Raw genomic sequence first — 214,568 nt, 5'->3', positions numbered from 1 at the left:
ACGTCATGCTCCACCAGACAAGCCTGTGCCACCCTCTACAAAAGGTCTACCTGCTGCTTCCCACACAAGTCAAGCCGATCATTCCTGCAATGGCAAGGCTGCAGCAGAAAGCCAGCGTAGCCCATCTTCTCCCCGGATTCTCCAGGTCACCTTGGGAAAGTCATTTTGCTCACTGGGAAAATGACTGTGACAATGCTTAACTCCCACAGAACAGAGGCGGCTTAATCTGTTGGGTTTTTTTCCGAGCATGCTGCGATCCTTAAAGAAGCTATAGAAATGCAGCCTGAAATCCCTGGCTGACATAAGAGGAACACAGACTACAGCTTCCGTTCGGAATAACTAGGTCAGTCAGCTATTGCAAAAGTATTAGCCAGAATTCAGAGAATTCCTAGTGGCTAAAATAACGGCAGCAAAAGCCTAACACCATTTGCTGGTATTAGTCACTCTCTACCTCTGGGTACATTCAAACCCAACTCTCAAGAGCCTGGAATAATTTAAGGGCTGGAGCTTATGCTTGTCAAAATCCAGGCACGTGGCTCTGTGCGGCAAGGAGGCTCCCATCCCACTCGCTGCCTTGCTGGGAACAACTGCCCTCACACGCAGCACAGCCCATCCCAGAGAGCTGCACTGCGAATCCTGTGCCACGGAACGGGTGTCCCAGTCACCCTCCCAGCAGCAAGTGCCGGAGGGTGCTTTGCGGTACGGTGGTGTACAGGTAGCTTGTTTTGAGGGATGGCTGGTAGAGGCAGAGAGCAGCCGTTGGAATGGAATCCAAGAAGGAGAAGAGGGGAAGAGTTGACCATTGCAGTGGGGATAAGTATCCAAAATTCATCTCAACCCTCTCCAGGGGATGAGTATCCAAAACTCGAGCCCCTTCGAGTTGCTGAGGCTGGATGGAGCATTTGCTTCCCTCTCCCAGTTTAGCACTGCGCTGTGCCACTCATTCACACCGCTACGGGGCAGCTCGCTCCCCTCAGTTGTGCTGGTACCACTGTACAGCTCTCTGCAGAACATACCATGCAGACAACTACTTGCATCAAAAAGCTTTTGGTCTTACTGGAAATAGGAGGTAGGTGAAGGGTTAAATCTGTTTGGTGTTTTTTTTTTAATTAATATTCAATTCATTTTTAAACTCAGATTGTTTCAGCAGCCTGGCACACGGTTCAGCCACACAGTCGGGCCACCGCGACTCGGGAGCCAACGACCTGCAGTGCAGGAACTGGGCCTTCTTGTTTTGCCACTGAACAAGCATGTCATAATGCTGTAGCCTCAGTTTCCCTTATCTCCATGAGCTGTGAATGCACTGGAGTCCACAGGATGGGTTGCAAAGGATTAAATGGTTATAATCACCACTTAGAGATTTATTTATATAACGCAGAAAAACGTTAGCTGTGACATCCTTGTCCTGTGTACCAACTGCTACAACAAAGGAAAGACAGAAAGCTGTTAATTGCTACCTCCCCTAGGAGTGATTTTTGGTCTTTCCTGCTAGTAGTTAAAGAAGACTTTTACTTTCTTTATCCTCAGCTCTCTCTTCCAGTCTTCCATCAGGCTGCAATTTATAACAGCCTAAATACTGGCATAAGACAGAATAAGATGCTGGCTGCTCTGGGGCACACTGTTTCAGCAGAACACAGGCTGGTGGGCACACGATAAAGCTTCCAACTGCCCCTTTCTCCATTAAAAAAAATATATTCAAAGCTACCCAAAACATTTGTGCAACTATTAATTCCACGATAAGAAACTAAAATGTGCACACAGTCAGGCAACGCGTGTTGCAAAGGACTGAAACATGCTGGCTGTTTCTGGTATTTTAAGAACATTTTTATACCAAAACCCTACCACATGAGTAGTGGAGTCCAAACTGAAGGCAGTCATACAATCTACCTGACCACATGGACCTGCTGGCACTTGGCTGCAATCGTAGCAAATGCCCTTCCTTTGGAACAAGTCTGGATCCTGCTGGCTGCTGCCAGGGGTGAAACCACAGTGGAACCACTGAGCCAGAATCCTCTTCGAGATAACACCAGAAACTAATTCACTGTTACATATATATATAAAATTAAAGGAAATATCCAGATTCTGAAGAAGAATAATAAAGAAGTTAAGAAAGGAGCAATATAAGACATAGCCATTGAAGCTGTAAATAAAACGGTATGTCTCCTGTTCTGCAGATCTAGAGATTCTGAAGATAGCGTTGTGAAAATAAGTGGAAAAATTCCGCTAACCTTCTACTTAACCATCATTCATCAAACTACTAATTCAAAAACATTTCTTGCTCATGTGCTCCCTGGAGTGTCAAATAAAGTCTATAAATAAATGAATTCAGAGAAGTGCGTTCAAATAAAAAAAAGTATTAACTTAGTTCATTTCCACATGTGACCTTTAAAACCAAATGCTTGTTAAGACTCAAAACGAGCATTTCCTTGTTTAGTTCTTCCCAGCTTTGATGACTACTGACAGCCTGGCTGACAGTCCTGCCCAAGTGCTTAGGCAAAGATTCCCTACAGAAATACTTGGGTAGTTGTCTGGAAAATTCTTTCATTTTCCTCTTTCAACAAACAGCAATCTCAGTCCAAGAACAGCCCCAGGAGATCACAGGCTACTAAATTGGAAGTAGCCAGATAATTTAGGTGACCCTAAGAGACTGTTTTAAAAAAATGCCATTAACGACACAGAAATAAGCGGCGATGTTCCTTATTTAAGTTATTGGCTCAGCTTCACGTCACTCAGGCTGCTATTCCGCAGAAGCTCAGGGAGAACGTATTTAGAACTTGGAAAAGCACAAAAGCCCAAAGAGCTTTGCAAATTCCTGATGTGGGAGCGAGCAGCAGAATTAGTGTTTTTCTTCGCTGTTAACACCAAACTGTGCGTATTTTATAATAAAGTGCCAGAAATCAGGACGTTTCCTCAGCAGCAGTCACAAACAGGAGCATCCTGTCTAACATCACCTGTGGTCAATGAGGTGGTACCAGATCCAAACTACTCGTGACATTACTTTACACATTTAGGTTTCTAATGAAAGAAACACAGGATGCAATTTTCACTTCATGGCGCAAATATTCCATTAGAGCATCTAGGTGTGCAGTCTGATTCTCCACACCTTTCCCTGCACACTCAGGAGCTCTGTTTTCTGCAGATTAATTATGTGTGTACCCAAACTGGACAGCCCACTGTAGCATGAACAGCTCAAAGCTGACGTGCCCAGAGAAGACTTCGTTCCAGAGTCAGCTGTGACATCTCTTCTTCAGATCCAACCCAAAGTCCCTCAAAACCGGAGTTTTTCCACCGACTTCCGCAAGTTCTAGAAAGATTCGTATTCTAAGCTGCGTTTTACAGGAAAGAAGTTAGTTTCTAACATTATTGTATGCATTTATGTACTTTCTTGGACAAGGCCCAAAGTACTCATTATACAGCGTAACACCCTGCTTAATTCTTCCAGAAGCCAATCATAAGGCTACTATGAATTTTAATGAGCACTGAATCAAGCCCCAGATGGGTTTTTAAAGCCAAATTATCCTGATCTTGGTTATTTTAAGCTCTGTGCAGTGCCTTCTGGCCACTACACATATTAACTCCTCTCCTCCTGGTCCAGATTAGGGAAAGACTTGCATACCTGTTCTCCCCACCTAAACACAGCTCTTCAGCTCTGCTGTAAAGACCCTCAGCTCCTGCTAAGCCTTGAAAAGTCCCAGCTTGAAAGAAGACCCAGAAGTTGACACGGGAGAAGAAAATGTACCCACAACACAGCAGGGAGGACAGTGGCCTGATCCACCACACTCTTTCCATAACACAACCAAGGCTGTGCAGCCTATTTAGTAGTGTCTCCTCGACACAGTAACGTGGAGAGGATCATATTTAGAATTAGTGAGATCTATGAACATTTTCATCTCAATGTACAAGGCGACAGAGCGTAAGAAAAACAAAATGTAGTCATTTGCAAGGCACTGCACGTTGCGGAGAGGAAAGTCAGAAAACCAGGCAGCCATCAGCAAGGCAACACTGACACTACAGACAGTCCGACTGAACCAGATTGTCCGGGAAAAACAACGGAGCCCAGAGCCACCAGATTGACATTTTCGGTTCGTAGAGACACTTGTCTCTGCTGAAACTGCTGAGGGTATTTGCTTTCTGGTTTGAAACAACGTGTTTCATTTGAAGAACTAAACCATCTTTCTTATCCAAGGGTGTTTCAGGTACCTCCACATGGTACCCGCAGGATCCCTGCCCCTGGCCAGCAGATGCCAAGTGCAGAGCCACAGCTGGGTCTCCACTAGAAGTGACACTGCTCAGAACTGTAGTTTGGCTACACAGCTTCTTCGAGGCAGACTATCAATTACCTTCTGTATTTACCATAAATCATGATTACTTTACTATCTCCTGTGGCCAAACTTGTTTTTTTGGGGCTGTCCTTGTTTCCTGCAAAGCACTGCTGTTGTAAAAGGCAACCTCAGTGTCTCAAGAGCTTCAAGAGGCCATCTGCCCCATGGCAACCTGCAGGAGAAAAACTACATCGCTCAACTCTTTCCAAAGCGCTCTTTGGTTGAAGCAGTTCTTCTAGCTGCTTGCTAGACCTTAAGCAAGTCCAGAGGAACATGAATTCTTGCTACCTTTTTTTTTTTTTTTTTTTAGGAAATTTTGTGACCAATAACTGACTACAGCAATGCATGCCAGTCTTTGTAACAAGACAGCCTTCAGCTGGCCAGAATGCCAGCTGATTTAGGGTGGTTGGTGAGGTTTGGTGTTTTGTGTTTTTTTTTGGGGGGGGTAGTTTGTTGAGTTCTTTTTCCAGGTAGAGGTAAGGGGGGAGGAAAGGAGGAAGAAAATAAGAAGCTTCTACTACCTGCTTTTCCAGTCCCCAAATACTCAGGATCTTCTCTCATTTTCCTGCCTTGGGCAACAGCAGCTCTCATGCCGGTGTCCCAATACCTCTGTTCTTTGTTAAATCTCCCTTACACTCACTGGTGTGTTTTTTTGCTGTGTTCTGGGATATTTTTTTTTTTCCCCCCATTTTTTTCTAAACCTTGTCTGGTAAACAGATGGATGTCATAGAAATGAAAAGGGTGAAATAAAAAGATTAACAGCAACTGAAGGGCAGCATTATGCAAGCCAGCTATGGAAAAGAAATTATGTCATGTCACTGTATATTAGTCAGTTGAGAATGGTAAACAAGTTTACGCTGTTTAACCACTGTACAGAATGGGCATCACAGCTTGAGGAATGCAGACAGAGCTCTGAAACGATTTCACGATTAGAAATGAGGGCTGGGAGGGAAATAAAGAAGCAAAAGGTGGTTTAATGTCCTTTCTTGCCTCCAGATGCATGACACATGGCTCAGTTGTCCTAAGTCTGGGCCTGAAATACTTATTTTTCATTCACTGAAAACACACTGACTGAGCAGCAGGAGTGCAAGTGACATACTTAACTTGCCACCCTTTGCTAAAGCAGAGAAGGAGCTCGATGTCCTGCGTCTCTGCTGGGACTGCCAAGCAAAGCATCAGTGGCGGGTTCAGTAGCTCAGACAACTCTGCCTTCTGAAGTGGCCCCAGAGCCCTGAGGAGCGTGTGCTTTAACAGGTTTCAGTCCCTTTTGACTTGAACCACGTTTGAACTTCTTAGCAGCGAAAAATCATTCCATCCTGTTACTATTCCTCTGAGCAATTGCACACACGCCCCTTTTATTATTACATTAGTGTAATTTTGTCTCCGACATTCCCCCAAGAGGAATTACTCATGTCCTGCTATTATTTATTTTACTACTAAGAGCCTGGTTTTTAGCAGTAGTTTTAATTAAACACCAATCCTTCTCCTCAGTTAGGATCACCTTTATCTAGCTTGGTGTGCTTTGTATTCCCCAGCAGTATCACTTGCTTCCTCCTCTCTATCCCTCCCTCCACGGTTCTCTCAGGAACTGCAAAAAGCCCCCTCTCCCACCAAATCCTACCAGCAAAAAGAAACACAAGATTTTACTAAAGCAGAGAACCATCACATGGAAGATACTATGGTGCTTAACACTGGTTATGCAGAATTCCAGCCCAGATTGATGCCAACTGACACTGCCAAAAGCAGCAGCATCTCCCATACCCGCTAAATCCGTATTGTCCACTGGGCAGCCCGGTGCACCAGCCCACAGCATGTTGCTACTACTGTCCCTCTTTGATTTCCCTGCTTCTCTGCAGCCTTGCTTGCACATCCACTGCTCCTCTGCCCTCTCATGTTCCATCTATCCTCTCCAAATATACTCCTGAAACTGCCGAGGCAGGTTTTCTTTGGGAGTTTGAAGTTCAGTCTGTCCACACACACTGAGTAAACACCTCTCAGAGTCTTTGCTGTCCCTGGATAACGAAGCAGACCACAACGTATTCTAGACTTGAGCACACAAGATTCTTGGAAACTGCCCTAGATTAATGTTTTAAGAGTTATTCACTCATGCTCCCCAAGTGTCGGAGGCAGAACTGATGACTCCTGACTGTGAAGTTGGCAGGGATTTCCTCACCTCAACTATTTTTACAAAGTGGAATCAAACTGCAGCAACAGCATCCAACGGCATTCACTGCTCCAGCGCCTGGCAGAGGCAGCTGCAGAGACAGCACAAAGCTCCGCAGCGACTGCTGGCACCAAACACCCTCCTGGCCCTGCCCGAATACTGGGCACAAGTACCCCTCCCCAGGCAGTCTCACCTAACCACTCTGCAGCCCTCACACAGCACAACCTCCCCTCGAGGCACGCTCCATCCATAGAATCATGGAACGGTTCGGGTTGGAAGGGACCTCAAAGATCATCCAGTTCCAACCCCCCTGCCGTGGGCAGGGACACCCTCCACTACACCAGGTTGCCCAAAGCCTCGAGACCTGTGTTATTACAGATACTTTCTTTTATTCAGTAGCTTACTAAACACATGAAAACTGTTCAAGTTCCAAAGGATAAGCCAGATTATATCTTAAAATACACTGTATTTGAATAAAAGAGATGTACCAGCTGTTCCTTCCCTCGCATAGGCAATAAGAAGCAACAAGTCTGAGATCATTTTGATTTCACTTCTCTCAGACTTGACGAGGCTTTTTACTCCTCCTCAGCTCTAGGTGCAAAAGTTTACTAACTCCACTTACTTTCCTAAACATAAGATGATTTTGCTTTTATGAACACATTTTATTTCTTTTCCAAGAGCAACATGGAACTGCACAGAAGTATTAGATCAATTAGCATGCAAAGAGAAAGTGTAGACTCACACCTCCACTCCTGCCTGCGCTTCCAGGCTCAGCAAGTGCATTCCTTAATGGCCCCAGCCCCTTTGCAAGGTTCGTGCTCTGCTGGGCTTTAATCAAGGACTGTAATTTACACCCTGCACCCTAACTGTCCAATTCTCAGTCCGGAGGGGACCCAACTAGGAGGAGTTTCAGTTTTTGGTTTATGCTGGCAAGGAGGGGAAACTGATGACAAAAAGATTTTTTTAGATGCTACCAGTTTTTTCCAGAGCCATCTCTGTACATTCAAAGTGTTTTTTTCCTACCTTAAACAAGGCTTTTCAAACAAATTGCCTGCAGCTGGGACAAGGAGCTCTCTACTAGTTTCTGGTCTGTCCACAAAAACTTTTCAACAACGATAAACTGGTTGTTCAGGTGTCATTCAAATAGTTGCTTTAAAAAAATAATACTATCTCCTTGCTTTTGTTTCAATAGCATTTCTTCAAACCAAGCCTATTAAAAACTTTCAAGTTCCCAAGGCAGGAACCGTCTTCATTTTGCTTCCTACAGAACAACAAATACTCTATCAATGTTTAAAAGCACTAAATAAAATTAATAAACTAGAAGCTCATGCCTATTTACTAAATTTTACTTTCATTCACCCACTGTTGCTACAACGCCCATCCTTCTGCTGTTTCAGGACACGATTTAGAAGCACAGTCAATGGCATTTATTCACCACTAGAATACAGGCAGGCAGAAGGCAGTGCTAAAAGCATTCCCCTCCCTGCCTTTTTTTATGGCTTCAGACCTCAGAAAATTAGTTCTTACTGGCCGATTTAAATTTCCAGTCTGAAAAGAGAGCACCAGAGAGACCAGAAATTTATCCGAGTTCTACAGCTTAAGAAGGTTAAAAAAAAAAATAAAAATTTGGAAGGCACCAATTTTAGTGTTCAGAATGCTGGACCCTGTCGCCCCATCCACCTCCCACGACAGCAGGTCTTACCTTGAAAAAAAGATCTCAGAGAAATACTCCTGGAGTGAATTCAGTCCCTTCTTCCTTCTGACTGCAGGTCGCTGCTTGTCTTAAACACGGGAAACATCCCTTGCTTCAGGCAAAAATTCTCAGCAGTTTCATCTCAAAGCTTCTTCAGAAAGGTCCTGGTTCAGCCTCATGCACATGCAAACACTCAGAGCTGCTGGCTCACCAGCACTACCACCACCAGCTGCCAGGGGGGGAGTGATCAGAGTGCCACACACCCCCTCCTCCTGCCAGTCAGCAGAAGTGTGAGAACACACTGAAGGTAAAAGATCCTCCCAGTTGGAGGACAGAGAAGAACCACAGTGATAAATTCCATCAAAACCTTGCAGTTAAAGCTGATGAGATCTCACTGTAGACGCACGCCACTACCACGATTGTGTAATGCAGTGAATCAATGTTTTCTGGGACCTTTTTTATGGTGGGCTGATGCTGTGATCTCAGCAAAGAGGATGGGACTGTGTGTTGAGTGACATTCTGCACACAAGGCATGAGCAAGATGCTAATCAAGATTCCAGTGTAAGAGACTATCCTTGCATTTCCCCTCAACTAAGCCTGGAAATCACAGGACAGCTGACTTAATGCTTTGCTCTGGGGTGAGGAAGGAGTTAACAGGCATAACAAAGCCTCACACCTGGAGAATCTGTGATTAAAGACTCCTGTGCCCTGTAGAGATACAAACTGCAGACCATGAGCAGGAAACAGCGTTATTCCATCGCTCAGGCAAACCAAAACGTTCCTTAGCAATCCGGTAAGCAGTCCCGTGTCCCTTTCTGGATACAGGAACTCTGGAGGCGTTGTGCTGATCTTGCACAACTCGCCTGTGTCCGCGCCATGCAATTTCAAAAATGCAAAATACACTATCAAGTTGACGCTTCTGCAGGCTAAATTTCAGCAACAGACCTCATGGCACCCTGCAGAAGAAGGAAGGTGAAGTGTTCTAAGGCTTTAGACTTCACAGGGATGTAAATTAGGACAGATTTATGAAGCTGATGGAAGCAGTGACAGTTTACACCCCCTGAAACTCCGCAGATGTCGCCATTATGTTCCTGCTACTTGCGTCCCAAATGGAACCCAGCAGAATCCAATTCCGTAATCAAGGCAGCAAGTGAAACAGCTTCCCCCCACTGCAGCCAGTTTAGAAATCAAGTCAAAACCAGCAGGGCTGCCAGGGAGGCAATTAGGTATTTTCCTTAGGTAGTCTGATAAAGCAGCCAGTTATTTACAGTTTCCTGGCACTGCAGTTACTCCAGTATTTCCTGGGCAACATTCAGAAAGGAGAAGCTTTTTTTTTTTTTTTTTTTTTTTTTAAGATAAAGGTGTTGTATCCAAGAGACAATTCCTTCTTCTTGCATGTAGAGTTGGCTTTTATTTCCTCCGCTGGATAACCACAAGCACATTTTTGTGAACGTTAGGTAACACGTAAAGCCTGCTGCTAATTCTTTCACATCAGGGCCTGGGGAAAAATACAAGCTGTTGGGTGAAAGCTAAAAAACAAACAGAAAAGATAGGAGGGGGGAGAGAAGGGGAGTGAGAAAATAACTCGGGAGTGAGTCAGTCGTGCTCCTCCTGCTTAGTCACCTGTAGTGCTGGTCTCCAGACACAGGGGAGATGGAGAACAAGATGCCTGCCTGCCTTCCACCCACCTCCTCCTCCTCCTGACAAAGACTTAGAAAAAGAAGAGATGGGGCACAGTTTTAGGAGACAGTCATTACAGATGCAAGGTTTTCAGAGAAGCAGAGCTGACAGTAGCCTGTTTGCTCATGTTTCCCACCCCCTCCTGCCAACCCCTGCACTATTTCTCAATTAAATCATCCTGAATCAACCTGTTCATTTGCCGGTTTAAGTTTCTCTCATGGTGCCCTGCAGTTTTGACATTGTAGGGAGTTGCCATGGAGAAGAGGGTGATGTCACTGACACAAAAAGCACTGAATTTACAAATACGACAGGAACAGAGCTATTTATAAAAAGCTGCTTTTCTCCCCCCACTCTTTGCTGGGGTGGGTAGAGGCAAAGGCAGCAGTTCCATTCTTGATGTTTCTGTCAACAAGTCTCAGAAATGAATTTTCCTGTTAGAAAATATCCTGAGCCCGCGAAATTGCTGAATGCTGTCAGCTTTCGGACTTCATTCATTAGAGCTGGATTTAGCTTTCCAGCTCATAGCTATTTTGGAGGTCATATAACACTCCTGTTTGTAGAGTAACTTCTGTCCTGCAAAATCTATAATCTCTGCAGCATTACCTAAATACAGCTACTTCTGAAAGGAAAGACAATAGCACGCAACAAAAAGAGAGGGGACAGACACCCTCTTTGATGTAAAGGCTTCTTTGCTTATAATCATTTGGAATAATAACTGTGCCTGTTGGTTTTGCCTTGACTATGTGAGGTGCCATTGCTCATTAACACAACCCTCATATAATTAAACACTTAGTGTAAAGATTGCAAAACACAGAACAGATAGAAAAGGGAAGATGATAAACTTGGACATGAACAAAAAAAAAAAATTAAAATGCATTTGGAATAAATTGGGAGGAAAAAAGGGTGGTTTAAGAACACGACAGGGAAGCTATCGTAGGCATCAAGAGTATTATTTACATGTATGGCACCTAAACCAAACATGCAACCATCTATCACACCAAAATCTAACAGGACAGTAACATTCCTAAAAGCTGGATGCTTAGAAGAATTATTTCACCAAGACACAGGTCAAGGTCCAAAATTCAGTTTTGAGTTAAAAAAAGAGCTTAGTTTTCAAAGCAAACAGCTTGGATCTTGACAGCTGGTAGAACGACTACGCTCCAGCTTAAACAGCAGCATCAATCAGAGCAAAAGTTCCCCTGTTTTACTGTCTGGATACTAATACCAAAACCAAAACCTATTTTAGTGAAATTGGTTTTTGGTGTAATTTTGGTTGCATTGTACGTTTCACCTGCGCAGAAGCACTGCAGTGATAGGGAGCAGCAGAAATTACTAATCCAAATGTAGGTTAGGAAACCAGCAACTAAATCTATCAAAGTGTTACCTTGTTTTTATGACCCTTTTCTCCACTACAGAAGTGAAACATTTATAAATATATATGTTGAGATACAAAAATACGCATAAAAGTATAATACCAGTTTTATAAACAAGAAAACCCCAGGACTTAAATTGTTTGGCCAGTATCCCAGGCAAAGCCAGGAGCAACGCTGACAGTGGAAGGTAGGTCTTCAGTCTGGAACTCTGTTTATCTCAGTAATAGAAGTTTACCACCACCACAAAAGCTAGAAACACTAACAGAGCTTTGCCAAATCATCCACAGCTTCTGCAGCGCAGTACACACCAGCTTGGCTGTAAGAGGATTCAAGAGAAGTGCAGTTGTCCTACCACTCCTTTACAACGAGCCCAACTACTTAAACACAATTTCCAAATTTGCTGTCTCCCATTTTAAGAGGACCAGTGTAAATTTACTAGGGAAGCAAGGAAAACTCTTAACTCTTTTCCATGAGCCTCATCCAATGCAAGAGTGTTCCTTATCACATGGCAGTTGTTCTGCCTTTCCCCTCCACCCTATTGCTACCCATCCCTGTCTGGAAAGGATACTGATACATCAGGAAAAATCACTGTGAAAACCACAATAAAGTCTAAAAAAGAGAAGAATATGCCACATCGTGAAAAACCACAGAAACTTAAGCTTGTAATTGAGGAAGTTATGAAGCAATTTGCAGACAGTCTAAAAGTATATAGAAATACTGCTCACTTTGGTAAAAATCTCCTCAGTTTAGCCAATAGGAAGCAAAAAAAACCATTTTGATTTTGGTGCATGGAGCACACATGGAGCAGAAATGAATGCTCATAAACAAGAAGCAATGAAGATGGCTCCAATGTTTGATCAGTGGGAATTATCCGTTGAAAGAACGGAGAACAGGATCACAGTGAGTTTTCCATTGTTGTTTAGCTCACCAAGTGAAAAATACGCTTTCCCATGAGATGAGGAGGAATAATAACTTTTTTAATTGCATAAAAATGGACTATTCCTTACACATTCCCCGTATGTTAAGCAAATTAGAGACTACCTTTACAGCTGCCCACACCAGTCACCAGTAATGTTTTCTGTTTCAGGCTAGGCAAGACTACTTTCAGCTGACACACACGTTTTACATCTTGATATAAAACCTGCTGCTTTTAGTGGCACAGGATCTAAGCAATGGCTTCCAAGATATAAGAATATGGCACACTCCACTATAGCTATACGAAGAAAAGTCTTCCACAGTTCCCCTACAAAAACAGCAGGAGCAGGCGATGTGCCACTAAAACGCTAAATTACCGTCAGATTTAATCCCTGACACACTTACCTTTTCCAACAGGATATCAGCAGATCTGGACTGCGAAGCCATGGGAACAGGCTAATGAAAGGACAAGTTGTAGCCAGTTCAGTTCGTAGCACAGGTAAAGTACTAATCCAGGTTGGCTCTTCAGAAGTAAATTCAGAACTACTGGGGTGGCAGAATGGTCCAGAATGCCTTTACGGGATCTATTTCGACTGGCTATCGAGGAAATGTACCAACAAGCCACATCCAGTCACCACTGAATTCTGCAATACTCCAAATTTTTTTTTTTTTTTTTTGCTACTAAATGATTCCTGAGTGAATGATTATGTTACAAAACATGTTACTTGTTTAGCATCAAGAAAGGAACTATTCAATTCGAGAGATTTGCAGAACTGCATCGAGAGGATTCAGAGCACTGCAAAACCAAAGATGAGCTCAGGCACAGAAACTGAGCAGAAAACGTGTGTCTCTTGTCAGCATTGTGTCACTTAGCTGCTGGTCCTGCTTTGTAAATCACACTTCCATACCAGCTGCAGCCACGGGATCAATAATTAAATAGCTTTGGATGGTACTTATTAAAAAAGGAGAGCAGGGAACAAATATTTCTAGAACCAACAAAAGGAACAGCCTTCTTCCCTGGTCTTACTGAGCCACCTCAATGCTCACATGCCTGTTTAATAATTTAAAATACTCTCTCAGACAAAGAATGAATGGAAATGAAACCTTATTTCTACGTTTCCAAACATGGCATTCTGCTAGATTAACCAAGCAGAGGGGCAATGAGTGTAAAATAGTAAGAACCAAGAGAATGAAACTGTTAAAGGAGCTTCAGTCTCCCATCAGCAATCTGTAAGGCCGATCTTTTTAAGCACAGGCACATTAATGGAACTGCAGTGCCCATAGCCCAGGGCTAAATGAGAGCCTCCAACCACCAATTCTCCAGACCACAGTCAAATAACTCACTTGGAATAAGAACACTAAGCTTTTGGACATGGAAGCATCGCTGGGGAAATCACCAGTGCCCAGCATGGAGCCCAACACCTCAGAAGTCGCAGTTTAGCCCAAAGCCATTTTGGAATATTTATTATTTGGGAAATCAGCAGCAGCACAGAGGAAAGATTTAGAATTATTTGCTGATGCACATGCAGGAGGTGTAATTTGTCTATTTTTAAAAGTATTCATAGATTTCATGAACTAAAAACCAGCTGGATCTGATTTATAGTAGGTTTGGTAGAACCAAAGCAGGGTTAATTAATGTATGGAATGCACAATCTGGTAGGCCAGTGAGAATGACACAAAACGTGAAACGTTCTTCATAAAAAATAACCAGGAATTTTTTCTTCTGTAATTCTTTCAATTTTAGACTAAAGATAGGACAAAAGGCTCACCAAAGCCTTTTTAAATAAAACTCGACAACTTCTTAAATATGTTGCAGAATGAAAGCCTGACAAGAGTCATAAACCTGGCAGTTTTGCTCAGTCTTGAAATTATCTATCGTCCCATGTAAATTTAAGGCTACTGATGCAATCCAACACAATTACCTTTATGTGTTGCCAAACTTTTGTTATTTTAAGAATTCCTGAATTTATATCAATCTGTAACATAGACCATAATCAAAATATTACAGAATTGTATAGTTTTGCATCAAAGGCTGTAAATATAAGTGTGGGGTTTCCTGCACCAGCCCCATGAGATGCATTCTTCTTATTCACCATTTGAATTTATACAGAAACACCTAATTTCAGTATGATGGGGGACATGCATTAAGGTAGAGTGTAAGCTACTGCTTCCAGTTCATTGTGGAAACCTTCTGTTAAGCAATCTCACCTGCTAGCAGGAGCACAAGCTTACACCTCTGATAACGTAACAGCAAACAGGTGTGCACTTCTAGCACGTGGTTTTCACAATCTTTCTGTTTAACCCAGACCCGAGGCTAGGAGAAGTCTCAGATGTGAATGAATCTGGAACTTACCTATCTCAGCCGATAAACATTTTGCCAATTAGCTCAGTTTTAGCATTTTGAAATTCCTACAAATTAAATACCTTTTTAGGACACCAGGTGATGAGTACTACTAGCTGCCACATTTCCTTAAAACGATCTCTTAAGATGTAAAGAATTAGCAGGTTAGTTTCAGAGCATGCAACAGACTTTCTGCAAACATCTGCAGGTCTACTTTGAAAAGTTCTGGTTTAGTTTTGATGTTTTTGAACTCTGGTTCTTGTTGGCTTCTGCAGCTTCTTTTAATCACTTTTCTGTTCTTCACTCTCAAGATCTGCTTTTTCTTCTTTGCACTGATGTAGTCAAGTCGAAGCACTAAGGCTCTGTAACCATGTTGGTCATTACAACACCTAGTACTAACGAGGTAACCTGTACCATCTGTAGTTCACAGATTGTTTCTTGATTACCCCAGCCACAGTGCAAGCACCTCCTTCAAACCCAGCTGCAGCTACCAGAGCTTCAGGAGCAGAAAATGGCTCAGACCTGTGGTTCTTGCTCTGTTCACAGTACATGCACATCTCATGCACATTTGATTAGCATAGTTTGTTTTTTTTTATCTTTAGCATTTGTTGGGGCTCAATGATTTTCTTCCATTATTTCTAGAACTCTTTCCACTTAATACAACAGACTGGCAACATGATTGACTTCACTCTTTTACTGTTTCTGAATCAAAGTAGACAGTTTGTAGCAGAGGAAAGGGGAGTCCAGAACAAACATTCCAGAGTGGCATCAGCAGACAAGCAGACCAAGTATTCCATAGACTCTGGATGAAAGTGTCTGGGGTTTGGGTGGGTTACTGCATGCAGGGCTACTCTGTGAACTGCACATTCAAGGCATCCAGAGCATCAGTCAAGCTGCTCTTAGTTTCTGGAAAAGTTAAAAGCTCAATTCTTCTGTACCCTTACTCCTTCCTGTGGCCTTTGAAGAACTTTTCACTGTAGCACTATCCTAGCAAGGAATAAGAAAGAAATAGGGGCAGGCTTTGGCTCCTGTTCTCTTCCCACTCTTGCCAGTCAGAACTCTAGGGACACATCTGAAGCTGAGTGTGCTGCTGCTGGCACACGGATCATAAGAAAAAATGGCAAACCCCAAGATTCTCAGGCTTTAGAAGGAGGATCCAGAGCCACACGTGCTTTCCAGTGGTGTCCCAACATTACAAATCACTTCCATTCTTCTGACCTTTTTTGTCAGATACTGTGATACTACTGAAACATTTTAGAAGCAGGGAAATAGCTGTGCATAAAAAAACCCCACCAACTTTCCTACTGCAGGTTACCCAGATAGGAGAAGCAGCATCATCTGGACAATAATATTATTCCAAGTGTAGTACTTGAGAATGTGCTTGAATTGCATCTAATTAGCAATCTCAGTGAAGAAAATTTACTACTGACAGTGGCCAAAGAGCAGGATATTGTTACTGCATCTCCAGTTAATATAAATGCAAAACCACCTTTTTATTCAAATGGAAAGCAGGCTAAGGAAGGATGGCAACATCTCAGATGTCACAGATATATATTTTTTTTCTTCTCTCAGCTACATGAAATTTATTCCATTTTCCAATTTTAAAAAAATATATTAGAAGGTACTTTTTTTTCAGAATAATAATTGATTTTCTAGGACATTGAACTATATCATCTTCTACATTTCTGTCTGTCATCTCCTACACTTGCAACAGAGCTCTTCCAACTCTGAAATTTAACCCCAGATTTGCCAGTTTCAGTAGGCACTTTGTCTAACATTCATATTGACAAACATCACACATCTTGCGTTATATCCACCAACTATATGATTAAGGAAATGTCATTCCACTGAAAACTTTTAGAGCAATTTACTTAGGCAAGTTAACCTTTATTTTATTTTCTTAAGAGTTTGATGTTTTCACATCAGATACAAAAGAACCAAAGACAAGTAGAATGGATGTGTAAGATGCCAAGTGTGTGGCATTTCCCCCAGGAAACATTAGTCAACTTGGCACCTTCCTCTCCAGCTGCCAATGGTATTACTTTCCAGTAACTGAGCATGATCAAACCTACTTTCCCTCTGTTATTAAGCACACATTAGCAGGAATGAAGCCATCTTGTCAGGCTGGTGGTTGTTGTTGTTATTTTTTTTTTTTTTCCTTTTAAAGTAACTGTGTCTCCAACCTTAGAAAAGTTTTTCCTAAACATCACTTTCTGAATCACTGTGTACAAGACAGACATGCTCTGACACCTGGCAGGCCAGGATTGTAATATACCAGTCAGGAAACAGGAGACCAGCCTTGCCCACAAGATGCCTGGAGATCAAAATTTCCCTAATATCTTCAGAGGAAAAGCAGCACCTACAGATGACTAATTAAATTACAGATTTACTAATTAATTTTAGTTGATTAATTAATCTGATCTAGGTGGTCCTGCTCCAGCAGGGGGATTGGACTACATGATCCTTTGAGGTCTCTTTCAATCTCTGACATTCTGGGATTCTGTGATGACAGGAAGTGCCACAAGGGGTAGAGGGTAGGGTGAAATTATGTCCGAGTTCCAAGCCTAGAAGTCCTAGTGAGGTTTATCACTAAAAAAAAATGTGGTGATGGAATCTGAGCTATTGCAAATTTTAATATACTGTTTATTACATTAAAACATATATATGAAAGTAAGTCCAAGGAGTGTAATGGAGCACAGCTGCACCCAGTTGTGTAAAGAACAAAACTCCAACAGAGATACAACAGAGATGTCTGAAAGAGCTCCCTGAGCTCCTTTTGCATATTGGTGCAATCAACTGATGGGGTAGGGTAGGCAGAGACTAACCTGTGTGGAAGAGACGCACAGTTGCATCCCAGTAGAACTGGGAACAAGCAGCAGAAGAGAGATGTCTGCTCTTTCTTTTTATAGCTTCATTATTTTTGTTCATTTCTTTCTTATGGAGTAGTCTGTAAAACCATTGCTAAACGTTTCTTATTTTACAATAATGGGAAGGAGGGGAGTTTCAAAAATTTTCTAGTTGTGATAAGGTGCTCATGTTGTCTGGGATATGAAGAGTAACAAGACATGCTCTCGTGTAACTGGTTGAGGGTAGGTCTTATTAGATGGAGAAAGATTAGCACACAATTTGCCCAGAAAGAAAACTTTCTAAGTCAACATAAGAGTAATAATGGAGTGTTTCAGCTTTAAAGGAGACTTCATTAGAATAAAGACAAATAGATTCACTTACAGATTTTTGAAGACCTGAGAAACAAATTTCCTTTACTGAACTTCTGCTGAGAGCTCTTATCTGTGTGCTCAGACTGTTCACAAAAGCTTTCTGTCTGAATAAAGTTTATGAAATAGGTGAAGTGATAGTGAAGTTCTGTGTCAGCTGGAAACATGTCTTGCCTGAGAAGTTCTTGGGATGACCAATACTTTGTAATGAGCATTCTCCTCCTAAGCTACCTGGTTTTCCTATCAGTGTTGCAGAATATAAACTGAACAGGCTGAAAGTGAGAAGACAGTAGTTAGATCTTCCAGAGTTTGTCTAAAAGGAAGTTAGATGAGCAAAAGAAAACAAATTTCAACCAAAGGAAAGCACTAACAAACACACAAGTCCTTTTAGAGCTAACAGAATTTAGTCCAATGCATAGCTCCTAGTTACTCTACCAGTGATCTTTGCTCCAAACTCTGGCTAGAGATAGATCGTTACTTCATCTACTAGCTCAACTTGTATTACAGGAGGCATTAATGGACAAAAAAAAATCTTCATCAGTTTACTTTAGATATTAAAGCTTGTCTATCAGCACATTTAAGTCCTATTCCTTAATTACAAGAGCATATAACCTTCATGAAGGGACTATAAAGAAGGCATTAGGTATCTGCAAGAGCAAAAAGAACACAGGTTAAAGCAAGAGTAGCGATGGACACCTGCAGAAAGAATAGGAAAGAAGGTGGTGGCTTGTAGCAACTTAGAAAATATGGAATTAAGTTCCAGAGCAGAATTTAGAGATAATACAACAGGGCAGAATCAAACAGAACCATGGCTGGAGAATTTGACTAAATGAAAACACACTTAAAGCCAATTTAGTTTTACAGGGAGAAAAATCACAAGTGATGCAGTCTTCTGCTCTCACTTTCATACACGGGAGAAGCTGTGAGGAAGTAAATCCCGAGCCTGAGAAGTTCCTCTGCACTTAAGGTATGTAGCATTTCGGCTTTGGATCCTGTAAATTCCGCTCTCTTGAATAAAATGAAGCCTTTGTATTGGTTCTAATAATAGGGTGCACAAAAGGTTAACACAAACATCTATACACAAAGCCTCCCACAAAAACCTGCAAACACTTCAGCACGTATGGCCAATCCAGACTTCAGTGACGTTTCTGAAAGATGCTCGCATCCAGTCAGTAACTCTAGCCCGTGCAAAAGTAAATAAAACACTTGCATTGAGAAGCAAAAATTCAAGTATCCATCTTTTTCACTCATGACTTCATCTACTTTTTCTTATGACAATCATCCATGAGAGCACATTCCAAGTAGAATCATTCAAGTTGTGTTCAAGTGTCCAGGAAGTCCTGTATGGTTATGAAAGCTGCCACGGAATGAGGGGCTTTTTTATCTAGCAGTCACAAATAATTCCCAGTCAGGCAGAGGCACTCCAGAAAGGATACAAAATCAAGTCTTTTGAAACCATCTGACAGTAATGTTTAACATGAGAGAGTTGCTATTAAAATACAACTTTATTGATGAAACTGATTAAAAGACAAACTAAACATTAGACAAAGATGTTTCAAAGACTGCAGTGTGGACTAGGTATTAAAAACATTTTTGAGGAGCTATACAAACAGGGGAGGGGGCAGTTATAACTAATTTGCTCTGGCAAACTGCTCATACACAGACTAGTTCATGTAGCAGGCTTGGGAGGTTATCTGTGCACTGATGCAACATCAACAATCTTTAACAAGTCCTATGTGAAGTACTGCAGAAACATCTACAATCACTGTTCATGCTTACATTTGAAAAAAATAAATAAAAAGTTAACAACAAAACCCTCTCTATAGTACAAAACGTATTTGTCGTCTATGAAATCACAGGAAGTTCTCCAAGAGGAAAGTTTCTCCCAGTGCAGCTAAGGATTCACAAAGACGTTCTTGGAAACAGCTGTCAAACATGTCACTCATCTCCTCTCTTAACTCCCTCAGCAGAGGCACTGTGGACTTACCATCCGCATTCAGAATTCTCCCGAAAAGTTTACTCCAGAAATCACTGTCAACAGTCCTAAAACAAACAGAGCAGTTCTCAGTGAAACAGTCTGCATGCACGACATGAGTGTCAAGATTTCCAGTTGTATTCAGAACTAAATGCCCTGGGAAAGCCAAGTCTGAAGTAATAATTCCATTCATGTGAGTAAATGTAAAGGAAACCATGCTAAGTGTTTTGTTAAGTTCATACACAGGAGCCTCTTTCTTCTTCTCCAGTAGGCTTCTGGATGGTAACTAGCCAGGTTGCTTCACAGGTCTATCAGAACCACTATTTTTAGTTCCCTCTTCTAGTGTCCCTGACCACTATCGCCGTTCATTGAGGCACAGCACTTTTGAATTAAAGGAGTTATCCAGAGAACTCTTGGAACCAACAAAGTTGGCAGATTCCTTTCAAGACTAAGGGGTAGAGGTAAATCTTATTTCCCCCATTTGCAAGTTAAGCTCACAGGTCAATATTAAAAGGAAAGCTGCAAGAGAAATACAAAAGAATGAGCTGTTTACAGCCAGTTTTACTTTCTTCCTTCCCTCTACCAGAGTTATCTATATGAGAACATTTCAGAGACAATTAATAGCAATAAATCCCCTCTCTCAGATATATGCACACAACATGAATGAAAAGGTTAACTGACTCATTAAAATCTCAGGAAACTGATATCAGAGCTAACCCTTTGTTCTTCAGTCTTGCACTGAAGTCCATAGACCACACTGCTTCTGGCTATTGAAGCATTTTTCTCCCTGAAGCTAGGGGTTACACTGGCTGTTGGACAAATTATCTGCCTCTGCTTTATGTAAGTGACTCACAAACCAGCAGCAGCCACAGTCTCAGAAGGAATCTGACCTGTACTATTACACTAGTAACTCTTACATTTTCCAAAATAACAAAGTCATATAGAACCTAACAAAAAAAAAAAGCAAGACTTGAGGCCATTTCCTTCATGGACTTAGGCAAGTAAGAGGCATAGCAGAAGTTACATGTTGGTAAGGATGTCTAAGGAGTTATGAGTGACAAAAGAAGTCCTAAAAATTCTAACACAGCTTCTATATACTGCCTCACATAAGCCTGCACAGATGAAGTTTCCTAAAATCATATCACGAAGAGAGAAAAAACTAAAACCATCTCTGAAAACGAAAAAGTCTCCAAATTCATTCTTTAATAATGGTAACATGCTAAAACCTCCTCCCCTTAGAAACAGGTTGTCAACCTTAGAGCAATGCTCAAAGAGTTAAAAAACACTTGATGAGAATTCCTATTTTACCTTTCCAGAAGTCCTTCCCATGACCCTGACTTCAGTGCTTTGCATTCACCCCGTCAGCTTTGAAGTGAGTTCTGCTTTACTGAGCACCATTGGCCTTAGAAGAACAATTTTGTGCTTTGCCTTGCAATTCCCTGCTTTTTTGGTATTCTGTTGAACTGGTAGTAAAAGTAGTGGCTCTGCCAGTCACTCATTTCAATTTGACTGAAATTCATAGAATGGTTTGGGTTGGAAGGGACCTCAAAGACCATCTCGTTCCAACCCCCCTGCCATGGGCAGGGACACCCTCCACTACACCAGGTTGCCCAAAGCCTCATCCAACCTGGCCTTGAACACTTCCAGGGATGAGGCAATTGCTTTTCAATTGACCCCTCCCCCTCCAAATTCCCAAGACTGCCAGTCCTATCTGTCCAAACTCAGACTCACTGTGTCTGCTACTCAGCTCCTCTTGCTCCAGTTATCCAGACAGTTATTGCTAATTTTCTCATATCCACATCCTGATCAGGTCCCCAACACCCTGTTCCTACCTTCTCAACTCAAGCCTTGTGTGCCTTCATCTGCAGAGGCTCAATTTATGTAATATTTTAATTGTACAAGAGATTAAATAATAAAAAAGTAAATAAAGTAAAAAAGGCAACAGTTATCAGAAATCTGTCCCTCTGCCTCAACAGAGTATTGTTAAACCAGATCATGTTTGGATAGAAATTAATATACAGGAGTCCCATTTTTCAGAGCAAGTCAGATTTACTTAGCTCAAAGATATGTAATGTTAGAATATGTGTCAGCAGATAGCAAAAGCCAGTCTCCATCAATGATTTAGTTGCCTCTTTTTTTTAGTATTTCTGAAACAAAGGCAGCACGAGCTATTTATTTACTGCCAACCTATACATCTTTGATATTCATCTCCTCAGAGAACAATCACCCTTGGTGATTTTGTTCTTCACAGCCTAGTCCTGTAAGTTCATCCTCTGAAGAAAAACCAAAAGCTACAGGGTACAGTATGGCATTTGTAGTGAGTACTCAGCAGAGGCCTCGTAACTACTGGTATCAGTCTCAAACAGTACAGAAAAATAGATATATATATATATTGAGTAAAGAAAAAAAGCATTTTTCCCCTCTACACAGTTTAAGATAAAGAGATTTTTTTTCAAAGGTTGAATACAACAATCTAGGAGGTATAAGTAATGCAGGTTGCTAGGGAACTGGACAACTCCCACACTGGTAGTAGGATTTCTTAAAGCAATGGTTATGGAAGTATATCCACACGGCGAGTGTAACTAATACACCACGATCCTGAATGTGCAGATACCTGCCAAGGAATTTTTGTCATGAGCGGAGCGCTCTGGAAAATCCCTACAAAACGCTAACGCAGAAAATTCTGCGGGATGTGACTAAAAGTGAACAAGTGTTTAGCCCAAGAACAAACAAAGGATAGATGAAAGCGGAGTAGTCTGATAGCCAAAACACGTGGCTAAAAGACAGCAGTAGAAATTAGTACCCGAGGACAAACAGCAGCTTCCAAAAAGAAGGTGCTTGCTGATGCACCTGAAATTATAATTATAAATTATTTTCCTTCTTGTGCATGTATACTGTTTCTGCAACTGTTACAGACAGAATCCTGGCATCAGTGTCTTAGTAGCCCTTCCACAGAGTCTAGAAAAAGGCAGAAAAACCAAATAATCTCCACTTGTAAAGCAACATGCTTCTGTAATTTTTTTTTCCTGACTACTCACACGCTTGTAAAACTTCTCCAAGCTTGGCCTATCAAGTAAAAAGAGACTAAAGCAGTCTGGTCTGAAAGGACAGAAGAAGCAAAATCATCTGAACTGGAGCGTTAGGCTGACACTGGCTGGAACTGGAGCGTTAGGCTGACACTGGCTGGAACTGGAGCGTTAGGCTGACACTGGCTGGAACTGGAGCGTTAGGCTGACACTGGCTGGAACTGGAGCGTTAGGCTGACACTGGCTGGAACTGGACGTTCTTTGAGGTCCCTTCCAACCCCCAAAAATTGTCTCCTACACAGCACTAAGGCTACTACACAATGAAATTTTGAAGGTACCAGCTTGTTCAGTCCCCACAGAATGAAGGCTTTTGGCAACAACAGCACTAAGCTCAGTGTTCTAAGATTTGAAGATGGTACCATTGTAACTTCCTTCACTTTCTTTACAAGTCATCTGTTCTTTCCCAGCAGCCCCCTCTGGAAAAGGGACTTACTTTGATACATTTTGGCTGATTTTCCAGATGGAATTCTCTTGATAGACCTGGACATGATCCCCAAACAGCATCAAGTGGACTATATCTGCAATGCCCACCAAGTCTACCTGCAATCACAACAAACATCAGAAAATTCAATTTCTGCAATCCACTACAGATTTCTGCTAGTGGTGCTTTTACACATTTAATCTGAATTAGTCTTTGCATCAGAATCTTCCAGAGATCTGCTCAGCAAGAAAACTTCAAAAAGTAAAATTCTGCTTATTGTAGGTTCCTAAATAAGTACAGTAGTCACAAGCAGTCAAAAATGCTGCTAGTCCCTTCATTTAATGCCAAAGATTTAATCAGATGAAAAATTCTCTTTATTTCATATTTATTGATCAGAGCTTTCTGTGGAGTTCACGAAATATAACTTAAGAAAACAGAGAACTTGTAAACACAGAAACTAAGATTTCCTGCTACACTCACCTGATAAGGAAGAGACCTTTTTGCCAGAAGCTGTTGTCCATGAGGGGTCTGAGATATTGGAAAGCTGTTGGCCAAACTTACTCGAGACTGCAATCTCATATCTAGACTGTGAGAGAAATCCACTATCTTCAGAGCGCTTGTCATCTCATCATTAGCAAACGGGTCACAGATCCTGAGCAGAGGAAGCAAATGAAGCATAAGACAATCCAATTTTAATTTTTTTAAAAGAAAATTTGACAGCGTAGTGGTGAGCCTTAGCTATGTCAATGCTCCCCTCTGATGGCTAACTTAAGAACTACTGCTGAAAGAACTGCCCCTGGATGGGAAACCAGCTGGCAGCCTCACACTTAAGAGATGATACTGGTATCTCCAGAGTAAGCAATGGGAAACACTAAAAGGTTAAGGATGATGCTGGTTTGATATTTGTCAGTTATCTGAAACATAAGTGATGCAATGGGAAGAGAGCATAATGCTTAGCACTTCTCCCTCTCCTTCAAGATCTCAGAATGCTTTATCGAAGAATGAACTAAGCTTCATGATATTTTAATAAATCTTTCCTAGCCTACACACTAGGGAGGACAAACAGAAAGGGCCGTCAGGGGTATCTGTAGAGATGACAGTGTACTGCCAAGCCAACAATATAAACAGAACACACTTCTCACTACTATTCTTGCACACTTGTATTCTACAAGTATATTTTGTAATTGATACTGTGCATTTGTCCTAGAATAGTTTTTGCAATCAAAAAAACCCAAACCACCATTATCCTAACTTTTTGGCACTTTAGTTTAGTTTGTATTCACCACAGAGAAATCCAGCAGGAGATAGCCAAGTCTATCAAGCCACTGTTAGATCAGTGGCTTCCAAAATAGGATGCGTGTGCCCTAAGGGATGTGCAAGACAATCCATTGGGGTGTGTGAAAAAAATATTACAACTTCAGTAGTACCTGTATGTAATGTATAAATAAGTTATAAGTAAATTATAAATAAAAGAATTATAAAGAAATTCTAAATAAAGTCTATTGAGGGTGTGTATGTTAGGTGACTGTAGGTTCAAAATAAACTTCCAAGTTCATAGTCCTCACTGATATGTTCAAAATAGCTAAGTGCAGCCTCAGTGAATTTCTTCCAATGGAATTACGTTCGACTCATTAGACGTTCCAAAGTTACCATCTTCCCACACTCAGTGCCCAGATCACATTTCAAGGGATATGTGACTTTGTTAACATAATATGGGAAAGAGCTTAAAGAAAAGTAGATCTGTGCATCAAGTTACAAGCTGGGCTGAGGTGGAGGCCAAGCAATCTGTTTAAGAGTGTCTGGATATTCCGGTCCCACTCGCCCTTTGTCTTCTAATTTTCTGGTTTTCAGATATGTAAAACCAAAAGGCAAGTTATTTACCAACATCCAGTTAGCTGTCCAGTACACTAGTAAAAGGAGAAACTTGAGAACACAGGCAAAAGCATTTTTAGTAACGTGTGTTACAACATCATTGTGCACTATTTCTATAGCAATAAACTGAAAGGTTTACTCCTAAACAAGTTTTCACTATTTTCAGAATACACTGTAGCCTACAAATAATGGACTGCAATATCAGTACCCAACTAAAGAGGAGAAACCACAAAAGCACAAGAGCTGTAGCTGAAACCGAGTATTAGATACCTTCCCACATTCATGCAAAGACAAACCTGTCTCCCAGAAAGAACACCTCTGGACTCAGATCTCCATGGACAATCTCTGCTTTGTGGAGCTTCTCGACCACACCCAGAAGATTATAAACAACCAGTAGGATAACTTCCTCCGTGATGGACTTACAGCCACGAATAATATCCTGAAAACAGAGAATAAACATTTATCTATATGCCATTAACCCTACATTAAGTGAAATATTTATAGCTCACCTTTTTTCCCCCCTACTCATCTGTACAGAGATAACAGTCCTACCCTCAGTTCAATATAATCAGATTTTGCCCATGATCAGCCCAGCTAGAATTAACAGAACCATGAGCTCTTAAGAGACACTATTATTCAGAAGTGGACAAAAGATCAGGGGGAGGAAATTGAACTGAGGACTGAAATCACTATTTAATTTTTATCTTATTTATAAGCAACAATCAAAATGCACTAACAAGACTTCACTTCAAATGTGAACCCTTGAGCAAGACAGTAAACACTATGACCTTGCTAGAGCAGACAAAGACTGGAACTCATTGAAAGATGCCAAGTTAAACAAGAGTTTTAGATGCAAACCTTATTGTGGAATAACATGAGGTTCTTGGCTCAGGTCACAAATAAAGAAAATGTGAAAAATTGGTTCAGGTTTGTCTCCGAGAAGCACATATCTATGAATGAGAAGCCAGCTCTACCTAAGGCTATAATAGACAGTCCTAATTTGTATATAGATAGAACAAAAACCAGAGGATCTAGATTGCAGGACTGAACACGTGAAGCTCTCTTCAGGGATGAGCATAGCCACAAACAAAACTCTAATGGCACCTATGCAAAAGTTAATGTCTTCTACAATCGTACGTTATCTGTACTGACCCCAAGCGTGAAGCGATTTATATTCCTGTGCAAGATGGCACACCCATCTTTGTACAAGTAACAGCTGCAATTCTCACTGAAGCTTTGGTCAAAATCAGTATTCAAACGCTCCTGTAACTGAAGTGTGATATAAAAATCCCAAGGCACAGGCTGAGAATACACCTACAACAAGGTACATAAGAACAACATTTAGTTTTGGAAAAAGGCGAAAATTGCTCATCTTCATATTCTTCTCATCTTCTTTTTTTCCTCCCCACTTTACCAAGGAAGACATTTTCCACAGTCAAACTTTTAATCTATGACAACAATTAGAGGACTCGAAGTAGCAAACTTCGAGCACAGAATTCAGAAGTCAAGACCAAACTGACTACAATTCACTTTACATCAGCTGAGGAGATTTCAACATTTCACACTCATAATAACCATCATATCTTTTACCTTTATTGCAAATCCCTTTGCATCCAACTGGGGAAAGTTAGCTGGAATGGCAAAAACCATCTTGTATTCTTCATTGGTCCAGTATTCCCATTTGATACAGTAAGTCTCATTTCCTGTTACGAAAGTTCACATTCATGAGCTGTCACAGCAAATATACACACCCAGGCTGTTCCAGTTATTCCCCCTCTACACCACATAAAACCAGTGCAGGTGAATATGAAGCTTATTTCAAACCAATCAGAACATAAATAGATCCCTTGCACCGTAGAGCGCCTGGCATGCTTACCTAGCTCAACGTCTTTCTCCAACTCCATGACAGGCAGAGCAGCAGTCTCCAAGTGAAAATCTGGAGCAGCAGTCAAGGATTCTGGCAGAGGATCTAAAAGCTTTTTACGCTGTTCAGCACTCCACAAAAGCCAAGTTACATCACCTAGGAAGACAAGGAATAGGAACAGATGAACTGGAATTAGGTGTTGAGTCTGTGTGACTTGATTATACCTGCCAAGAAAAAGTAACCTGGATGTTGGAAGCTTTCTACCTGCATATGGATTTACTGCATCACCTTTCAGCAAGTCAATTAATCTCTTTCCAATAGCTTTTTGTTCTGTGAACGTAACACTCATCTTTCAAACTACCTTACAGATTATCTCATCAGGAGGTCTCAATGATTCTATTGTAGCATCACGTAAAATGCATCTTTCACAAGACAAAACTCTGAATTACATTAGGTACGTCTGCGCAGGCACAGCAGAATTCAAACTTGTTTTGTAAATTACCAGTCCTTTTTTAAAATCTATGTCCAACTCAGCGATCGGTTTGTGATTTTTAAATGAAGGGTTTTATGGAAATTCACTCCTTCGAATACAGCAGGGGTTTTACGTAAGAAAATGAAAACAGAATTGGACTCCAACTCTGCTTCTCACTGTAATATTAAGAATTTAGTTTTACCTCCTGAAAGACACATAAGATAATTACATGTAAATCTAGGTTTATTTTCCTGCACAACAGGACAGAGAGAAAAATCATTCAATGGATGAACTCATCTATACAAAACCAAGGTAGCCTGAAAAGTGCTGATCTCAAATGATGAGGCAGAATAAAACACAACAGAACTAGATGGCTTCTGCTGAATTCCCCTCCTAAAGACTAAGACTAGTAATGGGTGACAACATTTTAAGCATTCACAGTACAAAGGGGAGAATCAGAGTATCATTACCTACTGTTATAGTCATATTTATGTGAAAAGCACTGCAGTACGATATTGCTCAGGAAGTAATTCCATGAAAGTAGATCCAAGAAACATTGTAGGTTGAAGGCTAAATAGGTGTTCCAACATTTTCACTGTCACAGACCTATGAAATTTACTGGCATGTTTGACAGGAATAAACTGACAGACATCTGAAGTAATTTTTCTGCTCTACGCAGCATTCAGGAGTCCTCAGTAAAATTACTACACTCAGGTTGAGAACTGCTGTTCAAGGGAGATGTGCAGAAAACAAGAAAAAAGCAACAGGAATCATCACCAGTTTAAGAAAGGACCATTAAAACAGCTGAACGAACGCCTTCTTTTTCTGAAAAGAACCTGTAAAGATTCTTCATCTTGCCTTAAAGGTTAGTGCATATGATAAAATATTAGTGTGAGATGTATCAAAAATGTTTCAGCTATTTCAGTGTCAACACTTTTCTCCTAATTGTATTTTCATTCCAGGTCCCAAGTAGGCTTCATCATCAAATAGTCTGCAGATACACAATAACATATTCTTCTCTAGAGTAGACACGCTGAGAATTTTCAGGTACACAATTCTATTTAAAATACCATAAACTGAAATCAAAGGAACTAAAGCAGGTTAAACACCTCGAAAACTGTCATTCAACACAAACCTAATTCTAAAGGGCAGGTTTTGAAGGCTGTTTGTGACCATTCCTGTTCTAACCATAATATAAAGATTTATAACAGAAAGAAACAATGGTCTTTGGCTAGAAGAAAAAAAAAGTAGTTAACTGTTTGAGTATCAGTATTGGTTTCCTTCAATAGGAAAAAGAAGGATACTGAGAAGCAGCACAATAGTTTACAGTAAAGTTAAAAGCACGAATTTAAAACCAAAATTATGCAACTTTCACTAGATTTCAAATTCATATTCATCTTTTTCAACGTGGCACTTATTGGCACATCAGGAGAACACACAGTATGATTGCAGAAAGAAAAAAAGTCAAGACAAAACAAAACAAAGCTGTCTTAGAAGTCTCATTACCATCCACGGAATTTTTTGTTTCAGAATTTGACCTCATTACTCCTACACGCTCCCTGCTTTAATACCTTCCTATCTACATCTTTTGGACACTGGCAAGCATGCTATGCTGTACACTTCACTACTACTTCTGACAAGGGAGACACAAGTGTAGTTACAAGCCAAAGCAATGAGAAATACACAGAAAGGAGAGCAGAATATAGGAAGAACAGAAAAAGCACTAGAGTTCAGTGTCAGTTGCAAGTTATTTGTTGTGAAACTCAATTTAGTACTAACCAGTAATGTTTTCACTGATAACTTCAGAATCAGTAACCGTTTCAGCAGGCAAGCTCTGAGCAAGTTCCAGTTTCTCAGGGATATGCAGGTATTTAATAGTAGATATTTGTGTAACAGAGGAAAGAGAAGATCCTGAGGAGACAGAAGAACCAGACGAGCGAGTATCTTCCAGGCTTGCTTCCATGATGGGGCTGTAAATAAAGTCATCAACTCTTCAGACTTTCAGAAGATAGCAGAGTCTAGACAATGCCAGCCTAGCAGCTAGGACAAGATACTGTGTGCTCCCAGACTTCTTGAACATAAAGTTTTCCCATCCTTAGTAGAAAACTGATAGTTATGTCAGAGCTTCATTTTATCTTCAATGACTTCTACTCAGAATCTTAGTCTACAGATAAAATTTATCTTCTCTTCCATTAAATATGGCTGCTACAAGAGAATACCTGGATGTCTATTCGTCCCTTAGCTACCAAAATTCAGACCTACAGTGCTTTTAAAGCAGTGGAGGGTTGGGTGGGAAATGACTCTTCCTCTTCCTTCCTAATTATAATCAGCATGGTTTCCCAGGAAACTTGCCAAGTAAACACACACCTTCAGCATGGTATACATGTTTACGCTCCAACAACTAGCAAATCAAACTCAGCTCGAAATTAAGAAAACCCCATACCACGGATGCTTTTTTTACAATGATAAGAAACTGGAGGTTGTTTGCCAGGTTTTTTTCTTCTCTCCCACCTGTTCTCCTCTGTAGAAGAAATCTAAGCCATAATCACCAGATGCATTTTATATACTAAAATAACTACAGAAGCATCCAAGTATAAAAAGAACAAATGATCCTACTTTTAATCTCTGATTACAAAGACAGAATGTCTTTATTAATTTCTTTGCAAGTTATTTGGTAGAAAAAGCATGGAGTTAAGTCCCATGGAAGTGACGTGGAAAAGCCAAGTGGGCTTTCTGTTATGTCTCAAATCTGCTCAAGGCAAAATGCACCCCGAGCTAGAGAAATGGCTGTCTTCAGTATCTTCTGATCCCTTCAGAAAATTGTTTCTTCAGCAACAGAATAGTAAAACCACAATAAGCAAAAGCCCAAAGGAAAAGGGGCTTCAGATGCTTCGCTGTTAATTACCTCAGTTTATTCACACAAAGAGCTTCACTGTAGGCTCCTTCACAAACTGGTGTTTCCTGATTCAGAGGTGCACTCTTAGCTTCCGGACAGTCTTCCTTTAGGACACTCTGTGAAAAAGCAGGAGCTGGGACTCTCTGAGCTGCCACCCCATGAAAGGGTGTTGAGGCCAGGTGGGCAGCCCTAACGAAGTCACACGTGTCTTCTGGGTTGGCACAAAGAGTTTTGTTCTTGTAGGAGCCAGTCACAATTGCATCTTCAGTCAAAGGCTCGATTCCATTCAGCTCATCCTAAAAAAAGGAGGATGAGACAGTGAAAAGCCTGGAGATTTTATGTCAAATTTTCTTTTAATGTATTTAAAAGCTGAGCATTCTCAGCTCTTTCTCTCCTTCTCATTCTCTCCTCTTTCTTCCACCCCACCACCTTCCAACATGAATCTGACACTCAGTCCTTACGTACTCTACATATTTTCCTCATTCAAGTTGAGTAATTGAACTTGACTGTCATGTAGATACGTATTTCTTTCCCCAACTAGAAAGGGCAGCTTTGTTACCCTCTCGAATGCTGCAGAGCTGCCACAAACTGTTAAAGGCTACTTAGTATCTACCACTCCCAAGTGTGTTTCAGTTCAGTTATAAGCACATTATTAAAGTATTTACTACAACGTTGGGCACTGAAGACACATGGAACACGTAAAGCAGCACTACACAGTTATCCAGACTGACTCTAGAACCAAAATCAGCATGATGCTTACCATGCTTAACCCTGATAAGCACTTCATATTGTAGCTGTACATAAAACCCTTCTCAGCTCAAAATAAGATCTGCTCACTCAAACAATCTAAAAGTTACTGCATGCTGCACAAGTCCTTTGGTGAGACAGCAAATACCACCTCTGTGGAAAGCTTTACAAACATCTGCAAAACTGCCACAGAGACACATAGCTTAGAAAACAAGAGACAAAGGTTTAAGGGACTCAAGTGTAAGGTACTTCAGGTGAGGAACACAGGAGCTGAGATGCTCATTTGGATACATGGCAAGAAAGTGGATGAACAGGAGGCAGTGTTAAGAGTTCAACTCTTCATTGTACAAATTTTTTAAAGTTTTAGTGGCCAGGATTACTCACACTGATCAGCTGCTTAAAATTTGGAAGACTCCTTACAACCATCTCCATATTTGGCCACCTTAAAGCCTAATAAACCCATGAAGCTTCCAGTGTAATCTTAACATCACCCAATTCAAGTATTGCCACACCAGACAGAATTTTAGAATCTTTGCTTATCTCATATCATGCCAGTCCAGCCAATCTCACTCAGTTCAACAGCAGGACATTCTATGTTGGTTTCTCCTTGACAGGAAATCTGCTATGGGCAGATGTTGTTTCCTTACACAGGCTTCTGGTGGGATGTTTTCCTTTGCAGTTAGAGAATCGGAAGGTTTACGAACAGCAAGAGGGCGCCGGGCACTTTTCTGTGTATGATCTGCAGAACAACTAAGACAAAGTCACATTTCATTAAATATTTATTAGGGTAGCTTCCAATCTTCAACAGATTCCTCTCGAGTTTAAGTCTACCACTTGCTATTACAGAACTACCAGTAAACTGCAATATATACAGCTCTCCAGGATGAAGAAAGCTTATATAGGATCTTAAATAGTTTAGATTGAGGAGGAACAACAGGAGAGTGTTTCTCATCATGGACTTCCCCAGTAGAGTAATGAAATGAAAGAAAAATACAAGGATAAACAAAAAAAAACCCTCCCCACATCCCTACAAGAAGTGGTACTGTATTTCAGCTGCTACAGAAAGTGGTTTGATACTTCAGTTTTCCCTCCCTCTGAAATCTAGGTCTTGAATAATTCTACCTTGTATTCTGATTTGCCAAAGTAGAGGATTCATCAAATATGGAGAAAAACGTAGCAGGATCTGGTGGGGGAAGGAGACCTACATCTGTAAAGAAGAACCAAGAGGCTCTATTATATCAACAGTTTTTCCACAACAGTGTATCCAATGCTACTTAAAACATACAATACGCAGCCTTAAAAATACCACTCCTAGCAGGAAGTTACAGAACCGACATTTAAAAAACCTATTAAAAAGAGGCTTGGTTTTGTCATGTTAATGAACCACACTTTTACCACCATATGAGGTTAGCTAGCTTGCACTTTTCAAAATATGCTTCAGAATTTGTACCTTTTTTTCGAAGGCTGGCCTCATCCCTCTGTTCCTCCTGTTCGTCCTCAGAGTCTAAAAACACGTTTCCCCTTTGTGTATCTGGGCAGACATCAAGAGACTGGATTACTTCTGTCAACAGTAACAGCAGTCAATTCGGATCAAAAGTAAATTTCTTCAGCGTGCTCCCTTCCCAACAACAAAACTGAATACATAATTTCTGATTGTATTCCTCTACCAAGTCCTCTGACGAAAAAGAGGCACTCAAGATAGTATCAATCTTAGCGTTAAACTCCTTTACAAATTTTTAGTAAGACTGCATATACCAAAGCGTGAAGAAAGCTCTTCAGCTATTAAAAGAGAAAAGCTCTTCTGCTTGAAAGTCCTTTCAAATAATGACAGTTCTCAGACCTCAGATGCTTAGTCTCTTGCTGAATAAGGTTAAAGGCATTGAACACCAGCATGTTCTCATTTTCATTCTTCTAATCCACCTAGACATTTGGTTTTAGTTTGTTGCAGCCTTACTATTCATATAAAAAAAACAGTTCCCTTCCACACAGCCTTCTCCTTAATGGTAAAAAGTTTAAATACTTACCCTCAGAACAAGATGGTTTATGCAGTTGAGTATCTTCAGAGACCTGGGATTCACTGAAAAAAGGTACAAACTTGTTTCTTATATTTTACGCATCTTCACAAAACACAAGTAAACTTTGTAAAAAAGGCAAGCCAAGGGGACATATGCTACTTGTAAGAAGTTAAGATCCTTCAGACAAATAAACAAAAATTATACTGATCCTGGTTACAGGTTGATGCCTAGGGGTATATTCCATTCTGCCTGTGGAAACAGGCTATTTGTTAGTGATCCATGTTACTCATAACTAATTATCCCCACAGATTTTCTCCTTGCTGGCAAAGAAAATGCCGCATTACCTTTGCAACGGAGGCTGTTTCTCCCCAACTCCTGTTGCACTGGAAAAAGTAAATCCTTGCAGTCCCAAAGGTGGCGAAGCTTCTGTTACGGCTGCTGGCTGTAGAAACAAAACCACATTTTGGTTCTACAGTGATGGAATCACAAGCCTTGCAAGGTTTCAAGAATATTATGATAATCTTGTCGTGTAGGTTGTTAGAACCCTGATGGATTAATAATTGTCTTTAGCCATTTTTATTTGTACTTAGCTTACTTGCATAAAAAAGTTCATTCTTATTGCTTAGTGTAGCTAAAACGCATAATTTTACTCTTTGCAACCATATCTAACTCTCACAGTAGATTTTAGTTACACTGCAACTATTAAAGACATATGTAAGCAGCTACATAGCTTACATCAAATTCACAACACTATTTCATTATTTAAAATATTTACTCCTAAGGCACTGTTCTGGAAATGGGGAAGTCAAGTGAGGAGGGGAGAGAGAGCGTGAGCAAAACATGTTTTACTAGCCCAACTGATGAAGTTGGGAAAAGCTTTAAAATAATTTTTACTTGTTATTTGCAACCTATAAGAAAACTGCAGTTTAAATACTACCTAGCAACAACAGAACAAAATATACTTGCTTGAAAGATAGTCTGCTCAAGACCAGTCTGCAGAGAAAGGGAAAAAATATAATCTAACACATAACAGAGCACACTGCTGTCTCTAAAACTTGGAGACAAATCAGATATGGCTTTGTGTACTGGTCTTTGCTGGGATAGAGTTAATTTTCTCCATAGTAGCTGGTATGGGCAATGTTTTGGATTTTTGACCCAAACAGTGTTGACAACACTGGTGTTTTAGCTACTGCTGAACAGCGCTTACACAGCATCAGGGTCTGCTGTTCTTCATGCTGCCCCACCAGCAGGAAGGCTGGAGGTGTGCATAAGCTGGGAGGGGACACAGCTTGGCTAGCTGACCCAAAGTGACCAAAAGGATCTTCCATGCTATGACATGTTCAGCAATAAAACCTGGAGGAAGAGGGACGTTCAGAATTATGGTGTTTGTGTTCCCAAGGAACCTCCTTGAGGGGGAGTGAACAAGCAGGTGTGTGGTGTGCCTAGTTGCCTGTCAGGGTTAGCCCACACCTCTTCACCACCCTTCACTTCTTTCCCTAGTTCCAGCTGCTTCTCCTGTCTTCTTTTGCACTACAACTTCTCTGTATAAAAGAGAGCTTAAGAAAGAACAATTCACCCTTCAGCATTCGGCATGTTTACTTAAAAATTTGGAAGTTTATACCTTAGCATAAGTTATCTTGTCTGATTGTTAAATAACAATACTTGTAAAGTAACACTTATATAAAGCTTGAAGTCTTTCATTTACATTCCTATAGTGAAAGGATATGGCTTGGGGACAAGTCGGGGGGGAGAAGAAAAGAAATATTTCTCCAAGTATTCATTTACTGGGTGATGTATGTATACAGTAGTCTGAAGCATCCTTTCAAAAAACATTTTAAAAGCATTAGCCATGGAGAAATATATTAGATAGTTGTTCCTCCTTTGGTACTTTTACTTAAAATAGTAGCTCTTTGTAAGAGAGCAGTGAGATGAGGACAATACCTGTTCACATGGCTGTTGCTGCTTGTCATCTTTTTTCTTCTTTAACTTCTCCTCCAGTTCCTCAATTTTCCTTTGTAATTCTTCTTTCTTCTGTGCTATGGCCTGCATCTCCTCTAAGGAACAAAAGCTTTTAAAGCACAGTGTGTATTTCACATGCAATCTGTGGCTAAAGCCTAAATTATTTTTACAAGGGCTTAAACCTCTGGTTTTCTTTCCTGTTTCTTGGCTCATGTGTAAAGCTGTCAGATATGTTACTTTCTCTATACCTCAGCAGTTAAATAACTATTCCAGCAGAAAAAATAAAGCAGCTGCAATAACAGACAGCTGTATGCTGTAAGAAGTAAGTATAATTTTATGATTCCATCTCAGAAAGTCTAATGTCATCTCATTTTGAAGCGTACCTTCGGCTTTCTTTTTTGCTTTCTTTCTGTAGATTTCAGCTCGGATCTCTTCCAAAGAAAATTCTTCGACTCCAGCATAAACTTTATCTTTACAGTACATCATCACCTCTTTCTTTTCTTGAGTATCCTGCTGATGATTCTGCACTCGCTGTAGTGGATCCTCCTCTTTCTCAGGTTTGCGAGCACTTAAAACACGGTTTATGCTCGGTTCAATTTTGCAGGGAGTCCTGAAAAAACATGAAGTTATTACTTTGATTGTATGTACTTCGCTGTAAGACAGAAAAGCTAGCATAGGAGAGAAAATAGCTCATTTCAGAATAAAGCTGTAAAATAGCCTAAAGACATTCTGTTCTGCTGATAGGAAAAAACAAACAATAAAAATGGAACGATCGCACATAAAAGGCAAGCACACCAACTCAGAATTGTGTAACAAAAAAAAACCCAAAACAAAGTGTTAACAAGGCCCAATCAAGAGCAATGAAAATTTTTATGATACTCTGAAATGCTGTGCATTCTGGAGCAGGATCTATGCTTGTTTTAGCTCCATCGATCTATGTGACCACACAGGTGACAAGTCCCTAATCATCCTACAAAACAGAGCTCATCTGGGGAGAGGAAAAAAAATATCAGTGAGACTTAAAAATGAAAAGTCTTGGACTAGATTGAGTCTGGCATTTTAGATTACGAAAAAAGTGAATATTTAAGATGCAATAAGAGGTGAGTTTTGTCAAGGAGAACATTTTGCATGCTGAGTGACAAAAATTAAGTGCCCCATTACAAAACAAACAAATCAACCCCCAACACTGTACAGTTAAAGGAGTTGCTAGCAGTCAAGTTCTTAGCTTGAAAGCACTTTCTGGAAGTGCAAATGCCAATTTCAGGAGAGACAAACCAGAATTTGTACGGTTTTATAGATACCAATAAGCCAGATGACTTTAGCAACTATCTGTACCTCAATAAAAGATGATCTGAACAACTGACCTTGAGAAATGTGTCAACTGTGGTCTGGGTAAACAGTTCAAAAACCACCACAGATTAAAGAAAACACAGTGCACCGTTCCAAGACATCCAATTTGTTTTGCAGGTGAATGGACTCACAACCCTCAGACCATCTAGGAGATTCTGAGGCAAACAGGTTCTCCTAATGGTTGGGGGCTTTAAAGTTTATTACTAAGATCACTACAGGGTCCTTCTGCCCAAATCTCTGGATGAAAAGTGATGGCATGATTTGTATCACGTTTACACAATTTCAGCTCGGCACTTTCAGAGCTTGATTCAGCCACTGTATCATGAGGAAATTAACTCAAAAGCAGAAAAAATAGAAAAATCTGCTTGTAAACTTTCAACTACATAGTGTAAAACTACATACAGACTCTCTGCTCAAGCTGTTTACAGGTGATTTAGCATCTTGTTCAGTTCCCACACGCTCCTTCCTTTTCCCTGATATAGAGATGCTGCCTGCTGTAAATATTAAGTGTTCACCAGAGAGAGACCAGCATGTCAAAAGATCTAATTCCATGGTGTCACTGCCTCTCACGAGCAAGAAACAGTCTTATAGCTTAGACAGAAACTTAATTTTTTTTACATATTCTTAAATGAAATTCACTGTCCTTGGTCAGAGCTCCTCTGCAGTCCACATGCAACATGCAAAACCCACAGGAAAAATCCATGCTGTTTGCCACCTCGCAGCATTCTTTGATGATATGCAGTTCAAAGCCATGCAGGCTGTCTGTAATATCAAATATTCTTTTCCACTTCTCTTAGGAAGAGCCATCTTTAGCCACAGAAAAAGAAAGGTAAGCAGCTTTGCAAAATTCTGCATTTTCCTCTGCTCCAATCAAACAGAACAACCCCATCTCCTGGGATTTCCTGGCCTACAGGAAAGCTGGAGAGGGGCTTTTTACAAGGGCATGTAGTGACAGGACAAGGAGCAATGGATTTAAACTGAAAGAGAGGAAATTTAGATTAGATGTAATGAAGAAATTTTTCACTCAGGGGCACTGGAGGCACTGGCACAGGTTGCCCAAAGAAGCTGTGGCTGCCCCATCCCTGGAAGTGTTCAAGGCCAGGTTGGATGGGGCTTTGGGCAACCTGGTGTAGTGGAGGGTGTCCCTGCCCATGGCAGGGGGGCTGGAACTGGATGATCTTTGAGGTCCCTTCCAACCCAAACCATTCTATGATTCTATGATTTATGAGCACTTCAGTGAGCTCTGTATAAGCAGGAAGGTAATTTCAGGCAAAACAGTGTACTTCTCCATGACCTAAGCAACACTGTTGTCATGGAAACTTTGATGGCTTGTCTCAGAATAAAACTCCAGAGAGATTGAGCACAGAGTTTCCAAGATACGGAAATAGCAAGAAGCCTGTCTCAATTTGGGGCTGCTTTCATAGCAAACAGCATCCTGAGAGAGGTAATTATGTTATATCAGGAAAAATTTCTTTACGGAGAGGGTTGTGAAGTATTGGAACAGGCTGCCCAGGGAGGCGGTGGAGTCCCCATCCCTGGAGGTGTTTAAAAACCGTGTGGATTTGGTGTTGAGGAACATGGTTTAGGGACCCTGACGGTGCAGGGTGAACAGTTGGACTCGATCCTGAGGGTCTCTTCCAACCAAATGATTCTATGATTCTGTTTAAACACACCGAGTTAAGCTGTTAAGCTAATTAGCATATAAAAATATGATATAGGCTCCCACATAACAAGCAGCCATAGTCAAATACTTCTCATGTCCTTACACATCCCCTTCTGAAGCCTCTGCCATCAAGCTAAAGCACAAAGAGCTTCCAGGCTGACAGATTTTTCAATTGTTGTAGACCTAGAGGCTTGGCTACTTGGCAAAACAAGTCAGAACCTTTACAAAGCAGCTTTGATAATTTCAAATGCAATCCACATTTCAAACTGGAGACTCACATGACTTGTTGCTGAGCTGACTCTTCCACATACGGGGTGAAACTGGGCAGAGGGCAGGGCATTTCTATACCAGAGCTTGCACTGCTGCGAGGACGCTACGGAAGGAAAAGTCAATGTTAACAGCTTAAAGATTCATTTTTAGACTCTACATTCCTCTGTACTCTCAATCTTCCTTTTCCCACTGTTTGGCTCATTTGTAGTTTTTGCTATTTAAAAAAATAAACCTGATAAGACTTTTCCAAGATGAATTTAAAAGATTAATTCCATTCTGATACATAAACAGTTACAGACCATAAGGTGAGTAGTAGCACCTAAAAAGCAAGACACACTCGCCCTGCGTGTCAACAGTACCTAGTTTCTGTTATTCTGAAGGAATTCTGGTCAAGCTGGGTATTCCAGTTGCTCCTTTTGTTTGTCTTCCAGAAATGGTATAGTCCTCATTTTTCAGTCAAGATTGCTCCAGTTTTATGATAGAATTCCTTCTGCTGTCTACCAAGAAGCCCCAGACTTCTCAGTTTTCCTCTTAGAGGCCATTCCAACACCACTAAAATCCCTTAACCGCTTCCCATTATTTAAGAGAAGCCAGAGGGAATGTAGTCTGGCAACATGCTACTCATCTGCCTACTTGAAATTCCCTTAGACTCTTAAGCAGAAAAGTACACGGTGGGGATATTTCACAAACTGAATTCTCTTTTCTGCTGTTTTTCAAACTGTTCTAATAAGCCACCTTCACACTGACAATAAAAGCCTTTTTCCTCTGTGCAGCTTTTAATATCTCAAAGCGTTCATGAAAGGTCATTTTTTTCCACTGAAATACAAGCCAGAACAATTCAGTGAAGGTGAATTAAACATCCTCAACTCTTCTGTTAGTAGCAGCGGGTTTTTTTTAATTAAATCTAACAAATTTCATGAAAGAGGGAATAGAGGGAACTCTAAGGACAGACATTAGAAGAACACAGAAGCTTTTGAGGACCAAAATGAATGTGTTAAGCACCCAAAGCAAGGCAACTGATAAAAGAAGTTTTACATTAATAATTCTTCCTCCTCATTCTTCTCACCTAAATTAAACCTGTTATTTAGTCAACTTTTCTATTCACTTAATCAAATTGCTTTGTATCTGGCAGTAATTCTTCCTGGAGTTTCCATAAATTTCAGCCCATTTGCTTCCCTCCCCCCATCCTACTTTTTGTTTCTAAGCTTCACTTATAACAATTACTATATTGAGATGTCTAAAATATTTTTATTATCTGATTACTTTCTATTCTTCCCCTCTAATCTACAAAGAGCAGGGGAACACTAGGGGTTATCTAAGGACCTATGAAAGAAACTTGATTTCATAGGATTAACTTCTGTCAGACAATGTCTTGGATCATTTCTCTAGAACAGCTTAAACACCTGTAACACAGCTCCTTCTTTTCATGTCTCCAGCATTAGTTTAAACCATTGGAACTTACTTTCTGTCATCCTTTTTTCATCTACTGGCAAGCTCCCTTACATTGTCAGGATAAATATTCCATTGATACAGTAGTTCCTCAATTCTTTGATCTCCACTCTTCTGTTTTCCTCACAAGCACTTCAAAACAGACTTGCAGAATGCTGTACATGTCTTATTTTCATAAGATGATAGGCAACAAGTTCTTCCTTCAGGTTATATTGTAGGATATCAGTTTAACTCCTGCTCTTCTTCCTTACAGAATTAGCTAATGCCTGGCTTCTCTCCCTTTCTTTGGCTAATATTTTCCCTCTTACATTCCTTTCTGCCCTCCAAAGAGTTTGGCAGGCCATCTCTACCAATTTTTCTAGGTAGCAAGAATCATAATTTCTTGATTAAAGAACTCTTGAGAGTTTTTTTTTTTTAAACTTATTCTAGCAAGATCAGCTTGCTAAACTCGAACAGGTTACACATAGGCAGAGACTCTTTAGGGAGAAGCCTGGAAGATCCGTAGTTGCAAACAGACACAAACCCCAGGCAAGGGAGAAAGAATATGACCTTGTCTTAGGGATCAGAAGCAGCCGTCAGCTTATGCACACCTTCCTCTTTTTTGCTAGTCCGTTTAAGACTCCTTACCCTGCCAGAGTTCCAAGGTCCTGCACTTAGTTCATTCTCCTTGGCCCTCGGAGTTGGAGGTGCTGTCCACGGCTGTGGTGCAAGTACAGGAATCTCAGGTCCAGAAGTTGAATTTTCATCAAACACAGCAAATCCTGGATTATTTGAAAGCTGCTGAGAAGGTAGAGTCTGGAAGCTTCTGGTTTGGTTCGTGGCTATAAGCAAAGAGATTTATGCAAAGTAACCTTTAACAATCCCACTCAAGGGCAAATTCCACAATAAAACATGTAACTCTTCCAATAATATGTGGTTTCAGCAACTGAATGTACCTTTCAGTGCATCTCCTACACGACTAATTGGGGCTCTCACTTTTTTCTTCCCCCTGCCTTTTAGATCCGCCAACGAGCTTCTCTGAGGTTCTGCAGTTGCCAGAAGACCCGTATCTGTTTCATCAGGAGTTTCCTCAAGCCCCAGTAGTGTCTGCCGAGAAACACGGGTCTGAAACTGCCTGAGAAAAACATTGGAGAAGTCAGCATAGACCTCGCTGTACCTGGTACCCACTGAAGCACACAGACCACTCTGAAGTTCTTCCCTTTACCTAGCAGCTTACCTGTGATGGGACTGGAGTTTGTCCAAAGGCTCAGCCTTGCGCTGAAGACCTTCCTGGAATATCAGATCTGCTTTCTTAAAACTTCCTCTAGCCTCAAGTACTTCTGCCCACGTGATGTACAGTAGTGCCAGTGTTGTGCCAATTTCCTGGCTGCGTAGGTAACTGTACAGATCCAAGGGCTCGTTACAAAAATCTCCCTGAAACGACCAAAGTACTTCAGTAATCACATTGGACTACGCAGGATTCCAAGCTGATGTCTGCATTTTGATGCCTCCTGCAAGACCTCACGGATTTCAATACAGGTCTTACAGGAGCAGCTGTAAAGCCAGGACATACAATTGTATCCTGTCACAGCACACGAGGTAAAAGAGAGGAATTCAACAGGAGAGGAATAATGAAAAAACCTCTGACTGCACTATACGTTTTTCAATATTATTACCAATCCCTTAATTCTAACCCACATGTGTGAAGTCAGTGATTTCTTCGACTGTTTTTATCTCAGATAATTCAATGATTGAACTATGCCATTTTAGTATTCCTGAGAATAGTTACTTTAGCTTTAGATAAAGTACAACATTTTTTTATCAGTTTTGGAACTGGTAAATCAGCTCAGGAAGCTAAACCTGGAAAAAAGCTGCTTTAAGAAGATGAGAACAACAAAAACCATGGCAATGGAGAGACAGGGCAAGACCAGAACACATTCAGCTCGGTTCTGCTTAAACACAGGATGTGCATACAAGAGAAGTTAAGATAACTGGTATGACAGATATAATACCTAAAATGTATCTTTAAATCACTTTCTTTTCTCCTTAAATAAATATCAAACTCCACTCATTCAAGCTAGCTTTTCCAAAACAAAACTTAGGGAGTTTGTAGCTGTCCAAACTGAATGATCCTAAAAAAAGGTCTGGCAATCCTAGTGGAATTTAGAAGTGGAATTCAAGAGTAGGTAACACGTTTGCAGAGAGATACTTGTAATACTGCACCAGTTGTAAAACACATTCTTTGACTCCGTTGTTTCCCAAACCAGCTTAACTGTATGCAAAGGACCAAGAAAAAGCAGCACCCAAGACATATTCACAAAACACTCACAAACTTCAGCCAGATATTAAGATAGCGAGGATCTTTGTAGTATCTCTGCTGTTCATTGAGTGCTTTCACTGCCCTTTCCAATATTGCTGCGAGATTACTCTCCTTTCCGCCTTGGGGGAAGGTTTGCTCTGTCCACTTGATGTACCTAGAGATGGAGATATTCAAAGGAAGTCAGTTCTGAACGAGATACAATGCTTCTGTTTCTGTACAACGTAAGGAGATTTAGAAAAAAAAATTAGGCAGAGTATTGAAATACAACATATTATTCAAAAAACCTGTAACAGAACTTATCTTTCAATGAGTTTCTTATCAAGTTAGAATCTTTTTCCAAGCTTTTACAAGGATATCTGACCTTTCTATTCTTTCTTCTGAAATAAAAAGGAAACTTACCGGTCCCAGACATCCAATGGATCATCTCCAGAGTAAAATCGTATTTCTGATTCAAACTCCCTAAAAAAAAAATTATCCCTCAATAAGTATATGTGTAACTGTAAAGATGTTTTCTACTCTTTAAACTAAGACTTTCACTCTCACGCATACCATTTTGTAGGTCTATTTTTTTTTTTAAAAAAAAGGCTAGGTTAGCATATATTTAGACTTGAGCTTTTACTGAGACCAGAAGAATCAAAAAAAATAAGCTTTTGCACTCTTCTCCAGAATGAGTGCTAGGAAACGTATTGTCATTTAACAAGAACAGATTTGCATCTTTCTGAAAGATTCTCCGAAGAATTTCTACTACCCCAAAGCTTATATGGTGTCCCTTGAAAGAACATTTGTTCTGTTATGAAGAGTTATTAGCAGACAGATATATTGTGAAGTTAAATAAGGGACGTTTCACACAAAAATTAAAGTGTAGAAGGAGGTCGGAATGCACACGCAGGATAACGGAAAAGCGTGATGATCAGACAACTACAGAAGTGCACCAGAGACCATAGTGAAGACACATCAAAGTGGCCACACTGACAATCATCTTGTCTCATTCTTAACTCCCATGCATCATCCCATCCCTACAATACGACTTCACCCTCAGGCAGCACATCAAGAAAGAAAACCACCTTGCAGCTGGAGTTAGTAAAGAACATTAGTTTGTGCTTAGCAATAGCTCTAACTTGTAGAACCATCTAGGTTGGAAAAGACCTTTAAGATCATGAGGTCCAGATCCTGTAGAGCTCCCCAGGCAGTCCCTTGCTCTTGAAAGGCTTTGTTCAACCGTAACACCTCACAAACATAACGAGTAAAGCTAGACAAACGCTCTTGCAGAGCCCAGTACAATACCAATTCCATGGCTTTCCATGAAAAAAATCCAGATCCAGGTGACAAGCACAGGTTCAGTAAGTACTGGGCAGGTGTTCATAGACCCTCTTGGCTTCACATGAAACCACCCAAATGGTTCAGCATGACAAGCAGCAGAGCTTCCAAGACTGACAATGCAGTACAGGCACAATATGCAGACTCTTCACAAAGTCAGCTTGGCCTTCACAGGGCATGCAAATTTGAGGATCAGACAAGAGGAATATAACTGAATAAGTCTGGGACACAAGATGCCTCTTGAAGTCATACAGTCATATCTGTGGAACACTGTATGCAAGACAGACCAAACCCAAACTGACTTTGCCCACTCAGCTGTCTTTGCAATCCAGAGAAGTCATACAGAGATCACAGAATCCCAGAATGTCAGGGATTGGAAGGGACCTCAAAGGATCATCTAGTCCAATCCCTCTGCTGGAGCAGGACCACCTAGATCAGATCACACAAGAACGCGTCCAGGTGGGTTTTGAACATCTCCAGAGAAGGAGACTCCACAACCTCTCTGGGCAGCCTGTTCCAGTGTTCTGTTACCCTTACTGGGAAGAAGTTCTTCCTCATGTTTAAGCAGAACCTCCTATGTTCCAGCTTATATCCGTTTCCCCTTGTCCTGTCATTGGATGCCACTGAGAAGAGCCTGGCTCCATCCTCATGACAGTCACCCTTTCCATATTTATAAACATTAATGAGGTCCCCCCTCAGTCTCCTCTTCTCCAAGCTAGAGACCCAGCTCCCTCAGCCTTTCCTCAGAAGGGAGATGCTCCACACCCTTACCTGTATATCGCCTATATCACGATAGCAGCAATTGTTTATCTCCTAAGAAACACTCCGCTTTAATAGACTATCGTAGGAAAGACAAAAAAAACTCTCCCCTTTGTAACCTTTATGTATTTTTCTGAATGAGTACATTTAAAAGCACAACTGAATCTGAATCTCCCTAGTGTTTGCTGTTTAAATGCTCCATTGCAAACCTAAAAATAGTAGTTTACAGTGTACAGCACCCACAGCAACTAGTCCTAAATGGCTGGAGTGTGACAGCAGCATAGGCAGCAGTGGCTAAACTTCTTTTAGAATCTTTTTTAACGCCTATGAGATGAGTACAGTTAAATAAGACACAGAAAAACTGGCGAGGAGGCAGGAAGATAAAGGGAAAGAAGGCATCAAAACATTGCTCACTGTTTCTTGAGCTGCACAGCAGTGTGGGTGGAGGTCTCCTGCTGCGCCAGCGCTTCCTGCAAGGTGGCCATGACCCGGCCCTGCCGCAGGGGCTGCACGTTCTCCTTGCTCAGCTCCCACTCATCGCTGCCGTCCTGGGACATGACAGCCTCTCTGTTAAATTCTGCATTCACAAAGAACGGATTCGTTAGGGAGGGCGCCAACCCGGCCGCCGACAGGCCTGGCTTTCACCGCCTGGCCCACACGCTTTCTGGGTAGCCCTGAGCGCACCGTTTAGGCCTCCCAACTTCCAGAGGGAACTGTGCGTTTAACTCCCCTCCACGGGGACGACAGGAAACCAGAGCCAGGCAGCTCCGCGCAACCGCTTCCCTCCTCCCCTGCGCGCACCCTCCCTTACCCCGAGACCACCGCGCTCCCCGGGGCTGGCGGGCTGCGGCCGGGGGCGGGGGGGAGCCGGACCCCCCGGGCTCCTCACCTGCGAGCAGTTGTAGCGGGCTGCGGCACCGGCGAGCCCCGCTCCCCGCGCTGAGGCGGCGGCGCCTCCCCCCGACCACCACCGCGCCAGAGGAGACGCCGTTCTGCCGCGCAGCTCCGCAACGGCGCCCCCCGCCGCCCCTCTCCCCGGGACAAGGAGCCCCGCTGGCAGCGGCCGGACGAGGACGGCTCCGCCGCCGAGCGCAGCCGCCCCGCGTCGGCCGCCGACGAGCCCCGCGCCGTAACGGCAGCGCCGCCTCAGCCCCCCTTCGAAATTCAAACGCCAACCGCCGCCAACCGCCTCCCCATTGGCCGCCAGCCGCCTCCCCATTGGCCGCCAGTCGCCTCCCCATTGGCCGCCCGCTTCGCCACGCCCCGCCCGATTGGCCCCGCCCGATTGACACCGCCCCGCGTCGCCCCGGTGCGTCATGGGAGTTATAGTTTTCTCTCCGGAAAGTTTCCCCGCCGGCAGGGGGAAACGCGGGGTTAATTTTATAATTAATGGCCTTATAATTAGTCTCATCTACAAGGCAGCTGTCGCCACGAGGCGAATTCCCGCGTCCTCCTTCCCCGCTCGCGCCGTTTCTGCCGCCCAGCTCCCGCCAGGGGCTCTGCTGGCGGCGGGAACCTGCTGATTTCCCTGCCGGAAAACAATCCCGTCGTTTCCTGCGAGGGCAGCGCTCCTGGCGGCACGCGGCCAGCCTTGTCGCGACAGGAAGCCTGGCTCCCAGGTACCGCTGCTAAACGCGGTGCGGCGCGGGACCTCCTCAGGCTGGAACTAACTATCGCGACAGGCCGCAGGGATATCGCTGTTCTTCCAGTGCCAGGGCACGATGGGGCAGTGAGAGACCAGTTTGTTCTGCTCTGCCCAGGCGTGTCCGCAGAGCTACAACCTAATCAGATTGCTGAAGAGCTTCACAGCTCCCCACAAGGTGTTCTTCAGCACGGGCTTGTGTTCCTGCGAGCTGGCTGAAAGGAGTTAGGACTTCGGGATTACTTCTCTTTAAGTGGAAGGTGAGATCGAAATCAAATCCAGTCTCTTTGGGGTCTCAAATGCGCAGAGGGCCTGCTCCCTTCTGCCTTCTATATCTGCAAAAACTGCACGAGGCAACCGAAAAAGAAAATTGCCTCAGGCATGGACCGAAATTTCCTGTCAGTAATATGGATTAGCTGTCTGCTATTGTTGCAAAGGTGATCATTAAAAAAAAAAAACAAAAAAACCCACCCCAAAACACGTTTCTCATAAAGCAAGTTGAATATTTTGCGAGTAAATAGTGATTTTTTTCGTCACACCTCACCTTAATAGCTCACAGATTCTGAAGGCGTTTGTGACGAGTTATGAAGCCTCCATACAGATGAAATGTGATAATCACCCTTCACAGTTTAGATATTCCCTAGAATTCATGGTATCAATAAAAGGCACGAATCCTCTTGCGAGTGCAAGTGTGCAAAGTAAACACAAAGGGTAATCACAGCCTGATATTTGGGCTCACAAATTATATTATAATTAGGATTATAAAAAGATTATAATTGCAACCTGATATTTGGGTTCTGGTTCTTTTTTTTTTGAGAAAAGGCGCCTGCATTAAAGGCGAGCTGTGATCATGTTGTTGATGGGTGATTGCTGCGTCGCTACATGGGCAAGAAATTAATGACATACCTAAAAGGGATATATGGCCTTATATCCCCCCAATGAATCTGTTACTTCTATACCTGAATATTTAACGTTCTTAGCTTACAACAAAATACATAATGTGTGCATAAAGATATATCAATTGAAACATAACGTCAAATATAATATGTTCTCTTAAATTTCTCAGCTATTCCCTTAAGACTTATCATACGGATGTTTATCTCAATTTACACAAAATCAAGGTGCAAAACAGAACTACAGTCTCTTGTTGTTGGCCACAGCAACCTCTCTGTGTCTTATTTAACATAAATTAGATGTTGTGTGCTGTTGTAGGAATGAATGGCTCGTGCACAAGTTGTCGCAGACCTGCTTGTGCTCTTACTGCAGTAGCACAACTGAACTTCTGATGTCCAAGGTCTGTCCGTGAACGAAAAGTCAGATGTGCCCGGAGTAATTAAAAAACCCTCTCGTTCTTTTTGGGCTCCTCCGAGAGCCTGTGAAGAAACGAAGGATGACACATCATGTGATCTCCTGACCCTTCTGTTTCTACAAATATGGAGCATTTTAACATGCTGCCTAATGGCATGAATCCAACTTCATTAGTGTTCTACCCACGAGGGACAACGCAGGGTGCTTCAGAACTGTGGGACAATGCAGTAACTCAAGGACTTGACGGCAGAGCTGACACTGCTGGCTGCAACAGAGACCGCCAAAGGTTTAACCTGAGTGCTTCCCAACATTCAGAAGCTAGGAAAACCCATTTAGTGCTGAGATCTTTGTGAGATGCAACTACTTTTTCTATAAGACATATTTTGTTTGATATGTTATAGGAGCACTCCACAACCTTCATCTCTTGGAATTTCAGAGGACTAACCCACGTTTCCAAGCTTGGGCACAGACTGTTGTCTAAGCTGTTTGAAGAGGAAAAGATAAGGACTGAAAGCAGAGATCTTGAGCAGCTCTTGGAGACAAGGTACAACACGTTAAGATATGAGGCTTTGGGCAACCTGGTGTAGTGGAGGATTTCTCTGCCCATGGCAGGGGGCTTGGAACTAGATGATCTTTAAGGTCCCTTCCAACCCAAACCATTCTATGATTCTATGAGTGTTTAGACTGAATGCTAAAGCCCTGTTGTTCTAAGATTATTACTTAAATCTGAATTTCGATCCTTCCACCTGCATTTTCTGCAGGACTTTCATAGGATGAGTATCGCCATTGTTGTTATAAGTAGAACTTTTGTATGAGCACGTTGTGGTCAGCGTGTGTTTACAAAACTATGAAATTGTGTGGTGAATCACCTGTTGTTGAATATTGCCCTGAATAAGATTTCTGAGAAGATGTATCCTTTTTTATAATTGGGGCTGGTTTTCATTCTGGTTTTGAATTCTGGCTCAGATACAGAGCCATAAGTGTACGCTGCAAGATGTCTAGCTAACAGAGATAAAAGCAATAACCGAAAGCTAACTAATAACAAATGCTTAAATTTTATGAAAATCCTGACTTTCTACGACAGTGACTGCTTTGAAGGACAGTCCTCCTGGGTTGAGTTGAATCAAAGTTTTCTTTTTTTAATCATATATACACACAAGTCTTAGAACACGATATTTTTATCTAGTCAGGTGGTAGTGAAGGAAATGTTGTGAAATCTTGAATGCAAGTCGGTGAGTTTATGTGACTTTCTGATTTTATAATGTAAAAATTGGCTGTGTTGAGCCACAAAGAGGGGAAAGAGGCACTGGGAGAAGGATTTAGGACGGAAACTTCTTGCACATATGGAAAGAACAGGCAGTCTTGATTGAGGAATGCAGATTTCCCACCCCTACCAAATCTTTGTGCTTGTTTTCACTCTGCTTCTGCCACTGCCTTTGCTGCTGTAAACACCACCATCTTTTGCATCATTCCCTCTTTTAGGAGAGAAAGATTCAACTGTACTCCCTGAAATACAATTTCTACCTAAGTATTGCTACTGGGTCGCTGCTCTCCACAGGTCATTTCTGCAGCCTCAGTTTTTATTGTAGTTCCAGATCTGTTCCTTTGAATCTATTTGGTGGACTGCTTTGTTTTTATTTATTGGATAAAATACATACTTACAAAGAGGAAAGGCCATAATTTGCTTGAAGTCCACGTGATGGAGTTGAATACAGTTCTTTAAGTATCCGTTTACATGTCTGCTGAGTTCAGCTTTAATTTTATGAGGACTTAGTAACCAAATTAATGAAAAAATAAATTTTGCAAACAGGAATAAAATGGAATTGACTTTTTTTGAAGGAAAAAGAATCCCTTTCAGAGCTAAAGACACTGTATATCCAAGGCAAATCAGGTTAAAACAAGTCTTCAACAGCTGACTGGAGTTTGGAAGTTGTTCTTTGAGATCCAAGAATAATTTTCTTTGGATTATGTGATTGAGGAGATCAGGGTTCATTATGGATTCAGATAAGTGTTAGATTGCCTGCTGTCCTACATACAAAAAGAGAATAGGTCTCCAGTTATCTTCCATCCCTTCAAAACTGCACCAAGAAGTGTCCTCTGCACTCTAATTAGCCATGTACCAAAGCCATTTTTCTCTTGGAGGCAAAAAAGGCAAAAGGGTGCACTTGCTGCCAGCTATGCCAATGAAGACTCGGTGAAGTCTGTGAGGTTATTCAGTTCTGAATGGGGACAGAATTTGGGCTAGCAGAAATTAATTTTCAGGCACCTGGGGATTTTTTGGTTTGTTTCTGTTACTTCCTGAAGGTAAAATGTCTGTATTTTACTTGATTTTTCAAATTCCCTGCTCACGTCTGCTGAATTCAAGTCAGCTTTACAGTTTCTCCTGGCAGCCAAGAAGGGATGTTGCTTCTTTTCTCTTTAGAAGCCGAGAATGAAAATGAAACTGCCACTTCCTAGGTGTGTGTTACTCCATAAGAGGGTGCTCAAAGCTCAGAAATGTCCTGAGCATCATCTCCCTTGGCAGCTGTGTCATCTCTGCAAGGTGTTTCAGCCTCCCTTCATCTTCCATCTGTGACCTCAAATCCAGGTCTACCTCTGTCACACTGAAACTGCTGTTTTTCCCTCTGCAGATTTGCTGACAACTGCAAACGTATTTTCCTACCCTGATAAGCCAGAGTTATACTAACAGTGGACCAAATTCCTTAGAATTGTGCCCTGCATGGTCATTCACCTTGAATCACAAAGTGTTACTCCAGGCTGTTGCAGGGAGAAGAAATCTGAGAATAATTGCACGTCTTACATCGCAACATATTTTTTCAAAGATCTTAGAACTGGCATTGCATTAGAAGAAAAAAAAGAACTTCTCTGAGGCACATTCCCACATGACATGCAGTATGTTAGAGTGTATTTTATATCTGACACAAATTTAGAGACTCCAGATTCTTGAATTAATACTTCTTTTCATAATGCAAGCTATGTGTGTTTTTCACTCCTGCTTCTGTGTATTTTAGCTAATACCAGTGTGAATTTGTGAGACAGTATTTGGAACCTATGGAGAAAAAGTGCAGTAAGATCTGACAAGGTTGGGGTTCTTTTTTAATTTCATTTTTAGCTCCAGCAAGTAAGCATTGAAGGTTCCTAGTTTGGGGTAATTTGTTCCTTAGTGGTTTGCATCCATCGGAGGGACTGCCCCAGCTGATCTTTGCAGCACTGAAACAGATGAAGTCATCACTAGAGAAAGGCAGGCATCTGCAAAATCCCAAGTCAAAGACCAGATTTGGCTTTTTATACATCTGCATAACAGAGAGCAAACCAATATTATTCTAAGCTGGTACAGAAACAAAAATGAGAGCTTGATTGTGGATGGAGTAAAGAGATTTCTTAAATCTACCTGTAGAGTTAAACTTTCAAAAACATTTGAATGTCTTTGGAGTAGAAGGATGAGCTTTTAAAGGTACTTAGATGCTTATTTGCTATCAAAACCCACTTCAGCTTAAGCACTTACATGCTTTTTGGTCCTGCACAGAGAAGGGTCCGTGTAGAAACCAGTGCATGAAACTTTATGCTTGTCTCAGAAAAGTCATAGTGCTCCTCATAATGTTCATGTCTGAACCTGTGATATTGATTTAAAAGCTTAGTGAAACACTTTTTTGTTACTTTGCTTTATCAAAAGTTTTCCGATGGATCCAAACAATTTCATAAAAATGTTTCTATCACTTAGTATATTTTTCTTTCCCATACAAATGTTTAGAAATGAGCATGATTGTTGTACAATAATGCAAAAAGTCAGTCAACCTTCCCATCCTAAACAAACAAGTCCAGCCAGGTTTTGTGTAATGTCAGTGGACTTGAACTTAAAAGATTACACTTTCTTCTTGTTCCTTTCACATTTTTCTGAATTTTCTTTCAAAAAATAAGGTAAGATTGAAAGGGTAAAAAGACTTTTCCTCTTTAAAATCTGTAATTTTCTTTGTCGTGCATTATTTCCATTTAACAAAACCCCCCAAATCAGAAATATCCATAACACATTTGAAGTAAGAGAAAAATGACAGGTTTGGTTTGCCGTTTTTCACAGTCATTGCTGTTTTTTTCATCCAGTTCCAATGCTTTTAAAGCATCAGTCCAACAAAGAGTCACATATGCAACAGCCAAGGGCAAACAGTCCTGCTTCTATTTGCAACAGTTACTGTAGTGATAAAGTGGTTCAAGAACTTCCATAGAAATAGAAATCCCCTTCTCCCAGAATAGCTATACATAAAAAGGAACAAACAGTGGCAGGAAAAACACCAGCAAAACTCTGAACAGTTACTTCCTTCAAGCATATGAAAACTCCGGTTCTGCATTTCCATTCCTTCCAGTCTTTTTTGCCTTTTCGGTTTCTCTTACTCACTCCAGTGAGTGCCAGCCTATCCGCAGTGCTCTGGGTGTCGAAGTGCTCTCTTCTTCCCTTTTTCCCTCCTGGGATTCCGCACCGTTTCCTCACAATTTCTTGGCCTACACTGTTCAGCCAGTCAGGCTCAGTTCTAGTCAACAGATGTCTTCATCTGTTTCCCCCTTTTTTTCGTGTTTTTTTCATACGTTCTCATCTCTCTCACCATCATCACCTTCCAGCCCTTTTGCCCAAGACCTGTTCTATTCCCAGTCTCCTGCTCAACCAGTCTCTGCCCCCTTCCAGCTTACAGTCATGGTCATCTTCTCTCCTGCCCTTATCAAGCTCTCTGTCATCTTCTTTCATCCCTCAGCTTCATTCCGCTCTTCCTCCCTTTGCATTTAAATCCCATTATTTTTGGTGGAGTGCTGAAGAGTGCTATAGAGGGAAAAGAAAAGATTTCCAGTCTTAGTTCTGCTCTTCTCTGATAGCTCTCGGCAGCAGCAATTCCCTACACTCCTTGTTAGAAATGGCTCAACCATTTAAGCTGATATTAAAAATAAATAATTTGTCTAGAACAGAGTTGTCACCTAACAAATATTCTAAACTGTTGAAGTTTTTCAGTGCTGTAGGAAACAAAAAAGCCTAAGAGGAAATATTCTGCTTTGTAAAAACGTAGTACTGTTAACCCCCCTTATACCAGTGAGGAAGAACAAGTCCCATTTCCAGGTAGAAATTTTTGAGGACTTTCCTATGATCAAAATCTACTATACTTTTTTTTTGTAAGGCAACATATACATGAACTGACCTACAAAGCAGAAGACAATCTTGGATTTTTTGGCCTTTTTTTTTTCTGGGTTTGGTATATGAAAACCAGCAGTAAACAACAAAACTGTATTTGAGAGTTAGATTAGTAATTAATCTTTTCATGATCATACTTGCCTGGAATAGGTCTGGATTACTGGGGCAATGGTTACCATTATGACAGATTCCAAGCAAATGCAGCCTTACTGAAGGTTAAATTACTTTCATCCACACCCTGGGTTCATATATTTGGATCCCACAACTTATAGTTCCCAGCAAAACAATGAAAACTATGTATGATATTCTTTATGTTTGTTAAATAAACCATAATGGATGTAAAATCAAGTTCAGATGATCATCTGTGGTGAAGCAGAAAAAGGGAGCACACTTACCACCGTTTTTTTCCACTTTATATCAATTTCCATACATTTTCATATCCATTGACATTTTACATATATTGGATTAGTCACTTTTTTTGATATTTTCTCTTCTGTAGAGCTATCCTAACACAGAATTATGACCGAAATGTGTTCATAGCTATGACAGCTGTCCCCAGATTTAGGACTGCTTATTGTCAACATTTCTGCCTGGCACAGAAAGCAGGTGCTGGACTATTTTTTTCCGTATCATATATTATTTTTCCTAATACATGAAGCTGTTCTTATCTGTTTCTTTTAAACTTTCACCAGTTCAACCTGTTTTAAGATGTGCTGCTTATGCTTATGCCCAAAGACAAGTAGAGGATATCTCACTGATGGCTTTTGTTTCCCTAAAATGGAGTTCTGTGATTGGGAAGCACTTGAAAGGTATCAGTGGGGCTATTTTTGATCTCCGCAGACTGCTCTTATAAAATTCTTTAATGAGGAGACAGGAATGGCTTGTATTTCTAAACCTGCTCTAAGATGATATGTTAGTGACAAACCTCTCTCCTGAATACAAAAAAAGGATTTTATTCTGTTATAAAAGCAACAGAAATGAATTTTCTGATTTCCGGAAACGTCTTTTCCCTTGCTGCTCTCATTTGAATGGCCATTGTATGATTAAATTAAGGAAAAAATGCTATCAGCTAGTATTTTCTTATGTTTTTACTCATTCTACTCAATTGTAGATTTCCCTTGGAACAGCTAGCACAAAAATCCTTTCCTAGAAGGAGTGAAACGTGCAGGTGAGGTGTCATAAATATCTGTCTTGCCCTGTGTTGAAAAGCTTTGTTACAATAATATATGAGAACCTCTTGACCTCTCACTGTAATTTTCAACAAGTAGAATTTAATTTTTATACATAATCTCATATAATAAGCTCAGACAAATCTGAAAAAGTCAACAAAGGTAACTGTTTCCTCTCGTAGAGAAGTATCAGTTTATCTGGCCATCAGGCAATGGCATGCAGAGAGAACTGAGCTGCTCGGTCTACTGGAAGTGTTATTTGTTGTCTTAATATTTTTGGGTTAGTTGATGTTTCTTCAAAGTGATATCTTAGCTCAAGTGAGGCACTGGGTTAGCTTAACTGTTTCTGTGCTGCATGATATTGTGTCTTTAGCAATTCTCTGCACCAGCCCTGCACTTCAGCAGCATCTGATGTACGTTATTAATTCAAAGCATCTGAGTATCTCCATTCCTGGTAATAATTTCTTTGAAGGAAAGGTGTGTACACTGAACTGGCAGCAAGCAGGCTGAATTAACAGGTTTTAAATTGAGATTGTGGTAGCATCGAAAGCTAAAGTCGATTCCACATCGAACTGGAAAGAAAGAATAGGTTTGGAGAGGTTTTGTTTGTCTAAGTTATACACACTTTTCACATGGAAGGATCTTTTATTTGCACGATAACAGGGTTTTTGTCTCAGGAAAACTACTGAAAGAACTTCAGTAGGACTGTGTCTGAGAGTAGTTGCTGTCAGCTGTGAAAGGCACTTAAAATGCTAAAAGAGAACGCTAGTAGATAAGAATTTTTTAACTTTATGGCCTACATTAATATTTTTTTTACTATTAATCTTAGCTTGCACACTTCTTTAACAGTACTTAACAATTGCAAGGTAAGAATATTTGCCATGACATTTAGAGAGAAATCATCTGATTTTTGCATCAGAGGAGATCCCACCCAGGAAAAGATAATTAAAACCACCTTTTGTCAAGCAGTCTTTCAGTTGTGATGGGGAAAAATTGTGAGATATTTTATTGTTCTTAGCCGGCTAGGTTTGGGAGAAACTTCCCAGTTCATGTAGTTGTAACCAGATTGGGATGAAAGTAATTTATTTATTTGTTAACATGGAATTAATGGGCAATTAGTGAACTATACATTCAGGATCAGTATCAGCCATGGAACAGATAAATGACAATACCGTATGCCTGCAAAACTTAATAAACACCTACAATTTTCCAAAGACCCTTCTAAAACTTCAGGTCTTGCACGTGTACCTTCCCCCTTTTCCTCTTCTCAGTGTGTGAGGGGTAGTTAGCATTTTGAATTTTCAGAATTCATGTTTTCAGGAATAGTTTTTAGAAAACTTGCTAGATTTTTCTTCTTTTTTGTAACTATTCAGATTTGGATTTGGTTCACTCCTTGTCACTGAATGCTTTGGAACTTAAAACTAATTCATGGTTTCATGTAGAACCACAGCATTATCTTAGAAGGCCCTGTAGATTTAGATTTTATTTATTTGGCACTACCTTGCATGAAGTACTTCCAAAAGTAGTACCTCAGCCAGTTCTTCTGAGGGGACAATTCTTTGATTGTCGTTAGCTTGAGGTCTTCTAAACGGTAGAAAGTAAATTTGAGAGCTCTGAAAACTATATATATTTTTTAAAAAATATGTATATGGAGTAGAATTTAGTACTTGAAGACCATTTGAAGAATGACATTTCATGAAAAAATTACTAACATCTAGTGAAAGCATTAGTTTGCAGTATACCACTCTTCACAGCTGAGGGGTGAGATAAACGCTCACGCGTGAAAGCACAGCTCTTCCCAAAACCATTGTACTCATGATGAATTGAGTGGAAAATCCCATTTTCTTAGTGACTTTTGGTTTATCTTTGTACTCTTACAGCATTGTACCCTGTTACAACATAGGAGTCTGCTGTCTTCACGAATCACCTTTCTGATAATACAATGTATTTGGTATAGCACCTAACTCTGTTGGAGGTAAAACTGTCCTTTGTAATCTAAACTCTTGCAATTCGGTCTCTGCTTTCCAGCAGACATTTTTCCACAGCTGCTGGGATGATCTTCTCTGTCCATGGCATTCTAGAAATAGGCTGTTTATAATATAGAACGTCTCTGACTTTTATGCGTGGTATGTGCCTTATTTTCTAAATAGTACTGTTGCTGAGAAAGCAAAAGTATAAACCAACATAAATTTGTCTGCGTATTTTCCATCTTTTTTTATTAATTTTTTGACTAATGACAATGTGCAATGAACAAATGTTAACCTTGGATAAATTGACTTTGGTTTTAGAGGAATACCCTTCTTTCTTCTGATGCAGTGATAAAATAATCAAAATACACATCTCATTATCACCAGTGGTTTTATTATGAAGACGTGTTTGCTCGCTTAGTACAACTAACATGCCGTGTCAGACACGCTTTCCCATCTCGACTGGCATCTTGCAGGCAGGGGAGGAATATTCCTTCAGTTCCTTTGTGTGGGTTCTTCCAAAAGGCAATGCTTCCTGGATTCATTTCATCTTCCCACCTTCTCTTGTACTGTGATCAGGAAAAAGTGCTTTCCAGCCAGAAACTACTAACAACTACTGCAGGTCCAAAAAATCCAAAACCCAAGTACTATTCAGACTAGTAGGTGAGGAGCCAGAAATGCTATTGTGCCTTTTGATTAGACAAAACTATCTGCAAAAATATATACATGCCATTCATAGACTTTCAAAAGCCCTCAGTAATATTTGATGACAGTAAGTTTATTGCATTCTTCACAAGCTTTTTGTTTTGAAGTGTTTTATTTACATGCAAATAATCTTCCTCCCAACATCTTTCAGTGTTTCATCTGATGTACAAAATTATCTCTGTAGATTAGTGTGATGCCTATGACTGGTTGTAGAAACATCTAACAACTGGGAAGTCTATGCTGGTGTCTTTAAAAGTCAGAGAAATAATAGTGATTAATTATCAAAGAAACTGTTTTCTCTGTAAAGCAGAACAGCAGTTTCAGCCAGAGATTCCCCAGTGCTCTGTTTTGGACGTGGTTCTGCAAAGAACACAAGAGCACAGGAGTGGTTATTTCAAGCATTGACAGTAAAAGCAGGAGGAATGAAAGTGACTTTCTGTTGTGCAGAGGTCGGTATAATGGAAGGTGATCAAATATTACAAGTAATTTGTTAGTGTTTCATTATTCTGAGCTACTTGTTTCTTAGGAAGAATGTCAGGATTCTGAGAAGAGAAAACGAGAAATATCGAAGTGTGAAATTTCTGTTCCTTTCAGACATTAGGAATGGTTTGGGTTTGCACATAATTGTAATATTTGTTTGTTTCAGACATAGCTTATGTAATGGAGGGGGGAAATTGAATCTTGATTTCCTTGAATTTCTTCACATGGAGACGGGGGCAATGTAACTAAGCCAGATGTATGAAAAGAGGAAATACTGTCTGAAAAGATGCTGAGTAAGCAGGACACTCCAATGCACTGCTGCCTCTGAGTACGCATACATTAAATGACTTTTAAGATAAGTAGGACTCCTGAATGTAACTGAAATTATCCTTTATTAATTTCTTCAGTTTTCTTCTTTTCGAGTTCCATTCCGATGCTGAGAGAGAGAATGGGGGGAAGGATTTATTGTCAAATACATCCTTGTTTAATATAGCTATAGTCTAAAATGTACATTACACTTCTACATGGATTGTAATTTTAACTCTGCTTGCTTGGTTAAAGTAATGCACATGGATTATTGATACTAGTTAGCTCTATATTAAGAAATAATAGTCTCCTGGAGGGAGTGCTTGTAGTGAGTTAAGGAAAAAAGTCGACAAAGTATTCTGTTACTCTTACAAAACCAAACAGAAATCAAAACAAGCCCCCCCCTTTCCACTAACATTATAAAAATTCCATAAAATCTGTAACATGCCTATCTAACGACTGTTTCATCTTATATCTAACCAAACAGACATTGCTCCTTTATCCAGCTAAATTACTTTGATTCATACCTTAACTTGCAGATAAATTGAGATTCCAAGTTTCACTGAGGTGCTGGAGAATGAAAAAAAAGAGAAGATATTATCAGACCTTAAAGGACACTAATTTTAAATTGAAACTCAGTGCTGAAGGTGAAATATGGAGGCTTTTTAGTAGTTGCTTTTATCTGGTGATTGCAAGGGGATGTCATGTTCCTGGAGCAAGCTTCAGGAGATGGTTACGTCAAGCTTTGAGCCAGGTCTACACAGTGGAGTACAGCTCTGAGCAGAAATACTCGAGCTACCCCTTGCACTGAAAGTAGTGTAAGTATCAGCATAAGCTGCTGCACAGGTTGGTGAGACATTGCAGAGTTCTCAGCCCCAAATCTTCGCGTACTCATGCAGTTACCTTGCTGCCATGCCAGGCTATCGGTGCCCAGCACTGCAGGGTGTACGGTGTGCACATCCCTGGCACCGTGTACACATCCCTGGCACCGTGTACACATCCCTGGTACTGTGTGCACATCCCTGGCACCGTGTACACATCCCTGGTACCATGTACACATCCCTGGCACTGTGTGCACATCCCTGGTACCGTGTACGCATCCCTGGCACCGTGTGCACATCCCTGGCACCGCACCGGGTACAATATCGAACTCTGTGCTGTGTAGAGATCCCTTCAGGCTTGCCGTGCTGAAGACAGATGTCTGTCAATGGCTGTTATACTGGTCACTTCCACAGCTTTTTCTGGTTTTGTTGAGCATTTAAAGTGGTGCTATATAGATACGTTAGTAGTGGCTTTACCAAAAATATTTAGTCAGTATTTTTTACTGTGTTCTAAACTAAATGTATGACTTTTCTTTTCCTGGCCCTTTTGACAAACAAAATAAATTATCAGTGTTTGAAAAATGTTTGTGATGTAGCACGTACTACCTTTTACCGATGTCTAATGGCTAATGCCTTAATTTAAAACTTTAATTACAGAGTATGGCGCAAGGGCTAATAAAATTATCCATAATTCAGTGTTTGTCGACAGACCTCCATTCTGGTGTGAAGTACCTTCTCTAGAAATAGTAAGTCAGAAGAGTGGTAGTTGTCCACCTTCAGACCTGTATTCCCTAGCAAGTAACTTAATTCTGTCGTAACGGTTTAGAATGGAAAACATAATCGTACTGGTGCGTGTAATTAACAAACTTTTACCACCAAACAAGTCGGGGTTAGTTAAAGGGGAGCTGTGATTTTTCTTTTTTCTTTTGTAGCTCTACGTTATTCTTTCTTCATTGCAGTGTTAGTGTTATCCATAAGATCCAGCTGATTACCTCTGACGTCCAGCCTGCACTCTATTTCAGCTTCACCACACTCGTTCACAGCTTTACAGGTGTAACAGCCGCCGTCGAACGGAGTGGGTTTCCGGATCTCCAGGGTCAACACCCCCTGTTTACTGAACATGCGGTATTTGGCGTCCCCGGAGAGATCCATCTTGTTTTTGTACCAGAATATCTTTGGCTGAAGGACACAAAAGAAGAATTTTAAAATAGAAGGTCGAAAAAGGAAGAATTACGGCTGATGTTACAGTTTTAGTTTAGCCATCAAAGGCTTGTGCGTTATGAGGGTGTATATTACACAGCAGCGTTAGTAATTTTTCAAGGAAAATCTCCTCATTCAGTACAAACTCATGAAACTAATAATTCAAAGGTTCAGTATTTTCTTTAACTCTCAAATTCGCAGAGAATGGATGTCTGTACCCTATTTTATTGCAATTTTAGAAAAATTTTAAAAACCTCTACAAACGGGCTGCAAAGTCATTCCTTCAGGAGTTATTTAATTGTGCTTATTAAAATATAGTTGAATGCTTCAGGTATCTTACAGAAGGGGAATTAAACTGCACAGATCATTAGAGCAGAAGTGTCATAAAGGTCCGCAGGTGTCAGGCGGCCAACTGGGATGCCAAGGTTCGGACTGGGAAAGGATTTTCCAGACTATTTAGGATATCTTTAGTGATTCCAGGAATTTCAAAATGAAGTTCCTGTTGGCTTTAGCTGAGCAGTAAAGTGGTTGGCTCTGTATGAATTCAAGCCGTTGTTTTGTTTCTGGTATCTGAAAACGTGCCTTTGATTTTTATAAATGAAATTTTGGAAATGAAAAATCTGATATAGAGCAAACTGCTTTTGTTTATTTCAAGCTTGTTAGTACATATAGTGAAGAAATAGACTTTAAAGAGAAGACCAAGCACTGCATTCATCTGTTTTACTTTCAGAATAAGCATCTTCTGCTTCTTCATCCATAATAAAATAAAACTACTGCACTGTTTTACGGAGTGCATCCAAATTTACTGCATCACTTGTGTCTTTGACCTGTGATATACAATTCAGTGCATCCCAGTTGCCATGCTTAATTTTCATTAAAGATAGCAGCTGGATATTTTTCCTGCCTCAACATTTTTTCTTCTTGTTCTGTAGCCTCTTTATCTCTCTGGGTATATGTCTCTTATTTCAACACTGCTACCAGGGCATGAATATTGGCTCTGCTTGAAGTGGTCACTTTTCGTGCCAAACAGATCATATCTGAGGTGTGCTTGATAATCTGTAGCTATTCAGAATTGGAAAGCTCTGTCCACATAAGCTGCTCTGTGGAAAAGACCTCTTGTAGAGCCGTTAACTTTTTGTGAAGGTCCATGTGGGCAATGCAAGTACGGAAGTGTATCTGGAAAAGCTGCTTTAACAAGTTGTACTGAAGGATGAGGACTACTTGTATCTTCCAGGCTCACGTGGAAGGAAGAGCTCACTGTGCTGGCACACTCGCGTGCAAAAGCCTGTGACTACTGTCTTTAACAGCTGTAAAATCCAAAGTTTTTCTTAGAATCTTCTTAAAAGCATGGAAACTGAAAGAAGTGGGAACAGATGCACAAAAAGGGAATGGTTACCAACCAACGCGGTCATTGCATGATGAGTCTAAGCTGAGGCAGCTACTGGAGGATGGGTTTTGCCTACAGTTCCTGGTGTTTCTTCTGTCATATTCTTGTTCTTTTGCAGCTATTTACATGAGTATGCTTCCTTTTTGTATTTGAGTTTTGTCTGGAGCTGCTTTTTCATCCATTGATTGCATTAAGAGTATCTTTTTTGGGTTGTTGGTGGTTTTTTTTTTGTGAATTTGAAATTTGAGAAATCATCTTACATGTTTTGCTATGTAGCTATGAGATCCTTGTGCAGGCATGAGGAAGGGAGAGGAGCTGGAAATAAGCAGGCAGAAGGGGAAGGGGAAAGGGTACTGCATTTTTTGTGATTGTACTAATTTAAATTTATTACAAGATTATGTCATAATATGGTAAAGTCCTTCATGGCAGACAAAAAGCCTATTTCCCTTTTTTGAGAAACCTAAATTTAGCTCCTAGCTGATACAGTTTTTACTGCCTTTTCCTGACTGTAACAAAAAAGTACATCTTTTTGTACTCTTTGAAGAGACTTCAACAATATATTTAGACTGAGAAAATATTCCTGTGAGATTTAAAAAAAAAATATATATTTAGACTGAGAAAATATTCCTGTGAGATTTAAAAAAAAAAAAAAAGCCCCAAAACTTCACATATGACAGCAGATCTTATTCTAGTTAATTTTGCAAAATAACTCAGACTCTCAAAAAGTCTGAGGATGTATTGACATAACAGAAAAACTGGTGTTCCTATGAATCATTTAGGTTGATGGAACAGCTTTACATCACATTAGCTGCTGTTTTCTTGAAGGACTGAAGAGAACAAAACATACATTGTGACAAGATACTTTGTTTTGCTTTGTTTACCTTCCTTTGTGAGTTGATTTTATGTACACATTTTCACTGGCATGGTGTTGCCATAAGCAAGGACTATCTTTTCCTCTGTCTCCTTTACTGTGTTTTCCCAGTGGTTCCGTGCACAACCACACAAATGCTTGCACCATGCTTTCTGGTTAAGCATCAGTTATGAGTGAGGTGGGAGATAACTGGGTGACCTTTACTTTTTCTTAGTGTGGTCATGTTACATGTCAATCACACCGAACCAAGGCAGCATCCTGGCTTGTTGCAACCATGTCAATGACAGTGGATGTGATCTGTACCTTGGGGATTCCTCTTACAGCACAGCTGAGAGTGGTGTTGTATCCTGCGATCACAGAACGATTTACTAAAGGGTGAGTGAATTTAGGAGGCTCGGAGAAGTCATGTTCTTTGTAACTAGGTGGCTTGTAAGTGGTACCTGCAATTCAAAGAAACGAAATAGTAAGAACTGTGTTTTCAATTCTGTTGATGTGTGTACTATCTATTTGTCATTCAGTTGGCCTGTATGGTTTAGAGAAGCCTCAAGCTATGGCATTTATGATATAACAAATCTTTAAATTCACTTCACTCTAAAACATATCTCATGTTTTAATGCTTTAGTTAAAGGTCCCGGCAATCATCTGTTTTCGGCTTGTGTTAAAAATATGAAAGCCATATGTCTGCAGGGGAAGTTGTCACCACAGACATCTTCCACCTTTAACCCCAGAATGGAAATATAACCCCCCAGTTGTATTATTTTCTTAAAATACTACAGTTTAGAGACACTGTGATTAAATATTTTTGAACAGATGTTCGTTTTAGTGCAGGAGGTCTGCCTAGATAAGGGCTCTTGATGCTAAAGTACTTTAAAAGTGCTAGTTACTAAGTAATGAAAATATCTCCAGAGGTGCATCTAGTAATACTGCATTTTCCAGTGACCAATGTATTACTCCTGGTAGTTAACATCTTTCGTGATCTTTGTTTTGAAGAGTGTTACCTGTTTTCTGGATATAGGCAGGATTTTTGGTGGTTGCAGCAGTTTCACTCAGTCCACACAGATTTTCACTGAAGATTCGAAAAAAATACTCATTTCCCATAATCAGGTCTGACACTATACAGTTTGTGCGACGATAGTGATCAAAAACAGTATACCATTCCTGTAACAAGACTGTACTGTTTAGAAAGATGCTGTGAGAGTTCAGACATGGTACTAGTTTTGATATGGAGAGATCCTTCTTGCTACAAGGAAAAGACAGGTAGACAGGTATTTAACACCAGCCTGTAGAACACATATTATGTTGCTTCCCATGAAGATCAGCTGATTTATTTTCTTTCTTTTATTTTCTGGCTGGTGTCATAGATGTATGAATACTTGTGTTTTGAGAAAAAAAAACAAACCTCTTTACATTTTAGCCGTACTCATATCTGGGGAACCTGATACAGGATGTGTCCTCAGAACATGACTGCTTGATGGGGAGTTCCTTGAGAAAGATGTTTTCCAGTGTGACTGGCATACACACCTCTCTCAGTGTATACCCTAGACATGCCCAAAATCTGAGTTCAAGTCTATCTCTTCCTCCCTCCCCTTCACTTTTTCCCTGCCTTTATGAAAAATGTAATTCCAGGAAAAAAAAAAAATTCCACCTTCTGAGTAGAGCGATCTCTCCAGTCACCAGCAGAGATGGGGCAGGTTAGGTCTCTCTCTTTACATTTCCTACTGGGCATTTTATACAGCTCTATAGTTTGCCTTTTGGTTCTTTTTAGATTCTGTTCTTCAGTGTAGTAACTCGAACTCCATACAAAGTCCCTGACTCTGTGCAAATTCTTACCATTGTCTTTTTGTCAGCTTTCTGGACTGTGTAGCCCAAGATCTGCGCATTGCCGTCGTCTTGTGGAGGTGTCCACTCCAGGGCTGCATTAAATCCCCAAACATCTACAAGCTTGATATTCTGAGGAGGACCAGGCTTGTCTGCAGAGGAGACAGGAAAAAAAGCCTTAACTTTTGGTTCAAGATCGAAGAGCTTTGTCATTTCCTCCCATGCAGGGAAAAAATAGAACTTGATAGCAATCTATAATCATTCCATAGCAATACTCCTCATTTACGTGAAATTGAAACTGTCAACAGGAAATTTGGGAGATTTTCAGATACCCTCTGAATACTCTTCTGAGAGGCCTGAAACCTACTGAGAAATAGACAACAGAGTAGAGTTAGTAACACAGGAACCAAACTCTTCCTTAAGATGGAACCAGAAGTTTGTGTTGTTTGGCTGAGTGTGATTAGCTCTTTTACTACAGCTTTATTACTTGGTTTGTTACCTCAGTGCAATTCTCAGCCACTTGGGTACACTGAGGATGCTATAAACAGCAAAGACAACTGGGTGTATATTCCTCTCAGCCAAGGAAGGACAGCCCTTTGGGAATACACCTGACTTTTTCTCCTGTTGCCTCAGTGCTTGTTAGCTTGCCCACTAGTGGCATTGCTCTGTAATCTCTAGAAAAAGAACAAACTCCCAAAGAGGGACAGAAGTCTATTTCAAGATGAGAAGATCTACTAGGCAAATAAGGTGACGTGGTAGCCCTGCACGGAGCTTTGTCCCAGTCATCTGCCATCCACCACTGCTGGAGAAGGGATTCTGAGGTGGTTGGATCTTTGGGTTGTCCCAGTATGGCCACGATTTTGTTTAGTTTTGATGTTGTCGAGTTCTTACCTATGATTTGCATTGTTATTGCAACTTTATCCGTCATGTTTTCGATCTGAAGGGTGACTTCATACGCTCCCGAGTGATGAAGCTCTGCCTTTCTGATGAAGAGGATCGTGTCTGTGTTGCTGTTCCGAATTCCTACATCTTTGGAGTCTAGAGTTTGACCATCTTTCATCCAAGTGATTTTGGGTCTTGGTTTACCCTGAAGAGAAAAAAAACGATTTTTTCCAGGCTATAATACATTTCTTTTTTTCATTTTTCTGTTTTTTAGTGATCGATAAGGCTAGAAAGCCTAATATAAAATGCAGAGTTGAGACAGTAAACTCTCTAAATGCTTTCCAATTTCTGTTTTCTTGCAGGCAAATATCTCCTCCCATCTGTATGGTCTAGTGGCACTGTGCCCTGAGGGTGCCATTTAGTTCTAGTTAGAGGAGAGACTGAAATTATATTGAGAACAAATCCAGAAAAAAATATACTTGTGCTGGTCTGGTACTCTTTCCTGGGCATCCGTGACGCCAAGAATGATCTGCCTTGCTTCATTATTATTAAGTAACAGAAGTCTTTAATACCTGAGGAGTTTATTAGCTTCCCCTCTGCCTTCTCCTCCCTTTCTTAAAACATTTGATTCTCAATCCGCAGACATTTTTAAGATCTTTCGAAAAATTGTGATAATCTTGAAGTCTCGGACTGTGAAACTTACTGCATAATTCTTTCTGCATTGCAAAAATTGTCTTGGTAACTGTCAACCTAAGCAGTCACTGTTGCTACACCCATGGAAGATGACGTTGTGGAATCAGTAAGATATCTGTGGTTTATATCACTGTCACTCAGCCATTACCAGGAAAACTCGTAGATAATATTTAGTTCTTCAAAAGTCGTTTGAGCACTACTTGCACAGTACAGCTCCAAACCAAGAATCCCAAGAAAACAGAAAAGGGCCATATCATATTTATTAACTGTATCTCTAGCCCATCTAGCAGAAGATAACTCGGTGGCTTTTTTTGAGTTTCTGCCAGATTACAGTGGTGGAACAGTGCAGCACAGGGGTAGATGAATGCCAGGAGTAGCTCCAATGGGTGGCGAGGGAAAGTGAGACCATCCAAGCCAGCAGTCAGATGTGCTTGGGCTGCCCTGGAACTGAAGTCTACGGCACTGAAATTAGGACACATCTGCCCTCCAGCTCTAGTAAACAGCAGAGAAAGCACCTTAGAGAAGGCTTCTCAATTCACTGGGTTTCTGGAACATACTCTGTAGGATTACATCTTTTTCTTTAGGCTACAGAGTGAGATTAGGATGCTCAGACTCTTAGTTTAGGTGCCTAAAGGTAGGCAGAATAAAAATAAATCTTCATGCTTTGCTGCACCTTTGTTTCAGGTATGTCTGGTATTTGCTTAGAAAGCTGTGCAGCATAATTTTATTTTTTTTGTGGTATTAGAAAAAAATTCCTTCTTTTATAAGAGTCAGGCCAAGATCTGTCCAAAATTACAGTTAAAGGGCTTCTAAAACACCTAGCAATTGCTATTCTTTAGTAGATGAGCTTTTTTTTTCCCTGACATCTAAATCATCAGATGTGTTGTAATTGGTTTTACATCAGGGCTGATAACCTTGAATCAGCAATGGGTTTGGATCTTGCATTTTCCCTGTCTGGTAACTGATTTTCTTACTGCTTTCAGGCAAGGAATATAGTCACCTCAGGCCTGTGGCTCTGAAATATTAGGTACAAGATGATTTTGTCCAGTTCTAGCATACCTTCCCCCCAGTCTCATTTCACAGAACTTTTACAAAAACCTGTTAGAGGAAGCCATGGCTTCCCTCCTTTGGCTGGAAGGTATAGTGGAAGTTCTTGAACAAGCGAAAAGATGCTTTTGTTGGTTTTTTTTCCGTATTCTGATTGTTGGTGAACTTGACAAGTAATTGACTGTATTTTACTTTCCACGTATGTGTCTATTTTAAAACAATGTGAGGATTCTGCTTGAAAATTTTGGCCAGGGGAATGCTTTCAAAATAAAAACAATCTGCTTAAAATCATATAATTATATGCAAATTTCGTTTAAATTTCTAATTTGTCAAGACACATCCTTGGCTAGCTTTTCAGACTGATGACAAGATTCAGTAGTTCTTGATGGACTGAGTAATGAGATGAATCGAGGATCTGGCCCTAAATATCTTGGCAAAGATCTGCCTGAGTAACCACAGCATTTTCTTTATCATAAAAATATCTTGACCATAAATTAAACTTTGCTACTGCTGGTGTTCTGGTGTGGTTGATCAGATATGTTCACTCACAGCACCTCCTTTTTTGAGGTGCTATGAGTGCCAGTGAAAGATTGCAAGTGTTCAAAGTGTTGGTTTTCATATGCTCTTATATTTATAGACTGTGAAATGCATAAACAGATAGAAAGCATGTTCCTAATCCATATCTGAGAGGATTGGATTTCTGCAGTGTGTGATCGGTAATAGGAGAGAGAACAGTGAGTGACAGAGCGGGTAAATAGCACCCCAGAGAAACTTCAGGGAGTTTACTGTCAGGGAAGAATGCATTTAAATGCTTTTAGATGTTTAAATTCACACATACATGATGGGCAAGAAGACTGCTCAGTAATACTGTGAATTTTATCCACTAATAGCACATAATATCCCTTCGATCATGTGCCTATGTAGTGGATTTGGAAAGAAGAATCTGTTGATTCCCTTCCTTTCAACAGAATGTCCCACCTGCTTAATGCACCCGACAGGAAAAAGGTTAGTAATAGTTTTGTTCTTTTTGATATGTTTAAATCTGAAGATTTGAATAGATTTGCAAATACCCTTTAGCCCAGGATACCTTCACAAGGTGTTCAATAGAATTTCGGTGTTCAATGACACAGTAGTGACCACAGGGGTCACTGGCAGGGTTGCACAGAAACTGTAAATAGCAGAAGACAGACTTAGACTTTAGTTAGATGATATTCTGCTGGCTTGTCTTCCCCAGCTCAGGGTTCACAGCAATTCCAGCATTTATGTATTTTCTCCTATCTCCTTTTTGGAATTGGAAGATTGCCATCTCATCAACTTAGAGTCTGTCTTCAATAGAAATGGTCAGTGATCAAAACCATTTCAAAATGTAAAGTGAAATGTTCTTTTTGCTTTGCTTTTTTTTGAAAGATTCTCAGTTTTGCATATTCTAAATGACTTCTGCAGTATTAAGAATTGTAAGTATAGCTGGAATTCAACAGGATTGCAAATTTAATTCACTCAAAAAATACTGCTTGAATTAAAAACCTCTAGTTTTGTTCTCAGGCTAAAATATGGTGTTGAAGGACAAATTTTAGAATTTTTTGTTAGCTTTATGTTTTAGGAGACAAGAGTTTATATGATTTGTCTGTCAGTCAGCTGCTCAAATAACTTCTGAATCAGTTGGTTCATCTGAGCTAAATTTGATGGTGCGCTAGAAATCTCTAAGATTAGCTTAACAGAGTTTTGTGAGAACTGATGCCAGGGTGAAAGACCAAAACCTCAGTTAGTGTTCCCACCGAGGAAGAGTCAGGGAAGGCTTGGTCTTTATCAGTTTTGTTTGGCCACAGCCGAATGATGAGGCAGGATAAGCAAAGCTCTGGATTAGTTGCCACCTGTGCTGGCTCTGGCCTGGGGAACTGGGGACACGTCCGCTAGGACTGCCTGGGGCAGCTGGGCAAAGCACTGGCAAATCTCTGGGAATATTGCAATGAGGCTGCTCTAAGCAAAAGAGCATTCTTACCCTGGGAAAACAGTGATATAGGGGCCAGAAGACACAAACCTATAAACTGCCAAACTTTGTGGTATCAGTTTTTTGGCTTATAGGACAGCTTGTCGATTTTGTGCAAATTTTCTTCGACTCAGACATGAAAGCAGCAAAAATATCCGTTTATTTAATTTAATTCTTTTTAAGACTTACATAACTCAGAAATATCAGGTGCAAGATCTTGAGTTTTGCATGTGGCTAGACCTCAGTGAAGGGGCCATTCTAGCAATTTTGGAGATAAGAAACGTGAAAGAAAAAAATAAACATGTGATTATGTCAAAGTAGTGCAAACGTGCAATTTGAGGCAGTTACTCCATGTATTGGTTTGCAACTGTTTACTGATTAGATATATCTTTGTGAAAAAGCAGCTTTTCTTGTAACCCAGTAACCACACGGCAAAAGGCGTGTCTATTTTATTTTACATAGATTTTGCTCCTATATAGATTTTTTTTTCCCTGATGATACTGCCCAAACAGAAGAATGTGGGTAACGTGCATATGTCTCCCATGCTGAAAAAACGTTTTACATATCTCCAGTATCTTTTACATGAGAATTTCAAAACTCTTCACTAATAACAGTGATTACATTTACATAAATGTCAACCCTGGCCAGCAGAGAAACAGCACTTAGTTTTTCTGCTTCCCGAAAGGAGGGATTATGGAAGAAACTGTGACTGTAAAAAAATTGTGACTGAAAGAAAAGTCTTTTTTTTTTTTTTCTTTCCTTTCTTTAATGTTTGAGAGGGTTTTGTAAAACATCAGCCACACTTGATGTAATACTGCTTACGTGAAGCAGTGGGAACTTGCATAAGGGAAACTACTTTAGGTAAGTGATGCTAAATAACCATGACAAAATAGAAGCTCATACATACCTGAAAAGGGATCACAATATTGATTGTCTCACCCACTTTCTTCACCAGAGTCTGTCTGAGATGGCGTGGCAACCAGATTTTGGGACGCTCTGCAGTCAAACATTAGTACATTCAATACAAAGCTTTTGGTAACTTGAAATATTACTTATAGCACAAATAAGACAGAACACCGAAGAGGAGAGGCTTGGCTACTTGTAAGCATAAGAAAATTGTGCAAACGGTGTTTATACAGTTAGGGAGCAGTTAATTCTCTAAGTGCTTTCAAATGTATTTGACTACTGGATACAAATTTAATAGCAAATCTCAGTTATATATTTATGACTGAGCAGGTTTCAATGACAGCAGGATTTGTGAAACTGTGTCCCATCTGAAATGCCAGGTTTCACTGGATGTGAGCCTTCTATGTCGACTCTGTTTCTTTGGAGAACTTCATCAGTTCAGTAGAAGGGATGGGACAAAGGGTGTACTGGAGTAAAAGAGTGATTTTGGTTAATCTATGCTCTGTTGATACTGCAACTCCTTGTAAATTGCCATTAGGGGAGGTATTTATGGACTTATCCAGCATGTCGAGCAATCAATGGATTTCCTTTACCTTTCTACAGTCATTCAGTTATAGTTCCTTCTTTGAGGTGGAAGGAGGGAGTCTTATTGTAGTAGCTTACTTTTCACTAACAAAGAGAAGACCTTACTGCATGTTTATTCATCTAGTCTCTGCTTTCCTCTACCTCACTGGAAGGCTTTTTGTGTTGTCCATGTGTTCCTTATTTTTTTCCTAGTCATTTACAGAAAGAATTTCTTAACATAGAGTTGGAGTGTCTGTCTTTGTCTCCCTTTGGCTCTGAGATGCATTACAGCTTCATTTCATTTACACCAAGTCATTTCACTCTCAGTGAGACTCTGGCAGACACTTCGTGTGAGTCAGGGTTGAGGAATCCACTACTAGCAGCTCTTGATATCTTGATATCTTTTGGACTCCAGTCAAATGAGTTATATTCTACTGCTGTTGGGTGATACACAGGGTGTTAATTAATAACCTAGGACAATCAAGTACAGATAATGGCTTTTATTTAAGCAGATCTCTTAGAATCATGGAATGGTTTGGGTTGGAAGGGACCTCAAAGATCATCTAGTTCCAACCTTTTGCAGTAACATAACAGCTTTTCCAGCAGGGAGCTAAATAGTGGAAAATGTGTCTCTCGAATGCTGACAGCGGCATTACAAGAGGTGAAACGTCCCTATTTTAAAAGTAAGAAGTAGTATTTTGTTTTAAGAGCTATACTTTAGAAATGTAAGACCTGGAGAGTGGAGCAACGTTCTCAGGATCAGAAGATCCTGGGCACCCAGTCGAAGTGGAAGAGCTGTGTGGGTGTTATGCTCAGAAGGTGGCACAGTCCCAGAGGTTTTCTGCATGTGTACATGATGAGAATTTTGATCAGAGGAAATAGATGAATAAGATTTATTCAGCCTGGATACTCACGCAGGATCTCTTGAACAGTAACGGGCTCCTTGATTAGTGCTGCTCCGCTCTCTCCAGCCAAGTTTATAGCCTTTATACGGAAATGAAGTTTGTCCCCTGTGACCAGGTCTTTAATCAGGGCAGATGTGCGCTCAGTTAAGCCAGGAAGAGCTGGGATCCATTCTGTTGCTGCAAGTACAGGATTTGCATATTGTAATAATATATTATTTTTCCAAACTGATGCCTTATCTACAATTGGAAGTAAATTTGTGTTAAGGTAAAATGAATTTAACATGCAATACTACACTTAAAAGGGAATAAACTAAGCTGGAGAAAGAACACCGGATCTAGAAAATGTGTTTACGCATGGAGTTAAGGAATGTGTACACCTTGTTTATTCAAAATGTGGATGCCCCATCCCTGGCAGTGTTCAAGGCCAGGTTAGATGAGGCTTTGGGCAACCTGGTGTAGTGGAGGGTGTCCCTGCCCATGGCAGGGGGATTGGAACTAGATGATCTTTAAGGTCCCTTCCAACCCTAACCATTCTATGATTCTATGATTCTATGAAAATAGCTAGGAGTAAGGGAATCATCTTTGGATACTTCCTTTAGCATTCTGTTTTGTAGAGCGTAGAGCTGTGGGGCTTCTCTACATTTGTTTTCATTAGCAAGGGAGAGTGGGGAGAGAATTCTGGAAGTATTTTTAGCAAGGAAGTGAAGCTTTAATTTAATTTTTTTCTTGCCTAATTTAATTTTTTCTTGGAATAAATATATCTCCTGTGGGTGTCCTAGTGGACTGCTGAGAGCCACATATGCTGAAAACAGTAATAGAGCAGGTAACTGTTGGAATTTGTTCTTAACTCCTCAACTGACACTGTGGAACAGAATTCTTAGGGCTTCCTTAGTTATTCTAATGACAAAGAAGTACAACTGATGACATCATTCTTCTGTGACGAAGACATAGGGATTCTGGTAATTCCATGATGATATCTCATTAAAGACTACAAATTATTTCTGGATAAATTATACTCTGTAAAAACCCTAGTTTAGATTATATGACAATTGAGCATAGTGTCAGAGAAAATTTCACGATTGGAGTGATTATAGATTTGTTATTTGGTTTTTATGACATGAATGTTATCTTGCAGCATTATTGTAAATCGAGCATTGTAGATACAGTGGACCACAAGTGTTAAATGAAATAAGGTAACAGTTACTTGAAAGTTTGACTGCTGTTGTTACAGTCAAGTGATTATATTGGTTTTAAGAAATATGCAATTTGTGAATGCTGCAGAAGTATAGTAATGACTGTAGAACAGCACTGGTATTTTTGTAGCACTTTTCTGTATTAAAGTTCATGATAACTGTGGAGGTTACTTTATGGTTGATGTGAATTTCATGGTTTTGCAGTCATGTTGTGGTATGTCTGGTGATGGCTGGCAAGGATGTTCGTCATAGATTAATTTATGATAAATTTAATGATACTGGATATGGTTCATTTATTGGGATATTTCAGTGAAGCTACTGCCATTGTAGTATTTTAATAATGTCCCGTTGCTACTTTCTAGTATTTGTGCTTACTTACATCCATCTTTGCAGTATTCCACGATGTAACCATCTAATCCCCCGGCTCCAATCCTCTCAGGGGGTCTCCACTTCAAGGCCACAGTGCTGTCAGAAACATCTTCCACTGTAAAATGGGTCGGTTCACTTGGAGGAGCTGTGAGAGATAGAGATAGAGGGAAGTAAATGCTGAGAAATAGCAATATAGCTGTGAGAATTCAAAACCTATAGAAGGAATGATTAGCAGCTAAATTATATACCACTGTCTGGTTTAATAAAATAAATGCAGCTTAAGATGAGTTGTAAAATGCAACACTTAGTACTTCATTTGATAGAAGTGCAGCGTAAGATTCCTACAATAAGGAAGGGAACGAGAGGTTAGGATAGTAGCTCCTGTTTGCATGTGGTCCTTTATGAGTAAAAGCCAATGGAAAAAGAAGAGTTGTAGAGGGGAGTCAAATTGTCAGCAGAAGCCTGCAGAAAAGTTTAGAAATACAAATGCATACGATTTGTGTGCTGTACTTACACCCTGGTTGTAATTAGACACAATTCACAGTCAGAGGACCAAATTCATCAGTGGCTAAATTTGACTTTCCTCATTTTCCTCTAACAGTGGAGAAAACGACCCAAAGTTATGACTACACATTTAGAGAAACACTAGTTCTGATTTGCACATTTGTAGTAGGCACATGCCAGAGAAAAAATATTTGGGGGCTGAAAAATTTTCACTTCAGTTCGATACAGCTATTTCGTGTCTTTTCAGAACAGCAGTGTCAGGGCTCTTTCTAAATCCATAGTTCAGAAAAACCACTGGCTAAATTAAGTCTTCTTAAGCATGACTGTTGTCTAGTAATTAAAAAGCAGTGAAGAAGAACCCTCACTGGAGAATCTCAAATACACACAAATACTACTGGGAAATCATTGATTCCAAAAAGCAAACAGAAAGTTAGCTTTTGGAAAATAAAATTTAGAGTGCTGGAACATAAAATTTAGTCTGCGTGGCGTCAAAGCAATCATGTTACAGAAATGTATGCTTGGCATACTCTGTGTGTATGTATTTAAACTTAACATCTTTTGAGTAAACGTGACAGATTTTGCATATTATGAATATTTCATATATAAAGTAAGTTAAATACAGGTTTATCAGTTGCGCGACTGATTGAAATGGATCTTTGTTCCCAAAGTTACGGTAAAAAAATAAATAAATAAAAAAAATATCACCCAGTTTCCTTTCTGTAGCTGTGTCAAAATTTTTCACGTTGGACTGGCAGGAAGGACCGTGAACAGCAGCATGCAGGAGGCAAAGGCAGTTGGGAGCGTACGCAACCACACAGTACACCAGCAAAACCCCAAACCTCTTCTCTGAAGCAGTAAGTGTGAACTTTATCCTCAATCAAGTAAAACTCTGCCTATCCCATGAAAACTTTGGACCTTTTTTTCCAGTTGCTCCACTCGATGGCCTTCGTTTGCCCTCTGTTGTCGCAGACCAGCCGTTGTGGGTTTGAAATCCAGAATTACGAGACTCTTCTTGCAGTTCATCCTTTCCTTCTGGCCCCTTCAGTGCATCGTCTGCTTTTACGTTATCTCCTTCAGCAGGCTGTCCCCCTTCACTGATATTTGGAGATTTAGCAACTCTAGTCATTTTAATCTCCAGTTATTTGTATTTTTGTGGGTCTTCTTTCTAAAGCTCTTAGCAGGCAGGCTTCCTGAGGACTCCGTTAGTTTGCTCCTTGCTCAGGGACTGCAGGAGACACTGCACTGCTGTGTTGGGAACCATTATTTATAGAAAATCATTCCCCAAATATTTTCTTAATCAGCTATCCTTTTAGCTGTGGAGAGAGCCAGGATTAAGGGAGTACTGGGTGGGGAATACTGTGATATTTGCACCCATAAGGGAATGGGAGAAGCTGAGAGGGACAGGGAAATTTCTGTCAATTAGTTCTCCTCCTTTCCAGATCCAGCTCGACTCTCACACTTCTAATTATAACAACTAAAAATTCATCAGCAATTTCATGAAACTGGAACCTCTGTGCTTCTCAGGAAGGGGAATGAGAGATAGAGAAGAGGAAGATTACAAAGGAAAAGGTTGATTAAATATGGAATATAGATTGTTGATAGACTCTTTCCTAACATATTCTTTTGAGGTATAAGGGCAGTTGAAGAGAAGAAGTGAAAACTGTCCTGTCTTCATCAGAAAGAAATTAGAACTAATATGGAGCGTGACAAAACTCACCAATAGGCATGAAGGGTTGCGAGGCAGGGCTTGGCCGGGACATGCCGATGGAATTCACGGCATAAATCCGCATCTCATAAACTACTCCTTCAATCATGCGCTTGGCTTCGTAGGTTAGCTCTTTCAGAAGGTCGAAGTTCAGCCTCATCCATCGGTAGCTCTTCTTCTTCTTTCTCTCCAAAATATAGCCTGGGAAGGACATCTCTTATGATGGAAAAGAACTGCAAATTATTCTCTCACATGCAGGAAAAAAGAAATTCGCCTTTTTTTTTTTCCCCCCAATGGCATAAAAGATCCGAATGTGATTCAGAATTATGGCATGTGGCTGAATTGTGTGAAGCTGTGGTGTTTTCCTCCAGTTTCCTTTTCTTTTACTTCCCTCTGTCCGACGTTCTGACCTGAATAGTTACGCTTTTCAGAGCAGAAGTTATTTAGAATTGTCTATGGCTAGTATCAGGCTTTGAGCACATTTTGCATGCTGTACATTACTGTTAAGGTATTTAGATGTATGCCAACTGGAGGTGTTAGCAGAGCTGGTTTAAATGGGAAATCCTTTCTGGCGAGAACGTGCTCCTTCACTCCTAAAGGCAGAGAAACGCGTGAGCCACAGCAGTTCTGCACGAAGCCCTTTCGGTGAGGCAGAAATTGCCTTGAAACATGTAAGATAAGACATACACTTAAAAAATTATTTTCTTTCTTAGATTCTGCTGCAATTCACTAGTCTCGGCTAACAGCATAAATCCCAAAGCAAAAAATGAGTTGGAAAAACAGTTTGACACTTGTTTTTTTTTAATGATTTATCAAAGAACTTAGGTTGGACCTCTGTGTCTGTTGCTAAGCAGTGGAATTGCAGAGTGTTTCCCAGACAGTGCTGGTCTTCAGCCCTAGAGCGAAGTGAGTCCTGACCACACACCGTTTTTCTTGCTCTGATTCCCTGGGGAAGGTAAGTGAAACTGTGGGATTACAGAGAACTAAGAGAGACGATGCGCTGCAGAATTTAGATGTAGTCTGTATGCCCAGAATCTGGGTCTTTACTCCATCTCCCTCAGCTGCTCAACACCCACAGCCTTTCCCACAGTACCATGGTGTTTCTTGGAATGACCAGGTCAGGCTGGGTTATCAGTTTGAAAGATAAACTTCTCATTCCCCCAAACTGGGAATGGCATCTGTGATTCTCCATCCTTAGTATGGAGGATGGTTGTATTTCACATTGGAAATGTTTGTATAAATTATTTTCCGCTGAGCTGCTACGAAGGAGTTACCAACTGTTTTCTTTCCATCTAGCTATAGTAAATGCCTGCTGCTTCTCGGTGTTGCAGATAGTATGTCTGGAAGTGATGCATGTAGACTTCTTTTAAACAGATTTGGTTTTGAAAGCTGTTAATCTGATAACTATGGGGTGAATAATGGAGAGAAAATACACTGAATAGTGGTTTGCACATCCCATGTATTTATCTGTATTGTATGTCTGTTTCTAGCCATAGCCTACAGAGGGTATGTCTGTAGCAGTGGTCAGCTACAACAGCGTAAGGCTGTAGCAAACGCTTTGTAAAGACTTACAAACTGAGTAGGTCAGTGCTTCAATCCCTGATGCTCACAAAGGTGGTGGCTCTCAAACCTGCAGATGTCCCTTTGGCATACCTGGGAAGGAGGATTCAGGCTTACAGCGTCTCCAGGGAGATGGAGAACGACAAGCACGTGTGCTGACGTGTTGTCAGCATGGACATCAGGCCTCAGCAGCCTTTCCTGTCCACGTTCAATGGCAGGGACATCATGGGAGCCTGCAGAATGTTTTTGGAAATGGGTGGTGGAAGGACCTTTGAGCTGACAGGTTGTGTCATCACTTCTAATGTACGAAGTTACTCCTGGCGTGCTTGTTTTCAGGAGCTTTTAAACAGGGGTAGATGCTGTAAGCAAAGAATCTGTGATGTCTTTGACATGTTCCTGCTTTTTGCTCTTTTCACCAGGGTCTGTGAGACTGAGGGAAGTTTCAGCAACTCAGTTTCTGGTTTTCTGCCATTTTAGACATACATAGTTTCCTGTCAGAACTGAGACACTTCACTGTGCCATACCAGAATTGCAATTAAAAAAAAAAAAAAAAGGAAAAACGACACAAAAAGACAATACTGGTACTATGGGTGACATTTGGTAAAGCAGATTATTTCCCTAAATGCACAGAATGTATGATAGATAAAGATACTGCTTTAGTAATATAAAAAGTCCACTAGACCCCATGAGAGGTTTGCGTAACAGTGAAGATGGGGTGTGAATTTCTTTGAATTTCTTTTCTATATCTGTTGGATATAGCTAATAAAGACTAGCAGGCTGCCTACAATGCCATCTGTAACAATATGAAGACAGATAAGAATGCATCTGTCTTTTCCTCCTGCCTTTTTAGCTTGCTTTTAAAGCTTCGTTTGGATGGATGGTGCTGCATCTTGGCTTTTTTTTTTTTTCTCCCCTGAGATGTTTTATTCTAGCTCTGTTAGTAGTACAGTCCTCTGCTATCTGAAGAAACCTCCTCATGTAGTCCAAAGGGTCGTTAGTAGAACATCAACAAAATCACTCCTTTGAAAGTGAAAACAAACCAAAGAACTTTGCAAAATAGGTGTCCTGACAACTCTACAAAAGCAAATCATGGGCTTTGCAGAGTCGAGGCAGGGGAGGGGGGTTTGGCAGTGGTCAGGGGACAGCTATTGCTATATCTCTTTGCACATAATAGTTTGAATTGTTAACTTCTTGCTTCCTGCCAGGACAGGAGAAACCACAAAGGACTGGTCCAGTAGTATCTTGTTTATTCCTGCACAGGTGACTTCTGTTGAATTAAATGAGGTTACGCTATTCTTGTGGAAGTGAGTGAAGTCCAAATACCCAAAAGCAAACACAAACTTCTCTCTTCTAGATACGAGGCAGGGGGTTAAAAGAATTTTAGAACATTCCTAGCCCTGGCATCCCCGTAGGAGTCCATATAGCTTTCAGTGTATTGTATTTTAAAAGAAACTCAAACTCCAGTGATCTTTATTACACAAATTGTTAGATTTGGAGTCCTGAGGAATTTTTCCCTAAAAATGACTAAGACCCTGCATTATTTTCTTTTCCTTCTAAGGATCACAGGGAGTTTTATCTAAAACCCACCATGCTCTGCAGAGAACTTAAAACGGTATCAATAATGTTCTTCATTGTTTCTGCTCATTCCCTGTATTGCATGATAACTTTGGCCTCTAGTTTTTCGTGCAGATGTTAAGGTCGTTAACATGACTGAGAAGTGTTTTGGGGCCTGTGGTGTGTGGTTGTATATGAAGTAGAATTAGGAAGTCGTTTTCTAAAAGAAACGTGTATTACACGAGTGCTCGAGATTGCAGCCAGCTCAGTTTGATGACTGAGGTGGCCACAGGTCTGTTCTGGTGTTCCTAGGTGAGTCCAAAGGCCTGTGTGCTGACCTAAAATTTCAGTCTTGAGTGAGAATGTTTAGATTTAACCCTTTTTGGTATCACTTTCTTGTGCTTTGATAACTCATTCACCGAAATACTTCTCTTATTCAAAGAGTGCGGGTAGAGGGCACCCTCTCCCTAAAACTGAAGGGCCAGGCTCTAGACCAGTTTGAAGGTTTGCTATGTTAATTGGTTTCTGAGGGTCAGCCCTCCTAGAGTGAATAAACAGAGAGAATCCTTCTGTGCCATTGCAAAGGAGCAGCAGGATATATAGGTGAGGCTGCTGGGGACTTTCTGTTTTAGCAGTTCTTACCAAGTACTGGTTGCCCACCATCGTATTTAGGGGGTTGCCACTGCACAGTGCAGTAATCTTCTCCAATATTGCTGATCTTGGGAGCTTCTGGAGGGTCAGGAACATCTGAAGACAGTTGAGAACGCGCGAGAGTTGTTACTGTTTGGATTTCTGCATACAAGTCAATGAAATATTTTGCTTTAAGATTTTTTCAGTATTGTATTTATGCAGCTTTGTCAGAGAGCAACAGTAGGTACAGTCAAAAATGTATTATTTAGTCTGAAGTCAATCCTGCTCTTTGATGCTTTTATGTTAGGTTGGTTTTCCTTTTAATACCATTGATTATTTGGCTCCCTTGTTCTTCACAGGCATAACTTTTTGCAAAAATGTAAAGTAACAAGGTAATTCTGTTCTGTAAGAAGATGCTTGCTCCAGAGTTTCCTATTTGCTCTAGCATAAACTTTATATAGAATAAAATAACTGTGTGTCTCATATATTTTGTTATTTTGGAGATATTCATACTAAATATCCTGATTTAGGATTTATAAAAGATGAAAAGAGACTTAGTATTCACCTAAGCAGTGAATTCTAAATTTTAATACTGTAGGTGAAAGCAATTTTCTTTTGTAATTTCTGAGTTTGCTTATAACCTGACCTTTTGTCATACGTGTGGTAGGGTATAAGCAAGTTAAATATTATGAAAAATTTTATTGAAATTACTGACTCAAAATCATATTCCCCCCAGCTCTTCTGTGACTCATAGTGGCAATCTGTTCATCTTGTGTCAGAGACATGATGTCTCTTTATTCCATTAACCATTTACTGCTTATAGAATGCAGCAATCTTTGCTTAAAAACATAAACCACAACAAAATGACAGGAAGTTTTTATCTCAGACAAGCATATTCTTCAGAATGGAATGTCATCTGTAAAACGATAGGATCACCTGAAACTGGAAATAAATAAAAAGGAAATACATGGATTTCTACCAGGAGTTGTTCTCTTTTAACACAGAAGGCAACTACCTGTGAAAAATACTTCTGCCAAGTTTTGTGGTTGATAATATTGCTGCCTTTGTGATCCTTTTCTGTTTTTCTAAACCTAAAGTCAGAACTTGCCTCGGGTTTAGAGAAGGCAGTTTAGAAGAAAGTTTAGTTTCAGCGAACTCAAGACACTTTCATGCTCTGGTTCTTTTCCTTCCTTCACTTACCGATAACTTTGACTGTGATATCAGCCTTATCTTCTCCCACTGGATTCTTGACTATAACTCTGTATACCCCCTCGTCCTCCTTTTCCGCTCCTTCGATGATGAAGACACAGTGGTCTTCATGCATCTCCACACGAACTCTGCCTTCAGATTCAAACAGCAGCTGTGGGCAGTGAAAGTAGCAGAGAAAGTCATTGCAAGTTGTGCTAGGGACAGCCTGATGAGCCTGTGTGTAAGCTGGTGAAAATCTTCAAATCACTGAATATTACAAAAATTATTGAAAAGCTACGAAGTTTTTCGAGTTCTGTTTGTACGTAGAAGAGAGAAAACACAGACTAAGTGGCTCACACAGATAACATTTGGGAAAATTGGTTCTGAAAGTCTGCGGGCTGTTCAGATTTATTGCCAGTTACACATACTCTGTTTCAAAGGAGTTACTAAGTACTTCCACAAATTCCTACTTGGGAGAGCTGGGCTGTCAACGTGAAGAGTTTAATGGATGACAGTTGGGTACCGTGTAAATTCAAGGTTTGCAAATTCAGATTCAAGTGGTTGAGCAAACATTCCTGATCAACAGTATCTACATTTGGCATCAGATAACATGGATTTGAACGATTTCCCTCTGAAATTTCCCTCTGTGTTTCTTGTAACTGTTAATGACATCGATGTGGTTTCTTTCACTCAGGAATGTCCTATGTGGTAACTTTCTACTCTTCTCTGAGCTGAGATCTAAACATACTGACCACAGCTTTGCTGTACGTGTAAAACACATTCCTTTGTGTTCCTGCACATCTTCAGACTCGGAACACGATCCGTTAGAAAGCATATGTGCCTGAATAGGGACTGGTGCAGCAGAATCCTAACCCAGACGAAGGTTTATTCTTGCATACTAAGTGTAAGATGTTTTTGACTCTATCAAAATAAAAAAGTAGTTTATGACAAAAAGGAAACTTGTTAGAAAATGAATCATCTTTCACTGTTTTGTACATACATAGTCCACTCTCTTGACCCATTGTCATTTTTCCTTGTGTCCTGTAAGATTTTGTCCTAGTTTTTTTCCTCAAGTTATTGTTGAAGCTTACAGGTGAGTGGGGAAAAAAAAAGGCATAAACATTCGAAAATATATTAAAAATAGTTTTCAGATAATTCTTTGATGCCTCGTAATCCAGCCACCATGAAAGAGATTTCCTCCATCAGCATCTTACTCTAAAATTACTCACCAGACCTCTTGTGCCCATTCAAAGTGTTTGGTAATTACGACTGTGAGGCAGGATGTTGGGCCTGATGTGCTATTTACTTCACCACTTTTAATATCTACTGACTTTAATTTTATTTCCTTCTGAATAAAACCTTTCATCTGGAACACACTGAGTGTATTTTTGTGTCTGCATAAATAATAAGGAACTTACCTTACTATCAGGATTTAAATCACTGCTGTTTTCTGAGGAAGCTGTGGAATCATCATTGCTTCTAAGAAGGTCACTTTTCTAGATAAGAAAAGAAGCCACAGAAAGTCAGCTAAATCTTTCTGAGCAGAGCAGTAAAGCTGCTTCTGCAAGACAGAGGAGAAGAGGCTGTAGGATTTTTTTTTGGGGGGTGAATCTGGAGGTGTGAGAAAAGCGATGAGCAAAGCGAGGCAGCGAGCAGACCTGGGGGGGGAAATCAACTGATACAGAAGTGCAGAGCAGAAATGGAAAGAGATGGATCAGATTGCCGTGAGTTAAGGGAAGGAGAAGTCAGGAAGCCCGAATTTACACCCTGACAAAGGTGCATGACATTCCTGCAGTGGAATTGTAACAGAATCTCTCTGTGTCCTGCGGTACTGGTTACTCATGGTCTGTAGCTACAAACATAAGGATTACTTATTTCTGTAACAACGGGAGGGTAAGGCAGTGTGTTTCAACACTCGGAAATACAGTCAGGTCCGTGACATCAGAAAATGTGTTCTGAAGCTGTTTGTTCAGGATTTCATTAGTATGTATAATTAATTTATACATCCTTCACATCAAGACTGGCTGCTCTGATTCATAGATTGAGGCTTCACGCCCCAGAAATACCACTGGGCAGGGGTTGTCTGGTACCCAACTGTCACTTTATCAGAGAAACTCCTGCGGGAGAGCCAGTTTCTCTTGGTTCCCAAAAGAGAAACAAAGGGCTTTGTCGTTTGTTTCCATACGAATTCTGCATTGCAGAGAAAAGGCCCAAGTGTTATTAAATGTGCTAACCTGGACAAAGAATGTGACAGAATCATGAAGGAATGAGATTGGGGAAATAAATATAATTTGCAATATTATTTTGTCCGTATCTACACCTATGGGAAATGTAATGATGCTGTAGAATATCATGCAAAGTGTTTCCCAGTTTGGTGCTAGTTATAGCTCAAGAGCCCACAGATGGTGAGGGGTGGGGATGTTCTGAGAGAACCAGAAAGGAATCTTGCTTTACTTTTTGTGTCTGGCTTCTCAATTCTTTCTCTGATGTTTTGTCATTGATTTGACACTTGCAAATAGCAAGTGTCCCTTACGGTCATTATGCCAAATACAGTTTTAAGGACGTGGTCTGCTAAGAAGACATTTTCTTCACAGACTGTAGAACTCTTGAGAAAGATTAAAAGAGAAGCTGCCATCTTCAGAACATGTCCATCCTACCAGGTGAAGGTGATGGGGATGACTCATCATTCTTTCTTTTTCTCAGAGGTAGGAAGAGAATAAATATGTGTGGTATCCTCCTGTCTACATGTACATATGTCTACTCATATATACTCAGCCCCCTTTTTTTGGAACAGGAAGACAGGCAACAGATCAGAAATAGAGCAGCTCACGATGAGTCTCACGAAAAACAGCTCAATCCCAAACAGCTGCATTGCAGATATTTAATTTTTTTTTCTTGAGGTTTACAAAAAATAAAAGGAAGATGAAAATACTTGTAATTAAGAATTGTAAATCCAAATAAGGTTTGAGAAAGAAAACAAACTTCCCGTTGTGCCGACTTTGCCCCAGACACTGTGTCAGGTTGGGCATTACCTTGTTTACTTTCTGCCAGATGACAGTGGGCGTTGGGTCTCCCGATATGGGAACATCCAGTCTCAATTTGTTCCCAGCCACAACGACAATAGTGTCAGGGGATTGGCCCAGACAGTCAAGGTGGATTTTGGGAGGTTCTATAGCAAAGGCAGAGAAAATAAGTTTTAAATATAGTTTGAGTGTTCTGTATGAAAAAAAAAAAAAAGTGAATATTCATATATTGAATTAAAATGAAAAAACATTGCTTTCTTTGCTATTGAAAATATATTTACTTGCATATAAATAATAATGACTGCTGTTCTTACCTTCTCGTGGTACAAAATCAATCTTGACCTCTGGGGGAGAAAAAAGTGGGGAGGGGGTAGGAGAAATGGATCAGAAAACAGAATTCACATAATATTTGCACCCAAAAAGTAGTTTTAAAACTGTTCATCATTAAATCGTCGTAAGGCATGTACGTCAACAGATTAATGCAATAAACTGGAAAACAGGTTCTGTGAAACAATGTGGTAACGATAACACAAAATAACAGGGAAAAAAATTGTGCCTATGTTGAGGTATCAGGAAAAGAGATTCCACATACTCTTTCCTGGTATAACCATGATTAATGCCATCATTTTATCCCTCTGGAATTCCCATTACAAATTCTAAGGTAACTTACCCAAAAACTGAAGCTTGGCAGAAAGGTTGTAAGCAAATCCCTGAGGGATGAAGGAATAATCAGCCTCGTCACCTGGTGTTACGTCCTCGATGGTTAGCTTATGGATTCTGGAAACATGAATAAATGTGTTCTACTCCTTTACCTTATCTCTCCAGGAGAAACAGGGCTAAGAAACTTGAGCACGGAAGGGCACAACTTTTATGTGTGCATATAAACACTAGTTTTTCCGAAGATGTTTATACATACGTGCCATCTTAATCGTTTAAACACTGCTGCTAATTTTAAAGTTTTCAACAACGTGTTTTCTAGGTTGTTTGCATCCCAAGAAAACATGAAATCCTCATGAAAATTGAGGATGAATTCTGCTGATACACCACCGATTCCATACCTGCAAGCCGTACCACCACAGACAGACTGCACACATACCAAAGCAAGTCTGCCACTGTCACGTTGATTGCATATGAGAAGGTTTTAAACTTTTTTCCTTTCAGCTGATGACAGGACAAAGTCTTGGTTTGTATCCCTATCCCCAGCAATAGTAGTTCCCATGGGTCGTAATGCAATACCCAAGCCTGTACCTACCTTCTGCAAGGAGACTAACCTGCCAATATGGGAGATCTTAATCCTTTCATCTGGGACCACCTCCTTTCCATTTTTCAACCAGATTCCTTTCACATTTTCATCGGAAACTTCACACTTGAAGACTGCCTGGTCGCGTGCCTTCACTGTCAGGTCCGCAATGCTCTGATAAACTTCCAGCTTTTTCTCTGATATTGTGAGAACAATCAACACACACATCAACGGATCAGAACAGATCTGTAAGTAAAGAGTTGGTGTGATTTAGTGAAAGGCTACGGCTGAGCGAGCTGTTTGTGGAAGGGTGAAATAAGAAGGGAAATCCACAGCGTGCAGGGCTTTATCAGGGCTGGGAGCTAAGCACCTGTTCTTATCAGAGTATCCGTTACATCCGGCACACAGGTCGGAGTTCTCCTTGAGGCCTTTATTGTCAAACTTTCTGCTCCTTATTAAGTCTTCTGTTTCCCTGGCGTAAGGATTCTGCTACCCCTGCCCATTATCCTGGAGAAGGTCTCTGGTTCTGTGCTGTTGCCTGTGCCTACCTTGTACAATTAGTTCAGCGACCGATGTCCCACCATTGGTCTTCACGGTGTAGTGTCCGCTGTCCTCCTTGGTTGACTCATTAATAATTAGATAGTGCTTTGTTCCATCTTTCTTGAACCGGTACTTGAATGTTTCCTCCCGCGTCAGCTCAATTCCATCCTTTTCCCTGCAGTGCCAAATTGCGTTGAGTTGGTTTTGTGTGGTAGGAAGAGAAGAGTAAGAGTCAGCCTAAGGTTACTGGGGACTGGAAGATAAATCCAGTCTTTGCAGAATAACAAAGAAGAGACCATTGCACAAAGGTTAGTGGAGCCAGAACAAGAATGCTTCTAGCTTAACCATTGATTTTCACTAGGGTTTGACTTGTGGTTCCAGAGGGTTCACCCGCAAGGAATTACTTGGTTGTTGCTATTTATACGCTATAGATAAACATGAAAGCATGTTAAATGCTGTAGAAGATACAGGGAGGAAGAAACACTTCACCAGCAGGGAATTTACTATCTTAAAAGCTGCCCTAAGTTAAACAGTACTCGCTGGGGAATGACTTAAAAGCCTTAATTTTCTTGATTTGAATTCTAATTGTTATAAATTCATGGTTCGTGGGCATCAGCAAAAGAAGAAAATTTTAAGATGGATTTAAATGAAGATGGTTTTTAGATTTTGTAGCCCTTTCCATTCAAAGATGCCAGAGTATATTTAAGACATTACTAAATTAAGCTTCACCATCCAGCCTGGGAGGAAATTTAATTATTGTAATTTCCAGTCGTCATGAAGGGAAACAAGCAGAGAGGATTCGTGCTGTTTAGTCAAGGTCACACAAAAATACATCAGACGTTTTAAATATTTCCCGTTCCTAATCCTAAATTACATAAACAGGGTACAAGAAAATAACTTGTAATTTCTTCAACTTACTCCTTTTGTAGCAGTTTATATTTTTCATTATTGTTTGAATATATTTATATTATGTTACTTGAATACTGCTGCAGTTTGTAAATGAAAAAGTTTTCTTCTTTGGTACTTTCTCACATGGAAAAAAAAATAGAAAAGACGTTACCCTTTTAATCTAGTGATAATTTTCTTCCTATCTTGTGTTATTTCCCTTATTTCTTACCAGTGGCTATTCAGCTAAATGAATGAGCATTGGTAAGAAAGAGATCTCGTGATATCTTGTCTAAATAATGAAAATAGACTTTTTTCAATGACTAGTGTCATTGAATCCCCTCCTTGGGAAGGGATTTATACTTACATGAATATATTTAACTTCTGTTTGCTTTACTGACTAACACATTGCTGATGCTGTGTGTGAGCAGAGTGTTTGCAGAGGGCTGTACTGACAAATAGGGGAGTGAAAAAAAAAAGTAAATCTCAAAAAAGAACTCCCAGATGTCATTTGGCTTAAAATAATATCTTGCTGCAGTGAAAAGTGAAAAATCTCATTTGAAGTCCTATTAAAGGCTTTCCTTTGGTAGCTAGGGCGATGAAGTAGAAGAATCAGTTGATACTAAAGTGTAAGCGAAGGATTTTATAGAACCATAGAACTAGAATCATAGAATGGTTCGGGTTGGAAGGGACCTCAAAGATCATCTAGTTCCAACCCCCCTGCCATGGGCAGGGAACTGTTGGTTTAAAGACCAGTGTAGGTCATCTGGTCCAGCTGCACACCTGACGCAGAACCAGTGCAATAATACCAAGTCAGCCAAGTCCTGAACACGTGAAAGATCAAATCCCTGTTCTCGACTTTGCCCTCAACGCCTCTTTTCTCCATCTGGAAACGCTTTCCTGTTTCCTGTTTAGATTCTAAGGATAAACTGGTTAAAATCTTCTGAGATATTGCTGGTGTAGGTACTATGTGACAATGGGAACACACAGATTTATTGTTATTATTAAGCTACTATAGTTTGATTTTATTTGGAGTCGATAAGATGATACATCCAGCATTCAGAGATGGAAAAAACAGGTCAAAACTCTGTATTTTATGACATCTTTTTCTTCAAGAAGACTATTATTTCCAAGACCATCTGAAGTTTAGAAGTAACTATTCCGTAGTACTGCATAAGAATCACGGGAGACTTTTTTTGGTGATCAAGAGAACATTCTTTCCTGAAGATCCTGAAAAGATCCATATAATGAGTTCTCCAAGCCCTGGGCTGAAGGCCACACCTAAGAGGCTGTAAGCCTTATTTTTGTCTTGTGCAAGTCCCATCCTTGCTTTTGTTCCTGTGCTTGTGATTTCATACCCCAGGTTTAAAGGGTGCGAGAGCTCTAGCAGGTGTCCTGAGTTCCTGCCTCTTACTTTGCTTAAACTATTGAGCATTTTCTCCATGAGTCATAAACCTGGAACTCTTTCTCCACACCCTGTTTCGTGTTTTCCCTGGACACTTCTCTCCACTGTCCAAAACACAGCTTTTCTTGCCAGAGAGCATTGACTGAGTCTCACATGATAAAACCAGTAAAACACAGTGGAAGCATCTAGCTGCTCCGTTTTCTGTTGCTACGATTCGAAGAGTTTCTCAGACCACTTGCTGCATTTCAGGCTGAGACAGCTGCCAGTTTGCCCTTGTCACACCACATGCCCATCCCACAGATACCAGCTCCGCGAGATGTATGGGAGTTGTTCAAAGGCATAGGATCAAGCATAGGATCAAAGGGTGGCAGCTGCACCGTGCTCTGAGAGGGACGGATCTGGTTGTCCCCGTCTCTTGTGACCAGGCATCTGTGAGCAGTTCCTGAACAATAGCATGTGTCTGCCCGCGCACGTGGCTTCGGTGCTGTAATGCACACGCTGTGCCAACTCTTGGGCTCTATTTAAATTCTCAGTTCCTTCCTTTTGGGAGAGCAGATGAGTGGTCGGCGCTTCTCAGGAATGTAATGGGCATTGTGGGAACAGTTGATAACCATGTGCCTGAAGCTGTTAACAAGCACGAGGGAATTTCATCTGGTAGAGAAACGAAGTGAGAACAGTCTGCCTAAGACCTGATATGCAAGCGCTGCCTGCTGTGCCTGCCCAAGCAGCAGGAACCTTCCAGTTTCCGCTCGGCTGGAATGCCCAACAAAATGGACTCTATGGTCTAAATGTTTGTCATAGATTTCATAGATTTCTAGGTTGGAAAAGACCTTAGAGATCATCGAGTCCAACCGTCCCTAATCCCCATTAAACCATATCGCTAAGTAGATCATCCACCCTATTCTTAAACACATCCAGGGATGGGGACTCAACCACCTCCCTGGGCAGCCTATAATCCTGCCTATAATCCTTGTCATCTTAATCCTGCTCGCTGTGTAAGCGTAATGAGCAGCTTTGCAGGATCACCCCAGCAGATATGTTAGAATAAGTCGATGGCTCCCCTCTCTGTCTCAAGAGACACTAACTTTTTACCTAACAAAAAATACTTTAAAAAAAACAGCCCTCACTGCAGGTGAGAAGAGCAGAAGATTCCATAAAGTGCAGCAAACTCATCACAGTACAGATCTGATTAGTCCAGGCAACAGTTGGACATCACTGTCAAGTGTTCAGAAAACTTTAAAGGTAACAGCTCGGTACACACACTAGCGTCTTGTAAACATTAAACAAGAAATTCTAGAGACACTATAAAATGTCTAAACTTAATTATTTCTGCTGTATTCTGGCCTCTCAGTTCCTCCTCAATGTTTCACATATAGGAGAAAGATCAATCTTTTCCTGAAAACAATTGTGTAGGATACCTTCTTCCTTTTTATTCCATAGCTCTTCTCCACAAACTCTGGTCCTAGAATGTCCCATGGAGGAATATGGTTTCATGTTGTTTGTTTTTTTTTTTTTCCCCTTTTCTATTCCCTTACCATTTCACAGTAGCTCCTTCCTCAGACACCTCACACTCAAACTCGACTCTCTCTCCAACCATGACCATCTGGTCCTCCAGTGGGTGAGTGATCAGGATTGGGGGTTCTGGAAACGAAGAGACTTTTATTAAAACAGTATTCTGAAAGACTGAAGACCAGAGGTAGATTTCACCACTCTGCACTCCACAGGAAGAACCTCTGGCCACATACATGGTGACGCTCTCTGTGTTGGAACTTAAAATTTACTGTGCCAGATCACATTATTAATATTATCAAATCACCTTTTGGGTTTGGCTTCACAAGACAGAATACAAACACAGGATTAATCAGTTTTCATATATATTCTGAAATTCTAAACTGGAGGCATTAGTTTTCTGTGCTACTCCATCTGCTTATAGAGCTTGAGGCACATGTTTCTGTTGAGCAGAATCAAATTTCTAAAGTCAGTTTGAAATGTGTCTGTGCTTTCCTAGTTGCAGCTATAGGGAAAAATTTCCTTCATTTAACTGCAGGAAAAATCTCTACTTCAGTAGATGTCAGAATTTGATCGTAAGTTTGAGAATTTCCTTTCCTAGGAGATTAACTGATCTGAGGGTAGAGGAGGTGGCAGTAATTCAAAACTAAATGTTAGGGGAGATCTCTTTCCTTCTGCTACCATTGCTCACCTTTTACAAACAGTTCTGTGAAGCTCTTCTCCTCCCCTACCACACATTCGTACGCTGCATCGTCGGCCAGAGAGCAGTGGTTTATGGTCAGTATTCTCTTATTCCCAACAGCCTCAAAAATATATCTGAAAAGAGAATTTAAGTGGAATTATCAGAGAGTAACTCTTCTAGACCCGGTCAGTGTCTTCCTCCACCAGGTGGAGAAAAAGGTTCCTGCTTTTTTTCTGACGTCAGTGGCAAGGTTTGTTAGGGCTCAAGACCTGTGTCCCTGTCCTGGTGCAGTGGGAAGCAGTGTTTGAAAAAAACTAGTGCAGGAAATTAGGGAGAAGCCTTCACACACGTGTGGGATGTACAAACTCCTGGGAATGGTGTTGGATGTTTTTCTAGGGTTTTGCCATACAACAAAACCGACTGCCATTAAAAGTGCTTTGTCGTGGCTTCGGCACAAAATCCCTGGGAATTGGTTTTACGAAGAAGCTGCACTGAAGGACATCCCATATCCCAAGAAAGTAGTTTTGAACCCTGGCTGTATACATAAAGGTCAGAATATGATCTGAGGACTTACTTGCTAATTAGGCAGATGTAAGCATCCAGTTCCACGTGTAGATGTATAGAGCAGAGGGAAGAAGAAGAAAAAGTTATGAGAACAGCAAACTGACCCTGAGCCAAAGCTCTATGTAGATTCTTTCCCAGCTCCCATTTCTCCCTATTTTATTTCTTTCTTTGGGAGAAAAGCTAGTTTTTCCACTTCATCCAAGCTGTAGCTCATTCCTTTTTGAACTTCCCGTATTTCTAGTTTACCTGCCGCTCACTTGGATCTCCTGTCCATTCTTGAGCCATTTCACATCAGCATCTGGATTGGCAACTTCGACCATTAATTTAATCTTTTGTCCTTTGTCGACTTGGTAAGCTGGATCCAGTTTCTGGAGGAATGCTGTGGTGAAGAAAGATTTTTTTAAGAAAAAGAAGATCTTAATAATTTCTGTACTTAACTTTTTTTTTCCTTTTTTTTTTTTTTTTACATTCTCTGTCAGGAAAATAAATCTTTATTTCTTTTCCTGTTGTTTACCATCATCTTAAACCTTCCTCACTTTCTGCATCCCTGTTTGCATTTTTACCATTTCTGTCTGTGCTTCATCCTGTTCTGTTTTCTGTTTTTCCTTAACATGGGATGAAAAGCATGTGATATAAACTAAAATAAGCAAAGTAGAATATTCCAAATCAAGTGTGAACATGTACTTCAACGCATCCTAAATAGAGTTACAGCTCTGTCTGCCCACGTAGGAAAATGATATTGATCTTCTCAGTACTAATGAATGGCAATTTGCCTTCTCTATTTCAGACTTTTGAAACAAATTAGTTAAAATTAGATAATTAGTACTTCACAAGACTACAAAAAGCAGAAGATTTGAACGTATGATATATTTGGAACAAATACAGCTCACCAACCTGTGCTTTTTTTCTCTTCCTTCTTTATGCGTTTGAGGCGTTTCAGCATCCCACGCAAATCGGTGATGCCGTACTGGAAAGCAATTTTCTCGTATTCCGAAGGAGGAGCTTTCCTCAGGATTTCCCAGACATCAACATCAGATTGTGATTCAGGTTTTCCTTCACCTCTGCAGAAAGGGATTAGAGTATCTGAGTGCCACTACTGAGAGGATTTAAAACCAGCCACAGCTTGGCAAGCTACCTATTGGCTTGATGAAGCCATTTCTTAGTAAAAAAATTAGCAGTCTAACTTTTTACTGTATTATTACCTAAAATAATGACATCAAACTGGTGACTAGTTTTACTTATATTTATATATACATTGATTTATAGCCAATCGCTGTCCTGAAGGGTTTACTTTCCAATAGCCAAAGCAAATAAATATTAAGTTCCCTTTGATGATTGGCAATGGAAACACAAGAATACTTCTTTTCCTGTCAGGGTCATGCACAAAGTATGTGGCAAAGCAAGGACCTGAACTGATAATCTGAGAACCTTCAAAACAAGGCAGCTGGTTTATATTAATAAGAAACAAGTGCTTTTCTACTGAGGATGTTTTTCCTCTGCACTAAAATGAATCACAGATTATTAAAATATTTATTGTAAAGACAGTTGTTGGCTGCAGTTATCTGTAAACATAAAGGCACATGGGTGAGGAGTGGCAAAGATGACAATATCTGTAATGGATTACTTATTTTGTAGTTTAACCAAAGTACCAGTATGGAAGTATGGAAGAAGTATGGAAGAAGTATGGAAGTATGGAAGTATGGAAGAAGAAGAAGAATGGAAGTATGGAAGTATGGAAGAAGTATGGAGTATGGAAGTATGGAGTATGGAAGAATTAATATTTGGTTTAGCAAAACCAAGGGAAAATTCGATTGTCTGGCTTCAGGAGGAAGTATGGAGTATGGAAGAATTAATATTTGATTTAGCAAAACCAAGGGAAAATTCGATTGTCTGGCTTCAGGAATGGCATTCTTTTTCTGTCATTGTATTTTTGATCTCAAAGATGATAAATAGAAAAAGAAATTGGCGTAAGCTTACCGATTTACCGAGCGCAAGAAGCTGCTGCACTCCAGAATGACGCAGAGAACCGTTTGGAGGAACACGCAGCATCCCGATGGGCAAGAAAGAGGGCATCATGTGTTAATACAACAGAGCCATGAGAGTCATCTTCACCTTTAGCCTGTGCTTCAGGAGCAGGGAGATGAAGGACCTCATGCAAAAGCTCTGAAATAGGCTTGAGAAAAACACTCTTCCCTATTGAAACCAAACTCACTCCCACACGTTGTGCAATTCCACGCTGCGATTCATGTTATAAGTGTGAACACTTCTGCTTATTCCTAATTATGGCTGATCACCTTACAGGGAAACAAATAGCTTTGCTTTGCCCTGTCCTCACGGAATTGTTGCCTGTCATAGTTTGCATTTTTGTGAACAGAGAAAGGATGAAAGAAGTAATATTTTCTTAAAATTTTCTTTAGGAAAAGGAACTTCCCATGGTTGCTGTTTCTGATATCACCAGGACCAGGCAGATTCCAGTGCAGCAGAACACACCTTTGTAATGAAGCCATGCTCAGCAAACCTCAACAAGCAGGCGAGTCATGCAGCAGGTAATGCAGAGAAAAGTGGAGGATTATTTGGCATATTTCCATTTTTTTTTTTTTTTTCAGAAAAAGAACAGTCCCTTTAGCATGTGAGAAATATTGCTACTGAAAAAGCATGACTGTAGTCATTCTAACCAGCAGTTCTCCATATAACCAAACATTTCTGGGACTCCTTTTATTGCCCCAAAAAGGCTTGTTTGCACCGAGCACACTATGTTTGTTAAAGTAGTGCAGTCCAGGGTTGGGATTTCCAGCACCCTTGTAGCTCTTGAAGAGAAGGGAAGGAGGAGAAGAGGATTTTCAGCTCAGTGAGTCTGAGCTGAAATATGGCATGCAATCTCTTGTCCCTTTGGAGTGGCTTAGCCCTCGCTGAGCCCCGAGCCCTCACGAGCACTGGTTGAGTGGATAGGTGGAGCTGAAGTTTGGACTCCTTGCGGTAAGTGCAGCCTAGTGAGTGTTTGCGTTGTCGTGACAGTGCATCCACATCACCCACAAATTCCATCAGGATTCCTCTTCTCTGTATATCTATCATTTAGTCTGGCAGCTACAAATGGTTTGTAGTTCTGCCTAGCAGAAGGCAGGACGATTGAACAAGTTTGCCAAATAGACAAAGATTTTTTGTTTTTTTTTTTTTTAACATGTGCATTCTTGGGGTAATTGTCCTGATCATATCAATGAGCAACTCTAAAATATTTCTAAATACATATGAATTGGAATAGATAGATAAGTACATAAAACTAGGAATATATAATATTTCTAGTATGTGCTGAGTTCTTTGTACTGGTGCAATTGATGTTCTGTGGAGCAACGTGTATCTCAAAAGGAAATAGAAAATCACAGGAAATAAGAAAGACTTAAGAGATTCAAATGTTATTATTTTCCTTCAGGCATAATATAAATATTGGTGGTCTCTCTGTCTGTCTGCCTGTTTACATGTTCGTCTGTATACGCTCCTTTACCTGAAAATGTACAGGTAGGATTATGCACGGAGTTTTCAAAAATATTTTGTATGGGTTATTTTTAAATACATCATGAGAAAAATCTTCCAATTGGAAAGCAATTCCACAGTCCAGTATATCTCCCTATTGAGAAGACTTCCTTAATTTTTGCTTTAGCTTTTCCATTACTCGGTGTCATCCCATTGTTATATCTGGCAATACTGTTTTGGAGCACACAAGCTGAAATACAAGAAACTTGATCATAAGCAAGAGTATAGTCTATTCCTTGGAAATACTGATATTTTCTAAATACAGAGAAAGGCTGGTAAGTTGCATGTAAAATGGTACTAGAAGCTACAGGTTGTAGTTTGTAAAGCGTTTAATTGAGTTGTGAAAAAGAAAAAAATCTCTTTCTCTGCTTCTGAGCAAAGGCTTCCCCATCCCAGTGCTCTGTTTCACTGCTTTGTATTTGTTCAAACAGTCTTTTTGATCCCCTAAAGACTGGAGTTACCACAGGTAGGCTGTGCTCTTCCACTACCAACAGGAACTAAGCAGCGTACAAAAAGTAAAAGAGCGCTGGGACTCCCGAAGCTTCTCCCACCCTTCCGTTGCTTTCCCTGGGGCTGGGGATCCTTATCCAGAGTCATCACTTCATAGGTTAATTATGCACTTGGGGGCATTAAGATGCAGCTTAGTGAACCTGCTGCAAATGGAATATGCAGCTGATATGTTTTAGACATATGTGGAGGGGTTAAAAATAGTTTTGTACATCGCAGGGATGGTTCCTTCCTATCCCATTACTGTCAACTGATTGGACCCAGTCAGCTGTCACCTCCTTCAAGGTCTCTGCTCGCTGTCCCGTTTAATAGTTCTGTGACAGCTGTTCCCTTCCTCTTCCCAACGACCTCTCCTTGGCCCATGGCATCTGTATGTCAACACCAGTTAATTAAATTGCAGCGATAGGAGATACAGTATTAAATGAAGCTCTCTTTATTATAGTGGGAATGTTCATTACCTCTGGATCGAGGGGCACTTGTAAATTAAATGGGACAAAGCAGAGGTGGTAAAAGAACAATCTCCAATTCTATTTGAACCCGCACAGCTCTTGAGAGCTCCTCAATATGAGGTCCCTTTTTCTATTCTGTTTGAATGAAGAATACCTTCATTCCATGATGACTTTTTATGCCCAGCTGTTCTCGTTAATATAGGAGTGGTCTTCAGCTTGTGATGTACAAGGCCTGAAGGATCCACAAATTACTCCTAAAGTAGCTGTGAAAAACAACTAGGAGCAGTGAATTTATCAGTGTGCTTAAATTCACTGAACAGGGATTTGTAAGTTAAAAAAGGCCCAAAACACTGATAAAATGCAGTGAAATTTGTAAGCTTCTTTTAAGGAACCGCGTTTCTAGTCTAACAAATAGATAAATCCACAAATTGAACATTTCTGGAAATACTGGAGATTTTTACTACTTTTTAGAGTTCTCTCACTGCTCAAAACTAATTATGAAACCAGAAGGAGAAGGCACAAGGAGAGGGGCTCAGCAAAGTTAACACTTGACTCCAGCCAGGGCCACTGTGTGAAATTATGCAAATATTTTCATGTTGGCCTCCGTGTATTTGAAGTTTTTTAAAAAGGGATCAACAATTCTTTTTTTCCCCCTTCTATTTTGTACAGAAATTCGGATGTTTGTACAGCTACTGTATTTGAGCTCTCAAGCCTGTACAGGTTTGATTACTGCCATTATTCAGAAAGATTATTTTCCCTACTTTAGAATTACAAAAAAATTGTAATGCACTTGTTGTTTTGGACCTTTCGGGTGACTTGAGGAATGGGTTCACACAGCAGGTGTAAGGATAGATGGGACAAAACTTCAGGGCCCGTTTAATAGGCACCAGCAGCATATTATGCAAACCATTTTTCTGATTTTAATTTCTGTGACAACAGGAATTTAAAGCAGCGGGTTATTGAGAAAATCTGGAAATTCAAGGATAATTTAAAACTGCTTATAAAAGAAACTGATGGTGAAAACCAAGGGACATTCAGAGAAATACATTGTTTTGCATTGAATGTTCCACTCTTAACTTCTGCACATTGTTTAAAAGCATTTCTGTCTCAGAAATTGGTGCCTGATAAGTTTCTTTCATACTGTCTAATTTTTATCATGCTCTACACATAAGAAAGATAAAGATGCATGCATTATTTCAAACCAAATGGTTCTTGTACTCAGTCTGACCAATGCATTTACAAGAAAATGAAGTAGAAATCTTACTCTCTGTTGGCACCAGTAGAATCCAAAACGTCCAGATAAAGATGGTGGTAAAAAGAGGAAAACATAAGTAGACAGGTGATGAAAACAGATACAGCAAGGAAGGATGAGAATGGGAGAAGAAATTCCACCAAAAAAGGTGAAAGTAAAAGCAAGAAATAAGAATTAGATTTGGCAGGGTAACAAATGTTTATATAATATTTATATAACATACAGTATCCATATGATAAGCAGCTGTATAATATGTAGTTGTACAGTGTAACAGGAACGTTTAGGTATCTGATAAAAAGACTTGTCCTCCCAGCTCTCCGATGTGAAGTGCTGTGAGAACTTTGGGCAGAAAATTCTGAATAAGGCAGAATTTTCTGTCTTACAGGAGTTGTAAATGCTTGTTGTGTTTTGGACATTTTTGATAAAAGGTGCTGGCAGAAGCATGTAATTACTCTAGTCCCAGACTTTTCTAGCTTGGGAAACATCGATTTTTATTTTTATTTTTTTTCTCCTCCAGTAAAAACCTAGCAAAAATACAGCAAATGCTGAGTATTTGAGGAAGTTGCCATAATTACCTGTCATCCTTTTTCCAGTTAGAGCTGCTTTAGGAAAACTAGAAGGATTCTGAATTTATGAAACTTTCATTTGTCCTAGTTCTAGCCTTTTCAGAGTTGTTCAACAGCAGCTGGTTACTTTATTTCTCTAAGTCTATGGATTTTCACTCACCTCTTTTTCAGGAGGGCACTAAAATTAAACTCTCCACCTTCTTCGTGTCCCTCAGTACTGTATAGTAACAGAAAAACATGATTAGTTTCAGAAGGAAATGGGAATCGCTTGTGAGACTGTATCATTATGTAGATGATGTATTTTTGCAGGGAAGTGGTAGATGGGTTTAGGATGACTTAGAACGTGCACTGACATGGAAGGTGGTTAATTAGGCTCTTTGTCCATATTAGTATTCATATTGGTTTAAGAAATATATTTAATGAACTTGTATTTTTTCTGTACTGATTGTGGATAGAGTTGTACAGCGTATTAATTTGGTGGTCATATTGATCTGGAACGTATTCAGTATCATGAAGATGGTGCAGAAGTTTTCCTTTAAATGCGTTAGTGCTTTTGGAAAGCTGTAGTTTAGGGAACGTGGATGTTGTTTGCAGTGTGGGGCAGTATTTAACCAACATTTTTGTGGGACTTTTTACAATCTAAAATCGCATTTTATTTCCAGTATTATCCCAGCTGTGACTGTTTCTTAAGGCTCTTTTTGATTCCAGAATTCATTATACTGAAAAAAGTGTCACATCGTTGGTGCTTGGGAGCATTAATGAAGGAATTCTGTGATCTGACTTTGGTTCTGAGATGAGATTCAATATGTAGTTGTTCAACAAGCATCATGGCAAGCAATGTTGTGATGAATTGATTTGTGAGAATAAGAAACAAGCAGGAATTTTTCGATGTGTAATTCTGTCTGTTGTGTGTAGTGAATTCGGAATGCAGTTTTACTTTTGGTGCTCTGAATCAAATGTGGTTTAGCTGTTCTTCTGAACATTGGAAGTACAGATCTATTCTGGAAACTTAGCATAAAGTCACTAAAATCCCTTCTTTGTCTTTAATTCCTCAAAAATCACTTCACGGATTTGATATAAAAGTATTGGGAGTTACACTGGATTTCATGACTATTGATTATTCAACTTAGCAAAAAAAAAAAAAAAGATCTTCTTTGCATTCAAACTGGGTTTAGAAAGTCAAAATGGATTTTATGTATCTCAGTCAGTCTCCCATCATCAATGTTCAGCTGCTCCTTGGCTTCTTTTTTGTCTTAAGAATCTGGTGACGCCGTCTCACAGCATTCAGATTCTTCCAGCAGCAACACCTTATGCTTAATTACTCTTTTATACACAGAAATTATTCTTTTCAGTTGTACTGGTGGTAGTGGTAACCCATAAAGCTGTCTCTGGCAATACACAGTGCTGGTTGCTTCAGAGAAAATTAGTCTGTCTGTAGAATGTAAGGAAAACTCAATATTGCAGGAACAAATACTTTAAAAAGTAAGGAAAAAACCTCAACAGATAAATGATGGGTATTTAAACATCACTTTAAAAAAAATGGGAGAGAAACAAATGCCAAACTTCTTGTGCTGCTTGACAATGCAAGGTTAGTGAGAATAAGTAACAATTTTGAATCAGTGTAATTTTGAATATACTGTGAGAAGAGATCTTTTTATTAAGAAAGTACAATTTTTACTTCTGTGATTACTTTCAAGATAGCACAGTACTGGAAAGGATAATTTTCTGGGACTAATGTTCAAATGAAAAAGTGTTTGTTTGGCCACTTTGTTCCTTACTTTCAGAAGATTTTCGATGTTTGCAGGCATAAAATGTACTTAAAAATCACTAGTATCTGAAAAGGGCTTCTTGTGGTCAAATATTCAGGAAATCAGAATCCACAGCTGGGAGAATAACTAGTCACCTTATTGCTTCCCAGGTGGTACCTGAATCAGATTTTCAGGAGAGCCTAGCAATCAATGTTTAGCTTTGCTGAAGAGTAAGACCCTAATAATTGCTTTAACGTGCGTAGAGTTAAGTCTGTTTTCATTATGGTAGGAGACATTGGGACCAAAAGGGATAGGGTGGGAAATTCAGTGATAGTGGGATGCAGAGTGTGCCAGGAAACAACAGGTTTCCATAGACACGTGTGTTGGTACATTCCTGGGAGCAGGGACAGTTTTAGTCAGGATGTGCCCAGCAGAGAGGAGAACAGTAAAACAGAGGGGGCAGGCATGCATATGATTTGAAGTTACTTTTTCTCTTCTAACAATGGTGGGAAGATGCCTCTTGCCAAACACATGCTTTTTCTGTAGATGAATCTGCCTCTCACTGAACTATCAAACGACTCTTTCCATTATTTATACTCATTTTACATTACTACTTATTGTATTAATCTCATATAAATACTACACACTAGAAACAACAATTTAATTGCAACGTAAGCGGCAGCTAGTCCTGTGAGTTGGGTTTTTTTTTTTCTTTTCTTAAGCAGAGAGAGACAGTTCATTGTTAGACTTGAATTTGTCTGCTGACACAGACAGTGGCTACCTGAGAAAGGCTGAAGTCATCCGTCTGCCCCCTCCTGCCAGGCTCCTGAGTGAGGGTATCAAAGACAAAGCTTCAGAATTAAACAGTTCAGTTCAAAATTTGGCTCAGAAGAAGCTGAAAATCTGAACAGCCTGATGCTGCTCACACTGCGCTCGCTCTGAACTGATTCTGAATTCTTTTAATTGTGCTGGCAAAAAGACAAACTCTTGAAGCCTAATTCCACTGCAGGGAAGTAGCACGATGCAGCTGTGCACTCAGCATCCTCTGTTTAACAGGCATCCCAGCGAGGCCGTCAGCTGCCTGCAGGTGGATTTGGCTGTAGGTAAAGTCTACAGGTCTTTTTTAGTTCTCTGGGATAGAAGGTTAAAAAGCAAATGCTCATATAAAAATAGCACTGCACTTATAGGGAAAAACTGCAGGGGTCACCACAGATGATTTGTGTCATGTGTTGGAGAAATAGAGGGCTGTTGGAATATTCTTGGTCTAGTAACTTTGCAAAAATATATGTAAACGCAACCAGAAACTGAATTACACAAAGAGAGAAATATTCAACAGTGAAAAAACACAGGTTAACTTCTAAATAATAAAAAAAAACCCAACCAATTTTGCAAATTTTCCTGATAGAAAGGAACATTGTTCCATTAAGTCCTGCATCAGTGTTCCATTAAGTCCTGCATCAGTTCAAAAGGTATTGCAGATGTGGGGAGAACGGCCTTTTCAACACCAGTGCAATACCTTGCGGTCTTTAATATCTAAGACCTACAAATACCTGAGTTTTAGAATCATAGAATCATAGAATGTTTGGGTTGGAAGGGACCTCAAAGACCATCCAGTTCCAACCCCCCCCTGCCATGGGCAGGGACACCCTCCACTACACCAGGTTGCTCAAAGCCTCATCCAACCTGGCCTTGAACACTTCCAGGGATGGGGCAGCCACAACTTCTCTGGGCAACCTGTGCCAGTGCCTCACCACCCTACACACAGTATCATTGTCTTCATTTAGTTCATACAATTATAGAACATGAAAACAAATCCAACCAAAATGCTCATATTAACGTTATCAGTGATGTGCTGCTTACAGAGCTCGCATCAAACTCCACTTCTTTGTTTAGCAAATGTTTGTATTAAGGTACATGTAGTTCCTCGAGCCAGATCAAATAAAGACTAAGCACTACACAGAATCTTTTCCTTCTCTGTTGGTCTGCGTCTGGATTGCTCATTAGAGGTCTGGGAAAAAAAGTGCTGAAGTTCTTGGTAGGATGATACATACCAATTGCATAATTGAAGACAAGTATGATTGTTATCTTACTACAAAGTCTAAACTCCTGTAGAGGATTCTAGGAGTTGTATAATGTTTTAATAGCAGAAATATTTTCTTAATAGAAATATTTTCTTAGTAGACATCCCCGTCTTTGTGCTTGTTGGTGCAACAGATTTGCTTTTAATTAGTTTTGTCTAGGAAAGTAGCAATTTCCTCATGGAAGTATAATCTGGGCTACGTAAGTTTCTGCTGTACATACTCACGTGCGTCGGAAGGCAGCGCGAAGGTCCAAGTCTCCGGTTACTGGTGCTTCTGATGTGACAAAAAGTGATGAACAAGAATGGGAGAGCAAGTCAAGATAATGTAAAAATACAGTTTAATTCCAAAGCTTTTCCTTTGCAGACTTTTCCTAAAATTTTTATTTTGTAAATTGCGATCAATTACACATTGAAAGGTTGAAGCATCATGTTTCAACATGTAGCCTTCACTAATCAGCAATTCCTTAGCAACATCCAGTGTTTCAGGTGTAGCTGAATTCTGTCTCATGCTTCATGGTAACCTGCAGCATGACAAACCATCCTAATCTCTTGTCAGTTTTCCTGAATTTTAATTTTAGTAGATTTAGCTTCAATATTGGCCTCACAAGGTATTTAAACCCTAATAAAAAACCCACTGGGTATCAACTGAATATTATTACTACTGATAAATTGTAATCCATCTTCTGAAAGCATAGGTAAATTCCTGGAATTATGTAGAGACATAGAGAAACTCCATCGAGGGTGTTGCATAGAGAGGACTTTATTACTGTGTTCTAAGCTTCTGTTGGTATGAATAGGTGTACAGCTACTACTGGGAGAAAAGCTGTTCTCAATCACAGCTCCTAAGTCTTGTAAGCCCTACAGCCGACTAGCGAAACTTCAAAAATGAGCTACTGAGTATCTTCAGTAAACATTTGTCTTTGCATATTAGGCTCATTGGCTCCTGGACACAAATTAGTGTTGTGGTCCCTTCAGCAGAACCACTGGCACAGGAAATGGTCCGAACGTTCAGCTCTTTCAGGTGGTCCATGCTTCTACCCAACTCTTCCGCACGAGGGGGAAATGGATGTTGAAGCGTACTTCCTTTTCAGTTGTTGGCATGCTTCTCAGTGTGGTGGCACCAGGTATTATGTAAATGAGTCATCTAATCTTAAAGCAATTTCATATCACAAAGTGCTTCTGCATGCCTCGAATTTATGGGGAAGAAAGGAATTGCTAATAGTGTCACATGTCTAAATCTTTCCGTTTCTCCTCTTTTTTTTTTTTCCTTTTCAAGTATCCCCTTTTCTGCCAAAAAAAGAATGGACCTCCCTTTTGTTCTAGTGGCATTAAATATCATGAGAGGATGGATCTGAAATCCGAATAAATCCACAGAAAAGTTGAGCTGATTTGCATCTTTCTGTGTGCTTTCTTTAAGAGCATCACAGTTCTGACTTGAGTGACATCCAAGTGTTAACTTCTAATGCTCTGTATCTCTGCCCACCCATCCCAACTCTCATCTGTGGGCCTCTGTAAGTGTACCTGTAGCTCTTCAGATATTTCAGATCTATGCTTGTCTAGTAGCCACTATTTATCAGAAAAAAATTGTTGGTGGGCTTACAGGTAGAAAAAAATATAAGGAAGAAACAAGGTGGCAGGAATTCATCTTACCGTTGACTGTCAGGTTGAAATTAGAACTATCAAACTTGTCCTTGGTAGACACCTCACATCTGTACCCTCCTGCAAAAGTCATGTTTGCTTCTATGATTTCCATTTCAAAGGTGTACACCTAGAACAGACACGAGATACAATTCATAAATTAGAGAGAAAGAATACAGCGTATTAAGGCACGGGGAGAAATAGGCAAGGGATGAAATATGCCTTTGTGTCCTTCTAGAACTAAGAACCTCCTGAGCTTGTAACTCATTAGTGTCGTAAAAATACATACACCCCCTCTTCCGATTCAGTAGGAACAACTAAAGAGCATTGTCAGTACAGGTCTTCCAGAGGCTGCAAGGTTGTATCAGCAAACTATGCTGGTGTACCAGTGTGTGCAGTCGTCACGTGCACTGGTTGCACGTGTGTTGGAAACAGGAGTAGAGCTTTCATTGATCAAACACAGCCTCTCCCCAGGATGCCTACAGTACATGGAAAAATCCAGCAAAAGGAGTGGCTAATGTGAGCAAGTCTGTTCCGTTCCATCCAGGAGAGGGTAGTAGTGTTTCATACACCAGCCAGGATGAGAAGCCATGGTACAGACTCTTGTGTTCCTGTCCGTATATCTTTGAACACAATTGTGGTAAAAATGGATCTCACTCAGCTCTTTAAAGCAGTCTAGACGATGCAGGAGAACAAGGAATTCCAGCACTAACAGCTGAATGCTTGGTCTATTAAAACCAAGGTTGATCATACTTAAATATCTTCCTCTTAAACATAGCAAGTATCTATTGCTTGAGAGGAAGATGGGTAGAATCCTGCAGTAGATCCTGCAGAGCAAAACTTCTCCCCTTGTCCTCCAGACATTTCCTCATAGATAAGGTGTGCGAGAGTCTGTGTGTCCTGCTTGTCTCTGGGCTGCATGGTCAAAATGCAGACTTCTTGGCGTGAGGATAGCATTGTGCGTAGCTTTGGGTACCTTAATATCAAAACGTTCCTACATTAGCTTATATTTTGCCCAGATTAAAGATCAGTTAAGACCGAGAATCTTACTCTGCCCATTGTACCTTGTTATTTCGATCATAATTGTCATGTAGCTGGAGATGTTTGCCCACTTTGCTTCCCAGGTCCATCCACTTCCCTTTGAACCATTTCACTGATGGTTTCTTCAGCAGGCTCTCACCTGCCACTTTGGCAGTGAACGTGATGTTTCCACCTTGTAAGGGAAGAATAATCTTATTTTCTTTAAAATACGATGATGAACAGTGTTTAATGTGTCTGGTATATCACTGCTGTCATCCTGTACATGGAGAGCTAAATAGTCAAGCAACAGGTACCGTTTACAACATCACTCGACTCACACTTTGTACTCACCAACAGTAACTTCTCCATCCTGGGGTCGTGTCACAAAGAGCCCAATAGGGTCCAGAGGCTCTTCTGGCTGAGTCTCAGCAGAGGCAACTGAAATAAACATCAGAATTACTAGTTAGAACTTTCGGCGTTAGCTTCTGTTACAGCATATGCGGTGAATTTGTTGAGTCATTTCGAAATATCTCACTATATTTCTTCTGTCTATGAGACTCCCTGTTCTTTATTGTCTGTCGTTGGGCATTAGTGGTCTGCTTTCAGCTGCTCTCTCTACTTCACTGACTCTGAGGATTCTCTGTTCCTGTTCCTCCCTTCTGTTAATGAACCGGAGCAGATAACAGTGTTCTGTGTTACCTTCTGGGTTTTGGCTGCTTTCTGCTGGTGGAGCTGGCGACTCCGAGGCCGTCGGGGCTGGAGCAGCTTCAGCAGGAGTGACTGTCTCACTTTTTTCTGGAAATGAATATAAGTCAAGATTAGAGAAAGCCATGTTTCTACTTCCTTTCTGAAGAAATTTTGCAAAAGAGCGGCTTTTGATATGTGTTAGGAAATGCAAAGAAATTAGCTGTGGTTTTCTAGAACCTAGAGGATGTGCTGGAAGAAGGGGCCTACTGAAGCTGGGTGATGAGGCTCTAAGCTTGGAAAGAACTGATGCCTGGATTTTTAAATTCTGTAGTCTTGATGTGTAGGAACTTGTCAGCTGATGAATAACACTATTATTTGTTGTTAACTTCAATGGTCTAAATAGAAAAAGTAATGAAAAATGATGCGATGATTATTTTTGAAAACAATTTACTTATTCATGAGATTTTGTTCAGCTCTGCTGTTGGAATGTCATGTTCCAAATTCTGTGGCAGCTTGGGAAAAGCTCTAGACACTGCTAGTAATCAACAGGGAGAAAATATTTTACAAAATCTGTCTATCCTTTCTTCCCCTGGCTCGTGGAAGTTTATGGCTTCTCAATGAAACCATGATCTCACAGGCACAACAGTGTGCTTGTCAGAGGTGTGTTGCTTTTATCCAAATTCAGTAACACTGTTATTTATGGGATGTCTGCCTGTAGCAAGCTCTACCTGGAACTAACCTGAAAGCCAATGAGGAAGATATTTCCAGTATAGGATGTACCTGTTTGCATCCAGGATGAGATAGTCAGTAGGATCGTACTTCTATGTGCTCTGACAGCTGTTATGCTGTCCTAATCCATACCCGGATTTCCCCTTCCTCATAACCTATCCTGCACTGTCTTTTCATCTGGAACAGATGTCTTGTCTCCTGTTAAATATTCACCAGTATCTTTTCAGCTGACCAGAAGGCCTCACTACCATCATGTTGCTAGGATAAACAGTGATAGCAAAGGAAAGGAGGTGATACAAACAATCTGAGTTTAAGGCTTTTCACCAACATAAAAAGGGAAAATTAAAATACCAGAAGTGGTAAATGGGGACCATTTTGGAGGGGAAAAAAGGGATTGGGAAGGTCACAATGTTTCAAAACCTGAGCGATTTCATTTATTCTCAGCATCTTCAGGCATTTTTCATGAGAAAATTCCAGAGAATTTGGCTCTTTAAAGTTTTTCCCAGGAAAAGTCTGGGGAAGTTTTTCAGTTTCCCATCTGATTCTTTAATGCCTACAGAAGTAGTAACGATAGGTGATACACGAATGATCACCCTTTGTATTCAAGTGCCTCTTGAAATATGTATTTTTATTAGCTGGTGATTTTGAGACAGTTTTGGGGAACATAAGAGCTCCTAAAACCATTACAGCATAACTTGTACATTTTTTGTAGATTGCTACTGTTTTGTGTTCAAATAAGATAATTAAAAAAGAATAAAACATCAGACCTAAGACATCTTCTTTGAGGTCAGGTTAGGTTAGACTAGTTTTGCTTTGCTTTTCAATAGCTAAGTTGAAAAGCTTGTCAGAGAATTCCCAAAACGTACATTGAGATTTCCTCTGTAATCTCCACTGTGTGGAATCCTGGTGTCTGGAAATGGGTGTCTTAGCCACAGGTAATGTATTCCTCAGCTTAATATTAATGAGTAGCTTCAAATAATTGGGCAAAACAGATGTGTTGCTGGTAGAGAAATTTTACAGTGTTCAGACAAGCTGGTTTCCATGGGCCTCCCTCATGGAGTTTGCATGTGGGACTGGAAATACTGAAGAAATTTAGAATTGCTTAGGGAAGGCTGTACCTGGTTCCTTGACCTTGAGTTCAAATTTGACCTTGGAACTTCCAGCTATTACGGCGTATGTCACATCGTCTTCTTTCCCTACGTTGTTGATTGTCAGCGAATGCTTGTTGCCTTCTGCCTTGATGACATATTTCTCACTTCCAGTAATTTCCGTGCCAGCTCTCTGCCACTTCACCTTGACGCCGGCTTTTTCTGTCTCTGCTTCAAACACAGCTGTGCTTCCTGCTGTCACCTCTGTTGTCTTCGGCTTCTTGGTAAATGCTGAAACTAAAAAAAGAGAGAGGGCTCACTCGAATCTGTTTTGCAATTGTGGCGTATCTGGTGTAGTCAGCTGTTGTGGCTGCACCAGCTGTCTCCTTTCTCTCCCATCTGCCCGTGCAAGATACAAATTACAACACTTTCCACAGAGAAGTTGTGGAATTGTCTTGATGTTTATTGAGTTCTGTCTCTGACTGAGATGTCGTATCTTCTCCATGTTGTCACGAAATAAAACGGAATGGATAGCAAACCCATCTCACTGTCCATCCTCCTCTTTCTTTCCCCCATAAGGAGCTCTGATTTTTCATCAGTGGATGTTTTGATCTATGTCAAGATGGCATGATATGTGGTCTTATATATCAAGCTCTCGACATTAATTTGCCATGCAGTTTTATTTAGAAATATTAACTCCGTCCTAACAGCTGCTTAATACAGTTGTTAAACAGGACCAGGATCTGTTCCTCCAACAAAATTGCAGTTTGTGCAGCAACCGGTGTCCTAATATACCACGATGAATTAATGGCTCATCTTTAGTCCTTCTGTTTGGACTGATGAAGACTTTAATGGCTCATCTTTAGTCCTTCTGTTTGGACTGATGAAGACTTTAATGGCTCATCTTTAGTCCTTCTGTTTGGACTGATGAAGACTTTCATGGGCAGGCATGCACGTTCCTGTGACGGCCCTTGTCATTGTGTCCCCGCTAAAATAATATCAATTATTGTTTGCATTCAAGTCTTTAGTTCAGCATTAAAAGCTAAAGTACTTTCCCTTGTAGCATTCTACAACAATTAGTTTTCTAAATAGTTACAAGGTGGGTCATAATATTTCCTCTCTGTGTCAAGAGACACTTATGATGCTTATCATGAGAATTAATGAAATTATTAATATATGGGGTGAACAGGCATAAACCAGATGATGTTTTAGTTCGTATATAATCGAAGTAGCACAGCAAAGAGGAATTTGGAAAGCAAGCAATGTATCATGATTTTGGTCCATGACTGTCCTAATCTTTCTCAAAGTTAGATTTTGATAAAGTAACTTATTTTACTAATTTCTTTACCCTGATTTATTTATTTAGGTTTCTTCAACCTTATTTTACATCAAGTTTTTCATTTTATGCTTATGTTTTGGTCTTAATGAAATCTGTTATCTTTTTGCTAATCGCCGTGAGCTATGTTCATGTAGAAAACCACCAGCAAATAACATTCTCATTCATTCACTGAATGTTTTCTGTGCTTCATTATGTCATATTTTTATTGACTTACCCCTTCATCACAACGCTTTTATAAAATATTAGCAATTCCATCACATTTAATTATATTTGTCACCTCTGTGGCAAATCGTCTATGGCTTTTCTACTTGGGCAGCAACAAGAACTCTTCTGAACACCACAGGAATGGTTATAATTAGCTTTAAACTTTTGATTCTGCATTATAAAAACGAAGGGAACAAGCACGGCGTGGAAATATTGTAAAAGAAATTGTTCATACTCATGTTAAAACAGATTAGTTAGTTGGTATAAATGGTATCTTGCTGAGAACACCAACTGTCATTGCACAAAATCTCTGTTCCTGTAGCATGTCCTCAGACTGCATAAATTAATTGGCCTCAGTAGAGTTACATCAGCAAAGATTTCGTCTTATGGCCTTTGGACTTTGGTAATAATAAGAGTTCACATGTCTTAGAATCATAGAATCATGAAATGGTTTGGGTTGGAAGGGACCTCAAAGATCATCTAGTTCCAACCCCCCTGCCGTGGGGAACTTAAACATTAATTAAAGTATCAATTACAAATACTTTTAGAATTTAGTATGTATCGTATTTTGCCTCTATTTGTTAGATAAAAACTCTAAATGACATTTTTCTCTCGCTTTTTTCTCTAATACATTTTATGTATTTGTCGAAAAATCAGTTTTGGTTTGCGCTGAGCCGATGGAGCCTTGGCTGAGCTCCTGTTGTGTTCTTCTGCCTTGAGATACAAGTGTGTGAAATTTCCTCTGGGAGTGGAATGTCCCTGCGTGCTTTTATTTGAGTTTTTCCTAACCTCAGGCCTGTAAGTGGAGTAATTGTTCTTAAACAGAATATAGGACTGCGTGGAGCACAGGGCTCTGTAGCGTAGGGTCATTCTCAAATGCCTGTTAGCAGCTGCACATCGTTCGACAGAGTGTTGCCCTTCAGTAAATAACACAGCAAGGTGTGTGCTTTGATGCAGTGTGTGGTGAATAATTGCAGGAGAGTTATTGAAAACAGCAGGTTTGACCTACAGAATTCAAAAGACATGTTAAGGTGGCCAGGCTACGGCACAGTGGGGAGCCAGGTCAGCTCTGGAACCCACTCCTGAAACACCTACTAGCTGGCTCCTTTCCCTAGGGTGCCAGAGATAAAGCAGCAGAGAGGCATGGTTTTTGTCTCTGAGCACCATCATCACCACTCTACTATTTAAGCACAAAAAAATCTATAAATATATTAATGACTTAAGAGCAGTGTGGCCTGTAAAGGTTCCAGCCTCCAAACGGCAGGGTTTCAAGACATACACATGCTTGGAAGTAACTCCCTGATGTGCTGCACACCCTGCAAAGTGATTAAGTTTCTTACATTTCCTTTAGGTGACTCAACAAAAACCAGATTTATGCCAGAACTGCATGCACAGTGAGAAATCTCCACCACCACATACGTTTCTGACTTTTGAGAAATCTAGATACATATGTAGAAGTTTACAAGTAAGTCCCCCTGTCATTTTTCCCCTCTTGCTTTCTTGCCAAAAGACTCATTTCAGTTCCAACTTAAAATGACCATGAATACTTCCACTAAAGCATAAAATCCCATGTGAATGAAAGCAAATCTCCCATGTGAATAAAGGTCTGCACAAGCAGTTGTGGAGAACCCGCTTTTTCACCCGTAAAGGAGACGTTAAAAGTCATTTTTCTGCACTTGAGATTCAAAGTCAGTGGGTGACAGTGTCCAAAATAGTGTCTCTCTCTATCCATCTGTACTCCCTTTCATCTTTCCCCGTTGGTATTTGCAAAGGAGAAGCAGTGATGTACAGCTGGAGATTTTACAGGAAATTACTCTGTGGCAGAACAGAGATTGCTGAACAAGTGTGTGAAGAGAATGCCATAGTTTTCCTTCTGGAGGAAAAACGGGCTGCTTAACAGAAAGAAGAAAGAGAAGTGAGAGATCGGCTGTTCATGTCTCCTTCATTGCAGCTAATTAATTACTTCATTGTTACTCATTAAGGAATGGAAAAATCCAAGCTCACCAGCAGCTTTTTTTCCCATGCAGTTATACCAGTCTCATCCAGCTATCTCCTCATTAGGACCGTTCCTGTACACCACTGTTCCAATTTCTTGGCTGTCCTGAGAGCCTCACTTTTGCCTGCTGCCATCAGAAACACATTCCCATGTGGCCATCTCTCTCACTTCAGTTTCTGGCTTCTACCCAGGTACAACCCTCTGAGTTCCACGTATCCATCCCATACTCAAAGCATTCTTGGATACGACCACCACCATCGGGCTGTGGAAAACCCGACGACTGTGACACCTCTCATGTGATGCTGTGGAGTGTCTTACAGCTCTTGTGCCTGTCAGGCACTATCACATGTTTATCCAGACATCCAGATGACCAAGTAGCTCGTGTCCTCTGCTGCCCACTTTGTTAACTCTCTGCTTTCCAATAAATTCTAAAACACCCTGCACGAAGGGAGAGAAAGGTGACAACTCCAGCAATTCTGGAGAGAGGGCAGAGATGCACATGGGTTACCAGTGCTGATGATGAGGAATTATTGAAGGGAAGGAGAGTGATAGGTGTTCTCCATGCGTTTTGTGTGGATGGAGTTGGAACTGCTGTGGGGAGTTAACATGGGGAGAAAGAGAGATGCGGAGCTAACGAAAGAAAACGAGGCTAGGACCACTTTGTACTAACCCATTTTTCAGCACCTCACTTCTCGTATCCCAGACCTTCCTAATCACTTCTAGCTTCCATAATGCAAAGAACTTCATACAACTTCTGAGTAATGTAAACTAGCAGATTCCTTCCCAGGCAGAAGAGGAAGCAGGCTGTGTGGTCTGCAATAGTCTTGCAGATAACCTTTCAGTGGCTAACGCTGCTGCTACCAGAACTTGCATGCAGCACCCAGCCTTTGAAAGTCTTGTAACACCTGAAGATGTACACATCAGCCGTACACTGAAGTGTGATACATGAGTTACTACTTTCAGTTCTTACTAATCTACTAATTCTTACCACTTTCAAATTTCTTACTAATCAACTACTTTCATTGATTAGTAAGAAAAGCTCTATTTGGAGGTCCATGATCAGATTGCATTTTTAATCAGAAGACTGAAGAAATATAAACTTGGGGAGAGGCTGTTCAGGAGGGTCTGTTGTGATAGGACAAGGGGTAATGGTTTTAAAATAGAGGGAGGTAGATTCAGATTGGATATTAGGAAAAAATTTTTTACCATGAGAGTTGTAGAACACTGGAACAGGTTGCCCAGAGAGGTGGTGGATGCTCCATCCCTGGAGACGTTCAAGGCCAGGTTGGACGAGGCCCTGAGCAACCTGATCTAGTTGGAGATATCCCTGTTCCTTGCAGGGGGGTTGGACTAGATGACCTTTGAAGGTCCCTTCCAGCCCTAACCATTCTATGATTCTATGATTCTATGAAAATACATTTGCTTTTGGCCAAATTAAACTAGAATGAAATTGTTGAAGTTCCAAATTCACTTTTCACCTAAATAAAACAAAACCTAATGTTCTGCCTTCCTGCTGTTGCCATTTATTAAATCCCCATACTGGCATCTTCATGTGTTCCCCCTTACTTTCTAACCTGCTTTGAAGCAATCTCCGTCTAACATCCACCATCCACCTTTTATTTTGTAAGCATTCTGAGGCAGAGACTGGTTTTCTGTTGTCCTGGTACAGCATCAAATTGTTAGTAAGTAGGTACTAAGTACTGTTGTATGCCTAATAACAATAAAAGATAATATTAGAAGCTAGAAGAGACATTCCTATTTGATTATTGTCAGAAAAAACAGATGTCAGAGACGAGATGTATATTAAAATAATGTTCAAATAACTGGAATCATTTCAGTTCCTAGTCACGTTCTCTAAATAATCTGGCTTGTTAAGAATCACAAGCATTAGGTCAAAAACCTTTTCCTAAAATAACTGAATTTCGAAGTATGTGTGAAGTATGTGAAATGAAAGTGAGGAAGAATCACTCCACAAGACTGATTTTAAGTAGACAGATAGAGGAGAGCAATTCTCTCCTTTTTTAATTTTTATTTTATTTTTATTTCATCCTGCTTTTCAGAGTGGTGGCTCGGATTTCAGCTCTTTGTCGCTCATTGTGATACGTACATGGAGGAGAGGGAGAAAAGCACCTAAGGAGAATGTATGTTAGATAAGGCTTTTGAATGATATTTCTGCCTTTCTGAAATAAAAACTGTTAAATATATGAATGTTTCAGGAGAATCTGATGTATCTGGTTGAACGCACGTGCTACGAACTACAGGAGAAACCTGTGATGAGTGTAATTAGAAAAATTAAGAGCCATAGGTTTTCTCCCCCAAAGCTGAGTTCTCCTACTGCACATTCTCTGCATTTGGTATTAAAATCCGTATCTGGCCAATATGCTGAATTAACACTACAAAAGTAGCATTAGCTTTCGGAATTCCTTAATTTGTTAAGGCTTCATGTTGGAAATTGATCTTTGCTTCAGTAGTTACACTTGGCACCCAGTTCTCCTTTCAGACCATTTGCTCTTCCATTGAGTTACAAGCCGAAGTGTGAACAAACAGACTGCAGTAACGGCGCTCGTAAATTCCTGCCTGAGGAACTATATAAAGATGCTGTGCATTCCTCCTCGGGACCTAAGTGGCTGCTTGCAATTACAAGCTTAATCATTCCGTGATCCAGAAGCTATTGAGCTGCTCGATCTTATCATTCCTTGCCTACTTCAGCAGCTGAGATTGTAAATTCCTGTAACGTGAGCAACGGGCGAGGAATAGTTTCACTAAGCAGAGTCATCTCTCTCTATGCATCCATCCTACTTTCCTTAAAATGAGGATGATAATGATCAGCTGGCTTTAAATTTTAACTTACAAAAGAGGAAAAGATATCTATATGGATGATATTTATTTTTTTTTATGACTGTAGTGCACAGGGGTTTATTATCGCGGAGGAGGACGTTACTGCGATAGGTGGTTGCAAATGTAAAACGAGGTGTTTATTTCCACACTAAAATTCTACAGTCTCCTCTTCATTATGTGACATTGATGATGATGATGATTATTATTAATGCCAAAAGCCTCTGTGTACTTACAAGCCAGGTTATTTATGAAGCCTTGATAAAATTTCCTAATATAAACTGCAAAGACTCAACTCCTCAATCTATAAAATACATGAATAAAAATTGACTGATTTTCAGAAAAGGTGAGTAATACCAGACTTCTCCTTTTCCAGATATAGTAATGCACACATTTCCCATTAAGTCCCATTTATCTACTAAATTTGGTGTTTAAAACGTCAGCTGTTTCCTCTTACTGTCACAAAATATTGCTAGGGAAATGGTTGGGGTTTTTTTAATCTTTCTGAATTTTCACAACAAAAAAAACCCAATCAAAACTCTCCAAAAAGTGAGCCTTTGAACAGAGTTTAACTCTGAAACGTTTGAATCAAAGGGAGAAGAACTTAAAGTTTCTGCAACAGAACCCTGTAAAAAGTGATGCTTTTCGGTGTTTCATTGTTTGCTCTGACACTAAATTGCTGCAGGTCTTCGAAATCCTGTTGCTCTTGGGGAGTGTGCAGATTTTCTGGAAAACTATGACAGTTCTTTTGGTATTGTGTAAATAAACAGGGCAGTGCCTTATAGCAAAGTGGTTTAGTTGGACAGTTTAAAGTAAAAGAACGTCTGTTGGAAAATCTGCTTCACTGTTTCAGGTTTTGTAGGGTTTTGGATTTTTTTGGTTTGGGTTTGTTGGGGTTTTTTTACACTTTTAAAGGTTTGTTCAAACAGCAGACAGAGGCAAAATATCTCTGCTCATTCTCTGGCACGAAGCGTTTTCCTTTGTATGAATTGCTAGATGGTTGTTCAGCCCTCTTGAGATTATGCTCAACATTATCTCATCTCGAAATGGCTTGAACTATATAAACAACATGAAATAGAAAACCAAAGGGATTAATGTCCCTTGGGAGAATGAGAAGATCCCCTCCAGAAGTTATGGGGCATGTGACTGGTGCTGTCTCCATCAGAGTGGGTAATAAGAGCTTTTCCTCCCCCTGCTGTGATAATCACGGTGTTTGGGCTGGTGTGTTTGTGACAATTGTGTAGGACTAGTGGTGTCAGACACCTGTTGGATTTCTCGGGAGAAATAAGCTGGAATAGGATTTCTCTTCACCACGAGCTATCAAAGGTGGGCATCTCCACGAACAGAGAAGTGGCCTCTCATCCGCAGAGACTGAACATGTTAATTTAAAGGCAGTTAAACCATTAGAAATCAAAAGTCACTGTGCCCAGGTGATCACATTGTCAAATTTTGCCCACTCTGTCTTATTTCTTTTTTGCCAGCATTGTCAATCACAAGCGCTAGACATTTCGATAAATCTCAAAAATCACATGACTTTAGAAACAGAATATTATTATGAATGTCTTATTTTTGTGGTGATTGCTGAACCTTTACAGTTTAGATTTTCAAGGTTTTCTCCACAATTACAAGATCTGGTATCTACTTCCTTTTTATATACGGTTGTACTTCCATCTGATTTCAGAAACTGCAGCTCTAAGAAGAAGAAATGATGTTATAATTGTGATAAAATTGAAGGATTTGTGACACCACTGTTGCTTTAGAGTGATCATGTACAGGGAACGTTAAGAATCTTGTTGGAGTTGATCACGCTTCAGTGCTTTGCAGTTGTCAGTGGGTGGTATGGGCTGGATTTGTGCTCTGCCTCTGGCAGTGGCTGATTCCAAATATTTTGGCCAAAATGAAAGTTCTTCTTAACTTTCTTTAACAAAAGAATGTTCTGCTTCTTTTGTTGTGGTCACCACAGGAAATTTTCCCGTTAGCGGCTTAACGGGACACTGGTGCCTGCTCAGTCCTTTGCAAAGCACAAAGGCCAACATTGACAGGTACCCACAGCTATTATTGACTATAACTCTGGGAACTGCACATTATCCAAAAAGCACATGCCTTGGGCTGCACGTCCAGGTGCAGTGATTCTGCACATCCAGGTGCAGTGATTCCGGGCGTACACTGGTGTCGGTGAAGGGAGAGCTCTAAAAATGAAGAATCCCAGACTCAGTACCATTTTCTCCAGCCTTGTATATTGGATACGTGCACACTTTTCAAACAATCATAACTTCAGCTTCTGACAACTTTTTTCCCCAAGCTTAATTGTGGACACCAAGTGCTCCTGAGACATTTTCCTCTACCCACTCACAGGTGTCCTGAAGCTAAACTCTGGCTTCTGAGTCTCAGAAGAAGACAAATAGATTCTTTGCACCTTGCACCCCGTCCTGGGCCTCCTTTCTTGTGTGGGCAGCCTCTGAGTGATTCCTTACTTCTCAATTTTAAATTACAGCTTTCCTAAATCTGAAATCTTTTCCTCATCTTTTTCTAGTGGGGCAGGACTTGCACTGGGCTCTGTGACCTTGGCTTTCTGTAAGTGCCTAGTTATCTTCTGGCTCAAGGGGAAAGGATGGAGGAGGGTGAGTGTAAAGAAATACGTTCTTTACAGTACAATGTCTTCTTTTTTCCCTAGAGCTCTGCTGTCACTGGGTGGAAAAACTAGAAAGAGCAAGCTCTGAACCAGGTGCCACTTGCTTTTGTTTTCACAGAGATTTCACTAACAACAAATACCATCAAAGTTTGCCGCTTACGCTTCCTCAAAAGTATCAGGGCAAAACAAAACAAAACAAAACAGAACCAGGAGAGGTTTATAGTGCCTAACTGTCCAAGAGAGAGACTACAAGCTATTTTCAGAGTCCTAAAGGTGATGGGAAAGGAAATGAGAAATGAAAAGAATCTGAGAATTAAACGCGTTTCACCACTGTTCTTTCTTCATCCAAAGTCTCTTGAGAAAATTCTGTGGCTGAGAGTTGCCAAACTAGTCACTGATTCCTCTGCAAGATCCCTCAACATCTCTTATGTTTATAATTTCATAAAATATTGTCTCCTCTTTTTCCTCTCTTTTTTTTTTTTTCCCACTGAGGCATCTCATTTCCCTAGCGTACAAAAGCTACCCACGTTTTTCTCTGCCAAGCTGTTCTTAGGCTTTGTCAGTTAATGGTCCTTACCTGCTTTCTTTACAGGCTCTGGCATCTTCACTTGGTGTCTGCTGAGGCTCCCAGCTGTATCTAGAAAGCAGGGTCCGAGCTAAGCAGAACTGGGACCGGAGGGCTTCTGAGACCCTCGAAAGACACACTCAGCAGGAGCCCCCATCCTGCTCCTCCCCCTTGATCCCCCCCTGTTGTATCTACGGCACCTTATCAGCAGCAGGAGACACTTGCCAGGCTACATCAGCTGGGATAAATATAGCCAAGTTCCAAGAGCCAGAGAGCTCAAAGCACCCAAAACTGGCTACCACTGATCTGATAGCTGCATCTCCTGTATGCTGGTTCTGTACTTGCTCTCAGTATGTACCTGCTTGAATTCTTCCTCTTTCACTCTTTGTTGTTGCTAGAATTGGGTCAGACTGAGAGAGCTTTTTTTCTTGTTTGGGATTTTTTTTCTCTCTTTTACCGCAGATTGTGTTTGTAGAACTGAACGTGAACCTTCAGGGGAGAATTTTCTCTTTCAGAGACACTTATGCCTTGCTGACATTGGCAGAAGCATGACACTACTTCAGTAGTTTCGGTCCTCCCTCCCCATCCACCCATTTGATCCGCAGCACACATTTCTTGAAAACTAGCAGATCTTTTTTTTTTTCAAGTACCATTTAAAAAATAGTTTCAAGGTTCTATTAGATACCTCTAGAAGTTCTAATTTTGCTTAATTAGATGGAAAAGGTCTGGGGGAAATCTCACTAGAAAATTACTCTGGTATTGCCGTTTCATGCTTCAGTCATTGCTTCTTGTTTATTCATATATTTAGCATATGTCAAAATAGTAACTGTGGACAATCACCCTTTTAATATTCCTTTCACTTTTGTCTGTTTCAGTTCGAGTTTTGAGCTTTATCAGAGAAACTCTGTAGGCCAAACATTTAGCACATTTTAGCTACCACTGGTATTGAAAAAATGATTTAAAAGAAATGTGGTTTTCAGTTTTTCCAGTTTTACTAGCCTGTAAAAACCTCAATCTAAAGAATTTCTGCTTTTCTCAGACTAGACAAGTGTGCATGCAGCCCGTCAGTCACTGTGCTTTGTGTCCATCTTTCACATCTAACTCTCTGGGTAGACTGATGGCACAAATGTGAACACGCAAGAACGACTGCTGTCACCTCTCCTGATTCTGGGCCAAATACTTCCTCCTCTTCCCTTGGAGGAATTTTTTACATATGAGTGAGGAAGATGGGCAGGATGTGACCTATGTACATCTTCCATTGCCTCTAGTGGAGCACAAGTTAGCAAGGTATGTTTTTGTCCTACTATGCTGTGCCTGAGGCATCCCACTGGGGATCAGGACATCCCAGCTATCTGCTTTTGCTTGAACCTTTTCAAAGGGCTTGGGTCCCACAGTATGAAAAATCTGTCACTCGACTACTGAATATCATTATTCCTTCCTTAAATATTTCTCCTTATTAGAAAGCTGCTTTTAACTCCCATTTCTCTCCAGAGCTGATCCCCAGCACGCTGTTGGAACAGCATCCAGATCCCTTCTGGAAAGAGAGTTGTCACCCTGCAATAGGGAGACAATAGGGGCCACGGAAGGCAGAACTACCACGGACTGATATGAGAAAGAAAAAAATCCATGCAGATTATCCAGAGGTGGACTGTGATCAGAGCCACTCTTCTTCTCAGCTTAGTAGCCTGTCTAGCATGCGTCCTGGAAATAATGTTTGCAAAGAAAATGAGCCGACTGGAAGTTACTTCTGCAGTATTTGAAACATGAACCTCTTGTAGTTGCCATCAGAATATGCTAATCCCCCTCAGGAATCGTTTTGCCTACAGAAGTTAGTTTTGCTACTTCATCCTTTGCCCCTCATCTATTAGAAAATAATTATCTGTACTGAAAGCCTGTATGCTCTGTTCCGAGGTTCCTGATTTGATGAAATACATGGAATGCTGACATGGTGTGTTAGATTTGGATTCAAAAGATTGTTCAGTTCCAAAGTTTTTTTTTACAATTAGCACCATAGGCCTTTGTTATCATTGAGGAAAATAGTGTCAGTGGAAATAAACCCCTTAGTATGGGTTTAAAGGAAATTTACACTTACATACAAACTTTTTTAAAATGCAGACGTGTGGTATTTATCACATATTCCAAGCCTGTGTTTGTCCTCTGCGAGTGTCCAGCAGGAGGTGCTTCAAAGCAAGAGCTGAGAACCTGGGAATGATTAAATGTGGGATAATGTATATCGAATAACACACAACTCGTTCCGAATGCCAATAGATACTGGCTTACGCACATCTTAAATATTTCTTCTGCGTTCTTGGAACTCTTAACATTACTGATTCACCTAAGCACTGGTTTCTCTCTAAAATGACATTAAGTCCTTGGACTCAGTGCTTTTCAGTGGTGGTGATTCCACTTACACATTGTAAAAATAGCAATTCTGTTACTGATTCTGAATTTTCCAACTTTTAATTTGAATATCTTCTTGTTCTGAGAGAACAGAAATTGGCATTCGGAGTCTGAATGTTGGTTGTTTCCTATACCTTTGTCACAGCACCTCCAATTTTTTAAGAAAAAGAATACAGCTGTATAAATCTACATTAAAACACTTAATGTCTCAGGTATTTGTCTGTAAAATTGTCAGGCACGTGCCTGAGGACGGCGTGCCTGGAAGAGGTCACTCTCATCATTTTGACAGCGATGGAAAGGTTCTGCTTCCTCCAGGGCGAAAGAGGAGTTCATCCTGCCACTGCATGGCTTGCAGAATAATTGCATTCTTATGTTTTTCTGGAAATTTAGGGAATGATGTAAACCTCGTTGCCATTCAAAAGAGATACAGTCATTCATCAGACTGAATTCTGAGGGGGGGATGTTTGAGGGCGGTATTGCAGTAGCTGTCTAAGGGCCAGCATTTCCTAGGGAATTTGAAAGAAGTTTATGCTAATCTGAAAAATCTCATATGCTAGGATAATAGATCACTAAAAATATGCAGTAAGATGAGGAAGCATTCGCCCTGTGCACCGGAAAGGAAAGCTGGACAATATACTCTGCATTTCTTTGTTAGTGTAGGGAGTGCAGCGCACAGCCGTCCATCCCGGCGATGCTTGATGGCACCGTGCAAATAAGTTTCTTCTGTTTTGCACTCTCTCCTTCTTATTTACCACAGATACTTAGAAACTGTTTTAAACTTGAAGAGTTATGGACTCTCCTAAGTGCCTGGGAAACTTTTCCCAATATATTTCATCTTTCCCAACCTTTATATGTGTGGTGTTTTTCTCTGTTTAAATAAATATTCCTTATTTAATGTCATTGTAGCATTTTCCTTTTCATGAATGGACTTTCCACCTGTGACAAAACCTGACATCTTATCTTCTTTAGATCTCTTTTCTCAGGATTTCATTTTATCCATTCCATTTCTTTCTCGCTGTAGATTTGGTTCTTTCTGTAAACGTTTAGTGGTGTAGTTGTAATTCAGCAAGCTGCTGGAGGACAGGAATAACTTGAAACATGGACTCAATTCTGACTCCTTGTGTGCTCCAACAGGTGGATTTGATTCGAGTACTGTGGTGAGTCAGTCCCTTCGCTGGGTATTCTCTAGAGATGCTTTCCAGGATCCAGAATCAAGTTTAATCTGGGGAAGGTACGAGTTACTGCTTCCCCACAATGAAACAGAGCGTGAGAACCTGATGCAGGGAAAGGATCCTATTCCAGTTATAACTTTGCAGCTTTTGTGACTTAAAATGTTATTTAAAATAGTGTCTGCATGTTCAAACGAGTGTTTTCTCTGCTATTACACTTCTGGTTACCAGGTGGCAGCATTGTTGTAATAGTAAACTTTTTTTCTAGCATCTTCTATATTATATTTATTTATTTATGTAGACACTTTTAATAACAAAACTGCTATGCAAATGAAATATATGATAGGATGGCTACCCTCGCCCAAAATAGATGTGCAGTGGTTTGTGATAACTACTGAGTGCACCGCAACGCCAGACAATTTTGTAGAAAGTGTGTGAAGTTTCGTCCTATATTCAAATGAAACTGATGTGTGAGCGTAGAGAAGCAACATGTAATTAATGTCTCTGTGGCTTTGCTAAACAAGTGAGAGGGAAAAGGGTCTCCTTTCTTGTCAGGGGAGCTGTCTTGGAAGTCTGAAATTATTGTTCTGTGCCTCAGACAGTGGCTTTCATCGTGTAGTTCAAAGTCGAGTTAAAATGACGGCGGTAGGAGGCCGTGTGATGTGTCTGCCTGATTTTGGGTGGTTGCAGCATGGCTTATGCAGAGAAACCCGAGGGTTTATTACTTACAGACAGGGTTAGCAGCACCTCCTTCCAATAAGACCATCCACCTTCCTATTAAAGGGCTGTTTTCAGACGGTTCCGACTTTGCCCATTATCTCCAGGTGGGAAAATCTATGTATTACTTTTCTACTTTGGGCTTTTTTTGCTTTTAGTTCCTGTCATGCCATTTGATTTCTTATCTCTGTTTATTTGTCTCCCTGCCTCTCAGTTTTGTGGCGACACCACCTCCTCCGTGATTCAGCAGTTTCTGAGGGCAAGGCAGTGTCCTGAACTCTGGGTTCCAGGGGCTGCAGGCGTGCTGGTGGGACGGGTGGGAGAGGGGAGCCATGCTGCACCCCCAAAACCAGCCAGGCTCTTTCCTTCGTGCTTTGGAAACACAGAGCTCGGGGGGTACGACGCGAAGGCGCTCGGCCTCGCTGACCCAACTTGGGTTTACAAGGGCTTACGAGACCTGGGTGACACTGATACTGCTCATTCGAGCTTCCCTCTGCACCATCATTTTGTATCCCTGCGTCTTTCTGGGCATTTGGCAGGTTCATTTCGGAAATGTATTTTCAGTGGGCTTCACGACAACCAACCTGAGTTGCTCCACCTTCCAAAAAAATACAGCCTACGTATGCTCAGTGAGAACTTTCTAGATTTTATCCTCTGAAGAAGTTTCGATTGTGTCAGTTGGGTCCAGTGTAGGGGTCAGCAGAATTTCCTCTGCGTTTATCTCTGGGCTACTGTGGGGTTTGGGCTGAATCCACACACTTGAACTAAGAGCAGGTATGTCCTGTGCTCCAAATAGCTTCTCCCTTGGGTGCCTACAAAATGAGGGAGGGCTGTGGGGGCAAAGAATTGGACCTTCAGAGAGAGAAGGGAAAACACAGAGTATAGTGGGACAAGGGAATAGAAATATGTGATTGAAGGGTATGGGTGGGGAGAATAAAATTTGAGGCTAGAGGTTGTGGGAGGGGTTTGAAATAGATCCTCAAAGGACAAGAATATTGAATGGGGAGCTGGGGTACAAATGGGAGGGAAGGAACTGGGAGTCAGTAGGTGATAAGACTGAAACTGTAAGAGGATGTGGGATTGGAAAACTATAAATGGCTGAAAAATATGTTGGAACTGAGAACCGTTCGCATAACAAGAAGCTGACCGGAGGCTCATGTGAGAAAAGAGAAGAAATAAGAGTGACCAAGCTACAGTTGAAACCTGACATTGTGAATAAAGTAACTGGGATCCACTGAGTATGGAGGCATCTGGGAGCTGAGTCTAGAGATGGAGAAAAGCTGAACGAAGAGCTGGGAGACGGGCTGAGGGAGGAACGGAGTACGGAGTGTTGGTGGGTGGGAAAAGGTGGAAGAGGGAATGTCTGAAAAAGAATTCTAGAACTATGTTTCGAAAAGCAAACGCTCAAAACTCAGAAAATTAGTTAGTTCAATCTAAAAGAAACCCAAACTGATTTGTATACGCAAACGCCCGGCCTGGCACCCAAACGCGCTGCACTTTGCATGAGGTGGAGGTGTTGGAGCGTTCTGCACAAAGGCATCAGCGGTCCCAAGGCTTCTCAGATGGAGAGCACTGCTGCTCTGCTGCCGAGGAGTTAAAACAAAAGCTCAGAGGGAGCCCTTAAAGCACAGAAACTGCATTCCTTCCTACCACAAAGCCGCTTCCCCAATCCTTTGCATAACCTTGGTCTCCCCAACACCTCCTCCCACCCTTCCTTCTCCTCCACCACCTCCTGCTAAACCTTATCTACTCTACCACATCCTCATTTTCCTCCTGTCCATAGACTGCTCTGCTCATTCTCACGTACTGCTTTGACTCCTCAATAGCAAAAAGTGACACTGTGGGGAACTGAAGGCATGAAGAAGGGGGATGTGGCTGTATGAGTGGGGAAAATGGAAAGAAACAAAGAATGGAAAGAAAGCTGCCCTGAGAAACCTGATCTAATTAGTCTGCTTTGAGTAGGGGGTTGGATGAGGTGACCTCAGAGATCCCTTCCAACCTAAGGTACTCTGTTGTCGTGCGCGGGGATGTGCGGTGTTGCGAGAGAAACAACTGGGGCTAAAGCAAACCCAGGTGAGTTGTGAGCGAGCAAATGAGAAAGAACATCTGCAGCTTGCTGCTGTTCTCATGTTCTTTGGCAGAAGCTCACATTCCCCAGCTCCTGGCATAGGACTCTGCTGACTTGGGCTGCGTACAGACCTCCCCAATACCACAGGCTCAACCGAACCAACTGACTTGCAGCATGCAAATGTGTTGGAGAGAAAAGGTGAAACTTGGTGTAGTTTTAGCTGTGGTACAGCTGCTTCAAAGAGCAAAGCTCCTTGTCTGCTTGTAGACATTGTACACTCTACTTGGCCGTAGGATGAGGTTAGTGGGTTCGTTACAGCAGCTTTGTTTCTTACAAGCTTTACATTTTTAGTGTTGTAGGTAAATGGGTATGTGAAGTTATATAAATCTGGGTTTAGTATTGCTTAGAACAAGGAAAAGTGGTGAAATAGCAAGTTAATACACAAAATAAATTAGAAATAAATGCGGATTCTTGGAATTGGTACCCACACAGTGCTGGAGTCTGTGTCATATCATAGTCTTTTCTACCAGTGCTCCACACATTTTAAATACACATGAGGGAGATTCCCATGGAGAAGATAGTTTTTTGGGCATTGTCAAAGAAAAAATATTTATTGTATTGTCATCAGTGATAAAGTCTCTGCTATGAATTTACGATGTGCAGTTAGAATGTAAGCAAAATTAGAGCAACAGAGTAGATAAACGGAATTGAACCATCATGTGATAAATGCACTTGTTATGAGGTTGGCACAGTAGTTTGGATTAAGCTTGATGGTTATGAAGTGACTTTTGTTGTGCAGAGATTTGAATGAAGGAGAAAAAAACTAAAAGGAAATGGAAGAAAGAAAAAGAGTTTAAGAGATACAAGCAGAAAAAGTAAACTGAGACAGAAGGTTTACTGTGCCAAAAAAAAAAAAAAAAAGGGCAAAGTACAGAGCATAAGCCCTGCTGTAATTGAAAATAAAGACAAATACAGATTATAAGACTCTGGCAGTGTATGGATCTAGAAATGAGGCTATGGAGATAAAATTTAATGAAGGAGGAGACTAAAAACCTGGTAAATATATTAGGATACGTATTTTTTCAGGAAGTTTGGGGTATTTGATAAATGTGGAGCATCAGGTGAAACCGAATGATCGCACATTTGATTGCAGTTCTGTTTGAGGCAGGTGAGTAGCAGCTCAGACCTAGAAATGTCTAAAACTCTGTTTTAGGGTAGAATTAAAAGATAGATGCTGTCTCTGTAAGTTATTATAAGCAGATTATCCCTCAGTACAGGCAATGCAATTTTTCTGCCTTCTACACGTCTGATGTATGGCTGGAGGGACTCTAAAATATTGTAGGAAGCTCAGTATTTTGGATTTAGCTCAGTGATGGTTTTCTGAATAATATCTTTCCAGAAGAATTGAAGAGGAAGTAGTCAGCAGCTGATGAGGGTGGTTGGTTTTTTAAAGCAGGCTGCAAATGTTGCATGCAGGTTGACTATGAACACTTGCTTCAAAAGAGCATTGATGATCTCCAACAGCAGTGGGCTGCAAAATGTTCCAATAAATTGTGCTAATCGTGGGTCATCTCTCCAGATAATGACTCGACCTACCTTTTACCAGCACATCTACCTGTCTGGTACTTGGTTGCTTTCAGAGAAAATGGAAAGCTCATTTCTCTATAATTTTCCCGAACCAATGATTTTGTCACATTATTTTTCATATTTTTCTCTAAAACAGCTGAAGAGCTTCTGCTTGCATGTGTCGCTGAGTGGCGATAATCCAGCCTGATTAGGCAGCCTACGATCCAGACCAGTTCCACTGGATGGGATAGAAATGGTGCTGTGGCAGAGAAGCAGCATCATTTGGTCTCCTTCGCAGCTGCAATATGTGATTATTCAGGCTCTTCATGCCACAAATGAAAAACCCAACCAGAAACAGATGGGGAGTGAATATTTTTAGAAACAGTATTTCAAAGCATTAACAAGAGGAAGAGAAAAAGATTTTGACTTTGGAGATAAAGAAAATTTTAAACCTGCTTGTTAAAGTATATTCAACAGTATTTAAAAAAATGTTTTAATTATAAATAATAGTGTTCCCTGAAATATTTTTCCTCAGATTCTTCCATTTCCATGTTACTTGCAGCCAAAACTAGTGTAAAATGCAAATTCTTCAATTCAAGGACAAGTAGCTGCTCTAAAATAATATTTTATAGTAATGCACATTTAAAGGTTCTTCTTGTTTCTGGTTGAAGGTTTGTTTTAATTTTGTGTTATTTCTCCAGCATCTGATTTTTTTTCTATGCAAGACTTGCTAGAACATGTAAAACTGGGTCTCTGTGATATAAGAAGGCTTTTTGACAAGCTTAAAATGGCTTTTGTGTTATCCTAAACATCTCCAGAATTAGCTCAGCAGTTAGCTCGTTTCGGTCGTCATAGTTTTCCTGCAAGAGGCAATGACCCTTCTGCTCCGAATTACAGCGACAGAGAATGACCAGTTCTGCTTTTCAAGCTGCGTTTGTGATGAAGATATTTTTATGAAGAGAGGAATTAATCCTCTGGTTTTCTTGAATGTCAAATCTGCAAGTCTGATGAGGGCAAATGTCTTTTGTCTCTTTCTAGTAGCAAGTCAGTGGTGGAGAGTCATCGTCAGTACCTGAGTTTCTAGCTCAGCACCAAAGAAACCCTAATTATGTCAGTGTTGAGTGTGTTCTACTCTTTGGAGAGTTGCCTTCAGTGTACAATTCTAGAAACAAAATCTCTTCTGAAATTGTTTTATAGCTTTGAAATATCCTAACCCTAACTGAATAAAAATATTTCACTCGGAGAATATATACGATCCTCGAAGAACCGTAACTAAAAGTTGGATGCAAGATTTTTTTATAAGACTGAAAGATACTTTCTATTTGTTATTCTTGTCTTGGATAGAGAAAGTTCTGAAGCCCTCACCTCCTTTTAATTCAGTTGATTTCTGGCACTGATTGGTGTATTTATTGTGTACGTGAATGGGGAAGAAGAGTTGGGAAGCACTACATGGGGATTTTTTTTAAGCAGGAGCTTCTCTGTTTGGCTCCAAGGAGACACTGTAGCCCAGTGATGTCGCCAGGCTTTTCACTTCCACAGTGACATCGTTAGCGCAGATAATCTGACTATGTTTAGATAAAATTTCGAGAACTCAGGTCTGGAAGAAGCTCATCGCTTTCAACTATTTCTGATTTCAGTGAGGAGGAAGGTCTGAAAAGCTTCAAGTTAGTCCCATTACTTAGTTATGACTTCCAAACTGTCATATTTGGCATCTTCAACTACACTGTAGTGTTGTTAAACAAAACCCTTCTCTTCGTTCCAGACCTGTCTCATTTTGCCTCATCTATTTTGGAAGCGTCATGATGATACTTCCCGATTTCTGAGTGCTTGAACATGGGTGAAATACATTAAATAATGTTAAAAGTTAAAATGATAATTTTCTTAGTGTTGGTTGAGTTTTGTTTTCTTTTCTGTGTTTAGATGTACTGGGTGACTTTACCATGGTATCTCAGGTGTCGAATTATCTTTTATTTTGCATTTTGAGTGTGATCTATACAATGCAGTTGTTATTAGGTGCTATTAATTTGTTGTACAGTAGAGACTAAAATCCACAGTTAAAAGCTTGAAAACCTTTTGCACTAGAATTCTGCAAAGATGTGATTAAATACAACTTATTTCCCAGAAAGGTTCATAAGCTAATATCAAAGTATCACTGTGGAGGTAAGCAAGCAAGAGGAAAGAACAGGAGCAGGAAAATGAGGGAAACCACAGAAGAACATGGTTAATTGTTATGTTCTGCACCGGATAGAGCTGTAAATGCCATTCTTGGTACAAGCAATAGAAATTATTCAACTGACAGGGCTTCATTTGCACAGGAAAAAATAGTGACAGATATATGTATGTGTATTTTAAAAGTGACTTCAGTACTGTAGTCTCTTTCACTGTAATATATCTCACCTCTTATCTTTGTTACTTAATTTGGCAGCATTGATGGTGCTTCTAAGTAAATTAAAAAGTGGTGACAGATGGAGAAGGCCCTATAAGCCAGTGTGCTTTTTATTCAGGCACCACACATAAGCTCTTATCTGCACAACGGAATGCACAGGAGATTTGTTTGTGAAGTAATCATTTATTATGCAAACACCAGAACTTTATTATATCAAATTTTCATTAAATATGTACATGTTATTACTATTTAAAAGAACGAGTATCATTCCAAGATCTGCAAACTTCTCTCTGGCTTTGAGAGCTGCGGCAGAGCCTGTATTAATGCTAGTTTGAAAGCTGTAAGCTACTGCAGTGCCACTGCGAGTGGCACAGCACCACCTTCGAAGGCAAAACTTCATCAGCCCTATTCTTTAGTTACAATATAATCAAAAAAAAAAAAAAAAAATCTTTCCTGACAATAATATATTTGTACATGGTTTAAATTTCCCAACTCTGTCCAACTTGTAGGATGGAAGCAAAGAATTCTGTCACGTTTAGGATTCTCAGATGCTGAAGAAGGGGATTCGTACCAGAAACATCTGACGGTAAAGGCCGTTGAAAGGCAGAGAATGGGGCACAGGAAGCAAAGAGAGAGACGCGTCCATCTCCGCTGCTGGTATCCAGCCAGGAGGTCTTCTTCATATTTTTCTTGCTTAGGGTCCCATGGCCTCAGTGAGGATAATGCTTCCTATCAGTGACCCCCCTTCCCATCACCTCTCCGCTAAACTGGTAGGTCAGCTTCTTCTTGACTTTCTTGACCTCCCCTGTCTTGCCGTAGTTTCTCAAAGCCCGTGCCATCTTCTGGTAGGTCATTTTCTTGCGATTGCCTTTCTGGATGCCCCAGCGATGCGCCAATGCTTCTTTGTGTTTGGAGGAGAACTGGAAAGTACCTTTTTCCTTGTCTACCCACCAGATGCTGTCCTTCATGTCTCCACTGCGAAGAAGGTCCAGAAGGAACTGATACAGACGAATCTTTTTCTTGCTGCCTGTGTGAGAGTCAGAGAAGAAAGGCAGTGGAGCATCAGTATTAGCACGTAGTTCCTGGTGAAACAGCAGAACGTGTGTAATTCATGTAATTGTTTCAGTTAGCTTCTCAGTCACGTACCTCCTTCAGTTTGCAATGTTTATAACAATAGACAGTGTTACACTGTGAGGGCATAATGTGGATGGATGTACCAAGAAGAAAAAAATAAGGAATTCCAAACGTCAAACCCTTGTTTTGAAATTAATTTGCTAATTTGAAACTAGCTGAAAAACATTGCTAATTTGAAACTAATCTGAAGCTAATTTGGGCAGATTATGCAGAACCCGGCTTTCAGGTACTGAGCAAACAGAGCTAAATATTTTTTTAAATCAGTTCCTTGACCTTGTAGTCTTGGTTTTCTCGTCTGTTAATGGAAATTGGATTAAAAAAGGCAAAAGCCATTTCCGCATAGGTAGCCCGAATAGGCAAGGCAGAAGGAGGAACTGGGAAGTACGTGAAGAAATGAGATTTGAAATACAGACACAGTTATGGTTGTGAAAGATTCGGAGGAGAGGAGAGTGCAAGGAGTCAGGGAAAGATTTGGCAGTGGGATAAAATACCAGCACAGCAGTTCTACAGATTTATTCGCTATCATCATGGCAACGCGACGCCTGCTCAGCACACGGCTTGGTGAAGGCCCTCTGTCTTCACTCACCTGTTTCTCCATGCATGATTCCAGGCCCAGGGTCCACACCATCGGTCTCCCCATCTGATACCTCCAACGGGGGGCTCTGCCTCTCTATGTCCTCCTCATCAGAACTGGGCTGCGGCGGAGAGGAGTACTGTAGGCACATCCGGGGCAAATAGGGCACCTTTGGGAGAAACGAGTAGTAGAGGGAGGAGGTAGTGGTAAAGAGTAGGGCATTGAGATTTGGAAAAGGAAACGTCAAGGAGAGAGTTACAGAGAAAAGGAGGGAGAAAGTAAGAGGTATATGAGATTATTTAGGGTAATACTGAGTGACTTGTTGGCATTTTGATAAACACTGTGCAGCTAGGAAACACCTCCAGCTGACAGCACTTAATGTGTGTGCAAAGGTGCATCTTTACAAGGGGGAAGGAGGAATAAGGTTGTGAACCTCACAACTTTCCCATATGTTACATCCTATGCAGGTGATATTGCCCGTCCTCCCCCATACCTCCCCAAAGCCAGCGTTCTTCCTAACAAGTTTCCGATCCCTGATGTCTATTCCCTGTGTAAAACTGCTTTTGAGAAAAACTTCTTTTCTAACATAGACCTTCTGGAACTACTCTTTTAAATTTGAAAGAGCTGAAGAGTTCTGCTCTAGCATGGCTGCTTTGACTGGCTTTGGCTCTGTTGTCCTCTTCCTTTCCCAGGCATAGTACCTTCTGACAGCCCCGAATCCCTTCAGGACTGAATCCCTCCAGGACTGCATTCAGCTCTGGACATGGGGTTACGTGGATCTGTTAGTCCCGTCCTGAATCTCCCCCTTGAGGAGGGGAATAGCCTTAGCACTGAGATACAGGATACATCGTATTGGCTCGTATTCTCTTTTCCTAAGTGGCTGTCTGAAAATTCCCTATTAATGGGGATTTCTCATCTGCAAAGCTAGTAAGCCAGTTTTTGTGCTGGATTCTTTTGCCCTTATATAGAAGTCTCGCCAGGAGCAGCGTGGAATATACCTCAGCTCTGTAAATTCTCAGTTGCAGTCTGGTTTGTTAGGGATCAAGACCAGATGCCAGGAATTATTGCAACTTCTAATTTAAGAATGAGAAACAGATCAGCCTGAGGAGCAGGGAGTAAGAACTCAATTCCTACATTAAAAAAACCCCAATCAACATCTCCCAAACCCAGCAGCGTATAGAAGGTGGTTTTCATGTAATGGGCCAGATCGATAGTCCTGGAAGGTGAGCTCCTGTTAGATTGTTCTTCCTTCCCTCCACCAAAGAAGGACATCTTGAGCCGGATTCCCTTCCCAGGGGACCTTAGGCACCGGAGCGGGGAGTGGGCATTCATTCCGTGAGTCACACCACCCGCCCCGTGTCTGGTGGTGCTTTTCAGCCGTGCTTTGCACCAGCTGAAAATGTCCCAATAAGGAGCGTGCAGAGGGCTGGTTTTGGGGTGCAGGAGCTGGCGGTTAGTGAGTTGGCAGACTGGGGGGAGCTGGTCTGGCAGGAAGGCCAGCGTTGGGCAAGAGTGTGTGTTAAGCTTCCTGTCGGATCCCCCGGAGCGAAACTTCGGCCCTCGCCACAGTCACCTTCGGCTTTTTACGGTTGAGAAAGCTGCAGCCCCGGGGGTGGGAAGGAAGGGAGAGACTCAGCCATGGGGGAAGGGGGACGAGGAGGTGGGACAACGTCTTACAGGGGAGGGAAGCAGAGATGGGCGCCTCTGCGGAGAAAAAAAGTTGTGGGAACACGGAGCGCGCTGGGGGATGAAGTGGGAGTAAGGGAACGGCTCCTCTGGGGCTGGAGGGGGACAGTGGGAGAGGGCTGTGCAGAAGGGAGCGGGAATGGTGTCTCACAAGCAGAGGGAGTTGCAGGGACCAACGTGGGGAGTCGAGGAAGCTGCTCTATCTGCTCTGGTTTGGCTTACGCTTACTTCATGCCTGAAACTCGGTGTAGGTCAATGCACACAGTCTCACAATCATGTTACAGGAGACCTGCTAGTATGTTTGGAAGAGCTGGGTTACTAATAACAGCACTTAAGAGAGAGAAAGCTTAAGAAAGTGCTGCCTATTTTCCGTATTCTGATATGCCGTGTTCTGGGGCATCCATTTGTGATTTTCCTCTTTCTAAAGCTCTTCACGGTTTTCCAACCTTTTCTTTCGTTCTCCCTTCCGAATGACTATTCTTAATTTCTTATTTGGTGAGACCACCTGTGCCAGGCTAACAGAACTTTTGAAAGAAACCTTGCCCAAGAACAGCTTGAGCCTCGAATTTGATTTCACAAAATAATGTGATATCAACAGAAACCAGAAGAAATGCCTTTGCACGTTCTCCCTTCCTTTGCAAACTGCAACTCTGCTGTTGCACGACGAACAGGGGCGCAGTTAGTAAGCAGCAAATTCAGCGGAGGGTTAAAGCTCGCTTCCCTCTTCTGTTTCTTTGAAAATGCCTTGAAAAACAGTCTGCGTCGCCTGGGACTGTGGCTGAAACACACCCGAGCCCGAACCTCAGAACCTGCTGAGCACCACTCGCAGCAGCTACTGTAGGTTAAAGTCAAAAGCCAAAGATCCCCAGCTGGGAGGAAGAGGAGTGAAGTGGCGAATTGTGCCTGCTAATACTCTCTGCAGCTCGGTATGGGGGGGCAGAGAGAGCACAGCGCTCTTCATCGGAAGTTGCAGCAAAATGAATTCTCTACTTTTCGTCCTGAAATGAAAGACAGTGACTGAGCAGAAGGCAGTGGGCTCAGCAGAAGCAGCCTCGCTTGTATTTTTTGGTGGTGCTTCCAGAGACGTCCGTAACGGGGTTGGGTTTTGTTCTTTGCCTTTGGTTGGAGGTAACGGTTGGTCACTCGGTGTTGGCAGTTGCAGTGAGCAACTGACACGACTTGAAGCTTCCCACAGACTGCTGTTCCATGAAGCATTTTTTATATTTGTAACTTTCTGTTCCTAATTCTTTATCTACACCGTATATTCTATTCCTGATTTTTTTTTCTGAGTCGTAGGTGAGCAGTTCGATGGCTTGCAGTCAGTCACTTTCCTGTTGACTCTGTTAACTTCATCTTTTTTTCCTTTTTTGGTTTTGATCAAGACAGTATTTGCACACAATTTCAGTTTGCTTTGAACAAAGCAGCCCAAAAGGACAACTCCATGCATGCAGTTTCTCTCACTAAACTTCAGCACCACCATCAGCAAACGCATATTCTTGTAGGATGAAGAGTTAAAAGTGATCTCCACACCCACTTTGTGTAGTACCTTTGCAGTTCTGTGGAACCTCTTAGCATTTCAGCTTTAGCAAGAATTCACCGTCACTTTGGTGACCATGCTGCACAATGGAGTATCTTTTTTTAAAGGGACATGACTGGCTTTGTGGAAAATCTGAGCAGAGGCAAGACAGTGTGTTTTGGCTCACGGCTTGTTTACTTTCAGGTAAAAACACAAGTACATTGTCATCAGCCTGTTTCACTGTGGGAAAAGTCCCAGTGACTTGTCTTGTTAGCACGTCTTGTACGGGTCATGTAAAATCGTCAGGGTTGCTTGGAAATATTTAAAACTTCCCTACTACTTTGAGGCTCAGAATACTTCCCAGTGGTGGTGTATACCCTTGCTATGACAATGCATAGCTTCTCAGGTCCCGTTCCTCTGCAGAATTTCAAAACAGTTGATTTTCATTCCAAACTAAACAAAATTTTGAAATGTCAAGAACCTCCACAAAACGCGATCTTTTTAGGCACGGTTTGAGGAACATGACTCCGCATTATCCAGATAAAAAGAATGCTTAAACCAGATTGTCCTGAGGATGAAGAGTTTTGTACCAAGTGCTTCTGCAGTAAGAACTTGTGTCATTCATTTCAGCTCTCTCTTTCATATAAGAGTATGCACCCCCTGATGTGTTATTTTCCTTACCTTTCACTGTCGTCCTAAATGGTGAGTAAGGGTTGGTAACCATACCTGATGGTTGAGTCCGATGTGTGTGGTTGGGATTGCAGAATCCAAGACGTGCATTTGTTCAATCTCCATGTGCCTGTACAGCTGCTGCAGCTGGGGAGGCTGGACGCTCTGCAGCTCTGTGAAGTGGTTGTCTCCAAAGGTCTCAAACTCGCTGTGCATGTGGTGTGGATGATATTCCCAGTAATGATCTGAGGAAAACAAACCCAGAGTGTCTCTACAAGATCAAGAATCACGGCAGTTACCTGGCTTTCATTGGTTCCTACTCCTGCCACTGTCCTTTCCACCCTCTCCACGCCGTCCCCGTTGACCTGTCTGTCTCTGGTGACAATTATACAGATCCCTGTAAAGTTTGATTTCCTAATCTCCTAAATACCTGTGGCTGGAAAGGGATACTTGGTCCACTTTAATTAGGAGAACACTCTTAGATGGAGAGATGGATTTCAGGGATAATTTGGCACAAGATGCAAAAGACAATGATGCTGGCACCTTTCTCAAGAAGAGACCTTAACAATCTTACATTTTGGTTCTTTAGGCAAGAATTCTACTGATTTACGTATTGTCATGTTCTCATTACACTCTTCCTCATGGCATGGAAGTGAGGTAAAGGTGAAAATTTGCACATCATCCGCAATTATCTTTAGTCTTTATTTTAATCTACTATCAAAATTTCAGGAATGTTACAGAAAAGGCATAGCACCTTCCTAGATATTTCCGTAATCATGTGTTGGTGTGTCACCCATTTTTCAGTACCAATACTTGACAATAAAAGTGTAAACTGTTGTGGCAGTTGTGTGTACACTGCAGTGATGCCAAATTCTGCTGCAGACTCATTCTGCCTTTTTTCTCTTTCGTATGTTTGAAATTTCTGTGATAATTCCGATTTTTTCAAAAACATAAAGAAGTACTTAGATAGCAACTATACTGTTTCCTCGTTTATTTATTTCACTTTTGAAATTAAATTCCATACAATTCCCATTTTTAGATTTCTGGGGTTTTTTTTTGTAAAAGCCCCTGAAAATTTTTAGAATTTCATATTTGCTGTTCAAAAATTAAAATCTGCTAGAGGAAAAGTGAAGCACTGCACCTCTATTTCTCTCTTATATACGGTAGGTGCAGGCATAATGATGCACATATTTGCGTGCACTCTGTTTTGTAAAATCGAAGCCAACATGACGCCCTTCGCTCTGACTCGCTAAGGAGTGATCTTCCACACTTCAACTTTTCATGGATCATTTTCTGCATGGCGGAAATTTCTTTATGGCACCCAGTGTAACAGCTCTAATTTATATCTTACTGTTCCGACTTTTCTTCCCTGGTATTATTCTAAATCATTTCTGTCCAACCCTTCACACGTTTTCAGATTGCTATCATTGTGCCCTTACAATCTGCTCCTAATTACCACTTAACCCAGCTGTGTGTGTTTGTCTCTCAGTCTTTCAGAATAAATCAGTGTATTCACCCCTCTAATCACACTTGTGCACTTCTCCAAGCTCCCTCCCAGCTGGTGACATCCTTCCCGTAACGCGAGGGACAGAACTGAGCGTGTTCTTCCAAATGTACTGAATTTGTAGAGGAGCAATTGTCTCGTTCTGCAGCACAATGTTACTGTGTATGACGTTATCTGGATGCTAATGTGCTGCGAAGATTTTTTCTTCAATACCAGTTTCACTCTTTCCCTCAGCTTCTAGCTCCTCATCCTTCCCCACTTATGTTTCAGATGATGAGGTCTGATCTCCTGGAGGATCTGAAATCCAGGACAGTGACTTTGGATGTAGCTTCCCTTAGAGGGAACCCCGTGATATGTTTGTACCAAACACAGCTGCACCTAAGCAATTGAAATCTCTTTTAGCCTCCTGTAGAAATGTGTTTGGCGGCTCTGTCAGACCTTTTACCACACCAGTGCTTCATTTTTTTTCCTTCCTGCTTTTCTGATTAATGGATCAACCGTGTCACCGCATGTGAAAGGGATGGAAAGATGTTTGTAAAAGCACCCACGGAGTTGCTGCATTGCTTTGTAATTTCTTTGCTTTTTTTGTATAGTGCATTCTGTGAGCTCTCTGTGGGTTTCATAGCCCAGGCTTAGAAAGGACAGTAGCACTTTGTCATACTGCAGCGTGTGGTATTGTTTTCTCTGGTAAAAAAAGTGGAGTTTAGGGGTGCAAAGCACCCAGGTTCTTTTACATTCCTGTCTGCTCCAACACAGGAAACGGCAGAGTGTGTGTGTGTGTGTTTGAATCCAGTATGTGTATGTTTGAATCCAGTGTGTGCGTGTTTGAATCCAGTATGTGCGTGTTTGAATCCAGTATGTGTGTGTGTTTGACTCCAGTATGTGTGTGTTTGACTCCAGTATGTGTGTGTTTGACTCCAGTGTGTGTGTGTTTGAATCCAATGTGTGTGTGTGTTTGACTCCAGTATGTGTGTGTTTGAATCCAGTATGTGTGTGTTAGAATCCAGTATGTGTGTGTGTTTGAATCCAGTATGTGTGTGTTTGAATCCAGTATGTGTGTGTTTGAATCCAGTATGTGTGTGTTTGAAGCCACAGGCCATCTCAGGCTGTGCCCTGGTAGGAGGCTTTGGGCACTTTCAATCCGAAGCTTTTTTGTTCAGTTGGAAGACTGAGCCACACTAACTCGTGCCTTTTTCTGGGCTAAATTACTGCAGATTTCTCTAAGTGGAGCCAGCCATTGAGGCCCCATATACCATGGGCAGCCCTGTGTAATAAATTGTTGGGAATACACTGCAGGAGTGATCTGTCCTCTTGCTCCTTAGGATGATCTGGCTCTGCTCCTTGTGCAGAAAGTCCTCTGTCAGATGGCAGTGTGTGTTCTCAAAGAACCCTTGTCTTTGATAATCTGCTACAGCAAATGAGATCAATGGGTAATGGTGAGGATGACAAAGCCCAGGCAAGACTTACTGGGGCTGCCAACGGCACATCTTCAGCTTGTGGAATGTCCTACCAGTAGTAGCTATGGTGGTCAAGAGAGAAGCCAGTACATTCCCAATATGCATAGCCATGAGTATATAATGCATGTCCTGAGTAGTATACTTTTGATTTTTCTTAAGTATTTTTTTATCAGCAGTCTTTGTTTTTATACTTCAAGATACCTCTTCATTTTTTGGAGCCTATGACGGTTCCTGCTGCCCCAGAACTGTTCATTTAAACTCTTTCTTGGCAAATAAACAAACCTATGGAATGCTATTTCTGCATATTATTGTTAATCACTATGTAATATTTAACTTAGTCATTACTCAGTTCCTTTTTTTATGGAATTAGGTCCTGCTGTAAAAATGCTATAATAGAACAGTACTAATAGCACAGCATTTAGGGACTTAGAGTGACCACACCATACTAATATGTTACAAAATACATCTATGTCAGAAATTACTTCAACACAAACTTATGTCCAAATATTCAAGTTGTGCCAGAAGGAAAAGTCCTTATTTCTTTCTAAATTATCTAAATTTTCACAGTGATACTTAGGAAAAAGACATACTATTTTAATTACATTAAAAAAGAAATTCCACATTCTGTTTCCACAAGTGCCTCTGCAGCTAAGCATCCTGGCTAAGTTATTGCACATGAAAATATTAAAAATTCTAAATATCTGTGTCTGCAGTTATGGGAGTTGTCAGCAGCTATTTGCTTCTATGTTCTTCATTAGTGTTTTGTCAGTAATGCATAGCAATTCTGTTCTTTTCTCAAAAACATAAATGTGGAAGGAAGAAAAAAGAAAGAAGAGAAAAATTATAGAAATGGAAAGTGTCTATTCTTTGGGTAAAGGAAAATGTCATTAGAAGCCAATCTGTAGCTACACAATGGAGTCATTATGAGAAATTTCATGTGAAGTGAAAGAGGATGTGAAAAAAATTCTCTCTTATAGAGACATGGAGATGGTGTTTGTTTTGGTCTTGTATGTAGTGAAAGGTTAGAGGAAGGACAGTCATGAATTCTCAACTCCCTCCCATGACAGAGGGGACGTAAGCCTGTTGGGAAGCAGTCGCAGACCTACAGGTACTGGGTTAATATTCACCAGGGAGACAGATTCTCACTCAGCAAGTGAGAAACCAACTTTCTCGGTCATCTTCTGACCAATGTATGCTGCTTTGCCCCTGGTTTAATAGCTGGATAATTCATAGATTTCTAGGTTGGAAAAGACCTTAGAGATCATCCAGTCCAACCGTCCGTAATCCCCATTAAACCATATCCCTAAGTAGATCATCCACCCTATTCTTAAACACATCCAGGGATGGGGACTCAACCACCTCCCTGGGCAGCCTATTCCAGTGGCTGACAACCCTTTCAGAGAAGAAATACTTCCTAACATCCAACCTGCATCTCCCCTGACTAAGCTTATACCCATTTCCTCTTGTTCTGTCACCCATCACTAATGTAAAGAGCCCTTCCCCCACCTCCCCACCATCCCTTCTCAAGTATTTGTAGGCTGTAATCAGGTCTCCCCTCAGCCTCCTCTTCTCCAGGCTAAACAGCCCCAACTCCCTCAGCCGCTCCCCATAAGTTTTATTTTCCAGCCCCTTGACCAGTTTAGTCGCCCTTCTCTGGACCCGCTCCAGGAGCTCAATATCTCTCTTAAAGCGAGGGGCCCAAAACTGGACACAATATTCCAGGTGTGGCCTCACCAGTGCCGAGTACAGGGGCAGGATCACTTCCCTGCTCCTGCTGGTCACACTATTCTTGATACACGCCAGTATCCCATTGGCCTTTTTGGCCACCTGGGCACGCTGCTGGCTCATATCAAGCCGGTAGTCAACCAACACCCCCAGGTCCTTCTCCACCAGGCAGCTCTCCAGCCACTCCTCCCCGAGCCAATAGCGATGCTTGGGGTTTTTATACCAATGTTAGAATTTTTTTTTAATGTTAGAACCAGCCATTAGAATATGAAATAGGCTTAAGGAAAGTATTTGTTATAAAGTGGAGTCACAGGCTAGATGTGCATCAAGCAGTGCAAGACCGTGCAGAAACTCATGAGCCAGCAGTTGGGCCGGAAGCGTGACAGCTCCGTCAGCACCGCGCTGTGCCCGGCCCGGAGAGACAACCGCGTCGGCACGGCTGTGTTGTGAGGTCTGAGCGGGTGGCTCGGAGGGGCTCTGAGGGGCTTTGAGATGTTCTGAGGGGCTCTGAGGGGCTTTGAGAGGTTCTGAGGAGCTCCAAGGGGTTCTGCCCGGTGCTCTACAGATTTTCCAACTCATTTGGAACTAGGAGAGGGTTTCTTACACAGTGCCGCATGACACAGCTTAGGTGTTCCCACCGTGTTTCACTTGTCTGAAAAAAGAAGCCAAGAAAAAACCCGTAGAGGAAATGAGGAAAATAAGGAAGGACACTGGGAAATGGATGTCTTGATGCCCTACGGAATCGCTCTCTGTTGAGCGGAACGTTGTGCTCCCAGGCAGTGCAGCAGTCTTATCAATGGCAGTAGGATCTCATTAGCTCTCGCTTTACAAATTTCATGATTTTAACAATGCCAAATGTTCAAAAATCTATGAGTCAGGCCCCAGCACATCATGAGAATGGCTTTGGAGCAAGGGGATTTTTTAATGAAGTTTGGAGTTCTTTCTATCTGCTGTATAGCATTTCAGACTCAGGTTCACATGTTTGGACTTTCCTCCCCTTCTATGTGGGCTGAAATAGTAACAGAATCAAAGTTGAGGTTCTTAAATAATGATATTACTCCAGGAGGTGGGATGAAAACAAAATCCCAAGTCATGAAATCTAGTAAGTTCCGTGAGGCTTCCAGCAAAGTGAATGAGGGTCAGCATTAAGCTTCATACAAAAAGTGGTTTTTACTAAACCAGTAACGTTTAGTAATAACTTGGAGACAAAGCTGCAGTGGAATTTTGTAATTACTAAGATTGCATTAGTGTTACAAAATCGACTTTCTTACATCTACAGGCTCACGAGCACCGCAGCTCCGGGCAGGGCGATGGGCTAACGCATGAGCACCCGGAGTCACTTCTGTCCGGCGTGGCCGTGTCTCTGTGTTTGTCCCAGTATTTACAAAATAGTCAAACTACAGCGTCCAAAATCGATGCAGGCAATGCACGTGGTGATGAACATATGGATATTTTTATGGTGTGTTTCTGCTTGTTAAGTTTAGCGTTCACTTATGGGCAGTCATCTCCTACACATTGGATTAGCGACACGCTATTGTGTGTACTTCACTCACGTAAAGGTGGAGTAAGGCTGCCTGCAGCATTATGTTCTAGAAAAGTGACAGTAATGCATGTAGCACAGATCTCCAGGTTAAGCTGTTGTCATCTCCCTTTCACAAAATTAACTTGCTAGCAGCGAGAAAGAGGTAGTCTGACACTTGAGCAAGACCTTCCACTTCTTTAGCAGTCCCTTATCAGCGAAGTCAGAGGTATTATTCTGTCTTGTAGTATCTATTTACTTTATCTGGTAGCCTTTCTTTGAGGTCCATGGTGGTATTGAGTAGACCTACAAAATTATTTTTGATCTATTGGCAGTGATCTCACTGACCCCAAACTGAACTCTTCTGAACTCCGCAATTCCGTCCTACTTATTTCTTCTTTTTTCCTACCTAATCACGTTCTCAGCTCTCTCACTTCACTGCAGCACCTTATTTATTCATTTTCCCCACCGTTTTTCAGTCCTTGTGCTTTTATCCCCATTGTTCTGAACACTTAGTGCATATTTCTAAAAGTAGTTTGTGGTGTCCCTTTCCTGCTCTTCTGCACGGCTCTTCTCAAGAGCCAGTACTTCTGTCATGTTAACAAAATGAAAGCCAAAGTTGGGGTTGTCAACGTTTATAGGAAAGAAGAAAAATGTGTTAATTTGTGTTTTTCACTCCCCTTCGTGTTCTTTAGTTGTTCATTGCTCTTTTGGACTTGTGTGCAGTTCAGGAGAGCACAGAGCTTATTAGATATTTAGACACAACCAACTGAAAATTTGATGGAAATGTGTAAGCTGGGATTAAGCTGCCTTTTCCATAACTGCTTAGTCTAGGAGTTCAAACATTAAACAATGTTTTTTTGAGTCTTTAGGACAAGTGCACGTTTAGGAAGAGACAAACTTCTATTCAAAGTGGGTGCTTAGGTGCTGTTTAGGCTGTAACCCACATAGGTGACTTTTGAGTTTTTGGTGTGTTGGTTAGGATCAGTAAAAACATGTTAATGATCAGAGCAATGTAGCTTAGGAGCAGCCTTCCAACAGAAAAATGGGCAGAAAACCAGATGGGGTGATAAGATTAGGAAAGCTGAAGGGATGTTGTTGCTTGAGGTAGCCTAGATTTAATGACAGAAAAATGATTTCACAGTGCTTTTTCCTATATGGCATCTTTTATATTTATTGTTTAATTGTCCCAATTGCCTTTTGAGATAATAAATGTTATCCTCATTTTATGGGCGTGTAAACAGGTAGAGGTTATCATGTAAAAACCCTGAATTTCCCAGTGGAATTTGCTGGGTTTGATTCATGTGACTTGACAGATGCCATGAGGTAACTTACAAAAACTGAATTAATTCTTTGTCTCCAGGCATTAAGAATATCATAGGTGTTTCCTGAATGCCACGTAGGGAACGAATTCAGGTAGGAATCTTTTTCATTTAAATGCTCAGAACAATCCTGTTCTGTAACTCGCCGTCCCTTGAAGGTCGCTTCTGTTGCCACTGATCAAACAGGGCTGTGAAGTTGTTAGATGGCTTGAATTGAGCAGTGATGGGTCTAGTTGCTCTATCAGTGGGAATCTTTTAGGGAAACTCCAGGATCTGAAGGGACTGCACGAGTGACACAGTAGAACGGTGCTTTTCCTTCCTGAGTCAATATTGACTGATATTTCCAGGGCGGTGTTGCTGGACAATTGTATTGCACAGGTGGCAAAATTCACAAAGCAAGACTCTCCCCTCTGCATTGACTCAGAATCCAGTGCCCAGACGACATGAAATAAAGACACCAAAGCTTTGAAATCACCTACATAAATTGAAGCAATAAATAATCATACGGTATTTTCGTATTGAGCTAGGTTTATGTACAAACAGCTACGAGGAAGTTTTACATAGATGCAGAGAGAGGAAGTACTTGGGTGTACTGGAGGAAGAGTGAAAGTTAAAGCTAGGTGTGGCAGCATGCAAAAGAGAGCAGAAGAGAGCAATATACGGGATTGAAAAAGGCCAAATACCAAAGAAACCTCATTAAAATGAAGGCACAAGTAGAGTATCTAGGACCTAAGTCAAACAGGAATTGGAGACAGGAACGCAAGAAGAGAAATACAGTATTGCAAATCCATGTCCTCAAAGAGTTCTGAAACAAGCAGAGTGCTTTTGGTCTGCAGAGGAAAGTAAAAACACAGTTAAGATAATGAAGGCTGGAGATGACGAGATCCCACCTTTCTGACAATGCACTGCCTGCCGTGGAAGTTCCCTGCATCACTCAGTGCTGTCTAAAATTCTCTTTCAACAGTTGCTGGGTGGGAACAGTGCCACTGAGCAGAATAAAATACTGTTGGGTCTGATGTGAAAGTACGTGCCTATACATTATAGATCACAGCAACATGTTGTTCTTTTCCTGAATGTCCTAAATCTCTTTCCTGTGGTATCCTAGGAGACTTTACGCTCTGAGGAGATTTGTTTTAACTTACCACCATGACTCTCTCCATCGCTGTTGAGATACTGGTAATAGTCATGGGGCTGTCGGTAGAGGTCTGACTCATAGGGTACCATATCTTCAGAGGGCTGTAAAGAGAAGAGGAATTTTTAGAACTGTAAACTTACATAAAACCCCTCAAAATTATTCATGTAGTTAGTGAAGGGGAGATGTGGACACATTTTACATTGCTAGGGAAAGAAGGAGAGGCTTGAAGTTCTTACTGAATCAGCAGGAATAAAATGCTTGACACAAAACAGTGGTTTGCAAAAAAAAAAAAAGAAAGAGTAATCCATCTCCTTAGACCCAGTCTGTGTAGCAGAACTTGTCCTGTGGTGTTACACAAGTTCTCGATATCCTGCCCTTCAACCTGCAGATACTACTTGGAAAGCTGTCTGGGACATCAGGCCCAAGCCAAGATGCCACCACAGCAGCATGGCAGGGAAACCTTTTCTTTGGTAGCGAGAGACATTTATTGTTATTATTATTCCTCCTGTACACAACAGAGAAAGCAGAACCTTGCTTAAGCATGTCATTTGGAGTGTTTCTGGGAGGTCTCACTAGACGGTGGCAGTCTGTAGGAGGGTAATGACATTGATGGGGGGCATAAAAACCTTTTCTTTCTCTGTATTTGTCCAAGATGAACTGGAAATGTTGCTGGTTCAGATGAGCTGCACAGGGCTGTTGGGTGTGCACAGACAAGGCTTAAAAAGCCCAAACATGGGGCAGATGTTGTCGTGACCTACTGGATGCTTGGCTGTAGAATTAAAGTCCTCTCTGTCTTCTTAAAACGGACGACGTAGGGTGACTTTGCCACTTGTCTTCCCCCCACACCTGGTACTCCAGGGTTAGCACTGTCGAACACCTTATGTTGTTTCAGTAAAAGTGATCACTTTGTTATGAGTTGTGCACAGTTCTGTTGCTTCATTTAACTTTTGGATTTGTCTTTTTACAGAATGCAGAGTTAGACCTGGGCAATGTCCTTCACAGGGCTTTGCTAAACTTTTGTCCAATTAAGTTTGTTACGATATTTTCTTTCCATCTGAACAAATTCTTATGGTGTCAGCAGCAACGTAAAACTCAAACACCTTCTTACTTTTTGTTCTGCAAGGAAATAATTCCTAGTAGGTACTAATAGCAACATTTTTCTTCTGTTAATGACTTCAGCATAACTGACTTTAAAGAAAAGGACAAATATTTCAAACAACATGATAGTTTGATAATTTACATGATGGATATATTTTTTATGTTCATATGCCTATCTTTATGTCCCAAATCCTTATCTCCCTCTGTAAATCTGTCTCGTTTTTCTAACACCAGCGTTTTGTAAGCTCAGGCTATGGTGGCAGCACGCTTCTCTTTTTCTTCCTCCTCTAGACTACTCATGAACATGAAACATAAGGCAGCAGCTGCCATTGAAATCCAGATGGAGGTGGTAGATAAGCAGCTGGCAAAAGGAAAAGCTTTTTTTCCTGGTGAGAACTGCATCAGAGTTACCGTTGCTCATTAACTCTACCCTTTAGTTCTTCTAGTTTACTCCCTCAGTTCGTTCTGTTGGAATTTGGGGATTTAAAGATTGTCCTTTTCTAGGGATATGATTTCTATGATGACATTGAAGAAATCAGATCAAGAAAAAGAGAGTTATTCCCAGACGATTAAGATGTTTGAACACACAAAAAAAAATCGAAAATACTTTTAGAAATTAGTTTGGATCTTGGTAGCTCCTTAGCAGCAGCTGTGTGCTGTATTAGCTTATCATAGAAAAATGCACTGGTAAAATTGCCTAAAACGTCATGACTTCCAGAATACACAGTAACTGGGCATCAGATCCGTGGAATATACTATTTTCTCAGGGGCAAATCCATGGCCTGGTTGTCAGCTCCCAATATAACCCGTGGTGGTGGATAATTGTGTTGGGGAAATCTTGACGATAACCCACAATAAAGACAATCTAAGGGAAAGTAAGTAAAAGGAGCAAATCATCATTTAATCGTGTCCACAGCAGGGATACCAGTGACGGGACTCCTCTTATTTCTGGACTACATCTGGAGGATGTAGGTGAAGTCCCCCTTTCCAAATCCATTATTCCAATAGAATTGCCCTTCATCTACGTAGGCATTTAATGGGAAGTATAACCTGTTTCCCAGATTTCAGAGGGGTTGTCAAAGGAAACAGTACAGCCTAGATTCTTTCTGATGCTTCTGGTTTTCCTCTACGTATTTCCTTTGTATTCTCTCTAACCATGACGGGTTATATGCATTCGCTCGTGGTGTACTCTGATGTCCGACAAGAAAAAGTAAGGAGACTGTGTTTTCCTTTCTCTAGGATAAAGTTCTGAATGGAATTTCTACTTTTCATTATCTTTGCAAATTAATTCACCCCACACCCCCATTTCCTTTCCATAAATATATGCTTCCTGTTGAATCCTGTCAACCTGAAGAATGTATGAAGTTTTAGCCTTCGTATTCAGAATTGTTAATTTGTCGTAACTCAAAGGAAAGCGTTCATATTCTGTGAAAGGAGTCCCTCTCATCCAAATGGAAGATGCACATCATACAAGTTGGGAGAAATGGAAGTTAAAAGTCATATGAATCTATATAGTTTGAAAGAAAAATCTTTGTTTCCTTTCAACTAAAATACTAGAAACTAACTGAAACTATAAAAATTTTCCATATCTAAATGCACCAAAGTTTGTAGCTCGGATAAATATTTAGCCAAAAGTAAACACATTTCCAAAGCAACCAGCGTCCTGACAATCTAGGCTTAATTTGCTAGGTATAAAACTTCCACTGCTACAACAAAAGCTCTGTCACTCGTGTCTTTACAGAAGTACAGCATGGCAAAAAGGCCGAGCAGCAGTCCAAAAGTAGATAAACAATACGTGTTTTAGGCATGGGAAAGAGCGTTTGACTTTTCCTAGTTGTGTTCTTCCTTTGTTGTCTCTTCCTCCCTGAGATTTTCCAAACTCCCCCATTCCAGTCCAATCTACTGTAACAGGTGTTGCCAGTGCCTGAGAGCTGAGAATGAAGTATTTCTGCCAATCAAAAGGGAGTTTTACAAGCTCAGGTGTGTATTCAATGACCGCAGCTAAAGGAAGGGGTGTTAAATAGACTCTTAAAAAAGTGATTCCTTTAATATTTGCAGATCTGGCTGACTGCAGAGCAAGTTACAGATACTCAACATCCAAAAACCAGTCTGCTTTTACATAGATCGTTGGGTTTTTACATACTTTTTGTTATGGATTGTGGGAATTTTCTTCCTTGATTTTGTTTTCTTAAAATAACTCTTTGTATATCCTGGTCAACTCGTGCAACCTGGGCCAATCCATCCGCACAACGGACTTCAACTGGCACCACTTTCCGTGCTGGTGTCTGATCCTTAAGGGCACAGTAGCTCGTATGGGAAGACGTATGTTAAATATTTAAAATCTGTGTATCAGAAACTTAAGCAGGTGGTGGTCAAAGGAGATAGTCCAGCATGGACTCTCTCTGATTGTCTTTATCTTATGGGAAGGTGAGATATTTTCCTCTACTCATTAGAGAAACTATTTCCAATAACCTGTTTTTAATCTCTCTCTGTGTTTGTTTTTTTTTTTTAAAGTTTTATTAAAAGCTTTTTTCTTGTTAGAGAGCAGTTTTCACCATGTGCTGCTGTTGCCTCTTGTACCGATCTTTACCCACTTGCCCTGTCCTCCTCTGGAACCTCCCCACCCACCCATCCATTTCATCGTCTCACTCACTAATAGCACTTCGGTGACACCAAACTTTTGTTTCCTCTGACAAAAAGCAAAGATTGGCTTCTGTTACAATTTAATGTTTAACTGATGTCAATGGCCATTTGTTCTATCGATTGTTCTCTTGTAATAGGGGGACAGGAAGCTGTGTTAGCAACTCACAGCTGTGGTCTGAACTTGGTATCTCCTTTCCTACATGCCATGAGGTGCAGAACCCTATCTCAAACCATATTCCCACCCCAAGCAAGAGGTCAGCAAACAATACTTTATCTGTCACAGACTTTGATAAACGGAGAGTTACCTCCATCTTCCTTCCCTGCCCTGAAAATCAGGGGAAAAGCCACAAAACTACTTGGAGAAAGCTTGATTGGCATTGGTTAAGAGAGATACAGGGTGCTCAACTGAATAGCAATCGAAAAATTCTTGTTATTCACCAAGATTTTGTCAGATGGTTCCAGGTGGTTGTAAATTCACTAAATGCTGATCTTTTTTTGTTATCCTGACATAACTATTCCCTGGCATGTGATTCAGAAATGCTCCACACAGTTTCCGATGATGTGCTGCTGAGACAAGTTTTAAGGCCAAGATTAACCGTATTTCCTTGGAAAAAAAAATTACGGTGTAACTATTTCAGAAAAGATGAGTAAAAATATTAGCACACTCAGTCATTAGCCGGCCTCGGCGGGCCGTGCTGGCCACGCAGTTCCGTGGAACAGAGTGCTTCTGGGGGGCGTTTTCACCGCCATACCGATACACTCCCATTCAAGGCTGTGATTCCTACTGGTGGGATGTGCCTCGGGATTCACATACAACTGGGGTCCTCTTTAGGCAAAGGCCTCTGACAATCCTTTCTTGCCCTGGAGCACAACCAGATTCTATCCCACACTGGAAGACATGCGCCCAGTTTGCAGAACTTTTCCATGCAAAATTCCTAATCTTTAGAGAAAGGTGCAGTACTCCTAAACCATTTGAGTGGCGTTTTCCAAACGAAGGGCAAGAGTTTCCTGGTGTAGGCAGGAGGAAGGCAGTTACTGACCCACCCTCAACTGAACGGGGGGGAAGTATTGCTTCACAGAAACCCTTGTCTAGAAACAGGCTCACGTCTCCGCTCTGAAAAAGTCCCAGGAGGCACAGACGTTTGTAACGATGCCATGTGGGGCTCTGACTGGTGGTGCTCGAAGTGCACTTCAAACGATTTTGAAAGTACAAACCACAAAAGTGAATGATTTTGGGGCATGTGAATCACAAAAATAAAATAAAAACCTGATCGCCCTGTCGAGTGCTCCTGTAAGACATACTTGTATTTTCACTGCGTGTTGTGTCGTTCGTCTGAACAGAATGAACATCTGTTCAGCCAGAACTTTGCAGCAACACGAATTAGAATATGGGCCAGACTGTGGTGGATTTTTGCTCCATTTCTTCAGTGTATGTACAGGAATTCAATACTGAAGAAAAGAGTCCAGAAAACTTGGCTATGAGTGAAGGAGTGGACAGGAAATTAGCAATTATTTATTTTTTTTTAAATGGAGATGCTGTTTCTGGGTAGTTTAGGACGAGGTTTGGGTTTCTTTTAAAATTTATTTTAAGCCCAACAACTAACATATTGAGAAATCTCTGTGTATTTTTTTCATTTTCTCAGTTTCTTTTCAGATTTCTATCCTGATGCATTTACAGCAGACCCACCAGGCAAATCAGTGTATTTAAGAAAAAAAAAAAAAGAATATTTTTAGGGTGTTCTCACCCTTTGGGTAGATAGAGGATTTCAGGGACCCTGATGATGAACTGCTAGAACAAAGGGTGTCCCGAGAAGAAGACATATTTTTTCAGTCACCATGGCTAGCAAACATGAACGGAATCTGAAGGGCCATCTTTCTGGGTCGAAGATAAGGAAACATGTCTTTAGCCTTCATTAGATGGGACAAGACAAAAAGAAAACTTGATACAAGTTTTGTTCAAAGGACTCTCGGACCTGCATTGTCTCTTTCTGTTTTCTGAACACATATAGCAATTACTGTACGCCATTTACCACATAAAAACCCAAGTAAAACACCTTATCTGACATTTCTTCAGCTTCTACAAACTTCTTAAAATCTAGTTAGGGCTTCTTTTACCCATTCTGCTTAGAGATGTCCCATTAAGGTTTGTTTCTGAGCACCAGGTTAGTGTCATTGCGTCCTTCATAACTAGTAATTTCCGAACTCATCATACGATAAATTACAGCAGTGTAACAATGCTCCAGAGTTAAAGAAAGGATACAAACAGCCTCGTAAGCATACAGCAAAACTCGTATCTTAGAGAAAACATTGAAAGACCCAAGTGAGGGCTGTGGGTTTTTTCCCCTCATTCACCAATTGCTTTTTCCTAGCAAGTGAATTCAAGAGAATTCGGTTCAAGACAAGCTGAAGTTAGGAACTCCAATGCCACCATTGCAAAGGGCACAGGGTCGTAAAATCTGCAATATGTAAAATCAGCGTTCAGCACCTCTTCTCTCACAGATTGGAAGACAGCTAAATACATAAACTATGGCAGAGACTCCAGATTACCAAGAATTACAACCTGAAGAAAGACTCGGCCTTATATCACAAAGGTGGCACTGAAGAAAAAAGTTTACTGACTTGCTGCACCCATGCTGTACAAAAATGCCACACATTTAATCTGTGAAAGCAAACGGAGATCAAAATCGGCCACCAGTTCAGGGAGGAAATGTTAATTTCCCATTCATTGCAATGTTGTCTCTAGCTTTATATATATTGACCTAAGCCCAGCTTCCTGGCATTACAAACACAGACCAAAACAGATATTCTCAAATAATAAAACCTGGTTTACTTTGCCTTTTGCTACTGAGCCCAATGATGCATATTAGGAATAAACCCCATATACTCACAGGGGGAATGAGGGGAAATCCTTCCATTTTGCAAGCTTGCAACATTCAGCCAACTTCTGAGTGAATTTTTCTTAATTCAGTTTTCAAACATCCAGAACAACTGACTTGAAAAAAACCACATGAAACAAATAAAAAAAAAAAAAAAAAAAAAAGAAGGGAGGGGAAAAAAAAAAAAGAAAAAAGCGAGATCCTTGGACTGTGTGAAGTCCCTTTGCAGTGATGGATCTCAGGAGAGGAGAAGGACCCTAACAAGTTTTCATAGTTTGCCCTAACAGGTTCTGAGGTGAACTTCTTTCCGAGTTGTACGTGAAGTTCCTGATTTGGTCAGATGTCTGCAGCAGGGAGATAGCCCCTGGGTCTATCAGTGCGCTGTGACATCACGCCTTGAGCCAGTTTGCATAAATCTCATTTCAGGGAGCCGCGGCGCTGCAACAGGAAGTCTGCCCCGAGCCAGATCTGCCCTGGGCAGGTGCTCACTGTGCAACCAGCAGCCCAGAGCCCCGGCCTGCACCAGTACACAGCGTGGGGCTGCAGTGCTTCCCGCTGGAGATGGACCAGAACGATGGTGCTGCTCTCCGGTTTGACGGTGTGTCCCCGAGACACGGCCCTGGCAGCTCCGGGGAACACGGCGCCGTGGCACGGGCTCGCTTTCCTAACGGTCCTGTGTCGGGATTAGGTGGTGGTACTCAGCAGGGAGGCAAAAAAAGAGTATGCACGTTCAGATATACAACCTCACGTGTCTACGACACGCTCAAGCTGAGCCCGTGAGACTTTCTTCGTAATCTTTGCGATAACACAAAATGATTCAGTGAAAGATACTTAGTCCCCTGATTTGTTTCTTGGGATTTCTTTTCTAACTCGTGCAAGGAGAAAGCGGGTGAGGAGGAGGAGAAATTATTACATGTCCCATGCAATGACTGGGCTTCTCTCAGACCCTGAGTGCCTTTAACAGCGAGTAGAGAACGAGATTTGTAGACTTGTACCTAAATGGTCAGGTGGCGAAGTTTCTTATAGAGATTTTGCTTTAGCTCTTCCCCCGTGGTGTCCTCCCCTCTCTTTATCCCGCTGTTTGACTGCATTTGGCTGCACCAAACAAAAGCCCGTGGCGCTGAGGTTCTGGCAGGGGCAGGGGTGAGCACAGGGCAGGATGCAGAGGGTGGGGAGAGCGCTCTCATTCTGCAAAATGCCTTCTTGCCTTGCAGTTAGTTACTGATGTCTTGGAAAAGTGAAGTTTCTTTGTCTGGGTTGTTCCCCTTCAGTCCGTGCCCGTGTGCCACAGGTTCTGCTTTTGAAAGTAGCCCGCTCACCACTCACCTGGGTCTATGTGCGAGGGGGAATTTCAGCCACTGCAGACTTCCTCCCTTGTACACTGGTAAAACCAGAGGCCACTCACAAGTTCCTCTCATTCCCCACCCTAAGGAACTCAACAAGCAAACCATATTAGCAATGGGATAAGATCAAGAACACAATGGGAGATTAACTCTTGAAGGTCCAAACTGAATTTCAGCAGCGTCAGTTGATACGTAAGCATTTCATTCTTATTTTATTCATACGATGAAATCTTGACTTTAACCTAGAAATAAGCTGCTAAACAGTCCACTTCTGTCTCTGAGACGGTTCTCAAGTCTCCCTTTGGATCCCAGCCTGAAGTGATCAGAAGCACCTGGGGGGAAAGGAGAGGAGCAAAGTACAGTCCCAAGGATAAAATTCAATGCAAACACAGGAGGAAGGAGTGAACAGCAGCGTACACAAATCTTAAAGTGGGTAATTGGATAATAGGTGATAAAAGTACTTGTGGAAATCGTGTGTCTGTTAAAAGAGCTGTTCAGAACAAAGATTTGCTATCTGATTCATCACACGCTGAAAGATAGCTTAAGCAGCTACTGGAAGATTTAAAAATGTAGTGTTTTACATAGAGAGGCTTCTGTTAACATGGAATGCAACTGTATTTCATACACTGGAGGGTATTTCTACGCCATCTCTTAGCACAGGAAATTACCTAATAAGGACAGATGTTTTGCACCAGCCTTACTGCCCTCAGGGAATGCCAGATTGCCAGCTTTATCAACGACATTTATCCTATCAGCAGTCATAAGTGCACCAAGGTTAGCAATATAAGTAATGAAATTTATTCTCTGTAGGAGAATTAGAATCAAATAACACGCCAGAAAGCTTGAGGACCAGCAGAAAGTCCAGAAGCTGAATAAGATTCCTAGGAAGGAGAATATCTCCATAAATGGAAATACTAAAAGCAAAATAAAGTGCTTGTTTACACCATCATATTTATATAGGAATGTCACTAGTAACAATCTTGCTAAAATTCAACATAGATTACTTTCTCACTGGTGCATGTAACTGGTCTTTTATCCTGTGTTTGTACTCACAGAACCTTCCCACTCCTAGAGGAAGGCCCACTGGAGATGACACTTTGAGCCCAGATCCTCGCAGTACCGTATCAGATGGCTTATGTGCAGAAAACTGATGAAGTTACCAAACAATTGCGTAGTAGAGAACTGATTTCCGGAGGCATATGATGTGAACTGCTACTCACAGAGTGTAATCCAGCCTTCAAAAAGGCTTTTGAAGTAGGGTAGGGATCCTTCTGCATGATGGGAATTTGGACAACTACAGAAAAACCTGCTGAGTTGAAAAAATAAGTTTCTGAAAGATTACTTCTGGGAACATTTAACGTTCCTATTAATCTGAGAGATTTTCCCTCTAAGCATCACCTCACTGTGTGCAGTTTTTTGAAACAGTTCTTCCCCTACTTCTACCTGTTTATTCTTCAAGCTATTTCTAACCACAAGCTACCAAAGCAAAAGGGTTTCAACTCGCAGCCACATCACAGAGAGGTCCCGTTACCTCAAACCTTCTTTGGTGCTTGGAAGGTAATCTCTCTCCCTGCTAAAACCACATACAACATCACTCATCCTGAAGCCTTTTAATCAGAAACAGGTGTTTACACAGATTCAGCTACTGAGTTTTCTTGTAGCAGTAAGACAAGAGCTCTAAGCAAGGGATTCCCTCGTATGTTCCATATTTTTACTGGAGCTGTTTTTTCCATTGAACCTGTTTTATCTAGAGGTAATATGGCTTGCGTGTCTTGTATACCATCCTTTAAATTGAATATACATTCAGACAACGTGGTGAGATCCATCCTTTTCTCTTAAGAGGGCCTACGGGTCTCTCTGGCTGTGGAACCTGTGGGGTCTGGAGGTCTAGAGCACAGTCCTCTGCATTTAACTCTTTGTTACATATACTGCCACTGAGTTGAAGACGTGAGTTGAAATCTTTGTTGCATTTTCCATAATGAGAGAGTAGGAGCCAGAAAATGGCTGCTGCAAGTTACTGGCTGGGAAGGATTTGTTATCACTGGAGCGTCACCTTGGGATCCTTAACAGGCTGAATGTGGACACCACCGAAATACGTGCTCCCCTTCCCTCTGTGATAGGTTATCACTCACTGATGTTCCCTTGTGGTACCCACAGGTTTTTTTACCGTGGCTACATTTGAACAGAGACTTTTCCTCGCTATGTGGGCATGTCCTCCTAGAGTCGATGCCCCTCCTAGTGACAAAAAAGTGCTTTTGAATGTCCAGCTTTCATGAGTTCTTGAGTTTTACGTAACAGCATCTGTACAAGGACTTTTGCCCGTGGGAAATGTCACAAAAATGTCATTAAAATATGACAGTCTTAACGAACGTCGCTGTACTGGCAAAGATTTTCAAGCATAGACTGGTATGAATCCATATCAGAATGAAGATAACCATTTTCATTGAGAGGAAGAGGAGTAATTTGAGTCAGTATTAATCCAGAAAGCCTCTTTTTAAGAACGATTATGCATTCACTTACAGAAATGAAAAGCACTTCATTTCTCATTTTATTAGTAACTTTTAAAGTGTCCATAAAGCAGAATTCAGCAAAGAAGAAAATCTCCCTTTGGCAATGTATATGGCTTCAAGATCTGTTTACATCTCAGCGACGTTTTATTATTTACTGTATTTGGAAAAACTTGTTTTGGCTTTAAGGTGTGTTCAAATAGCTATAAGATTTAATGTCAGTTAATGATCTGCATTCTGCAGAATGATCAGAAATGAAATGTGAATGTGTAAAATGAAAATTTACACATTCCTGCTCATTTATAGTCATCCAATCTCTCAAAACTTTTGTATCATTTCAAACAATTAACATGGAAGAGTGCTCTAAAACCATCTGCTCTTGACGCCTACATCTGGTCTACATGCTACGTACAGTTAGTAGCACCAGTAAGACGCAAGCAGTGTTGTCCTACATCCCTTCATTGAGTTGTGCCTTGAACTCACAGTCCAATTGAGGCTCCCCCTCCCTCCAAATCAGCTACTTTAATAGTAAAATGAAACTATAAGGATGAGATGCCTCTGAGATACGACTCGATAAGAGCGAATCTGCAGAGAAAAAAATTGTTGCTGAAGGTTCAACAACCACGTTGTGCTTCCTTCGTGGGGTGGCACTTCAGACTGGCTGTAGTCTGATGCCATGGACTGAACTCCCATTAGCAGCTGGAGTCCCGAGCCACGTCTTCAGTTCCATCTGAAAAGAATCCAGCACCATACTGCTGTGTGGTGCAAACTGAAGTCCAGTAAGCGGGGAGGATCAGGATATTGACTTTGGAAGTGCACGTGTAATCTGAACTAAATTGCTGATCTGCACCCACCGTTAGAAAGGAGTCTTTCCCTGGGGCCATAGTGACCTCCTCCAGGCTGTATTGGAAGCACCTCTGCTGCCTGCAGTTTGATTTGGGTATTTAGGCAGCAGTTCTTTCTTAAGGGTGCAGCTGTATCTAGAAGTCTTGCTCTCCTAATGTAAATAATATTTTCAGACTTGCTTCTTATTAGGATTCTCTCTCTTAGCAATCTCTCAGAATTCTAAAAACACATGTCTAGGTAGCTGGTGGGTTTACAACTGCGCTTGGGGCTCTCTGCCACCATGTTCACAAGGACTTTGTGTCTGGGATCTTGCATGAACAGGGGAACTGAAGTACCAGGAGCCAGTGCTCTGTATACATCCCCACAGCAGATGTTTGGCTGAGAGGTGACGCACGCGTGCAAGCCTCGTGTCACAGCTGTATGTGCGTGACCAGGAGTGTAGGACACACTCTGTAGGATACTACCCAAGGTGTGTAGGACACACTCTCTAGGATACTGTCCATAGCAACTTTTTTCTTATGGAAGTAGCTACTGATAAGAAAAAATGTGTTTGAATTAATTACATTTCATTCTTTTGCAGCCTTAGACCATTTTTACTATATGTCACACACAGTTAGATCTAAAGTCTTCACTTTTGCTTTCTTGCCTCTGGATTTTTTCAGATGCCTTGAAATCTGCAGGGTTTGGTAAAAAGCTGACATCTTTCACTAATCTTCTGACAGACAAAAAATAACAGTCTAGAGATAAGTAGCTCCACCTTCAGCTGCTCAGTGCTTTAGGAGCCCAGGTTGCTTACTGCTTTGACAAACGCTGCATCAGCCATGCAAAGACTGCAGGCCCAGCGAAGAAGTTGATCATTTTTTGTTTGATTGCTGTTGTTTTGCTCTGTATTTGATACTTTATTTTTATGAAGTTGTTCTGCTAGCAATATATAGGTCAATACTTTATTTCCTCCCTCCTGTTGTTCTCACGACCGTGGCTGGTTGTCTTTTAATTTTGCAATCTTTTTTTTTTAATACAAGCAATTTTCGGTACCTACACTCCAGTATTTGACTGTACTGAACTGTATTTAACTCTTCTTCTTCTTGTGCCAGAAGTATGACATCAAACAATTACATTATTGTGTCATATTACACGTTAAACATAGAAAGACTAGGTAGGACCAGTTGCGTGAAGGGTCTTAAAAGGACTTCAAAATTTGGTTTTGATGTGGTAATTGAGAGGAATATATTGGAAAAACACAGAAGAGAGCATTTTAACAGTATTTTGTTCCCCCCTTACACTGGAGAGAGAAGAGAAAGGGAAAAGAGAGTCTGAAGCCAGGAAGGCCAGAGAGAAGGACACTGCCAGAGTTCAGGCTGCCACCGAGTGAGAGTTTAGGCAATGAAAGAAAAGTGAAAAAATTTGCTCTTACAGGTGTCCTGCAAGAGGAAGCTGCACATCCTTGATAAAGCCTGCGTGTGTAGATTGGCAGGGTGTCAGAGACAACACCCGAGGGACAGCCGGAGTGAGAAGAATAGCTTTGCTAAAAGGAGGAGGTAGAAGAGAAGGAAAACAGAGAGGTTTTGTTTTGACCATGTTTATATTAGTGGTAACAGTGAAATATTTTGTAGAATGGCACAGAAGAATAAGCAAAGAGGTATGTAAGTATCTCAGAAAATGAGAAAAGTGAAATTATCTTCCCATTTTAGGAGAAGAAACCCCCACAAATCTGACCCAATTACCAGTGTGGAGACCTGAAGGTGACAGAGGGGTGCAGAGGAGCAGAATGCCTTGAACACCGAGAGCTTCTAGGTGGCTGGAAGGGAAAAAGGGAAAGAGGAACTTGGGGTATCTTAGTTTGTAGGACTGGATCAATTCACAATAATTCCCAGAAGGAGTTAAACGTTTTCTGGGGTTAAAGTGAATCAGAATCTGTACACCGTGTGCTGGAAATTCCCTAAATGATTTCAGTGGTCATCAAGAAAAGGGAAATGGTTCTTTTCTGTGCAGGAGATGGCAGGAGACAGAGGAGTAGACACCAAAACAGAGCCACAGCTGAGTATTTATAACTCAGCTGACTCTGCCTCCCGACTGCAGGATTCCTGCCAGCCGAGGAGGGGACAGACTTTCCCAATGGCTTCTTCTGTTGAGGGAGTCTTGTTCGTAACCATTGTAACCCGTTGTAACCACTAACACAGTGCACTGGGACCGTTAGGGTTCTATTAGGAGCACTACGTGCAGTTACGTACAGCACGGGCAGGTGTAGGTGAAGCTGCTGATACGACGTGAGCTTCAGCCCTTCTGCAGCCACCTCATTCCCATTACTCAAGTCTTTTGTCTCTTCAGGCACTGACCTCACTGCATACAAAGCTTTAACTGGTTATTTAAAATTTAATTCAAGTTCTGGATTGGGTATTTTCAACAGTAAATATAACACAGTATGCAGTTGCCTCACGCTATTACCAGTGTTGTTTTCATTTAATTCAGTAATGCAGAAATTAAATTTAGTTGAACTAGCACAAGTTCTATGTTTAGACCTCTATTTTCCAGTCGTGATCTGGTGACTTTTCGACTCCTGGTTCGTAGGCCTCTGCCAGTCGATGGAGTATTTCTGAGGATTCTGAGAAAAACCACAAAAAGTAACCTTGTTATCAGTGGGCTTAAGCTGAACATGTAAATTGCAGGTATGTTTGCACCTACATGGAAGCATTTTAGAGATCTGCAAGTAAAAAAATTTTTTCACTCTGTGACCTAGAGGAACCTCTGGTTTTATTTTCTTTGTATAGCTTTTCTTCTGAGTAACGCGTGCCTCCAGCCAAGATCTTGCCATCATCCCCCAGCCCCTAACTGTCTGTAGGATTTCTACTGTGGTGAGAAGAAACATAATGTGTTTGCCACCAAACCAGTGGCAAATTTTGCCTTTGGAGCAGCAGGCAGAGGACAAAGGAGTGCTGGTGGTGTTTATCTCACTATCCCAACCCACAGTGTTTCCTCAGTCCTGCTCCTGCTCCTCCCCATTGTTGCTTCTGCCACTTTCCTTCTAATTTCTCCTTGGTGCTATGGCTAGATGAAGCTTTTTCACTGTTTTTTTTCCTAATCATTCATGTAATTATAATCTTTCAGTACAACACTCTACTCACCTGTCCACCCTGTCTCTGGTGTTAAAGATGACCGAGGTATCGTAGAAGATTCCTCTACAAGTAAATACCTTTTTGATATTGTTTTTTGCTTCACAGCTATTGTTCTGGTCATGGCATCACTTTGCATGCTCAATGCAGATTACTGTCAACCTAGAATAACCCAGCATTACTGACCACGCTGCCGTGGTTTGTCCTTCCAGAGGCCACCACTCTCATATGCATCGTGCAAAGTTCTTTACTACTTATTTATGGGAATGCATTTCCACCTTTAGTTCATGCTGCGGAACTGCATACATTTAGAGCAAGATTCTGCTTTGTACTGAATATTTTTGACTATGCAGAGCTCTTTGAGTGTTTTGGGATGAAAATTGTGGTGGTGGGTACAGAATTAAAAGCAAATCCGGTCTGCAGTCAAACACGAACTCACAGCAGTAGCTGCTGGAGTGAGCTCACCATGTAGTTTCCAAACAAGCTGACAGCAGTAGGAATCGTGGTTTATAAAAAGCTGCCAGCAGTGCTGAGCTGGTGAAGAGAAAGAGGAAGCTACAACGGGAAAGAGAAAAAAACACAACCAAAGGCAACTTCACTTCTCTGCCTTTACTGTTTTTAAATAGATCTGGCTGTAAGTTGCTGTTGAGGGTGCTGTGAAGAACAGCAATAACCTCACGAACTGCGAGGTTTATACAATATTTATCCCTTTCTGAACACAGGCTGCAAATTACGTCCCAATTCTAAGGGACTTCTTTATGGTTTTGTGCATACATGTGAGAATCTGTGTATGTATGTAAGTGTGAATACACCCCATGTTACCAAAACTATTGCTCAATAGCGTGCCAGTAAATAGAAGTTTGCTCGAGCAGCTTTTGCCATTTTACTCCTCCTTTGCACGAGATGCTGAGCTGTTCTCTTGAGATTGTTTCCTGATGTTCCCATCTACTTCAAGCTGTGGATTGCATTTGATTATTCTTCTTGTCCTGTGAAAAGTATAAGACTGCTTCTCATTCTCAAACCACCAGTAGCAGGAAATCATCTAAGGCACTATTGACTACATCGTCTTGTATTGGGTGGTAGGACTACGGGAAGGTGCTCTTGAAGAGCTCAGTTGGGGACTGGAGCACAGACTGATTCCTTTCCATTTGGGAAGGAAGTCTAGCTGTTCAGAGATTCTCTAGCCAGAAAGCAAGCCTCCTGTGAGGTTGTGTCTTGGGTCTTATTCCAAGTGCTGAGCCAGGTGGTGGAAGATAGGCTGCATCAAAGGGTGGGCGTAATGGGAAAGCTAAGCCCAGAAAGTAGAGGAGTAACGTGAGAAAGGTTGATCATTAAAATCAGTTGGATTAGTCACTTTTATTTTGTCTCATTCTGGGATCACAGCTTTGATTCTGTGTTGAGAAGAGATTAACTTTCCCATAGAGCTGGTCAGAAGACTTCAGGAAGAAGAAAATGTTGCAGAGGGAAAGACCTGAGGGGCTCTGCAGGTGAACTGCGTTCCGTGTTACACAGTATGGTCGGCTCTCCGAAAGAAGGACCTTGCAGAGTCTCTGCATGTCCACTGCTCTGAACCTGAACACCAAGGACCAAAATGAAAACCATGCAAAGATGCCATAATCTGCTTCAGCAGCTGTGCCAGTCCTAGGAAGAGGGCTGCCATTGGCATACCCTAGAGGAATTGGGCATGATCCATGAGGATAAAGTGGGGACGTGGTTAATCTGCAGTCAACACTGGGCAACTCTCCTCTGTAAGTGGGAGGCAAAAGGCAGTACCAGGACACGTGAACCCCGTGACTTCCCAGCAGCTAGAATGCTGAGTGTAGTTGCAAAGGGTTGTTTAAGCACCCAAACTTTAGAATAATGATTTCTTTCCTATTTCCATTGGTGTTTTGGTGCCAAACCTATTAGCACATTCACTTGGAGTGCCTGAGATTTTAGCACATGCCACGGTATTTTCAGCTCTGGTGCCAGAGCCCTTTATATTCAGCAAACAGCTCGGTGTTGGTAGTGGGATCTGCAGTGCTTGCTCTTTTTTTTTTTTCTTGCTGAAACATTAACATCAAACCTTCAAGAGAGACAACGCTAAAATTACCTCCTGTCGCAAGTCACCTCTTGATGATGAAAGGGTGGCCTAAGGGATACGTATTCTTCCTCAGAATCTCCTCCAGAGATCATTCTCTATTTCTTTCCATTCCCATTTTGCATGAGGTCAGAAGAGAACAGGCTTTTCTTTCTGGCCAGTATGTGTAGGCTTGGAGACACACTGCACAGCTCCCTTTCCATCCAACAAATACACTTAGGTTTTTTGCAATGTGCTCAAGCCTGAGATCATTCCCAGCTGCCTTTTTGCTATCATGGAAAGAAAGTTTCCTAAATACTTTTCTGTTTATTCTCCTGATCCAGTCAGTTCTTAGAAGGATCAAAACTGGAGGCAGCTACTGTAGTTACTCATCAAACCATGATTCCTGAGACAAGAATAGTGAACAGATCCTCAGCACCTTCATGGTCAGTCACCACCAAATGGTCTAGGCACGCTTTCAAAGAAACAAGGACAATTTTTTCACCCTGGCCCCAAAGGACTACATCTAGCTTGGTGTTGGGAATATCACTGATGAAAGACACTTGGCTGAAATACAAAAAATGACCCAAATCAGTGAGTTATTAAGTCACTGTTTCAACAAAATTAAAAGTAAACCATTTTCAGTGTTTTTAAGTAAAGTCTTCATCCATCCCAGGTTAATTTTCAAAATCTTTATTCTTTACATTCTTGAAACAATCAAGACTTAACTTTTGAACCCAGGTATGTTAGCCTGTGGTCCTTGTAAGTTTAAAGGGCATTTTATTCTTCTTAAGTCTGATTCATGTTTATTTTCCTATGGAAAGGATTATCCACACCCCAGAGCGCCATAGCATCTCCAAGGTCCTCCAGACAAACCAGTATACCTACATAGTAAGGCACTAAGAGAAACTTCAGCTCAGCCATGGGTCTGGCCATGCCCTGTGTGTCACATACCTCCCCCAGGCATCAGTTTGAAGATCTCTGCACAATAATATATTGTCCAGGAGAGACATGCTTCTGCTCATTTACAGCACACTGAAAAAAATCCCCCCCGGAGAATTTGTCTCGATCCTAGGAGAATTTTCTCCCAATTCCTGTCAGCCAGAAGGACCTTCCTCTTATTTTAGCATACTCCACTGAGGCTAAAACTTGTGTCCTCAGCCTGTCTTAGACGTACTGCATTTGCGTTGCACCACTCTGTGACCCAACTGGCAGATTAGATGTTAGATTTGGGGGAGACCTCTTCAGAATCCGCAGTGAGGGCTCCAGTGGTCATCTCCCCAGCAGTCAGAAGCTGCTCATTTGTCATTAGGGAATTCGCTTGGAATCAATACGAACAAAACATCTGAAGTGGTTTTAAAGTGATTATTTATTTCTGCAGTTTCTGCTTCTTCAGTTTTTGTGCTCATGGATCCCCAAGCCACTCTCTTCCTTCACACTTGTTAAATGCCATTTACCCGTGAGATGTTGGAATTGTTGAGGGATGCAGAATCATAGAATCATAGAACATGGCTATTAGGACAAGGTACTACTTTTCTTTATTTTTTTTTCCAGCTGTATAAGGATAAAGGGCACACATCTTGTTCAGTACCAGTTATGGGACAAAAAAATTTAAGGCCTCTCACACATACACCTGGACCACAAGTATGATCTACGTTCACCAGCCTTGCACAGGCGAGGAATTTTCTTTCTTTCATACAACAAAGCCTCTCCTTCTCTGGATATTGATAAATCCATAGATGACTTACCTCTGGCTTTTGTGTGTGTATTTCAGGTTTCAGGAGAGCGTGTTTATTGTGTTGGGCTGGACTGGAAATGCTAGGAGTTTCCACAAAGTGTTTCTTTAGTCATTTTTTCCCTGGCTTCAGTGTCTTCAAATTACATGTAAAACTGTTCATAAAACAATCAGGAAACATACATTGGAACAGTTTGTTTCTGAGCTTTGCTACTCCTTTCATATTTTGCAGTGGCTTTGGTTGTATCTGCCTCCAGCATATGCTTATGCTTGTATATAGAAGGGAGTCAAAGAGGTTTCACTCAGGCTAGGAAGGTTTTTATTATTTTTTATTATTATTTTTTACCAGCAAGAGTGAAAATAAGATGAAGAAAAGAACTTTGTAAAAGTAGTAGTACATTTTTATGGGCCTCTTACATAAGAACAGAAGCTCTTCTTCTTGTTCCATACTCCGTACCGTTTTATCCAAATTAAAAAATTTGTAAGTTTGATATGCACATACAGTCTTGGTCCTGAGCAGAGAAAAGAGGTTACCTGGAAAATGAGAGCTGAGCCCTGAATTCCTAACTACTTCTTTTTGAATTGTCATCCAGCCCAGCCCTGCAACTTCTCACAAACATGTTCTTTTATGCAGCAATATGCATTTGTCAAATTCTAGGAAATTCTGTCTGTCACAGCAACTTCTCTTTGACTGAAGATTTATCTAACTGATAGCTCCAAGCTCTAGCTTGTGCTCATGCCCATCCCACCTGACCATCTGAAGTGAGAACACCAGTGTTATGTGAAAGGACATAAAAGGGGGCCTACAGGAAAGCTGGAGAGGGACTTTTTACAAGGGTGTGTAGTGACAGGACAAGGGGCAATGGCTTTACACTGGAAGAGGGCAGATTTTGATGAGATCTAAGGAAGAAATTTTTTACATTGAGGGTGGTGAGTCACTGGCACAGGTTGCCCAGAGAAGTTGTGGCTGCCCCATCCCTGGAAGTGTTCAAGGCCAGGTTGGATGGGGCTTTGGGCAACCTGGTGTAGTGGAGGGTGTCTCTGCCCATGGCAGGGGGGTTGGAACTAGGTGATCTTTAAGGTCCCTTCCAACCCAAACCATTCTATGACAAGGCTGCAGACGAGCAGTGGCTGGAGTGGACGCTGCTGCTGATCGTCTCTCTGGGAAAGAATAAGGTTCCAGATTGCCCAACGTTGCAAGTCCATGATTTCCCCAGGACTCCCACAGCCCGCCCTTTGCCAGTGCTGTCCACATCAGTGTTGATCAGTCTGTGTTTATCAAGCTTTGAAGAAGAGAGGAGTGGGATTGGGTTTAGTTAACATTCACAGGCTTCTGCTGGCGCACAAACTGTGGACACAGTGCATCATCTGTTACCATAAGGCAATTTAGAGGCTCTTTCTGTCGAAGCCTGCTGTTATTCCGTGTACATTCTTGCTGCTGATAATCAGTGGACAAACAACTTTCATAACAACACTGCAACCTCCCCCCTCCCCGCCAGCTAGCAGACTGACAGTTGACTTGATGGTTAGCCACGGACTTGTAGCAGTCTTGGGCAGGCAGATTCCAGATAGCAGCCTGTCCTTCTGGTCAGCGTGGGCTCTGTCACCCGTGGGATGTGGTTCCAAAGGACTGGGCAGGTTTATCACACAGGTCTGCGGAGGCCTGCTTCCTCAGGCAGAAGTTTTGGAGCTGCTGTTGTACACCAGTAACTGCGAAGTGATGTGATTTGATCCTCTGTGTTAGTTCAGATCTCAAAAACACTGCTGGGCATTTTGGGAAAGTCAGTATCATTCATCACATCATCCAAAATGATGGACACCGATAAATCCAAAGATGGCATATCCCTAGATTTTGTCCTTTTTTTTTTACCACCCACCACGTCTTTTAGCATTGCATTTCCTCTCAGGCTCCAAGATCCGTATGCACCTCTCCACACTGCTGCTCCCGTTCGTGAACACCTCGGCTGAGGTTGCAAAGAATTGCTCCACAAGAACCACGCTGGCGGCGTATCGCTGCGAACGGAGCTGCACGCCCGAGAGTCAGAGGTGTGCGTGATTGGGAAGTGCACTCATTCTGCTTTCAAAGCCAGGAAGGAAAAATAAATAAGTTATCTTACAATGCACCACAGGCTGATTCTCAGAAGAGTTTTGCTCACTGGTATGGAAGGGAAACTGGGATGTGCACTTTCTTTTTCTAGTTTTTTATATGCAAAACTCTGTGTGGATACCACTAAGCAGGCTTGATGAGATTTTCAGAAAAGGATGTGAGTCAAGAAATGGATGCCTGAAGGTAAAGCCACCGAGGCAGATCAGGAAGGCACCTATCAGTGTATCCTCATTTCTGGCATGCTCCAGCAGCGCCAGTGTTTTCATCCTATGAACTGGGAACTCAGGAACCCTAAACTGGAGCTCAGAGAGCTTCAGTGAGTGAAAGGAGGAGAAAGTGAAACAAATGCAGTGTGGGGAGAGGAACTTGAGCTCTTTCGTATTCACTTCTCTGTGAAAACTCAGGGCAGGCCCATGACAAGAATTCAGAAAGCAAGGGAACATTCATCCAGATCGAATAGTTATGTAAAATACAGTCTAAGATTATGGAGGACCAGGCGAGAGTAGGAGGGTGTGAAGGTCCAAAAGTGGAAAATGATGTGCAAACATCTGGGAATGTTTTAGACAATGTAGCACGTGGTTCAAAATAGATGGCTAAAAGCTGAGGTGGTAACATACAGGTAATGGAATATGAAAGCATCCTCTGTTAAATGCATCCAGCACCACGGGAACATTTGGCATCAGTTAGGTTGAACATACAGTCACTTTGAGGCGTGAGACTCACACGAGGATCAAGGAGTAACAGAGCTATTTGGTTCACATAGTCTCTGTTCCTCTCTGGGCTGGCTCCAAATGTCAGGAGTGACCCCACAGGTCTCCCCAGGAGGGTCCCACCAGTCCTTTCTTTCACCACTGCTCCTTTCAGCCTTAAGAGAGAATTTCTAAGCTCTTATTTTCTCACTGTCTCCTTTTCATTTCGTGTAGGTCTTGTTTCCAAAACGTAGGCCTGGGCTGCTACTGGGCATGGCACTGAAGACAACAACAATGAATTAAGGCTTTAGTCGTGAAACTGTCTGGAGCAGACTGGGATCTGAACTGAAATGGGTTAAAAAAAAAAAACCAAACATATTAGTTTGCCAAAAACATCTAGTGCTGTGGTGGATGACTTAAAGCACTGAGGAAAGCCTAATGTTTAATTCAGTGAGCTTAGTGCGTGGTAGAACACACACTGCCTTATCTGGGCAAGATTTCTCAAGCATATTTATTAGCGCGTGTTGGCGAACAGGTGTTGGCCTCAAACTTCTAGACTATCTAGGGGCCACTGTGAGTCTGGAGCTCCAAGTACAGTAGGGATTTAACTGCTTTGTTTGTTGCTTTGGTTTGGCTTTGTGGGGTTTGGTGGTGGTGGTTGTTGTTGTTGTTGTTGTTGCAAGCAGGTGCTTCAAATATTCCTTCCAGTTTTGAGAGGGTCCTGCTCAGGGAAGCATATTCCGTAATCCTGGCTATATTGTGGTTATTTGTAAATAGGTATGGAGAATGTCTCATATCGATATGAAAGTTTTCATAGTAATAACCAGATAAAGTTGTAACGGGATAGATTTATTCTGCATCTTTTATCCTACATCAGAAGACTTTTTTTTTTTTTGGTCAATTTCCTTTCCCTGTCTTTTACCAAAAAGTTCCATTCTTTTACCAGCCAACTGAATTGAGTGTGTCCTTGAACCCTCCAATGGTTTGAATGTTTATTGGTCAAAAGTCTGTGTAAAGATAGTTCTGTGTTTCAGTAACCTTCCTGTCCATCTACTGTTACTGACTTGTGGTTTTATTAAAAGTCGCGTGATACTCCGTGGTTTTCATATTAAAAAAGAAAATGTTTCTTGCTCTTATTGTGGAGAAGGGGACGTATCTCAAAGAATGGGAATTAAATGAACAGAAAAAAGTCTTTTCCAAAAGTTGTATGATTTTTGGACTAATCTCAGGATCTGCTGTGGTGTGGCTCTTGGTTTTGGACTGTTCAGCTCTCCGGGCATTCCCCACTCTCTTCTCAGTGCACAAGCCAGTAGCCCAACGCCACCGGAGCTAAGAGTTCCAACCCTGGAAAGATTCGGGATTTTTCTATACGGCCGGGATGGTGATTCATTCCGAGCGCTCACAAGACACTCATGCAGCTGCCCCTGTTTCAAAATCCGCAGCCCCGCCAGCGCGTCTCCATCGGCCCTGAGAAAACAGGAAGCACAACGGCCACCACAGGAAGCGGTGCGCTCTTACACCCACCCCAAAAGCCTCGCTGCCGAACCTATTGCAAAATGTTAACAGAACACTGCAGGGCACACCGAGAAAGACGAGAAATCTCCTGACCTCGGGGTGCCTGTGCAATTCCCGGCTTGGCGTCTCAGGCCCGTGGCCTCACTCGGTCATCACCATGTCCTGTGTTTCTCACCTTAAATCCCCTACAGCAGGATGCTCTTAACCAGAACGTGACAACTTTTTGCTTCGTCCCAAAAATTCATATAGAAATGCAGTAAGAAGCTTCTTGTCTGCAGGGCTGGCAGGCTTGAAAGGCAGAAATAGAGAAGGAGGAGAGGACTGTGCTTTGTTCACCATGATTAACTATGTACTCATTTCCTTGGCAACGTGGAAGAAACGGGTGTTTTTAGGATGGGGGTTTATATGTGTAACTTGTGATTTGGGTGTTTTTAATGTTAAACAAGAAAAAATATTTCTCACTGTGACGGTTGAACCGTAACGTGTCAGAGAAGAGAGGTGCCTTCTGCATATCAAAGAAGGAGCACGATGGACTGCTCCAAGTAGGAAACACCATTCCTTGGGGGTGCTGGGGTATGGAAGAGAACTAGGAATGACTGAAAGAGAAGAATAGGATGTTCCACAAGTGAAAGAGACAAGAGAGATACAACACGCAAAAAGACTTGAAATTTGAGAAGGTTTTTTGTTGTGTTTGAGTGCTAAAATAATCTCAAAACTTTGTTCTGCAAAATCAAAGGGGGAAAAATGCAAGTTTATATGCTGGATGATGGGCAAGTAAAATTTTAGTAGGGGTTTTTAAATTGAAAAAAAGTAGGATTTGTAAATTAGAGAAGCTGCTGAAAAAGAAGTGCAATAATAAGGCCGGAGAGGATCAGGAATAGAAGATGGTGTTAGCTGATGAGATGACATCTAGGCATTATTTTTCTACGAGATGTTTCATTTGTCCAATAAATGCAGATTTGAGAATCTGGTCCTAGAAACCAAACTATGTGTAAATTCTTTGTTAATTCTCTGAATTTTTTGTCAACAGTTGAAGCTTTTGAAAGCTGGAATTTTTTCTTGTTTCAAAATTTAACAAAATTTGAAATTAAAAAGTATGGAATTTTTGTTTGAAACAAATGTTTCATTCAATTCATGATTAGATCTTGGGGGATTTCCATTTTTGTAAGAAAATTGTAAAAATTATTTAGAGTGAAAATGAATTCTCTATCTTGCCTTTTTTTTTTTCACTTTTTTTTTTTTTTTTAATTCAGCCAGTAAAAATCAATTTTTCCCACAACTCCAACCAAACTGAGAAAAGCAGTCAGATTCCTGAAATCTGCTCTTCAGCATTACTGGAAGATGGAGAATATTAAGAGCTGTATTGCATGAGAGCTGAAAGTTCTACACGGAGTACATGTAGATTTGAAGACAATGTCATCAGAACATTAGACAAATATCCCTGGGAAGCTGGCTTGGTTTTACCAAAGCAGCAAAGTTGTATGTGGAATCTTTAAGTGATCTTGCCTGGATGTGGATTACGGACAAACATCTTATTCAGCAGAGTGGATAAATGCTTTATCCCTCTGTCTCTCGGCATGAGCTCCTACGTGTCTTCTTTCTGTGTCACAGTTCAGTAGATCTTACTCTATGGTGAATGGAAATGCAGTTCTACCAAGAATAAATCGAATATTTTACCTGCTGCTGTTGCTATGGGGAGTTTTCTATCCAGATTTCTGTTCTCCAAATTGCTTTAGAATGGAGTTTATAACGCTTTCAGCACAGCTTACTTCTGGAAATATTTCATCTGAGATGAAAACTTCATAATACTTCCTTTTGAAGTAACCCATTCTATACAAATTGTTTCTGTTTTGCACAGTCATTCAGTTGGCAACTTCAGTTTGTCTTGTAACTCCCCTCATTACGTTAACTCTCTTAACAGCACGCACTTGGGAATTTTTCTAAAGCTCTTAAGTATGTTTTTTTTCCCTGCCATGAAATACGTTTTCATTTCAAGTGTGCACAGAGATTAGCAACATGACCAGTTCCATTATTAACACATCCATAGTTCCAGTATTAACACATCCCTATTGTCTTCCCTTTGATCTAACATCTCTTTCTTCCTGGTGGTTACTCTCTATGTTGGCTATTTTCAAAGTTCAAAAAATGTTACTAAAATCATAAATTTTACTGGACAGAATACTGCTGTGCTGTTCATGTCTTTTCTCCTGAAAACTACGATCCGGTTTTCCTTTTCTCTTGTGGCAGACCAGGCAAAATATATGGCTAATCCTGTTTGTTCCTAGTAAATCACACACCTGTCACAGATTTTCCATGGAGGGCTTAATGAATTATTTTTTTTTTGGTGGACAAATCAGCAGATCCTTAAACTCCAAGATATGTCTTACCACTACGCATATACACACGCACAAATCACCAGCTCACTTAAACCTGAGTGATACTGATTTTATTAAAGCAACGCTAAAGCATTTGATTTAAGCAATAAATAAAGCTGATGATGCTTTTTCCCTTAAGCTCTGATTACATCAAGAAAAGCTGAAAGTATTCTGCTGCACTGGTTCAGCTTCAAAAGTACTACTGATCCTACAAAATACTTCATGGATCATATGCAGCTCTGAAGAGGATTAGCTTATTTATGGTAAAATATCTGGTAGTCTAAATGTTCCAACAACTGCAGTTGAAATCAAGAGAGCTCAGGGCCCACGAGAGTGTAAAAGAGGAAAACGAACCGTTTCCCTTTCACAGTGGAGAAACTGCAAACAGAGTCAGAGTTTGAATTAAACAAAATTATGCTTCCATAAAAAAATATGCTTTGATGTAAGGTTGAATTGAGAAATTAATTGATGGGCTGAAATATATGTTAGTCCAAAAGTGATGAAACTGTGCTTTGAGCTTTCAGCCTTCCTTTCATTTTTCTCTTTCTCCATTGCTCTAATTCTTTTTTGGTCTGTCAGTTTGGTCAACTAATACAAACACCCAAACAACAAAATAACCCAGCAAACCTGAACTATATTTCACAAAATGAGTTCTAAATAGTTCTAGCTTAGCAGAATTAGGTTAGGAGGGGTTAAAAGAAGCTGCTGACTGCTGGAAACACAGTATAGATGCAGAACAACCAGTGATTACCTTGCCAGTGAATTTAAGAGAAGGGATGAAGGGACAGAGGGAAGTGTGCAGAATACTTTTCAAATGGAAAAAAAAAAAATCAAACCAGATGGTTTTGAAGTAAGAAATGTGTGTTACAGAATGGCTGCTGGAGAAATGATGCTTCGTCCTGCTCTCAGTAGTGGTTCATGGTCCTTACTGGGGCCTTCCATAGCCTTGGTAACAACAGCTGAAGGGAAAACTGGAGGTGCCAGCTCCGGCACTGCCCAGGCAGAGCCGCAGGCAGGAGGGATGCCAGCAGGTTGGCATTTTGAAAAAGTTCTAAAAAATTCGCAAGAAATAATTGTTCGAAATGTAATCAAATGTAACTAACAGCCTCCTGTAGGGCAGATTTTGTTCTTCAAAGCACTGATCACGTCCACGTTTTAAAGACTGCTTTCCATTTGCCATTTCGTGCACCTTTGTACACAGAAAGTGTTTTTTCCAGCTCCAAGGGCAGTTTTGTACCTACTTGGCTTGCAGAGGGCTATGTCAGATCCAACGCTTTCTCCACCGAGAGGCATGGAAAAAGTCTGCCTGACTACAAGAATCTCTCAGCTTCATAAGCACATAAAAGTCACTAGTCCTGAAAACTTTCTGAGTTCATTTGCATAAGATGTACTCCTTTCCTTCTATTTCTTGCCTCACACATTAGATTATTTTCATACTGCATATTAGACCACTAATCAGGTACGAATTTCAGATCTAGTCTAATAAGCACACAAAGTCTAAGAGGACTGGAAACCCCTGGTTTCCCTGATCATCTGCATTGGGTCTGTGTTTTAGTGCAATGAAAATTAATGCTAATGTGTGATTTTTCCTCTCAGAGCTTAAATTTTTATCTGCAGAAGTTAATAATACTGACTTTAGATGGGTCATAAAGAAAAAAAATCAGTCTCAATAAACGTTAAGCTAGAAACAGGTTGAGACGAATCGTCAGACCTCTGGAAAACATCTGGAAGCAAATTGTGAGTTGTAGTCAAAGCTGAATAAAGTAAATGAGGAAGAACTGGTAGAGTATTTTGTTTCTGAATGTTTGGTTTCCAGAACCCATTTTCATGGTAACAGGCACGATAAGGATCTCTTCTTTGCTCAGGGCAGGCTATTTTTCACGTTTTCATGGCCAAGAGATGGAGTCACAGAGGTCCCCCCGGAGGGATAGAATTCAGTGCAGAACTGTGTATTTGGAATGACAGAGGGTTTCTGCATGCCAATTCCATTCTGGTTCCACTGAATTTTCTTAGAGGGAGTAATGTCCTTATGCCAGGATTATGTGACAGAGCTAGATAGAGAAAAAGCACTTTTGTGTTTCCCTTCTTTGTGAATTTTTTTAGTAGTTTTAGACTTATTTAACATTTTGCTTTTCCCAGGTTTCAGTTATGCAGATACTCCCGTTACTTTTCCCTTTGGGCAGACGGCTTGAGTCTGAATCAGATGACAGAATAGTTGGACAAGGTTGTCCAAGGACAATGTTTGTTCTGCTCTGGACATTGCAAGTGGAGAGACTGCAACTGTCACAGACCTGTCTCATAAATCTACACTTGCTTATTCTGCAGCCCTCAGGAATGTAAGAACTTTCCTTACTGCATAAAACTTCAGAAGATCACATAGAAGATTTTGGTTAAGATGGGTTAAGGACCACTTTGAGGAGATCACTTTAGATCTCCTCTGGTTTTTCAGTGCCTCCTGTCTTATTTTTAAGTATTGTTTTCCACTAAAGAGTTCAAGATTCATTTTGGTGCAGCATCTTCCAGAACCATTCGTTTCAGTCTGTAGCATTCAAAATCATCAGTCTTGGTCTCTATGCTTACGTGCAATGAAGCTGGGCTTCATTTAGGATTTGCATTTCCTGGGAATAAAAATAATTAAGGCTTGCATGAAGTGACGCTGGGGGCAGGAGTGGGAGGGGGGAAGATACAGCAACCAGAACTTTTCTACTCTGCATTTTTTCCAGCTGGTGATGAGCTTGACTGTATCTCTCCCCCACCCATGCAAAAACTGAGCTTTGTTTCTGTGGGTCACCAATGGCACGATTTTGCATTTCTGCCTGCCTGCTGCTCTGGGCACAGCAAAGCAGTGGGGCTTTGCAGAGTGGGGCAGCTGGGTGAAATGCTTCTTGCTCTCTTGATTCTTTCTTTCTCTTTCAAAGTGAGTTGCACTAGTCCTCGTGGGAAGGAAGAAGATGGTGGTTTTGCACAAACATTCGCAGTGACTGTTCTTTTCTTTGGCAATCTTGGAATTTCCCCAAAGGCTTTTGTTTCTTGCAGCTCCTCTGATGTATTTTTTTTCTTCAGTTTCTTCGCAAAGTCTCTGAGCCCCAACCAAACTTGGCCACTCTTTTTCAGTAATACAATGGAAAACTAACCTTTGAGCCATCCAGACCCTTCGGAACGCCGGGGCTGGAATAAACTACGAAAAGCTGTGGAGGTAGGGCTGCTGCTCGCCTCTGGTAGATGGATTTTATCAGAAAAGGTAGTGCTGGTTTGTATCACTCAGCCACACCAAGGTTATACAAAGAGCAGCAAAGCCCCAGGAGCGTAACAGTCGGTCTGCTCTTAACCTCAACCTTTATCTCTCCCAGCCAGCTTCCTTCCCACACCACAAGCACCACGTGTTATTCGACACTGAAGCAACACTTGGCAGCTGAGGTCCATCTGCCCAAAGAATGGAAAGGGAAAAGGAGGATGACCTGAACACAAGATGGGTGGGCAGCATGAGGACTGACAATTGGGGAGCAATGCTCTTACAAACCAGTGCCAATCTACTACCTGCCACAGCGCGTGAGCTCTGGAGTGGTCAGGATGAGCTTTTCATCAGTCATTTCTTTTTGTCTCAAGCCGTTATCTTCACCTCTGGGTGATGAGAAGCGAATTTGACTAATAACTGCTGAATGAAATGAAAGAAAGCTGAAGGAACCAGAGGGTGATAGCACCTGCTTCAGTCTGCCAGAAGGCACCCGTGACCAAAACCAGTGCCCCCCACACACATCAGGGGGACATATTCATTGTACCCAGAGGTTGGTGGCAGCTCCCATGAGGTTCCATCACCCCACATCTGATTTGAAGTTTGTTGAAACCCACAAATAAGTAGGGAAACTGATTGTGCTCTTCTATGCATTTACTGTAAATCATCTCTAGGGGGGGAAGAGTGGTGCTCACTGGAGTTCACGAGGAGTGAGGCCTTCTAAAGCCTTTGTCAGGGGATAAATCCCTGAGCATACGTGCCTGGAGAACAAAAAGAAAACAAAGGAAAATCTAAAGTGGAGGGTAAAAGTCTGTCTGTGTAAGAATGTGTTGGTATTTACTATTAATTACTAACGAACAGGACAGATATTTGGTTGCTGAGGGTTTCGTGATGAATATGTCGCAGAAATCAGAACAGTGCTTCTTACTCTTCATCTCCCTGATCTGCAACATAAAATGAGATGCCGTTTATAAACATGAGATGGGGTAGGCAAAAAAAAAAAACAGAGACAGCTGCACAGACCAGCAGCTGTGACACACACAGGAAATTTGGATGGAAAGAACCATTAGTGCATTGAGACCATCTCCTCGCCTGTCGGCAGGGCCAGCCCCCTTTCAGCAGACTTTGAAAAAGCAGCTCCTTCATCACAGATGTGGGTGACTTAAAAGATTTTTGTTCTTCTTAAATCACCTCCCATGGAAAAAGTCTTTTCAGACATCAGTCTCTGCCTCAACTTTCCTAATTTGAACTTGTGTCCATCCTGTAACAGAAATATCCCCTCGAGCCGAGAGACGTGGCAAACTACCCTTTGGCTGGGTATTAGCCAAATTACGTGGCAAAGCCCACCCTGGGATAGGCATATGATGAGCAGGAACAGCTCTTTTGCAGCCAATTTGTTGAGTGATGGATGTGTGTCTTAAATGTTAGAGGAAATAAACAGCAGACGAGACTGTACATGCCTCTTGGCCAAAACGCACATCTCCCATCAAGCCTCAGATACCACAATTTTGCTTTGCAGACCATCTGCTTATCCTCTCAGTCCCTTAGGAATGGGGAGTATTATATGGTTGATAAACATAAGTTTAAATTTTAGAGACTTTGTGACAAGTCTGTGCTTTAGTCACCGTGATTGTTTGCTGATAACCTGACCAATTTCAAATAAATTTTGCACAAGAAATCCAAAGAAGATATTCCACGTGTAACTGGATAAATTTCATGGCCATTCGGTGCCCAAGAATACTCTATCCAAAATTAAAACCTCTTATTTTATCCTATTAAAAACTACTAAATATACTCAGTTTAAGTTTTTTGAAGAGCCACAGCTGGAAAACCACTAATTGCATTGGCAAAATAAGAGCTCTGGAGTCTCATCTGGCTCTTAGGCCCAGTCTGTCATCTTGCCCATCTTGCCAAATACAGAAAACCATGTGTTTTCTGTCAAAGTCCCACAGCAAACCATGTGGAAAACAAAGAGCTATAAATAACTCCTCCCGAACATGAAAGGTGACTAATCTGCTGCTTTCAGTAATATCACTCTCCAAAACCCAAAAATCTTCCTTTGCCTTCACCTGTCTTTGTATTAGAGTCCCATTGCTGTGCTCTTTTCCTGACCACTTCTTTCCTGAGATCTCATCCTACTACATTTGGTGTTCTCTTTCAATCACAGAATCACAGAACGGTTTGGGTTGGAAGGAACTTTCAAGATCATCCAGTTCCAACCCCCCTGCCATAGGCAGGGACACCCTCCACTACACCAGGTTGCTCAAAGCCTCGTCCAACCTGGCCTTGAACACTTCCAGGGATGGGGCAGCCACAACTGGGCAACCTGTGCCAGTGCCTCACCACCCTCAGAGTGAAAAATTTCTTCCTTAGATCCAATCTAAATCTCCCCTCTTTCAGTTTAAAGCCATTGCCCCTTGTTCTGTCACTGCACAGCCTTGTCCAAAGTCCCTCTCCAGCTTTCTTGCAGCCCCTTTAAATACTGGAAGGTGCTGGAAGGTCTCCCCGGAGCCTTCTTTTCTCCAGGCTGAACAGCCCCAACTCTCTCAGCCTGTCTCCAGAGCAGAGGTGCTCCAGCCCTCAGATCATCTCCGTGGCCTCCTCTGGACCCGCTCCAGCAGCTCCATGTCCTTGTGTCGGGGACCCCAGAGCTGAAGGCAGCACTGCAGGGGGGTCTCAGGAGAGCAGAGCAGAGGGGCAGAATCCCCTCCCTCAACCTGTTGGCTGTGATTCTCAAATACTTGCAAGAACATCACTTTAATTACCTGTAACCTCTGAATTACTTGTGTGGAAAGGTAGATTTCGTATCAGAAAATGGAATTGCAAATGCAAACATAGGAGAGTATGATCCACTGTTCAGGATCTGGCTTGTAATCTGGGATTTTGGGTTAATTTTCTGGCTCCTCGACTCATAAGCTGGCCGGGTGCACTCTCCATGCCTTTATTTTCCCTGTCAGTCATGGAGGGGACATGTTCAGTGCCTTCTTTGGAGTAAAATTCTGTATCTAAAGAAGAGGAAAATGTTTTGAGATCTGTTGATTAAAAAAAAAATAAAAATTAAAAAAGCAATATAAGCACTAAAGGCTGCTACCACAAAGAAAAGGCAGCTGAAACTGTGCTACTGAGCTTAAAATCCATATGGGTCTGGGAAAAACATAGAGGGAAGGATTTCTCCTGCTGTCACTGCTGTCACTCACCCTTTATCAGTTACGGGGCATAAATCACCCACTCGCTCTTGAATCTGCCCTACATTTAATGGAAAGCTGGTGCCAAAAGTGGTGGTGTCTTTCCAGAGCACATGCTAACAATTCCAAAGGGAGGAGAGTCCAACAGCCTACGACATGGTAGCGCAGTTCTGTAGACCTTCCTACACCAGTGGGACCACTGGGAGTGTTCTCAGTACAGTTGGGATGGATGTGCTTGGAACTACGAGATACATAAAGCACACGATAGGGAAGTTTATGGAGAGCTTTAAGGTCTGTTTTTAACTAACCACTTGGTAATGACTGTGGAAGTATTTTTAATTTTGCACTGTGTTTGAGTGTGCTACGAGCCAGACAATGAGAGCTGAACTGAGCAAGGGGGATGATTTCATTTGGTGTTAAAAAAGACAATTTTCACATGACCTAAGTCGCATAGTGTAACTCACTAGCCATATTTTTTTAATTTATCTTCTTTTCTCTCCAGTAATTTCTCCTATAGGTTGTCATTCACTTGTTGCACTTGATTTCAAGTTAGGTTTCAAGAATTTTCCTGCACATGTATCATTTCATCCAAATATTGTTCTCACCTACCGCTAAAATAGTAATAGCAACAATAACAACTCTGTGGTGTGTCAAATATCAATTATTTGTGTTGGCTACAGTATTTCGTAATTCCAGAGTAGTTTGTTATTTTGAATTTATTATGTATTTTGATAATCTTAGGGTGAGTCATAGTGGGGAAGACTGTCAGTAAATGAAGAACTGAAATCTTTATTGCTTTTCCATATTTTCTTTTTGAGTACAGCTTTGTCTTGTTTGTCAGTTGGTTATAAAATAAGAATTTGGAAGAGAACAGCAGAGGAACAGTATTCCAGTGAAAGAAATTACAACTGTCTTTTCATTTGTGAAATCTAACCATTCTGTGAAATTAGTTCTTTTCATTTGTGATTTTTTTCTGGATTTTTCTAACCGATGTCACAGTTTTAAATTGAATTGCTGCAAAAGATTTATAGGTATCTTTTCCTGATAAATTTGTTTGGACAGTCAAAGTCTGGAAGTTTCCCCAGCATACTTCAGTGAATCTATATGTTAAAGTAGGAAAGTTAAATCTCACTGGGCTATGCAAACGTGGCTTCACAAAGCATTTATCTGCATGTAAAAATATTACATGCTTATGGCTTTACACACGAAATTTTGATCATTATGAAGTTTTTTGGATGGCTTGATAATAATCTCTTCCTTTCCTTGTGTTTTGCCAGGCCTCTCAGGCTTCTTCTTCGACATAACTTACCCTCGTTCCCTGTAAATTTTTAATATTTAATTTCTCCGTAACTTCTTGTCTCTGGGCATCAATGTCTCCCTGACTATAACCATGGCTCCCCCTGCGTCTTTTTTCCCTTTTTGGTGTTCTTCTTGTGCCTTTCTCAGTTGTGTGATGCCTTCCAAGCTGTTCTGTTCCATGCAGCCCTTTCCAAGTACCGCACCACTTTTTTTCCTCGACGCTGGTTTGTTCGGAAGCCAGCGGCGGCGCTGAAAACCCAAACCACAGCTCAGCTCCATCTACAGCTTCAGCAGCAAAGCCCGTTGTAACCAAGCACCCTAACAAAATATTTTTGCAGCGCAAAGAAGTCCTCTGTGTGGGAGGCCAACTTTTCGAATGTGCAGTGTCTCATTTGAAAAATTCCCTCGGGGCTCTGACCTTGTAGGCAAATCTCCTAGAGACTGGTTCCAAATGGCTTTTCCTGGTGAACTGTCCAGACAGTGTCTGCTCTTTCTGCAGGCCAGAATCCCATCCTGGTTGCATCCGCACGCGTATTTTATCCCGGCGCGAGCGAGGAGGACTCAGCCTTGCTTCACCCGACGCCAGGACAAAAATCAGTGACTCCATTTTGACACAGGCAGGAAACAATGCGAGGGAGGGGGCCGCGTTTCTACGGCATAAATAACATTTCTGGGACTGCCACACCATGATTCAGCAGCTCCGATGTCAATTTACAGTAACAAAGGAGACGGGAGATGGTCTGTGTGGGAAGGAGTGTTGACAAAAGCATCTTGTACAACTTCCCCTGGGCTGCTCAGCTGTGTTATCAGGGGTGGGCAGCTGTGCAGGATGAGCCCAGCACAGGGGAGCAAAGCCCCAGGCTGCTGAGGAGGGGTCTGTGGCAATAGCAAGAAACGAGGGTGGTAGATAAGCTTCCAAACTCGGGATCTGGGAGCTCGGAGGGGCCGCTGGCTCTGCCAGGTGCCACGTGCCACCAGATGCATTTGCTCAGGGTAAGTAAATGCCTGTGCTGGAAAAAAACGCGCTGTGCACCGTTCAGAACATGCCCCATTTCTGATAGTGCAAAATGTGTGATGTTCAAAAATACAGGACGAACCTAAAAACATCGTGTTTGGCTAAAACACTTCTAGATCTTTGCAGTATTAATTTAGGATTCTCTTTTTGCGTGTGTTCAGATTTCTCGATGTTGTCAGTTTCACATTTTCAAATGTTTCAAGCTGCCTCACCACGATAATAAAAAACTGCTGAAAGAAAGAGAAACGGGGATTCCACAGGACCTCTCAGCATGCCGAGGGGTTTGGCTTCTGAGAAGAGAAAACAAAAGATAAAATACAAAACACAGTATGAAGTTGTGGGGGAGAGGAAAAAAAAAAGATTTGGTGGTGGTGGATCTCACAACTTTTCTCAGCTATCTTTTCTCTGTCACTATTGTATCCGATACCATCCGTGTCCAACTACATTAGGATCAATTTCTAGACTTCATCTGTGAGCTGCCATGCCTGCACCCCAATGTTCTCCTCCTAAGAGTCACTTTGAGTTGGTCTCTACACGAGAGACCTTTCTTGCCCAGGCTGCTTGGTTCCTTCTTCTAATCATTCCTCTTGATGTCTCTGCTAAATTTACTTCGCCTGCAACTTTTCATCACTGATCCTAGCACCAGGAAACCATCGCTGTGTACTGGATTGCTCATCTTGGACGTTGTGTGAGAATCGTTCTGTTTAACCAAAACTTCAGGTTTCTCAGATGACTGTCAACAGGGAATGTTAGTCGAGCTTCAGTGGCAATTCTCTTTGCTATTCTTGTTCTGAGTCCTCCTCCATAATAACGTCTGCCACTGAGTTTCAGTGTTGCCTGTGGCACTCCCACTATTACTCCAGTCCTGGGCTGCTTTGCCAACTAGAACAGAAAAAAAAAAAAAAGGGCTTCCCAACCTACTTTGAAGTACCTCAGATGAACTTTGCTATCAATTGCATTATTTTTAGAGCTGGCTTCATACAACTTCTGTCACCTTAGACAAACAGAAATGGAAATACCCTAATCTCATAGTTTTCTTCCGTCTTTGAGAATGTGTTCCATAACGCAGCATGTCAGATGGAAACATAGCAGGAGATACTCTCCTGGGTCTTCTTACAGAACTGTTCGTAGCAACCTACTGAGTAGCTTTGTATTTTACCCAAAGGAGACTGCAGAGCTTCATCAAGAGTCTGGAAAGAGACTGTAAACCTCTGACATCTACAGCATCGTGGCCTCCTCGTAAGAAGGCAACCAGACGAGGCTCCAGCACCTGGGCGAATACCAATAGTGGATCCTCCTGCATTCAAGAAGCTGGAGAATTTAATTCTGTCTCTGCTGGCTTGAGGTGGGCATTGTTCTGAATCACAGCGTTACCGATTTGGAGATCCTTTTGCACGCCATGAACCCCCTCCTTACAGGGGCTTGATATTTAACCCTTTCTGCTCACCACGCCTTAGAGTGCAAACACTAATCTCACAACTCTGTGAAGTGATGGCTGCTCCACTTACAGGGCATGTAGCACTGTTCAGTCTGGAGCTTCCAGCACTGAGGGTGAGTGACAGCACAGGTCTCACTACTCACAGTAGCTCAGAGTGTGAATCTTGGCACTAGCATTCACAATACGGATTTCCCTAGGGAAATTTCACTAGGGAGGGATGTAGACCTGGCTCTGTGCAGAGAATGAAAGTGTGAACGCTGGTTATGAAGTATTTGTTTGTCTGCAACACTGATACCGAAACATCCATACCGAATTGCAGCCTGTCCTCTGTCAGCTGAAGGCAGGAACCGTTGTTTGGGCTGTACCCTGGAGACATAAAGAAGATGTGTTAGGTTGTAGAAATCAGGATTTTCATCACTGAGCACTGAAGAACATAAGAAAACCCTCTTTCATGGTCAGAACCCAGCATTAACTACATTCGGATATAAGATAAAGACTGTGTATCAAACAAATAACACCCAACACATACTGATACCCATCTTGGCGGAGTAATATTGTAGCCTCATTGTTTAGTTCTGAAACCTCAGCAGAGAACAAACCCATGCTGGTCTTCTGCTAGAGGTCTAGATTTGGCCAGACCTTTCAGCACTGCTTGTTGTTCACAGTCATATGGATTTCCCTTCCTTTTCTCACTTACCTTTGTTAAGACTAGGTAGAGCACCTTCTCGGGATGAATCTCCGTTCTAACTTCTGTAGATCCTCTGAGGCTCACCTGCCCCAGGTCACTCATCTGCCCTAACCCACTCTCTGGCTCTGTCTTTCCCAGACCAGACCTGCCTTTTTCCTTCTTTCAGCAGCATGACACTGAAATCTGCCCAGATTAAAAAGCACCCACCAGGCAGCCCATTGACTCCTTACAAACGCTAACACAGTGCAGTGGGGCAACCTGAGCTCCCAGTTGGAAGTTGTGTGCCTGACGCACGGCCGCAGACACAAAGGAGTCACTGGGGCCAGCAGACAAACTGGCGGTGCACACAGAGTTAATATGCTGACAGAAACACTGAGGTTTACATCTGAAAAACCAAATATAAAAATAATATGATGAGTAAGACTAAAATTCCCTGTTCTGAGCTTCCATGGGGCCAGCTCCCCATCCCCCATTCAGGGCTCAGCAGTCACTTCTCCTTTTCTACGCTGCCTTGCAGAAATGTGTCCTGGGATGAGTCAGAGCAGGACTTCCAGGCAGTAGCGTTACTGCATTTGGCTCCCACCAAACAGCAGGCAAAAATGCCTACTGCCAAGGCCCCGCAGCTCCTTCCATACGCTCCGAGGGCTCTCCCTCTGATTCACTTGTTAACCCTTGATATTGTTTTTATCTGAATCATAGGATCATACAAAACATTACGTTGGAAAGGACCTCTGGAGGTCACTTAGTCCCGTCTCCTGCTCAAAGCTTCACAATTAGATCAGGTTGCTCAAGGTCAAGGGCGAGCTGAACTTCTGAAAACCTCCAAGAGATGACACAGTAACCTGAAGACATCTCTTCCAGTGCCTGACTGCTTTTATTGGGAAGAGCTTTTTAAAATTTTCCTGCCCTGTCCACACTCCCAGTCTGTCCCCGTTTCTCTGCTTGCCTGTGCCCCATCTATCAGTGTTTAACCTCCAGTCTCACACACGTGGGCCCTACAGAGATGTTCCTGTGTCCCCTCGCCAGGGATTCTGCCGTGGGCCTGGTACCTTCCCTTTGCAGTTAGTGCACTTCCAGGGCACCGTTCATGTCCCACTCTTTTTCAAAAGCCAGCTTCTGGCTGTACTACAAGAAAAAATATGTTTAAGAACGTCCTGGAGACCGAGTGCAGAAAGCACTATTAGGTGTGCTAATGAAGCATGAATTTACTAAGTCACTCTGACTCCTTAATTACTAAGTTCTACAGTGGAAATTCAGCTGCCAAAATTCTTTCCTAGGAAAGAACATCTCCCCCTGCAGTGGCCAGGGATCTAGACTCCCCTGGAGGGTCCCCTCCTTCAACCAAAGCAGGTCCTGCCAGCTTCCACGACACACTCAGAGCCTAAATCCCACCGGGGCTAAAGGAAACTCTCCCCCCGCACCAGAGTGACTGGGGAGAGGTTTAGCACCATCCCTGGACCTGGAGCGTTCCCGTCCTGCCAGCACACCACCCCATCTGCCTGGAGAGAGGCGACCAGCGGTACAGCCTCCTTCCCTGGCTGCACACAACGCCCAGGCACCGCGCCGAGCCACGAACCGCGACGGCAAAACGGGTCATTGCCAAGCTCTGGCTGTAAGGTGCCGCGTGACGCCCCGCAGCATCCGTGTGTTTTCCAAAAGGCCACTCCTGTCATATTGCCCTGGGGTTTAATTCCTTGTGTCCAGCGGCCGTGTGAAAGGTCAGCTCTGATCTACGCGGTTGGATCTTCTTCCCTGCCCTGACGCTGCTGGAATTCCCAGTTTCCCCACCGAAAGAGGCTTTGGCTCACACTGGGGGGCGGTGGGTCCGGCCCCAGGCACTGGTTCTGCGGGCGGGTGGCACCTCCGTGCGGTGCCTCTGCACAAATACAGCTCTCCCCAGAGCTGCTCCCGAGCAACCGTCAGCTACAGGCTCCAGAAACCTCAAGAACCACCCAGGCGTGTGACAATAACCGGTTTTCCTTTTTTTTTTTTTTTTCCCTCTCTCATTTATTCCATCTTTTTTTTTTTTTCCCCCCCCCCCCAGCCTAAATGCTCTAAACAGATTTTTCAGCTTGGTGCCCCAGCCAAGAACGTACCATCAAAGCAGGACTTTAAAAAGTAATAACAACAATTAAAAAAAATCAAAAAGTAGTGCTTTTAAAGTCAACCTGTTGCAGCATTTATCAGTAATTGACTAATACTTGACTGAATTTTCCAGTCAACAAGTTATTTGCCCCAAAGGTGTGCCGAGTTCCACTGGTAACTTCAATGCCTCTACGCAAACGCACGCAGCATGGGAAATCAGGAGTTAGAGGAGTGCACACGCCTGCAGGGCTGCGATTTTCTTGGCATCACGGAGACGTGGTGGATGAATCCTATGACTGGAGTGTCGGAATGGAAGGATACAGGCTCTTTAGGAAGGACAGGCAGGGGAGACGAGGAGGAGGAGGTGTCACCCTCTATGTCAATGACCAGCTGGAGTGCATGGGTCTCCACCTGGGGATGGATGGGGAGCCGACCGAGAGCTTATGGGTCAGGATTAAAGGGAGGGCAGGGACAGGTGACAGTATAGTGGGGGTCTGCTCCAGGCTACCTGACCAGGAACACTGAGCAGATGAGGCCCTCTGTAGACAGATAGGAGCAGCTTCATGTTCACGAGCCCTGTTCCTCATGGGGGACTTCAAACACCCCAATATCTGTTGGAGAGACAACACAGCAGGGCATAGGCAATCCAGGAGGTTCCTGGAATGCATGGATGATAACTTCCTTCTCCAGGTGACAGCAACCAATGAGGAGAGGTGCTTTGCTGGACCTTGTTCTCACCAGCAAGGAGGGCCTGGTGGGTAACATGAAGCTCAAGGGCAGCCTTGGCTGCAGTGACCATGAAATGGTGGAGTTCAAGATCCTTAGGGCAGCAAGGAGGGTGCACAGCAAGCTGACTGCCCTGGATTTCAGGAGACCAGACTTTGATGTCTTCAGGGATCTGCTTGGTAGAGTACCATGGGATAAAGCCCTGGAGAGAAGAGGGGCCCAAGAAAGCTGGTTAATATTCAAGGATCACCTTCTCCGAGCTCAGGATTGCTGCATCCCAACAAAGAGAAAGTCAGGCAAAAACACCAGGAGGCCTGCATGGATAAACAAGGAGCTCCTGGACAAATTCAAACACAAAAAGGAAGCCTACAGAGGGTGGAAGCAAGGACAGGTAGCCTGGGAGGAATACAGAGAAATTGTCAGAGCAGCCAGGGATCAGGTTAGGAAAGCTAAAGCCTTGATGCAATTAAATCTGGCCAGGGACATCAAGGGTGACAAGAAAAGCTTCTATAGATATGTCAGTGATAAAAGGAGGACTAGGGAAAATCTGGGCCCTCTCCAGAAGGAAACAAGAGACCTGGTTACCCAGGATACAGAGAAGGTTGAGGCACTCAGTGACTTTTTTTGCCTCAGTCTTCACTGGCAAGTGCTCCAGCTGCATGGCCCAAGTCGCAGAAGGCAAAGGCAGGGACTGGAAGAATGAAGAATGTAGGAGAAGATCAGGTTTGAGACCATCTAAAGAACCTGGAGGTGCACAAGGCCATGGGACCTGATGAGATGCATCTGCAGGTCCTGGGGGAACGGGCAGATGAAGTTGCTAAGCCACTATCCGACACTGTTTAACATCTTTGTCAGTGACACGGACAGTGGGATCGAGTGCACCCTCAGCACGTTTGCTGACGACACCAAGCTGTGTGGTGTTGTGGACACGCTGGAGGGAAGGGATGCCATCCAGAGGGACCTTGACAGGCTGGAGAGGTGGGCCTGTGAGAACCTCATGAAGTTCAACAAGGCCAAGTGCAAGGTCCTGCACATGGGTCGGGCAATCCCAAGCACACATAGAGGCTGGGTGGAAAATGGATTGAGAGCAGCCCTGAGAAGAACGACTTGGGAGTGCTGGTGGATGAGAAGCTCACCATGAGCCGGCACCGTGTGCTGGCAGCCCAGAAAGCCAACTGTGTCCTGGGCTGCATCCAAAGCAGCGTGGGCAGCAGGTTGAGGGAGGGGATTCTGCCCCTCTGCTCTGCTCTCGTGAGACCCCCCCTGCAGTGATGCATTCAGCTCTGGAATCCCCAGCACAAGAAGGACATGGAGCTGTTGGAGTGGGTCCAGAGGAGGCCACGAAGGTGATCCAAGGGCTGGAGCACCTCTGCTATGGAGACAGGCTGAGAGAGTTCGGGCTGTTCAGCCTGGAGAAGAGAAGGCTCCGGGGTGATCTTATAGCAGCTTTCCAGTGCCTGAAGGGCCTACAGGAAAGCTGGAGAGGGACTTTGGACAAGGGCGTGTAGTGACAGGACACGGGGCAATGGCTTTAAACTGAAAGAGGGCAGATTTAGGTTAGATCTAAGGAAGAAATTCTTTACTGTGAGAGTGGTGAGGCACTGGGACCAGGTTGCCCAGAGAAGCTGTGGCTGCCCCATCCCTGGAAGTGTTCGAGGCCAGGTTGGATGAGGCTTTGAGCAACCTGGTGTAGTGGAGGGTGTCCCTGCCCATGGCAGGGGGGTTGGAACTGGATGATCTTTGAGGTCCCTTCCAACCCAAACCGTTCTATGATTCTATAAAAATGCAAAATACTTTTTCTTTAAAAATTCACTTTCAGAATTCAGCTTCCTGTACAAACATTGTGTTTGCAAGTAAGATTCTCCAACTGCAGCAGCCTGTAGGAACATGTTCCTGTTCTGTGAGTGCAGAATGAGCAGCTAAACCAGGGCAGGAGACTGTGGCTGACTTAATTTCCAGCTCCTGCTCCAGGGCATGACATCGGTCTGATGTACTCAGGCCAGGGTGATGCTGCAGAAAGAAGCGTCAGCATCAGCAGCGTCTCCTTGGGGAACTGAATTCATTCCAAAAATCGGAGTGAAGAACAAATTCTGGGTGTAAGGGAAAACAGTAAGAGATGGAACCAGAAGGTGCATCAGTACGTTTCGGAAAGTATCTGTATTGGCAACCATCTAGCTCCAAACTGGCTCGGCTTGTGCAAAAGTGAATCTTTGTTCTCCTCTGAACTGCTTTCTTGAGCACACGCAGCTTCTGCAAATCTCTGTAAGAACCACGGGTGTCTCCACCACTCATAGTCAGGACACCAGCACTTGCGGAGCTCTGGGGTTACGTAAAGCCTCATCGTGAAGCTTGTAGTGAACCCGCGAGCAGGAGGCAAACATCTTTAAAAGTCACTGTATCTTTTAAAAGAATTTTGAGGCCAAGTCCTACAGGAGGCCATGTCCTAGAGGAGGCTGCCGTACTTTCTGCTGCCCTAACAACTTCCAGAAATTCTGCTCAAAATCAGCTTTGCACTGTGCTCGCCTTTACACATCTGTAGCCCAAAGAATGTGTTGTTTTTTTTTTTAAAAAAAAAAAAAGTAAAAATACCTCCGTGAGCACATTCTAGAAAGACGTGTCTCCCGCAGCACGGGAGCAGGAGCTTGTGCCGGGGAGATGTACAAACATCGCAGCATCCGGACGCGATTCGCCCCGTGATGGGCCGCTCGTTCCCACGGCGCCCGTCACCGCCGCGGCAGGACGCGGCCCGCGGGACTCGCCCCGGGCACCGACATCCCGGGGCGGCGGCGCTCGGGCCGCCCCGCTCGGCACGGACCGTCGGGGCGAGGCGGTGCGGGGGGCCGGGGCCGGGCCAGCCCGGTGCCCCGGGCGGGGCGGGGGGGCGGCAGGAAGCGCTCCCGTTGCCCGCCCCCCCCCCCCCGCGGCGGCGGCCGGAAGGACGCACGGCGACGGGTCCCCGCCGGGGCGGGCCGCCGGTGCCGAGGAGGCCGGGACCGACGTGGCCGGGCGGGGGAGGCGGGGCTGAGGGGCCGCCGGGCGGGGCAGGCCCGCGCCGAGCCGAGCCGAGCCGGGGCTGGATGGCAGCGGCGGCCCGGGGCACGGCGGCGGCGCACGGTAACGACGGCTTCGCGGCGCGGGGCGGGGAGGGGGGGGCGGATCGCCGAGTTACCCCCGCTCCGCCGTTACGGTGACGAAGGGAAACGGCGGGGCGCGGGGGGTACGGCCGCGCAGCTCAGCCTCGGGCGGCGACGGGCCGGGGCGAGCGGGGCCGGCGGCGGCAGCGCCGCCCGCGGCGGAGCCCAGCCCGGTCCCGGCGGGGCTCGGCACGGCCCGGCCGAGCGCGGGGCAAGTTTGGGAAAGACGTGGCGGGGCCGCTGCTGCTGGGAGCCGTGCCCCGGGCCCGCCGAGACCGCGGGCTCCGCGCCGCTCGCTCCCGGGAAGCCCGGCTCCTCCCGGGAGCGGCGTCCCCCCCGGGTCCAGCGTGCGGAAGGAGCGGCGCGGCGCGGCTGCCGGGAGCTCGGCCCCCGCGGGGGCGAAGCGGAGAAAGTTTTGGAAGTCGCTTCTCCGGCAGCTGATGCCGCAGGAAGGTCTCGGCGCCGGGGGGTGTCCCCCTCCTGCCTCCCCCCGCGGGAGCCGCCTTCGCGGGCCGGGCTCTGCGCGGCCACGGTGGCACACGGACCCCGGGGGGCAGCGAGCGTACCGGTCCGGTAAGGGGCGTGAACAGGGTTAATTGCTTCCCCCCCCCCCCCCCACCCCCTCCCCGGCAAGTGTGTCTCGCTTCGCGCGGCTCAGCGTTCCCGTCATGGAAAACCGGGCGCCGTCGGCGGGGGATGGTGGAGGCAACGGCAGGAGCGGCGCCGCCGCGGTAATCCCTGCGGGTCCGAGCCGTGGCGGAGCGGGGGCTGCGGCACCGGGGGTCGATTCGGCCCGGCCTCTGCCTCGGGCTGCCGCGGTGAGTGGGCTGGGGGGGAGAGAAATCCCGCCGGGCCCTGGGGGGGGGGTGAGCGCCATGGCCTCATCCGCGAACTTTCCTCTTTCATCCTGGACGGGATGAGGAAGGAGCCGCCGTCTCCCGAACTGCGGTAGCATTGGGCCAGCGGTTTCCGTGCCTCCCGTGCCAGCTCTGAGGTTTGCCAGGGGTCTGTAGCCGGTTCTAACCTGCCACCCCCCCCTTGTCCTTAATCCGGTTTGACTCCAGCTTTCAGCTGCGATGTGCAGCGGTGTGAGTCTCCGTGCGAAGTGGCTCCTTACGAGAGGGATGGGGAGGAGCAGAGGGGACCCCCGGAGCGGTGCGCGCCCCCAGGACGGGCAGCGACTGAGGGAGAAGGGAGTGTTCGGGGGGACGGGCACGGGACTGGAGACCCTTTGTGCCCCTGCCCACGTCAGGGCTTCCAGGAGGAATTCGAAGCTCTCCGCAGGGCTGATGGAGGGAGGCGGCTCGTGGAGGATTTTTTTGATGGAAAATTATGCTTCCTCCCTGGAAAATTACTTTTTTTCCATTCCATGCTGTACTCTTTTGCAACTGTAAGACCAGGCAACCGGCTTCCAGGGAAAACACTTATAAAAAAGCTTTTTTTTTTTTTTCCTTCCCCCCCCCAACATCTAAAATGTCATTGTGTGGCAATGAGCGATTGTGCTGAGACAGAGCTGGAGCTGTGTGGTCTGAGAAGGCCGAGTGTCTGGGAGGGGAGGAGGTGGGTTGCTGCCGGATTTGTTGTCGTGTCCGTGTTTTATTTTGTCTTTTCTGTTAGATTTTTGCCTTGGTGTTTTAAGTTTTGTCCATGTTTTCTTGGACACTGCCCACTACAGAGGTGCTCAGTGAGTGCTGCGAGGTGGGGGAGACCCCAGGAGCCTCTGGGGAGGAGTTCTGGAGCTCTTCCTCTGCCTTGGTGGGCAGCCTGCCCCTGCCCTGCTCAGGGGGGTGGAAATGGCAAATTCTCATTTGTTTCTTCTTCTTGAGCTGGGGAGACCTCCCCGTTATTCCAGTCCTGAGGCTGTTGCAGAAGGAGCTGAGCAGACTTGACTCCTGAACACTGGGCTCCGAGACCTGCGGGAGCACCCATGGGGCTCTGGAGAGTGCTGCCAGTGGTAATGGTGACCAGGCTCCGACGGGCATGGCCAGGAGCTGTGATCCTAAATGGTGTCGTTGTCAAAACTGATGAGCAAATGATGTAGTGGCTGTTGTGCTCTCATGCATATTCCTAAATAGGTTGTGCACCCTTCCTGAGAAAAACACATCTCTATAAAGCTGGTTATGCCTCTGTCTCATAGTGACCACAAACTTCTCTGAGAACCTGCAGGTGCTTTCTCTAGAAATTCCTGAAGACCTCTCGCTGGGTTCCTAAAACAGATGCTGCTGTCTAAAATTAGGTGTAGGCAAAGACTTCTTCCACCTTCTGCAACTGTAGTGGCAGGGTATTATTTTCTCTCAAAGATTGTTTTTTTATCCTAGGACACAGCTTGACTGCTCCTCATCTTCCCCTTAAATATTTGTCTTAATTAGAGCAGCTTAGGTAAACTTAATGTCTCATGAAAAGTGTGTAGAAACGAGATGGAGAAGGAAAAGGGCTACAGAGATAAAAAGTGTGTTTTTTGGAGCAAGTGGTTATGATGTGTCAGGAAGAAGCCAATGGCAGGAATATGCTCTAAATAGTCAGCTGGGCACAAAGATCAGTTCAGATATGTCCTGGATGATGCACCAAGTTCCTCATAGGTGTTTTATGAGCATGAGGAATTTATTGCGTGAGAAATGGGGATGTTCTTGAGCCACGGTGTAAGGACGGTCAGGCAGCACAGGTGTAAAGGAATGTGCTGGTTTTCCCTTGTGTGAGTAACAAGAGGAGAAAGACCTGTGGGCCACAGAAAGGTGACTGACACACAAATGTCAGTGAGGGGAATCAGTTTTCTAACCCTTTATGCCCATTTATTATCCACCACCATCCTTTTTTAGAGGAACCTGGTCTTTTTTGCTGCTGGAAGGAGGATGTTAAGCCAGGTATGCAGCCTGTTTTCAGAGCCCTGGCCATGCCCTTTGTCCTGTGTGCTGCTGCCTCTCTCCAGGATTTTGCTCACTTAGTCTCAGAGGCCTTTTTAAGGTGTCTCTTGGAGCAGATGTGGGCTGTGAGTGCGGAGAACGGGATGGAAGAACTGTTGCATCAGTTGCAGTGATTTCTTTTCCAGCCTGATCCTCAAAAGCCGCTAACTTGGCGATGACGGTGTTGCAGAAGAGGCCAGTTTGTGCCACCTCCCGTCGCTGCTGAGCTGCAGAGAGCAGTTGCTTTGCTGTGTGTGTTTGTTGCCACTTCATAGGCACGTGGTGGCTGGATAAATCCTGATTTTTTGCTCTGCTTGTCACAGTAAGCTATTCTCAGCCATTTTCTAGGTCTAATCCTGTCATAAAGGAAGAGGATGTCCATCAGGCCCGCTCCGGAGTTGGAAGAGGTGCCCATCTTTTTTAAAGCAGGGAATTCTCTAACCGCAGGTGGTTATGTAGCAGCTGGTAAGCAGGGAGGAGGCTGTGGCTGGTGTCACCTGCCTGGAGAGTCACGTCACCTCCCTGTGCAGGTGCCTCTGAGGCTGATGGCTTCAGCCCCTGTGGGTCCTCGGGACAGAAGAAACTCCATTCCGTTGGGGGACAGCTAACGTTTTCAGAGCTTCCTAGCTTTTATGGTCTGGTTTTGTTTTTCCAGGAGAAATTTGAGGATTCTGTAGCATAGTTTTACCGTAGCTGTGTGTGTCTGTAGAACAAGGACCTCGCCAGCTTACACCGAAGTGCAGGTGTAGGGCTGGAGGGGCTTCAGGAAGGGATCTGGTCTTTGCAATGAAGTAGCATCTGCATCAGGCGTTTACTCTTCTTCTCAAGAAAACCCAACAGATTTCCAGTGCTGGAAATTCTGCGCTGCAGATAACCTGTTTCAGTACATCACCACTTTGGCACTAGGTGTATTTGTTTCTCCATATCCAGGCTGAATCGTGGTTATCATTTAAGCTGACGCTACAACGTGGAAGAGTTGAGCACTTTCCCCCTTTCTTGTGACTTTTCATGTGTCCAGACTGTTCTGTTCCTTTCAGTGTTATCTTTTTAAGACTAAACACACACCAAGTCCTTCAGTCCTTTTATCCAGGTCATGCTTTCTACACTCTTAATTTCTGTTTTCTTCCACTGGAATGTCTCTGATTTTTGGGTCTGTTTTGGAAAGAAGTGAGGTGTGATCTGGGGTGTGTGGAGTGGAATAGAACCACTGCTCTGTGTCACACCTACAGTGTAGCTACTAATGTGTCCCAGGATGTCATTGCCTGCTTTGTAGCAATGTAAGCTGACTGGCTTGGAATTAGTTGCTGAATCAATGTAATGCATGCGTGCATTTTTTTTTTTCTGGCACATCAGAGTTACTGTTTTGTCGTGACGGTTTGATTTTTATTTTTTTTTCCCCTTAGTATACTGTTTTATACTGATCTTTACTGAGGTTGGCTTGATAGTGTGCTATAGGTAGGTCTAGGGTTCCTGCAGCCAGACCAAACCCCTGCAATAAGACTCCACAAAATCCTGAGCCAGTTTGAACCTGCAATGTTGAGGGATTCTTTTTTTTTCTTGTAAAAAAAATAAAGAAAAGTGATGGGTTTTGTGTAGGTCAGTAGAGTTTACAGTTCGTCGGGCATTATCTTGCCCCAGAAAGCTTTAGTGGTTCTTGCACAGGTAGCCAAGCCAGTGGCTTCATGGGTTTCTTCTTGCATCGTCCCTCTTCCTGATGTTCCTGGTCACTGTGCTCAGAGCTCAGTGTCCTTCACAGGAGCCGTGAGACCCTGTCCTTTAATTTTCTTTTCGGGTGCTCCCTCCAGCTGGGCCTTCCTCCTGCAGCGATTTAGTTCAGGGAGTGAAATTGGAAAGAGGCCAAGGGTTTTAAAAAAACATAGTTGTTCCTGTTAGTTTGTTCCGACCCTGCTCACTCGTGGAGCACGGGGAGGGGGTGCTTCACGAGGGGGTGGGGGGCAAGGGGCAGCGCTGCCCTTTTCGGCTGCAGTGAGCCCTTAGGTTGGTTCCAGCTGCGTGAATTTTGTCCTGATAATTTCAGGCCCACTTCTGCCTGGCGGTTACTTAATGCTTTGCTGTCTTTATCGCTTTCTTATCTTATAGGTAACTACAAACTGATCATTTAACTTGATCGAGAGTCTTTCAGAGGATTGGAGTTACTGGTCTGTAACTTCTTAAGTCTTCTCCCAACTTTTTTTTTTTTCCTTATATAAAGGTAGGTGAGGCATGATGCTTCTCCAGCCTTCTGTGGCCTTCCCATGTTCCTGTTAATGTTCAAAGATGGTCACTAACGCTTCGAAGATGACTTTGACTGGTTTCTTACGTGCTTTCGGGCGAATGCTGTTATTCTCCCTCAATCTACAGCTGTTTTGCCAACATTTGTTAAGCCTTTCTTCTCTAGCCTGCTCTTTTCTCCCATTTGCAGATTAATTTTGCTTGTCACATTTCGCTTTTTCTTCTGGAGGCTGAAGGAGCGTTTGTACTTCAGCCTTTACAGCATTTGCTTTCCTTTCCTGTTTGCCAATGAGAGTGTAATTATCTTTTTTTTCCTCTTCTAACATGCCCACTTCTCTCCGTTTTTCTTGTGATTGAAGAGTTCTTAGTAACAGCTGTGCTGATTTGGACTAAGAGACCATCTAACCCAGCATCCTTCTAGGAAAGAATTAAAATAGGACAAGTATATACGATATTTTCCAACCACTCTTCCCGCCTCCAGCTCCTGTCAGATAAGGGGATTTCCTGAGTCTAATATGAGCTGTCTAACCATGAACAACCAATAGATTTGTCTTTCTGGTACTTGTCCTGTCTTTGTTGAATCTATGTAAAATTTTCATCATTTTTGGAGAAGTACCACCAGACAAGTTACCTGCTGGTGAAGAGACACATTTGTTTGGTGTGTTTTGAAGCTGACGATCACTGGCTTCATGTGATGGCTGCTAGCACCTGTGTCTGAAGAGACGGTGAATAGTCTACCCCTGTTCACCATCTTTATGCCACTCATGATTTTACGGACCTCTGTTATGTTGCCTGTCTTGCATCCTAATTTGTTACATGGATGCTGTTCCATGGCAAAGAGAAGACTTACCTGGGTAGCGTCTCTGGTCTATACCTTTCTCTGAAGCCTTGGGACACAAAAGGGCAAGGACAAGGGTACTTGGGAGTCCTTGTCCCGTCCATCTGAGGGGAGATGCTGAAAGGCAGACTCTTTCACAAGATGTTTTGTACACCTCATGATAAACAGCCTCTGTCCTTTTGGGCTGTGTTGAAATCAAGGAGAGTTTCAGATGTTCTTTATGGCGATACATACCTGTGCTAAGATGGTGAGGGAGGGGATGGTGTGGCTGAGGCACACCTCTGGATGGTGGGCACGCTCTCAGAACTGCTCTCTCCTGCTCTTTCCAGAGATCGGCCAGCCTGGCTGAGACCACTTAGCGATGACAAAACAAAAGCTTCTGCTTGATGGAACGCTCTCCTTGTTTCTGATCGTGACCTGTGAAGCTCAGCAGCTCCCGAGGAGTCATGTTGCTGCTAGTTCCGGTCCTCTGTGCGAGAAGGAGGCAGAGTCCTGGGGAAACCTTTTCAGCAGCGAGCGGCTGGATGCCTGGATTTGTTCCCTCATCGGTTCGTTCATGGTGGGGCTGAGTGGGGTCTTCCCCTTACTGGTGATCCCATTTGAGACGGGAGCTGCTCTGCGGTCAGAAGGTAAGATCATAGAATTGTAGAATGGTTTGGGTTGGAAGGGACCTTAAAGATCATCTAGTTTCAACACTTCCCCCCACCATGGGCAGGAATGCCTTCCACTGGATCAGGTTGCCGAAGGCTTCGTCCAGCCTGGCCTTGAACACTTTCCAGGGATGGGGCATCCACAGCTTCTCTGGGCAACCTGTTCCAGTGCCTCACCACCCTCACAGTGAAGAATTTCTTCCTTAGATCTAATGGAAATCTCCCCTCTTTCAGTTTAAAGCCGTTGCCCCTTGTCCTGTCATTACACACCCTTGTCCAAAGTTTCTCTCCAGCTTTCCTGTAGGCCCTTTAGGTACTGGAAGGCTTCAATAAGATCACCCCGGAGCCTTCTCTTCTCCAGGCGGAACAGCCCCAACTCTCTCAGCCTGTCTCCATAGCAGAGGTGCTCCAGCCCTTGGAATCATCTTTGCGGCCTTCTCTGGACTTGCTCCAACAGCTCCACGTCCTTCTTGTGCTGGGGACCCCAGAGCTGAACACAGACAGGGAGTCCTGGGACAAATGCAAGCCCTGGATGGAGCTTGTACAAAGAGTATTGTTTGTTTTGCACCCTGCGTGGTTCAGGACCCTCCCACACACTGCTGTCCCAGCCAAGTGGTGCAAGGGCTTTTTCTTGCACTCCAGCTGTTTGTTCTGTGCTCTCTCCTTTGAAAGCTTGCTTTGCAGATGCTTCCAATTTAGGTCTCTTTGTGCAAAATCTCAGCTGCAGATGTTCTGGCTCCTGGCTGAATCGTGATCAGGTTTTTTTTTTGTTTTGTTTTTTTTTTGTTTGTTTGTTTGTTTGTTTTTAGCTGGATCACACCGTTTGAAGCAGTTGTTGAGTTTTGCAATTGGTGGGCTACTGGGGAATGTGTTTCTGCACCTGCTTCCTGAAGCCTGGGCCTACACATGCAGTGCAACGACAGGTATGAAAGCCTTATGTGCCTAGAAGCGGTCTGTGCTATGCCTGCTGCTACATTTTTTTGAGTCCATCTCAAAAACACAAGACCATCCAGGCTGGGTAAGCCTGGTCTAGGCTGGTGTTCTCTTTCAAACAATGTGTAAAGGCAAATGCCTCGGGGAGGATATAAAAACACGTGTAATACTTCATCTCTGCACTCTGCAGTCCTCCACAGATTTTGAGATTGGAGACTTCCTGAGTTGGCCACAGTTTCTTTCTATTTAGTAACTTGCAATGGATTTCTTGTCTATCAACTTTTCCTGTCTTGCCTGGGACACCTGTACATCTCTCTTGATTTTCCTTTGTCCTTTCTTCTGTAAGAAAAGGGAATGCTTTAATGTGATGGAAGTTATGAATGTGGCTTTGGTCTGGTACATGAACGTGTGCACCATCTCAGGCAAGGATTCTGCCCCGTCAGATGCATCTTGTCTATAAATCTCTCCCTATAACAGGGTTACTCCTAGAGCCTCTTTCCTGGGACCAACTGGGGCCCCTCCACTGGGTTCTTCAATCTACCAGAGGCCAAATGTGTTGCCCTCTCAATCTTTGCTCAAGGAGAAGTCATGGAAAATTGTCCGTAGACCCATGGAAAAGATGGGTGGGACAGGCAGGGGGAGAAAAAGGATAATGCAGGTGATAGAAACCTGTGTTTGCCAGCCAACTAAATACTTTGGGTTGGGATAGACCTTGTGGTGTCAGTGTAGCTCCTTCCCCTCTCAGACAGACAGGGTTGTTGAAACCTGTAGTGGTTGTATCTCTGTGCTTCAGCCAACTGATAGCGTACAAGACAAGTGCTGCTGCATCCCACCTGTTGAGAAACTGAGGAATCCTTACCCCGCTGAAAACCTGAGGGAGGGAAAAGGATGCCCTCGGTTGCCCAGACTTCCTTGCACCTGTGTCCTGGGATTTCAAATCTGCTGGGCCTTTGGTCCTCTTGGTCCTCATGGCTCTGGCACTGCCAGCAGAACCTGCTGTCCCTTTTTTCCCCCTTTCTGCAGTGGTTCCCAAATGACTCTGTCTTCCTGCTCTGGCTTGTTTGCTTCTGCCAGACTGTCCTGAAACATAAAGGTTTCCTTGACCCACGTAAGCCCCGTTACGGAGTGGAGTCGTTCCGTTCTTCCACTTCGGTGCAGTCTCCCTTCTGCAGCCGGGCTGAACGGACGATTATCTCCCAAGCTTGGCTGTAATTGAAAGGAAAGTTTATAGCCTTGGGCTAATAACTTGCCTAGGTGTGGCAGAAGGGGGAAGGTGAGTCTGTAGCTCCAGTAATGGCACATTTCATGTCAGGGCTTGCTGCTCAGTAGATACAGCTGCAGGATTTTTGTTGAGGTAATCTTCACTTGCCTCTGGAGCTCAGGGAAATTCCCAGTGTTAGGAAATATTCTGGATTGCACTGTTGAACCAAAAGGGGTGGGGGCTCTCGCTCTGAGTGTCCTGAGATATGGATGGATATTTGTTAGATCAAGAACGAGCAAGTTAAAGTAATTTGCTGTGAGGTAAGTTTGCTCCTGACTCCTCACAGGAGGTGTTTCCGTTGTCATTTCTTGGTTTTTGTCTTGGAACTGTTGGTTAAACTGTCTGGGCAGGGTGGGTTCACAGGTGGTACATGAAGATTTCTCTCTTGTCTCTCAGGAGAAGGGCAGAGCTTTCAGCAGCAGAAGCTTCTGGGTCTCTGGGTGATCATTGGTTTCCTGACCTTCCTGGTGCTAGAGAAGATCTTCCTAGAGAAAGAAGAGGGGTGCCCTGGTGTGGTAAGTTAGCAGCCAGAGGGGAGAGAGTGCTGTTGTGTTTGGAGCACCGTACTAAACACCTCCTCTGACCTATCTGACAGGCTCAGCAAATGATCAGTCAATGCCCTTTGGGAGGTTTTTGCCATTTCTTTGACACTGGGCTCTAGAAGAAGGTATTTCATCTCTGGGCTTTGGTTTTGTGGTTTTAGCTGAGATTTCTCTGGGCTGCTTTTGTTCTTGATGTGGTACATGTAGAAGAGATCTCCCCTTTTATGGGGACTGGGAGCTGGAGCGCTCTACGGGTGAGACTCTTGCTGGAGTAAGCTTTGAGAGATGACAGCCCACTGATGCGTATTTCACTGAGCCATCATGACTCACTCTTCTCCTGGGTCCTCAGGACACAAACCAGCCTTCTCTGGAGAGTGTTCCTCACTTCCCACTCTGCTTGGGTATGGCCTGGACCAGGTGTTTGTTCGGGTGACTTTGTGTATAGCAGGGGTTTGTGGTTGGCCCAGGTGATGCTAAGTAATGGTTCACAGGTGAGTCACCCAGCTGTGAAGGGGCAACGTAGACAGAGGTACCAGAAGGTAATTCCAAGATGGACGAGAGCAGCTAGTCCTCAGACATCTGCACAACTCCTAGCAGCAGCTCCTATAGCCTGTTCAGTCTGTGCTGTGCCATGGCTTGGGAGAGCTGAACCTGCAGGTCAGGCACCGCGTAAGAGCACTTAGGTGATACTGTGACTCAGCGTGAGACTTTTAAGTTGAAAGGAAATTAATCTTCTAATTTACTTCTCTCTAATCAGAGAGACTGAAGTCCGAGATGAGCGTTTTGTTGTTTGCAAGCTGACTATCCCAGCTATAGACTAATTCTCCACGCTTAGTTATTCTGATGCACTGGGGAGAGCAAGAGTCTTTCTCCCCGTCCCCTGCCCAGAGGGAGATGTATTTCTCTGGGCAGCAGCTGCCAGCGGGAGCAGCAGGTGGAGTCTCCCATCTTTCCAGTGGAACCTGGCTCATGCCGAGGGAGTGTGACTCCAATTCCTCCTCTCTCTTTCTACTTCCTTCTCTTTGTGATTGGAGAAGTCTTTGTTCTTGTTGTCTCCCAGTGCAGATGTCACAATGCTCTCTGAAACCTGTCTTGTTTCTGGCAGTTCTCGTTATTAAACTGGGGTACCAAAGCTGCTGATTTGCGTTGTAAGGACGAAAGGATTAAGGGTGAGGATTGGATTTCTGATGCTGATTCATGCTTATTTGTCACCAACAAAACCAAGTTGTTTTCCCCTAATTTAGGGCGGTGATTCCAAAGCACCAGCTGGAAAGATTCCCAATGGAAGTGGCTACCCCGTGCCAAAGGTGGCAGGCCAATCCCAAAGAGCAGGAACAGGTTCAACTCAGTGTAACGGCTCCTCTTGCCAGTCTTATCCAACAGACAACAGGATCAAGGTAAGAGACCCACAAACTGCCCTTCACATCTTATGTTTTCAGGGCACATATTTTAAAATTCAGTCAGGTGGCTGAGTTGCCTGTGGAAAGAACTGTGCCAAAGTGAGAAACTTGGTGTTTGAGTGAGTTGTGCTTAATTTTGCTCTGTCAAAGTGTCTGTCCAAGCCACAGCAGGGAGGAAGTAGCTGACTTGGAGAATATCTGCACTGCAGCTTATGCAAAAGAAGCAAAGTCACTGTTGCGAAGGCATAAGTCTGATGATGTGCATTTTGGCTGAACCCTGAGATGCAAAGTACAGTACTTTTGTTATCCTATATCTTATAGTCATCATTTCTTTATTTGGTTAAATTTTTGTGCTGTGATTTCTCTGTTCTCTAGTGCCTGCGTTGTACCAGTTGCGAGCTGCACGTTTCCTTTCGAGGCACCTTTTGGAAGTGTTTTGGCAGTTGAAGCTATCCACTGTAAAACTGAGAAGTTCAGTTTCTCAGATTAGCAGTTTATGCACTGCCAAAAAGGGCTTCTTGTCCACTTCTGCCTCCAAACCTGTGCTTCCCATTACTTTCTTTGCACTGGATCTCGGCGAACCCCACAGTGAGCCTATTGAGGGAGCTAAACAGGCTCTGAATTAGCTTTTTCTTTTTTTTCATTCCCCCCACCCTGGTTTATTTCTCTCCTGACTTACCTTCTTGAATCAGCTGGGCATATAGACAGGCAGCCAGTCATGCTGGGATAAAGATCAGCAAGCTCCTAGGATTGGAGGTGGAGGAGGGAAAAGGAGTACTGTGCCATCGGGCAGTGGCTAATGTTTAGATTGGCTTTGCTTTCAGTTTGATGTTACTGTCTTTGCACTGTGGAAGCCCCTGTTTGGGTGAACATTACAAGCAAGAGAGTCAACAACCACTTTGAAAGAGGACCAACAATTTGAGTTTGAAAGCCCATAAAAATGTGCAAGACTGTAGGAGAGTAACTGTGAACAAAAAGTGTGGTTGCGTGAACCAGCCCAATCCTGGATACATGGTCAGTCAGAGGCTCCTCCGTGTTTCTATTTGAAATCTGTTTTGCTGCAGCTTTATAGCTCTTACTACACGATGTGAAAGGTGTGTTGGGGTCGCTGGGCATTTTTGATGTCTGTCACATTCATATAATCTGTACAGAGCACTGCAAGGTGCCGTGTTGGTGTTTCTAGAGGTGATAGTGGTGAAGAAAACAATATTACTGGGTTGTGAAACTTTGTGCCATTGTTTTAGAAAGGTTTATGTAAGGAGCCACAGACTTACAGGATGGTGAGTCTACCACTGATGTGAAGTAGAACTGGTGGGGCACACCATTGCACAGGTGAAAAATAATAATGTAATTAGTGCTAAGTGATACGATCTTATGGAAGATAAATTCTTGTCAACCAGACATTTTTCCTTGCCTTTTATTCAGTCATATGATTGTTTGATAAAGGTAATGATACTGGCAAACATATCTAAACCAGAACTTTCTCCCACATTTTAACCAAATTAGTACTGCGTTAAATCAACTTTGCTAATATTAGCTGTATTAAAAAAAACAACAGTTATTCTATATTATAAAAAGGGATTGGATTAATGCAGCCCCCCTCAAATCTATTCATTGGTGGTTTATGATTTTTCTAAGTGATTATTTATAAAAACAGTGTATCTTCACATTTGCAGATACTACTGTATTGCTTAAGTGGTGCTTTGTGACTGCTTGAGGTCAGAGATATTGGCTGAACTGAGTAACCTCATCAAGAGAGCTGAATTTTTAACACGTTTTGATACATGCAAACATTAAGGAATAGATTAAGAAAGAATGCAGATCATATTTACCAGATAGGGACAGTTTCTAGGAAGACAATGCCTTGGAAAAAGGTATGAGAGTCACAGTAGGAAATTGTTTGAACATGTTCTTCCAGTATGATGCTACAGCCGGGAGGACGGGTGAGTAAGAAACAGTATGTAAGAGAAGAGGCAAGTGTTCCTCTTCCTATATAGCACTAAGGAAAAAGCTATCTGACTTTTTCCACTAGTGTTATTCACAATATCCAAAATACTACCCAATAATTTGTAGAAGGGTCAGGAAAGAGCTGAAATAATTATTTTAGGTTTGCAGCGAGTGGTAAGAAGCAGTTTTCTTTAGTCTTTAGCTCTGTAGATGTGACAGATGAGGGGTGACTTTAAGTATACAAATACCCATGTAAGAGGCATGACTAAATTTGAATAGGTAAAGCTATACCCACCAGTAGCAGACTAGAAATCAAAGATAACTCTGTAACTGAGGGTGACTTGCCAGTGGGCCAACTTAGCTTAGAGACACAATAGATTCTTTGTCACTTGTGGGTTTTAACCTGTCGTTTTAGCTTCTTTCTACAAAGTACACTGTAGCTTAAGAACCAGTGGACTTGATGCAGAAACAGAATGAGACTCTTTTGGTTGTGGTATGTAGAAGGTCTAGACAACCATGGAGAGTCCTTCTAGCTTTAAAATCCGAACACGACTGCGTCTTCTAGACGGTTGTCAAATGCATGAAATAGAAACTAATGGGTTAATGTGTCTAGTTTTAACTTTCTACCTTCTGAGCATATAATCTGAATATTTTAATAGTCTTTCTGGTAGGGGGGAAATTACCAAAACTACCAAGATACATTCCTGCGTTGTTAGCCTGTTTCCGTAGGCAACAACATAAGCAGTCATTCCATCTGTCTGTCCATCTGTTCTGCCCTTCATTTTCAATAACTTTTGAACCCATAATTAATTTTACTGGAGTTCAAGAGAGGATAGAAGTCTTGAGGGTAATCAGATTTCTGCAAGTTCCATAAAAATCAGCATGGTGGTAGAGGAGGAATGCAAACTAATGCCCTGTTGAGAAACTCTGGCAGAACTTAGCTGGTGCATGGTGGTTGGCAGGTCATAGAATCATGGAATGGTTTGGGTTGGAAGGGACCTCAAAGATCATTGAGTTCCAACCCCCCTGCCATGGGCAGGGACACCCTCCACTACACCAGGTTGCCCAAAGCCTCATCCAACCTGGCCTTGAACACTTCCAGGGATGGGGCATCCACAGCTTCTCTGGGCAACCTGGTCCAGTGCCTCACCAGCCTCAATGTAAAAAATTTCTTCGTTATATCTAATTAGCACGTAAGTCTCACTGCCTCTGCCTGGCAGGGAAGTGGCTGTTGTGCAGGGCATGGGGGGGAAGGGACACGCAGAGAAACAGCGTTGGCTGGAGGTGAGCAAAGTAGGTGCTTGCAAAGAAAAGAGAGAAAGCCACTGCTTTGGTTCTGCTACTCACTCAGTAACCTTTTTTTTTTTTTTCCAAGACCAAAAGGGTAAGATACTATTTAAAGAAACAAACAAAGTCACCCTTCAGGGCTTAATGATTAGTAAGCTGTAATCAGCCGTGCTTTGTCCATACACATTAGAACTTCTGCTCTTCAGCTGCTGCTGTAATAATTTGTCCTCGGTTGAAAACTGCAGGTGGGTGGCTTCCTGTGCACCCAGACGTAGATCAGTTCTGTCCTGCATTGCAGCCTGTATTCCCTCAACAAGTGAAAATGTTGCAGAGTACTTTTTGCCTTGCTTATTCTTTCTTTTTCCCTGTGGCACAGGAGGTCCTTGCTGATTTATAGAAGTATGTTTTATTGCACGGTGACATTAATTCCAAAGCATGAACATAAACACTTCATCTGGCTGTGCTCTTTATGAGCAATGAGAACATCCTATTAGGAATCCGGAGAATGTAAATGTCAGAGGCTCATAACTGTCAAATCAACCCAATTTATTTCTGAGCACTCCAAGGCTTTGCTTCTTTCAGTGACAGCTTTTGCCCAAGCCACTGACAAGAAAAAGTCATCATGTTTTAATCATGAAGTCTGTTTTTTCCCTATACAGTGGTATGGTAAAGCATTTTTGTGTAAAACTTCTGTGAATAATTATTACTAGCCTGTGGGAAAACGCAATCACATAAAATCCCGACGTGAAAAGGAGAAATTTTAGACAGTCACGTTTGACTAAAAACGAGGAATGAGAAGTAAAACTGCTGTGTTCACGGGTCTGCCTGCATACATCCCTTTGTGTTCCCTTCTTACAAGACCATGCAGGGAACTTCCATATCCATTGTGGAGATGTTACTTAGATTATTAAACGTGATCTGTAGTTCGGCTTTGCTTAATTCTTTATTTTCATACTTAATCATCAATGCACTTTAAAAAGTTTAGAGCCTATAAAGATGTCCTGAGATTGTGCAGTAGGAGTGCTCTACAGTGAAGAGTGATGCTTTGGAGAGGGAGATTTGACAGAATGCCCCACCTGAGCTGTGGCATACGGATGGCAGGAAGAAAAGATGCCCCGAGCGGAGTTTGATAGAACAGGGAAAAGCAGAAGACGAGAAAGGGCTCGTCAAACCCATCAGCACTCGTGTTTTTCCAGCTGAACTTTGGCACTTGATGCTGTGGTGAAGTAAGAGGTTGATCCCTCACAGTTTCTAGACAGTCTCTCCTCTCCACGCTCTGAACGCTGCCCTGTATCTGAAGTTGGTGTGCACCAGCTGAGTTCTTGAGCCAGAGACAGCCTGATGTGTTGGCTAACACCAGGTTTGACAATAATTTCAACTGCAGTGCCATACAGTGAGCTGCAGTGTTTCAGGACCCACACACAGTACTTTTTGTTAAATCTGATGGAAAAAAAACCCACAAAAACAAACAAACAAAAAAAAACACACGAGCAAAAGAGCTGAGATGGTACCCTCATAAATCACTTTGGGTCAAATACTCAGAATTTGTCTGGAGATGTCCATAGTTATAATAGGAAAGTCTAACATGGAGCTGGGCTTGTGAGGAAGGAAGCTGCTTTATGCTCATAATTTTAAGAAATGTGTTTATATGCAAAGGCATATACATGCTATCCATGGTGACTGTCATCACTATCTCCTCTTTTTATTCTTTGTTAAGCGAAAGCAAACCCACAAGCACAAGCTTTTTTAGTACAACGCTTCAAGATTTGTTTAGTTATAAAAAGCCATTTCAGCAGCATTTATTCTGTTGCATTGTTCTTGCCAGCTTTTGAAAAGGAGATTTAACAGTTGGATATTAAAGTACACGACTAGAAAACAGGATCGGGTCATATTTGAAGCCAGTCACCTACGTAAATTAGTCAGTGTTACCTAAAATTGAGTTGATGTAGAATCAGATATATCCCTGCATTTTGGATTTCTTCTTTTTCCTTTCTCCTTTTTTTGTTTCTAGAGCTCTTTGTCATTTGCATAAGATGATTATTCTAATCTCAGATGACTTGCCTACCCTAAAACTCAGTTTACTCCAAACTGAACATAACATTTAGTTGGTACAGGAGCACCGATGTAGTTAAAGTGCCACGTCCTGACCTGTCCCATCTGATTGTGACTCTATAACCTGTGTCTAAGCCATGTGTTCTCCTTTGTCTTGCTACGTCTTTTCCTTCATCGGAGGCTTTTCCTTCTCTTTGCAGATCAGTGGATACCTCAATCTGCTGGCCAACACCATTGACAACTTCACGCATGGCCTGGCGGTAGCAGCCAGCTTCCTGGTCAGCAGGAAGGTAAGGTTTCTGCCACCAGCCACGTGCTCAACTGGAGAGGCCTGTTCTCAAGTGTGATGCTACATGCCGAAAAAACCCCAAAGATGTGAGGAGTTCCCTCCTATTTTCTGGAAGTTCTAAGAAAATGGAGATTACAGTAAAAGGCAACCCTATCCTGACCCTCTGATGCAGAGCTTCTTCAAACTTGGGCCGTGTTAGTCGGTTGTAGTGCCATTAGGGGAAGGGTTAGCTCATCTACCCTTTAGTTGAGTAGTTCTAGACTGAGGAGTAACAAGTCTTAACGTAAAGAAAGGGGCCTTGACGTGCTGATGAAAGTCTCATCTCTCAGAGCTGGGAAAAGGTTTCCTAATCACCTTCTCTCCTCTGCCACAGGTTGGGTTCCTAACCACAATGGCCATTCTCTTGCACGAAATCCCACATGAGGTGAGAGGGGCTTTGTATCCTGCCATCGTGGGGGACTACAGGGGTGCTCCATCTGCCAAGAGGAGGGCTGGGGCTGGTTATCATTTTCTTGTCCCTTTGAAAGCTGTTTCCTCTGGGAGAATGGCAACATGGAAAACTAGAAACAGTGTTGAAGTGCTGGTCTTGTTAAGGATGGCCTTTGTGACTGAAATTGTTGGTATTCATTAACTGTCAGCTCTTGGTTTTTTTTAGGTTGGAGACTTTGCAATCCTGCTTCGGGCTGGCTTTGACTGCTGGAGTGCAGCCAAGATGCAGCTTTCCACAGCTCTGGGGGGGATTCTAGGAGCCTGCTTTGCAATATGTGCTCAGTCACCAAAAGGAGCAGGTGAGGCTCCCTGGGACCTCTGTAGGAATATCTGTCATCCCTGCGTGCGTATCTTCTTTCCCTCTCTGTTCCCTGTCACGGCTTTGTCTCAGTGATAACAAAAGCTTTCCGTACTCGTGCAGGGGAAACGGTAGCCTGGATCCTGCCTTTCACTTCTGGAGGATTTCTGTATATTGCCTTGGTAAATGTTGTGCCTGATCTCCTGGAGGAAAAGAATCCTTGGTAAGTGCTCCCTCCTGTTCTGCTGCAGCAATTCTTGCTGCCAGGCAGCCCGGGTAGAACCCTTCCCTGTGCTTGTTCTGGGAGCACGTGAACGCCAGCTTTCCGAATCCCGCGGGCAAGGCTGGAATCTAGACAGGCTGCTGTGCTAGCTATTGCGTGTAGGGGGCTACACAGACCCTATAAAGCATGAGAGCCTTCAGCTGGGTCGGTCCCAAAGGCTGTGCTAGCGCAGCATGTAGCATGACCAGCTAGGGCAGGCTGCTCAGAAACACGTTAAGGAAGGTGACCCGTTCCCCAGTCTGTCTTGTCAGCGTCTGGCACGTACTGGTTTAGGGACTGGCTGAACCAGGACCCCATAGAGGGGTGTGTGTCTGATAACTGCATGGGAACCTATCCTTGATGCGCTTCTGTCCTCCCTTTTTGACCCCATCCATTACTTGAGGCCTCTGCGATCTCCCTTTGGCAGCAAGTTTGCACAGATTGACTGCACTGTGTTAAATGATGCTGCTGCTTGTTTTTTTTTTAGCCTCGTGCTTATTAATTTTGATTAGATGCTGCTGTGCTGCAGTATGAGTAGAAAATAATAGTTTTCTTCTCTTCATCATTCAGCATTTCATAGTCTGTTATTGTATCCCGCCTCAGTCATCTCTCTCCTACGCTGGTATAATATATATTCTGGTGTATTTGACCTCCCCTCTTTTGTATTATTCTGGTTCCTTGCAGCCTGATTAAGGCTGCAGCAGGTCCAAATCCAACTGTACCACAGTAAAGGCCCTCTCAGATCTGCTGGCAGAGCTGCCCCTGAGTGTTCCCTCCTGTTTCAGTTGTACGGAGACAAGTACCTTCAGTAGTTTAAATAGAAGCCTTGGCTCACCTGGTTCATTTTGACTGAAACAGTTAAGGAAGTGCTCAGAAAACAGCTCCACAGTTATAGCTGAGGAGGCAGGAACCTCTGGTAGAGAAATGTTGATGACCAGTTGGGAGTTTGCTTTTGGGTTGGTAACCTCTTGTGCTGGCAGAGCTGTTGACAGAGTATGCCGAGGTGGTAGGTACCGAGTCACTTCAATCCAAAACCTGAGATGGTGCTAAAAGAATGGCAAAGTTCAGCAACTTTGGGTTTTTTTTAATTATTTTCAGAACTGTAGTTGTTAGCTGGATGAGATCCCTAAAGTATCTGAGAACATGCTGCACAAATGCTGGCTCTCTTGTGAGAGAAAGGACAGGAATGTATTCCTGGGTGGCTGCATGACTGAATCAGCTTAAATTGATTTTGAGACCTGAAGTTGGGCCCTGCAGCTGAGTGGAACAGCCCCGTGTCAGTTTATAGACAGCTTCTTTGCCTGAGGTGCTGGGGAAGAGTCTTCTCAGCTGCGTTAGTGGCTTCGTGCAGCCGTTGTGTTCTCCTTGTGGTGGACTTGGAAGGGCAAAGAACAAACCATTCGTGAGCCTCCACACTGCTGCCTGTTGGGATTGGTCTGTGGCTCGTCCTAACTTTGCTGTTTCTTTCCCAGGAACTCCTTGCAACAAATTCTGCTCCTGTGCACGGGCATTACAGTCATGGTGCTACTCTCGCTCACAACCGAGTGACCTCTGCGCAGAGCTCCCGGTGCCTCCCAGTGCCACCTCGGTGACTGGGAGCTGTTACAAAGCAATAAGGAACACTAGTGTTACTTCCTACGTGTGTGCGTGCAGATCTGGCTGCTAGCATGAGAAGCAGGTGAGAAAGAGGTCTGGGTGTGCAGGACTTCGTTCCCTGGCTCTCCTATCCCTATTCTGCTAAAATCCACACATCAGGGCTTCCATTGTTTTTTTTTTTTTTTCCATTTGGTTTTTATGGAGCAAAAGATACAGTGAGCAGAAATGAACTCAACAGCTGCTCCACAGCGAATGGATAATGTTTTGTTCAGTTCGTTCTGATGGTCCTGTACCTTCCAAGCTCTTGTGTGAAAGCAACAGAGGCGATTCTTGCAGTTGATGAAGAAGAAGGACTTTTCCTACCACTCTAAGGGCTGGAGGCAGAACAGGGATGGCAAAGCAACAATAAACTAACAGCTTTAGTCAGAACTCCCATCCCATGAGAAGTTACGGTGCTATGAGATAGAGGGGAGAGGACCCTTTCCAACTTGATCTCCAGCTTTTCATTGCCACCACTTGTTCCTAAAGGTAGTATTAGCCTCAGCAGTCCACCTCTTTGGTCTGTTTTGTATTTGTTTATGTTGAAATCGAGCCAAAAGCTTGAGGCACTTTAGGATAGGTCACTACAATTACATTGCTCAGCTTGGAGATTACTTGCCTCAGCCCTAACCACTCCGACAGCCAGCACAGCCTAACTTTATCTGAAAAATGGTCAGTAAATGTTTCTTCTGTTGCCATACCACCAGCTCCCCTCCATCTGGAAGGAAAGCCATGTAGCTGTTGTGACTGAGCTCCCTCTCCTCACAACCTTTAGTTGAACGTGGCTCTGAACCTGCTCTGGAGACCCAGCTCGCCCACCGCCTGCCCCTCACCGTGTTTCATGGCTCTCCTGAGGTGCAGTGTGTTAGCCCTGCCTGGCGTGCTGCAGCAGCCCCCGGCTGTCGTGGCAGGGGTCTGGGCAATGGTTGGACACCACAGCCTGGCCCGTAGCCGAGAAGCCCTGGTCAGCTCATCCTCTGTTCAGTGTAGACTATTTAAGAGTGTGCTATGACCAAAAATATAGATGGTAGCCTATTTCGGGGCTTCTTACCTCACAGTGGAGTTAGTCTGTTGGGGATAAATGGGTGAGAAATAATACTGACAGCCCTTAAAGGAAGGGGCACAGCAGCAAAGAATACTGGAGGGAGGGTAAAACGGGGAGGGGTGAAACTGCTGGTGAAAAGACTTGAAAAAACGAGTCTAGAAACCGTGTGCTAAGTAAGGAGAGAAAGAGATAAGAAAGGGTGACAGTAACCATGCTTTAAAGGGAATTTTCTGTCGTGTGATGCCTGGGATAAAAGTTTTGGCAATTTGAGACCGATAAAAGCAAACGATGCCAGCGGTTTCCCGTGCCCCAGCTCACGGGGCTGCCCAGCCGTGGTTCCGCAGCCGTGGTTTGTGCCACAGAGACGTGCACGATGACTGCATCCTCCCTTCTGCAGAGCTTCCCCTGGCTTTGCTTGTAAAACCAGGTCGGACTGAGCCGGCGGAGTCGTCGGACACGTAACGGGTGCCGCGGTGTGGAACGCACCAGCCGGGCTCTGCAGCCCGTGGTGAGAGGGCACTTTGGGTCAGAGCAACGAGGCAGGTGTGCTGCCCGCAGCAGAGGCATTTACTGCCCTGAGAGATTCCCGAGCTGTTGACACAGTTCTTTTTTTATGGCAGCTCCTGGCCTACTTTTCAGAGAGTGCCGGATGCAGTTCTCTCTGCCCAGGAACTGCTGTCTAAAACGTTTCAGCGTTCCCTACCCCAGGGCTTCCATCGGGAACTAGTTTCACTGCAACAACCAGGGAGGTTTAGTGCAATTTTTTTATTGCTTTTTAAAAAGTTGCCTTCCTTTGCCAACTACTCCCTCTATTATTCCGTTGTCACAAAGTCTAAAGGTAGCATCCACTTGCTGCTTCCCTGGAAGGAGGATTAATGCAAGGATTAGCCTGCCGGGACTGGGGGAGGTGTGCCAACCCTCTGGTTCTAGTGTGGGGTGGGTTTCCTCCTCATCCTCCCCCTTCCCCAGGGACTGAAGCGAAGCGGACCCTGCAGTAGGGTGCCAGGGGAAGCAGGTTTGCCCAGAACGATGTGCCTGCTGTTTCCCAAGCTGTCTCTCTCCCAGCAAGGCTGGCATTTAAAGCTGAGGCATTGCCAGGTGAGCGCCCGTGAGTCGGCGTTGTTGCATCAGCGCTGAGCCTTGCCAGGGCTGAAAACCGCCGTCAGGATTTTGTGCTCAGCCTTCAGGAATGTGAAGTGGATGACACCGAAGAAAGAATTTGAGTTGTTTTTCCTGGCTGCTACCACAGGCCAGTCTGTGGTTCCCGGGAAGATACGCTGGCATGGGGCTTGTGGGAGGGAGACGCTCCTTGGTTTTCCACTACATCAGCCCTAGGGCTGCGGGTGGAGAGGAAAGGGAGCATCACTCCACCACGTTGGTCACTTTTGGAAATGCAGAGAGAATTGTATTTTCTAGCTCTATTTTTTCAGCTGCTCTTATGCATTTTCCCCCTTCATCTGTATTGATCTGCTCTGCATGGAGACAATAGAGATGAAATAAATGGTTTTCTGTGTGGGGCTGTGGTTTTTTTTTTCTTGAAGCTACTACTTTTCATTGAATTTCAAATCTAATTCAAATTTCAAATGCTCAAATTTCAAATTTCATTTGAATTACAGAGCAGTATCTCTGGGTTAGCCTAGAGAAGTCTGGGCCGTGTCTTGCCCTCCTTTCTACTCCTCGCATTTTCACAACTGAAAAAAAAAAAGAGGTTCTGGTCTGGTTTGTTGCTCCTGCAGCTGTGGCACTGTGGGCCCGGAGAGGGGTGGTCTGATCATAATTCTTGGCTGCTGGTCTGGGTTCCCTGAAAAGCATCACCAAGTGAGTTGTCCCTCTTTGACGGGAGGGCTTGCGTGGTAACTAACTGTATGCAACCAAACTTTGTTGTGATCAGTGATTTTTTTTATTTTTAATCTAAAAACCTCAAGGCCTATCTGATATCAATTAACACTACGCTGGTTACCTGCCATTTGGGACGAAGGTGCACTCATCCAATGTCGTATGTAGGAATTGCCCAGGAAGGACTAAGAAGATTTTCTCTACCTTCAAAAACATGGGTTCAGAGCATCTCTTATCCCATTCTTTACCTGAAAGATTTTCAGCCTATAAATACTGAATGGTAGTACCTGGCTTTCAGTTTTTACCAGAAGTCTTCTTTAAGAAGAAGGAAAACCATAACCCAAGATCTGGAAGAAGATGAAGGCAGGTAGGTGATCAAGGGCATGATTTCAGGGCCTGGGAGCTTTGCCAGCAATGTACATTTTGGAATTTCTGTCCCTGGCTTTGCCATGCTGCCCTCTTTGGTTTTGCTGGTACCCATGGCTGTAGGGGCTCTCTCCCCTATCCCTTTTTCCTTCCCAAAAGTAATCAAAAATAACACGGATTGGGCAGCTGCCTGGTTCACAGAGGCCACAAAAGAGTTGCCCTGGCACAATTGCGGTAGCACAGAGGGGAGAACAGTTGGAAGGAATCTCATACACGGGAACGTTCTAAGGTGATGGTCTTGCCGAAGCCGCCGTCTTCCGAAACTATAGCCTGAGGAACTGATGTAGAGAGTAGGGTGACACCATAGCATTGCAGATTTAGGAAATGTGGATATTCAGATCTTTCCAGGAAAAAGCTGTTGTTATTGAAGGACTTTTTCTGTGTCATCTAGAGCAGTGACTGTATTTGAAAATGTTTTTTCATTCTTGATGAGGGAGGCTTGATTTAGCTGGTATGTGTAAGAAAATTCTTTTGACAGCAGCCCTTTCAGTTTGTCTGCCTCGAAGGCAGCAATGTGCAGCTGCCTGGATGCCAATCCCGTCTGTCCAGTGCAAACTGCTCACCAGGATCACGCTGCCATGTGGCCACAGCAACTTCAGCTGGGGCTGCCGCGTGTTTGCACCAGGCACAGCGCTCCGGGGACAGCGGGGCTGTGTTCGGGGCAGGGACCCTGGCAGCAGTGCCCGGGAGGGCATCCAGGTTGCCCTCAGCGTGGCCAGGGGAGGAAGAAGTGACAAGGACTCGGGGGGAAAAGGATCCAAATCTCCTTCTGTTGAACAGTGGCTCCTGGGAAACAACTTAAAAGTGCTTTGAACAAGCAAAACTGAGGATTTTTAAACTGAACATTTATTTAGGCTCACCTTATCACTAGGTGGTTTTATTGAGAAGGTGATTCCCTAACAACTGGCTTGGGGACTGATGGTGCTGTGGCTGGAGGAACGTCCCATAGAAAAAGCAGGATCAAAAGGGATTTTGTGCCCTTGGAAATGTTGCGTTTAACTAATGCCTTGGATTTAGCCTATAAAATAGATGGGCGTTTTCCAGGCCTTATCTTCCGTTAACCGATAACGAAGGCTGGAGGAGATCGTCATCCAAAAATCCAATAATTTTTGATCGTCACCGAAAACGCCGACCCGCGCTGCGGGCGGCTGTAATTCTCCCACGTCCGTGTCCGCGGGACCGATCCCCCCGCGCCGCTGCCCTCCGCGCCGGCCCCGGCCCGGCCCGGCCCTGCCGGCGGAGGGGCGCGGAAAGGGCCGGGGGGCCCCGCTCGGCCCCCGGTCCCGCCAGGCCGTTGCCGGCCGTTAGCGCGGCCCTCGCGCGCCGCGCGGGCCATGAGGCGCCTCGTGCCGCGGCGCTCGCCGGGCGCTGTGGAGGCGGCGGGCGGCGGGCGGGGAGCTCGCCGGGACCGAGCCCGGACCGGGGCCCGCCGACCCCGATCGGTGTAGAGGGGGGGAGCTGCGGGCCCCGTTTCCCTTCCGGGGGCGGCGCGGCGGGCGGAGGCCCCCGCCGGGCTGCAGGGGAAGCGCCCGCCCTCGCCGCCCCCGGCGCGGTAAGATGGCGGCGGCTGCTCAGGCGCTGAGCGGCTCCGGGCTGCTGCTGGCCGCCGCCGCGCTCGCCCTGCTGGCCGTGGCCATCGGCACCGACTCCTGGTACGAGACGGACGCTCGGCGGCACCGCGAGCGCTGCCGCGGCTTCGGCCACAAGCGCAGCGATCCGCCCGGCTCCATGTCGGCGCCCAGCTCCCACCTGCCGCTGCGCGCCCGGCCCCCGCGGGCCCTGCTGCCCGGGCGGCCCCCGGCCCCCGCCCCGGCCGCCGCCGCCGCCGCCGCTGCTCTGGACTCGCACTGCGGCCGCCGCTTCAACTCCACCGTCTCGGGGCTCTGGAGGCGCTGCCACCGCGCGGGCTACGAGCCGGACAGCGAGGAGCTCATCCGGAAAGGTGCGGCGCACGGCGCGGGGGGGAGCGGCCCCGGCCCCGGCCCCGGGCCCGACGGGCCCCGCTGCTGTCCGTGGTGCTGAGCGCGGCTGCCGGCGCGGCGCGGCCGGGTCCCGGGGCCGCGGGCGGCTCCGCGGCTCCTCTGGCGGGCGGGGGAGCGGCGAGCGCGGCCCCGCGCCGGTGGCGGGTCTCGGCCGCCTGGCTGCGTGCCGGTGGGAACGCGGGGCACGGCCGCCGAAGGGCTCGGCGGGCGTTCTCCGAGCGCGGACACCTTCTCGTTACCGCGCGGGGCTGCTGCGGCGGCGGGTCGCCGGGCCCCCGCGGTGGCGTGTGTGGCTGGGGGCTCCCGAGGTGACGGCGGGGCAAGCTGTGCATCTTCTGCGGTGGTGGGGCACGGAACAAAGCCAAGCAGTTCACCGAGTGCGAATAAAATTCCTGGAGTGGATGGTGTGGATAATGCGGTGGTCTGACTCACCGAGTCACAATAAATGACATGTGAAATAAGCTTAGGGTAAGAAATTCCGTGTATGGCTAACGATAAATAACAGGACTTGCTGTTCCAGTAGGTACGTGTTAGCACAGGGAGAGTAGGAGTTGGGAGAGATGCCTCCATCGAGGCATAAAATGGAAATGCTATCTTAGGAAAGCGGGAGCAGTTCTTCAGCTTGGCTTCCAACTGTGACGCCGGTCCTGCACGGCAGAGGATGGATAGGCTGGTGCCGTGAAGCTCAGCTCATCTTTGTCCGTTCTTCCCAAACAGGGACTCATACTTTTGGAAACTCTAGTGCTGTGTGATTAGCTGCTTTCTCTGTTTAATCTCCTAGGATCCATTTTATGCATTTTCATTTTTATTTCTGTGTTGATCTCATTTCACTGGAAGGCAGCTCATTAATTTCTTTCTATTAATTGTGCCTGTCATTCAAAATATTTATCTATTTTTTTGCTCCACATCAAGCCAAATGCTTTCAGCTTTCATTGAGATTTGCCAGGTTGGGGGAAGGGATGGGAAGAATACTAGTTTGGTCCTCGATACTTGTGCGATGTTTTCCCAACACTACGACGGTCAGACAGAGGGGCCAGTCTGCATTCTGCGTGCACGAGGGCGTTACAGGGTGGTGAAGGACCTTCCTCAGGGTCTGATGTGTATGACTGGAGAGACTCTGAAGCCAAAAGGTTTTCCTTCTTTCTTTTTTTCTTCAGCTGTTCCGACAAAAGACCTCGCCTTTCCCTACAAGCCTTCCTTCTCTTGTGTTCTTTGCCTATTAGATCTGCGGTTGCTACTGGAAAGATTTATTTATCTTATAGAGGGAAATTATTAGTAATACTTCTTGTAGAGTCTGTAAATAGATCCGAGTCTGTTCTTATCCCTCCCTCTGACCTGTTTTACCAGCGGCCTTTCCTTCTTCCCGCTGTGCCTGTCTTTTCTCCGCCAGCCGTGGTTATCAGCCTTTCCGCCAACGGTCAGGTGTGGCAGTTGTGGAGCCGTTCTCTCGAGCACAGTGCTGGATCTGGGGCTTCCAAAGAGAAAACAGTTGTGTTTTTTTTTCCCTGGTGTGACTGGAGATCACTACTGTGCACCTCTGAAAGTCCTACTTTCTCCTGGATTTGCAGTAAGTTTTCAGCTCAGCTCCTTGGTGACGTGTGATGCCTTCTTATGTTCCTAGTATTCCTGAAACTAGAGATTTGTGTAGGCTTTTAGTGACAAAGGAGTAAATAGGTTGGTTGGTTTGTTTTTTTCTGTGAAAGTCCAGTCATAATTTTGATTAGGGTTTATACTATTCATTTTTCTAGTACCTCTGGAATAAGGTTTCTTTCCTTTCTGGGTCTCTCTTGAGTTCTGCATAAATTACTAAGTCCATAAGTGCCTGTATCCGTTTAGATAATTCCATGGATTTCTAATCCAATATTTATCTATTGTTACTAATGCAAAAGAAGTTCTATGGAAACTTTCATACTTGAGCATTTTAGCTGATGATGCATATACGTTCCTCCATTTAATATATACATATAAATATATATTTTAAAAAATATGTAAAATATATTTGCTTTATATATTTAAAAGAAGGACGCGGGAGTCAACAAATGTAGATCAAAACTTAGAGGTTGGCAATGTTTAAATGTAAGAAGGGAATGATGTGTGGGGTTTTTCTTAAAACGCAAACCCACTATTTTGGAACTGTAAAGCAATAGGTAGTTTCATTTAAAAAATACAATTAAGGTGGCAAAAGAAGAAGTAATGTGCAAATCAAAGGGGGAAAATGGAGATTAGCAATCAATACAAGAGAGCAGCTGAAGAACTGAAACTTGGTGGGGAAACTAAGGGTGTAGGGAGGAACTCTCCAAGTGTAAGAACTTGAGCACTCTGCGTCATCTTACAGAGCCTGTGCTGCGTGGATTACCTGCTGGATCACTGTTGATGCTGCAACAACAAGATTTTGCACGGAGAATTCTTGTGTAGTGAGGCCCTGCAAGGATTTGCTATGTGCTGTTCCGTTGTCCGTTAGCTCTCTGTCCATGTGGAAGAGTGTTGCTTACAAAGTGATGACAATGGAGAACGATTAATCGGGAAGGATCCTTCCTGTAGGATGCTTTGGAGAGCTTGGGGGGTTCGTTTGAACACCGTGCATTTTAACACCAGTAAATTGAAGGAATTAAAAAAGAAAAGGTTCATCACTGTTCATAAACTGGGGGTTTTACTGCTTTTCAGGCTTCCTCTGAAGACACTTTGGAATGGGACTGGTGGGTCTCACATATACTGGGCAGAAAGGATTTCTCAGTACCACGGTGTAGCTGAGAGTGAGAAGAACCACAGGGTGCTTAAGCAGAGGAACACAAGTTTGTGGCAGTAGTGAGGCCCTTGAGGGAAAAACGCTCAGTCCTGGCGCCTGTACTTCCCATCCTTTCCAACTGGTGGTAAACTGGGAGAGTTAGAAGAATGACGGTGAGGTCTGTGGATTGTAGTGGCGTATTTAATAAACTCGATCCGTTTGGTCATGGCCCTTAGCAAGTGTGTTCTCTGAGCAAATATGATCTGTGGTGCTTCAAAGGAAGGTTAATTACCAGACCCAGTGGCCAGAGTGACCCCGTAGCTGTGGGGCTCTCCACCATCCTGCGCAGAAATGGTGGGAAACGGCCAAGGGGCTTCAGTGACCACTGGGGTGGGAGGGAGGGGAGGGCCAGAGCTGACGTGGTAGCTCAGTCTGAACTGCCTGTGGCTGCTCCGTGGCCTTGAGGGCTTCTCCTGGCTGCGTGCAAGCCAGACTGCTCTAAGGCAGGATGGGGAACATGAGAGTGTCTGGAGGTTCGGTGTTCCTTCCAGCTGTGTCCTCCGGTCTTTCTCAGCTTCGCTGTTCGGGCAGGAGAAGGGACTCATCCAGGGATGCCGACATCACGGTGTCTCCGGGGTTGTCAGAGGGTGCAGGAGGAGAATCTGTCCATGGTTGCAACCTTCAGGGGGTGTGAGAAACAGTGTTGGCTGCGGGGGGCACAGGTGTGTAGCTCGGCCGGCGCGTGTGGTGCTGCCGGACACAGTTCAGTGCTGCTTATGTTTGTTTTTTCATCAGTGCAACTTTCACAGTGTTCTTGTGGTGCCCCCAGGAGATGCCAGGGTCAGGCTGCTGGTGTAACCTTTGGCTTGTGCACGTGCTTCACGGTAAGCTGGTGACATGTGCACCCAGCCCCTTCTGTCCTGTACCCTCAGCTTCCTCCTGTGCCAAAAAAAGACAACCCTTGCTGATCTTGTTCGCCACAGGACTCCATTCTGTTCCAGCCCTTGCCTGAAGGCAAAGCTCTTCATCTTGGCAGCTATCTGACGGTGCCCATCTGCGTGTGTCATAACCAAAAGCAAAAGCACCTTGCGAGCAGGTTTCGGAGAGGGAGGGCAGGATGCTGTCCCTGCCTAGGCTGGGATTGAAGGTGTGTGAGGGCTCGGGACAAAGGACTTGGTGGAGCACCTTTGGGATACCTTTGGCTTCACCGTGACTTTGAGACTGCAAACCTGATTTTGATTTTTTTTTTTTCGGAGAACTCGGTGTTGTATCACTCTGTGTGGCTTGCTTTGAGTGCGTGGAAACGGGAAGCATGAACCAGTAACTGCAGGTGCAAAACCTGGCTGCTGAGATTGCCTGGGTGCATGTCCAAATTTTGTGGGAGAAAGTGGGTAGATGTTCAGCTGACATCACCTTCACTGCTCCCCTGATCCTCTGACTCGCTTGCCCACCTCGTTCAGCTTTTCCAGCAGACCTACAGAGAGGCCTCCCGTATTTTGCCTGTGGTGGCTCACACCTGAGCAGCTCCAGCCTTTGCTCTTGGAGAAACTGGAGTCTTATTGGAAAAACGGCTTGTGTGATGTCACCAAGCCCAGGGATTGGAGGTCAGAGCTGAGCATAAACCCTAAAATTTGCTAGCCCCTCAGCTCTTAGTTTTGCAAACTTGCTGTTTTAATATAATCTTATGTGCTATCTGCATGAAATTAGCTCTTTGAATTCTGGGAAGAAAAGATTAGGAGTGAAGTTTTTAAACCAGAGGCAGAATGAATTGATATGTGAAGACTTGTAAATAACCAGATTTGCATTAGAAGGTGAAGAGGTTTTACTTTTCATCTACTCATAAACTCTTGTAACAATAGAAAGCAAAGATTTTTTCAGTGACGTTTTTAGCTGAGGAGCCCATAGCTCTGATCATAAGGGATGTACATCTCTAGTGTTGCATTTGTCTTTAATGAGCTATAAAAGTAGTAAAACTTGCTCTTATATAAAATACTGCTTCATATATAGTACTTTTATAATCCAGATATGTAAGTGCATAGATCTTACTTTAGTGAATCCAGCGCATTGTAACCTAAAATCTGGTGCCTTTGGTTTGTACCACAGACGTATTTCTCAACACCGCGTGTAAATCATGTCAGTGTTGAAGCTGAATTCAGCTGCAGGTGAAATTTGGTTAGATATTGTGATACGCTGTATGTGGCCAGAGTTCTCAGTTCAGATGTTTGCAGAGCTTTTGCAAACGAACCGTCGTCCTTTTGCTGGGCTGTCTCGCTGATCCCTTTGCTCAGGCAGCACCAGACATGGCGCGGCGATGACAGACCCTGCGGTGCCAGGGGAAGAGGGTGGTGGGAGGCACAGGTGAGGACCAGGACCCACCTGAAATGCTTTGCACCCCCTGATCTTGTGAAGAAGGGACTTTCTCTGTGTAGGTCCTTGCAGGAGCCAGGCCGGTACAGTCCCAGTGACCGCTGTTAGAGAACAAAGTCCTGCTTGCCCTTGCTGCAGGAGCAGCACAAAGCCCGTTTCTTCAGGCTTTGTAGAGCACCTTTCTGCTGCTCACAGATGCTCATGTCGTTGGGTAACACCAAACCCAGCCAAGGCTGGAGAACACTGCTCCAGTGACTTGAGCTCGGTGTTTGACAGAGGTGTTATGTCTGTTCCTCCCAGCTGGAAGCAGACATTCTGCACAGCCAAAGGCTTTTGTGAACTTTGGTTGTTCAGCTCAAAACCAGTGTCTTCTGCAAAGCAGATAGCTGGGTCTGCAGCTCCCTGCTAGTGCTTGTTCTTGATTAACTCACTGGCCAGCTGGTTGATTCTGAAGGGTTCTTCTGCCCCAGCATTCAAATAGTGGTAGTGACCCCAGGGCTGTTGTTTAAGGCGAGCTTTTCGGACTGTTTAGCTCTTTTACCCTTCTGGCTATTCTCTTCCACCCCACCACCCATGCGTATTCCCCCCCGCTTCCCCGCTTTATTTATAGCAGGGAGGGCAAGGCACCTTCCTCTCCCTCCACCCCCCAGTATCTTCTCTGTTATCAGCTGATTTCTAAACTAAAAATCCCTTTTGAGAAAAGCAGGCGTGTAGGTTCACAGTCGTACCTGGGGTGCACTTTTCTTTTGGCCATAATGGAAACAAGCCTACTTGGGTGCTATCGTTCATCCAAAGTGAAGAGCCGATGACTTCTGAAGTGAATTCAAACTTTTCTCCCATGCAGTTCACTTCCCAGCGTTCATTCCAAGTTTTCGAAGTGATTCAACTGTCTTAGAGACAAGCAGTCATGTGGGTACTCGGCCACATTCTCATCACCTCAGCCATCCCAAAGAGATGGTACCAGTTCCTCTAGGAAGCTTCTGGAGCTGGTTTTGGTTGCATTTGTTAGTTTACCTTCAGCTGTTCCTTTCTGCAGCCCGCCTGGGTCAGCACCTTGCTCCCTCTGTGCCGGGGTTTCCTTGTAGCAAGCCCCCCTCCCCTCCTCATCCCCAAAGCCCTTGAAGCAACCACCATTTTTTGGTTCCATTTGTTCTATCACTGAGCTGTGATGTGTGTGAGCCCTGCTGGGCTGGCGCCAACTGGGCAGCAGGCACAAGGCAGAGGGCTTTCACGCTGTTTCACACCGATGTCTCTTTTCCAGGAGTTATCCAGCGCTGCACGGCTGTGAAGTACCACTACACCTCCAGCTCTCTGCCTCGCAACTTACCCGTCAACATCACCAACACCATCCGGCAGGACGAGTGGCATGCGCTCCGTAAGTAGCCCGAAGCGGCGACCAGGCTGTTCGGATGACTGCGTGCCATGCCAAGCGGGGGCTCTGGGTCCGCGCGCCGCCGCGAGGCTTTCAGCATCGATAGGTGTTTGTTGGTGAGGGAGGACACGCAGCTGACATGATAACTGGGAAGGGACGTGAGGTTTGGAGGGGCTGAAGCAGTGAGCTCAGGAGTTGAGACATGTGTGTAGTGTGTCACAAGGTGTACCCATGTTGTGGCTCTGGGCACAGACCGTTCCTGCCTGGCTCCCAGCAAAGGTGCTGCCTCACCATAGAGGCTGGGCAGAGCTCGTTGCATTTTTCCGTGGGTGCACCAGTGACCAGGCGTGCTCCCCAGCAGCCAGCCCTTCTGTGGAACAGCTTCGTTTCTCTTTGCAACCTCCCATTGCCAGCTCCTGCCCCACAAGCTGCCTCATGCCCAGGTCCCTCCCACTGGGACTGATGTGTAGCCTGTCACTGAGAAAGATTTAATCTTTTTTTTTTTCTGCTCCTGCTTCTCCCTCTGTTTGTTTTCTTGTCCTGTGGCCTCACGTCATTCTGCGTAGCCCCTGTCATGTGAGCCTCAGTGACGAGGAACTCCAGCTGGAGGCTGAACTAGGAAGAGACAAGAACAGCACTTATATTATGGATGACAAAGTGCTGTTTATAGCACTGGAACCAAGCTTTTTTTTTAGCACGTCTTACTGGAGTTTTTCCCATCATACTGTATTGATCTGCTGTCTGCTTCTGTCCTCCCACTGTTCCTCTTCTCAGTTCACACTATCTGCCTTCCCTGCACTAGTCCTTCTCTTCAGCGTCCTCTCTCCCTTCTTTTATTTCTGTTTTCATAACCGACCCAGCAAACTCCATCCCAAAGAAACACACAAATAGCCCTTGCAGTACTAACGTTGACAAAACGTTGCCAAACTCATAATGCACCCCTTCTGGCCCATGTTGAGGAGTATTTGGCCAGTATTCCTCTTGAGCAGGACAGGAACACTCTCTAGTTGCAGAGTGCCCAGCAGGAGGGAGTCAAGTTAGCTGGATTCCCGTAGTTTCCGTGTGATGGGCAAACTATCTGCTTCAAAGAAGCTACAGGAGTCGTTGTCCATGGGTGAAATAAAAATTTAGAACCAGCAAATCTAAATCTGTATGGACTCTTCCTTGGCTGTCCTGTCTGGGTGCCACTGCCTTCATGTCTTCTTTCTTGCTGTTCTCCTTTCTCTTTCCTCAGACCTGCGGAGGATGACAGCGGGCTTCATTGGCATGGCAGTCTCCATCATCCTGTTTGGGTGGATCATCGGTGTGCTGGGCTGCTGCAAGCAGCAGGAGCTCATGCAGTACGTGGCTGGGCTGCTCTTCTTAATGGGAGGTGAGAGCCTTTCGCTTCTACCCCCGCGGTCAGTCTGGCTGGCTGAGGAGGTGCTTGTAAAAGTAAAAAGCGAGCCCACAGCCAGCACACAGAGCAGTTCTTTAGTGCAGCACGCCACCAGCACAGCGCAGGTGCCACCTCCAGCACGGGGCAGGACCCGTGCTGGCACGGGTGTTTGCACGTTTACGAGCAGGCCCCACTGGATGTACAGGAGCCTTCTGCTGTGGAGAGGTGGTGTGTCTCCACGGGGACCATGTGCACAGTGAGCACGGTCCACTTGCCTGCTCCAAGTGTGTGGAGCCTGCGGCTCCTGTCAGACAGCTCAGCTGAGGTTTCCCTCAGGAATTTTAACAAATAAACAAAAAAATCCATGCAGAGCACCTTTCTGCTGCTCACAGATGCTCATGTTGTTGGGTAACACCAAACCCAGCCAAGGCTGGAGAACACTGCCCCAGTGACATGAGCTCAGTGTCTGACAGAGGTGCTACATCTGTTCCTCCCAGCTGGAAGCAGACTTTCTGCACGGCCAAAGGCTTTTGTGAACTTTGGTTGTTCAGCTCAAAACCAGGCAGCTTTTTGTCTTTATTTGAAAGGGGCATAGGAGCAGCAAGTGCACCAGAAGGGTGAGCTACAGCGATGCTCCAGGGATGGGCCCTCTCAGATGACAAGCAGTAAATTGGCAACTTCCAAGTACGAAAAATAAGGCTCTACTTAAAAGCCAGAGCTGCTACCCTAGAGCATCTAGAATGGCTGCAAGCAAGAAACAGCAGCGACATCAATTAAACAAGCAGGTGTGACACTGGTTCGGTGCCATTTTTTGGGGGGGGAGGAGGCTTCCCTTGCCATAACTGAGCCATCTCAAGTGTTTTGGTTTTTTTTTTTTTGGGAGCTGCACAAAGACCACCTTGCTGACATGGCGTGATGCTAGAAAGGCTCGAAGTTAGGCCTGTGCTGCTCTTGAGCATCTTACATGCTGCTTAACTGCAGTTTCCTTTGGGAGCATTTTCAGTTCTTTATCATACAGCAGTGAGAGAGCAAAGTATCACAAGTGGCACAGGTAGACTGGGTCCTCTGTGAGGGCTTCTGCACTTCCCCATGCTGGGCAGGCTGGCAGCAGTAAGAGCTGCTGTTGGTATTTAGACACAGATCCAGAGCTGGAGAGAAGAAAACGCTCACCTCAACCTTCTGGTGTCTCTTAGACACACAGAGTGCTGTGCATTAGAAACCGCTTCAGCGTTCTCGCTCCTCTCCGTAGGTGCTTAGTGAATGTGTAGCAGAGACTCAACCCTGGGTACTTTCCGTGGGTGCAGGCTGCAGCTGGCAGAGTCTGGCCGTGCCTGGTAGAACCCAAGCAGGGCTGTACTTCCAGCCCTGGGCTTCAGCTGTTTCCCTTCCACAGGAGAGACTGACCAAATACTGGCTGGAACCTGCTGCCATTAGTCACTGGAAATTTAAATAAAGTCCAGGAGAATCAAAGCATGATGAACTACACACCGAGTTCGAAATGGCAACAGAGGGAGCTGAGGCAATATTGGGTGTTTGTGAAGTGAGGTAACCTGTAGTCCTACGTTTTGCCTTTTTATTATTTTTTTTTTTTCCCCCAAGAAAAAGAGTAAGAAGAGTAAGGCTTGTAAGAAGAGTGCCTGGTAGGACTACAAAAAAAAAAAAAAAAAAAGGCGATCCTTGATTGTGAAAATTCATGACTTTGAAAATACCTAGAGAAAAAAAAACCCACAACCCCACAGCATAATTAAGCTGTCTGAGGGCAGCGTGGAACCTGCTGGCTTTTCTCCCGCAGGTACGTGCTGCATCATCTCGCTCTGCACGTGCGTGGCTGGCATCAATTTCGAGCTGTCGCGCTACCCCCGCTACGTCTACGGGCTGCCGGAGGACATCAGCCACGGCTACGGCTGGTCCATGTTCTGTGCCTGGGGCGGGCTGGGCCTCACCCTGCTGGCCGGCTTCCTCTGCACCCTGGCGCCGTCGCTCAGCACCGCGCGGGCGGCCGTGCAAAAACCCAGACAGGAGAACGGGGCCGTGTGACCGCGGCGGGCACGGAGAGACTCTGGAACGCGCAGCCTGGGCAGAGCCGGGGGGGCAACACCGGGAAGAGGCGGCGTGCCGGCGTGCGGAGAGCGGTGCCATAGCTGCGGCAACACCAGCCTGTGGGATGCTGCTCCGGGCTCCCGGCGCGGACGCGGACATTGCAGTAACTCCAGGTTTGAATTATTGCCGATTTGCTCATCGATGGGTTAAGGGGGACAGTTCCTTTGAGTTGTTTTTCTTCTGTTTACAAGGGAGTAAGTCCAAGGCCGTGTCTTTCTTTCGTGCTGTTTTTTGAACTGTACCTCCGTGGCCCTGCGACTGTCCGGTTGTAAGGGATGTTTACGCACCAACTCTTGCTGCAGGTCTGTGTAACTCAGACCCACGTCAGGGCAAGGAGCTACGTGAAGTTGGCTTGAACACTTTTGCAACAGGCGTGTCTAGCGTTGGCTCAGGCCATCATTTCCCAAAAGAACCTTGAGCTAAGCCGAGGTTTAGGCCAAAGAATTAGCCCATTCTTAGTATTAATTGATTTAAATCAGAAATCCGTGCTATTCCATGCTGTAGCATCAGCTATTTACTCACTACTAAAGCTGTTTCCAAAAGGAGCTGGCTGTAACTAAGCATCAAGACTCTAAAAACAGTTACTGGCTTTAGGAAAGGAGGGGGACATTTTCCTTACAGGTAAGGTTCCTCATTTGGCTAAAACACCCTCGTTTTAACGGGGAAACATGTCCAACATGCAGCCTATAACCATTCCCACCTGAGGCCAGG

The 214,568-nt window shown here is 42.9% G+C and overlaps 5 protein-coding genes across 7 annotated transcripts; 2 read left to right on the top strand and 3 right to left on the bottom strand.

Moving 5' to 3' along the window:
• Positions 1 to 19,556: 19,556 nt before the first annotated feature.
• BUB1B (BUB1 mitotic checkpoint serine/threonine kinase B) lies at positions 19,557 to 44,674 on the bottom strand. Its single transcript, XM_086613658.1, has 23 exons — positions 44,532 to 44,674; positions 42,441 to 42,500; positions 42,051 to 42,195; positions 40,959 to 41,155; positions 40,678 to 40,856; positions 40,370 to 40,563; positions 38,302 to 38,396; positions 35,394 to 35,620; positions 34,993 to 35,105; positions 33,396 to 33,493; positions 33,061 to 33,113; positions 32,487 to 32,597; positions 32,159 to 32,243; positions 31,684 to 31,786; positions 30,299 to 30,585; positions 29,173 to 29,363; positions 26,934 to 27,077; positions 26,648 to 26,760; positions 26,210 to 26,371; positions 25,354 to 25,496; positions 23,666 to 23,837; positions 23,198 to 23,304; positions 19,557 to 19,746 (listed from the first exon to the last, which is right to left on the bottom strand). The coding sequence occupies exons 1-23, from the start codon at positions 44,672 to 44,674 to the stop codon at positions 19,557 to 19,559; spliced, it is 3,312 nt and encodes a 1,103-aa protein (XP_086469784.1).
• Positions 44,675 to 58,624: 13,950 nt separating this feature from the next.
• MYBPC3 (myosin binding protein C3) lies at positions 58,625 to 113,396 on the bottom strand. Its single transcript, XM_009979295.2, has 33 exons — positions 113,372 to 113,396; positions 103,819 to 104,085; positions 101,984 to 102,079; positions 101,636 to 101,722; positions 101,329 to 101,477; positions 100,277 to 100,394; positions 98,852 to 98,900; positions 97,328 to 97,372; positions 94,959 to 95,015; positions 94,245 to 94,247; positions 90,474 to 90,497; positions 89,391 to 89,557; positions 88,743 to 88,875; positions 88,507 to 88,509; positions 87,942 to 88,066; positions 87,277 to 87,382; positions 83,460 to 83,626; positions 82,943 to 83,108; positions 82,342 to 82,448; positions 81,986 to 82,015; positions 81,681 to 81,817; positions 80,067 to 80,144; positions 78,661 to 78,820; positions 77,473 to 77,577; positions 73,729 to 73,917; positions 71,518 to 71,652; positions 69,955 to 70,122; positions 68,478 to 68,566; positions 63,853 to 64,048; positions 62,974 to 63,113; positions 62,142 to 62,301; positions 61,447 to 61,583; positions 58,625 to 58,864 (listed from the first exon to the last, which is right to left on the bottom strand). Exons 1-33 carry the CDS (start codon positions 113,394 to 113,396, stop codon positions 58,625 to 58,627), a joined length of 3,858 nt encoding a protein of 1,285 aa, XP_009977597.2.
• A 10,517-nt stretch (positions 113,397 to 123,913) lies between these two features.
• SPI1 (Spi-1 proto-oncogene) lies at positions 123,914 to 144,668 on the bottom strand. 3 transcript variants are annotated; one of them, XM_086613500.1, is made up of 6 exons: positions 144,536 to 144,668; positions 144,267 to 144,269; positions 137,914 to 138,007; positions 129,302 to 129,489; positions 125,386 to 125,542; positions 123,914 to 124,692 (listed from the first exon to the last, which is right to left on the bottom strand). In XM_086613500.1, exons 1-6 carry the CDS (start codon positions 144,578 to 144,580, stop codon positions 124,376 to 124,378), a joined length of 804 nt encoding a protein of 267 aa, XP_086469626.1. In that variant the 5' UTR covers positions 144,581 to 144,668; the 3' UTR covers positions 123,914 to 124,375. The 3 variants fall into 3 exon arrangements, with proteins under 3 accessions (XP_086469626.1, XP_086469624.1, XP_086469625.1); XM_086613498.1 differs by lacking the exon at positions 144,267 to 144,269; XM_086613499.1 differs by lacking the exon at positions 144,267 to 144,269 and having other exon boundaries at positions 137,917 to 138,007.
• Positions 144,669 to 179,568: 34,900 nt separating this feature from the next.
• On the top strand, positions 179,569 to 199,762 carry SLC39A13 (solute carrier family 39 member 13). Its single transcript, XM_086613317.1, has 10 exons — positions 179,569 to 179,591; positions 185,911 to 186,210; positions 187,041 to 187,154; positions 188,822 to 188,940; positions 190,212 to 190,364; positions 195,854 to 195,943; positions 196,316 to 196,366; positions 196,598 to 196,730; positions 196,853 to 196,952; positions 198,464 to 199,762. Exons 2-10 carry the CDS (start codon positions 185,943 to 185,945, stop codon positions 198,537 to 198,539), a joined length of 1,104 nt encoding a protein of 367 aa, XP_086469443.1. The 5' UTR covers positions 179,569 to 179,591; positions 185,911 to 185,942; the 3' UTR covers positions 198,540 to 199,762.
• A 3,649-nt stretch (positions 199,763 to 203,411) lies between these two features.
• LOC104384375 (transmembrane protein 178B) lies at positions 203,412 to 213,794 on the top strand. The gene is made up of 4 exons (XM_086613781.1): positions 203,412 to 203,875; positions 210,269 to 210,382; positions 211,614 to 211,751; positions 213,550 to 213,794. The coding sequence occupies exons 1-4, from the start codon at positions 203,491 to 203,493 to the stop codon at positions 213,792 to 213,794; spliced, it is 882 nt and encodes a 293-aa protein (XP_086469907.1). The 5' UTR covers positions 203,412 to 203,490.
• The last annotated feature ends 774 nt before the right edge of the window (positions 213,795 to 214,568 follow it).

Source organism: Tauraco erythrolophus, chromosome 6, assembly GCF_009769465.1.
Source record: "Tauraco erythrolophus isolate bTauEry1 chromosome 6, bTauEry1.pri, whole genome shotgun sequence".
Lineage (NCBI taxonomy): Eukaryota > Metazoa > Chordata > Aves > Musophagiformes > Musophagidae > Tauraco > Tauraco erythrolophus.
Note: the sequence above shows the minus strand (reverse complement) of the source record. Positions and strands in the feature narration are given on the sequence as shown.

Excerpts from the sequence above, each read along its gene's own strand:
- BUB1B (XM_086613658.1), bottom strand. The coding sequence starts at position 44,674 with ATGTCCCAGGACGGCAGCGATGAGTGGGAGCTGAGCAAGGAGAACGTG. Across the intron at positions 27,078-29,172 it reads TATCAGTGAAAACATTACTG|GTGATGTAACTTGGCTTTTG; the intron begins GTTAGTACTAAA and ends TTGTCTTCCTAG. Across the intron at positions 26,761-26,933 it reads GGAGAAAGACGTTGAGCTAG|GAAATGAGACTTACTGTATC; the intron begins GTAAGCATGCCA and ends CTTTCGTAACAG.
- MYBPC3 (XM_009979295.2), bottom strand. The coding sequence starts at position 113,396 with ATGCCAGAGCCTGTAAAGAAAGCAG. Across the intron at positions 89,558-90,473 it reads TTCTTGCGCTCGGTAAATCG|AGGTGAAGGAAAACCTGAAT; the intron begins GTAAGCTTACGC and ends CCCTTTCTGCAG. Across the intron at positions 64,049-68,477 it reads ATATTGTGATCCCTTTTCAG|GGTAAACCAAGACCCAAAAT; the intron begins GTATGTATGAGC and ends TTTTCTCTTCAG.
- SPI1 (XM_086613500.1), bottom strand. The coding sequence starts at position 144,580 with ATGTTGCAAGCTTGCAAAATGGAAGGATTTCCCCTCATTCCCCCT. Across the intron at positions 125,543-129,301 it reads ACATCGGACTCAACCATCAG|GTGCCCTATTTGCCCCGGAT; the intron begins GTATGGTTACCA and ends TTTCTCCCAAAG. Across the intron at positions 124,693-125,385 it reads AATCATGCATGGAGAAACAG|GCAGCAAGAAAAAGATTCGT; the intron begins GTGAGTGAAGAC and ends ACTCTCACACAG.
- SLC39A13 (XM_086613317.1), top strand. The coding sequence starts at position 185,943 with ATGACAAAACAAAAGCTTCTGCTTGATGGAACGCTCTCCTTGTTTCTG. Across the intron at positions 186,211-187,040 it reads AGCTGCTCTGCGGTCAGAAG|CTGGATCACACCGTTTGAAG; the intron begins GTAAGATCATAG and ends GTTTGTTTTTAG. Across the intron at positions 190,365-195,853 it reads CAACAGACAACAGGATCAAG|ATCAGTGGATACCTCAATCT; the intron begins GTAAGAGACCCA and ends TTCTCTTTGCAG.
- LOC104384375 (XM_086613781.1), top strand. The coding sequence starts at position 203,491 with ATGGCGGCGGCTGCTCAGGCGCTGAGCGGCTCCGGGCTGCTGCTGGCC. Across the intron at positions 203,876-210,268 it reads CGAGGAGCTCATCCGGAAAG|GAGTTATCCAGCGCTGCACG; the intron begins GTGCGGCGCACG and ends TCTCTTTTCCAG. Across the intron at positions 210,383-211,613 it reads GGACGAGTGGCATGCGCTCC|ACCTGCGGAGGATGACAGCG; the intron begins GTAAGTAGCCCG and ends CTCTTTCCTCAG.